The sequence below is a fragment of the Halichoerus grypus genome, chromosome 13 (genome assembly GCF_964656455.1).
Source record: "Halichoerus grypus chromosome 13, mHalGry1.hap1.1, whole genome shotgun sequence".
Classification (NCBI taxonomy): domain Eukaryota; kingdom Metazoa; phylum Chordata; class Mammalia; order Carnivora; family Phocidae; genus Halichoerus; species Halichoerus grypus.
The window spans coordinates 84,676,239-84,961,969 of record NC_135724.1 but is presented as its reverse complement, the minus strand read 5'-3'; the positions used below and the strand labels follow the sequence as shown (position 1 = coordinate 84,961,969).

The 285,731-nt window shown below is 53.2% G+C and overlaps 1 protein-coding gene across 3 annotated transcripts; it reads right to left on the bottom strand.

The window, feature by feature from the left end:
- Positions 1-145,349: 145,349 nt before the first annotated feature.
- On the bottom strand, positions 145,350-280,441 carry RBM19 (RNA binding motif protein 19). 3 transcript variants are annotated; one of them, XM_036123735.2, is made up of 25 exons: positions 280,280-280,441; positions 276,628-276,810; positions 274,783-274,908; positions 274,590-274,628; positions 274,106-274,298; positions 272,676-272,944; positions 270,967-271,047; positions 265,767-265,845; positions 263,596-263,667; positions 262,697-262,900; positions 261,338-261,468; positions 260,430-260,551; positions 259,906-260,002; positions 258,236-258,346; positions 256,485-256,685; positions 255,047-255,176; positions 247,967-248,142; positions 245,647-245,707; positions 243,558-243,637; positions 240,956-241,011; positions 237,916-238,032; positions 195,488-195,593; positions 181,735-181,855; positions 163,033-163,145; positions 145,350-146,869 (listed from the first exon to the last, which is right to left on the bottom strand). In XM_036123735.2, the coding sequence occupies exons 1-25, from the start codon at positions 280,313-280,315 to the stop codon at positions 146,858-146,860; spliced, it is 2,916 nt and encodes a 971-aa protein (XP_035979628.2). In that variant the 5' UTR covers positions 280,316-280,441; the 3' UTR covers positions 145,350-146,857. The 3 variants fall into 3 exon arrangements, with proteins under 3 accessions (XP_035979628.2, XP_035979629.2, XP_035979632.2); XM_036123736.2 differs by lacking the exon at positions 145,350-146,869 and adding an exon at positions 160,050-162,411; XM_036123739.2 differs by lacking the exons at positions 145,350-146,869; positions 163,033-163,145; positions 181,735-181,855; positions 195,488-195,593 and adding an exon at positions 225,066-225,899.
- Positions 280,442-285,731: the final 5,290 nt, after the last annotated feature.

The window sequence follows — 285,731 nt, the reverse complement described above, 5'->3', positions numbered from 1 at the left end:
ACGACAATTTTTGTCTCCTCCTCCTACTTTCCCTGCCATCATGTGGCAGATTTCACAAAAGCTACGATCTTGCTTGTCTTGATCATTGCCAAGGACATACCTTGCCTGACACATATTATGTATGCAACAAAAATATCTATTGAATAAGTGACCAATTGAATTAATGAATGGATAAGTGCATGAGCTCTGGAGCCAGGTAGAATCTGGAGTCAAATCCCAGCTCTGCTACTTATTAGCTATGTGATCTTGGGCAGGTTACTCAGTTTCCCCATTTGTAAAATGGGGGTGACAGTAGTACCTTTTTCGTGAGGCTATGTGTGTTCCATGAGACAATGTAGGCAAGCCCCCCCATCCATTCCAGTTGTCATCCACTAACTATCTTACAAAGGAGGAAAGTGGGGCCCAGAAAAGGGTGGTGTTCCTGGGTCGCAAAGAGCCCCATTGGGATTGCAGCTCGCACATCCTGACTCCTGGCATTCCTTTCCTGAGAAGTTGGAACTCGATTCGGTAGGATCTGGCAGATGGAGGGATGTGTCCCTAGAGAAACTCACACCTGTGCTCCAGGAAACACGGACAGGGATGCTCAGAGCAATTCTGTAAGAAGAAAAACAGGAAACAATCTAAAGACTCTGCTGTTGCAAATCTGAATGAATTAGGGCTCCACACAGACCTGGAGGGTCTCACAAACCTGGCCTTGAATGAGAAGGGCAAGTTACAGAAGGAAATATACAGTGATCAGTGGTTCCCATGGGGGGAGCGATTCTGCCTCTCCTTAACCCCCAAGGCCATTGCACAATGTCTGGAGACATTCTTGGCTGTCACAACTTGGGGGGTGCTAATGGCATTTAGTGGGGGAGAGGCCAGAGATGCTACTCCACATCCTCCCCTGCACAGGACAGCCCTCACTCAAAGAGTTATCCAGCCCCAAATGTCAATAGTGCCCCAAAGCTGAGAAACCCTGCAGCAGTTAATGCCATTTCTACGAAGCTCAAGGATAGGTTAACTAAACTGTATGTTGTTTAGGGATATATACATTTTTAGCAAAAGTATAAGGAAATGCATTCCACTAGACTGTGTTTCCCATGAGGAAAAGATTTTTGGGGAAGGGGTTTCCACAGTGTCAGATGCTCCATAATTATGTGTCCCATGAATGAACAATGACCAATTAGCACTCATTTTAGGATAGGGATATTGCAGGGTGGGAGGGGGATTTTGTTTCCCCTAAGTCTTAAATATTTCATAATTAAAAAGTCCCCCAGGAGGGCACAAAGAAACAGTGCGTCCTGCCCGTTTTCAAGGACAAACCCACCCCAGATGTGGGTTCTCACACTACCGAGCTTTATGACGCGGGCACATGGCTTGTTTGGGGTCTAAGTTTCCTGATCTGTAAGCAGAGGTCCTACGTCTTGTATTTACCACGCAGGGATACAGCACAGCTCCGAGGAGATGCCAGCTGGGAAAACACTTGGAAAGATCTGGGAAAGAGGTCTCTCTTGCACACCCCCCCTCCCACCAGCTGTAAAGGTGCATGGGAATTTGTGTGTGGTCTATGAGCATGTATGTGTCTGCGCGAGCATCTGATGAAGGTGTGCGCTGTTGTGTGTGTGAATGTACATGCATGCATCTTTGTATAGGTGAAAGTGTACACTTACATTGTGTGTGGTTCTGGGCATGGAAATAAAAATGAGTGGATAAGATGGATGCACACACATTTATGTATAACTCCTCATTCAGATACATGTGTGTGTACGTGCATGTGTGCTAGTGTATACGTATTTGTGATTGTGTGCATATAAGTGTCTATATTCTTCTACAGATATGTCCCAGTCTTCTTCCCTCTCTCCCTTTCTTCCACCTCCCTCCAGCTCCCTCCCCCTTCCCCTCTTCTTCTTCTTCCTCTTTCTCCTTGTGCTCAGGTGTGTAGGCCTAAGAATGGGCCTCCGGCAGGGCCTCCCTGCTTCCCTGTCTTTGGGTACGCCCAGCAGGTGGGCAGCAGCTCTGGGCAGACTCTTAGCAGGTGAAATATCCAGCTCCAGCCCCTACTGAGCCCCAGTGAGAAAGGAATTCCCTGCAGGCTCTTCCCTAATCCTCCAACTGATCCCTCCCCCACTCACCTCTCCACATCTCCCAGAACAAAGGACCCTTTTAGCGTTCTGTACTCATGGGTGGTCACATTCCTCACAGCTTGACTCAGAATGGGGGGGGCAGCGAAGTTTGTGGGGAGAGCAGTTGGGCAACCTCTATTGGCCTCGGTTTCCTCCTCTGAGAAATGGGGGAAGACCTTGCAGAAAAGTCAGCAGGCAAAACTATATTGCCAATGTGGTTACGTGTTATCAACCTCCTCACGTGGCCATATCAGGATGTGCTTGCTGAGAACCTGCTGTGCGCCAGGCTCTCTACTAGGGAATGAAAACATAGAGATGAACAAAAGGCATTTCTCTCTTGGAGAACCCATGGTGGCAGTGGAAGTGGGAAGGAACCACGGAGAAACAGGTCACTAGAATCCTGGATGGAACGTGTTACCAGGAGGCAGGTGGAGGATTAAAAACCTTTCCACAGCTCCATCTTACTGCCTAATTAAAGTTGACGTTCCTTAGCATGTCATTCAAGGCCCCTTATGATGGGGGAGGCACAATGGAGGAGGCTTCCTGCAGGCGCAGGTGTGTGAGAGAGAATCGGACATTGAAGAACAGGTGAAGTTTTGGTAAGTGGAGATGTCAGGGAGGGGCTTTTTGGAAGAGAGATCATGGCTTAAGAAAGAGTGTGGCTGCTGGACCTTGTAGTCTGGCTGGTCCGCGAATGATGGGGTTGGTGTGGTGATAGATTCCATGTATTGATATCAGGGCACTGTGGGGGAGGGTCCCCATTGACAAAGTCCCTCCACTCCTGTTACTTCACCTTTTCTTTAACCCACGGAGGCTAATGTTATTATGCCCATCTGGCATAAGAAGAGATAGAAGAAACAGGAAAAGGTGGTGACTCCTCCCAGGTACACAGAGGGCGCAGTCCCTGCTCCCCTATAAGGGGAAACACTTGGTAATACCTTGAGACCCCACTGCTGGAAGGTATCTCTGGGGATGGCGGATTCCTGCTTTGTTTATAAGTGCTTATGTTTTGACTTTATCATCAAATAAATGTTACCACTAGGAACATACTTATGTTCCTGGGCACCCCATTTATCTGGTTACCCATCCATCCACCCCTCTATCCATCTACCTATCCACCATTACTATACATCCACTCATCTATCCATTCATCCTTTCACCCACCTACCCACCCATCCATCTACCCACCCAACCACCCACCCACACATACCATCACCCATTCATCTACTTACCTACCATCCACCCATTCGTTTACTCATCAATCCACCCACCCATACATCTGCCTATCCATCTTCCATCTACCCATCCATCCATCCACTTATCTGTCAATGCCTTCCTATCCATTCACCTGCTCGCCCATTTACCAACCATCCACTTGTCTACCACATGCTCATCAATGCATACTCCCATCCATCCAAATGCCCACTCACCCTCCTATCTACCCAGTTACCCACTTACCCATTATCTATCCTCACTTACTCACTCACCCATGTATATATCTATTTATCCATCAATACACAGATCTACCCACATAACCCTCATCTTTCCATCCATCTGCCTGCAAATTTGGCCACCTCAACACTCACCTACTCATGCCTTTATCCATCCATTCACCTGTATTAACCACTCCTTTATTCACCCATTACCATCCATCTACCTATCCATTCACCTACCCATTTATCCATTCATCTACACATCCGTCCAATTACCAATCAACCCTATACTATCCACCCATCTATGTGACCAACCAATCACACATCCATCCAAATACTCAACTGACGACCTTGGCACTAATCCACTCATCCACCCACCTATCCACCCACCCACCCATCATTCCTGGGTTCCACCTCTGATAATCCAAGTGGGTCTAATGAAGCCATTGCTGTGGGGCTTGCAGGGCTCATGCTGCGATATTCTAACAACCCAACCCACGGGCAGAGACCCCGCGGGGATGGGAGGGGGAGATGATGGGGAGGGCAGTGACTGAAAAGCAATCTTCTGCATGGGAGTATGCATGTAAAGATCACCCACTTCCTCTTTCTTCCAGGCCCAGCGGTAAGAATTTTGGGAACTGAAGGAAATGGGAGACAGAGAGACAGAAACCTGGGGGAGGGGTGGAGAAGAGAGAGACTTAGTGAGCAAACTAGAGAGGGGGAGAGAAAGAGAGAAATTTATAGAGAAACTGGACGTGGAACAGAGGTGACACGGAGAGACAGAAGGCAGGGGAGAGAAACGGAAGAGAGCCGCATGGAAGAGCACATTTTACTTTTGGGGGTGATAGGGCGGCAGAAGGCAGGGGAGAGCAGAGGCAGAGGGTCCCGGCTGTCAGCCCCCACCCCCCACCCCCGGCCCCTCGCTTGGCACCGGGCTCCCCGGAAGTCTTCGCGGCCCGGGAAGCCACCACCGCGGGGAGGGCGCAGCGCGCGGGGCGCACGGGGACCGCGGCAGCGTGGGCTCCGCCCGCCGCGCCATCAATTAGGCGGTCGCCGGGCCTGGCGAGCGGCGGCGTCTGTGGAAATTACCTTTTAATTTCTTAATTACATTGTCCTCACCTGCAGCTCAACACGCCTCCGAGAGGCGCGCGCAGAGCGGCTTCCCGGATCCGCTCTCCCGGTGCCATAAATTAGGACGGCGCCCGCCCGCCCGCGCGCGCTCTGGGGTCTCCGCGCCCCCGCGCCCCGCCCGCCGGCTGGTGTTACCTCCCTCAGCACCTTCGAGGAGCTTCTGCAGTGGCTTTCCCCCTGCCCTGCCTCATCAACCCCACCGTGAGACCCAAGACCGGTCCCAGGGCCCCGGGCGGGGTGGGGTGGGGGTGGGGGGGCTCCGACAGACACACCTGAATCCAGAACCAGGCCTTTGCAGGGGCGATGGCTGTGTGACCCTGGGCGAGTGCCTGCACCGCCCAGAACCTCAGTTTCCCCATCTGTCACATAGAAACGAAGCGAGCGCCCATTTGTCTGGATGGTGAGGTTTACTGAAGATGAGGCGTGAAGCGCTCAGTCCTGAAGTGTTCTCAGAATATTGGCTATTGCTCATTGGTTCCTTGAACCAGTGTTTTTTGAGTACCTACTCTGGGCGGCGCTCCCGAAGGCCCTGCGGATAGAGAGGTGAACAAAACTGGCTGCTTTTCCGGAGCGAGCCATAGTTGCGATTGACGATGGTGATGGTGGTGATTCTTCTACGTGCAAAGGGGTCCAGGATCTGTGAGACCCTTTGTGGGCGCTGCAGATGGGGGCATGGAGAGGAGGTGATGTTGGGGAGGCGGATGGGGGTTCAGGGTAGAGGAACTGTCAGATCAGAGGGCAGCTGATCCACAACACAGGTGCCATATGACATCGCAGGTCATATCCCCGGGGGTGTGACAGGTAGGAGCACCGACTGGCCTAAACCCACCCTGTCACTGGGGGAGCTTGGGTCCCCCCTTTCACACCTTCCTTTCCCACAGCTCAGTGGTTCTCAAAGTGTGGTGCTCCCTCGGACCAGGAGCATCAGAGAATCAGCATCATTCCCGAGCTTGTTAGAAATGCAAATTCTCGGGGCGCCTGGGTGGCTCAGTCGTTAAGGTTCTGCCTTCAGCTCAGGTCATGATCCCGGGGTCCTGGGATCCAGCCCCGCATCAGGCTCCCTGCTTGGCGGGAAGCCTGCTTCTCCCTCTCCCATTCCCCCTGCTTGTGTTCCCTCTCTCGCTGTGTCTCTCTCTGTCAAATAAATAAATAAAATCTTAAAAAAAAAAAAAAGAAATGCAAATTCTTGGGGCGCCTGGGTGGCTCAGTCGGTTAAGCGGCTGCCTTCAGCTCAGGTCATGATCCTGGGGTCCTGGGATCGAGCCCCACGTCGGGCTCCCTGCTCAGCCGAGAGCCTGCTTCTCCCTCTCCCTCTGCCTGCCACTCTGCCTACTTATGCTCTCTCTCTGTCAAATAAATAAATAAAATCTTAAAAAAAAAAAAAGAAATGCAAATTCTCCGGGCCTACCCTGAGACTTACTAAATCAGAATCTCTGGGGTCAGGGCCAGGGACTCTGTCTTCACAAGCTCCCCAAGAGATCTCATGCCCAGTGAAGTTTGAGAAGTATTGTCATAACCAAAACAAGGGTTCCTTTGTCACTGCCTATGAGGCCCCCTTTTATGAGAATTTGAATTGCACCCAGGCTGAGACCGCAGCATGTCATACATACTTGCAGGGTCTCAGGCCTGCCAATGCCTGGGTTCGAACCTGTGTCATAGACCGGGCTCACATTGGAATTGCCGGGGGGGAGCTTGAGAGAGTTCCAATGCCCGGGTCCCATGGAGGAGTGATTCAATCTAAGTTTCTTGGCAACCTTTTCAAAGCTGTTAGGTGATTCTGATGTTCAGGGAGGACCGATAGCATCGGCCAATATGGAAGAGGACCAGAATGGGAAGTCAGTGTTCTTGTTTCCAAGGGCAATCCTGCCGCTAACTCACCATTTGGGCCCAAATGTTTGATCTCCCTGATGGCCATATTCTTTCAGTTTATCCTCTGTCCGAAGCATTGGGGCAGGGGGGAGCATGTAGAAAATGTGGATTCTACATGGGGCCCTAGTCCTGGGTTGAGACGGGGCCTGAGAATATGCATTTTTTTAAAAAAGCCAGCACGTAAGCCTCACTACAAAGCCTCAAGCTTTGAGCAATCCTGATAAGACATATCAGATCAGGTAAGTTTACCTGCTCAAATCCTATATCCCAACCCTGCTTGTCTTCTTTCCATCACTTCTCCTCACCTAATTTAGAGCTATCCTCGTCTTTTGAGTGTGTTTATTTAAACTCCTTTAAATTCATGTTCCATGATAAATAATTTTTAAATAGTAGTTGAGGGAGATAAGTTTTGGAGGGGCAGATTGAGGGAGAAGGTCCTCCTTTCCCATCCACTATATATTTTTACTCCTACCAAAATTCTCAAAAATGTTCCTACTAACCTTCTGTTTCAAGAAAGGGAGACACATTCAAGACAAGAATTACTGTCCTGCCTTAAAAAACTGGAAAACCAGACAAAATATGGAGAAACAGCAGTTTCCGATGTTGGACAACAGGCAGCCCCGGTCTCTGCTCCCCAAGAGAAAAAAAGCAAATGAGATAAGCCCTATGACAGTTGTCAGGCCAAGGGGAGGGCAAATCCAAAGAATCTGGTGGTTTCTTCAGCTGAAGTCAAGGTAGGGAGTGGAGTTCGGGGAGTCCAAGATGGCTGGAATTTGTGGGACAGAGTACTTGAGGGGACAGATCTTCATGGGGAGAAAATTCCAGAAAGCTGCAGAGGCCTGCCCTCATGTCTTTAGGTTTGTGCATGTGAGAGAGGCCAAGGAGAAAACCCTCACAGGAGCAGGTAGAACAATTCCTGGGCCTCACTGAGGGCTGGGAATGGTTCTCTTACCGCTAGCCACAGTGGAAAGACCTCATAATAGACAGGGCATGAGGTAGGCTCCTTGGAAAGAGTACTGTCTTCAAAGTGCTGATAAATTATCTCTAGATTAAAGGCTGCTCTAGAATTGCCCTCAGGAAGCTCGAAAGTAAGATTTGAAAAGGCGCCTTTGACTCCCAGTGACTTAGCTGTATGCCAGAACAAAAGTCAGTGCTATTTATTTTATTTTTTTGCATTTTAAAAAAATTTAAATTCAATTAATTAACATATAGTGTATTATTAGTTTCAGAGGTAGAGGTCAGTGATTCATCAGTCTTATTAACACCCAGTGCTCATTATATCACGTGCCTTCCTTAATGTCCATCACCCACTTACCCCATCCCCCCAACTCCCTCCCCTCCAGCAACGTTCAGTTTGTTTCCTATGCTTAAGAGTCTCTTATGGTTTGTCTCCCTCTCTGATTTCGTCTTATTTTTTCCTCTCTTCCCCTATGATCCTTTGTTTTGTTTCTTAAATTCCTCATACAAGTGAGATCATGAATGGATCAAGAAGATGTACACAATGGAATACTACTCAGCTGTCAAAAAAAATGAAATCTTACCATTTGCAATGACGTGGATGGAACTAGAGGGTATTATGCTAAGCGAAATAAGTCAATCAGAAAAAGACAATTATCGTAAGTCAACACTTTTTAAAGGAACACAGTAAAGCTGAGCCACCAACAAGGAAAAGTCACGGCATGCAGCCTCCAATCAAGATGGTATCGAAAGGAAATATTCAGAACGTGGACAAGGATTTACGCACAAGGACGGACGTCAAAGAATTGTTTATTGTGGTGAAAAATTATATGCAAACAAAATGTCCAATTGCAGGATGAAGTAAATGTTGGTATATCCATAGGATGGATTGCTGTGTACATTATTAAAATAACTTAATGACATGGAAAAATACCCATGATAAAATGCTCACTGAAAGATGAAGGGTGGGATGTGGGTGATGCCTGGGTTGAATCCTGGCTTTGCCCACACACCAGCTATATGGTACCTGGGAAGTCTTAGCCTCTGTAAGCCTCGATTTTCTCATCTGTACAATGGAGAGACCAGTAACACTTACTGTATAGGATGTTGCCAGGATTAGATAAAATAACACAGGGAAAATTCTCAGCCTCTGGCATCTGACAAACACATGATAAATACTAGTTAAGATTATTTGCTGTTCCAAAAGTCTATACACAGTTGGACAGTTAGGTTTAAAATTCTATATAAAAGACAAGATAGATATACACAAACATATTTGTATTGGTCATCTCTGGGTTATGGGAATGCAGTTCATATTAATATTCTTCCTTATACTTTATTTTCCAGTGGTTCTTTTTTTTTTTTTTTTAAAGATTTTATTTATTTATTTGAGAGAGAGAGAATGAGAGACAGAGAGCATGAGAGGGAGGAGGGTCAGAGGGAGAAGCAGACTCCCTGCTGAGCAGGGAGCCCGATGCGGGACTCGATCCCGGGACTCCAGGATCATGACCTGAGCTGAAGGCAGTCGCTTAACCAACTGAGCCACCCAGGCGTCCCTATTTTCCAGTGGTTCTATAATAAGGATGCGTCGCTTGTAGAATCAGAAGTAAAACAATAGACATTGCAAAGATTTTCTTTTCCATTCCTGAAATTCAACAAATACATATAGAGGATCATTGTGGACACTGAGTGTTGTAGTAGGCAGCTGGGGTGGAGATGGGAGAAATACAAAGACGGGGCCAAAATATGATTCTCCTTTCAAAGCGTTTACGATTTCCTTGGGGAGATGCAACTGTAGAACACAGAAATAAAGAATTTTGACACTGGATGGAAAGGACAAGAGATTAGATTCGCAGAGACCTGGATGGTGGGGAGAAGGCCACAGGAGGACAGGTGAGGGTGGTCCTCGGGCGGTGGGGCAGGTGCCCAGAGACTGAGTCCTCAGGCATGGCTGGCAGTGAAAGGCACTCCTGGCCCAGGGTCTGGAAGGAGCAAAGAAGCCAAGAGAGGAGTGTGTGGACCGTCTTTAGAGATTCGTTGACTGTTGGGGATGTGCGCAATGGAGCATGGTGGGAAAGGAAGACTGGACAGGTAGAAGAAACACTGAGTCTCAGTTCGTGGTTTGGAGCAGTTACTACGTGCCGGGCTCTGTACTAAATGTTTTAACAAATGTGGAGTCATGAAATCCCGAGGTAGGCACTATTTTAAGCCCCATTTTATACGGAGGAAACCAAGGCACAGAAATGTTAAAAGGCTTGGGTAAAGTCCCCACGGCTGGTAGGTGGTGGGGCTAGGACTCGAACCCAGACCGTCTGGCTCCAGAGCCCACCATCCCTGCCACAACACGACACTGTGAATATCTGGCTGGAAAATTTGGATATTTTCTCTCTGCAATCGGAAGCCAGGGATGCTTTCATAAAAGAACTGGAGAGTGACCAGCCAAAACACAATCCTGTCTCCATGTGAGAGTAATTGCTTTTTCCTTCCTTCCTACCTCAAAAAATATTGAGGAGGAAACCAAAGGTGATCTAATGGCCAGGGGACAGGAGATTGGATTTAACCCATCAACTCTGACCCTCCGGGAGAAGCAAAACATTTCCATTTTGAGCTGTAGATTTCTTGTCTTAATAAAGATGGAGCTGGGGAGTGGGGAGTGGCGGGGAGAAGGGAGTGTTTCCAGTTGGGGACAAAAAAAACCCAAAACAAAAGCCTGAAATTTTATCTCAGTCTCAAGTGGAGATCAGCCATGCCAAAATATCTGTATTATTGATAACAATAACGATGGCGATTATTATACTTTATTTTTCAATCGTGGTAATTATTGTACATTAAATCATTAGCATTCATTATTCCTACAATGTGTAATTAGGACAATGGTGGATAGATTGCTCTTGACTGTAATGAAGTTTTTATAATTGTAATTTATTGGCATCAAATTACCTTTCTTAAAATGAATCTGAACATCACACTCTTAATTCTGGGGAGGGGGTGGCAATTATTTTTAATTAATGTTTCTTGTTTGTGCTACACAGGGGGAGCTGTCCGACCAATCCAATTCCCTGTGTCTGTGAGGAAGTTAACCAAGAATATCAAAGGCATTCTTGGATCAGTCATCTATCACGAAACACTCTCCTCCTCCCAGTCCCCCACTCCGCTCCATCATCTCCCTCCTCACAAACAGTGGCCACAGGGGAAAAAAACCCCAACCATTTACCAACATGATTAGCTGAGGAGACAAGGGACAATGACGTAGATTATTTAAGCCAATTTGTTGCTAAGTGTGAGAAGAATATTTTTTCTCCTTCAAAAATGGCTGTGTAGCCAGCCTCCGTTTTGGAGGACATGGAGGTTGGGGGCTTTTGGTTTTGTTGTTCTGCAAATTGTATCCTGAGGTTTAATGTAGGGCGGGGAGTCCTTCCCCTAAGTCCCCCTCATCCGATAATTGGCGAAGGTGGCCTTTGCAAAAAATATGAATCTATGTCTCGTTTCTAGAAAGGCGGAGTGAGAAGTCTCAGGGCATTTGCTGTTGTAATATAAAATCGCCTGTATTTGACTGGTTTTGACCTACAAAAATGGCGATTTAATGACTCAAATGAATCTATCCACTGCAATGGTAATCAATGAAATGACTCCTCCCCAAAGATGATGATTAGGAGGGAGAGAAAGACCATTAGTTTTTAGGCGATTGGATGAGCAAGATGGGTGTATGGAAGGGAGGGCGTGAGGGAAGGAGGGGGACTACACAGAGAGGAAGTGGTCTGGAGAAACGATGTGCCTTGGCTCACCATCCGTCAGTACCAAGCATGCACCAGGCCCTTTCTGTGCCGGGGTAAAGTCACCTGCCCAAGGTGGTGGGCGGTTCCACCCTGGTCTCTCCAACTACCAAACACCTGCACTTCCTTATCATTCACACCTTAGAGCTGCCACAAGACCAGCCTGATCTTTGGCCTCCTAAACTTGACCTTGGTTTCCTAGTAAAGGAGTGTTAGCTTGGTGAAGCTGGAAGGGAAGTATTTTGGGGTCCTGAAGTCCTAAATCCTACACCTCTAGAATCAGACATAGGAGGCAGACGTCTACTTCGTTTATACTCGGAGACTTCTTTGTGCTGGTCTGAATGGGGAGACTTTTGCCTTGTTTTAGGAGGGATCTGGTGCCACTTCTAAGCTGAGGCTCTGGAGAACACACAGAGCCTCTGATGCCCTCAGTTGCCTAGGGAACCCCATTAAGGGGGATGGAATTCAGAGCAGACACTTCCGTGGTTGGTGGAGGCTGGGACAGGGCCTGGTTCTAGGACCGGGACTTGAGGGATTGAGGAATCCCAGCAAGTTACTAAAACCAGTACTCTGATTCTGAATTACCTAGTTGGCAGAATTCATGGATGAAGTTGCTACTTTCTAAGGGATGCCGGGGGCCCTCTGGCCCCACCCAGGTCTGGTTTTGAGGATCTGGGAGGGACTTTTGATTCTCCAGTATCAGGGAGACCCCGACAGGCCAGGGCAAGGGGACCTTCTAAGGTGAGCTACACTCAATCCCAGGGTTTCTAGGGATCTCCTGGGGTCATCTTGTCCGTTCCCCTGCCTCCCCAGGTGGCAATTCCTCTTTCTCATCTCTTGGAACAAGAACCCTGATCCTTTTCCAGTGTCTGGGATTTATTCTAGCTCTGTCACTGACTGGCTGGGAACTTTTGTCAAAGGGATGAATAATAATCGGGTTCTGAAGATGAAAAAAATCTCACAGAACACGGCACAGGAAACACTCAATAAGAGACAATCACTGCTATTGTTCCGGAACAAGAATTAATAGTCCTTAGTAATAATAATGATAATAGCAACTGCCTTTTATTGAACACTTGCTATGTGCCCGGCTCTGCCTTGCATGCTATAAATGCATCGTCTCACTCCACACTCTCAACAGCCCAGTGACCGCAGCTGAGGCGGAGAAAGGTTCTAGAATTGGCTAAGGGCACATAGCCGGCAAGTGGCAGAGCCGGGGTTTGCACCCCCGTGGCCTGATAGCAGAGCCCACACTTAACCGTGAAGTCACGTGGCTTCTTACAGCTCAGCGAGGAGCTCTCAACACCTGGGGCTATTATTATTAATGCAGGCACCAGCATGGTTTCTCTCTACACTATCATTATTTTAAGATTTATTTCTTTGAGAGAGAGAGCATGCGCAGGTGGGGGGGGCAGAGGGAGAGGGACAAGGAGTGAGGAGCCATTGCCCAGGCTAGATTCCAGGACCCTGAGATCATGACCTGAGCTGAAATCAAGAGCCTGACGCTTAACTGACTGAAACACCCATACAGCGCCCTGATCCTATTATTAATTAGTTCTCTGCCTTCTCCAATCCCTTTCAAGAAAACAGTTTGATCAGAGGAGAGATGGCCTAAGGAGGACGGTGCCAGGAAGAAAGAAAAGGGCCCCTAGGGGATAGCACAAGGCACCAGTGCTGGGCACCCCGGGAACGTGTAAAGGTGGGTCCTGAGCTTTGGGGAGCTCCCAGGCTAGTGGTGGTGTGTGTGGGGGGGAGGGGGCTGGACAGGTGCACAAATCACCACAGCACCAGGTATAAAGCGCCAGATGTAAGATACCAAATGCCATGGGAAATCCGGGAAGAGAGCTGTTTTCAGTTAGGTAGTAACTTTCTGGAGGACTTCTTGGAGGAGGGAGGTTCTGAGCCAGGCAGGCAGAACATGCAGGACCGGGGGAGTGTGCCAAAGAAGAGAGGCTGGGAACCCAGCAGACTGGATGGGGCTGCCTTCCTTCCTCCTGTTCCAGATTCCTCCCTTCTTCTCTCTTTCTGTTTTCCCCCTCTCCCTCCCTTGCCCCTTCACTCTCCCCTCCCTCCCTCCCCCTTTCCCCTTCCCTTCTCTTCTCAATACTCTTCTTCTTCTTTCTCTTCCTTCTTCTCTGCTTCCTCCTCTCTTCTCCTCTCTGTTCTTATTCTTCTCTTCCTCCTCCTTCCTTCTCTTCTCCTTCTGCTTCTTTCTCCCTTCCTTCTCCCCTAGATTATCTCATAATTGACTGACTCACCATATCAGGGAATCAGCCAGAGACTCAGAGCATGAATCCGGAAGACTCCCTCTGGCTCTTTTGTGTCAGACTCCACACTTGGAGTTGAAATAGAAGCTGGCTAGAAAGGGGGGGGCGTATTCTGTTGTGGGGGAAGCAGTGCCTTTGTCAAGGAGGACAAGCACGTAATATCCACCCCCCAGGAAAGGGCAGTGTGAGCCATGAGTCTTGCCAAACAGATTTTGGAGCAGACCCAGCCCTGTCCTCTATGACCTGTGTGACCTTCCGCACGTAGCTAGCTGTGAGTCTGTTTCTGCAAATTTTCCTCTGTAAAAGGAGAGGAAACTGGGGTTCCCTTTCTCACAGGCTGCTGTGAGGGTTAAGTGAAATAATCTATGTAATGTATTTGGCATCACTCCTGGCACATAGTAGATGCTAAAGAAAGTTCACTTCCATCTCCTTTAATTAATGAGTCTCTATATTTAAAATGGGGTCTGTGGCTTCAGCGCGGGAGCAAGCCGTGATGGGGTGTGCGGGCAGAAGGGAAGGAAGGCGGGAGAGCCGACCTCATTCGTGAAGGGGTGAAGGTGGGCACTGTCAATCTAATTTTGCAGCAAAAGCTGCAATTTGCCAGCCCTTTTAATTATTATTTTTTATCATGGATACAAATTAAAAATAAACTGTGTGTCTCAATCACAGCGGGGATTAAAATTGTTCCCTAATTGTTATCTTTGAATCAATCTAGCTTCCATTAGCTCTGCTTCCTGAGGTATAATTGAGGTAGGTGTGTGTGTGTGTGTGCGTGCACGCGTGTGCATGTGTGTGCGTGTGTGTGTGTGTGTGTGTGTCTCCTTGGTTTGTGGGGAAGGCACCTACCTCCATTTCATGCGCCGAATTGTCTCTTCCAAATTCCTGTTTCGTTTTTCCCTCCTCTTTGCTAAAGATCTTGCAGGGCAGTAGAGTTGAGGGGTCCTGAACATCGATCCCTGTCCGCATCCAACTATTCCTAAAATAGGTATTTCAAAGCCCAACATGCTGTGTGTTGCACGGAGGTGTGTGTTTTGATTAGCCGGGGGGTGGGTGGGGTGGGAGTAGTGACCTGAAGTCCGTATGTTGGGAATGGCTAAACTCAAGTTGTTCCTGAATATGGGGATTACTAGTTGTGAACTCACAAGGGCGGCAGGGGGCGGGGGGAGCCTTGTCTGGCTTGCTCACTGCTTTAGCCTCAGAACCCAGACCGGTGCCTGGCACCTGGTCAGTTCTCATTAAATATTAATTGATTTAACTCAAGCCCATCCCTGGGAGAATATACGCAGAGCACACAGTACATAGACACACAGTGCGTCGACAGCGTATGCAGATGCTGGTAATGCTCAATAAAACACAGCTCCTGATATTTTCATCACAGATATCTAAGCTCAGATGGGCCATCCTGAGACTATTTTTCCTCCTTGAATTATATTTTAACATTCACAGTTACTGATTTGTCACGTCTTCGCTATATGTACTTGGCATTTTACGTATATTATTACTAATAGTCAGGCACTCTCAATCTGCCCATTTTACAGATAAGTACCCAGAGGCTCAGGGAGGTGAGATCACTTGCCCCAGATCACACAGCTGCTAAGTGACGGGGCTGGGATTTGAACTCAGGTCTGCCTGACTCCTAATGCTCATGGTCTGTCTTGTCACTCTTCTTCCTTGCCTTGGGATCCACCTTATTTATTTATTTTTCCCAAGTAAGTGAAGTGAGGGTTTTGGCCCCATTTTTCAGGTGAAGACAATGAGACCCAGAGAGAAGTCTTATGACTTGCCTGGAGGTGACAGGATGTCCCATGTCACATGCATGGGGACCTCACGCTAATTTGAAAATGAATGAGGACTTTGAATCTAATAAATCAAGGGCAGGCAGAGACCAGAGTGGTGGCATGGTGCTATTAGTGAGATGCTTTGCCAAGACTATGCAACTAGAAAGGGGTTAAGCACCAAGTTTGGGGACAATGGAGCATTTGTTCATTCATGCTTTGTACAAATATTTTGTGAGCACCTACGGTTCATCAAGCCTGCAGGAAGTTCCGGGATGTGGCTGGGAACAAAAAAGCCAGACTCTGCCTTTGGAAGTGTATGATCTAGCGGGGGAGATGTTAATAAGATATTCACACAGGTATAGAACTATTGACTGTGATAAACATAGGAGGGAAACCTACAGAGGTTGGAAACGAGGGGTGGGGTGTGTGTGTGCATGTATGTGCATGTTCCGGAAGGCTTCACCAGGTGATGTTTCAGCTGTCATTAGTAGGAGGAGTCACCTGGGTGACTAGCCTTGTAGGCAGAGGGCACAGAAAAGCTGGTGTGATGGGGATGAGAGAGCAAGGGACAGGTGTGTGGCTGAGTCTGGAAAGGTCAGCAGGGGCCAGATCCACAGGACCTTGGGTCCAGGATGTGGTGGCAGCAGGGAGCCAATGAAAACCTGCAGGTCAGGGGATGACTTGATTGGTTTTATGTGTAAAAGGTTGACCTGACTGCTTCTCGGAAAAGAGAATGGTGGTGGGTGGGCAGAGGGGAAGTGGGGAGAGCAGAGAGGAAGCTACTGCAACAGTCCAGGTGATTAGTGACATGGCTTGGTCTGGGGGTGCAGTGGGGGTGCAGTGGAGGCGGGGAGAAGGCGTCAGAGGTAAACCCATTGGACGTGCGTTTGAGGGAAAGGATTAAGGTTTGAATATGATTTGAAGAGGATAACTGCACACACATGTGTACTCAGACTTTTAAAGAATCTTGCAGACACTATTTTGAGTGAAAAAAAGCCAGACTCAAATGAGTATGTACTCTGTGAGTTCACTTATGTGAAGAATAGACCAAACAACTAGACGGTAACACAGAAGTCAGAATAGTGGCCGTATCAACTGGGGTGCCCCTGGGCATGGGGCTATTGACAGAGAAGAAATGCGAGCAGGGGGGCACCTGGGTGGCTCAGTCAGTTAAGTGTCTGACTTCAGCTCAGGTCATGATCTCAGAGTTCTGGGATTGAGCCTTGCGTCGAGCCCCTTGATTCGAGCCCCTTGTCAGGCTCTGCACTCAGCGGGGAGTCTGCTCCCTCTCCCTCTGCCCCTCCCCCACTCTTGCGCACACACCCTCTCTCTTAAATAAATAAATAAAATCTTAAAAAAAAAAGAAGTGCAAGGAGTCTTGTGGGAACTGGAAGGTTTTACATCTTGATCAGGTGGTGGTTACGTGGGTGTGTATGTTGACTAGAATTCACTGCGCTAGACACTTAACGTGAGTGTGCTTAACTGAGTGTGAGTTCTATAATAAATATAAAATAGTGACAAATGAGTGAACGTGTAGAAAATAGAAATAAATGAGATTGACTATTTCTAATAGGGAAGCAGAAATAAAATGGTAAAAAAGTAAAAAAGAGCACTTAAAGAAAATGCAGAAATACAGAATCATTAGAAATACAGACAAATACAAGAAATAAAAGCTGTTTGAGGATTAAGAAACCTGATAAGAGAACACTCAGTCCAGTTCTTCTGGTGTTTTGACATCCAGAGACTCTGTTTTGAATTGACGATGAGGGACCCGTTCTCAGCAGGGGTGCTAAAACAGACCTATTGGCCATTGAGGGGAGGCTCATCTAGAACATTGTCTGGAGCACCGGTGAACTGGGGTCAGCTTTCAGGGACATCATTTCAATTCTGGAAGTTTCTGTCTATGCACCATCAGAAGTTTGGGAGTCTGTGGTGGTCATTAGGGCTGTTTCCAAACGTGCGGTTCTCTGATTTCTGGGTACATGGCAGGAATGTGCTCCTCCAGCCACTTGAAGGAGGGTGTGGCCACGTGACTTGTTTTGGCCAATGTCACACTCATCACCCTTCTCCTGATTTCTGGTTAAAAAAAAAAAAAAGATCACAGCATCACATGTAGGCTGAGTCTTTATGAACATTTGCCTTTGCAATCAGGGAATGTTGGGTCTGGAAGGTGACTCCATCAAGCTGGGATCTCAAGTTAATACAAGGGTCAAAGCCTCCTTGCTAACCCACTGTGAGACGTGAGCTGTTGGGATTGTTTGTTACTCTGGCCTAACCCAGCCCATGCTCACACATACAACAGCTCTCCCAGTACAATGCACTTGGCTGCCAAGTGGAGGTTTGGGATGTGGATTGCTTTGTTACCGTTTAGGAATCTACCCCAAGGAAAGAATCTGAAATGCAGACAATACCGTCTATAGAAAGATTTTCATTTTATTATTCATGGTTTTAAAACACCAGAAATGATCTAAATAATTTTCAGTGGAGGTCTGGTTAGCATGGAATGCCTTTTTTTTTTTTTTTTAAACTTCTATTTATTTAAGTAATCTCTACACCCAACATGGGGCTTGAACTCACCACCCGGAGATCAAGAGTCATGTGCTCTTCTGACAGAGCCAGCCAGGCACCCCTGGTTAGGATGGATGCTTTACAGCCACTGAATGTGAAAGAGTAAAAGATACAGAACTTTACATATGAATAAGGACTTGTAAAAATGTATATACACACACGGGCAAAATACAGGCTTGCAACGCAATAAATAGTGACTAATGATTCACTCTAGAGAATGGGATTGGAAATATTTTTTTGTGCTTTTCTGTACTTAGAATCAATAAAATATATCACTACAAATTCAAAAATATTGTTTAAGAAGAGTTATGAAATAAGACAAAGTAAGTTTTACATAAAGACTTTTTTTTTATGCGAAGTGAAGAAAGCAGGGTCCAAGATTGTATAAGAATAAGGTAAAATTTGGATATGTCTGCAGGGGAAAAAAAAGACTGGAAGGAAATATACTAAAAGGTTAATACCTGGCTTCTCTGGGTAGTGTGATTTAGAAAGCTTTCTAGGATTTTTCCCCTCCCCCACTCCCCGGATTTTCCCATTTTCTATAATGACCATGAATTGGTTTTGTAATAAGAAACGTATTACTTTAAGAACCAGTGCCAATTCTGATATCTTGATACATCGTGAAATGCCTCTTATACTCCCTCCCTATCTCCCTCCTTCCCTCCCCCCTGTCTCTCCCTCCCTCCCTCCCTCCTGTCTGTCTGTCTCTCCCCCTTTCTCTCCCTCTCTCCCTTCCTCCCTCCCTCCCTCTCTCTCTTCTCTCCCCTCATCTATTTTATTACCATATAAACTTGCCTTTGTCATAATTGAGCGGGTCTAAAATGGAATCCTGATTTTTAGTGGCTCTGTCTTGACTCGTTCTGAAAAAAAAATGGTGCCATGCTCCCTGAAATAAATCGTTAATGCGAACCACATTGTTTTCACTCAAAAAGACAGAATTCATAACAACACAGACACACAAACCGGTTTAACACTGAGCACGGTCACCGACGCAGCAGTAATAACGCATATGCACATTGTAGGCATTGGCCAGAGCCAAGCGCTCTTTCTTTGGAACATTTCTTTCAAAGATGCCAATTTTTCTCAAAGACGCGACCATATGGGTGGCCTTCCTAGGCCAGGAGAGTTAGTGGAAGACAGTGGGCATCTCCTTGGGTGCCTTTGCTGGCCCAGCGAGGGAGGGTCCTTCAGGCACTGGGAAGGTGACCAGCTTTCTCTCTCCCCTCACTTGGCAAATCCCTGGGCTTCCTTGGGTCACAGAACCTTCCACACACTTACTCCAGCTTGTGGCCGCGTCTTTCTCGTGTGCTCATTTGTCCAATACCTGCCCCTCTCACCAGACGGTGAGCTCCAGCAGGATGTGGATTTTTGTCTGGTGTGCTCGCTGCTGTGTCCCCAGAGCCTAGGACAGTGCCTGGCACACGGTGGATACCTACTGTTTGTTGAATGAGTAAACAAATGCATGAAAGATACTCCTGTGATCTGGACTAGTCCGCCCCCTCCCCCATGGTGGAAAGAGGACCCCAGAGTTCCAGGGCCTCTTCCTTTGCTTAATTGGTCTCTGTGACCCAGAGCTGCATTATGACTTTCATCCATTAAAAAAAAAAATTACATTTTCTGATTGTGTTGGTATAAAGACAAATATAATCCGGGCTGGATTTTTAACTCCACACACATTATTATTACATTCATTTTTCCTTTTGATCTTAAGAGAAATTAACATGAAAAATTTTTGTGGCCCCCAAGAACTGTTTATGCTGTGCCTAGTGGAGAATTCAGCCCTGTGCTGACCTTGTCCCTGGTCATTCATTCATTCTCCCATGTATCCATTTATTCCTTCATTCAGCAAGAACCCCCAGAGCAGCTTCTCACGCCAAGACCTGAACCAGGCCCTGGGGTCCCATGGTGGGCAGAAGCAGCCACTGTCCCTACCTTCACATGGCTGATACTCTAGTGGGGGAGACAGATGTTGATCAAATGCACCAAGAAATAAATGTGTATTTACCCAGTTACAAGGTCTTGTGAGAGCCCAAAACAAGGAAATGTGAGGTGTTCTGGAAAGAAGGTGGCTCAGTTAGGGATAGCTCCCCCCAGTCTGAGCTGCAAGTTAGCTCTGCCAAGAGGGTAGGAAGCATTCCAGGCAGAGGTTTCCGTAAGAGCAAAGGTCCTGGGGCAGGATCTCTGAGCAACTATTGCGAGACCAGGGGTTCTGGGGAGAAGGAGGGCTGAGGGCAGGAACCTCAACTTGGAAGCCTCAATTGTCCCTCAGGACTCTTGCCTCCTCACCCCTGGTTCTCGTTTTCCCACCCACCCCGTCCCAGTCCCACGAGGGTTGCAGCCTAGGCCTCTGGCTCTGGGCACAGAGCAGGAATCAGGGAGGGCTGGTTTGATTAGATCACTGTCAGCCAGGGACAGGAGGTTAATTGCTACTCTTTTAGTGAGTCTGGCTTGGCCCAGTGGCTTTGCTCATGTCTGTGTGCGCCTGCGTGCGTGTGTGCATGCATGTATGTGTGTGTGTGTGTGTGTGTGCATACGTGTGTAGGGGAGTCTGGCCTCAGGCTGGGGGGGAGGCTGCAGGGGCAGGGGTGGGTTGCCCAAGATTTCTCTGCAAGTTCTGAGCCTTGTCTTGTCTGGTGTGCAGCAAAGAGGAGTACTTAACAAGCATTAAGGGACACAAATAATTCCCCTTTTCTCCTCTCCGCCTATTCTTCCCTCTCTCTCTTCTTGTAAATCCCGCTCCTTGCATGTGAATAGCCGAATGGCTTCATCTGGGACCTTTAATCAGATCCCTGGTAGGCACTAGGAGGGCAAAGTGCCGGAGGGATTACCTTTTATTTTAGGGTTTTTCTCCCCTGGTTTTGCCATCCCCCCTTCCCCTCCCCCCGGCCGTGTTTTCCTCCTTGGCATTTGTTCTCGGCAGAAGTAAGTAAGGAAGGCTTAAGGGGCGGGGGAGGGGGGCTTACAAACTTAAGGGGATCGGGCCCTATTCAGCGGGGCTTGTCCACAGTCTTTCTGCTTTTGTTCCGGGGCCATTCTTCAGCTGATTTCTTCACTCCAGTAAAAGCACTTTAATTCCCTTTTAGATACGGAGAATCCGTCCTCTTCCCCTCGCTAACCCCCCCCACCCCACACACCCCATTTCACTTTCTCAGACCTTTCATGTTGCGTCCTCGGCCGCCCCAACAAAGACCTAACATCCTCGCCAACTATTTCTTTCACCATCAAGTGAGGCTGCAGAGACCCTGGGGGAGGGGGAGGGGGTGGGGAGAGGCGGGGGAAGGAGGAGGGGGAGACTGGGCTCCTCCGGGACTAGACACCACCACACACACCCCCCTACCCCGCCGCCCCGACCCCCAAGCCGGGCCTGGGGGGGGAGCCCTGGCTTCCGATGGCACCCTGGGCCCCCCCTGCGGCGGCGTCTCGGATGGCAAGGACAGGCGTGGGTGCCCGCACGTGTGTTGGGGCACGAGAATGTGTGTGAGCGCGTGTCTGTGTGAGCGTGACAGGGTCAATGGAGACATCTGAGGCCTGGCATGGGCTTGGTCAGCGTTTCTAAAGCAGCCCGAGGCTTCCCGGAGAGACTCCACTCAGGGGGAGGACACCAAGCGTCCCGCCTCCCTTGGAAACCCCGAAAATCCCTGAGACCTCTCTGGGTCTCATCCGTCCTATCTCATCCCAGCCCATCCCAGCAGAGCAGCCCAGCAGAGGCAGAGCCTGGGCCCTTGCTGGAGCTTTTCAGCTTCCCCGAAAATGTGGGGAGACCTGGAAGAAAATGGGCGGCTGCAAGATAAAGAAAGGAAACTCCCAATTCAAAATGAACGGAAGCAGAATTTTAAGTGTGCTCAGTGTATTTAGGTCACCTGTGCTAATTGCTCAATTGGACATTCATAAGAAATTTCATTGCATATGAAAAAGGTTCGTGGGGGCAGGCTTTCTTTTTCTTTCCGTGCATGACCTGTCCCCCCCCAACCGTGCTTCCCTCCTCCCCCATAATATAGTGAACACCTGAGGACCACCCCAAGTCTGGAACATTGCTGGTAACTCTCACGAACTGACGCTCCCTTCCTGATTCCGATCCCCTCCCTCCCAAAAGACTAGCCATCTGCTTAAATTCTGTCTTTCTCTTTCAAGAATAGTGGTGATCACATAGTTATATTTTTCAACAACATCCCCTTTAATTTTCGTTCAGATTTTTTCTCATTGTGCAAGGCATTTCCAAGCTTGCCTGATGATGGCCAGGCAATCCTAGCCAGCTATCAATTCGGTGAGTTCCTTATAACCAAATTGTAAAAGGAAAATGTGAAAAGTCCTTTCAAAAATTGTCACAGCAAAACCAGTTCTATGTTGTGCTTTCAGTTTTTTTTTTTTTTTTAATAACGTGGGAAGGACTTCAAGGTAAGCATGTCGAGGTGCCCGCTATTATCTAAAAACGGCTCTGCCTCGCCTCCCACTGTCATCATGGCATTGAGTTGTGCCGTCAGTAACCAGCCTTGCTTTCCCCATCTATGAAATGGGAACAACAGGGAGCTTGGCTTTTTACTGAGGAATAAAAAACCGGGGACCTGAATGAGAAGCAATCTCACCGTCTCCCCCCTAGAAAGAGAAAGTGAGCTTTCCTATCTTCTTTCTGAGAGGTGAGAAAGATGAGTCCCTCTTCAAAATGTCGAACATAGTGACACACAGGGCCATTTAAGAGAAAGTGGGCCGGGCGTAATAGCCCAATTGGGAGTCTGAGTGGTGGAAGGGCCGCCTCCCTCTCCATGCCAGAGGATGGGCAATTACCGCCAGGCATTTTTCGGGCAAAATAGGAGGCAGAGAAATAGCAAGTAGGAGCCCCAATTATGGGGAGTCATTCTCAGGACAGAAATACACCGCTTCATTCTCTTGTGGCTAAGTGCAGCCAGTGAGACACAGGGCAGTTAGATGCGGTTAGGAGAAGACATTCAGCAGGGGTAATGTCTGACCTTTCTTCGCCCAAAGGCTGGGCTGGGGGAGGAGGAGGATGGACGGATGGCTGGGGAGCCAGTATGGATCGCTTCTTCCTCCTGGTTGGTATGGGACCTGAGCAAGGCATGTCATACTCTGCCTGCACCCCGCCCCCCCAAGAAAGCAAGGAATATTTGCCCTTCCTGCTTTCAGACACACACACAGCAAAAACCATGTGTCTCTAGCCACCATGAGGGGTTTAGGCAACCCTGTGCTGGTAAATGCCTAAAGACCGGCTCTCAAGGGAGGAAGGAAGGGAGAAAAGAAAAGAAAAAGAAAGAAAAAAATTTCTCTCTGATTTCTAGACCTTGTCAATTTCCATGGTGTAAAGACTCCCACCTGACATGGGCCAGCACAGAAGTGGGAGGAGATACCCAGTAACACACCATTGCCCCTATTTCCACCACACAGATACAATCTATACAAATAACCTCAAGAGCATAGATGAAAGTAAAATGTAGCAAAGTAATCAGGAAGCTGTGAGTTTTGAGTCTGTGTTACCTTTGTTTTTAACGTGAGTTATGTAATCGTAAGTTAACTGAAGGGACTTTTTAACAGAGGCTGTGTTGAGCACCCGGCTTGCCAAATTCCCGTGAGTTTGGAGGAGCCAGCTGGAGCACCTTACTGCCCAGAGAACACGCTCCGTTTGCTCAGAGCCCTCCTCCCACTCATGGGTGGTTGTCTGTGCTACTCGATGTCAGTCAGCAAATCTTATCAGTTTGTGATAAAAGGAAATCAATGGATGGTTTCCCAGTCCTCTCCCTGAAAAAAAACCTCCCAGGCAACACTGGGGGACTATTTTCAGTTTAGGAAAGTGACATTGTCTTCATTCCCTTGTCTGGAGCTCTGTGTTTTTCTTAGACCACAAGACTGTGGTCACATCAAATGTCTATGGACTCATTCACCAGCAAACCCCAATGCCATTTTGTGCCAGCCCCTTGGGAGAGGGAGAAGTTACAGGCTCAATTGCAGGCATTCCTCCCTCCGGGGGCAAAGCAGAGGACCCCCCCCCCCCGCCCCAGTTCAGGCGCAGATGTGGTGATTCACACTCACTGGGTCCCTGCATTTTTCTACTGATGGGGTCGCTCTGGAAAACTTTATTTTGGGGGGCACTGGGTTTCTCTCTTGAACCTCCTCTCTTCTAACAAGATTTCTGCCCTGTAATCCCTGGGTTGTTGCTAAATTAGCTGATAAAGTTCACTATAAAAACTTGATTGTAGAGTTAGGGTTTGCTGCTGATCATACCCACACACATTAGAAAGCCGAGTCATACGGAGTGTTGGTGAGGGTGTGGGGGACCCAAGTGCATATGGCATCTGGCATGACTCAGTCAAATTCAATATGCAAATGCTCCATGACCCAGGAATTCCATTCCTGGGCGTAGAGGCCAGGTAAACCCCACAAACTGTCCATAATGGGACACTCATGAGGATGGTCATCACAGATTGTTTATGATGGGGGGAGTTGAAGCACCCAGGTCTGTGTGGGAAACACTGAATGCACCCAAGCCACATCCCCTCTGCCCCTCTCCAATTGTCTGCCCCCCACGGCTTGTCAGATTTAGTTACGATTCTCTCTTGGCGGGTGTGCTTACTGGCTGGCCTGTAAGTCCTTGAGGGCAGGGCTGGCCACGGTCACTGCCTAGCACAGGCCTGGTACACCGTAGGTGCTCCATAAATGTTCGTTGAGTCAGTGAAGGGTTGAAGGAGAAAGTTTTCCTTCTCCTGTTGTTAAGGGGATTAAACGAGAGAATGCAAGCAAAATGCTTCACACAGGTGCTCAACGAATGTGATTTTTTTTTTTTTTTATTAGTATGTATGATGGCCTTGTTCCTCCTGCAGGCTCACAAATAACCAGGCTTTCTGGAAAAGTCTCAATCGTGCAAACAGGAAATGGGAGGGGATACGGTGGGAAGAAATCTTCAGCCAGAGCCCAATTGTTGAGCCCAGGAGCATACACAAGAAGGTCAGTTAGGCCTGGGATGATCCAAGTGGTGCCTCACACTGACAGATGGGGAAACTGAGGCTCAGAGAGCCGGTCTGGTACCTGGATGTCCTTGGGTCACTCCCTGTCATCGCCTGGATGTCCCATGACCTCCTTTTTCTCCAGGATCAGAGACTGATTGAGAAGTCTGCCCTGTGAGATTTTCCCCTAACTTCCTTTTTCCTTTTCCAGAGCTGGGGAGAGCCTGGCGAAGCCCCCAGATAGACTTGAGCATCTGTTGGTGGGGCTGTCTCCCCAGGAAGAACTGGGTCTAGAGTCCTCTGGAAACTTGCTGTCTCTGTGTGAGGGTGGGGCTGGGGACAGACCCACTGAGGGGACCGGCTGTCTCCTGCAGATGGCCCTGGTTTCTCTGAGGTCACCTCTGGGGTGGAGAATTAAGCTCTGGGCAGGGCCCTGGAGCATATCAGTGATGAAGGATGCAAAGCCAGCCACAGTTTGTCACTCACACCCAGGTCCGGCGCAGCTGCTCGGGGCTGGTCCCTGGGGAGGGAGGCTGGGCATGAAGCCGGTCCCCTAAGCTGGGGCCAGGAGGGGACGGGAGGGTAGGAGGGGGATTCGAGAAGTTGGTTCTCCTTCCTATCTGTGCCTTCCTTCTGTTCCTTGAATACCCCAACCTTGCTCTCCCTTGCTGGGGTTCCCAGTGCCTGGAATGCTGTTCTCACATCACGCATGTCTCTGCTCAAATGTCACCTCCTCAGCCTCCTCAGAGGGGCTTTTTCTCATCAATCTGAGGGAGACCCCAACCCCAGCCACTCCCTAGCACATTGCCCTTTAAATTTCTGTCGTAGCTCTCAGGACTGTCTGCGAAGCGCCCACTTATTTGCTGTGTGACCTTGAGCAAGTTCCTTAACCTCTCTGTGCCCAGTGTTTCTCATTTGTAAAATGGCGCTCATAGTACCCACCTTAAAAAGTTGTAGTGGTGATTAAATGGGATATTATTTTTAAAGTGCTTGGAACACGTCCCAGCACAGAGTAAGCGCTATGGAAGTATTAGCGGTGATTGTGATCATTATGATTGTGATAATTACTATCGTCATGTGTGATCACTGATCACACCCCCTCTCACCCCCCTCCCAACTAGAATGTCACCTTCATCAGGGTAGGTGCCTTGTCTGTCTTGCATTCTAATGCCTGACACAGCGCCTGGCACATAGTAGGTGCTCAAGTAATGTTTTGTTGAAGGAATGTATGAATGAAAGGAAATGGGTCAGAGGCTTAATGAAAGCAGGCAACGGGAATGAAAAATGGTGGAGCCGGGCACATGCCTAGGGGTCGGCATGGTGAAGGCATACAGTGGGAACAATTCTAGGCACCTGCGACCCTGGGCTGGGCCCTTCTTTCAGGTGAGGGGGCTGGAGGAGGAGGAACCCCAGGAACGTGGGTGGTTCTGATGTAGACTTAGTAGGAGTTCCCGTGGGACTGTGGTATTCTCTTCTGTTCAAGGGGTGTTCCATGTCTTGGGCACAGAGAGCCCCACGGTCCCTGAAAAGCCAAATCGTGGGCTCCTGAAAGCCCCCTCTCCTGGTTGGGACTCCATTTGTAGCCCCCTGGCACCTTGACTGTAGCCAACACCCCAGGGCACAGCAAAAACATGGGGCCTGAGGAGGAGAGGTCTCTGGGCAGCCCTGTGTCACTGGGGGTGATGGTAATGACCCTTCTGCTCAGACTGACAGCAGCCACAATTACACTCAGCAAGACATCACCAATTTAAAGATCGATACTATTTACTGAGCACTTACTCTGTGCCTGGCCCTGTTCTCAGTGCTTAAGAATATGAGCTCAGTTACTTCTCACAAAAACGTGCAAGGTGTGCTCGAGAACAGAAATGTGGCAATGTCAAAGTTCTTGAATTTGATCGTTATGCGGTGGTGAGGCTGTGGTCCTCGTTCTTGGAAACTCCACGCTGACGTACTAAGGGGTGAAATGGCAGGTGGTTCAACAAAGAAAAGAAAGGTAGATGATGGATGGATGGATAGATGGATGGATGGATGGGTGGGTGGATGGTTGGATGGGTGGATGGAAGGATGCAGAGAAAGCAAATATGTTAAAATACTAACATTTGGGGAATATAAAGAATATATAAGTGTCCATGGATTTATTATCCTTGCAGTTTTTCAATAGGTTTGAAACTTTTTAAGAAATAACCCCCCCAAATTAGGGTGGCATCTTATTGTCCCCATTTTACAGATGGGGAAACTGAGGCACAGAGAAACTAGAACTCGTAGTACACACTCTAGAAATACTAGCTGTTTGATGATTTATATGATGATGTGGAGGCTCAGAGACATCATGAAACCTGTTCATCGTCACCCAGCATGAAAATAAAGTTTAGCTTTGAAGGACCCCGTCTCACCCTCTGATGCTATGTGGACCTTGGGCTAGTTTGGATGGGGCAGGGGTGAAGGGTGGACTCTCCCTGGCAGGTCCTCGAGTTAAGCACTGGTGTCCTCCTAGCTCCAGGGTGAGCCTTTGTGGAGACCCCTTTACTCCCTCCTTCCCTGCCCCTGCAGGAGCCTCCCTGGAGCCCCCTTTAGTCCCTCCTCCCCCCATTCTCTTTACACCAGCATCCCGGTCCCAGGGGCCTGGCAGGCTGGAGATATTTGCCAGCAAATACAAGATGTGTGTTAAACACTCTGCTGGCGGCTTCTCCCCACCCGGCAATGTTTACTCAGCAAACACCACTAATTCCCCCATTTCTCTGCCTGGGCTGGGGCCCCCAGAGTAAAGTTTGTTCTTCACCAGCCCCACTGACAGTTCTGCATCCTTCCCCATGGAGGCCCTTCTCCCAGCACCGAATAAGTCCCAGAAGATCTGCGGGGAGATCTCTAGTTTGCCGGGTTGTGTGTTTCTGGCAATGTCTCCGACCAGAAGCTCACCGGCTCCGGGACCCGGGGTGTGGGGGAGGGGCGTCTGATGAGCTCTCCTCTCTTAGGGTCTCTGTTCCACCCATCCTCCAAGATCCAGGAAGGCGGCTTTTTCCAGCTGTCCATTCATTCATTCATTCATTCAGGTATTGTTTGAGTGCCCACCGTGTGCCAGGCAGGGCTGGGTGCTGGGGACACAGCCATGCCTACAACTAACCTGACCAGCAGAGATTCTTGCCCCCTTGGAGCTGATCTAATAAAGCGGTTAGCAAATAAATCAACAAAAAGAAAATAAAGCAGGGTTTTATAGGGGGTGCTACTAGCAAGGGTTGTCGCCAACGTCGCCCTTGAAGAGAGGCTGTCTGAGCTCAGGCTTGAAGGAGGTGGAGGGACACAAGTCAATACGGCTGGTTTTTCCCCCTGCCGCAGGCTCAGTATGGCTCAGCATGGCACGGACACAGATCTGGTCTTTATTTAAAATGTTACTGTGTTCCGCCATAGATTTTTTAAAAATGGAAATAAGAGTCCTATAACCTGAAACTCACCATTTTAACCATTCTAAAATGTACAATTCAGTGGGTTTGGGGTCACTCAAAGTGTTGTGCAACCATCACCACTAATTCCAGAACATTTTCATCGCCCCCAAAAGAAACCCCATACCCACCAAGCCGCCATTCCCATCCCCCCTTCCCTCCCCCAGCAGCTACGAATTTGCTTTCTGTCTCTGTGGACTTGCCTGTTCTAGATGCACACAAATTCAACGTGTGGTCCTTCTGGGTCTGGCTCCTTTCACTCAGCAAAATGTTTTCTAGGTTCATCCACGCGGTGGCACGGGTCAGCGCTGCGTTCCTTCTTACGGCTGAGTCGCCGTCCATGGTATGGATACGCCACATTCTGTTTACCCACCATCCGTGGACGGACATGTGGATCATCATGGATTTTTGTATTAATTTTGATTTCTTCAAAATTTTATTTATCTTGGGCCCTGAGGTTTTTGGCAGCTGCCCCCTAAATTTGCACCTGAAGCACCCACCTTCTCTCAGATCTAGTGGAGGAGGGTTTCAGAGAGAAGGAAGAGGGTGTGAGGGCCCTGAGCTGGGAATGAGCTGAAAGTAGGACATTGGTGGGAAGGGGGCTCCGAAGACCCTGAGGAAGGAATATGCTGGGCGTGTTTGGGGGGCTGTAGGGGGCTCAGATTACCTGGAGGGCAGGGAGCTGGCAGGGGTGGAGGGATGGTGGGGGGTGGGAGGCGGCTGCGTCCCATAGGACCCTGTGGGCCAGGGAGAGGAGTGTGGGTTTTGTTCTGAGCTTCATGGAAGCCATTGGTTGGTTTTGAGTTAGCAAATTTATACAATCTGGTTTCAGTTTTAAAAGCTGCTGGGTGTTGGGGTTGGAAGCAAAGCAGGAAGCAGGGTGTCCTCGGAGAGGGCTCTCTCTGGTGTCCAGGGGAGACACAGGGAGGCGTGAACCACAGTGGTGGCAGCAACGGACACAGAGAGAATTGTCATCGGATGTTCTCCTAATGTATAGAGAGATGACCCATTCACGTATTCATTTGGCAAAGAATTATTGAGCGCCGACAGGCAGTGCTAGATGCCGGGACTAGAGTGGGCGACAAAGCCAGACAAGGTCCCAGCCTTCACGGAGCTCAGAGACCTGAAACAAGAAATTACAGACGTGATCAGGTGTGGAGGAAAAGACGTGGGCCTTAGGACAGCTGCTGACCTGTGGCTCTTTCCAGAACTGGAATCTGGCCCTCAGAGGAAGACCTGCTACCTAAGTGGAAGATGTGCCAAAAATGATCCTGCTCTCCGAGGATGCCCTCAATAGAGAAGTCGTCCCCACCGCCCTGCAAGGTGGCAGGGCCCTTGGAGCAGTGTGTGGCCTTCCAGGTGACTGCTTTGAAGGGAAACACCCCCTTTGTGGGGGTTGAGTTCTCGGTTGTGTTAAAAAAGAACCAGGACTCCAAGTTGGTGGCCTTTAGAGGGAATCGTGAGGCCTGCAGGGAAGGTCCATTAGCTCTCACCATCCTCCTTTCCCCGGCTCCCAGGCGGTGGCCGTCTCCCCCGTGACTGATGATGAGTCATGGCAGGGGGCTGATTTGGAAGAAACGAGGCCAGAAGACCCCTCAGCTCTCACACTGGAGACACCCCATTAATCTTTAACAAACATGAAGTTCCATGAGGCTGGGCCTTCAACTAATGAGGCCTGGTTTCCCAGGACTCCCCCGGGGGGAAAGAGGAATTAACCACCAGAGGTCCCGTGAGCAGGGGGTTGATTCTCTGAAGGAAGGAGGGGGCGCTGGTTCCCAGCCTCACCGTCCAGGGGGGGCCCCTTGAGTGTTCCCCATCACACTCAGGCCATAAATACCATTATTCCCTTAATATGTCTCTTTAGACACAGTCACTTTTAAAAACAGAGGTGTAATTGACATACGATCAATTGCATATATTTAAAATGTACAGCAGAGTAACTTTTGACACATCACACAGCTGTAACATCATCGTCACAATCAAGATAACAAACATACCCATCACCTGCCCAGTTTCCCTCCTTGTAGTTCTCCCCCCTTTTCTCTCTCCACCCTCCCAGCCCCGGGCAGGCACCCACAGATCTGCTTGCGCTCGCTACAGATGAGTTCACACTTTCTCAAGTTTAATATGAATGAATGGAATCATCCGGTCGCTACTCTGTTTTGGTCTGCCTTTTTGCACTTGGCATAATGCTTGGGAGGTTCATCAATGTGGTTGTATCAATAGTTCGTTCCTCTTTATTTTTTTAAAGATTTACTTATTTATTTTTAGAGAGAGAGAGAGAGCACCTGCAGGCAGGGGGACGGACAGAGGGAGAGGGAGAGAGAGAATCCTCGAGCGGATTCCCCACTGAGCGTGGAGCCCAATGCGGGGCTGGATCCCACAACCCTGAGATCGTGACCTGAGCCAAAATCAAGAGCCGGGCGCCTAACCGACTGAGCCATCCAGGCACTCCTGTTCCTCTTTATTGAGGAATACTATTCCATTGTATGGATAGATCATAGTTTGTTTATTAATTCCTCTGTTGATGGACATTTGTAAATCCATTCTCTCTCTTTTTTTTTAGAACATAAACTTATAATTTTAGAAGAGTTTTGGATTTACAGGAAAAGGGCAAAGACAGTACAGAGGGTTCCCGAAGACTCCTCGCTGTTTCTCCTTGTATTTACATCATACATTAGTGTGGTACACTCGTCACAATTAATGAACCAATATCAATCCATTATTATTAAATTAAGTCCATCCTCTATTTAGATTTCCTTAGATCACTACACGGATCACTCTTGCCTCCTCCTCATGCTTATCTGAAACCTCCCACTCCCACAGTAAGAAGAGTGGCTCCTACCATCTGCCGTCCATTTGCTTCATTGTTCAGCTCCAGTCGACATGGGAAGTGGTTTCAGAATTGCTAGCCCATAGCCCCGTGGGAACGACTTTATCAGCTAGACCCCGTGTCTATGTGCAGTTCTTGCTGCCGTCAACCTTACCGACTCCATTCGTTTCCAAAGTTACTGAGGTCAGCCCTCCTCCCACCCCCAAACTCCCACGGCGAGGTTGTTCCATACATTTATAATACAGTTCGACTATTTCGTCCTATTCTGCATCCATCTTGGGGTCCCCAGCCTCCTAAATGAGTTTTTTATACACTGTTTACATTAAGGTTCATTCTGTGTGTTGTAAAGTTCTCAAGGTTTTGACGAATGCACAATGTCATGTATCCACCATTACAGCATCATGTACAATAGTTTCATTGCCCTAAAAAATTTCCTGTGCTACACATCCTGTCCCAGCCCTGAGCCCCTGGCAACCACTGATCTGCTGTTTTGCCTTTTCCAGAGTGTCATATAAGTGGAATCCTAGAACCTATAGCCTTCTCAGTCGGGCTTCTCTCTCACTAAGCAATATGCATTTAAGGTTCCTTCGTGTCTTTTGGTGGATCGACAGATCACTTCTTTTTCCCGCTGGGTACTGTTCCACTGTATAAACATGCTGCTGTTTATCTAGTCCCCTATTGAAGGACATCTTGGTGGCTTCCAAGTTTCAGCAATGAGGAAGAAAGCTGCTATAAACATTCATGTGCAAGTGTCGTGTAGGCATAACACTATGTTCAGCTACACCGACCGTCCAATTTTGCATCCCGACCAGCGACGGATGACAATTTCTGTCTGCTGCTCTGTCTCCTCTCTGGCAATTGGCATCATCAGTGTTTTGGATTTTAGCCATTCTAATAGGTGTGTCGTAGTATCTTGTTTGAATCTGCATTTCCCCGATGACACACGATGTGGAGCATCTTTTCATGTGCTTATTTGCCATCTGTGTATCTGCTTTCGTGAGTGTCTGTTAAGGTCTTTGGCCCATTTTTTTTTTTTTCTTTTTTTAAATTCGGTTGCCTGTTTTCTTATTGTTGAGTCTTGAATTCTTTGTAAAAGACAACAGTCCTTTATCGGATGTGTCTTTTGCAAATATTTTCTCCCAGTCTGTGGTTGGTCTTCCCATTCTCTTGATACACAGTATTTCCTCCCACACCCCCTTTTAATGATTCCACTTTAAAAAAAAAACCCATTTCATTTGCTTACATCTATTGAACACCCAATCTGTGCCAGGCCCCATTGTCATGATGCAGTGGGGTTACTGGAGAAGTGACTAATGCCTCTGGTAGGAGGTAACCTAGGATGAGCATTACCATCCTAGGTGACTCTAATTAATCTTAGGGCTCTAAAACCTGTCATTCTAAGATTTAAAAATTCAATAATTCTCAAATGTTATATATTTCATTCTAAGAGTCCATTTAATATTCTAAAATTCTGTGCTTCCCTGATCTTACACAATTCTAAAACTTCCGGGACATAAGGCACCATAAAGCTAGTATTTTTAAAGTTAATTAGCTTGATGTTCTAGAAGTTTGTAGTTCTAAGATTTTATTCATTAAATTTTCTGGAATTTTATGATCCTAAGATTTTTATAAATTGAGGGCCATAAGATCTTATAGGGCTCAATTTTTGGAGATTTCTCTAATTCCAAAATTCTAGGGTTCTAACCTCCTATAAAGCTGGAAATTTAGATTCTCTTGTTCTAATATTATAGAATTCTATAATGCTAAGGTGCTATTGTTGATTCTCCTAAAATTCTAAAATAATATGGTTCTAAGTTTCTCTTGAGTAAATATGCTAAGATTCTCTCACTGTGAGATTCTAAGACTTGAGCTCAGGCCTCTTGCAGAATCTGCAGCTGGAAAGACGTCCCTGAAGACAAATAGCCACCTTCCCAGCACTTTGGCTCCCAGTACAACCAGTTCCATCCCAGAGCCTCCTGGGGCGGACCAGTTCCACACTGCATTCAGGCCAGCGCTCTGGCATCTCACCCTGAAATAGAACTTGAAGGTCACCAGCTCTAGATGGCCAGCTTCTCTACCATCCTCGTGCCAGGACATCAGAGGCTCCTCCTTTACACCGAGGCCTGGCACTCCTGGACCCATGAACCCCCATGGGCATGGAGGCAATGACTAATTAAACGAAGCGGCCAACATCTGGTAGATGACGGGTCCTTGAGAGACTAGGACACGGGACCCATGAACTGCGCTGAAGGTTGCTGAGCTGGCAGACTCTTGCACCTGGTGTGGTTGGAGAGCTGGTTCTTCACTGCCTTTTCTACCTTTCCTATTTTGAAATTTTGCCTGGAGCCAGTCCTTGTTAAAGGCCAATTTTCTTCCCCATCTACTTACAATTTATGGTCCTTCCAGATTGCTATCTTTGCCAGGTAATAGAGAGGAGAGAACAAAAACGGTTGATCATCTTGGAGCAAGGAGAGAAGGCAAAGCTAACCCCCAACCAATCCTTCCAGGTTCTTCTCGCATCCCTGACAGTTCTGGGGGAGCCGTATTAGGCAGAGGTTTTTCAGTTGTAATACAGCCTGTCAATTAGGATTGCGTTTGGCTGAATGTAACAGAAGTGCGAGTACCATGGCTTAAGCAAGCAAGGGGTTTATTTTTCACAGGTGACAAGAAATCCAGTGAAAAGTACTGCATCTGCAATCCAGACAGGAAAAAGGTAAGAGGGAAAAGAGCCTTCTCCCTTGATGTCTCTCAAGGACCGTCACTCATCTCGTTGCCTAAAAGTGGGTCACTGGGCCACTTAAAGCTGCAAAAACTCTAGACAAGTATTTCAGTTAGCTACATGGCTGCCTCAAAAAAAAAAAAAAGTCAGGATTCTGTTGATAAGGAAGACAGAAAAAGTGGATACCCATAGGGGACCAGCAGCATCTGCCATGCCAATAGAAACTTAGGTAACTAAGAAATAAATAAAGAAATAAAAATAAATCCAGGTATAGCTGGATCAAGGGGCTCAAAGAAGGTTGTCAGATATCGTGGTTATTCTGTGTGGGTCCACTGCTGGTGGGAAAATGGCTTCCTGCAACTGAGAACTGTCATTTTTATCAAGTTAGTAATCCCAGGAAAGGTGAACACGTCTTTCCTGATAATTCTAACAGCGATAGGATCATGTATCTATCTCTGGCTACTCCAATATGGCTGAGGACAGGGCTTCTGGTGGAAAATATACTCTCATTACCAGGCTGGGGCAATACCCCTCCCCTGGAGCTGCAGGGTGGGGTCAGCCCCAGTGAAACCATGTGAACGGAGACTGTAGAGGGGGTGGCAGGCACAAGTGGAGAGGGATGTTGGGCAGCTAAAGCCGCCTACTTACACTCTAGGATGGGCATGTGCTTTCTCCGTTACTTCCATCCAGCGTCAACAGAGGATCAGCCAAGTTATTGAATCCTGAGTCACAAGTCACAGATTGGGGTTTTATTCATTCATCAGATATTTTTTTACTATTCCTGTGTGACTTAAATCACATTGGGGGCGCCTGGGTGGCTCAGTCAGTTGAGACTCTGACTCTTGATTTCTGCTCAGGTCGTGATCTCAGGGTCGAGCGAGCCCCGCATGGGGCTCTGCACTGGGTGTGGAGCCTGCTTAAGATTTTCTCTCTTCTTCTGACTCTCCTCCACAACAACCCCCCCCCCCCCCCGCCATTTGCTCGAGCATGTACACACTCTCTCTCTTTTTCAAAAAAAAAAAAAAAGAAAGAAAAGCTAATCGCATTGCTTTTTTAAAGGTCTCAGTCTCCCTTCTGGGAAAGGGACAGACTTCAAGAAAATCCCATAATCTTTAAGAGTGTGGACTCTGAGGTCAGACATCCCAGGCTCTGCCACTTACCAGCTCTGTGATCTTGGGCAAGTCACTTCCCATTTAGAACCTTAGTTTCTCGAGTCTCCATAATACCCCGTGTTCATCGAGCAAATGTGAAGAGGGGATGAATGAGATCACGCATGTAAAGTGTGTAGCTGGGTGCCCGGCCCATAGTCAGCCTTTGACACTTGGTGGCCCATAGTCAGCCTTTGACACATGGTGGCAGGCCTCATCATCCTCCTTATTAATATTATGACCTGCTTTGGGACCCTGCCCCAGGAAGAGTCCCATAGAGCCACCAAGCGTCATAATGATTAAAAACCCCCGATGCCAAAACTCAATTTCCCCTGCGTACCCCTTGTCCTGCCCCCAATAACCAACTGCCTTCCCAGCTTCTGCCTTGGGCTAAGAGAAGGGTCCCTCCCTACTAGGAGCTTGGGGGGACAGCACACTGACCCCTTCTTTAAATTCATCTCACTCAGTGTTGCGGGGCCATCCCTGTTGGAAAAAAAATGACTCACAAAAGATCCCTCAACAGCAATTATCTAAATGGGAGGCTGGGAGGGGGAGAACCATTTAGAATCCACTTCATTGCGGGATTAGCTAATTAATTAACGGTTTCACTGACAGCTCGTCGGAGATGTGTGTGTTAAACAGGAACGCGGTGGGGCGTGATTTATAGACTCTGACACCCCCATCCCCGGCCTCTCCAGCCAAGTTCCCTCCCTCCCTGCCACCCCACGGCCCCCACCCTCCTGCTTGCCCCCAGAGCAGGGCAACCTGGGGGGACCCTCTCTGGAGCTCCCTCTGGAGTTTGGGGTTGGGCTGCTGGCCGAGAGGTGCCACGGAGAGATGACAGAAGGGCGGCCAGGGAGGGGGTGGGCTGGGGCGACAGGGAGACAATGAAGAGATAACAAGGCAGCTGAGGCTTCAGGGGTGGTTGCATCTGCCCCTTGCCCCCAGCCCAGAGCCACTCCATCTGTGCCCGTCCCGGCACGCGGGGCCCTGTAGGCACCTGCTGGGTAAGGCTGCTCCCAGCCTCCCGACAGTCCAGAGCTTCTCCGAGCCCACCCACCCTATGCGTGGGAAAGAGGGAGCCCAGAGACTTGGCTTTGACTCTCTCTGGTGGGGGGGGTTTTCAGAGGACTTAAGGTAGGTGAGGGACGAGGGGCAGTGTGCAAAAGAAGGGGAGGAATGGAGAAGAAGCTGGAAGAGGAGATGGTGTACAACACCTGCAGGGACATCCTGGACCAGTTTCCCCACACACCCCCCCCCAGGCCACCTGCATCGGACTCACATGCGGTGCCACGTTAAAGCGCAAAGGCTTGACCCCCACAGAGCTGGTACCAACCCAACATCAAACCTGGATGTGGGGTCCGAATGTATGCACTTTTAACTCCCTAATTCTGAATACCACAGAATCTCGAGCCTGACTTATAAATCTACTAAAGGAGAACCACAAATTTAGTCCTCACTGTGGGCATGGGCAAAGCCAATGGTCGGATCCCAGCTTTGGATTCTTTTTGCTACCGTGGAGGTTCTAAAGCAGGCGGAGGAGAATGTGGGGGCCCCCTGAGGTGGCAAGGCAAATGTTCTGCACGTAGACAGATGGACATTTTTCTGGAGAGAGGGTCTGGGGAGTGTCCATAGAATCTTAAAGTGGTTCGTGACCCCCAGAAGAGGTTAAGCATTTGCAAATTAGTTTCTCTGAGCTTCTATTTCCTTCTCCATGATTCTGGAAGAATCATCTCAGTCCTTCACACCATGGGCAAACGTGAGCAAAACACCAGCAGAGGGAAAAACGCTCTCCAGTGCAAGGCATGAGACCCCCCCAAAGGGCTCCTTCCATCTGTCCTCCACCTCTCCGTGTCACCAGCACCTCCACACTCAATCAGGGACCCCGCTTCTCAGTCTAGAGGCTCGTTCTGGAGGAGGAGGAGGAGGAGGGAAGCCTAGGCTGGATCATGTCACCCAGGGAGGATCTTTCTCCAAGGGGATGGAATGCATCATGGGGGCCTGGATGGAAATCACCCTGCCAGGGACCTGGAGCATGGAAAAAGAGGAAAGGGGCCCATGGCCTGTCGGGGCCCCAGGATAGAAGCTTCTGGAAGAGGCGGCAGGGAATTCATGATACACTGTGTGGTAGGGACCATTGTCCCCATTTCATAGATGAGCAAACAGGCATTAGGACAATGCTAGTGAATAACGAAGCTCAGTAAATGTTTTCTATATGTTTATAAATATGCATCTGTATCGGATCTCTGTACTGGGTGTGTAAAATACCGTAAAATACATATCACGGAATTAGCATCGCTGCCGGGCACATAGTGAGGCCCCGGGAAACGTCAGTAGCATCGGTCCTGGCTATGCACACGGAGAGCAGAGCCACTAAGGGCCGGACACACGTCACCTCGGGTAGTCCTCACAGGGCCTCTGTAAGAAGCGAGGGACGTAGTATGATGCTCCCCACTGCACGGGAGACGAAGTGGAGGCACAGAGAGGGTGGGTGACTCCCCCAGGTTGGCACAGCTCGTTCTGGCGCAGCTGGACTTTTCTCCCTGGCGGGTCAGAGCCCGGCTCCCCCAGGGACCGGAGACCACCAGCCGGCTGCGGAGCCCCCGCCCCCGCCCCCACCGCGGGCTCGGGGCCTGCCCTCCCGCCTCGCGGGCGCCCCCTTCAGGACTCCCGGAGCGGGTCAGGTGGCGAGAGCCGGGAGGCGGGCTGGGACAGGGACTGGGGCGCGCGCCGGGGGACACCGCACGTCCGGGCCGGGGGCGCGCCGTGACCTCCCAGCCCCGCGCCCCCCCCTCCCGGCAGCTCTGAGTTCAAGGATGCGGAGAGGGCGACAGGGGGTTAAACCGGAGCGGCCCGCATCTGGGGCGCGGGGACCAGATTTCCCGTTCACACAGCGCACAATGGCCGCGCTCAAAGGCGCGCCGCGGGCATTGTTCGGCCCGGCGCCCGCGCGTCCCACCTCCGCGCGCGAATTAACCCCGTCACCCCGCCATTGTCGCCGCGCACTTCGGGGCGGCCACAAAGGCGCCAGAAAACCCTGCCGTGTTGTGGGGGGGCGACGGGGACGGGGGGAAGGGGGAGGGGGCGCAGGCAGGATGGGGGCTGGATGTGGGGGGGCGCAGGCAGGATGGGGGCTGGATGTGGGGGGGCAGGCAGGATGGGGGCCTGGATGTTGGGGGGCCCAGGCAGGATGGGAGCCTGGATATGGGGAGGCCCAGGCAGGATGGGGGCCTGGATGCAGGGGCGCAGGCAGGATGGGGGCCTGGATGTTGGGGGGGCCAGGCAGGATGGGGGGTTCGGAGCAGTGAGAGGGGCCCAGGCAGGAAGGAAGGGGAGTGGGAAGGAAGGAAGGGGGCAGAGGCTTACGTGGGTGCTTGGAGCGGGGGAGCCAGCTGGCTGAGTGGGGATGAGTTCCTGGTTTCCTACCCCCCCCCCCCTTGGGTCTCTGATGAGCCTTCTTTCTGTTCTGTCTCCCTCTCTGAGTCTGTGACTCAGCCTCTTTTGAGCTCTGTCTCTCTTTCTCTTTGCTTGTCTCTATGTCTCCCTCTTTCTATGTCTGTCTCTGTGTCTCTTTTTCTCCTTGCTTCTCTGCTACCCTCTTTCTCTCTGCCTTTCTGATTATTTGACTCTGTCTCTCTCTCTATCTCTGTGTCTATCTCTCTATTTCTTACTGCCTCTATCTCTCTGCCTCTCTGATTATCTGTCTCTGTCTCTCTCTGTCTCTTTGTCAGCTTATCTCCCTGTTTCTTTCTCTCTGTTTCTCATACTCTGTCTTCCTCTTTCTCTCTTTGCCTCTTTAATTCTGTCCGTGTATGTGTGTGTGGCTGTCTGTCCGGCTCTCTCCAGGACAAAGAACAATATCCTTAGTGGGGACTCACAGCCCCTGCACTGGGACTGCCCCACCTCCTCCCACAAACTGTTCTGCTGACACTTTGAGAAAGAAAACCATGGGTGGGGGATTTGTGGAGCCCACTGTACAGATGGGGAAACTGAGGTTCACAGGGGCGGTACAGTGATTAGAGGCCCCGCCCTGCCCTATTCCTGGAGTCAATATTCATAAAAAGAACTCAGCTGTCTAAGTGTGACCTCTAGCATCCTGGGGGGCATTCTTGGCCCCGGCTAGGCCAGTGCCCAGGGTCTCCGCGGCAGGCAGGGCCCCCAGCAAGCCCGGCCTCTAGTCTTGGGGCCAGCTCTGCAGGGACCCCAGCTCCCCGTCACCTGCCCAGCTGTTGATGCCTCCCTGACTGGCCCTGCCCTTCTGCTGCGATGGGCCCCCCTCCCCCGCCTCCTACTGCACTAGAGGGGGGCAGGGGCAGGGGCCGGGGGGGGGGTGCACTGGCCAGGAGAGAGCTGCCCAGCTTCTTCCCCCTGGAGAGAGGCGGCCCCCAGCCAGGCCTGCTGCAGGTTAGATAAGGAGGCAAAGCCACACAGCTAAGCTCATCCTCTTTTTTGTAATCTCCTCCTCTACCACTGCCCCTCCCCAGCACCGACTCCCCCACTTTTTTTTATATCATCTTTATGGCTTTGGAATTATCTGGGCTGACACTGCATTCATTTAGCCAAGGGCAGGTGGGGTCGCAGGAGACAACTTACTCCTATGTGTATATATTCTCTGCGACCCCCCACCCCCACTCCCTGGGGGGGGCTCGGGAAGAGGGAATAAGGAAGCTGGATAGGGGAGGAGATGGGGACGCAAGTGACAACCAGTCCAGGGCAGACAAGAGGGCCAGAAACTCCGTAGTGGCAGAGGCCAGTTCTCCGGCAGCTGTGACTGATCGGCTCCCCTTCTCCCTGCCCTTGGTTCAGGAGAATCATCTAAGGTCTACGGAGGCATTGAATGGCGAAAGAATTGAGTTGTGTCTCTAAATACGCCTTTCTTCTCTTCTTTCCTCAAAATAGACCTTGAATTTCAGAACGTGTGTTTAATCGCCACCTCGTTTGAGTCCTGGCTTCTGCAGGCTGTGTGACACCAGGTAAGTGGTTTCGCCTCCCTGAGCCTCAGTTTCCCCAGCTGTCAAATGGGACAACAATAAAGCCCACTTCCTTCCGTATTATGAGGATTAAATAAAAAATTAATGGAAGTGCTTGGCACGTTGCTGAGGATGTAGTAGGAGTGGAATCATTGCTGTCCTTAAAAAATAAGAGTTCTTGCTTGTATTATTTGCCGCGTGCTTACGGTGTGCGGGTGGGCCCCAGAGATGGCTCACACAGCCTCTGCCCCCAAAGGTGCTCACTGACATGAAACAGTGGCCCTCATCAGCAACCGCGGGTTAGGTTTTTAAAATAGTGTTTTATTTCTAGAGGGGGATAGAGATGAGCTCACAGGGCTTAAAAGTGATACGGAACTTATGAAGCAGATAAATTAGGGGTGATTCTTCTCATCACAAAAGGATACACTAGAAGCATTCTTTAAGTGGGGAGTCCTCGAATACTGAAAGCTGAAGCCTCGGCTGGAGCTCTCTGCCCACAACCTCTCTTTATGGTTGTGCCATGAAAGGAGTTCTGAGCCAGGAGTTCTGGGTTTGCACCTCCCCGGTGACTGGCTGGGCGGCCTGGGGCAGGTGGCTTCCCCCCTCTGAGGCTAGTGCCCGTAGGACTGGACTGGGTCACATCCTGCAGTGCCCCACATCCACCCGAGGCCAGGACTCCTGCATGGTTGCCCCAGGTCCTTATCTTGGCCTTCGAGGTTCTGTATGACCTGGCCCAGCTCATCTCATCTCCTCCCACTCCCTGTCTTGTTTACTCAGCTCCATCCACTCCAGTTCGCTTCTACCTCAGGGCCTTTGCACTTGTTGGTCTTGATTGGACCACGTGATCCCAGGCCACCGTGGATCTTTCTTGTCCCCATCTCATGACCACCGATCTACTAGACCTTGAATACTCACTGTACCCTCTTTGTCTTATCTTTATTATCTTACATCTGCTTCACACTATCCGATATGAATTCATATCTCTGCTTGTTTAGTGTGTCCCTCCTACCACATTGTCAGCCAAGAACAGGACTGGGTCTATCTTGTTCAGCTGGCGTCTCAGCACCTCATACCAGGACTGGTGCATGGTAGGGGCTCAGTAAGTATTTGTCAGATTAATCATCGTGACACACTCATTCTGCACGCCTTTGAGGTTATTCACAGGTGACTGGGAGTTTCCTGACTTTTGAAAAATAAAATGTGAATCCAGACATGTAGGACAATCTCACTGAGCACCTCCTTGCAGGCTGCGTGCCATTCCCAAGCAGCCCTGAGGTGACAGGCGACCCTCAGCCCAGCCCACTCTGCCACAGCTCCAGGAAACATTCACGGGGGTCCTGTTGCTAGAGATCTTGGTGACAAGTTTTCGTTTGCCTTCGCAGAATCTGAGCCTACCCACCACGAGTACCACGCTGGAAAATGAACTCCAGCAACTGGCCTGAACCATTCCCACCAAGTTCTATGAATGAAGGTGCAGAATGAAAACAGGCTCTCAGAGGGGCTCCTGGGCAGTGCTGCAGGGCCAGGGAGGAGGCGGGGGAGATTCTGATGGGAAAATCTGGAAGGAGGAGGCTCTGATGAGATGGGGAATCGGTAGGCAGAGATCGGGTGCATCAGTGCCCTGTCTGGGGAGGTTAGACTGGGTCTTTGCTTTCTGGATTCCTCTTGTTTTGAATTGATTCTGAGACTCTTAGATGTTCCTGATCACCTTGAAATGATTATATTGAAGTAGGTGCCAGACGGATCAATATTTATTGGGGACCTACTATGCCCTGGACCCACATAAAATATCATACCTAAGAACTAGTCTTCACAACAGTCAATGCCAGCCAAGTCATGGTATCTTCACCTCAGGGACTAGGACACAAAGGCTCAGAGAGGTTAAGTGACTTTTCTAAGGACACACAGCTAGTAGGTGAAGCTGGGAGTCGAACCCATCCGTCTGATTTCAGAGCCAGTGCTTGTGTTTGTCTTTACATCAGGTGTGTCTTAAGCTCAGGGTTGGAGATGATGGAGATGTTGGGAGGGGAGGAGGAACGGAGGAAGAGTGACCCTGGGCGGTGCGCTAGCTGATGAGATTTAGGAGCAGAAGGTACACTGGAGGAGGGCAGGATGGAGGAGGGGCTGGGCCCCGAGAAGACGTCCTGCATCCGCGTTCTGTGCCCCGCGCCATCAGTCCTCTCTGCCCCAGCCCGGAGCCTCCGGTGGGGGAGGTGGGGAGGGGAGCTAAGCATCATGTAATTGCCCTGGCTCTTCTGTGAAATTTGTTTCGGGACACATTAGTTCCAGTGAATTTAGCTGAACAGCGGGGAGCCCTGAGAAATGATTTGCAATTAGCCGCAGCCCCATGGCCCCCCATTGGGATGCCAGGCTTGGGCACCGAGTGGGGAATGGCCAGGGGGTGGGGCCGCCGCCCAGTGCCCGTGGAAACGCTCGCAGGGGTGGCTGAACTTGAGCATCTGGGGCCCGGCTCGTCTCGGAGCCTGGCGGGGCACGACTGGGGCTGAGGCAGGGGCCAGAGGGGCATCAGGGATGGTCCGATCCCACCTTCTCCTTGGCAGAGGGGGTGCTGCACAGGCCCCCCCCGCCCGGCTCTCCAGCCATCGCACACCCTCTCTCTGGGAGGACAGCGACTAGAGCACCTCTTTGCCATTGCCGTGCCCCTCGGTGTCCTTGGCACTGTGCTGGCAGCTTCCCCTCTGATCGTAAATCCTCCCTAATGGAGGCAGGTAAGGAAATGGGCACACGGAGAGGTTAAGGGATTCTTGCAAGGTCCCCAGGATGTGGGAGTCGGAGGAGTCAAACCCTGGCCCGTTGGACCCTCGTCACTGCCTCCTGTGGTGGCCTCAGGAGGGGGCCAGAGCGTGTGGGGACCAGGACTCTGGAGTCAGGTGCATCATCTGGTGCGGGCCCCCGCTCTGCCACTCTCCGGCTGTGTCGCCCCTGCTGGGTCACTTCTGCTCTCTGAGACTCAGTTTCCTCATCTAAAAAAATGAGACTACCACTGTCCATGTCGTGGTGGCGTTTCGAGGATTCAATCAGAATATTAAGGATTAGGTCAGCAGAAAGGACTCCAATGATAGATATTATTATTATTGTTTTTGATGTTGTTGTTATTGTTGTATTCCCATCAAGCTTAACTGGAGAGGAGAGAAGAAAGTGGGGAGGGGTCCTGTGGGTCCCTGGGTAGGGTGGGGGGCTGCTTGTCTGCAAACATGTACCCCCCCAGCACACTCAGCCCGTCGCCTCTGCCTTCTGCCCCTGACCTCCCCCTCGAGTGGGTGTGGACGTAACCAAGACAGTCCTGGCCCCACAGGAAGGCTCCCTAATGCTTCTGGAATGAGCCAGGCAGGAGGAGCTGTGAACCTTCATGGCACACAGAGGTCTTTGTGAGCCGGGGTGGTCAGGGAGGGCTTCTGGGAGGAGGTAATGTTGATCCAGAATCGCCTCTGTTATGGTTGGGGGATCCACACTGCACAACCCCGCGGGGCGCCCTTTGCATTGTGTTCCGTGTCAGACAACAGGGCGGCTCTAATCTGATAAAACTGGCAAATGGTCACCCTGTGCCAGGTGTCGTTCTAAGTGCCTTACAAATATCAGCGAATTCGGCTCCTCGCAGTCCTCGAATGAGATAGGCCCTATGATAACCTCACTTCTCAATGAAGAGGAAAATTAAGTACTTTCTCAGTACTTAAGAATTTCCTTAGGAAATGCTAGTGTCCTCCCTTCACCTTAAGGAAAGCTTACGTACTTTCTTTTTCCCTGGCCACACAGCCGCAGGTGCTGCTCGGGTTCAGCCCTGGGTGGCTGGTTCTTGAGCCCCTGCTGACTTCCCCAGTGCCTTTCTCGCTCCTTCTAAAGCAGTCAGAACAAGCATGTCATTCCGGCCGCCCACATGCCCCGAGGACCCTGGGTAGTGACTCAGGAGTGGCGGTGACCCCATCCTGGAGTCTGACCTCAAAGCCAGCCTGCTTCCTGTTTGGGGTGGGGGTGTGTGACCAGGCATTTGGCCAAGGGGGCCTAGGACCCTGAGGCTGCGTCGGGATTCTCAGGGGCAGAGGAGGCTTCTGGCTGTCAGCTGTCCTCCTCCCGGGCCTCCTGGCACAGTGCCTGGCGCACAGTAGGCCTTCAGTGACGTGAACTTGGCAATGGGAGGAAAAACATTTCCCACTTACGCGGGCATCTCAGCGGCTTGGCCAGCCCTGGCTGGTAGCAGGGAGAGGAAGCTCATGATTTCAAAGCAGAGGTGATGGGAGGACACGAGCATTTCTTAAACCGCCTCTTCTGAGTCACTCGGTTCTAGAAGAAACAGGCAGTTTCTTCTAGGAGCTGAGGGCCTTCGCGGCACACGGAGGTCTCTGTGAGCTGGGGTGGTCAGGGAGGGCTTCTGGGAGGTGGTGGCCTTGATCTGGAATTGTCCTTCTTGTGATGGGGGTGGGGGGGCTCTGCACTGCATGACTCCAAGGGGCTTTCCCCTCCTTCCCCACCATGCCAGCGAGGTAGGTCAGTTCTTCAGATGAGGAAACTGAGCACCAGCTGGGGTCCAAAGTCATGCGGCTCCCACGTAAGATGGCCAACCTTCCTGACTTGCCTGAGACCGCCCGGTTTTAGCACTGAAATTCCCGCATCGCAGGCAACCAACCCCTCAGTCCTGGCAAACCGGGTGGGTGGGTCACCCTCACTCCTAGCGACGGGGCTGGGATTTGAACCCAAGACCGGCTGCCCCCATGTCTCCCCTAGCAACATCCCGCGTTTTCCATCTGTTCCTCCTGAATTCATCAGCTCGGCGGTCCCCATGGTCCCCAGAGTCCTGCCCTGTCCCACGCCTTCTGCGGATTTCCCCAATGCCCGGGGCTGTGCTTTCTCTCCCTCTGGCTTCTTATCTTGCCTTGTCTTCTTGTGGAAGAAGAGATAAAAGTAATTCTTATATGGCCGCTTCTCCAGCGGCGGCGGCCGGCCTGTCCCCCTCCTGCCGTATTTCCCTGGCCCGGCCAGATAAAGGGTTAGGCCTAAGCACATGTCATTTTCTTTGTGTGAAATCAATATTCAGCAAAGTTTATCTGCCCGACATAGCAGGAAGTGCTAATTTCATCTGCGTCAATTATTTTGATGAATGTTCATAATGCCCAGGGTGTGAGAAGAAGATAAAAGAATTACTGGAATAACGCACACGTACTCCACACACACACACACACACACACACACACACATACACACGCACGCTCACCCAGGAGTTCACACTGGGGCACACGCAGACCCGGCGAGGGGAAGGTGTTAACTCACAGCCGCCCCATCTGCCCTGGCCGCTGACAAGGCAAAGCATCTTGGGAAGAGGGAACAGGAGGGGGGGGCAGGGGGGGCTGTACCAGGAGTTATGGGTTCCTGATTTTTAGGCTAGAACAGTGTTTCTCAACTGGGCGTGATTTTGACCCTTAGAGAATATTTGGCAAGGTCTGGAGACATTTTTGGTGGTGGAGGGGAGATGCTCCTAGTCTCTAGGGGGTAGAGACCAGGGACGCTGCTCAGCACCCTGCCATGCACAGGACAGCCCCTGCCGCAAAGAATTCTCCAGCCCATGTGCCCATGGTGCTGAGGCTGAGAAATCCTGGAATCGAGTTCTTTTTAATTTTATTTTTAAAAGCGTTTCTCTGTAAATATATGTCTCTAATTTCTAGCAGTAATGGCAAGGAAATATGTGTGGGCTTGTACATAAATTTTTTAAAGACAGGATTAAGAAACAAAAAGATCAGATGCTCAAGACTAAAAATACATACATACTTCAGTAATTCCACTTCTTGGTGAGTCCCTATGAAATTTTAAAGAATACAGTAAATAAAGACAAGTCTGTTTTTAAAATACTGGCCTGATAGAAATTCTCATGAGGGAGGTGGGCTGTAAGCCCCCAGCCAAGCAATTGTCAACAGAGCGGAAATGCCTGGTACTCGCCAGGGTCCAACTCTGGAGGTTCTGAGAATCTTCCCAAAGTGCGTGTGAGGACGGTGGCCCGCACCTGGGTGCCCCTGTCACTCGAGTGGGTCATGTGTGACTCCTGCACGCCCGCCATTGTGAGCCGGCCCTGCATAAAGACCCAGGGACGCTCTGCCTTCCACTTAGAAGCAGCTAAACCCCACCACCTCCTCAGCTGCAGCCTGGCTCAGCGGGTCTGGGGCGAGGCCTGAGCCTGTGCATTTCTGTCCGGCTCCCGGGCGAGCCAGGCGTCTGGAGGACGGCGCCTTTCACGGTGAGGGCAGAGGACGCACCACTTTGTCAATGTGGATTAGCTTCTCCAGTCACCTTCGGTCTATCTCGGGGCGTAGTAAAAGTACACGGGGGTAAATATTTCTCAATCGTGCATGTCCGGGAGGTCTCGATTCCTAGCCGGCAGTGGGCCAGACACTTATGTCCTGAGTCAGGCTGCGTGGGCTCCAGGGACCGCATTCTTGTCTTGGGCATTGCTAATGTTTTCTGTTTGTTTTTTGTTGTTTGCTTCTCCCTGTAAGAATAGAATTCCCACACCAATAGGGATTTTTGTCCACTTTGTTCAGTTGCCATATCCCCAGCCCCCAAGATCATGTCTGCTGTGTGTAGGTCCCTAGTACCTGTTTATTGACTGAATCCATGTGCCTCAGTTTTCTTACCTGTAAAATGGGAAGGATAACAATCCCATTCATATCATAGGGTAGTTTAAGCAGTCCCTAAATGTGGATGGTGATTATTATTATCGTTGTCACTATTACTGTCCTCCTCTACCTGTCTACTCGGCCCAGTTACCTTTGCTGCCCCAGGGTAATGACCTAACACAACCCCAGAATCTGTGGGCTGGCAATTCCAATAGGGCCCAGTGAGGATGGCTTGTGTCTGCTCCATGCTGTCTGGGACCTTGGCTGGGGTCACTGGAAGGCCGGTGATAACACAGCAGCCGGGGGCTGGAATCATCTGGAAGCATCTTCACTTGCACGTTTGGAACCCGGGCTGGAGTGCCTCGAGGGAGAGGCTTGTCAAATGGAGTGCCTACACGTGGGTGGCCTCCCCGTGTGGCTCAGGCTCCTTCACAGCATGGTGGCTTCAGACTTCTCGTGGCGGCCCAGCGTCACCTCCTCGCGACTCGATGGGTCTTCACAGTCACAGGCCCACATAGAAGAGAAAGGACACAGACGCCTCTGCTCAGTGGAGAGACGTCCAAGAATTTTGGGACCACGTGTTCAAACATGCACACGCAGTAACTGATAGGTACCCACTGCTTCACCAGCTTTCTTTTCGCGGGGTTTGAGCACACGCAGGTATTTGCCATCTGTCCAGCCTAAACTCCGTGTCGTGGATGAGGAACTACAGGCAATGTTGTGTTAGGATCCTTCTAACTCCCTTCGAGCCAGCCTCCAGGACTGGTGGCAAACTCCCCACGGTCTAAGAAAAATCAGCAGTACCTATTTTTTTTTTTTTAAGCAAATATATCTGAGGACGCTCCTTCTAAGAGGAAATGCTGAGTGTCGATCACATAATATATGATGTTGTGAGCAGATGTCATGATATTATATGATAAAATATTATGAGCAGATGATATGCTATTTATTATGAGCAGGTGATATATGATGCCATATTACGATTATGGATGATGATGTATTGTGTATCCTGGCACACGCGGGAGATTATGTATTCACACACTCTGGCATGAAGAGTCTGATTTAAGAACTCCTTTCGACTCACCCACCTCTGGCTCTGCCAATCAAAGCCTCTTGCTGAGCGGGACGAAGGATCAAAACTCTTTAATCCTTGGGACTAAGCCATGTGTGGATTTGGGATTTCTGGAGACTTTCGGCCCATGGACCGTGAATTCTGAACATCTTACAATGTGCCCAGGGCTTTGGGTCTGGAAAAGTGGGTTCTTGGTTCTGTTTGTAGTAAGAGTACCATTGAGAATGAAATTGCCGTGGGCCGGTGGCCTGGTCCAAGGTGTGTAAAGACAAAGCTGGCTATACTCATGATGTTGAAACTAAATTATAAGGAACAGAAATGGAATCAGGAGGGAATATGCCTGAGTGAGAACAGGAACCCTTCAGAGTGCATTTCATCAAAGCGACCATCACGTGAATACCAATGCAAATACTCTGCAGGTAAACAATCACTCCTGGCCAATTTGGAGCCAGGGAAGGAGCAAAGAGGAGATTGCATGAGTAGCAGGCCTGAAAACCAAACATCCCCCAATCAATACAAATCCATTTCCTTATATAAAATTCTAAATTAAGGTCTCGCATTTCTAAATGCAGAGATAAAAGTCACTGGTAAGTAACAATTGTGGAGGTCATAGGGCGCAGATGCCTTGGGGTGTGGGCCCTGGAGGCAGTTGGCCTAAGTTCAAATCCAGATTCTAACACTTCTGGGCTGGGGGACCTCAAGCAAGTTCCAGAAACCCTCTGGGCCTCAATTTGCATATCTGTCAAATGGGCACAATGGCAGTTCCCATCCCACATTGTGGTTATGAGGATTTAAGAGATGTAGAGGGCTTAGGGCAGGATCTGGTGTGTAGGAAGCACTCAACAAATGTCTAGTTTCTATATTATCACCAACGAACCTGGTCACTCAGCAATTAAAATGCTACATTCTTAAAAGAATTCCTCCTTTGAAATAGCTGAAACATGCTGCCAGAAATCTTGCCTCAACACCAGAACTGTGCCCAGTGCGCTGCTCTCATTTCTAGAGCGGAGGTAGCATTATCACAAATGGTAGAGTGAGTGGGGTCCTGGGTAACTCCGGTGTAAATGAAGCACTTAAAACCTGTGGACATTAATCACGCTCCCCATTAATGAAACCTTCTTCTTTTTTTTTTTTTCTCAATAACCTAAGAGCTAGCCTTTGAAACTCAGAAGAGAAACACTATAAGACAGTCTTATTATAGTGATTCTCACTAAAGTGGATATGACTGTCTTTGGTGAGACAGAGTAAGGACCTAAAAGACTGATCCCTTTTCATTCCCAAACACCCCCCCCCCCCCACACACACACACCTCCAAGGGGCTTGTCTTTCATCTAAAACAGGATTGCTCAACTTTGGATCACATCATTCTTTGTTGTGAGGCGAACTTGTGCATTACAGGATGCTTCGCGGCATCCCTGGCCTCTACCCACTAGATGCCAGTTGCACCATCTCCTTAAGCTGTGACAACCAAAAATATCCTAGACATTGTCAAATGCCCCCTGGGGAGGCAAAATCATCCCCAGTTGAGGACCACTGATCTAAAGACTCCCAAGGTCCTCAGGGTCTCCAGCTGTCGTATTTGTGGGAACCAATATACTCTGAGACAGGCCTCCTGAGTGTTAGTCAAAGGAGGGGCAGATCCATAGTCCACGTTATCACCGAACCCATTGGAGTGGGAGGCTCCTAACACAGTGCTCCCAGTCTTTGATGGGTCAATTAGGTAGCAAAGAAAGCAGAGGGTCTGAATGAGGCAATTAATACAGGTAAATGAAGGGAGGCAGAAAGTATGGTGAAGAGCGGGGAGATTCCGGAGGCAGACAGACTGGAGTTGAACCCTGGCTCTGTGAACCTCCCAGGTCTGAGTTTCCCTACGATCAAGCGTGCCTCTGGCAATGAACTGTGATGCCGCAGACAAGCCTTTACTGCAGCGCCTGGCCCTCCGTAAGCGCTCCGCACTAAGCAGTGATTGTTACAGTGTTGTCTCTGTATCCCGCAGACGTTTGTAACTGTAGTGTCATCTACATCATGTGTATTTCAGACGTTTGTAACTGTAGTGTCATCTACATCATGTGTATTTCAGACGTTTGTAACTGTAGTGTCATCTACATCATGTGTATTTCATGTCTGTCTCCCCACTGGACCCCGGTTGGACTTCCTGCAGTATCTTCACTCTTAGCACCAGCCTGGCCCATCACTGCGGTTCTGTGTTTGCTGAATGATTGCTCAACACCGGGTAAACATTCCGATGCGTCCTATGCCCCCAGGGAGCTCAGCTCCTGCAGGCAGGTGGATTTCCATTCCGGTGGAGGGCAATGTGGAGGTGTCTGCGGTGGTGATAAGCTCAGCCACCTTTCATGAGCATTCGCTATGCACCAGGCTTAGAACTTGTGTCAGTTACCTGTGGCCACAAAACTAATTAACTTAGGGCCTTCGGTTCACACATGTGTATTCTGTCATGGTTCTGGGGGCCAGGGGTCCGTCTGAGCATGGCTTAGCTGGGCAGAGTCTCCTACGAGGCTGTGATCAAGGTGCCAGTTGGTGCTGAGGTCTCATCCGGAGACTTTACTGGGGAAGGATCCACTTCCTAGCTCATGGACTTGGCTGTTGGCAGGATCCCTTTCCTTGTGGGCTGTTGGGCTGTGGGCCTCAGTGGTGCGGCTCACAGTTCCTTGTCACATTGGACCTCTCCATAGGGCAGTTCACAACACGGCAGCGGGCTTCACCAAAACCAGCAAGGGAGAGTCTGCGGGCAAGATGAGTTACAATCTTACGACATCTACCACCTTTGCCATATTTTATTGGTTAGAAGCGAGACACAGGTCCTGCCCACACTCAAGGAGAGGAGATTATACAGGGTGAATCCCAGAAGGCTATGATTATTGCGGGGCATCTTATAATTTGTCCGCCACAGCACCTTAGAAGCATTAGCTTGTGAAACCCTATGGGACAGGTCCTATTAATGTCCCCATTTTACAGATAAGGAAAGGAGGGAAGTTGCAGGTGTCAAAATGACCCTCTGGCTCAGTCAACAATGACCCAAGGGCACAGTGTTCCAACTGTGGTTTCCGTGCTTAGTTAACATCCTTAAATGAATGTTTTACTATTCATTCTCAATGTTAAACAGATCTTTACCAAACTGTTAACAATGACAAGCACTAGGTAGAGGGACTGCAAATGATTTTTTTATTAACCTTGTTATATATTTGTTTTTAAAGTCATGCACACAAAAACATTATTTATAAAACAACAGAGATCAGTAAAGTAGAGGTCAAGCTGGGCTGACCAGTGAAGTCAAGCCCGCAGCAATGGTGCCAAGGGCAGGGGTCAAGGCTTACCTTTCTGGAATCTTCCCAGTACACGGTCAGTCTCACCCAATGGCCAGATTCCCACCCCAAATGTCAAATCTCTATTTGGGGGAGCCAGGAGCCATCACCCAATTTCCCCGTAGACCCAAGAGAATCCTGAGAAATCCAAAGACCAGAGCATTTTCTTGTTAGTTTTGTTATTGTTGCTCAGTTTTTTCAAATAAGGGAATGACAAATATCATGCAAATTACACAATTAGTACAGAATGTAGTTTTAGCCCCCAAACACTTGAAGCCAACCAAAAAAAAAAAAAAAAAAAAAGAAGAGGAAGAAGAGAAGAAAGTCAACAGTCTACTGAAAAACAATTTCATTTAGCAGATAATTTAGAATTTCATAATTATTTTCTTAGTCTTCTCAAAACCAAAAAATGCTAACAGTGTTTCAAAGATCTTACTGCTGTTACTAACTAGGAAGAGTGTTTGCATTAATTAGCAATGTGGCTCTTAGCAAGAGCAGTATGTCCCTCTTATTTAGAAAGAGGGGAATGAATTCTCTGTGGTGTCTTGTTTGTTGATGTGGGTTTTTTAAGGCGTCACCACTAATATGTTGCTGGACTTGAGCCAGATCACGTAATATTTGGCAGGCATTTGGCACAGGCAGGGAGGAGGATGTGTGGTAAAAGGCTGGATGGAATTCTCTTTAACTCTTGGCATTGGCTGATGAGGTCTTAGTTTCCCAAGTAGGTCTGGGTAATGCACTGGATCACGGACCGGGTTCGGGTTGAAATTCTGGGGGCACAGGAGGATTGATGGCTTTGGTGGATCTGGAGCTGGTCATTCTTTCATCACTGGTGTGAGGGGGCAGGGTCAATGCAGCAGAGAGCCTGAATGCTGCTTCTGATGTACAGCCTTTGGGAAAAGGCGAGCCGGGGTGTATTAGTCAGCAGGGGCTAGGTCATGGTGTCATAACAAACAGCCCAGTGATCTCACAGTTTAAAATAATGGCAGTTCATTTCTCGCTCATCCCATTTGTCCAGTGCAGGTCATCTGGTGCACCCCTCTGCTCACCGAAGTCATTCAGGGACCCAACTGGAGGACCAGGCACCCTGATCTAAAACTGTCACATCAACTTACAATTCCATGATCCATGCAGCAGAGGAAGAACAGTAGAGGGCAAGCACGGGGAATTAAATGCTTTGGCCAGGAAGCAATGCAGTTACTTTTGCTTACATTTAATTGGCCCAAACCAGTCATGTGACCACACCTGATTTCAAGGGACAGAGAACTTGTAACCCCCTGAACATCTGGAAGTAGAGACCTAGATATTGATGAATATTAATGATGTCTACCACATGGGGCTTGGAGTGTTGGCGGTGGGGGATCAGAGGTTTTGGGCGTCTGGGAAATCGGGTGCCCAAGAATGGTTTCTCCCAGGAACATTAAATGTATCAGCCCTTACTGGTCGCAACATTCCCACCACCATCCTTGTTGTGCTACCTCTTTATATTCTGTAGAGGGTAACCACAAATACCTTGCTTAATCTTTTCGATAATAAGAAGAACCGATGTGTATATTTTACCATTAACCATGTACCAGGTACTTTACATAAATTGCCTCACCTGATCCTCTGAGCACTGTAGTATATGAATCCCCGTTTTACCGGCAGAACAATGGAAGCTCAGAGAGGTCAAGCGACTTGTCCCAAGTTGCACAGCCCCCAAGTGGCTGAGTTAGGATTTGAACTGAGATATTAAGCAGCCACGCTTCCAACTCTGGCCGTGCCTTTCTCTTAAGGAGGGAAAAAAAAGAAGGTTGGACAGAAGAGACTGGTTGATTATGGGAAAGTGGACACCGAAGTCAGCTGGAAAACCTCTGATTTGATGATCAAGCAGACTCAGTGACCACTTTGGGAAAAATCTTAATTTCTGAACAATTTACCTTTTTCCTTTTCCCACAGATATATCTTGATTTGTCTCTAAGACAGGCATTAAGAGACAGAGCAGGGTTCGGGTGGGTGTTCTGGGTGCCGGGGGGTGAGGAGGGGGAAGGGGCCTTGAGGGGTGTGGCACAGCCCCAACCTCAGGGAGTCAGCAGCGAGAGGGCCTTCCCTCCAAGGATCCTGAGGAGGGAGGGGCTCCTTGGCGAGTGCAAGGCCAGAGGTGATGACCCATCTGCCTCATTGCGGCCTCAGCCCCATCTGTTTCTCTGTGGTCTCTGGAGGCTGCTGACCTGACCCCTTTCACCAGCACTTAGAGAAAGGAGTTTTGAAACATGCTTGTGTCACTGAGCCCCCCAAACCCCCTGAATCAGAGGGAAATGCTTCCGAGCAGCGTTGTTCTGTGGAACTTTCCGCAACAATGGAAATGCCCTGCACTGTCCGATACGGTAGCCACTAGCCACGTGTGGCTAAGGAGCCCTCGGAACATGGCTAGTGAGACTCAAGAACCGAATTTTTCAAGTTATTAAATTTAAATTAATTGAAAGGTAAATAGCCACATGTTCCGATGGCTAGCCTATTGGATAATACAGGGCCCCCTAAAGAACAGGACATGGCTATAAGTAGTTCACAGACACAGTTTTAAATAACCTTGAATCCCATGGTGAGAAATTATCCCTTTTCTCTTGTCTTTCTCTCTTCCTTTAATTGTGGGATTCCAGCAAGGAGAAAGTCTCCGTTGGTGCCGATAGATCTTTAACACCTTTTTAATGACTGCACACCTCCCCTTTTAACAAAGAGCTTAGAAATGGGTCTGGAACCTTCAGCAGGTAAAAGCATTTGGCTTAAATTAATAGTCTCAGTTGTTGTTATTTGTATTTATTTGTATGGTGGCCATCAGTTTGTGGCAAGGGAAACTGGCTTTTCATTTATGATCATGATGTACGGTTTCATTTTATTTTATTTTATTTTATTTTTTTTAAAAGATTTTATTTATTTATTTATTTGAGAGAGAGAGAGAGAGAAACAGCATGAGAGGGGAGAGGGTCAGAGGGAGAAGCAGGCTCCCCGCCGAGCCGGGAGCCCGATGTGGGACTCGATCCCAGGACTCCGGGACCATGACCTGAGCCGAAGGCAGTCGCTTAACCAACTGAGCCACCCAGGCGCCCTGTACGGTTTCATTTTAAAAGAAAAATTTAAAAGTAAAAAGAAAATGAGTTTAAGAGCATGGCGACTAGAGTTAATAATATTGTAATGCATGCTTGAAAATTGCTATGAGAGTAGATCTTAAACGTTCTCACCATAACAGCAACCACAAAATGGTAATTAGCTGGGGTGAAGGATGTGTTAACTGACCTTATTGTGATGAACATTTCACAATATAGACATGTATCAAATCATCACATTGTATACCTTACACTTGCAGCATGTTACCTGTCAATTGTATCTCAATAAATCTGGGAGGAGAAAAGAAACATACTGTAAAGTGGGAAAGCAAATTATGTTTGTACATTTAAATTCTATACGGTATGGACAATTAAAGCACCCACCTGAAGGAATCTCAACAATTGAATTCTAAACTAAAGAAATGACAAGGTTCATAAAATGCAATCAGAATGATTTCCTTCATGTAAGGGTCGAAAATAAGCAAAATCGCATGTTTTACATGCATTGCGGGTTACGTGCATTGTGATAATATACAGAGAAGGAAGGGATATTTTTAAAAATGTGATATTTCTATGGGAAAAGAAGCAGGGGTTATGTATGGATAGAAGAAAGATAAAGAAGTTCTTCAGAATTGTTAATGCTCAATATGAAGTTATTGATGGGAGTTGGCTGGGAGGTACATTATACATAGACTTTAGAAAACTGTGCATATAGTCAATATATTCTCATTTGTTGCATTTGCATTGGTTATATGTAAACGAAGATTTCAAATAAAATAAAAAATGACTACACTTCAATAAAAATAGTCCATGGAGAAGCAAACACATTGTGGATAGATATAAAAGGATTATGATGGACTGCTTTAATGGGCAAATTCCTTCCAAAGCCAGTTTTTTTTTTGCTTTTTTAAAATAACTGTTTAGTTTTGTAATAACCTCAGATTTACAGAAAAATTGTGAAGGTAGTAGAGAGAGTTCCCAGACACCCTTCACCCAGCTCCCCCTAATGTTACTACGTTGCTCATCAGGGCAGATTTGTTGCAACTAAGAAATTAACATTGGTAAAATACTGTTAATTAAGCTCCAGACTTTTTTTTTCCAGATTTCCAGCTTTTCTACTAATGTCCCTTTTCTGTTCCAGGGTCCAATCCAGGGCACAGCATTGCCTTTAGCTAAGCCAGTCTCTTGGATTCTGGGCCTGTCTGGGGAGGAGATGCAGGACCCAGTCCAGATCCAGTTACTTCCCTGTACATTCCTACAGCCCTGCTCGGAATGTTGTCGTCATTGAGGATCTCATGGTACAGGGCAGGTTCACCGCCCTTTCAAGCCTGAAAGTGGGAATCTTTTGTCTGTTTATTCCCTGCGGGCGGCAATCTGGCCCCTTACCTGTCCCATTCCGACCAGGGGCCATTGGTTTGGTTTGGTTTTCTTTCTATTTTGGGAGCCATGTATTTTGTGGACTGTAAGCACAAGACTTGGCATTTATCCGTCCTATCTTTCACTTTGGTAGATTCAGCATAAACACTCTAAAGAGAACCCCAGGAGTTTTTTGATTTCAGTGTGGGACAGCTCGGCGTGGGAAAGACTAGTCAGGAAGCCTCTTGGGGAGAGTGAGCTGTGCCTTGAAAGTTGGTAGTTTCTGGGCTAGAAGAGAAAAGCTGACAGGGTTTTCCCTGGGGGTGAGGGAGGGTCCTGTGATGGAAATCTCCATTTTATGTAGTATTTCATCGCCACTGGAAGTTCATCCTCAATTTTTGCTTGCATGCCATCAGTAACAAGGAGATCACTCCCTTTCAAGACAACTCATCTCGTCTTTGGACAGCTCTGAATTGGATTCACAAGGTTCTCCGTGTCTCTCTGTGTCATTTGCTCATGCGCTTTCTTCCAAGGAACAGCCTTTTATTCTTTCAAGGCCATAGTACGTTCTCCAAAAGCCTTTCATTTCTCAGTAAGGTACACTTTCAGGATCTTGTCTCATGGCTGCTCTTTGCAGAACGAATTCTTTCCATTGTCTACTCCTCCTGAAGTTTGCCGTCCAGAAGGAAACAGAATATTCTGGATGTGGGGCCAAGGATGACGCCAAAGAGCCCACAATAACCAGGACAGGCCCCTACCACAAAGGATCATCCGGCCCCAAATGCCAACAGTGCCGTGGTTGGGAGATTCTGGAGTAGAGGGTCCCAGTCCCCGCTTGTATGCTACCGTCAGTTGCCATCAGGCACATAGCTCCATGATTTGGGGTAAGTATGCCATCAACTGAAAATCTTTTATTTTTTTCCTCACACAGATCAGGTCTGTGAAACAGCTGGTCTACCCCAAAGCTGAGTAAACCCAGGGCAAAGAGAGGCCAAGGGCCAACAGACTCTCCAAGAGTGCCTGTGCCCTCTGCTCCCCCTGCATTGTCACCCTAGTGCAAGCACCTAATGGGCTCTGGCCTGAATCACTAGCAACATGCTAATAGGGAATGAGCAGGCACTTAAAACTCATACGGGGTTATTGACCTAGTTGTTTACATATGCAGATTATTTTAAGCCTCAAAACAAACTCTACCAGGTGAGTATAATTGTCATCACGTCCATTTTATAGATGAGGACACTGAGGCCCCAAGTTGTCAGGTGACTTGCCTAGGGTCACATGACTGGGAAGTAGCGAAGTCTTTAAACCCAGGTCCTCTGGCTCTGGAATCTGAGCTTTTGACACCACGTCAACCACTCAGGTTCTTCCAGCTTCCAGTGTGACCCAGTCTCCACTCAGCACCAGTGATCTGGTAAAAATGCAAATGCATCCTGTTTCTGTCACTTCCCTGCAAAAACCCTCCCATGGTGACTTCTGCATTCGGGATTTCATAAAGCTCTTACTATAGTCTACACCCTGCAGACCAGCCTGACCTCCAGAGCTTGCCCTTTGCACCTCTGCCCCTTCCCATCCAGTTCCTCTCTGCTCTTCAAACACACCAGCTCCTTTCCTCCCTGGGGGTCTCTGCATTGCTGGGCCCTCTGTCTGGAGACCCTTCCCCATGCCCTGCTCTTCCCGAGCTTGGCTCCTTCTCAGCCTTTGGGTTATACTTTGGGGACACTTCCTCAGGGATGTCTGCCCTGATTGCTCCATCATTGCAAGCCCTCCCTCCCTAGTCTCTACCACTTGTTAACCTCTGTCACTTTGCCCTCTTGATGTCTCTTATCTCAATCCCACCATCTGCCACCATTTTGTTTACTGGTTGACGTCCCTGGTCCCCACTAGCTTGAGAGTCCTGAGAGGGGGAGAGGGTCCATCCCTAGTGTCCAGCACAGAGCTTGGCCCATAGCAGGTAATTAAAAAACAACAACAAAAAAAGAATGAAGTACCTATTGCTATTTCTGATTCCTTCCCATTTTACAGATTAGAAAGTTGAGGTTCAGCCAGGTTTAAGGATCCCCCTAAATATACATATGTAGTGTGTGTGCGTTGCAGGTGGTGGGGTGTGGACCCTGGAGGGGTCCGAAGTGAGGGTCCAAACTGCAGCTCTAATTCAGGACCACCTAATCTAGAACATTCCACCTTTACCTTATTCCCTAACACATCAGAAAAGCTGTGGCTAGGAAGAGATTGGGGCCAAGCAGAAAGATAGAAAGGCGCAAGAGAGAATTAGCAAAGACATAGAAAGAGAGGCCTGATTTGGAGCGTGGAGAGTGGATCGTGGGAGGGGATATGGCGGGGGGAGAGATTTTTCCCATCAATTAACACAGGCTTCATAGAAACGGAAAGTATTCCTGGCAGTCTTGCCCTCTTAATACATCATATCTCTAATCCGCATAGCCCTCTGACCTTACCCATAATCCCTCCTCTTTTGTACTGCTGCCTAAAACCTTCCTACCCCGGCCCAAGTGTTCCATCCCTGGTGGGGTCTGAGCAGAAGAAAGCCGGTAGCAGGGAGCGGGTGGGGGCGGGGGAGTGGAAGAATACATTCTCCCGAGTGTTTGACCAACAAAATCTAGCTAAATTCCCCAGCCCGCGCAGTAAACTGTTCTTCTGAAAGGCCCAGGAGCCTCACCCCGTCTCTTTGGAGCCTCCCCAGCCCCCTCCCCTTTCCTCCCTGCTCCCCTGCCGTCGCTGAGACACAAAGCTGGGCCCTGGATTATCTTAATTTCCATATGGAGAGCTGTGTAAGCCAGTTCAATGCATGGCCAGTCATTTTGTTCACAACTTTGCAGCAAGCAGGAGCAAAAGCCGCTGGGAAATTAGCCATTCATCCTATCTCACCTTGTGTGTGCATGCATAGATCAGTAAATACAGAGGCACGGGGAAATCGAGGCTCCTTTGTTAATTACCGCATCGGGCCCTGGCTCGCAGGGGCCGCTTCCCCTGACGTGCACCGTGACTCTTGATTTTAAAGGAAAAAAAAAAAAACATTATACACACACACACATACACACAGAGGCACACACATAGAGCATCTGCTTTTAAGCAGCATTGGGCAATAAGGCTTATGTATTTGTGTTTTCTGGAACTGAGCAACCAGGAGGAGTCCCGGTCTTCTCTTATCTGCCTCCCTTACACCGGGCGCAGACCAGCACCCCCTGCCCCTGCGCCCCACCCCCTACATACACACACACACACACACACACTCATGGTCTACTCTTCCCCTCAAGCCCTCCCCAGTTGATGAAAACTCTGATTTAGGTAAAGCCATTTGGCTGAGAGATCTCTCATCTTCCCTGTGGCCCCTGGCTTCTCCCCACCCTGGAATCCTCCCAGGTCGCTGGTCCCCAAGGGCGTGGGCCTTCAGCCAGCCCCCACTGCCTCGGGGCCCGGGTTCGCAGCCCCCCCTGCTGTCCCCAAGGCTCCCTGCACCTGCCCGCCCCTCCCGCTTCCTCAGAGCTGGAGGCCTCCCCAGGCACCTCCTTGACCTCGGGGAGGCTCCCCCCGCCCCTCCGCCCCCAACGCAGTGAGCCCAGGACCAGAGAGGTGGCGCTTCCCACCCCGCTCTGCACCTTCCCCAGGTTGCTGCACGGGGTCACCTCACCCTGGCCCCACCGCCAAACGCAGAACCAGGAAGATTCAAGTGCCCAGGAAGGGGAGAGAAGAGAGAGTAGCTGGGGGTCTCTGGGGAGAGCGGGAGAGAAAAGGGAAGAGGGCTAAAGAAATAAATCGCCCAAGGACCCCAGGAAAAAACCTCCAGGAGGTACAGAGAGGCCCAGATGTAGAGGGAAATGGAGACAAAGAGAGGAGGGGGGAGGGCTCAGGCTTGGGTATTTGCGGTTGGCCCCTTACAGGGGATGAAACTCCAGGTCATCCCGTGTGGCGTCCTGGGGGGCGGGGGGGGGGGGGTGCTCAGGCTCCATCCAGAGGCTGGAATGCAGCTGACAGCTGGTTCCACAGGCCTCCTGCGTCCATCTGAGCTCCACTTACCTCATCTGAGCAATGGGCCAAGGCCAGGAACTACCTTGGGGGTTGCTGTGAGGCTTGAGAGAACAATTAGCCAGGGTAAGTGGCTGGTATAGTCGGCACCCTCCATGAACTGGGGAAGTAGAGGTGGCAGAATCTGGAATAGAGTAGGTGCTCAATAAACCGTGGCAATTGACATCATTGTTACTACAACGCCGGCATCCAGCAGGTGCTTAAAAACTGAGCATGGTTACTCTTGTGGCTGTTAGTGTTGTAACACTCTAGTACTCCTCCTCCTACTGTTACTACTTCTGCTATATTACAATGCCTGGAATATACTAGGAATATACTAGGTGCTTAATAAATGGTAGCTAATATCAGACAATTGATTCAGAAACCTAGGGAAATGGCCCCAGCACAGGGTGCCCCGCCCAGGGAGAAATGACTCAGAGAGGGGCAGTTTTGACCACAAAAGCTTCCCCGGAGTGGGCACGTCCCGGTTGGGGGCTGCAGGAGGAATAGGAGCTGGCTGGCAAAGGGAGGCAGGGAGCCTCACTGATGTGTGGGACTAGGATGGGACAGGGTGAGGCCACTGGGAAGGTGGGAGGAGCTTCCAACTGAGCTGGGAAGGAAGCCCCCGCCCAGCTCCCTAAAGGAAGCCCCCTAGACAAGAAGGGGCTTTGCAGCTGCTGAGAGTTTGGGCTCTAAAGTCAGACAGCTGGCAAGAGATTTTACCTCTCTGAGCCTCGTTTCCTCATCTGTAAAATGGGGATGATAATGCGGTCTGTCTTAGGAGGTCAGTGGGAAGAGATTGGCGGGAATGGGAATGGTGCTCGTAAAGCATGAAGCACAGTGTCTGAAACCAGGAAGCGGGCAAAGAATGGTGGGCATCATAACTTTGAAACTGACCAACTACCCCCCGAGATGATCTCATTTGAGATGGCTGTGTTGGCTTCATCATGAAGAGCTGGACCCTCCCTCTTCTGGTCATAGGTTTGTTGTCAGGCTGGTTTGTAAACCCCTGACCTCTGCAGAGACGCTGTCTCCTTCCACCCTGCCTAGCACCCTCAGCTCCATCCTCTTCCCGCTTGCAGGCTTTGTTTGCACGTGTTGGTGCCTCTGCCCGGAACACCATGTCTCCTCTTCTCTCTCTGGTTTGTTCCGTCCCATCTCGTGGGGCCCCTCAGAAGCGAAGAGGGTCTGAGCCCCTCCCGGGAGCCCCTGCAGTTCCCTCTGCTTTCCGCCAAGCACTTGTACTCTGTGTCATCACTCTCCCCTGCTTGCCTGTGAGCAATATATGACCAGGGAGCACATGGCAGGGGTCTGGCACACAGTAGGTGCTCAATAAGAAAAACTCTAGCTGCACAACTGATCCCTGGGGAACATTTCTGGGCCTCCTCCAGCAGAGCCCTCATGGTGAGTTCAGATTAATGGCCAAAAGGTCTTGGTCTGAGTCCTGTCCAGCTAAATAACGTGCTCCAGAGTGCCCATACCTGACTTAGGCATCATCTCCGTGGGTCCCCATTCAGCGCCCACCCCACCTCCAGGAAGCCTTCCCTGATACTCTCAGTGGTGTGTGCTTGAGCTCTCCTCTGATCTGCCAGAGCCTGTTGGGGTGGCTATTTCCATTTGGGGGTGGTACTAATTCTTCACACCCTAATTAGGGGCTTCCACAGCTGACACTCCACTCCCCCCCCGCCCCCCCCCCCCCCCCGGTGTGACTTCAGCACTGGCAAGAGTGCTCTCAAGCAAGGTGACTTTGTGCTCCTCCATTTCTGGAAGCACACTGCCAGGGCATAGTCCTGGACACACTCTTTATGGACTCTGGGATGGGACATTCTACTAGTTACTTAACGTCTCAGAGCCTCAGTGTTCTCATCTGTAAAATGGGGATGATGGCACCCCCCTCTGAGGGTTGCCAGAGGATTGACTGGATTCCTGCATTTAACTGTTTAGCAGAGAGAAGCCTCCTCGCAAAGCCAGTTGCTGCATAAAGCCATGCTCTTGTAGCTCTTAGAGCACCTACAACAAAGCCTAGCATACAGTAGGTGCTCAGTTAATGCCCAAAGGATGCATTATTTTGTTATTTTTTTTAAAGATTTTTTTTTTTAATTTATTTATTTGACAGAGAGATAGCACAAGTAGGCAGAGCGGCAGGCAGAGGAAAAGGGAGAAGCAGGCTCTCTGCGGAGCAGGGAGCCCGATGCGGGGCTCGATCCCAGGACCCTGGGATCATGACCTGAGCCGAAGGCAGCCGCTTAACCGACTGAGCCACCCAGGCGCCCCAGGATGCATTATTTTGATAGCTGGATGATCTTGGGCAAGGTTCTGAGCCTCAGTGTCTGCATCGGTAAAATGGGAATAAAACTGTACTTACCTCTGTTGGGTTTGGTGTTGGGGTATATGGTATAATGTAAAAAAACATGAGGCCCCAAGCAGGACCAGAATGGATAGAAATATGTAATACTTATACGATCCGTCCTAAGTGCCAGGCCCTTCGATGAGGCACTGAATCCTCCCAGCAATCCCAGGAGGGAGGAGCTGCCATTACTCCAGATTAGGGAACTCCAGCACAGAGGGGTGAAGCTACCTGACCCAAGTCACACAGCTTCAGTGGAAGAGCTGGGGGCTCAACTCTACTCTCTTGCCTACCGTGATAAGTATTCCTTTCTACTGCCCCGCATTTTCCCATTAGCCCATCAACTCCAGGGTGGAGTAGGGGGGATGGCTGGTAATGTCTCTTAGTGTGTGCTCAGTGTCTAGAACATGGTCCTGGAGCCCGGACCACCATTCTGTGGCCCAAACATGCACCTCACTTCACTGTCCTGCAAAAGCAGGTTCTGGGAAATAGCATCACCTGGTATTTAAGACCACAGGCTTCGGAGCAGACGGACCCGGGTTCGTGGCCCAGCTCAGCCCCTACTGTGCTGTGTGACCAGGGGCAAATGACTTCCCCTCTCTGAGCCCACTTCACACCTGCAAAATGGGGGGTTTGAAGCCGCCCTCCTGGCGAGAGCTGGAGTGTAGATGACACGAGCCAGAGCCACGACCGGCTGACGCCCCGCAGCCCGTGCCCTTCCGGCGGCAGCCAGAGGCCGGTCACCTCCTCCCGGGGCCTGGTCCTGCGCGGAGGGCCAGGGCGGAGATTCCGAGAGTGGCCCAGCGGGCTTTCCGGCTGCCGCCCGCGCGGTGTCAGGCGGCGGGTGATGGATCGGCTCGGACACACACCACAATAGCCCGCAGACACTCTATTACCCGGTGATTGTCTGCCCGGCGGCCCCGCTCGGGCCGCGCGGCCACACATAATGGCCCAGAACAAAGATGGCAGCTGCTTTGTAGGGGAACAGATTTGTGGCAAGTTGAGATAAAATAAAGAGGAAGGAGAAAGGGGAGAGGAGCTGGCGGCGGTGGGGGCAGAAACATAAAAGGGAGACGGAGGGAGCGAGGGGGAGAGAAGGGAGGGACAGAAGCCAAGATGTCTCCGGGAGAGAAGGGTGGTGGGGCTCAGGCTGCTGAAAGCAACCCGGAGGGCCGCCTTTGTCCAACAATAATGACGATAATGATGGCGTAATAGTAATGAGGATAACGCGCCGCGAGTTCTTGGTGCTGTCCGTGGAAAGCGCCCTGACAGCCTGGCCGAGATCATTCTCATCCCGGTCCTGACTCGCGAGGAGCCGGGGGGGGGGGGGGGGGGGGGGGCGCCGCCGCTCTCCTGGGGCCTCTGGAGGTGGGTGGGGGGCGGAGGAGGCGGGTTTCCAGCCTGCCAGCCCGAGTCTAGGCTCCGAGAAGGTGGAAGGATGGAGAAGGTAAAGGCAGGCGCCTGCATTCAGCCAGGACATCTCCTTTGGAGGAGCTTCCTGAGACCCCCCCATTCAGTGACTTGGGGTGACATCTCCTTGGCCAGCCTGGCTGCAAACAAAGCCGCCAAATGCATTCCTTCAGCGGGGCCAACGCTACCCCGAATAAACCCCAGGTTCTTTAGCAAGGAGGGTGCTGTCCCACAGTGCTGGGTAGGCCATTAGCTCTCCAGCACGCGTGCGCCCTAGTGAGCACCTATTGTATACCTAGCCCCGCAGCCTCTGCAACGTGACCGCTAGAAAAGAGGCGGCGGGATCATCCATTTTGCAGAGGGGACAGCCGAGGCTCAGAGAGTGGGAGTGACTGCTCGAGGCCACACATTTGAGGCAGTCCTCAACCCCACGGCCACGCCACATGCAAGTCCATTCCCATGAACACAGCACGGTCCAGATTTCTGCCGGATTTCTCTTCCCTCACCCCAAGAGGTGCCAAACGAGGCCACGGTGTTAACCTTCAGGGTTGGGGGTTAGGGCGGGGGCAAGAAAATGGATGTTATGACCTAAGGAGGGAGAAGGGGAAGGGCAGGGACTGAGGGCAGAGGGGCGGCAACCATGCTTGTGAGGATGAGCTGCAACCCAGAGCTGGTACCTAGTAAGTGCTCAGTAAATGCAACCTCAGCGGCAACATGGGGACCAAATCGCCCACCCCTCGGGCCTCTGTGCGGCTCAACCAACGGGGCCACCTGAATACAGTGCTCAGAGCACAGCCTGGAAACGGAAAGTATTCCTGGCAGTCTTGCCCTCTTAATACAGCCTATCTCTAATCCGCAGAGCCCTCTGACCTTACCCATAATCCCCCCTCTTTTGTACTGCTGCCTAAAACCTTCGGACCCCGACCCAAGTGTTCCATCCCGGGGGAGGGCTGAGCAGAAGCGAGAGCCCGTGGCAGGGAGCGCGTGGGGGCCCGGCAGGTGGAAGAATACATTCTCCCGAGGGTTTGACCAGCGAAATCGAGCTCAATCCGCAGCCAGAGCAGTAAACCATCCTTCTGAGAGGTGCAGGAGCCTCACCCCCATCTCCCCGGAGCTCTGAAGCCTGTTCCGGATTGGGGGACTGCATAGAGGAGCCACCGTCCGCCCGCGGAATGTCCCCTCCGGACCGGGCTTCAGCGCGCTGGCCTTCGGCTAACCTTTGCGCCAGGCCGCCACTCAAAGGCTGGAACAAATTCCCCTAATTTGCTGCACTTTTAACCAAACAAGTGCGTGCAGCGGCTCTCCCAGCGCCTACTGCGCCCGGGACGCGGGGTCTTCAGCAGGACCACCAGGGGCAGAAATAGAAACGGGCTCACGCGTATCCTTGCAAACGTCCCAGCACCCACGTTTTACAAAGTAAAAGGGAACGGGTGACATTCATTTAATAATATGCTTCGCTTAGCCCAAGATACCCCAAAATACTGTGATTCCAACCTGCGATCGACATAGAAATATTTTGAATGTAAGATGTTACATTCCGTTTTTCTCCCCTCCCCCGACGAAGTCTAAAAAATCCGGAGTGTATTTTGCATTTACCACGCATCTCAATTCAGGGGCGCCCCGTGGCGAGGGTTGGGTGGCCACGTCTGGCTCGGGGACCACCAGGGCAGGTAGTTCAGCTCTGGGACAGAAATGCTCTTCCCACCAGACCGTCAGCCACATCATCTTTGTTTTTTGTTTTTTTGTTTTTTAATTTAAATTTAATTTTAATTTTTTTTAAAGAAAGCAAGGGCTGTACTTCATTCTTTAGCAATCTCTTTCTCTTGCTCTCTCTGTATATACACATATATATTGCTTTCTTAAAAAATCCATATATGATCTCTCTCGCATACATATATAGAGATTTTTTATAGATGTGCATGTGTATATACATATATATATTATGGAGCTGTTAAACCAGAACATTCTTCGAACTGACCCTGAATTAGCTGGGTGATTTCCTTGTCCGGAGGGTCAGACCACGGGGCCACACTCAAGAGAAATTGGGGTTTCCTTGTCACCCCAGAGCCAGAGCGCGGTGCCTGCCTCCTCTCCGGAGAAAAAGATATATAACGCCAAACGCTGTGAAATTTGCCGCTGTGAGAACAGCTAATTTTTCACACCCAGACGAACTGGCTGGGTTTGTTAAAGCCCAAGATAATCAAATAATCATTATAACTCATCTTCGCCCCTCCTGTCTTTCGCTCTTTGTACCATTAATGTCCCAGTGGGGAGCGGCTCTGGTGAGTTCAGACCTAGCCTATTTAGATAACCTTCCGGTGGGTCTTCTGAGAGCAAAATATCCCTCCTGGAGTATCTTACAACAAATGAACCAATCCTCCCTAATCTTCTTATCGTTGCAGCCCCTGCTCCAGGCTTGGTTATCTTGTGGGCTTGCAAAAGAGAGAAAGAGAGAGATTTATACATATATATTTATGTTTCATAGAAATTTATATAAATATATGTATATGCATGAAATAATAAAAGGGAGACGCCAGGCAAGAAGCAGAGCTCTTTCTCCCTCTCCCCTGCGAGGCAGCCCTGCCACATCTGGCCAGGAAGCCCGGAGAAGAGAAGGTTCTAGTGGCTGCAGCTGGGGGGCCGGCAGGGCTGGGGCAGGGAGTGGGGGTGGGAGGGGGCAGCACCCGCGCGGGGCGGTATCTCCCTGGGGACCCGGCTCCATGGGCACTGAGGGTCCTTCCCACATTGATGGAGCTCCCCTCCACTTTCCCTTATTCCCTGCTGGCTGGCTGCTCCCCTCCTTCTTTATTCCCTCTGACTTCTCTCATTCTCTCCCTCTCCGTATCTCTGTGTCTCTCCTCTCTGTCTCTACCTCTGTCTCCATCCTAGCCTCCCTCTCTCCCATTTCCCCTTTGCCTCCCCGGCACCCTGGCCCCCTCCCCTCCCACTCCCCTCCCTCCACACCCCTCGCCACCCCCCATCCGTCCCACCTCCAGCCCTCCCTCTGCCTTAATTTCTGATTAATATGTTCTTAGCCAAGGAAAGCAGAGAGAGAGAAAGAGGGAGAGAGAGAGAGAGAGAGGCATCTTCTAAATAAATCATTTCGTCATGTGAAGAGCTAATCTGCAAATGACGGTCGCTATTTATCGAGTTTTTAGCGGTGCATGTTAAATAGTGATATGGAGGCCACATTTACAAAACCCCATTGGGGCGCTGGGAAAGGATTTTTAACTTCATTGCCCAGAAAGAAAAATGGTGAAGACAAAGATAAGACCCGCTGTGAAGCTTTGGCCCTGAACCGTTCTCGGGAGCAATTAAGCGGGCAGGGGCAAGAGGGCGAGGGGCAGCCACTGCTCCCTGCCCGCCCCCCCCCCCAGCCAGATGCAATCCCCACCACCACCCCTACCCGACTCGCTCCCTTGCCACCAGCCACTTCCGTTGCCGAGCCTGGAGTCGGACTGGTGGGGTTTGAACACAGCTGCTACCACTAAATTTGTCTCCTGGTGCCTCAGTTTCCCCACCCAATTCCTCAAACAGGAATCCTTGACACCTGATGGGAAACCAAATGATTAGCTCTGCTATAGGAAGAGGAATTTGCAGATTCAAAATTGGTAGTAATATCCGAAGCAAAATTGCAAATTGCCTTCCAAATTATTTTTCATGGAAAATTGTTTTCGTGTGGGATGTGGGTCCCTCTTAATGTGTTGGATATGCCGTGGGGTGGGCTTCCAATTGTGAGCCTGCTGAGGGCCCCTGGAGTTCTCAAAAAGCTCCTGCTGATAATAATAATACCAGTAATAATATAATAATACCGGCTTCCCTTTTTTGGAGTGTGGGCCACGCGCTGGTGACTCCGTTCTGTACTTTCCATGTGCTCTTTTATGTGATTTCAGCTTATTTCCTTCCTTGTCTCTCCACCTACCCCCACCGCCCCCGCCCCAAGAGATTAGGTTGGGTTTTTTTGTGCCTCACAGGACAGAGGAGGACTAAGGTGTGGGATTTTCAAAGATAGACACTGTGGCTCAAAAGGATCCCGTCTGTGAAGGCTGGCCGGGTGTTGGGCTGTGAGAATTCTGGGTGGGACCCAGGCTCGAGGCTTGGGTCCCTCCTCCTGGGGCAGGGAGAACACACCGAGGGCTGCCCTGCAGCGGACCAGCATGCTTTGCAAGGTGAGGAGACCCCCCCCACTGACTGGAGGCAATCAAGCTCAGCTGTCCTAAAAGGGATTCCTACCTGGTGCATGAAGGTGGGTTTGATTCTGGGTTTGAATCCTGGCTTTGCCATTTGCTTGGGGAAGAAACTTAAGCCTGCTTACGTTAGTCTCCCTGTTTGTGAGACGGGTGTATGAACACCTCATAAGGCAGGTGGATGTGAGAGTTATAGACGGTTTATGCAAAAAGTGCTGGCAAACAGTAGGTGCTCAATCAATGGCAGTGATCATCATTTCCCTATCTTTCTTCTGCTTGCTGGGCTCCAAAGGGCTAAAGGAGGGGGTAGTAACTGAGGCTGACTCACAGGAAGGCAGCTGACTTGCATCTCTAACCCCAGCCCTGGCTCCCACTTGCCCTGTGATCACGTATCCACTGGGCCTCAATTTCCTCACCTGTAAAATGGGATGATTGGGGTAGACGTAGACTGTACTCACGTGACGGGAGGGTCATTGGCAGGTGTAATTTAACAGCTACCACTAATGGTGTACAGATCAGGGATTGGTAGATGAGAGTTAAGGGTGTGGCCCTGGGTTCAAGAGCCAGCACCGCTGCTTATTAGCTGTGTGACCTTGGGTACCTCACTCCACCTCTCTGTGCCTCTGCACCTCATCTGTGAGATATACCTGCCTCCCTGGGCTGTTCTAGGTGTTTGTGTCTGGGTTCCTTAGCTAGAGTTTCTGTTCCAGGAGAGCAGGGCCGAGGTCTTGGGCTTCTCTGCATCCCTGAGGGCTCAGGGCTGACCTCACGATCAGGATTAGTAAGTAGAGTGTTTGTTGACTGACTTATAAATATGTGCATGGTAATAATAGTAACAGTAATAGCAATAAGCCCGTCGCAGAAACTGTCACTTGCATGCATGTCACTTGGCCTACCGTGGGCAGTTCAGAAGACAGTTCTCAAACATGATGTTGGGATCCTCCCTCCGACACCGGCTCTTCTCTGCCTGAGGGCTTCCAGTGGCCACCGGTGTGGACTTGGTTCCCACACAGGGTAGGTCAGAAGCGCCAGGAAGTTGGTGACCCCAGGAGCAACCCTCCATCAGTGAGCGATGGGAGTGAGTGGCCCAATGTCCCTGCTTCCTTGCAGCTCGGGGGTGAGTTCTGCCCAGTCTCCCAGACGTCCCCAGCAGGACTGAGCCCCCGTGGCCCACGGCGGTCCCCTGCTCATTAACGCACCCTGCATTGTTTCCTTCTTCCCTGCCTTGCTGTCTCCCTCCCTCCCATATGCTTCTTGGGATCACCTCCCATAGAAACTACTGGCTCCCAGTCCTTGTCTCAGGATCTGCTTTGCAGGGACCCCAGCCTAGGCCAGCAGCTTACGTTTATATTCTGCTGATGCTCCTCAGTTCACCCGTTAACAAAAAATATCTTCTCACATTTTTACATTCATAGCTCCTATCAGCACTGTGAAGAAATACAAGGGGTGCTGAGGGCTTCTAAAAAGTAGATCTGCCTAGTCTTGGGGTGACATTATGGAGACATTGAATAGAAATCTGGAGGAAGGGGAGGGGTTTCCAGGGAGTGGGGTAAAGGGCATCCAGGCAGGAGGAACAGACCATGCTAAGGCCCGGAGGGAGGAGCATGGTACATTTTTATCGGAGAGGGAAGGAGACATGCCCCTCAACTTACTGTGTGACCTCCAGAAAGTCCCATCACATCCCTGTGTCTCAATTTCCCCACCTGTCAAATGGTCCAAAGCCACCTGCTCCCTCCCATTACTTCTGCAGAACGGGGTATGGGAACTTAAAGATTCAAAGTGGTAAAGGTGACCTAGAAATGTCACCCAGTATCCCAGTGTGTATGTGCTTTCAATGGCCACTGGGTCGTGTTCCTACCGTTGAGGCACCATGAAGGCCCTGCTTTGCTCCCTGCTTTTTCGCCAAAGCCTTTGCCCTCATGGAGTGACATTCTAGTGGAAGAGAGTGTAAAAGAGACAAATATACAAATAACTGCAATATAATACAAATGCAGTGATGAATTTTTATGAAGGAAAATAGAATGTGCAGACAGTGTGGGAGAGGAGATGCGTTTTAGTTAAGGCCTACATGTAGGAGCAGAGACTTGAAGCAGGTGGAAGAGCTCACTATGGAAGTATTGAGGAAGGGCCAGCTGGGCGGAGCAAACAGCAGGTACAAAGGTCCTGAGGCACAGTGACTTGTTGAAGGTATAGCGAGGAGGCCAGATAGCTAGGACAAGTAAGCAAGGAGGGGTGGGAGGTGAGAGGAGTGGAGATCAGAGAAGTCCCGGGGGTTTAGATCCCACAGAGCACTGAAGGCCTATATGAGGAGTTTGGCTTTTAACCTGAGTGAACCAGGATCCAGGAGTCAAAACAGGGGTGGACGACATCATCAGATTTATATTGAAGGATCACTCTGGCTGCTATACGGAGAATGGTCCATCAGGGGCAAGGATGGGGCAGAGAGGCAATCGATGAGCCCCCTTCTTAGCCCACTCCTCGCCCCATCCCATCGGATCTTGTTTCTCACACATGCGTCCCTCCAGTGCCCAAACCCCAGGCCGCGCGCTGGCCAGGGGGTGATGGGCTGCAAATGAGTGGGCAGGCAAGCGCCTCTAATTTCCACAAGTGCCGTGGGTAAAGGCTGTGGCGGTGTGCAATTAAGCTCTGAGCTTTAAAAACACGGTAATAAGGGGATACGGGCCGAGGAGGCAGTCTGGTAATTTAAATGATATCCAGCTCGAATATGGAGTGTCTAAATGTTCTCTTCCAGAGATTTATGTCAGCATAGACCTGCCTCATTCATTTATTTAGTTAACTAGCTACTTATTGGCATGTCCTCCCAGCCGCTCTGGGATGGAAGAGACAGAGGCCTGGGTGGCCGCTCCGGGCGTCTCCGTGCAGGGCTGGCCAGCCGGGAGCGCGATAATGACTGCAGAGACCATTTTCCTGTGCTGAAGGCCTACTATGTGCCTGGCATTTGGAGGATCTATCCTGAGAATTAAGAGTGAGTCCATATGAGGAACCTCCTGGTGCCCACGAGGAAACTGAGGCACAGAGAGGAGAAGCGACTCATTCAAGGTGACGCAGCTAGTGAATGGGACAGATCCCAGGCTTTGCCCATGACCTGATGTTGATGATTGCTTCTGGGCTTTTGGTCCTGGTTGTTTGCCATGGAATGGTTGCACAGCCATCGCAAGTCACCTGAGGGTCTTGTGCCCAGATTCATCACCTCATGCAGACTCTTCAACCCGGGTGGGACTCTATAAATCATGTAAGTCAGGGGTCTCCCACTGAGATGTCTTGAGGGGGTCAGCTGATGAGAGAGGTCTAAGAGGGCCCCGTGCAAGGAAAATTGGCTGGTGTCTTGGCCTTGCTTTCTTTTGTCTTTCACTCTTGTTAGAGACCTGGGTATGAGAAAGAGGTAACTTTCATTTCTACGGAGGAAAAGCAGGAGTGGAAATGCAGTGGTGGGTGTCACTAACACGCTCCTTTAGCAATCGGAGAGGCAGTAGGGAGCGGTGGGGACTGGGGCGTCCTGCAGGGCCTATGGGAGCAGCTGCATTAAAAAAAAAAAATTCCTCTTCTTATTTGTGAGGTCAACATGTTAGAAGGCACTACAAAGGAAAATGCATCTGCAGTCTGGCTTCTGGTCAGGGAACCGTGTTGGCAGCATCTCGTCCAGCCCAGTGGCTGCATTTTATAGGCAGGATGGCTAAGGGCTGGAGAGCGGGTGTGCTGTCCCCAAGGCCACACAGCATTTGAGAGGTGGAGCCTGAATGTAGACCCCAGTGACCCTTGGCCTGCATGAAGACTGCCCATTGGCCTGGTACCACTCCCACCAAGGAGCCTCTCCCTCATCATCCTCTCGTACCCCTTGCCGTCCTTCCAGGTCCTTGTCCCGTCCCTCGCCCGCCGGGAGGTCTGCCTGACCACTCCCGCGGTGGCTCCTCCAAGCTCCTGAACCTCATTCATTTGGTACCTCCTTCATGACTTTTGCTCTGTCCGAACACAACCTGTACTGTTATTACTGAAAACTTGCTTTGAACTAATAAACAAACAAACAAACCCAAAACACATTATTTTAAAAGGAAACTGAGGGACCGTTCTGTACATGGACTATCAATTGGCCATAAAGAAAAGGTAACAAATGAAAATACAGTGAAAACAAATCAATGCTATTACATTCCAGTAAGATACAGTTTGGCATCCAACCATGAGTCCCGTTCTCTCTCTTTACTGGAAAAGATGCGAAGCAAACCGACCTGGTGACCAGCAATTGCACACTTGCCTAGAACCAACTGAAATAAGGTCACTACAAGGCGTGTACAAGAATATTCATGGGAGCTTCAATCCTAACAGTGCCGAAGTGGAAACTCTCCAAATGTCCAGCAACAGGACGCTGGGTAATAAATAGTGTTGTGTTCCCTCTCTCGCTGTCTCTCTCTGTGAAATAAATAAAATAAAATCTTGAAAAAAAAATAAATAAATACTGTTGTGTTCATGGGATGGAATATGACACAGCAGTGAGAAGGGTGGGTTGTGAACACACTACAGTGTGGACCACAGCGTGGTCAAACACACTACGGACGTAATATTGAGTGAAAGAAGCCGACCCAAGAGGGTACATACTTGTTCACCCACTGATGAATGGGTAAATCCACACACACAACGGAATACGATTCAACCATAAAAACACACGAAGTACTGACGCCTGCCACAACATGGGTAAACTTTGGAAACACGATGCTAAGTGGAAGAAGCCAGACGCAGAAGGTCACCTGTCACATGATTCCATTTATACAACATTTTCAGAATAGGCAGATCCATAGAGACAGAAAGCAGATTCGGGGTTGCCAGGGGCTGGAGGGAATGGGGGGTGTGGGGGGTGATGGCTGAAGGATATGAGGTTTCTTTCTGAGGTGACAAAATATTCTAAAATCGATTGCGGCGATGGCTTTACAAGACTGTCAATATAATAAAAACCATCGAGTTGTATACTTTAAATGGGTGAATTGTATGGTATGTGAATTGTATCTCAAAAAAGGCTTTTTTTTTTAAAGGCATATACTCTATGATTCCACTTGGCTGAAGTTTGAGAAGAGGCAAAACCGATCTTTACCTGTTCAGACGAGCCCTTTTGGTGGTAGACATCACTTCCCCCTTCTGAGCCCTAATTTCCTTATCTGGAAAACGAGGACTTAAGGGGGCGGCTTTCTCAACCAATTGTGAGGGTCAGATGAGTTCTGCGTGAGGCCAGGCACATTACCTGGGAGGTCCTGGCCAGGTCTGAGTTCTGACGGTGACCCTGGTGTACCAGCAGAAAGCTGGCGGGATGCTAGGCCCCCGAGAATGGAAGAAAGACAGCCCCGGCGCTGGACCCAGAACCGGAGCTGGTGTGTTGTTGGTGCTCCGAGAGAATTTGCCAGAGAGAGGCATGAGTCAAGGCTCTGTCCTGTGCTAGCTGTGTGACCTTGGGCCAGTCACTCGCCTCACGGAGCCTTAGTCCTTCTTCTGGCAGGTGGAGATCATCACAGTACCTCCCCCACGGCCTCGCGCGAGGCTTCAGAGGGATCTTGCCTTCAAGCCACACTTCTCAAGCTTCAGCATCTGCATGAATCACCTGGAGATCTTTTCTTTTCTTCCTTCCTTCTTTTCTTTCTTTCTTTCTTTCTTTCTTTCTTTCTTTCTTTCTTTCTTCTTTCTTTTTCTTTCTTTCTTTCTTTCTTTCTTTCTTTCTTTCTTTCTTTCTTTCTTTTTCTTTTTCTTTCTTTCTTTCTTTCTTTCTTTTTCTTTCTTTCTTTCTTTCTTTCTTTCTTTCTTTCTTTCTTTCTTTCTTCTTTCTTTCTTTCTTTCTTCTTCCTTTTTTTTTTTAAAACGCAGCTTCTGATTCAGTAGATCGCGCATTTCTAAGCAGCTCTCACCGGGGATGATGCTGAGGCTGCAGGTCTGTGGACCACACTGAGGAGCAAGCATGGAAGCGCTTAGCACACCTGAAGTGCTTCATAAATACAAATGGCTTTCAGCAAAGATTGGGCACCCCTGCAGCCTGAAGTTTTTGTCTTTCCAGTCTGCTCCACTCACCCTCCCCTCCCCTCCACTGCTCCCTAATTCTCTGCCTCCCGGAAGGCAGCAGACCCCCTTCGCCCCCCGAGTCCCTTGCCCTCATCCCGCCCCCACGTGCTCGCAGGGCCGGCTCACCCCTCCGGCCACGGGGGCAGGTTCCTTCTGCCCGGAGATGCCTTGGGTAGGTTTTTAGGCAGCTGAGATATAATGACTGCCTGGGGAGTCGTTAGGAGATAATTAATATTTGCAGCACCGAGCTGTGACCGCCGAGCTGCTCCCGCCCACAGAGCGGGGGCCTCTAGCCCTTCTCCGGCCAAGGACCCCACACCTCAGGGCAGCCGCATCCTTGGGGCAGGAGAAGGACCCTGGATGTGGGAGCTGGCGCGGGACCAGTGGGGCATTTGCGGGGGCTCTCTCTCCACCCAGCTGTCGGGGTTGCTGACTTCCAGAGGCTGCCAAGATGGACACATCATCAAGCGGTCAAAGGGCACCAGGGCCAGGGTTCAAGGTGGCCATGGCGCCTCCTGGCACCTGAGGCCGGCTGGCCTTTGGCGGTTGCCATGGCGATGGCCGTCCCCAGCAGCTGGGCAAGGCAGCTGTGTGTGAGTGTACCGGCTCCCTCCGGCTTTCCATCTGTGAGGGGCAGACAGCTCAGCCACCCAAAGCCACCCTCCTTGACGCTCAGAGGCGGCCCAGCTGGAGGCCCAGGCTCCGGTCTGCCACAGGGCATTGGGTTGGCGCTGTGCGTCCACCGGAGCCTGACTGCTCTCCCAGCTCAAATGCTTAGCAGCTTTGAGCCCCACAGCAGACGATCGAACTTTCCTGAGCCTCAGTTTTCAGGTCTATAAAATGGGGTTAATCATGCATGGTTGTGGCTAGGATTAAGTGAGATAATATAAACAAGACACTTAGCTCCGCCTGGGAACAGGACCTCGTTGCTCCCGGGAGGTGAGTCCCAGAGGTTTAAAGAGGAAGGGGCTTCACCTTCCGGGGTGTGGATGCCTATCATTTATTAGGGGCCTGTTGTATTCTAGCGCTGGGCTCTATTTGGAGACACATACTCCTTCACTGGTCCCTTTCTGACACCAGGTGGCTCATCTCATTTAATTCCCACACTGTTCATGCAAAGCTGGCTTTCTATCCCCACTGCACCTATGAGGAAATGGAGGCTCAGAAGGTCAAGCCGCTTGCATCCCCAGGGTCACACAATGAGGACATGGCAGAACTGAGCCTAAACTTCCAAACCCACACTTGCCCCACAGTATCACAGATGTCCAGGCAGACCTGCATTCACGTCCCGACTCTGTCATGTCCTTGCCGTGTGACCCTGGCCAAAGTGCCTTGCTGAGACTTGGTCGTCTCTCCGTAGAATGGGGATAACAGCAGAACGTGCTTCATTGGGCTACTGTATGGATTAAAGTAGATGCGTGTTAAGTGTGCGGTATGTAGTTGTCCCCTAATGGCACCTATTATTTTCATTGTCGCGATCCTCATTATCTCATCTGTGGGGACTGGACCCCATCATCTCTCAGTTCCTGGCTCGGGCCAGCATCACTCCGTGGGGACAGCATGCCTCCGCCCTTTAGCATTTTGGATCTCTGGCTGGCTCACACTGCCTGGAGATGAGCCGCTTGGGGGAAGGCGAGGGCAGGAGAGGCTGCTTTTACACCTCAGTCTGCTTTCTAATCATCTGGCTCGGCCCGCCACGCAGCATCAGGCGGGGTGTGTGAGCATGCAGGGGGAGCAAGGGGGGCGCCTTTCCCCGGGAGGCGGCCTTCTGTCGCTAGGCAAACAAACACACAGCACCCACATTTGCTTGGAAATGGAGCGAGGCTTTAAATACAAGCACACAGCAGAGACCGAGGCAGAAGGCTGGCTTCCTTGGGCTTGCTTGGACCTCGCTGGCCGCAGCCGCCGGCAACAGCTACTCAAGACGCCGCTCACGTTCCCCGGTGCCTGCCGCCTGCAGCCTGGGCTGACCTAGCTCCGCTCCAGACAGCCAGTGGAGGGTTGTGCAGGCGGCAGTGTGTGCCTGGCATCTGCCACAGCCCCACTGGAGGGCAGCGAGGGGTCTCCGGAGGCCACTGCGGCGGCCCCCCACTTCCGAGCAGCATCTCTAGGCTGAAGGGTATCCACTGTGTACCTCAGGCTGCCTAGCCCTTGAACGTGGGTCTGGCCTCACCGCTCCCCAAGGTAAACGTGGGGTACAGCCTTGGGAGAAACCTGGGGAGCCAGACAGACCTGGGGCACACCCAACTCTGCCACTCAGACGTTGTGTGACCCTGGACAAGTCACCTCACCTCTCTGAGCCCCCCAAACCTCCCTGTTTGTAAAATAGCAAGTGTAACATTGTATCTACACATTGGGTAGTTATGATAGCAAACAACCAAGTATACAGAGTTCCTGACACACAGATGGGCTTGCCCAGTGATGTATGTTCGCATGATCATTATGTTTTTAATGGTTTTTAAAATATTCTATTTATTTATTTGAGAGAGAGAGAGAATGAGTGGGGGGGGGCAGAGGGACAAGCAGACTCCCCCCTGAGCAGGGAGCCCGATGAGGGGCTCCATCCCAGGACCCTGAGACCATGACGGGAGCCGAAGGCAGACGCTTAACCGACTGAGCCACCCAGGCGCCCCAGCATGATCATTATTATTTACTATGTGATTCTGAACAAGTCCCCGACCTCACTTTCCAAATCTGTCCAATGAAGATCATTACACACCTACTCCAGAGGAAATGATGAGTCTGTGTTGCCGAATACATTTTCATTTTACTCACCTCCCTTCCTTGCACAAGTAACAGGGTAATATTAATTACGGTAGCAAAGCTTTCGGAGCATTTCTATTGATTTAAGTCTGTGCCATCCAAGAGGTAGCCATTGGCTTATTAAATTAAAGTGAAACAAAACGAAAAATTCAGTTGCCTGTGGCACAGTCACATTTTAAGCGTCTGGCTACCATGTTGGACAGAGCTGATACGGAACATTTCCATCCCCAAAGAAAGTTCTTTCGGACACTGTGGGTTTCCACCAGCGTGTCTCAAATCCGACATGCACAGGAATCACCTGGCATACATAGGGTTAAATGCAGACTCCGGCTCAGGAGGTGTGTACTGGAGCCCAAGACTCTGCATTTTTATATCCCACTGTCGGTGGACCACACTTTGAGTAGTGAGGGTCTAGAGCTGGCCTGCCCAGGACAGTGGCCACTAACCACGTGTGACCCTGGAGCGCTTGACACGCGCTGTATCCAAATGGAGTCGTGTGGTAAGAGCAAAACCGTGCACTGGGTTTCAAAGGCTTCGTGCCAAAAAAAATCTCCGTTAATACTTTTTAAAATTGATTATATGTTGAAATAATATCCTAGATATATTGGGCTGAATAAAGCATATTTAAAAAATTAATTTCACCTGTTTCTTTTTACTTTTTCTCTTGAAGAAGGCCAGTAGAAAATTTAGAGTCATATCTGTGGCTCCCATCTTTCTGTTGGACAGCATCGATCTCGGCCTGTCTGAGCGCTATTTATGAACTATCTCATTTCAGATGTAGAGTTTTAACCAATACATCTTCACCTTTTCCTATCCTGTTTGGTTTTTTTCTCCTGCCCCTGAGTTGTTTCCTGGGCATTTCTCACTCTATGCAAAGGGTAAAATCCTTGATAGGAGGGGCTGTGTCCATCTGCCCCTTCCTACCCATCCCAGCCTAGAACGTCACCCCCACTGGTTTGAACCAGTCCAGCAACACTGGCTCTTCCTAAAGAAACAGCAGATTGACCTTCTTTTCTGAAGCTCTCTCTTCCCGGTGCTCAGGCCACACGATTTCAGCACGGCTCACCCTTCTTCCTGCTATGATTGGTCAAGTGGCCCAGGTTTTGACCAATCAGAGCACTCCATCTCCCGAGCATTGATTGGTTTGCGGCCAAGCACGTGACCTGAGCGGGCCAATGAGATGCAGCCCCTGAACTCGGTTGAAATTGCCAGGAGATTTTGACCGGACTTGAAAGATGCTAGGGGATATAAACCCGCAAGACCTGGGCCACCCAGCTGAGTGAGCCTGTCTGAGAATGAAGTCTGTTGACACAGGAAGAGATGAATTCTTGGCAATATCTGAGCCCTGGATGCAGCCCTCTGGGTCACCTGGCTTCATCTGTCTTCTTTCACTACATGCTCCCCCTGTTCTATTATTTATGCATTTTGAGCTGTGTTTTTGCCATTTTTAACCAAAAGAGTCTTAGAACTAGATACCTCATGTATGTCCAAGAGGAACTTAGGTATTTACGTCTTGGCAAGAAGGGCACGGAAGACGGATCAAGTCTGAAACCTCAGTTGGAACTACTAAGAGGATGACCTCCTGACAATCTTTTATTTCAGTGTGGAAACATCTGGCGATGGCTGGGATGTATCTCAGCTCATGGGGAACACCTGGGAAGGGGTGGAGTCTTTAGACAACCAGCATCTTTCCCCCCACCCTGCAAAGAGAAAACGTCCACTATTCTTTCTCCCTGAGAACAGAAACAGGAGAACTGAGTTGAATTGAACTCTGACTGTCATTTTGAGTCAGAGAATTCTGCCCTCTTCCTGTGATGGGCAGGGAGGGTCTGAGGCTCCTGTCCGAGGAGTGTCCAAGGAAGAAATGGAAGAGGGGACTTTTGGGGGGAGGGAATTCAAGAGGGGGAATTGGTGAAAAGGGCCCCCCACTACCAACCAGTCCTGTCCCCTAAACTGCAAAACACTCTGCCTTCACCTCCTGCTAGAACCTTCTCTGATGGGTACTGTGGTACACTGTAGTTTCCAAAAATGGCCATGGCCATATTTCAGATCCTACATGTTCTTCCAGAGTCTATTTTCCTTCCCTTAAGGACGTTGTTGTATGACTTTGTGATAGCCTCAACAAATAGGATGAAGCAGAAATGACACTGCATGACGTCCAAGACTAGGTCCACTTGACTCTCATTTTGTCTCGGACATTCACCCTGGGAACGCAGCACCCTTCAGATGATTCCAGCCCCAGCCGCTGGGCTTTCTATCTGATGCCGAGTGCAACAGAGATGAGCAGTCCTCATCAAACCCTGCTCAAATTGCATGTTCATGAACAAACTAAATGTTGTCATTGTTTCAAGCCCCTGCATTGCACCAGTAGATGTTTGGTGTGTGACAACGGGTGACCAAAACAGGCACTCTCCATGCTGATTGCAGTGAGGTATTTGCTATTTCACCACTGATCTGCTCTCTGTCTCCCTAGATTTCCCTATTCTGGACATTTCATATACATGGACTCATACAACACGTGTGACATTTTGCGTCTGGCTCCTTTCACGTGTTTTTGAGGTTCACCCATGTCATGGCATGCATTGGTACTTTATTCCCTTTTAAGGCTGAAAAATAGTCCGTTGTATGGGTATGCCACATTTTGTTTATCCTTTTATCCATTGACGGGCACCTGGGTTGTTTCTGTCTTTTGCGCTGCTGTGAACATGGGTGTGTACATGGACGTGAGTACCTGTTTCAATTCCTTTGGGTCTACATGGGAGTGGAATCGCTATGTCATATGTTATTTCTTCCCCGCCAGCTCCGTGACCACAGCCGGGCCCCCCACTGAACTAGCCCATCTGGGCAGTGGATATATTTGGTCAAAGGGGGAAGAGGATCAAATGTCAAGTCCATGTTTCTGGATCTCCTTCGTTCATCTGACAAATATTTATCGAGCTCTAGTCCACAGTAGTTGCCTGGGAAGGAGTAAGACAGAAGTTTGCTGCCTCATGGAGATGATATTCCAATTGCAGGGAGAGATGGACGGTTTCAGAGTCGCGGGTACCACGAGGACGACCAAGCAGAATTCCATGACAGCTGCTGTTTTCGGGGTTGTCAGGAAGGACACTTGGAGGACATGATATTAAAACCAACACCTGAAGGCTGCGATGGAACAAGCCATTAAGACCTGAGGAAGGACCCTTTTCGACAGAGAGAATGAACAAGAGCAAAGGCCATGGTGCCGAGTCCTTAACTTTCCTTGGGAGGTTCAAATTCTAGCTCCATTACTAACTGCCTCCGGGAGAACCTCAGTTTCTTCATCTGGAAAATGGGCATGGTATCCACAATCTATCTTGTCTCCCTGAGCCATTGGAAGGATGGCAAGAACCCATGGGCGGGGTGGGAGCATGCTGTGGGTAAGCCAGGGGCCCCAGGCCTTGGGGGGCGGGTCGGCTGGGAGACTGGGGAGGGGGGTGGGCCTTCGGAGTTGCTATGGAAACGGCCTCTGGGATGCCAGGCGGAGCTAAGGCAGCCAAGGACAGGAGGAGGAGACATTGTAGCAGAAATGGAGGTTGGGAACCAGGGTGGAGCTGCCTTCCCTTGATTTTAAATAAGAATGCAAGTTTAGAGTGACTGGTTCTTATGAGGTACTTGGTGCTGTTCTGAGCACTTTCCGCATATGATACCAGGTTAATTTTAACCGTATGAAAGAGGATCCACTATTCTCCCCACTTTCCAGAGGAGATGACTGAAGTTCATGCCCTCCCAGCCCCGGCCTCCCTGACACGTTGAACTTGCCCCTTTAGTTGCCAGGTGAGGGTGGGGACCCTCCCTGTTCTCTGTCCTGCTGGGTGCCTGCCCCGCCCGCATGCTTCCTGGCCCCGGCTGAGCCTTCGTCCATGTCCGCAGCTATTATTAAGAACATGCACTCACCCGTGTACCTGTGTGGCATTTGTCCATCACCCCCACAAGAGCTCCATGTCCGTAGGGATCTTTGCTCCGTTCATCCCTGTATGCCCGGTGCCTAGCACGCACATCCATGTGCTTCATTGGTCGCTACTGAATGAGAGATTCTACCTCCATGGTGGAATCCTGACTGATCACTGGGTGGGATCCTTTGGCCTGTCCCTTTAAGCACCAAGTCTTTCTTTCGCTGCTCTTGTCCGCAAAGTTAATGAAGCGCCCGGCCTCTGCAGGGTTCCTCCTGTTACTGGCTGCCGGACACACATGGGCTGTGTATTTACCTGTTTATGTCTTCTTCCACCTCCGGTCAAACTCGGGGACCTGTCTGCCTTATGCACTGCTAGAGCCGACGGAGCCTGGCACATAGTAGGTGTTCAGTTCATTTATGCATGAATGCATGAGTTGACATCTCCCTTATTACAAACCCATGCAAGGGAGGAGGAGAAGAACCCATTTAGCTGACGTCTCCGGACTGGGAAACGATGTGGTAAAGGAAGATGATCTCCTGGTCCACAGAGCCAGCTGGAGTTGGCTCCTTCGTCTCGAGGTGGGGATGGGCAAATGTGAGCCCCACCTGTTCCCTAATGCAGGTTTGGGGCCCCAGACCTTTTGAGAGGCATGCAGAAACAGAATGGCCTTTGGCATTTTTTCTTCAATCCAGGACATCTATATTTGGGAGATGAGGCCACGCAGAAGAGCCTCTCTATCTGGAGATGACCTTTAAAGCCAGCAGCCCCCGATGGCGTCCGGGTGTTCTTTGGTGTTTGCAGGCATCCTGCAGCTGCCCCAAGCCGGGAGTAGGACAAGTCTCAGTGTCCTCTGTCATTGCCAGAACACTGAGCGCCCCTGACGTGGAGGATCGAGCCGCTGGCCCTGTCTGGCTCGGGGCCGGGTGACTCGGTCCCCTCAGCCCCTGCCTGGCCCCTCAGCAGCGTGGCTGGTGCTACCAGCCAGACAAAGGAGCCTTCTCCAGTTCACTCCTCTCCTTGCCGCCCCCACCAGCCATCTCTGGTCTCCTTGGCCCCCCCTCCCCACTTGCCTCTTCCCAGAGGACAGGTCATATGTCCTTGTGGAGGGCTTTTCGACCCGGGCTTCATGCAGCTCCAACCTCCCACGGGTCTGCCCCCCCCTCCCCGGGCAGGGATTCAGCTGCAGTGGGTTTCTGCCCACACAGGCCGAGCCACTGTGTGTTCCTGAAACAGAGCTGCTTGGCCACCTGCGTCGAGCCTAGCCTCTGGGCCACTGACCTCACCCCTGGTGTTCCAGGGGGACTGGGAAGGGAGACACAGGGAAGGACAGAGGCGGGGGCTGAGGCAGTGTTCTGATCCCACAGGGCTCTGGGGCATAAATTGCACCCTAACGTTGTCTGTCCTTGAGGAAGGTGGCTGGGCTTCCATACGCCTGTGTCAGATGGCCATCGGCTGCCTCCAGGTAGGGTGGGCGCATGACCACCCAGGAGTGAGCTCCTGTCAGTGGAGGGCAGTCCCCTGAGCCAGGGGCGGTGCTGGTTGGTGGCGGCTGGGGACCGAGAGCGCCAACGGCATGCCCACCACCGAGCTGGAATGAGGCGGCCCTCCCACCCAGGGGCACCGTGGTGGGGCCATCGCTCCCAGTAAGAGTGTGTTCTCATGAAGAGGATTTTGCCTTCTGCCCAGAAAGACACCAGAGTCCCCAGACGATGCGGGCCTTCCATCTCCCGCCACATCCCTCAGCCTTCTCCCCCATCCTGCCGGGCCCCAAGATGACCCTGGGATCTGCGGAGTTGAGGCCCTGTCTCCTCAGAAGCACACACTGGGACGGTCGGGCCTTCTAGCCAATAGGATGGGGTAGGGACGCCCCCGTGTCCCTGCACTCCGTGGGCCTCTCTGTAATTGCCCCTTTGTCTTGTCCCACGGCCCTTGTCCTCACAGCCATGTTGAAGGAGCCTCACCTCCCACCGTCACCCTGGATCCTGCAGTTTCCTGCTGACACCAGTTTCTGAGGTAGGGCTACCTTCATCTGGTAATGAATCGAGTGGCAAATCTGTGGGAAGTTTCCAGTGATCAAGAGGTAGGGACTTGGCTGTGAGTTAAGGGATTAAGGTAAATGTGATTGTGTGGGGAAATACAATTCTTGGATTCCCTCCTCTCTTTTCCTGGTCTTCCTCAGCCCTTCGGGTGGGACTGCAGGTGTGTGGGCCCAGGGGGTCCTTTTCTCCCGAAGGCAAGTCCTCGCGGACCTCGGTTTCCTCATCCAGAAAATGGATGCATTGGCTCCCTACCCCCCACACTCTGCAGTTGGCTGCAGCTCGGGGCGGGCGAGTTACTGTGTGTTGGGTTTTTGGAGCACCCAGTGCGCCTGGAGACAAGACATGTTCAAAATCAAAGAGGACGTGGGGAGTATCTGGCCTGCCCCTTTGATTTCTAGACGGGGGAGTGGAGGCCAGAAGAGACCATGCTTGCTCAGGGTCACGGGGCGGGGGTGGGGGGGTGGGGGGTGGAGGGAGCGCACCTGCTCTGAGGAAGAACCTGGAGCCTGGAGGAAGGAAAGCTGAGTTTCCATCTTAGCTCTGACGCAGGCTGTGGGACAGCAGGGAAGTTGTTTGACTGCTCTGGGCTTTAGCTTACTCATCTGCAAAATGGCTCCAAATAGCAGAGGTAGAATGACGGCTCATTGCCGCCTCTTTCAGCTTTGGAAAACTGATTATTTTGTAAACTGACATTTACACCTTCCCAAAGTCCTAGAGAAACGGGCAGGAGAGCTCTCAGCTCATTTTGTGGGATGAGAAAATGGAGATTCAGCGATGTCGTGAGGGTTTCCCCCAGAGTTTTCTGGTTATTACTAAGCACTGGGCTAGGATCCAAGGAATCGTGGGTTCAAATCCACACTCTGCCCTTGGCAAATCATTATTGAGTGTTCAAGAGGAATCAGGCACTGGCCAGACAGTGAATCCCCACACCACCTCTCTGAGATGGATATTACCTCCATTTCTTGTAAAGGGATTGGAGCTCAGAGAGGCAGAGTGACTTTCCCAACGTCACACAGCTAGTGAGCAGAGGAGACGGCATTAGAAACTGGGTTGATCTGATGCCAAGCCTGTGCTTTCAGCCACCTCCCTACCGCTCAGGGACAGCCATCAACGATAATGCTTGCGTCAAGAAGAGATGCTGGGAGCAGAGAGGGTGCCTGCCCATTTCCACGGGGATTCTTTTGTGGCTCAGCATGCACCCCCCCCGCCCCCCCCGGCCCGCTGTGGCAGGTGCTGCTGCTAATCATTCACTCCCGCAACTTTCCCTGTCGGGCTGCCCTTGCGTGACTGGAGCTGCCTTCCCGGGGTAGCCTAGGAGTTACATTGCCTCCCCAGGCACCCCGCGGTGGCCTGTAGCCAACAACTGACTCGAGTCTGGGTACTAAAGCCCCGTTCCCTTGCCTCGAGGTGGGACAGACCCACTCTGCCGTGCTGTTTATGTTCCAGAGCTCAGGGCTGGGCCGAGACTTCACCTGCAGCCACATCTTTGCTTGCCCCCCCCACCCCCCGCCCCATCCTTCCTCCCTCAGTACCTTCCAGGTTTGACCCGAGAGCCTTCTCTATCAGTCGCTTGCTTAAGAAGGTTGCCTAAGCTTCCCTGGGATAGGGGTGGGAGACAGACTCCTGGGAACTAGCTGATGGTTTAACCATAAACTGGGTCTAACCACCCCAGTTTTTGGCTGAACATTTGAACTTTCTTCTCAAGAAGCCCTGACAAGGTTTTCAGAAGCAGAGGTCACACGTCACTGACAATCGTATTAGGTCTGGGGCAGGGCCTGGCATAGAGAGGGGTGTTCGAGAAATGCTTGTTGAGTGGAAGACCTGAATGATTAGGCATTTCTAGTGCTGGCAGACGTGGGGGTTTCAGGAAGGACGGAGAGCGTGCAACAGCCTTCCTGGGGCAGATCTCCAGGAAGCAGGCGAGTGAGCCCAGGGACAGGCTGGGGACATTGAAATGCAGGGTCAGGTGCTCAGATATTCATAGCTCCGGCAGAGGCTTAGTCTAAGAGGCTGCAGGGCCCCAGAGGAGAGCCCATCCTGGAAAGGGAGTCGTGATCACAGCAAAGATTACAAGAGCTTGTTAAACAGCAATCCCTCCTGGCAGACGGTCAGCTGGCTCCCAGGGCCCAGCCGTGGGGAGGAAAGCCCTTTCCCACGGGGAATCCAAGAAGCCTTGAAACGAGTGGATCAATCCATGCCTTCCTGAGTTCATAAGAAATAATGATAATGACAAGGCATTTCTTTAGCAGCTACCATATCTGGGGACGCTGTGTAAACTTCATAATACCCCCTGCAAGGGACACACTATTATTCCCATTTCACGGATGAGGAGAGTGAGGCTCGGTGAGTGGAAATGATGTGCCCAAGGTCACGTTGCCAGCAGGTGATAGAGCAGGAATTAGGACTGAAGGGGCAGGACATCACAGCCTCTACACGATTGAGAGGTGCTGAATTTATAAGGATCGTAAGGAATGGGTTGGGGGCCACTGAGGCATAAAAATTATTAAAATGTTGTAAAATCATAGAATATGTCTGGCCAGGTGTAGAAGAGTGGTTGCCATGAGATGGAAGTAGACGGAGGTTTTTAGCATATACCTTTTGTACTTGTTGAATGTTGAACTCTGTAGATCACAGAATTCGTCTGTTTCCCCATTCACACCTTCTGCCATGTGAGTCTGTGGTCCTCAGCCCCTCTGATTCTGGGTTCATTTGTCCAGCTGGCATTGGCTAATGGGGTGATAGAAAATATGACACAAGCATAGGCCTGAAAATCACTTGTGCAATTGGGCTCGCCCTGCTGGTGCCCTTTTGCATCCCTATGCGGACGTGCCTAAGCTTGCCTGCAGGAGGATGAGAGCCACGTGGAGCGGGGCTGAGCCACGCTAGTCATCCAAATTGAGGTATGACAGCCAGCCACACCTGAATGAGCCCAGTCAATGTCAGCAGAGCTGCCTGGCCACTGACCACCACTATTAAGGTTTTATGATTGTTTGTTATGCAGCATGATGTGGCCATTGATAGCCGATACACATGCGGGACACATTGCCTCTTTCAAGATTAAAAAAAAAAACAACCCACGACGTAAAGTGTAAATGTATAAGACAGTTTCTGCTCTACAGGAGACCCTGAAATAAGCATTCTCCTGCTCCCCTTAAATGTCTTTTTCCATTCTGACTTCAATGCTTTTATTTAAACCTTTCCCTCAAAATCAAATGTACTCACTTGTTCCTCCAAGCCCCACCTTCTCCAGGAACCCCTCCTTACCTTCACAGTCCCTGACAAGACTGTCAGGCTGACTTTTCTAAAATGTAAGAGTATTGCAGAGAGCGGCTACTGTAGAGTTAGGGCTGACCATGGCCAGGGACTGCACTCGGCACGCTACAAGTTCCATCTCATTTAATCATCACTAGACACTGTAAAGGAGGGGCTCATACCATTATCCCCAAATTATAGACTGGAGACTGAGACCCAGAGAGCAAGCAAATTCCTGAACTAAGATTCTTAACACCCTCCCTATCGGCTTTCTCATCTCCAAGCTGGAGGAAACTGTCCTTTTGTTCTATCTGCTTTGACAGAGGGACCTGATGCTCTCATTGGATCAGCCTGGGTGTGAACAGCACCTGTTCCCATCTGATCCTCAGAACAGCCCCCAGGGGCAGGGAAATGGGGAAACTGAGGACCACCTTTAATAAATAAACTGATGTGTCTAAGGTCTCATGGCTAGTGAGGCACAGAGTGAGGGCTAGAGCGGGAGTCCCTGCTCTCTGGGCCCAGGACTCAGCAATCACAACCCTCTAGCGTGCACCCACATTTCAAGCCTCTGGGCCATTGTTCAACATCTCCCCTCCTTCTAGTTTATTCTTTCCTCCAGAGGGGACAAGCGGAAACTTGAGCACACGCAATCCGGGGAACCCTGGGCTATGTGCTCTTCTTCCCTCCCTCCTCCCTCCCTCTCTCCCCCATTTCCTTCCTTCCAGAATTGATTCAGCAAACACGCATTGTGCACTCACTCTGCCAGGCACTCTTCTCGACTCTGGAGACATAATGGGAGTAAAACAGATGAACAGACGTGGACGGTGGCCTTGATCTCGTGAAGCAGCAGGGAATACAGGGACTTAACTAATTGTACAAATACTTAACTCATTACATTTGGGGGACAGGCAGGTGAAAAGCAAGAGGTATCAGTCAGACCTGACTCGGAATCTGAGCTCAGCCCATTTCATTAGCTGGGCTGCCCTGGGTTGGTTAGCTGATGTCTCTGTTTCCTTGTTCGGGGACAGTGAGAGTTAAAACGAGATGTTGACTGAAAGCATTTAGCACAGAACCTGGCACCTGGTAGGTGTTCTGGACAGCAGGTGTCTTCCCCATTGTTACTATGGCCCCTGCTGTTGTCACTGGACCCCGACTGCCCCTTGACCGGCGAGTTCCCACCTGCGTGGCCATCTTATCTGGGAAGAGGGCTGGCTTCATTCACCCTTCTCTAACCCCCTGAATTATAATCCATCTTTAATGTGGCTGGAGGAAGGAGCTTTGAACAGGAACCAGCTCCGGCCGCTCCCGCTGTCCAACGGCCAATCCTTGCCTTTCAAAGGCGTGACGAGGCTGCCAAATCCGCCCCAGGGACCTAATGCGATTGTCTCGCTTCTGCAACTCTGCTGGGAAGCCTGAGCTTAGGGCTTCCGGCTGGGGCTTCCTGAGGCCCCCAGAGCAGGGGGAGGCCCAAGGGGGGGGCGATCGGGGGTAGACCAGCAGGCCAAGGATCTGAGCTTGGAAGGAGCAGAGCCTGGCTGGGGGAGGCCATGAACTGAGCAACTACTATATGCTGGCAAGACTCCATCCACGGAGAGACCCTTTCTCCGTGTCAATGGGTCACATGGACATAGCCACCTGTGATGACAAGAATACAGAGCAGGGGGTCCTGATACCTGAGTTCAATCCTGCACTGGGTTAGTGCCCTTAGGACTGGCACACGCTAGGTCTCTGTTTTTCCCGTCTCCAAACTGTGCGTCTCTTGTATAAGGCAGTGGGGCTGGTGTTGAAGAGCTGAAGCTCTGGATCCAGACTGCCTGGATTCCAAGTCATTTAATGTCCGCATGACCTTGGGCTCGTCGCCTAGCCTCTCTCTGCTTCAGGCTCTGAGACTATATAACACTATTATAGTAATGCCTTGCTCTGTTGCCTACCACCTGGATGCCCTGAGGCAGGTTGACTCAGTTCTCTGAGCCTCAGTGTCCTCATTGTGAATGAGGACCGGTGAGAATGCCTACTTCATAGGGTTGTTGCAAGCCTTAAATGAGATGATCCACGCAGACTGCTTCAAACCATACCTGGCACGGAGTAATCATGTCAGCGTTGGTGAACCCCTGCTCTTGTCCTTTCCTTCTCTCCTTCCTGGTTTCTCCCTCGCCTGCCTGCTCTTACCTGATTTCCATAATCCTCTATTGGACACCTGCCGTGAACCAGGCACTTTTCTAGGCACTGGCCACCTCCAGAACTATTTTAGGAATCGCATGTCCCAAATGGGAAAGCACTTTGGCTTTATCGGGGCTGATCTGTCATGGAGGAGGAGAGGTGATAAATTCACACTGTGGCTTGTGGTGACTCCTCTTTCAGCTTCCTCTCATCTAGGGTCATTAATTTAGAGTCTTGACTGGGATTTCTATCATCTGTGGCTGTAGTGACATTAATTTGATATTCACTAACCTCAGTTACTTGCATATGATCATCATAATGACTATTATTGGCCATAGTCACATACCACATACAACTATGCTTTATTTGATATTGTGTTCTGAATCACTCATTTCTTTAAATGTAGATTTAACCTTAACCTAAGCAATACTGTCATGAAACCAAAAGTTAGATGCGCACACAGTAAACACTTAGCTAGTAAGTGGAATAAAAAAATGTCCCCCCCTCCCTCGCCCCAAATCCCCCTCTTTGGTGCCATATCCCGACAATGGGCTGCTCTGCCAGGCATCGTCCTCTCGCCATCCAGCTAAATAGAAACCTTTGATTCATTGGTTCATATTTATCAACTCCTATCTTCCTTTCCCGAGCTGAGGGCTCTCTGTGACATGTGGTTGTAATAGCATTAATTTGGTAGTGCTAACTACAGTTACTTGTGTATCACATCATCATCATCATCATTCCTTCTTTCCATAGCCACATGCCAAATACAAGTATTACTCAACATTTTGTTTGGGGTTCCTCTTTATTTATTTATTTTTTAACTTAAATTTAGCTTCAACATAAGCAACGATGTCTTTGCAATCATGAGTTCAGTGGGCTGGTTACATATTTCTTTCTAGCATACATCGAAGTGAACACTTAGCTATTAAGTAAAATAAAATATTTGGTCATCGGCCACCCAAGAGCATCTTCACATGTGTCATATTCTGATAGGGGACTGCTGTCCCAAGCGTCACCCTATAACCATTCAGCTGGTTAGGGAAGTCTTCCGATTTAGGGCTCCATATTTACTGAGCATTAGCCCATTTTTTCTGAGTCTTGAGGTCCATAAAGGCAAAGGGAGGTCAAAGCTCTTGTCTGGAGTGACACAGTAAACCCAGAAGCCAGAAGTCCTGGTCCTTGGAGTCCTCCCTGAGGCCGTGGGATGCCTAGCCTTACTCTGACCTGTCTTTTGGCCCATTAAAAACACTTATTCAGTTCCTTTGCTTTTCCATCCTTATCTGTCTCCTCCCTGGCACTCAAAGACACAAAAAGGGTTAACATCCATCTCCCACTCTTCTTGACACATCCCACCCTGGGTTCCCGTGGATAATCACCAGCTTCCCTTGAGCAATGACCTTGCCCCCCACCATGGGGGCTATCAAGAGACAGATATAAACACCTCAAAGTTCCCAGCGAGTCCCCTTAATTGGCACCTTTCTGTTCTGCTTTAAATTAATCAAAGCCAGTCCGATATTAATACTGTAGGGGGAATTAAAATCATGCAACGCATTAAAGATGTAATTTAAAATTAATAACTCATAATTATTTATCATGGCGTATCAGTGGAGCTATGAATTTTCCCTTCTAACCCAGCGCACATTCTCTTGCCTTTGCTTTTAATAGCATCTGGACCATTACCGCACCCAACCTCAGTTCCTGCAGATACCCAACCTAAGAGACGTAATTCATTTAATTTAATTTTGGGGGGCTTAATTGTGGTAAATCACTACTTAAGAAAAGACATCTATTTGAAAGGACAAATTGGGATAATTTAATAAAAGCTGGAGTGAAGAAGCCCAAGGACTTAATGATGCGCTGTAGGTTTTGATCAGAAAAGCCCCCTATTCTTTGACTCGTTTATTGAGAGGTGCGAGGTTCAGTTTCAAAGACTTTAAAACAATGGCACCATCTAAAAGGTTTAGTGAACAATGGAAACAGCCCACAAGTCCATCAATATGGGACTGAGCAAATAAACGCTGGTCTATCCATCCAATGGAATATTATGCAGTCGTAGAAAAGAATAAGGATGGATTTTTATGTATTGGTGTGGAAGATCACCAAGATAGTTTTAAAAAATGTGGGAACGTGCTCTCATGACAAAAAGAAAAATATATACATAATTGTGTAGATAGTGTAGAATATCCCTGAAAGGGAATATAAGAAACTGGTACCGCGGGTTGCCTCCAGGGACAAGATTGGGTAGCTGGGGGATGGAAGAAAGAAGGAGAGTTTTCATTTTTTATACACCATTGTAGCTTTTGAATTTTGCACCATATGCAAGTATTACCGATTCAAACAGATCCAAAATTAAAATAGTAAGAGTGGGAAAGATTTGCCAACTTGGGTCTTGAATACCTCGCACACTCTCACGGTCCTTTCCAAATGCTGCCCTGTGCTCTGTGCACCATCTTTGCTTATTGTGGTGATTGTTCCTATGTGTGGTGTGTCCTCTCTGGACTGGTCACCACGCAGACTGCATCCCACTTGGTCCTCACATCAACCTTGTGAGGCAGGTCTTGTTAAGCCCTGTACCTCCAATTTTTTATCACAGCAAGTTTCAAACATAAAGGTGAAAGAATTTTTCAGTGAACTCTCTATATATTTGCCACCTAAATTCTAACTTAAAAAAAAAAAGTTGTATTTATTTTTTTGAGAGAGAGAACACGAGAAGGAGGGGCAGAGAGAGAGGGAGAGAGAATCTCCAGCAGACTCCCCTCTGAGCGCGGAGCCCTACGCAGGGCTCCACTTGGGGTTCGATCTCACGACCCTGAGATCATAACCTGAGTCAAAACCAAGAGTCCGACGCTTAACCAATCGCACCATCCAGGTGTCCCTAAATTCTACCTTTAACATTTTTCTATATTTGCTTTATCACAGACTGCTTCATTTATCTGTCTTTCCATCAACCAGTGCATCTCATTTTTTAAGTGCAATTCGAATAAAACTGCAGACATCTATATAGCCCCCCCATGTCTATAATTAAATGGAATGTAATATTTGGTTAGGTACCTTTTTAAAAAAATAAAAGTGACAAACAGTGAAGAACACTAATCTGAAATATACTATTTTCTGAGTTTTGACGAATAGCTACATTTGGGTATCACAAGCCCTGTAACTTTAGAGAACATTTTCATCTACCCAGAAAATGCCCTAATTCCCCTTCCCAATTAATTCAAAGCTTCGAGAAGCAATAATCATTCCAGGTTTTTTTTCCTACCACGGATTCGTTTGTTTACAACAGAACTTCATATAAACGCAGTCCCACAGCGTGTACTCTGGCTGGTATACAGCTTCTTTCATTCAGCATAAATTTTGGAGATCTATCCATGTCGTTATGTCTATCGGTAGTTTGTCCCTTTTTATTGCTGTGCGGTATTCCATTGCTTGGACACACCACAAGGTATTTATCTGTTCACCTGTCGGCGGGCATTTGAGCTGTTTCTGGTTGGGGGCTATTATGAAAAAAGCTGCCATGAATGTTTTGTACAAATACTTTTGTGGACATGTGTTTTTATTTATCTTGGATAAATACCTAAGAGTGGGATTGTTGGATCATGTAATAATTATAGGTTTAGTTTTTTTGTTCTTTTTTTTTTTTTTAAAGATTTATTCACCCACTTTAGAGAGAGAGAGAGAGAGAGCACGCACGAGCTGGGGGAGGGGCAGAAAGAGATAGGGAGAGAAGCTGACTCCCCGATGAGTGCAGAGCCCCCATGCGGGTCTCAATATCACACACGACCCTGAGATCATGACCTGAGCGGAAATCAAGAGTCAGACGTCCAAATGACTGAGCCACCCAGGCGCCCCTGTGGGTTTAGTTTTATGAGAAACTGCCACACATACTTCCAAATACCACTCTACATTCCCACCAGCCTTGAGGGGTGACTAAAGAAGAATTACACATTGCTGTGTGGTCCATTCACTGAACGGCGGATCGTTTGGTTGCTCCATTTTCTTGCCAACATTTGATAATGTCAGTCTCTATTTTAGTCAGTCGAGCGCACATGAATTTTAGTCAGTCTCGTGCTATTTTAACTTGCATTTTCCCTCATGCCTAGTGGCATTTTCTAAATCCATTGTAAAGATAAAAAAAAAATATGGAGGCTCAGAGAGGTTAAGTAATCTGCTCAAGCCTGCACAGTTTGAGGAGTGAGGGTTCAAACCCACTTCTCTTGACTTTAAAACACCAGCTTCCAACTACAAAACTGTGCTGGATCGGCCTCCCAGTGGATTCCCCACGGAATCTCTAACCACAGGGCACCTTCCCGGTGCTCTTCTATCTTCCTTATGCTGATACACATTCCCAACTCGTTCCAAAAAGAGTTTAAGGGCATTTGCAACATGATAGTTAGAATTAAGAAAAAAAAAAAGTTAAACGGAATCAGAACCAAGGCAAAAAAAAAAAACAAACAAAACCACAAAAAACACCAAAAAGCAGAACAAAAGCCACACAGGCATCCAGACCCACAGAGTAGCTTAACTAAGTGTAAATTTTAGGTTCTGAGCTCCCTGGCAGCCAGGATATCAACCACTGACAGACATTGGGAAAAAAAAAAAAAAAGAAGAAAGAAAAAAAGAAAGAATTCTGCAAGCGGCAGAAGGCTTGCACTGGATGGAGCCGCTTATTCTCCATGGCATTTTTATAGCAAATATAGAAGTGGATTTTGTTATCAAAAACCCGGTTCCACGAGGACAATTGCACCTGATGTTTCTGAGCCACATCTGTCCATGATTGATGCATGTGATTTAGGGATTGTCTTCAGCCCCACTTGGAGGCAGGAGGATGGGTCCAAGGACCTCTTGAGCCCCTCTTGGCAGGGACGGGGTGGTATTTTGCCAGACACTGCTGGCTTTGCAGGATTCAGATCATCCTTCCCTGCTAAGCATCGCCTTGCTATTGTTTTTGGGTCATTTTCATGAGTTCAGACTTGGCAGGGGTCCAGGTGGCCTTGGGGCTGATGGCTGAGACAAACATTGGAAAGCTTTATGTTTATGGTCCAGACTTTGTTTGCAAACAACTATAACTGTGCTCCCAAGTGTTTTTGCCCTTGACCGTGTTTTGTGAGCTCTCAGGTTCTGACTTGGGAAAAGGAGTGATTGCAGAAGCTAAGTGGAGTAGTTTGGGCTGTCCCTGTAGACTCTCCATTGGGCAGAGGTGGTCTGAAGCCCACCACTCCCGCTCCTCTCATAGCTCCCCCCGCCCATCTTCCTTTGAGGGAACTCGTGTCTCCGGCAGAGATGGCCCTCTACCCTCGGCTCCAGGGGTAAGCCTGGGAACAGTCCCAGCCAATCAGAGCACATCACACCTCTGCCCGGAATGCCCGGCTAACGGATGCGCACCTAACCCAAGTGGGCCAATGAGATTCCATTCTGGTAGTTTTGTGGGCAAAGAGGTGGTCTCTTTCTCTTGGGTCGCTAAGCTGGAAGGCTGTCAGCCTGACGTGTTTGGTGGCTGTTCTCACCTGGTGGCAGGTGAGCCTGGCCAGGAGTAAGGCCACAACTGAGCAAAGCACAGCCCAAAGGTAGAGAGAAACAGATTTCAAATGAGAGCAATCGGGCTCCTGGATCTAGTTGTGCCTGAAGCAGGAATTTTTCACTTTTGTCATCCAATCAGTTCCCTTAGGTACTTATACCCATCTGATGTGGGTTCCTGTCACTTGCAACTAAAAAGGGTTCTGGCTTATCAGCCTAGGTGGTGGCGGGACGGGGTGGGGGGCGGTGGAAGGGAGGAAAGATAAGAAAGCCAGAAAACCTCAACTCTATCTTTAAAATCTCAGGGCAGGGAGGGAGCTTAGAGGTTACTGTGGGGTCATCCGGTTGGAGGACTTGCACCTTCCTGGAATATTGTCTGCTTCATCCCTCAGGGCATCAGGCTCTGTGTGGGTCCTTCCAGTGCTGGGAACTCCATCTCTCGGCAGGCAGCCTATTTCATGGTGGGACAGTTCTGATGGCTAGGAAGTAAGGCAGAATATCAAGGAATAAGGGAGTGGAACGAACCACATGTAGTCTTGCTTCCTTCTGCTCTTTTTTCAATCTGTTCTCCATACAGCAGCCACAATGCACCTGCTACAGGTCAGGTCAGATCCTGTGGCTTCCTGCTCAGAATCCTCCAGTGCCTTCCACCTCATTGTGGAGGAAAAGCCAACTTTCTCACCAAGACATGGAAGGCCCTATAGGATTTTTCTCCTGGAGCTCAGAGTCTTTGCACCTGCCATTTCCTGGCAGGGACTGTCTTCTCTCCGATTGCCAGTGACTGCCTCCCTCACCTCCTCCAGGCAGCCCCCCAGTCCCTCACCCCCTCCAACACTGTGCTCAATGCTTATCTGTGCTTCAAATGTGACCCTGATGCCCCACTTGAAATTGTAGCCCTTCCCACCTCAACATTCACTACCCGCCTCAGCCTACATTATGTTTTCCCTTAGCGTTTGTCACCATCTGACATAGAGAGTTTTTTTTTCTGTTTCTTCCCCCCTTGTCTCTCGCTCTACAAGGAGAGGGAATTTTCATCCCTGTTGCTCAAAGCTGTATCCCAGCACCTAGAATAGTGCCCGGCACATAGTAGGTGCTCACCAAATATTAGTTGAATGACTCACGCAGTGATTCCGCCTTAGGAATGGGGCCCGGGGCACACTAGGCTCCCAGACACTGCTTAGGGCATAAATGACCAACCCCGGGTGGGTGCCGGTTTGTTCCTCTCCGGAACCCCAGCGGTGCCCGCGGGTCCCTGCAGCCCGATGTGGCAGCCAGAGGCTGTGCGGGCCCCTCGGGGCTGAGGATCTGAAGCAAAACCAACGTGCTCAGCCTCTCCCAACGCCCAGTGCCTGCACCTGCAGGTGGAGGTGGAGAAATCAATATATAGATTGGCTTTGGAGGACAGGAAAAGAAGAAAGGGCCTTCTCTACTTCATTGAAGAGGCAGCCACCGAGAAGACAGGTGGCGGGGCTGACTGCGCGCAATGCACACAGACCTCTGCCTCCACGCTCCCTGAGCCTTCGGCGTAGATCCGCCTTCCGGGGCCTCGTTCACAGAGATGCTCGGCTCTGGACGCCCTGAAAGTGCCTCCCAGGCCACATGTTCTCTGCTCAGAGTTTGGGTATTTATCGTAGGCAAGAAGGTGCCGTGTCATCCCATAGGATGTCAGCTAGTGGCTGACATCAGGATGTGGGTGCTGGGGACACAGTGATGAACAAGACAAACAAAAATCCCCGCCTTCGTGGAACCGACACTCTAGGGAGGGAGATGGATAATGAACGAGACAAATAAGTAGAATGTGTAGGGGGTTTGGTGGTTGCCAAGTGCCAAGGAGGAAAACGCATCAGGAACAGGGTAAGAGAGGTTGGGTGTGAGATTGCAATGTTATACTTTGACACTTGGCAAAGGAGGAAGCCATGTGGTTGCCTGGAGAAGGAGGGTGGCCGGGAAGCTGGAACAGCCAGTGCAAAGGCCCTGAGGTAGAAACATGCTCGGAGAGCTGGAGCATGGCAAAGGGGCTGGCCTTGTTGGAGTGAGTGAGCCAGGGGAAATTAGCAGGAGATGGGGTCAGAGAGGTCATCTGGGGTGCGTGCGTGTGTGTGTGTGTGTGTGTGTAGGAACCATTATGACTGGTGACATTTTCTGATTGAGATGGGAATCACATGGTGCCTTCCATGCTGGTGGGTGAAGAGCATGGCAAGGGCAGAAGCAGGGAGGCCGGTTAGGAGGTGGCTTGGACCAGGGTCACAGCGGTGCATGGTATTGACACTCATTCATTAATTCATTCCAAACTCTCAGAAATCGTTCAGTTTGCTGCAAACATCTTTTTTTTTTTTTTTTAAAGATTTTATTTATTTGAGAGAGAGAGAGCACACGATCAGAGGGGCAGGAGAGGGAGAAGCAGACTCTCCACCGAGCAGGGAGCCTGACATGGGGCTCGATCCCAGGACCCTGGGATCATGACCTGAACTGAAGGCAGGCGCTTAACCGACTGAGCCCCCCCCAGGTACCCCTGCTGCAAACATCTTCTAAAAAGAAACATAATAAGCTTGTGGCTGGAAAACTCCAAGGGGGACCTCCTATCCCACTTTCTTTGGCAACCTTAACTTCATCTTCTTTGGAACTTGTGACTGTTTGCACGGCTCCCCGTCCAGGCCACCCACATCTCTCCAGCCAAGCAACCATTTCTCATGCTTGGTCCTTGATTCTCAGACTTGCATCCCACCCTGTTAATGTCCAGTGATTCCACTGAGGGCCTAGAGGCCCCAGCCTGGCCCCTGGGGAGCAGGAGATTTAGAGGCTAGATGGGTTGGGAGCTTTTCTTTTCCACAGGAAGGCTGCATGATGTGGTGGCCAAGCACTCTGGGTTTGGATCCCCACCCTGCCTCTTCCAAGCTGTGTGCCCTCAGGCACCTGAAGGACCTTCTCTGGGCCCCAAAGCCCTCTTCTGTAGAAAGGGCAAAATAAGACTCATTCCTTCTTAGGTGGATCCAGGTTTGGAGGGCCTGGAACTTATATAATTTTGGAGGATGTCATTAAGAAAAAAATATGTCTAATTATGAAAAAACATTAGATACAGAAGTGAATATTTATTTAAAAGGGGCCCATGCAAACGAGAAGCCCTGAAGCCTATGCTTCCAGAAGCCTACTGGTGAACCCCCCGCCCATCTCTGCCCCCTAACCATGTGTCCTGAGGCTCAAACGAGGTGACACTCATAAATTCTTCAGCGCAGCGCTGGGTACACAGTTCTCCACAAGCAGTGGGACATGCCGAGGAGGGGAAAATCCTAGCACTGACAGCCATAATGACCATGAGCATGGGCTTTGGGTTATTGTCTGAGACGTGGACCTCTGGCTGTGGACTCCAGGTTCTCTCGCTCTCTCTGGTCTCTTCTCTGGTCCTGTCTGTAGGGGGACAGAGCCAGGACAGGAAAGACTCCCAGTCCCTCCCCTCCAGCCTTCCCAGCCCCATTCCAGTACCGGGGAGGAGGAGGGGAGAGGCAGGAGGGGAGGGGAGCAGAGCCTGGGGTTCTGGGTTACTGGAAGGAAGTGGATTAAGGGCTTTGCTGGGAAACATTTTGCCAGGGTAATAATGAGTGCAGCTCAGAGATGCCAAGGTCTTCGGGCACATACTGCAGTGGGGGGCACCAGGCAGAGATGGAGTCAGGGCAGGGGGAGGAGACGGGGAGGAGGGAGAGGGGAAGGGGGGAGATCAGGTGGAAAGGAGAGCATTTCCCTCGGTGGAGGAAGCCTGTCAGCAGCAAATGTTGGGTTTCCAAAGTGGACCTGCATCCAGGAAGGATGGACGATGTACAATGCGCACATGCAGACACGATCATATTAATGTCAAGCAACAAACTTCCCGCACCATCCATGGCCCAGCAACACCGAGCTAGAAACCACAGATGTAACCCCCAGCTTCATTTTACAGATGTACAGACTGAGGACAAAGACTGGGGAAGCATTAAGTCCATATTCTTAGGATAGAATTCTGGTTATGGTCACTGAGCCCTTACGACACGCCAGGCCTTGAGCTTGATGCTTTATTTTCAGAAATAGCACCTCTTGGTGGACAGTCTTCTATCTATTTAGGTCTGGTCCTATTCACCTACATTGATTTATTTCTAGGCTCTTGTGTTTCTCGCAGGTCCAGGGCACATGGATGTGCCCCTTTATCTGCTGGGGAAGCTCATGCCGGCATGCGTGTCCGCCAAAGTAGCCCTGCAGGCTCCTACCCGTGTTATCTCAGGAAATCCAACAGATAACCTGTAATAGTAACAATGTCCGGCCCATATTTCACTCCTGCTGCCCACCTGGCATTGGGCGAGGTGCGTTCACGTGATGGACTTTGTTTAATCCTTACAGTAAGTCCCCGAGGTAGCAGGGAGTTTTGCCCTTCCTCATTTTGCAGAGGAGAACGTTGAGGCTGGGGCATGAACTAACTTGCCCAAGGCCACCCACCCAGCAAGTGGCAGAGTCAGGACTGGAACCCAGGTGTGTCTGGCTCCCGTGCTCGAGGTGAGGTCTTGAATGTCAAGTGTCCTGTCCAGATTTGGTGGTGGTAGGGGGACTGTATAGGTTCCCACCAAGAACAAGGGGCAACAACTGCAGCATGTGGGATTTAGGTCAGCTCTAGGGAGGACTTCCCAACAATCTCATGGGCCCTGAGAAGAGTTTCAGTGGTGTCCCTGAAAGAATCAGGCTGTCCTCTCTGCTCCTGCTTGGAGGTGGGGGAATGGCTCCCATGGCCTCTTGAGGTCAATTCCAGCTGGACTGAACTCTCCAGGCTCGTGTTTCTGCCTTTGCCTCTCAGAGCTTGTATGAGTTTGCAGGGCTGCTGTAACCAAGCATCACAAACAGAGGTTGTGGGGGTGGGGGTGTGCTTAAAACAACAAAAATGTACTGTCTCACAGTCTGCAGGCTGCACGTCCGAAGTCAAGGTGTCGGCAGGGCTGGTCCCTTCTTCTGTGTCATCCTCTCCAAATGGAAAGTTTGTTCCTTGTTTCTCCCCTAGCCTCTGGGGGTTTGCTGGCGATCTCTGGCATTCCCGGCTCCCAGGCACATCACCTGGATCTCTGTGTTCACGTGGTGCCCCCCCTTGTGTGCACAGCTATGTCCCGATTTCCCCTTTTTGTAAGGATACCAGCCATATTGGACTAGGGCCCACCCTGGTGACATCATCTTGACTAGTTAACATCTACAACAACCCTATTTCCAAAGAAGATTACACTCTGAGGTTCTGGGTGTCAGGAGTCCAACAAATGAATTTTGTGGGGGACACAATTCAGCCCTAAATAGACCTCGGTTAGGGTCCTACTTCCCTCCCAGCCCCAAGTTCCAGGCTGGCTTCTCCCCTCCCTGCTGCCCTTCCCCGAGACCACTACTCTTCTTTCTGTGCCCATCCAAGCCAGCACAGGTCACTCCCTTCCGTGCCCCTCTCCCACCCCCCTCTCCCAGGACCCTGCCCACCCCACCCTTCAGAACATTTCCTGATGCCCAAGCCAAGGCCTGGCTCAGAGAAGGTGCTCAAGAAAAAAATTTTTAAAGAAATGAATGAAATCAGCTTTAGATGGTCCCTTAGATATCCATTTATTTGACCAACCAATATTTACTGAGCACCTACTGTGTACCAGACTGTCCTGGGTGCTGGGATACGGCAGTGAACACACCAGACAAAAATCTCCACCCTCATGGAGCTCACATGCTCATGGGGGGAATGTAGAGAGCAAACAGTGAGTAAATTCTGTAGTATGTTAGGAAATAAGAGTTTTGTGGGGGGATGGAGCAGGATAAGGGGCCAGGGAGTGCCACGAGAAGGTTGGGATGCACTTTTGTGTAAGGTGGTCAGGGTGGCCTCAGAGAGAGAATGGGATTTCAGCCAAGACCTGAAAAAGGTGAGAGAGGGTTTGCTGTGAGGATGTCCAGGGAAAGAGTATTCTGGGGAGAGGGAAACTGTCAGTGCAAAGGCCCTGAGGCAGGATCTAGGAGCAGAAGCAGCTGGGGGCTAGAGTGGAGTGAGGGAGGGAAGTTAGTGGTGGGTAGTAGGGGAGGCCAGAGTTGCCAAAGGCAGGTCACACATCCCCTTGTGGGCCATGGGGAGGACTCTGGATGCTTCTCTGAGTGAGATGAGAGCTGTGGGAGAGTTTTGAGCAGAGGAGGGACATGGTCTGACTTACTAAGTTTAAGAGGATACCTCTGGTGGCAGCAGGGAGAATGGACTGTAGGGAAGCAGGGTGGAAACTGGGAGACCAGAGAAGAGGCTACTGCACCAGTCCAAGCATGAGATGACAGTGGCTTGGACCAAGGGGGTCACCGTGGAGGGCAGTGGGCGGGACTGGACCTGTTCTGGATGTTTCCCTCCCACACTCATTCATTCCATTATCCATCCTATCAGTATTGAGAACCTCCTCTGTGCCAGACACTGGGGGTACTAAACACCAAGCAAAACAGACTCCACACCTGCCCAGACGGGAGTGGAAGTTCAGTGGAGAGACAGATTATTAATCCAATAAGCACAAAATAAACATATCGTTACACACTGCAATAAGTCACAGGAAGGAGCCGAGCAGGACCCTAGGAGGGAGACTGTCACGGCTGCATGCCCCAGCCTGGGGCCCTGCTCCTTCCAGCTCCTCATCATGCGCCGGGAGAAACTGAGGCACGCAGACAGGCCGGGACTGGTTCAAGGTCACCCAGCAAGTCCCCCCCCCGCAGTAGAGCTGGAAAGAGCCCAGCGCCCACGCCTCCCCCTGCCTGGGGGCTCCCAGAAGGTGGCCGTGGGCACCCCACCCCTGCTCCCCGAGCCCGGGCCGCCCCGGGCTGCAGCCACCCGTGGTTTACGACCCCCGAAGCCCCTCGTTGGTGGCTGGTGAGTGCGGCCCTGGGGCGGCGGGAGGCGGGCTCGTCCCTGCTCGGCCGGCAGCCGGGGATCGATTGTGCGTGGGCCGCCCTGATACTTCATCTCATTAGGGCTTCTTTCCATCTCCTGGCTTCCTGGCAGCCTTCAAATTATCCCATAAAATTTATTTACTATTTCATGAATACATAAGCAGCAGGCAGGCACAAGCTTTTTATATATTTACACTGTATATATTTCACGGGAGACTTATAGCTGTCTCTAAGGCAGAGAGGGGGAGAGGGAGAGCGAGCGAGCAGACGGAGCCGGCAGCTGGTGGCAGAGGGAGGGAGGCAGGGGGAGGCGCGCCGAGGCCGGGCGCAGACGAGGCTCCCACGGAGCCCACGGCCACGCTGGGCGGAGGGAGCCAGGGCGCCTCCACTTTAGGACGTCGTCCTGGGGAAGTGGAGGCAGGCAGGGGTCTGAGGGGTGGGGCTGAGATCGAGGCTCAGATCAGCGGTTCGGGGTGTGGGGCTCCAGGCTTGGAACAGTCTAGCAAGTGGCTACTGAGGGGTCACAGGGGGGTTCTGACCCTGGTCAAGGGCTGGACCTTCATCCTCGCCCCAGACTCAGCCCTGCCTCTTGCTCTAGACTGCTGCCTGACTCTGGTTGTAACCTGAGCCCGGATCCCAGTTTCAGACTGAGTCCTGATCCTAGCTGGGACCTTGATCCCAGACTCACACTGAGCCCTGACTCAGTCACAACCTGAATCCTGACCCCAGTCACAGATTGAGCCCCGACCTTAATCCCAGGCTAACCCCCAACTCTGGTCATGGATGGAGCCCTAACACTAGTTTCAGTCTGAACCCTGATCCCAACCATGAGCCAAGCCCCAGCCCCTGCCTTGTATGGCTCCTCCCCCCGGCCTCACGAAGTTTCTGTCGGGTACACTGGCAGCAAGTGGACAGCTCACGGCCCCAGCCACAGGCCCCTACTCCCTGCAGGTCTGTGCAGTGACCGTTTGTGGGGGTCGCTGAGATTCTGATGCACTTCCTCTGGCCACATGGCAGGACTGCCTTCCCTACCCCCTTCACGTTAGGCGTGGGCAGGTGCCTTGCTCTGGCCAGTGAAATGTGAGCAGGTCCAAGGGGGTCACTGCCACGTGGGATCTCCGAAAACAGGACTGTGTGGTTCTGCACCTTCCTGTCCCCCCGCCAGAGCAACTGACGATATTCCATTTGGGGCAGCCTCCACAGCAGCCTGGGACCCGAGGGAGGGCGGCGCGGGGTCTAGCCCTCAGCAGCGCGCATGGGACATGCAGCATGGGTGAAAGACGAGCCTCTGACCTGTTGTTCTGAGGCACTGAGATTTGAGAGCTGCTTGTTACTGTAGCATGGACCTGAACGATACAGCCAGACGCCGCTTGTCCTCTGCAGGTCTTCCCTCTGGGTTCCGTCCCGTCCTTATCACCACCAGTTTGCCCTACAAGAAGGTCTCAGGGTCCGGAAATCAGATGGAAGGTGAACAGAACATTGATCAGCAGGTCAGAACTACTCCTGCCCCCCAAAATAGGACTGGACACATAGAGGCACTCAATAATCACTTGTGGTTTTTTTGGGGGGGGGTTGAGAGAGAGAGAGCACGAGCATGGGGAGGGGCAGAGGGAGAGAGAGAATCTCAAGCAGCATCCACACTCAGTGCAGAGCCTGACGCGGGGCTTGATCTCAGACCCTGAGATCATGACCTGAGCTGAAATCAAGAGTTGGATGCTTAACTGACTGAGTCACCAGGTATCCCAATAATTGCTGAAAAATAGGAATTTTTCCCAGTACTTCTGCCTCAGTCCTCGAGAACAGTCTCGTCATGCTGATATAATCAGATGCCAGGTCAGGGCCCCAGAGGACAGAGCTGTGCCCAGGGGCTTGTCCTGGCATTGAATCCTGTCTCCGGTATCAGCAGTTTGACCCTGGAGGGTCTCTCCATTCTTGGGGCCTCACATTACCCCATCTGTGGAATGGGCAGAGGGAGAAATCTGAGTCCCTGTACACAGGTCTCACTTCCTGGCTTCTCAAGGGATCTGGCTGGTCGGGTCCTCCAAACGTGAACCCCCTGGTCCCATCCACGGGCATTGGTGTATGGACACGCTTAGCCACTCTGCCCACTCTCATCACCGCCACGTCGTGGTCATCACTGCTAATGTTTATTGAGAACGTACTGTGTGCCCAGCCTGCTGCCTGTACCCATTTTAGTCTTCATAGTCTGAGGCCAGTTCTCACTGTGTCGTCTATCAGTGAGCTTACTGACTCTCCATCTAATGACCCCCTTCCCTCTTCCCTCCCCCGACCTCTTCCCCCTCCGTCCCTCCTCCCTCCCCAGCTTCCCTCCTCCCCTCTCCTTTCCTTCCTCCCTCATTCATTCAAGAGACAGTCCAGTACAGTGGTTCAGAGCAAGGGCTCTAGACCCAGACTAGGTCTAAATTCTCGCCAGATCCCTTACCCAACTAAATGACCCCGGGCAAGTTACATAATCTCTCTGGCCTGGCTTCCGCATCCATTAAATGGAACAATAGCAGTCCTTCTCCCCAAGAATTGGTGCAAAGATGAACTAGTTCGTAGACGCATGTAGATGCTTGGGCCAGCCCTTGGCAAGAGTGAGTGGTTGGTAAATGCCGGCTGTGATGATTCATAGAGCCACTGATTTAACCCACACGTACCAAGCGCCTTCTTGGTGCCGGACTCCAGGCTTTCAGGGATGAGCAAGACACAGGAAAGTAAATCACAACAAAGAACATCGGGATGGCCACTGTGTGCAAGGCACTTTACACTTGTAATCTCAGAAGGCCCATGAGAGGAGCACTACTGTTATCACCATGTCACAAATGAGTGAACAGAGAGGTTAAGTGACTTGTCTGAGGACACACAGCTCATCAGTGGTGGAAGCTTAGATCAGAACCCAGACCGTCAGGCAGTTGAGCCCGGGCGCCTGGCCATCGGGCAACACCACCCCTTTGCCATCACGGTCATTCGAGGTGAGCGGCGCTCTCTGAGAGGACGTGCGGGGAGGACTATAGATGGGGGAATGAGCAATGAGCTCTGCCCGGGGCCAGGTGGGTGTGAAATCCACAGAGCTGGACCATCCGACAGAATCTTCTAGAGTCACCTCATAAACAGCCTTCAGGGATCTCTTCGGGCCTCCATCCCAACCCAGAAATACCTGTGTTCCTTATGGACCCCCAGCTCTCTCTCACCCACCCGGGGAGGCCTTGAACAGGCAGGCAGGGGCAGAGCCATCAGAACAGCCCCCGCCCGGCCTCCTCGGTGCAGAGAGGTGCTCTGTAATGGCGCAGGACTAAGACCGAGGCACACTGGGCCAGCTCGCCAACACACCCAGGCCTGGGCTCCGAGGCAGGTGCCTACTCCATCATGGCTTTCTTGTCCAAATCGTGTAGCATTTATTATTAATGGTAATCATAATTATAGTTGCTTATTGATCTCCCCGATGCACCCGGCACTCTACCCAGCACCGAATTCGGGTCACTGCCCAGCAGACTCACAAATCTATACCCTGTGCAATGCATCGCACGGCACTCCTGCTCAATACATAGCTAATAATGTGGCCAAGTCCACGTGAATGGCCCCTGCCTGCTTCGGCCAGGAGCTTCCACATCAGCTACACGGAATCAGCCTTTGACCACTAGGCACTTGTTCCTTGCTTTATGCTCTTAGCATTTGCAACAGAGTAAGAAAATGCTCTCCTGGAACATAAGAAAAACAAAAGGAAGGCAACCTCCTGGTCCTCCATTATTTAGGACCTTGCTTGCAACCTTTAGCAGGCACATGGATGCCCTGGGGAGCTCCTTAAAATGCAGGTTCTGATTCTGTAGGTCTGGGGCCCCAAGACTCTGCATTTCTAACAAGCTCTAGATTCGATGCTGCTGGGCTGCACGCCATGCCCTGAGTATCGAGGATCTAGTTGAGGACTGACGATACTCACCTGCGGAGTAAGCGAAGGTCAAGACAGGCCAGTGGGATAGGCAGGGAAGAACACGGGTTTTGGAGCCCAGTGGTCAGTCACTTATTAGCCGTGTGACAGTGGGTAAGTAACTGCACCTTTCTGAGCCTTGGTTTCTTTGGCTTTACAAAATCATGGATGATGTTACCTACTGCGTGCATTCCTTGTGATGGTTTTAATGAGATAATGGATATGAAAGCATCATGTGCACGGGAGGTACTTAATAATATCTATCCCTCCCTCCCCTCCTTCCTCTGCCCCTCTCTCCCTCTGGCTTTGTTCAGCACATGTAATCTAAAACCATCAGAAGAATTCAAATCATTGCCTCTCTTTAAAGGGAAGATGGGGAAGGCCAGGGTGGATGGAGAAGAGGCCTGTGGGCGGGGCTGGTTTTGAAGGACAGCTGGGCTCAGCTCACCTGCAGTGGTGGCCGTGGACATTCCGTGAGCTGTCAGCTACCAGGAACCCGCCCAGCACCCACGATTCCCTGCTCTGCTGCCTGTGGGCTCTCTCCTAGGCACCCAGGGCAGCTGGGACGTGCTGGGGTCTAATAGCTCCAGGGCCAACCGTCCACCGATGAAGGACGGCAGCTGGTGGAGAAAGACCCCAGCTTCTGTGTCCCTCGGTGGCTCAGTACAGAGGCGGGTGCTACCTGGCTCCCGAGGTCGTCCGTGGGACCCTCAGTTGTTCACAGCAGGACCCTGCTCTTGAGCCCAGACGTCTCTGTTTTTCTCACTTCTCTGTCCCATTCCCCCGTTTCCTCCTACTTCCAAATAAACCACCTGCACCCAAGTCTTGGTCTGCAGGCTGCTTTGGGGGGACTCCAAATTGAGGCAGGTGGCACTCTTCCTGAGGGCGGATCGTCACCCTTTCAGAGCTCAGGGAGCAGAGCATCCCTGGGCTTCTCTGGGCTTCGGCTTGGTTTCCTTGGTGCTTATTAATATGGAGGTTCTCTCTCTCTCTCTCTCTCTCTCTCTCTCACACACACACACACACACACACACACACACATTGCTCTGTACCTTCCATCCTTCCATTTCTGATGTCATTTTGTGTTTAGACCTCTTATGCCTTGTCCTCAGAGGGACGGCTGTTTGCTGAATTGCCTCAAAGGATAGCGGGTAAGGCAGGGATGATCATCCTTCCCATTTCACAGAGGAGAACACTGAGGATATAAAGGTTTCACTACATCCAACAAGCATATACTGGGTGCCTGTTCTGCTCCAGGCATTGGGTTAGGATTGCCATGGACAGAGGCCCCGGGGCTAAGTGTTCCTTAGCCATCTCGGAGCATCAAGATCCTTCAGAGAGCTTGTTAAAAGGCAGATTCTTGGGCCCCCGCTCCCAGAGATGGTGATTCAGTGGGTGTGGTTTGGGAGAGGGCCGGGCATCTGCATATCGAAAAAACCTGTAGGTGATTCTGGGACAAAGGGTCCTCCCTGCAAAGATTTTGAGAAACACCAATTCAGAGGAGGAGGCAGACTCGGGCCAGGACAGAGGATGCACCGGACCCAGGGATGAGGCTGAGCTGCACCCCAGTGTGAGGGCTGGAGCTTAGCAGCCCTTGGCTCCTAGGCCCTGGAGCCTTTCCCAGCCCTTCTGGGCACCTGGTCTTCCCTTGTCATTGGCCTCTGTACTCCAGCCTCTGAGTTATCCACACCACCCCAAAGGGAGGCTTTTTAGGTGACTTGGGCCAGGCAGGGACTGGAGCTAGTAGATTTAAATATGATCATGTACCTTCCAATTTGTAAAGCCCTCTACAGTTTATAAAGTACTTGCCCACGTTCTGAAGCACTTCCCAGTTTGTAGAGGACTTTCCAGAACGTTCATCACCTTTCATCCCCACAGCTGCTCTCCAAGGGAACTTCTCATCTGCATTCGGCAGTCAAGACAGAGTTTAAAGTACCCAGCCCCAGGGCCCCAGTGAGTTTGCTGAGACCAGAGCACACGTGCTCTTCATCTGAATTCCGGATTCCCAGTTCCGTCCCGTCAGGGGACAGTGGAGGATGCCACATTGCCCAAAGGCGCTTCCAGCCTCAGATGACCAACCCCGCTGCCCATGGATGGGAAAATGCCCCAGCCCCAAGGGCCCATCTGCTCATCTCATTGTGCCTCCCTCTCTCCTGGAATTCTCTGGGTCCCAGTACCTGTGGCCACACGTGTCCTGGTTACTGGATGAGGCCAGCTGCCTGCCCTCACCCCCAAGTAACCTCTCCCTCCACTTTTCAAAACCCTCTGGTCAGGATATCAGCCCCGGGCTTTTCCATCTCATCCTCACAGCCCTGCAACATGGCATCCTTATACCTGTTTCACAGAAGAAGAAACAGAGGTTCCAGGAGGTCATGTCGCTTGCCTGAACTCACACCTACTAAACAGATGTGGCAGATATGAATCCAGTTCTTTCTAGCAGCTATGTGTGTGCTCCTCACTGCTGGCTCGCAGGTTCTGCCCTGTCCCTGAAGGCCTGGATCCTGGTCACAGTCCTTAGAATGACCCTCAGGTGAGCAGGGATGCCCACCAGTCCTTCCACCCGCACCTGTCTCCAGTGCAGAGGGAAGGGGGCTGCATCTTATCATTCAGACTGCCACCTGGTGGAGCCCACATCACGGGGACTTTGGGGTGTTGTTATAGCAATTCATCGTGGAGGAAGACAGACTGGAGGGAGCAGCGGGGAGAGGGGAGGAGGGGGGAGAGAAGCTTCTGGGCCAAGAGAGAGCCCTTTGCAAGCTTCCTCTGTTGGCAGCATGGGAGACTAAGAACAGACTCCCGCCAGCCTGCTGGGCTTATGTTCTGGAAACAGCCAAAGCATTTAAGGAGATCAGGGATTTGTGACCCATGACAAGGCCACAGGCCACAGAGCCTCTGAGACTGAAACAGACAAGTCCTGGGGGGTCAGACACGCAGAGTTGGGCAGATTGGTCCCCATGCAAAGGGCCCAGTCGAGGAGATGCCCGGGGGTCTCGTGGCCCAAGGCCATGCCCACCTGGAAGAAGGTCTGCCTTTTCCTCATTCTCACAAAGGTGCCATATGGGCCAGCGAGTTCAGAGGCAGAGAACCTAATGATGGTCAGCCAGGGAGCTGCCCCCAAGCCATCAAGAATCTAGAAGGAGAAGGCTCCATTTCAGCCCCACTGAATTACAGGGGAGAGAAACAAAGAACAAGGAAAGGGGAGGGGGTTGATGACCATTTTGTTTTGGCTTTCTAAATATCCTCATCTGCCTAAAGATGAGACCTATTGTTGCCAGGTAAATGCTCTCTCTCTCTTCTTTAATTTTCTTCTTTCATAAGGAACCATAACTTCCTTCAGTTCTGATGGGCATGATGTTTTAAAGTGGAGACTTTCCTTTGACGCCTCATGCTGTAGAACAGGAAAGCAAGCCCTTCTCAAACCCTCCGGCTGTCTACAATCCACCGGGGCTATCCATCCATCTATCCATCCATCCTTCCACCACTCGCCCACCCGTCCACCTAAGCAATGCACACACTCATTCATTCACTGACTTAACAAATGGCTAGTAGGCACCTGCCATGTCCCAGGCCCTCTGCAGACAATGGGGATCCAGGGGTGAACTATGCAGACAGGATCCCTTATGGGGCTGATATGCTGGCGGGGAGAAAGGTCATAAACAAGTCGACAGATAAGCGAGATCATCTTAACCAATAGAATGAGGGCCTGTCAATGTGCTGGCAAGGGTCCAGGAAGGCCCGGGGGGTGACACGGATAGGAGGCCCAGATGGGAAGCAGAAAGCTCTTCCGTGCAGTCACCCAGTATTTGATCGTTACCGTACGGTGCATCAACAACCTCAACAGGAAACCCTCCAGAACTTTTTTTGAACCCCAATATATTCGCAGCCAGGCCTATAAGAGTCCACAAGGTCAGTCTCTCAAAGTGACAGGGAAAACACACCAGGTCTTTGGTAACCATCTTGAGCTGACATCAAAACCCAAGTATTGATTATCCCTGGTGACAATGACATCTGTCATCGGAGGGGTGGAGTACATACAGTGCAGTGCGGTGGGAGGGTGACGGGGCTGAGTCCCCATCTCTTCTTCTGTTGCGGCCGCTTCTAATCTCCTCGTTTCAAGCTGCTGACAGCAGGGCCCTCAGAGATCTGAGCTGTCATTCTGGCTCGGTCAGCGACAAGCTGTGTGACCTTGGACAAGTAACTTTGCCTCTCTGAGCCTCCATTTCCTCAGCTGAAATGGAAACCTCCCTGTGTCCTTGATTCTAAACATGTGTTTCCACCCATATTCGAATGATCCGAAATCAAGATAGGTTTTGCAATGTGCACACATCGCCTGGGGATCTTTTTAAACCGCAGATCCTGATTCAGTAGGTCTGGGTGGGACTGGCATTTCTACCAAGTTCTCCTGTGGCAGTGGGTGCTGCTCACCCTCCGACCACCTTCTGAGTAGCCAGGAAGCAGTTGACTGATACATTTCATGTGGTTGTGATTACATCGAGAGGACAAAGCTACAGTTGATGGCATTTTCGATTTCAGAAAATGCATTAACCCCATGTTTCATTTTATCCGCCCCTCCCCTTGGGTCACCCCATAAAAATGTTTGTAAAGCACGCAGCCACACAGCCTGGCATGTTGAAAACATGAATAGATGTTAGTTCACTCCCTTGCACACCTCCAGTGCTGGTGTGGGATGTGAAGGTGGGCGCTGGACTTGGAGGTCCATCTATAATTGGATGTGATCCCCAGGAGGCCCAAATGCAGAAGGGGGTGGGATGCTGGCAGGCTCTGTAGAGAAACACGTGAATTCCTCTCGCCATCCCCCATCCCCCATCCTCCATCCCCCAGCCCATCCTCCTATACCCCAGCCCATTCCCCATCCCCCAGCCCATCCCCCCAGCCCACAGCTCATCCCCCATCCCCCATCCCCCAGCCCATCCCCGAATCTTCCAGCCCATCCCCCTATCCCCCAGCCCATCCCACACCCCCAGCCCATCCCCCATCCCCCATCCCCCAGCCCATCCTCCTATACCCCAGCCCATCCCCCATCCCCCAGCCCCCAGCCCATCCCCCCAGCCCACAGCTCATCCCCCATCCCCCAGCCCACCCCCAATCTTCCAGCCCATCCCCCTATCCCCCAGCCCATCCCACACCCCCCAGCCCATCCCCCATCCCCCCATCCCCCAGCCCATCCCACATCCCCCAGGCCATCCCCCTGCATCCCCCGGCTCCTGGACATGTGTTTGATCAGGCCCACATCAAACACCGCATTTACAACAAGACAAAACCCAGCGCAGGGGACTGGAGCCTGTTTGAATCTCACTCAACACCCCCAGCAGCCCCGCATCCTGACCTCCTTCAAACACACAGGTGCAAATGCTTGTCTCAAGCCATTGTCAAGCACCTGGCCAGTTCTGTCTGCTATTAGAAACTCAGAGAGGAGGCGCGGGGTGGAGCCAGAAGGGGGAAGCTGGGTTTTATTCAGGGACTGGGAACTTGGGAGCAGAGAAACGGAGAGGAAGAGGGTGAGCTGGGGAGTGGGGAAACAGGATGCTCTTTTATAATGCCCCCACCACTCATTTAAGAATGATGCCATCTTGCAAACAGCATATTCAAGTTTGCACCTTCCAGTCCATCTCCACCCGATATGGGCAACAGCGCTAGAAAGAGGCAGTAAAGGGCTTTATTACCTTTTATTTTTCAGCTGAGGAAATTGCACCTTAGAGGTTTGGATATAATTACCCACCAGGAAGTGGTGGACTGGATTCAGTGGATGCAGGAGGGCCAAGGCGGGGCCTGAGACTCTGCATTTTGAAGAGGCTCCCAGGGGACGTCAATGGGACCGGTCCATAGACCACACCTGGAGTAGCAAAGATATGTTGACTTATACATTGAAGAGACACAAACCAAGAGATTAATCGGCTGCCGCCCCAAAACTGTGTCATTTATTCTGTGCATATGTATTGGGTATTTCTCATCTCCCAGGCATTGCATTGAGATAGAAGATTGGCCTGCTCCCTGGCCTGGTAGAATTTAGACCCAAAGCAAATAAATTAAGCATCTACAAATTGTAAAAAGTGTGGTTATGCTTATAGCACCCAGAAGAACATTCTATTTAGCGGAAGTAAGTATTGTGCAGAGCGGCACCTGCAGAGCCCCCAGTCAGTGTGTCAGAGCCAGGACGCTTGCCAGAACCTCACTCCTCCTGGGTGTCTCTGAGTGCCTCGTGCCTTGACGTACCCATAAAAGTGGTGAGAAAATCAACCCAAACCACAGTGTGGCTGTTGAAACCCCTGCCCTTGGTTTACTGTGCATAAGAGTTAGTCTTCAGATTTTTCTGGTTGGAAAGGACATCATCCACCCCAGAGCTTCCCTATCTCACTAGGTAGCAGAATCCTCTGGGTATATAGTTAGGAGATTTAGCAAATAAAAATGCAAGATAATCAATTAAATTAGAATTTCAGATAGACAACAACAACAACATTTTTTTTTTTTTTTTGGTATAAGTATGCTGAATTTACATTTACATGTCCTTAATGACAGATAATTTAATGTGCGGTAAGAGCATGCAATGCACAGGGTCTGGAAGGTGTCTTGATTTCCAATTCCCGCCATCTGGGCCCTTAGCTTTGTCCTCTGAGTCATCCTTCCTATTTTTTTTTTTTTAAATGAAAGGTGGCACATATTTTCAACTGAGTAATTTTATCAGCCTATTTCCTCCTGTAGAATTTTGAGAGTCTGACAGCTTCCTTTCATTTTGTCCTCTCTATCCTGTTCGGTCCAAGCTGGTAGGGTTTCTATTGATATAACATCTCAAAAACCTTGTGGGTTTCCCATGTATGTCACAGGGATTCACTCCATTTGACAAGAGGCTTCTCTGCAGGTCCTTCCCACGCAATCTTATCTCTCTCACTGGCTTCTGCCCAAATGACCAAAGGGATCAACAAGTCACATGTCTAATCCCTTGAAAGAGCTCTCTGTGTGACTGCTTTCTGTGACCCTTTGTTCCTTCTAAAGCACTAGCAAAACACTGATCAGCTACATGTTTGGTTTTCTCTCTGAAGTATGCTTTCCCCACAGTGCATCTCCTGATGTTTGCATTGTTTGCAATCTGGATAGGCTGAGAATTTCCCAAATCATTACATCCTGGTTCTTTTTGCATAACAGTGCTGCCTGAATGTATCTCTTTCCTCTCAGACTTTACTATGACAGCAACAAGAAACTGTGTTGCATTTTCAACACCCTGACTAGGCAGCTTCATATCCAAGTTTGTCACCGACAAGCTTTATTTTCACATGACCATAGGACACAATTCAGCTAAACTTTCTGCCACTGTATAACAAGGATCGCCTCTCCTCCACTTTCTAAAAATGTTCCTGATTTCCTTCTGAGCCCCCAGAAGCACATTTCATTTATTTCTACTGATAGTCTGTTTAAGGCCATCTAGGCTTTTTCTATCATGCACCTCGAAATTCTCCCAGCCTCTATGCACCCCCCATTTTAAAGTTACTTCCACATTATTTAGGTATCTTTTTCACAGCAGTATCCCACTTCTGGTACCAAAATCTATATGAGTTCCCTATTATTGCTACAAAAAAGTACCACAAATGATGTGACTGAAAACAACAGAATCAAGGCCCTTAACTTCAGCACACCTGCAAGTTCCTTTTGCCATATAAGGGAATATGGGTTTCACGAGGATGTCTTTTGGGGACCAGTATGCAGCTTCCCATAGAAGGATACACAGCAGATTATGAACTGGGAATGGGAGGCAGGCAAAAGGCAGAAAGGAAGGGAGGAGAGAGGGAGAAAGGGAGGAAGGAAGGAAAACACCCTTCATTATAAGAAAAAATTGCCCATGTTAAAACCTGCATGCATGATATGAGCCTATATGTTTAAAATCAGATATATGTGTGTGAGTTTACACACAAAGTGATGCATAAAGGGATGGTCACCAAACTGATCGGCTAACACTCAGGATGATGGGATTCCAGATCATTTTTATTGCCTTCTTTCTATTTTTAATGTAGTACTTAACTTTTTTTTCAATCAGCATGTATTATTCACATAATTTGAAAATGATAATGCTATTTTATGCAACAGATTACGTTTAAAAAATTAAAAATGAAAAAAATTAGATACTGTATTCCAAACTCACGTGACAGTATCTGATTGGTGCACTTTGGGTCAGGTGGTCACCTTTGGTCCAATCAGCAAGGAAGGCAGAGTCATGTGACACAAACATGGCTGCTAAGGGCTTTCCTCTTACAGGATAAGGGAATGAATGAGTGGTTCTCAGAAAAGAAGGGTGTTTACTGGGCAGACATCTCAAAAATACAGACTACTCCAGGTTAGGTATTTTATTACAGAAGAAATTATGTGTGGGTGATGATCAAAGTATTATAATCTTGCATTTGCTATTTTTATTTCGGACTGACTCTGAGTTAAGAGCCACCATCTTGATGGAAAGCTCGGCTGTAATTCTTGGCCCTTTGCTGAGCACTGATGTGATCTCAGGCCCTCTCGACTGGTGGAAGACCATGGCTAAGATGACTGGTGGTTTCTGGCATGTTTCTCCTTCGGTATTATCTTGCCCGGATGCCCTTCTGGTAGGTCAGAGGGAAAATGGGAATGGCGCACTTCTCCATGTGCATCTACACTCTCTCATTGAAACATTTCATGAGTCCTGGTTTCATAGGGTTACCCATTTCAGAAATGAACTTTTAATTTCTGAACATTCTGGAATGCCTACAGGCCATTTTGGTTTCCAAGAATGAGACTTTTCTGTTTTTTTTATGAATGTTGGTTTAGGGTGGAAGTTTCTTTGCTGATAGACATGATTGCCCATAATGGGGGTAGGGGGCGTCGCCTTTCCATCTGCGGGGGGAGAGGTCCCTGAAAAGACCAGGGAGGGTTGCAGACAGGCCACAGATGGAGGAGGGGCAGAAGACTGGTGATGAAGAGGAAAACAGAGAGAAGGAAGATGAGAGGGATTGGGAGGTAAGAGAGAAAACACGCAGAGAGATTTTCAGAACCAGGGAGAGAAAAGGGGAGAGATATAGAGAAATCACACAGGGACTGACATGGCCAGGGAGGATTCTGAGGCCAGGACCCCAGGGAGAGGTGTTTCATGGACCAGAGTCAGCTCGGAGTCTCCAGGCTCCCTCCAGTAGAAACTCAAGACAGGCAACGTTCAGAAAGACCTTGTTTCCAGCCCTGTTCCCTGTCTTACCACCTGGGTGACCTTGGCCAAGTCATGTAAGCTCCCTGAGCCTCAGTTTCCTTGTCTGCAAAGAGGGGCTAATAATATCAACTTCCCAGGGGTGCTCTGAGGACTTCTGGAGGTGATATACATAAAGCATCTAGTACAGTGGAAATGCTCAATACATTATTTTTATCACTGCCATGGTCATTACTATTAGCAGGCACGGACACGCTTGAATTCCAGGAAACCCCCACACGGGCATCCTGGATCTAGACGGAAGCAGGCCCCGTCGGGACCCACAGGCAGTATCTGCTGTGGGAGACAGAGCTATGTAATGTATGCAAATACAGCTGAAGAGCGTAGGGCAGTGTCTTGAACACCACCCATGACTGGTAAACGCCACCATAGTGCAAACCTGTATAGGAGGAGAGGCAGGCTGGGGGGAGGGGAGAAGAGGAAGAGGAAGAGAGGAAAAGGAAGGGAAGAGAGAGACAGACCAAGCTGAAGCAGAGACTAGAGAAGGAGGGGAAAGAGAAAGAGGCAGAGATAAGGAGGCAGAAAGAGGCAAGCAGAGACAGAGAGTAAGAGAGAAACTGTGTCCAGGGGATCTCTGGTCCTCTGCTTCCATCACTGCCCAAGCTGTTCCCGCTGCTGTCTTCTTACTCACCTCCCCCCACCCATCTCTAGAAAGCCTCACCTTCCACCCATGGAGACCAGGCTGGCGGTCCCCTACCCACAGGCCCTCCATGATGAGGGCTGGCGGTCTCGGGAGGCATCTGTCTTCCACCCACCTAGATCCTATCGGCCGTAAGTACCATCAACTGCATGGACCTGTCTCCTGCCCCCGCCTCCCTCTGTCCGGCTCCCTATCTGCCCAGCAGAACTATAAATGTCCTGTTGTCACCTGTCTGCCCACCGCCCCTCCAGCTTGGGTCCGGGACAGCTGGGGCCCACGAGGAAGCTTGCACAATCAGGTCCCATCCCTAAGCAGCAGTCACCCCCCCCACCCTGCACCCACCTGTCAAGGGGGTAACCAGGGACAGGGGGCCCCACCATAGCCCTCACCCTGGGGCAGCCGGCGGAGGGGGGGCCAGCAACGCTGATGGACGAGCAGGCACCTGCCCTCCCCCCTGGTTGGGTTGTTTCTGCCCCTTGACTAGCATCCTCGAGCGCCTGTGGGCAGGCACAGGGTCCCACTCCCTGCTGGAGCTCCTCCAGCGGTCCCCATGAGCAGGCCCAGGGGCGGGAAGATGGATGGAGGCCCGCATCCCGTATGTCTGAGTATTTTAAAGTTATAAGTGGAACTCACCAACTCTTAAATAAAATACGTTCTATCCTCCTGCCTGGACAAATATGCCATCATAACAGACCGGACACGTGTCCCCCCATTCTGGGCCTTCCTGTGTGCTGTTACCTCCGCCCGGGACGCTGTCCTCCTGCCTCCTCCAGGGGCCCATGTCTTCTCATCCTGAGGGGTCCGTCTCACTGTCGCTGCCCCCCATCACCCTGTTATTCCCACCTGTGCTCACCCCTGCCCCGCATTACCTCATAGCCCTGTTGGTTAACCTCAAGCACTCACCCTGCTGGAAACCATGTTTTCACTGTCCGTTGTCCACTGCCCATCCCCCCTTTCTAGAACGTACACTCTGTGCCACGTGTCTTGTCTTCCTTGTCTCCTTCGCATTTCTATCCCCGTCCTGAGACCCGTGGCGGACACGGTAAAGCACTCAGTGAGTCTGCTGGTGGCTGACAGCCTCATGCTGCAGATAGGGAAACGGGCTCAGTGAGGCCAAGCGATTTGCTCAAAGTCCAGCAGATCGGGTCTGCCGACACCAAAATTCTTATCTTTTCCTGTAGGCTCCCTTTCACCCTTATCTGGAAAATGGGGACAAGGATGGCTCCTGGCTATTCCGAACGAGAAAGTCACAGAACCTGGAGATGCATTGACCATATGGGAGCTCGAATCAGAATGATGGGAGCTGGGTTTTTTTTCCATTTTTAAGCAGAGCCTTTGTTATTATTATTTTTTAAGATTTATTTATTTATTTGAGAGAGAGAGAGAGTGAGAGAGAAAGCGAGCGGGTTGGGGGGAGGGGAGAAGCAGAGGGAGAGGGAGAATCTCAAGCAGACTCCATGCCCAGTACAGAGCCTGGGGCAGGGCTCGATCCCAGGTCCCTGAGACCATGACCTGAGCCGAAATCAAGAGTTGATGCTTAACCGACTGAGCCACCCAGGCATCCCTTCAAGCGATGCCTTTACAACCCGCTGCCAACAGTGCCCAGGGGAGGCGGTGAGCCCTGCGGCCACATGGTTTAGGGCACCCATTCAAATTCGCCCCAAGTCAAATTGGGTTTGTCCCAAATCATAAACCCTGGACTGTCAGAGCTGCCAGGGGCCTGGGGGCTCGTTTAGCCTGGAGGCTCCCAGAGCTGCCTGAGCAAATGGGCTGACCTGGGGAATAAGGTAGAAACTCGGATTTCTGGGCCCCACCCTGACCTCCATGCCCCTTGGCCCTTTGGGGAAGCAGAGGCTGAGAGGCAGGAGGGCAGAGGTATCCCGGGGAGAAGAGGGAGCAAGCAGGACTGGGCAGCAGGTGGAGACAGACCACCGAGTCCTGAGGTGGGTGGAAATGACCTCGCCCTCGTGCCACCACCGAGCTCCCTGCCCCGGGGCTGCCCTAAGCAGAGCGTGCCCCCCACTCCCGCTGCCTGGCCCAGCCACTGGCCGGGGGACTAGTCTGGGAAAGCCTGACCTTCCGGGAAACAAGCAGCCAGAGGCCCCCACTGGCCACGGCCCTGGCAGCCTGCCAAGGAAGCTCTTCTCGAAGGGAGGCAGCGCACCACCCAATTCTGTGCCCCCTGGAGGATCTGAGACCCTGTGCGTTAGGAAGTTCTCTGAGTGGGTCAGCCTGGCAGCCGCGACTCTGCTGCCTCTCTTTCCAGGACTCTTGTCCCCCAGACCAGCTCGCCTGAGGGGAGCATCCGTCCCATATGGAGAGGCCATATTTCAGGAGGGCTGGGAAGACACCAGTGGCCCAGGCTGCCCTGTCATACGGCGGCTGAAAGAGATGGTTTAGGCCACTGGTTCTCAGCTCAATGCAGTCATGCCCCCCCCCCCCCCCAGGACATTGGCCATGCCTGGAGATAGTTTGGTTGTCCCAAGTGGGGCAGGAGGTGCTCCTGGCATCTAGCGGGTAGAGGCCGGGGCTGCTGCTCAACGCCGTCCAATGTACAGGACAGCACCCCCAGCAAAGAATTATCTGGCCCCAGATGTCAATAGTTGACAATAATCATGGTTGAAAAACCTTGGTCCGTGACCCTCCTGAAATTGGATTGAAATTAGTGAAATTGTTCATTTTTCTGATCTTGGGTCAGTCAGTCCAACTTTGGCTGTGACCCAGACAAGGCTCAGACCCGCTATCCTCTGAGCTTTCCTGCCCAAACATGCCACTCGGGTACCAGTCCCCCCAGCCCCCGCCCGGCCTCTGCCCCTGCTGTTCCCCTGCCCAGAATGCTCTTCCCTACCCACTCCCTTCCGCATCACCGACGCCCTGAGCCGTCGTTTGCTCTGTGTCAAGCACTGCGTGCAGTCCTTTCCCAATTTTCTCATCTCATCCCCTGAAGGAGGTGAAGTTTTCATCCCTGATTTAGAGATGAGGGTACGAAGCACAAAAGGGCTGAGTACGTTGCCCAGAGTCACACGGTTAGGGAGCGATAGGGCCAGGATCCCCACTCAGGCAGGCTCAGGAGCCCGGGGTGCCGGCCTCGGCCCTGTCCTGCCTCTTCACCAGCCGTGCATCCTTGTCAGGTTGGGAGTGCAGGGGCTCTGTGGCCGGCGTGGCCCCTGGTGCAAGGGTGGCGCTCTGGGTAATATTTGGTGAGGGAACGAAACCCTGGCACTATGGCCCCAGTTCCCAATTCCACGTTAGAAGGTTCCTGATGCCCCCATTGAGTCACGATGGAGCATTCGGGCTCCTGCTTCTCACCGGAGGGTGATGGGAGATGTGCCCATCGGAAGGCGGCTCCTGTAGGTTTGGCAGGAGCCACGGACACGTGTGCCTAGTATGCGATTCGGGGTCCTTCCGCAAAGGGTCTCAGGACAGGGCCCTGCTCCCAGAATAGAGCTGGCTTTTGAGATATCACCTCTGTAAGGCTTTTCTCTTGCAAGCCCGGTGGAAAAGCGGTGTAGCCGTGGGCCGACGCTGCAGACCTGGTCCCCCGTGGAACCAGGTAAGATCACCCTGGGCCACGAGGCCCCTCGGTCCTCAGCCACCAGAGAGAGGGAGGGTCCAGGGGCCATGGCCGTTCCTGAGCTCCTTCTCTCACTCACTTAGTCTCTCATCTACACAAAGCGTATTTACTAAGCAGCTACTATGAGCCAATGCCAGGCATGTCCCAGGCGCCTCAGCACAGCCGTGAGCGAGACGGAAAAGGCACGTCTGCCCTGCGGGAGGACATTCTATTGGAGGCGGCAGATGGCAAATAGAGAAATAGATTGGCACACAGCAGAAGGTCGGCGGGGGGTGGCGGGCACGAGGCGATATCTAACGGAGGAAGGGACGAGACACGATCAAGAAGGTCGCTCTTTTCGACCTAGTGGACCAAGAAAGGTGCCCCCGCAGAGGGACATCTGAGAAACAAGCAGAATGGACGAAGGGGCATCTGGAGGTGGGGTGTCCCAGGCCGGGGACCGGTGGCGTTGGCGGGGAGGGCCGCGCAAGGGCGGGAAGTCAGAGGGGTCACAGGGCAGGGTCTGCTAGGGACTTGGACCTGAATGTGCTGATCTCAGAGGGGCATTAAGAGGGTGACAAGAGGTGGTGTCATGGGAACGCCTAGCACAGTGCCTGCCCTCAGCAGGTTTCAGTAAATGCTCGCTAACCCACCGCCCCGCGGTGGATTGCAGAAATGGCCACAACATTGAGCGGTTTTGCCCACCCGAGGGTGCAGTCTGTTCCCCGCCCCCAACACACCTGAATCTGGCCCGGCCTTGTGGCCTGTTTGTGTCCCAGGGGGTGGCGGCGGTCACGTCGTGCCTGCTCTGAGCCTCAGCCCTAAGCAGCCGTGCAGCTTTGGCACGCTGATGCCCACACCTGAAGAAGCCTACGCCAGCCCGGGGCGTGACGAGAGCCACAGGCTGTCACCCCCACATCACCCAACCGCCCCCCAGTTGGCAGGCCCAGCCAAGGTCAGTGGAGCCCCCCAAACTACAAGACTTACACGGCCAGCTCAGAGTCATGAACAAAACCAATGGCTGTGGTTGGGAGCCATCAAATTTGGGGTGGTGTGTTCTGCAGGAAAAGCTAACTGACCCCCAAGCCCCCTCGTTATGCATCTTCCCTGTTATCTGGGCTCGGTATATGGGGCAAGCAGACTAATGGCTCCCCCAAAATGTCCACCTCCTCCTAATCCCGGGAACCTGTGAATTGATCACCTGACATGGCCAAAGGGGCTTCGCAGATGGGATTCAATTACAGATCTTGAGACGAGGGGACTGTCCTGGGTTATTCAGTCGTTGGGTCCAACATCATAACCTCAAGGGTCCCTGAGGAGGGAGGCAGGAGCCTCGGTTACAGAGAAGGAGGTGTGGTGGCAGAAGCAGAGAAACTGAAGATGTTATGATGTTGGTCTTGAGGCTGGAGGAAGGGCCACGCGCCAAGGACCATGTGGGGCTTCTAGAATTTAGAAGACACAAGGAAATGCACTCTCCTCTAGAGCCCCGGGAAGGAACGCAGACCTGCCACCACCTTGCTCTTAGGAATCCTGACCTCCAGCGCTGTAAGAGAACAAATGCATGTTGTTTCAAGCCCCCGGTTTGTGGTCATTTGTTACAGCAGCAAGAAGAGACTAACACAGCATCGGAGGCCTCTACCTGCTGCCTTTCCCACCCTCTGGTTCCAGAGCAAGCCAGGAACTCATTTTCCTTGTGACAGGTGACTGTGACAGTTGACAAGTAATAATGACACTCCTAAGAATAACAGCTAATATTTCCTGAGCCCCGATCGGGTGTCAAGCACATCAGGCTAATGGCTTTGTATGTACCGTTTCATGTAATCTTCACGAAAGCCACGGGAGGAGTGACTGGTATTATCATCCCCATCTCACAGATGGGAACACTGAGCTCGGAGAGGATATAAAACATGCCCAGGGAAGTGGCAAGACTGGGATTCACATCTGGATCCATGCGGTCCACAACCACCAGTTGAACTTGCATGGCCTCCACTCACCCCTGCAGGAAAGGCCCCCCCTCCACCTCCCTCCCTGCCCTGCTGGCCTCTTCCTCGGGGATGGGCGGTGGAGGGCTTCCCGTGCACTTCCCTTGGCCCCCCCCCGTCTCTGGTCTCCCCAAGCCTCCACAGAAGGCGCGTGTTCTTTTCCACGCCGTTTCATACCCACAGACAGGCTGGCAGTTCTGAGAGGGACCTTTATTCCCTGGCTTTCCCTCAGCTCTGAAAGGAAGAAAATAGAAATTGCAAAAATATAGACACATTCTCAGACTGCAGATCTCTGATCCTGAGAATCCCCTCCAGCCAGGATGGCTTGGTACTGCTGACTGGCACCATGCCTGGCTTCACCCTTCCTCCCAGCTCCAGACCCCCACCTGCTGGGCAGCATCTTGTCTCCCATCCTCGGGAGAGGTTTACCTAAAATTAACACTACATGATGATCTTACTTGTAGAGGACATCTGTGCTCTTTTCTTTGTTCCTCATGATGTCAAAGGCACCCCAGTTTTCTTAGGGGAACCACAGCTTACAACCTCTCAGACCAGGTGGCCTTGATGGGGCTGGCCCTACCCCCCAGGTTCAGGGATAGGCAAGTGATCCCAGGCAGGCCAAGGAGAGTACCACATCCCCTCTCCGCATAGGGATTGGTTCAGGCACAGGCATATGACCCAAGATGAACCAATCAGAGCAAAGGAACAAAGATACCTGCCATTCACTGGCCATGTCAGGTACAAGTCACTCTCATTTGTGCTGGGGTTGATGCCCAGAGCAGCTAGGGACCATCTTTGTCGGTGTTTGAGGAAAAGCTGCCTGAGGATGAAGCCAACTCAGAGGAAAGCACAACTTTCACATTGAACAAGAGAGACAAATTCTTTATGACATTGTTTGAGGACCTGGATCCAGCTGTGCCTGAAGTCCAAGACGTAACTATGAACATTTCAGACAATGAGAAAATAAATCAGTTTTGCTTAAGCTGCTTTGAGCTGAGTGTGTATCACCCCCCAGCGCAACCAATGCAATAGCTAACATTCATTGAGCAGTGTCTCAGTTTGGGTTCCCCTGAGAGCAGAGCTTGAGAGGTAGACTAGGGTGCAGGCTATTTGGCAGGTGATCTCTGGAAGCAGGAATGAAGGGAAAGGGAGAGTGATTCAGGGAAGCCGGAGAGTCAATAGAAAGTCATTGCTGAGGTTGCTCCTGTGGATAGCAGGGACTCGGTTTCTCCAGGCCTCCTGAGGAGTGTAGAGAAAGCCTTCCAGAATTATCTATGCATTACCAGGAGGCTGGCAGATTATCCATTGGCTGCTGTCCTCTAATGTGAGAAGGACTGTCCCTGAGGTGAAGTGGAAGCCAGAATAGCCCCCTAAAGCTGTCCATGTCCTAATCCCCAGAACTTGTGAATAGGTTAGGTTAACTGGCAAAGAGGAATGAAGGTTGCAGATGGAATTAAGGTTGCTAATCAGATGACCGTAAAGTAGGGAGATTGTCCTGGCTTATCTGGGTGGACCTACTATAATCAAAGAATCCTTCGAAGTGGAAGAGGAGGCAAAAGAGGGACAACCAGGGAGCTGGCAGCGGGAGAAAGACTCAGCCCAAAGTTGCTGACTTTGTAGATGGAGGAAGGGGTCATGAGCCAAGGAATATGAGTGGCTTCTGGAAGCTGGAGAAGGCAAGGAGGTGATTCTCCTCTAGCACCTCGAAAAGGAACACAGCCCTTGATGTCAGGTAAGACCCATGTTGGACTCCTGACCTCTGGAAAAGTGAGATAATAAATCCATGTGGTTTCAAGCCACTAACTTGGTAGAAATTGGATATAATAGCTGTGGGAAAGTAATGCAAGCCAGAATCCCAGGCTGTGCTGTGTACAGTTGAGTGGGTTCCCATGGCACCAGACAGGGCTTGGGCCAGAAGAAGGAATGACACACAGCTCGTGCTTGAGGTAGGATGCTGTCACCACGACGTGCATCTCAGCTTGCTTGCACAGAACATGCATGGGGGTCCAGGTGGGCTGAAGAACCAGAGGCAGCTCCCACAAGCAGTCCCCACGTGCCAGGCACTGTGCTAAGTGTGCTACGTGCAATATCTTGTCTCTACCTCCACACAAATCATAAGAGCTTCTCTCCTTTCCTTATACAAGCCCTCTCGGGCTCCCCCGCAAGGACCCCTCACCTCATGGGGGGTCCAGTCTGAGGGACTCTGCTGGTGTGCAGCTCACTGGCATCACCAATGTTGAATATCCCACCAACTCTCACCAATGATCAAGTGACCCCCTTCTACCTCCCGCTCCCAGGCTGTCAGCTCTGCCTGCCTCTTTGGCTTTTCCAGAAGTCACCGTTCAGGTGTGGCACAGGTAGTCACAGTCCAACCTTCCACCAGGAAGGAAATGGAAGAGGATCATTCCTTCCTCTGCACCTGGAAACATCCCAACCAGGACAGCTGCCCTGCCCCTGGCAGACATTACTAATCGATCACAACATTCTTGCTCACTAAGTCCGGACATGCTCCATTGGGAACATGTCTTTCTCAACACAGTGCTCTAGACGGCACTACCAAATAATTGTAGTTGGAAGGGTCAAGAGCTTCTGTGGTTCCTGTTGGTTACCTCTCTTATATGAGTCCGCCATCTCCTTCAATAATGAAACTTCAAACTCCTCCTAATATCGAGAGGGGAAAATGCTCTTGGGCAAACAGCTTTGTCCAAGGGAAGTGTTGCCAAAGGGGTTCTAAATTCTTCCCTATGTTCCCATCACTCCTAAGTTTTTCTTCTTTCCTTCATTCTTCTTAGCAGTAGTATCTGCAACAATAAGAATTGCTTCCATTTATTGAGCACCTACTATGTGTCAGATGCTTCTGTAGATCATTTCTGAGCATTCCCATGATGAAGGTATTAGCTCTACTTTGTAGGTGAGGAAATTGAAGCTGAGAGATGTTCAGTGCCTCTTACTTGCCCAGGGTCACACATCACCATCCAGTTCTTATAAGGGGAGTGCCCCCCTCCATGTGCAAAATAAGATCAAATTGCTTGGATTTCATAATACAAATACGGTATGAGGACAGGGCTCATACAGCCTCACATACCCAGCGGAAAAATAGGAGCAGTAAGGAGCATGTGAGAAAGGGGGTCTCATTCCTTCATTTACTCATCAAGAACTGTCTGAGCACCTGCCATGTACAGCTGAACTGCTTGCAGAAGCTGTAGTCTCCATCCTTGTGGAATTCACAGTCTTCTGGGGGAGGGCAGACCAAGCACGCATACACATAAACGGACAACAAACATACAGCATGATGAGCATGCTGACGGGCGTGAGGAAGGGGTCGAGACGAGGAGTTGCAATTTTGCCTTTTCACAAGCCCATTTCCCTCCCATCCACCTCCTGGGCTGTGCCTGAGGAGATCATTTTATCCTTCATGCCCACTTGCGCCAGGTCCATTTTCTCAGATACTGCCCGTGTCTACCATGCCATCTGCGTCCCCGATGCAGTCTCCCTAGTCATTAGCTGAATTTCAGCTCTTCCTTCCTGCCTTCACGAAACAGTAATTGAGCACCTACCATGTTATGTGGATGGCTGTGTAGGGTGCTCTCATCCTGCGGGTGCCCCTGAGCTCTCTTGTCCTGGGTGCGAAAGCTGTAGATGCCTAGAGCCATTAGGATCCTGGAGGTTATTTGCAGCCCACAGTAGCTAGGCAGGAACCATGAACAAGTGAAATGTGGCTGGGTACAAGACAAAAGGGGGCGGGGAGGACTGTGGCAAACTAGAAACTCCAGGTCGGCCTAAAAGGGGTGACTGCCATTCCTCTCCAGCAGGTGGCCGCCATGCAGAAGCGCAGGCCCAGCATGGAGAGATTTTCCGATTTTTTTTTTTTTAAGGACCCAGAAATCCAAATATTCATATGACGTCTTGCAATTTTTAAATGTTGGCAACCAGTGCAACTCCAAAGAAGTGAATGGGGCAGACGGAACTCATTGTCCTCGGCTGATCTGACGTAGACTTCTCATGTTACAGTTGGGGAAGCTGAGGCTCAGGATGGTTTGCCCAAAATGTCACAGGGAGGGCCATTTTCCTTAGAACCAGAAGCCCGTGCTGCCTCGTGTCCGGCCCCAGGGAATCCACATGTGGGGGAAACCAGAGTGGGAGGTGGAGGCTGAGTGTTTCCTAAGTGCAGGGCTCATCTGGGGCCTCCCTCCAGATGCATTTTTCAGAGGCTGGATGGTGACTGCAAGTGTGGGGATCCAGGATGCTCTGTTCCACTGTGGTCTCTGTCTCTGCCTCTCTGTGCATCTGCCTGTCTCTCTTTTAGCAACAGATGCTCTGGCTTTGGCCGCCCTGTCTCCCTGTGTGTCTCTTATTCTTCACTTCTTGGTCTGCTTCTCTTCCTTTCCTTTCTGGCAGCCTCTCTTCCTCTCCCTCTGTACCTCCTTTCCGTGCCTCTCAGACTATTTCTTGGTTTGTATGCTTTCTCTCTCCCTCTCTCTCTCTCTCTCTCTCTCGCAATCTCCGCCCCTCTGTGTGTGTCTCTCTGTCCCTCTCTGCCTGTCTCTCTCCCCATCTCTCTCTCTGCTGTCTCCATCTCTCCCTGGCTCGGCTACTCTTCCGCACTCCCCTCCACGCCCCCCGACCCCCCAGGCCTCTCCGCTCCTGCCCTCCCGGTCCCTCTGGCCACCTCCGAAAGGTTACTGTAAACGGGAATGAAGCTGAGGGCAAAAGTAATCAACCCCCTGGCTGACCTCCGATCCCGCTGGTGGAGATGGAGCCCGAGCCCAGGTCCCTGGCGGCGCCCCCTCCCCCGCCCGGCCCCGGCCCCCTCCCTCCCCACCCCCAGGTCCCCTTGCTGACAAAAGGCCTATCTTCTCTCTGCCTAAATGATTTAAATTCTAATCAAACATCATTTATAGTACATCTCAGAGCCGTCTCCTGGGAGCTGCTCCCACATGAGACGTTGCCATGGCAACCGGGGGGTCTTGTTTCAGAAATGTCAGATTGTATTATTGTCTTCACACTTCTCTGATAACCTAGTGTCTCTCTCTCTCTCTCCCTCACTCACACCACCATCCTCGGGATTTTCTTCCTCCTCTCTCTCCCTCTCTCACCGCCTCCATTCAACCCCCCAGGCTCTTCCCAGGACCCCCAGCCTTCCGCTGACCCGGGAGAAAATGGCCTGATCGATCTCATCCCCTCACCAGCCGACGCCCCCTCCCGTCTTCCTGGCCCTGGGGCCTCCCCTCTTTGGGAAAGGTGTCTCCCCACCTCACCCTTCATCTTCCGCAGACACGCTCCCCCCTCTAGGGGTTTGCTGGAGTGTTCTGGTGTCATTTTATTTTGCTAGATATGAAAATGAGACATAGATTTTTCCTGGCGATGCGTGTGTGAAGTTCTAATCTGGTTTTTCAGAAATTTTTTTTCTTTTGGGGGGAGGGGGTTAGTGGTGGAAGCAACCCAGCTCCTAGTAGGGTCCAGACGGATGGGTAGAGCACAGGGCAAAAGGTGCGCCGTGGCGTGTGCATGCAAGCATGCGTGTGCCTGCCTGTGTGTGCAAAGCACATGTTGTGTGTGCATGTGTGTGTTTGTGATGTAGAAGGTGCCTTCCCCAGCCCGGCCGAGGCAGCTGACAGACATCTCCAAGGGCCTGGGCACCTTCCTCTGTTTTCACCCAGTCCTTCCAGAACATAAGTGGGCACGTTTTGCCAAGACTTTCACATCCAGGTCAAATTCTTCACCCCCGTCTGCTGCCGAGAGAGAGAGGCATACGCCCTGCAAATGGCCCAGAGGGATGTTCTAAACCCAACGATCTCCCCATTCCACCTATGGGTAAACTGAGGCCCCAGGAAGAACAAAGGCCTGCTCAAGGGTTGAGGTCACAGTAGGGCCAGAGGTGGCGCTTGGGGCTCAATTCTCCCCCTGCCAGGCCACTGGGAAGCTGGCAAAGCGTAAGTGGGAACCGGGACTCCAGCACCCTTCGGAGAGATGGCGCTCTGCCGGGGATAAGGCTGGCAACATCTGGGGCGGCCCCACTGGTCCCGCAGCGATGGCACGATGATCACTGTGTCGGGCACTGCTGAGCCCTTTGCAAGAATTATGTCATTTAATCCTTGTCACAACAAGAAGGAGGTTCTGTCCTTATCCCCATTTTGCAGATGGGCAAACTGAGGCTCAGGGAGGGTCAGCAACTTGCAGGAGGTCACACAGCTTGTAAAGGGCAGAGGTGGCCCTCCGCCCAATCTCGGTGACTCTGGCCATTTCTACTATGGGGTTAGGAGCCAGAGGACTAGGGTCAAATCCCAGCTCTGGCCCCTCACTGGCCATGTGACCCTGGGCTTGTTACCTGACCTCCCGGGCCCTCCGTTTCCCCATTGTAAAATGGAGGTCCGATGATATCCACCTGATGCGATGGAGGTGGGGATCCCTTGAGCTAACGCTGGGCAGTGCTTCGTGTGATGCCGGGCACACGGTCCACGGTGTGGTTGGGGCCCTGCAGACAGGTACACCCCTGCTCGGACTCACACACCTTTACCCGATGCTTCCTTTCTTTGTAACGAGGACCAGCACCCCCCGGGGAGTTCCAGAAACCGGGAGCCCCTGCCCCTGAGCTTTTGGGGGCAGTCTTCCCAGTGAAGTGGGGGCCGGGAACAGCACTGAGTGGGGGCGGCACGGGCTTTCCCCACACCCCCACACCTGGCCCCTCTGCCCCCTGGGCCCAGTCACACTGAGAGCTGTTGACAGAAACCAGGGCGTGCCCCTGTGCCATCACACAGGGTGTCTCGAAATTCTTGGTGAACAAGGGGCCCACATTTTCATTTCTATGTCTCTCTGGGTCTCTGCGTCTCTGGGTCTCTATCTCTCTGGGTCTCTGTCTCTCTGGGTCTCTGTCTCTCTGGGTCTCTGGCTCTCTGTCTGTCTGGGTCTCTGGGTCTCTGGGTCTCTGTCTCTCTGTCTCTCTGGCTCTCTGTCTCTCTGGGTCTCTGGGTCTCTGGCTCTCTGGGTCTCAGTCTCTGGCTCTCTGTTTCTCTGGGTCTCTGGGTCTTTGGCTCTCTGTCTCTCTCTAGGTCTCTGGGTCTCTGGCTCCCTGCAGCCTCTCCATCTCTGATCTCTGTCCGGGGCGGAGAGAGCCTGCGCAGGTGGCAGAGAGGACACGGGGAACGGGTGGCAGGAGGAGGGTGCGAGCGTGTTTGTCCAAGGCGAGGTGCATTGATCCTCCGCCCGCGCCGCCATCGGGTAAATCCCGGCCGCGGTAATGAACCTCCCCACACAGCGCTCTCAAAGCACACACCAGCCCTGGCCCCAGCGGTTAATATTTAACTGAATAAGGGCCATAAATATGGAAAATGGGACTTTTAATTAAATAAGCAGCTTTTAAAAGGGCCCTTGGGCGGGAGAGGCTTTTGTTTAAATATGATTGATTTGACATGTCCTTTCGCTCCCACACTCTCCCGGCTCTCCTCCGACGGTAACTCTTGGCCCCAGCCCCGGAAGCAAGGAGGCCGTGGCCAGACCCTGTCCTGCTGGAAGGGGGGGAGCTCCCAGCTGGAGGAAGAGGTGGGAGGGAGGTGCCCACGGGGGCTGGGATTTGCAATCTGGGGGCCGTGGCCGCCCACATTTGGGTTAAACCACATCGGAGGCTGCCTGCATTGGGGGGAATGTGCGTTTCATCTTCCCGAAGGAGTGGGCTAGTGGGGTGAGGTGCCTCCAGATCCTGGGCTGTAGGTCCCCATCACCTGCATTTTAGCCACCACCCAGCTGCGTGCCCTTAGGTGGTCCAGCTTGGGGGCCTTCCCTCTGCATCTCAGTATCCCCATCTGTAATATGGGGATACGAATATTACCCACTTCACAGGGCTGTGTTCAGATTACATTCATTCCAGTCCGTGACAGGGCCCACAAGGTGTCCGTTTTCTTTCCTGGTGTTCACCAGGATCATGGCTGGAGGCTGTGTGACCACTCAGAGGGCACGTTCCTTCCCCCAGGGCCGGCCTTGTGGCTGTGAGCCCTGTCCTGTGACAGTCTCTGGTGCTTGATTCCATGCTCTGCTGTTGCCATCTTGACATTCTTAATACTTTGGATCAAGGGACCCCCCCCCCATTTTCATTTTGCACTGGGCCCTGCAAAGAACATAGCCTGTTCTGCCTCCACCCATTAATAGGCCCCCAGTCTTGGTGGCTTGGGAGGTAGTAACTCATTTGGGGAGCTTGGAATTCTCCAATTCCATGACTGGAAGGAGAATCCAAGTCAGGGAGCTCTGTCTCCTGCCTCCAAGCCGGTGGCCTTTGACTTTCAAAACTTCTCCAGAAAAAGAAATCATGTCCTATTTATTACAAATTTAAGATTTATGAAGCATGTCTGACCTGCCGGATTCTGTGCATGCCTGGCCTCAGAGACCCTGTTGCTCTCCCAATTCCTGGGTCCGGGATCTGAGGCCCAGAGAGGCTAAGCAAGCAGGTGGGGCTACCTAGCTAAGGAGCGAGCAGCGCCAGAATCTGAGCCCGGGGCTCTCTGCATATGCCAATTCGGCCATCGGCCTCTCCCTCCTCGGCATTGGCATGTGCCTCCTGCGTGGGCTCTCTGGCCGGAAATCTGCCTGCACTCATCTACGTGCTAACCAGAAGCCAGAGGCCTAAGGCTTCCACCTGCTCTGCCTCGACCTCTCCCTTCTCCAAGCAGCAAATGCTGGCCCAGGAAGGCTTCCCACCCCTTGGTCCAGGCCGCATCCGTGCTGTGGGCGGCGTGATGCCAGCCCCCGGGAATGCTGGGAATCAGGGAGACGGGGACCAAAGGTAAGCGCGAGGCCATGTCCTTTTGGCGTCAAAGAAGATTAGGAGTCCAGCTCTCAGAGCTGAGGACTGGGGCTGAAATCAGCCTGTGATCCCAAATGAGGTGAGTTCAGAGGTCACCAGCTGGTTCCTTTGTGTGCCAATATTAACAGGAGAGTCACCTAATTGGGGTGGGTCAGCCAGTGGACAGAGCCAGGACGCACAGCAGGGGAGGGAAAGGGACCCATGGCCCCCCAGGCACTGTGTTGGGTGCTTGATACGAGGTGGCTCATTCATTATATTCATATTCTTACTAATATTACAAATACAGAAGGAGCAGAAGAAGGGCAGTGGCCCCATTGATTGAGAGCTTGTTAAATTCAGGCTTGGTTCCTGATAATTATTAAACTGTCTCAGCCTTCCAACCTCCCCTTGAATTAGGTTCCATTCTACCTCATTCTACAACCAAGAAGACCGAGGCATGAAATGGGTGAGGCAGGGGCCCAGGGTCATAGAGCTTGAATGAAGGACAGGGACTTGGATGCTTCTGGTAGGCAGAGATGACCATCTCTATTTTCCCGAGGAAGAAAGTGAGGCTCAGAGAGGGATCACGCATGTCCAAAACCACACAGCTAGGTGGTGGAGAGCTGAGTTATAACCCTCCAGAGGTACATCCGCTCCAGAGCCCACAATAGCACAGCATCTCCCTATTTTTTAAAAAAAAATATTTTATTTATTTATTTGAGAGAGAGAGAACGAGCAGGGAGAGGGACAGGGGAAGAGGGAGAAGCAGGCTCTCTGCTGAGCAGGGAGCCCGACGTGGGGCTCGATCCCAGGACCCTGAGATCCTGACCTGAGCCAAAGGCAGGTGCTTAACTGACTGAGCCAGCCAGGCACCCTTCATCTCCCTATTTTTTAAACTCAAAACTTCCACGATTCTTTGAAGTCCCTTTCTTCTGTTGGCCACTGTTCCTGCCTTCCTGGTCCTAAGGGGACTGTGAACTTCAACTGGTTAATGGGTGCAGATCTGCTATCTACATGGCTCACACTGACCCTAGAGAAACCAACACACCTCTCCCTTGGTTTCAGGTCAAACGAATGCATATGGACACTTGCTGGAATCATGGTAGCCTGACACCTGTCAGACACTCAATTTACGTAGGCTGAGGGCACAGAAGCACCACTTGCCTCGAATGTGCTGATTGGAAACTGGATTGGACAGCAGTTGATACAACAGACATTTCTGGAGGGTCCGCTAATGCCGGGCGCTGGGCACACAGTGGTCAATGGCACCTGACACTTCCCTGCTCACCTGCAACTTACATGCTGGCGGAGGAGGGGGACATTAATCAGATGGTCGTGCTGCGATGACACATCGAATCTGTGCCAAGTGATGCTGAGCTGAGGACAATTTCACTGGAGCAGCCAGACGTGGCCGGCAGGGTTAGGAGAGGTAACCCTGGCAAAAAGACCTTCGCACTGAGAATCTGAAAGACGAGCAGATGCCAAGTCAGCAAAGAGGGAAAGGAAGGGCATCCTGGCTGGAACGGCACAGGCAAAGATTTAACATCCATTTTCCCATTCAATCTGCACTGGGAGGGGAGTATTAATATCCCCATTTTATAGATAAAGTAATAGGGATGGGAGCCCTGTCTTTGTGCGGGACCTTGATCTTGATCCAAGTGTGTCTGATGCCAAATTTGATGCTCTCCCTGCACTTCCACACTGTTGCTTAGAAGTGACATCATGTGGGGATACAAGGAAATCTTCCCCTGGGAAAAAAATAATGCAAATGGGCCTGATATTTGTGTCAGACAGAGCTTTTTAGACTGCAATGGTAGAAAGCTAAACCCACTGACTTAAGCAAAAGAGGAAATTTCTTGTCTCATGGAACAAAAATCCAGGACTAGATATATGGCTTCAGGCTCAGCTAGATCCAGGGGCTCAAACAATGTCATCAGAGCCTGGTGTGTGTCTCTGTCCCTGATCCTGCTTCCTGGGTGTTGGCATCATTCATGATAGTCCCTGGAAGTCCCTTACTCACCTCCTGCTCACTGTTAGCAGTCAAGGAATAATGAGAGACTCTAGAAAAATACCCCTGGATTAGCTCCAACTGGACCAACTTGGTCATGTGCCCATCCCTGAACCAAACAGTATGGCTAGGGGGCTGAAATGTCCTGATTGGCCAAATCTAGGCCACAGGCTCATCCTGGACCAATCAGTGGGGCCAGGGGGATGGACTACTTTGGCACTGAGTTAGGTGATCACTTCTGGACCTGAAGGTGAATCAGCCTTACCCAAGCTCTGTGGACCTGGAGGGGTGGGATATGATGCATTTACCAGAGAAGAAGGAATGTGGGAAAGGTATAAATCAGAGCTGGATCCCCAAAAAGAAAGTAGAAAATAGGAAAAAAAAAATAGAAAAGATCTTCATCTCCTTGGATTTTCCTTCACACAGGGCACACTCATTTTGCAGATACATAAACTGAGGCTGAGAAAGGCCACACAACGGGCTTCAGGCCACAGAGTGGGTAGTGGAACCACACATGCCCAGATGGGGTCCCCAAAGCCCGTGCTTTGTCATCACACCTCTGGCGGGGGTGCTGATTCTCTGGCATTTGTTGTGGTCGTCCTTTTAGCTGCTTGGGCCAGTTCATGGAAGGGGGTGTGCTTATGCACACCTCATTTCATCATGATTTTGATCCAAAGATCCCTGAGACATTGATTCGGCTGCCCATTGGTAAGCAGAGGGAAAGTACACATCATTAAAAACTGATCATTGGGCGCCTGGGTGGCTCAGTCGTTAAGCGTCTGCCTTCAGCTCAGGTCATGATCCCGGGGTCCTGGGATCGAGTCCCACATCGGGCTCCCTGCTCGGTGGGAAGCCTGCTTCTCCCTCTCCCACTCCCCCTGCTTGTGTTCCTGCTCTAGCTATCTCTCTCTCTGTCAAATAAATAAATAAAATCTTTAAAAAAAAAAAACTGATCATTGATTCTACTATGCAGTACGTGGCAAGCAGAATCAACAGGTGCAGCAGAGATCTGGGAACGAGAACATTCCACCTCTGGCATCTCCCAAAACTGCTCTAAGTACTTCCAAAGGTTATCGCAATGGCTACTCTTTTCTGAGCATGTACTCTGTGCGAAGTACATGAACACAATCTCATCAGATCCTCCCACAGTGCTCTGAGGGAGGTATTATCATGCACATGTTAGAGCAGAGGGAACCCAGGTTCAGAGAGGTGTGGTGACTTACCCAAAGTCACAGTCAATGATGCAACAGAGTCAGGATTTGAACTCCGTCCGGGTCCAGAATCCATTTCACAACCATGACCTTCCACCCCGTTTTGGGATGTCCCGTGACCTAAATAGCTCGTTCTTGATTTGATCACTGTAATTGGTTTCCAGTTTTTTAGCGGCACTGGGCATCTGCACGACTCTAAGTGTGAGCACCTACAGTTTACGTCTTAGGCTCCTCACTTGCCCTGCCCTAGTCCTGGTCCTGTTTTTTTTATTTTTATTTTTTTTAAATAACAGACAATATATTTATTGATTCAACAAGTCTGATTGAACACCTATGATCTCAAGAGACGACACCCTTTCTAGGGGATTCACAGGGAGTGTTTTCTTGCAGGAGGATAGGCAGGAGACACCATCGAGAGGGGAGGGAAGCCGGGGGGACAGCAGAGGAAGAAGCTGGACAAAGGTGTGGTTTTCACTAGAGTCTGGCTGCAGCCCGATCCCCCAGGAAGCTCTGCAGCATGAAAGGTGCCACAGCGTTGCCCCCTGCTCTCGAAGCAAAGGGCTGACTTTCTTACCCTTGTATCAACCAGTAATTGGCTGTGGGCTGCCCTGGAAAAACCCCCACTCAGGGGCCAGCTCCCATTGGCAGAGGTCATGCCTCTGGAGTTGGAAGGAGCCGAGAGCCTCGAGCAGCCAGCCCAACGGTGGGGGTCGGGTGGTGGGGTTGCACACTGGTCAAAGGTGATTTGGGTAGGGTGCCGGTCGCATCTGCTGCACCTGCTGCTTTTGGGGCACTATTTGCCCTCGTGGCACCTACTTCACAGAGAGTGGCTACCCTGTGCCTGACATTCTAGACCCATGATCAAATCTAACTCCCCCTGGAGCAGATACAACCCATTTCACAGATGTCAAAGATGAGGCTCGGTCGGTACTGGAGCTGAGCAGAACGTGAAGCCCCCCCGCCCCCGGCGTCGCCCAGGCCAGTCCTCGGTCTGTGGTCTTCGAGAAGGTCAGCAGTGAGGTGCAGGCCCAGCCAGTGGTGGGCGGGAGCCGGAGCAGAGGACGCCTTAATGGCCCTGGCGTTGTCTGACCTTTGGGTTTTACTTTCTGTGGGAAGTGCGCTAATTACTCCTGCTCACTCAGAAGTCCGCCGTAACTGCCACTTGGATTTTATGGAGTTCTTTGGGGTTGTCATTTCTGCGCGACTTCTGGAGACCACGGGGGCAAAGCAGACTTGCCTCTCACCACGTGCCCGGCCGGCGCCTCCCGTGGACGCGGGCCTGGTGGCTGGCCACAGGCTGGCACGCACACACACGCACACAGCTCTGCCGTGGCCCCAGGCAGCCCAGGCGGTCGGCGCAACGCGTCACCCCCGTTTGGCAGATGAGCCAACAGAAGTTGCCAGAGGGTGACCGGCTGTCCCCCTGCCCCAGCTGGGAAGCCTGACATCACAGCATGGGCCCTCCCACTTTGCTCACGGCCCCGGCACCCCCCTCAACAGCTCTCAGCATCCAGAGGAGCCCCACACTTCTCTCAACCCCCTGGTTGGGTCTGTAGGGAGGGTCGTGAAAGCCCCACTTGACAAGTGGAGAAACTGAGGCAAGAGGTCATTCAGCAAACAGGTTGAAAAGCACGGGCCGTTTTGTAGTTGGGCTCTCTGGGCTGGTGGCCCGGCTCCCCACGAACCCTCTGGGGGCACCTCTCTGGGCCTCGGTTTCCTCCTCTGTAAGCCGGGGGTAATCATAGGACCCGCCTCTTAGGCTGGCCAGGAGGATGAATCTGTAAGCATTCGGGACAGCGTATGGCGCACACACTGGTGATTACTCCAAAGGTGACTCCAGGGTCAGTTTGGGGCCCAGTTGTACATCCCTCTGCCCCAGGCTCTGCCTCTCTGTCCCCCGCTGCATCCCGGGGGCTCGCTCCTCTCCCCCGCGGCTACTGCTCTTAAACAATGCCCCCACCCTGGCAAGTGTCCCGGTCCTCGTGACTGGGGACTGCCAGGGCTTCTGCCTTCAGGAGGAACGTCAGGCATCAGATAAGAACGTCACTTTCAGAGAAAAGGGGAGGGGGCTTTTCTCAGTCTCCCCCAAACCATTGCATGTAGAGCAAGAAGGAGCCATCTTGTCGTCCCCCTCCAATGTCTGCCTTATAGGCGGGGAAAGGGATATGGCATCAACAAATATTTGTGCAGGAATGAATGAGGGAATGCATGCATGAATGAGTCACGGGTGATGCGGAGGGAAACACCGGCTAGGCCCCAGGCGAGGGGCGGGGATTCAGCAGTGAGCAGAGCTGCCTGCACTCTGCACACCTCCAGGGGGCACTAATCATGAGCCCTGAGGTGGGAGGTGCCCCTGGACTGGGCGGGGGGCGGTGGCCTTATGTCTAAGACACAGTCTTTACTCCCAAGGGGCCCATGGCTGGGCAGGGGAGGCAGAAGATAATCACTCCTTGTGGTAAGTGTGATCATAGTCATATGAGGAAGGCTCCGTAGCAGCATTTTCCGAGAGCCCGCGACTCTAGGTGGTCCGCTGCATCTTCTCACCAGTCCCGGAGGATGGACACCGCCACCTCCATTGTGCAGAGGAAGAAGTGAAGCTCAGGGAGATGAAAGAAGCTGCCCCCAGCCACGCAGGAAAGGGTTGGTAAAGGATCCCAACCCATGCTGGTCTGGTCCAGAACCGTGTGTCCAGGATGAAGGGGTGCCCACCTCTTCAGAAGAGGCGGGAATGTGGGGCTGGAGGGCTCCCCTCTGGAATGCAGCACCCGGAATGGGTGGTGGCCCAAGCAAAGGCCATCCGAGCCAGAAGCTTCTTAGCCAATTCCCTCCTCCTCCTCGTCTCTTCCTGGGATGGGATTGAAACTGAGTTTAGCTCCTTTGTGTCCCATCTGGAAAGCGGAGGTCCTGCCCCCTTGGGGGCTCTGCTTCTGCTCCACCCCCTGCCTGTCCCCACATTCCAGTGGCTTTCAGCGCCCCACCAGGCCCTCCAGACAGCGGACATTTTACATTGCCCCTGTGGTCAGCTTTGGGCAGTGATAACAGGATTAGCCCCGTGGAGGCCGATCACTTAATTAAACTTTGGGAGGAAGAACACCGTCTTCTCTCCTCATTGCGGCTCTGGGAAGGGGGAGTGGGGGCTCCTAATCGGTCAGCCTCAGGGATTTCACCGCCCATCCCTCTGCCTGTTGTTAATTCTGGCTCAGACAAAGGCGGAGAACATCCATCCATCATCCCTCCACCTATACGTCCGTCCCACAAGTATGGGCTGAGGTCCTCCCCTGTGCCCGGCAGGGAGGGATAATGGTGGATGGAACCTGCTTCCAGACTTGGTTTGGCCAATAGAAGGTTGCAGAAGTCATGCTGTGCCAAGCTCTGAGCCTAGACCTCAAGACACTTTGCAGCTTCTGCTCTCCCTTGGAGCTCTGCCTCCACCTTGAACACGAGCCTGGGCGAGCCTGCTGGGGGATGAGTGACCGTGTGGAGGAGAGCCGGCTCCTCCCCATGGAGGCCATTCTGGACCATCCATCAGCTGGCTGACCCGCCAACACGTGAGAGAGGCCCACTTCGATTGCAGCCGCTAGCTGATCCACAGCTGACCACTGATGCATGAGAGACCTCGGACGGAGCCCAAGCTGTGACCCACAGTTGCCCGGAACAAAACTTCATCTCTGAGTGTTGGGGCGGTTTGTCTCGAAGCATTATTGTAGGCATAGCTGACTGATACAGATTTCCCTTGCCTCTGTATTAAATCCAACCCCCTCCCCCGCCCCACGCCTCCCCTAGTCCCATGCGTCCCCTCCCTCGCTCCTCCCTTCACTTCCTTTACCCCAGCCAGGTTTGCCTCCTGGCACGTATGTCCTTGTAAGAGTCTTGCTTTTTTCCTGCTCCTAACCATTCAGGCTGCACCTGGTAGGTCCTCGGTCAACGTCTGTAGGATGAATGAATGAAGCAATGAACAGACACAGCCCCTCCTTGCACCTGTGGGACTTACCGTCGAGTGGAGGAGGTGATGCTACCAAATCCCAAACTCTGCAGGCTCCGAGGGAGATCGGGGTGGGAGAAGCAGGCTGTCAAGAAAGCCTTCCCTGAGGAAGGCATGTCTGAGCTGGGATCTGAAGGATGAGTAGGTTCTTTTTAGGTGAAGAGGGCAAGGAAGGGCATTTCAGGTGGAAGGAACACCAGACCAAGACCCTGAGACAGGAGGGAGCCTGAGATACTCCAAGAAACGAAGTGGACCCTTCATCTCACTTTCATCTCAGACCTCAGGACCTCCCTGGCTCATAAGAGAAACTAGTGCTAGACCCGGACAAGGGACCAAACCACTGTATAGACCAACGGTGGTCCATGAGTCAAAGCTGGCCTGCAGCTGGGCTTTGTCCATCGTGTTCCTGGGGTCCAGTTACACCATTTGTGTCCACTCATCTCTGCAAGAGTGGCAGAGGCGAGGGGCTGCAGCAGAGATCATCTGGCCTCCAGAGAGGACAAGATGCACCATCGAGCCCTTTCCAGGGAGAGTTGGCCGGCCTGTGCACTGGACAAGGCGAGCGCGTCGATGCCCTTCTACAGAGAAACAGTGCTCCACATCGGCAAGCCCAGAGACTCACTCTCAGCCGTCCAGAGGCCGCTGGCCCTTCCCACAGGCCTCCTCTCTCTGCTGGGACTCCGGGGACAGGGAAAGCGAGACCCTGCCTTCTGGGGAGTGGCTGTGTCCAAGCAGGGGAGAGGAGTGGGGATTTGAGGGAGAACTGGTGCTTCTGGAGAACCCGTGATCATCCTGAGACCAGGCACGTCCCACTCGGTGTTTCTGAGCCTCCTGGCAACCCCGTGAGGGATCACAACCCGCTTTGGCAGATGGGGAAACTGAGGCCCGTGGAAGTAAAGTGACTTGCCCAGGGCCAAGCAGGGCGTGGTAGAACTACGGCTCAAACCAGTCTGTCTGACCGGATTCTGTGTTTTTCTACAACCCGCCCCCTTGAAAGCGTATAAGATTTCTTCTCCACATGAGAAACGGAGACTCTGAGGTGTCACTCATTGTTGATACGGGGGACTGTTGGGTCATTTCCGTGTACTTTTCTGTTTCTATTATTATTACAATTGAGTGATTGCAATACGCCAGACACATCATATATAATTCTCGCTTTGTCCGCACAATGATGAGATAGGTCATGTTATCATCCCCAGTTTACAGGTGGGGAAACTGAGCTCCAGACAGGGCTGCCATGTGCCCAAGCTGTGGTCAGGACAGAGCTGGGACTTGAACCCATCCCCCACCCCCACCCCCACCGCCTGCAGGCTTCCTCTGCCTTTGGCCGACCTCAGTGTTGTCACCTCTCACGCCTCGGGCTTTCATGGTCCAGAGTCTCCAGAATGTTCCCATCTGTTATCTGCTGTATGGGGGAGGGGTGCAGGTGGTGAGCGAGGAGGGAGTGATTATCCCTGTTTGCTCAATGGGGAAACTGAGGCCTAAGGGGGGGAGTGGGCCTGTCCAGCTGGGACAGCGGCTCTGCAGCCTTCCCCCTCTGCCCGGCCCCTTGATCAGAGCCCAAAGCCCCCGTCCCTCCCTCCTGCCCTCCCCAGGTCGGCCCCCCCCAGGGAGAGCCGAGGAGGACAGTGATGGATCTGGGCCAGCCTTCATTTTCATTCCCTCTCTACTTTAGCTGCTGCAGAGCGATGACAAGTGAGAACGTCTCTGACCCGGAGAAATTATCTTCCCTTCTCTTTCACGGCATAATTTTCTGCCCTCTCGTCTGGACAAGCCTGGGTGATTTTTAGCTACAAAAAAAAAACGGGAAATTATCATTCAGGAAAAAAAAATAGAAGGAGGCCTCTCGCTCTCCGACAGAGAGGCTGTCTCCCGGGTGAAAATGAGAATGTCCCCTCCTGTGAGCCCCAGGGACTTCGAGGGGTCGGTTCACCCTCGCAGGATGACGGTGGGCATCCCGGAAGGCAGGGCCTGTGGCCACAGAGGTGTCCAGTGGCCTGGGGCACCTGCGGTTTTCCGGGGCGCACCCCAAAGCCCACCCCCATGGGGGTGCACACCTTGAGGACTTCAGGGGGAAATAGTTTGGGTGTGGGTCACCTGCGAGTGCCCCCACGTCATCTGACCATCCATCCTCACGGTGCCCAGGACCCGGGCAACTGTCTGCCCAGCATGTGGATTTCTGGAAGTTTCTCTCCCCCACCCACCCCCCACACATGCGCACACACGGCCACATACTTGGGGCCTGCTCCACATGTCAGCAAGGAAAGTACTCTTTATTGCCTTTTCAAAAAAAATCTCTATTTTATTTTTTCTGATTTAAAATTTCAAACAAGTAAAGGTTTAGCAAGTACAGGTCTATCTGTTTTCTCAACCTTGAAGGTAGAAACTGCTAACGCTTTGGTGTCTGTTTTTCCAGACTTCTCCTTTCAAACCCCATGATTATAAACACGCAGACACACGCACACACACACTCACACGCACACTCACACACCCCCAGTTGTGAAGCCACTGGCAGTGGGATCTAAGAGTGCAGTTGTCAGAGTGAGCTGGTCTAATTTTGGCTCTGCTGTGTGACCCTGGGGGAGTGACTTTGCCTCTCTGAGTCCCAGTTTCATCATCTATAAAATGGGGACAGTAACAGCGTCGAAGGCTCTTTCGAGGAGAAAGCGGGGTAATGTATGTAAAGCAGATACAGAGTCTGGCCTGGCATAAAAACTCCCCAAGATAATAGCCACCACTGTCATTATTAGCCCTGGATGTGACTTTGCACTGACTGGATGGGAGGGGGCTGCGTTCTTGTTCCGGGCCTGGAAGCAATCATGGGGCTTTTCAGCAAAGCAACTGTTCTGGTACCTTCTCTTCAACCTATGGCTGTGACTCTGAGGTCAGAGATGAGCCTTGTGGGTTTGGTGCGGACCCTGAAATGATGCACATGTGTGCTCCGCAGTCACTAAAATCAGTGTTCCTTTCTGGCAAAGAACTTTCCCTTTTATCAGATACTCAAAGTGGTCACTAACCCATAGGAGTTAAGGCTTAACACAAACTCTCTGCTTCCTGTGAAGACAGGCTTTTCTACTATGGGGATGCCGGGATTTGAACCCCTCTCTCAGGCAGGCAGTGTTCTGAGGACACTCGGAGTCCCAGAGACCATTTCAGGGGGTCTGCAGGGCCTTCCTTTCCCACCTTGTACTTTGTGGGACTGTGATTTTCTTCCTGCCCCTCAACCAAAACAACAGATTGCATCAGATTGAGTGAGAAGCAGGTTGGAGGATGTAAAACCAGGAATTACAGATTTGCAAAAAGGTCAAACGAGGCCACCCCTCTCACTACATTTATTACAGTTTTTGGAAAATATTATGAGCTTTCCGTGACATATGTTAATATGTGATTGAGTTTATTAGTATTGTTAAGTGAATTAAGTATTTTTAAATGTCTCACTTTTAATTTCTAAACAGTAAGTGTCAGTGGTTAGCACCCACATAAATGACATCTCTTTGAGGTCCTATTTTAAGAATGGAAAGGGGTTGTGAGACTCAAAAGTTTGAGAACTGCTGCACTACAAACTTCTCTGGTTGAGAGAGAAGGGGTCGAGAGGTATCGAACTCTAACCCTGGGGATGGTGGGGGCTTTGGCTAAGGAGCATCCTAGGAGGTGTGGTAGGCAAAGCAGGATGGGGCAGGAAAAAGAGGTATAAGGATCAGGCCAGCTGGACACTAGCCAGGAACAGCCATCCTTAAGGGTCATAAAATCGGCAATAGACATGTAATAATATGGAGACAGTGGTGTTTTCTGGAACTCTTGTTGGGGGAGACTTATATAGGTCTGGACACTGATAAGGCTCTTGGAATAGGGAGTCAGACCCCCCAAGGAGATTTTTTTCATGTAACAAAGATGTTTGCTAAACTGCCTCCCTAGGACTAGGAACTGCTTTGCTAAAGAAGATATGCAAGTTTAGGGCCGGAGCAGAATTGCTGTGGTTCATGCAGGAGAGGCTGAGCTCTTCCACCAGGGGGCGCTCATTCTTGCCATCTTGTCAGGAAGCTCTCTGCTGCTCCTTCAAACAATGCTGAGCAAGACCTTTAGTGGCTTTCAGTGTGAAGGGGCACCAAATTATTAGTGATGCTGGGCAGAAAACTTGGGCTGACTGAGAGAAGAAAGGGAGAAGCAGGTGGAGTCAAGAAAGAGGCAGTTAAGGACTCTGGGGCAGAAAACAGCTCCCATGCCTGTCAGAGTGAGCCTGTGATACTGCAAGACTCAGGGCCCAAAGTGCAGACACGGGCTCACCCATTAGGAAAAGACGCTTACCGAGAAGTGTCCCCAGGAGCCACAGGTTAGGAGAGAACCCCAAGCAGGCCCTTGAAGGAAGCTGGTGATAGGAAAGTCCCTTGGCCAATGAGCATGGATCGTGTAATATATGAAATCTGTGTCTTAAGGGAACATATTCAGAGAGCTGTGTTGATGAGACACCACTGTTTTTGCAGGTCGGAGGCTGACAATCGGGGCATCCACCAGCCTCGTAAAGAGGCTAAGTGGCTCTGTCCCCAGTCTTCTGAGAAAGGGGAGCACTTTCTGTGCACCTGAGGAAATGCTGAATGCTCTTGGGAAGCAAGACCTGCAAGTCCTGGGGTTCTAGGGAAGTGAGCCGTGAGAGGGACAAGCCATGTCACCTCCAAGAGGGAGGGGTGGAGGTCTGGGGTGAGCAGGATCTGGGGGGTGACTCTACTCTCATACCTTGCTTCCAGAACGTTCCAGAACATTCCTGGGGTGTGCTGTGGGCTCAGACACTGAATCTCCATCAGTCAGGGTGGTGGTAGGCTGGAGGGTTTAATAGAGGTGTGGGCAAGGTTAAGAGGCATCACAAAGGTGGGGTGGGGGTGAAGTGCCTTGGGACTGGCAACAGTGGGGAATCACCGCAAGTCTGCCTGGAGGAGGCAGGGTGCCCCGAGAGCTCATGCCTTCCCAGTGGGGTCCATATCACCCCCAAAGGGGCAAAAATGGGTGCTTCGGGCATGAAACAAGCTTACCTTTTTATGTAGGAAGCATACAGCATCAATATGCATGCCTAAACAGATACCCAGCATGTCGGTGGTATTGCAATTTAAGTAGGGGGGAGAGTGATTAGGGAAAGAATGTCTAACAACTCTCTGTGGGGGGATGGTGACAAAATAAAGAACAAAGAATCTGTAGCTGATGGAGAGAGCTGCTGGTCAGACACTGGGGCTGTTGGTGGTGGCTGGGTGGCGGGGACCAGTCAGTCCAGGGGGGCCCACCAGCAGGGGGTCTAACAAATGAATAGCCCAACCCCTCCCCGCTCCTGCCTCTCATCTTCTACCAGGGCCCTTCCCCCGGCCTAACACAACTTGACCCTGAAAGGGAGTCCACTGATGCCGTCCATCTGGGCACAGAGCAGGGCAGAGAACGGTGGAAACTAGATTCGGAGGGCGGGGTGCAAATGGATGATATCCAGCGAATTAATTTCTACCCCTTACAAGCTGAGTGACTTCAGGTAAGATCTGTTTGACACCATTTTCAGCCTGACTTCCCAGCTCTCTGTTAGAAACTATATTCCTCTCTCCCTCTCTGTGCAAGAAATAAGGTCAGAAGTTGGGTGGTTCACAAGTGAGTATGTCAATCATGGTATTTGGGGAGCTTGTGGTTTAATAGGGAGTTAGACTTGCAGATGGGGCAGTTACTCTGCAGGGATGTACAGAGGTTATGTGAGGTGAGGAGGAGGCGGTGAAGCATCCAGGAGAGGACCCTGAAGAGATGGGTAGTGCGCTTCATGCTCCTGAGGCTCGTCTGTCTCTGTGCCCCCGTTCGTGCCCTTCCACCCTGGAATGCTTATCCATGCCCTCTTCATCTGCTCAAGGTTGACCTGTCCAACTTGAGGTCTGTCTTATGCAAAAGCCTTTTCTTCTCTTGACACAAGGTCTATGCCAACTTCTTTCTTGAGATTTCTCGGAGCAGAGGCAATCCCAGCTTTTAATTATTTCTGGTATCTTGTCTCCTCTAATAGATCGTGAACACCTAGAGGGAGGAAGGCTAGGGCCACCCTTGAGACAGAAGTCCCAGGGCCCAGGGTTGTTGTTACCCATCCAAATTACCTGGTGACAGCTGCAGTGTCTTTACTTAAAAAACAAAAAACAAAAAACTAGCTGGAGCTTTGAAACCCCCACCAATGTCCCAGACGAGTCATTACAGAATCTCTGGGGGTGGGGTCAAGGCCTATGTTTTTCAAAAACTCCCCCGCTGACCCTCATGTACAGCAGGATCAATCACAGAACAGGCTTTACAACTGGATTAATATGCACGTGGATATCTATAGTCTTATTTATTTTTTTGAGGTCGAGCTTAGATGAAAGGCACATTTCCCCGAATTTCTACCTCTGTGAACACTTGCGTAACCTCCCCCCCACCCCCCGCCCATCAAGACATGGGACATCAGCAGCCCGGCAGCAGGCTCCCCCCAAGGTCGACCACTGCTCTGACCTTTAGCACCATCCAACCGCTTTGCCTCTTCTTGACCTTCAGCCCGGTGGAGTCCCGCAGTGATTCTGTGTCTGGCTTCTTTCACTCGATGAACACTCTCTGTGAGATTCGTCCATGCTCTTGTGTATACCAGTCGTTCCTTTTTCTCTGCGGAGTGGTAGTCCCTCGTGTGGTCACGCCACGGTTTATTTACCCGTTCTACTGCTGAGAAGACATTTGGGGTGCTCCCAGGACCTAGCTCTTGCGAACAAAGCTGCCGCGAACATTCTCATACAGATCTTTTGGTGTCTGGGTCTTATTTGAATTACATTTTCTGTCTTTCTCCTTTTCCCTTATACCCCACAGCCAATTTTTTTTTAATAGTAAACATGTCAACAGCAAGGCTTGCCTTGAGCCGGGAAAGAGAAGTCCGACCACGGGGCCGCATCCCTGCGACTGGGGTCCAGCGCGCTGCAGACCAGCACAGAACACAGAGCCAAGTGCAAGCTGGGGGGGTTTCTGCAACGTCTCTTAGCTTCTTCCTGCAAGTCCTTGTATTTTCAATAACACCAAGGCCTTGGGAGGCTTCCTCTGGGATGCCGTACCCTTGAAGGGTTCCAGATGATGCTTACCACTGAAAGCAGTGTGGTCTTTAGCATTTATGCCACACGTGGTGTTTTCCAGGCCTAGAACGGCCACGTCCTGGTGGAGAGGCAGCGAAAGCACATTCCCTAGCACAGAACGTGGCAGTTGGATGTCCTTGATTCTTAGTTCTGGGGCAGCTCCCCTAACATCCATTTTTATATTTCAGCATCCACCTTTGGTCTTGGATGATTCCTGCACTCGGGACGGTATGCACACAGTAGGTCTTCAACAAATGTTTGCTGATGGGATGTCAACACGCCACAAGCTTAGGCAGAGGGCTGTGGATTCAGGATCTACAGCATTGGCACCTTCCCCTTGGGCATGATGGTTTCGCTTGGCCCAACTGGCCCTTGACCGCAGGTCAAGGGATTCAATTAAGGGGGCAGGACTGGGACTGGCCTGCTGCCAGATGCTCGGAACCAGGGCTCACATGTTCATCCCCTCCAGTAGAACATCACTGATGTTCTCGATGCTAGGCGATCTGGAGTTAGTGGCTGCTGTATGATTTCTATTTCCATGCATACTTCTGCTTAAGAATTTACGTGGACCTCTTGAGAGAACAAAAAACATTGAACACATTTCTTTTTTTTTCCTTCTTCTAATATGTAAAGAATTTGCACGTTCTCATAATTTCTCTCTCCTATTGCACAGAACATTTATTGTCATAATGTGCCTCAAACTCTGGAGACCTGGCGGGGAGCACAAGGGCCTTGTCAGGGGTTCTGTAGCAGCATTTTCTCCCTTCTCTCCCTCTTGTTTTCCATCACCTCTGGCTCCTTCCCCACCTACGTTCGAAGAACCCATGAACGAAACCCCAGAAAGCAGTCTTTTGTACATGGGGAGGCCTGCCCCTCCCCCCAGCTTGCTTTTGGGTGAAATAAGGGTCATCTGTAAAATGAGGACCTGTGTCTATCTCGATTCACTTCCTTTTAGCCCTTCCCAGTAAAGAGGGGACTTGAAGTAGGTCAGCATTTCATACAAATCACAAACATTCCATATTCAAGTAAACGGTAGGTTCATTTTACCGTCAAGGACGGTTCTTCCACATCTGGTGCTCCGTTTCAGAATCTCAAGGCTGTTGCTTTTGAACTCAGGCACACCCACTCACTTCTCTCCAGCCCCAATTCCTTACCCTATGTACCAGCCCAGGCATGCCTTTGAAAACAAAAAACAGAAAAACCAACTAACTATGTCTTAAACGAATGGGGGCCATTCCTCCCATGTACTGAAAAATCTGGAGGGAGGTACCTGGTGTGGAATTTAAATGGCTTGCCTGTCTTTGTGAGTCTCTTGGCCTTTCCCTCAAGGTTGCAAAATGGCTGCTGCAGCTCCGGGCATCACATCTGAGTTAAAAGCAATAAGAAGTGGGGAAGAGTGAGGGCCTGCAATTTCACTACCCTTTTATCAGGAAAACAAAAACTTGGGCTGGAAAGCTTCTAGCAGATTTCTGCTTGGGTCTGATTGGCTAGAACGGTGTCTCAGACACTTCCAGCTGCCATGGCGGGGGGTAAGCAGGTGGAAGGCAACGCAGGCAGAGGGAGTGGGAACCAGGTGTTATCCACAGTGTCCGCCACATCCCATTTTCACCCCATCTCCTGTGCTTCACTGTTGCATCCGTGATGTCTTTCCTGTCTGAATGAATGGTGAGCCTCTGTGTAGCTGCGAATCTGTCAACTTCATCCTTCCATCATCCGCCGCGCTGCAGGAACCGGGCCAGCTTTCAGTCCTCCACCACACGGTCTGCCTGCCTCTGGACCTTGGGACTTGCTTGTCTCTGCCCGAGATGCTGCAGCCCACCTCCAGTGTCCGCGAGCATGGGGTGGCTCCCTTTCTGGCTTCGATTCTTGGCTGGAAAGTTGCTTTCTAGGGCGGGCGTCCCAGATCACCCCTCGGCTGAGCCTGCCCTTTCCCTAGCCGTCACCCCTACTTGCAATTGTACATTTCTTCATTCCTGGTTTATCGTCTGTTTTCCCACAAGACTTCAGCAGGTACGTTCCCGTGCAAGGCAAGAGTACCAGGCTCTCAATGAGTATTTGTTGAATGAATAAGGGAAAGGATAAAAACATCGATAGTCTCAGAACTGTTGGCGGGTTGGCAAGTGGGGGCTACGGCTCAAATTAGCCCAGGACTTGAACTGCTCCTAACAGCACTGTGGTTAGGAATAAAACGTGTGTGTGCACATGCGTGCTCACACACACACACACTCCAAAGTGAAACTGAATGAGGAGAAGAGAGCAGGGGAATCTGGAGGCATAATAAAGACGCTTTCATGTGTCCCACCGGCCTTTTTGCTTCATTCCTGGACCACGAGGCTGAGGACGGCAGCATCAGTAGACAGATGACAGAATTAATCATTTGCAGTGGCTGGCTTATTTTTAGGCCCAAATGCATTTCTTTTCACGCGGGCCCCGTGTCACAAGCTCATGTTCATCGGGCCACGGCATGGAGGGACCGGGCTGTGTTTCACAAGCAATGCACGTACGCACCTTTGTGTGGAGCCCACCCAGCCTTGGGTTGAGGGGTCTCAGTGCACGTGTGGATACTCGCGCCCCTTCTTCACCCCGGCGACCTCCCAACTCGAAGCTGCCTTCTAAGAGTCATCTCTGTGCAAAGGCCATTTCTGCCAAACGTTAACCTTCCCAGGCCAGGACCCTGTCTCTCATCTTTACCACCCCAGTGCCCAGCACCCAGTGGGTGCTTACTAAACCCTTGTTGCTTTCTCTAAGTATTTTATTTATTTGACAGAGAGAGAGACAGAAGGAGAGAGAGAGAGAGAGCAAGCACAAGCAGGGGGAGGGGTAGAGAGAGAGGAAGCAGACTCCCCGCTGAGCAGGGAGCCCCACGCAGGACTCGATCTGAGGATCCCCGGGATCATGACCTGAGCCGAAGGCAGACGCTTAACCGCCTGAGCCACCCAGGCACCCCTAAATGCTTGTTGCTTTCATGCCAAACCTCACTTTCTTCCCATCTTCCAGAAGACTCCATGCCTCGCACGTGAAGTTTATTGAATTCAATCTGGTCTTATTAATCCCACACCAGACTGGAAGCTCTCTTCAGCAGAGGGGCATGGCCTGGCCCCTCGTACCCCACCCATCGCGGAGCTCTGTGCAAGTCCATCCGCTCCCCTGAGTTGAGGCCCTCTGGAAGAGGGGGGCCCCCGCAGACGGGGCCTTCCCGAGGCTGGTGCACTGACCCGGCTGCCGTGAACTCAGAGCAATGTGAGCTGCCGCATTTTGTAAAAGGAGGCTGGAAAGAAGCTTGAGGACACCTTCCTCCTCCCCTACCTTGGGCCTCTGGCATATTCTGGATCTGAGAACATCAGTGACTCCTGGAGGGAGGCATCGAACAACCGAGTGGCTGGAGAGAGAAAACAGGCACGGATGGCGTCAGGCGGCCAGGCCATCCCCTCCCCCTGCACAGTGCCCAGTCCCCCACTGCTGGGGTCTCTCCATCTAGCCAAGGTGGCTTCCCTGAGACCTCTTCCCACCCCAGTGCAGCGCTGGCCCCAGCTTTCGGAGGCGCCCAGGGCGAGTGAGCTCCCGCGCTGAGCATCTGCAGCTGGGCCGTCTGGGTGGAGGATGCAGGATGGGGGCCGCCTGGGCAGCCCCCACTGGGGACCTGGGTAGCATCTCCTCTGTCCAGGACAGGAGGGCAGTGGCCTGGGCCTCAGCCAGAGCCCACGGCGGACGCCCAGGCCTCTTCTCTCCAGCAATGCCATTCTCAGAACCAGGAGAGGGAATCTGAATAAAGACGAGCCGGAGAAAGCCTCCCGGCCCCCACTGCCGTTTCCAGGCGACACACGGGGGCTGTCGCGGTCGCTGTCATACAAACCCTTTTCCCGTAAGACGGCAGGTCCCACGGGGAGAAGGGGTGAAGTGGAATATTTTATCAGCCATGTACATATGTAACCAGAAATGGGGCTGAAAAGCAAAACCTCGTTTGCCTGAATAGGGGGAAGGCAGGAGGGCTGGAGAGGGCGGGCGGAGGTGGCGGGAAGGGGCTTATCTCTGCGAGGTCAACAGCCGGAACACGGCTGCGGCCACGGGTCTCGCCCTCCGAGTTGTCAACGAGGAAAATGCCCACACAGGGGGCTGTTCTGGGGGCGCAGTTCAAACGGCATCTTGTTTGTGCGTTTAGAAATAAGAACCCAATATACATATAAAAGGTGAAGGAAGAAAAGGAATAACAAGTATTTGAAAGACGTGCAGCCACACGAGCCAGATTTCTCGCCCATGGGCCACGTGTCACTCGTGGTTGGAAGGTAGTTTTGTTCCCGTGGCGGGTCAGGTCCTAAGCGCTGGCTGCCTGGGGCTGACGTTCCAGATTCATTCCGCGGCATGGGCAGGTCGCTGTGGTGCTCCGACAGAGAGAGGCCGGCTTCCTCCTGGGGTCCGAGGAGGCTGGAGGTTGTCCAGGGACGCAGAGTGGAAGGTGCAGTCTCTCCTCTGCTCCGAAAAAGGCAGCCGTCTCTCCCCGGCCCTGGTGAGCGCCATCAGCCAAGGATCTAAAGAATGAGATTAAAATAATAATAATAGTAATAATAATGTGAAACACTTGCTTTGCCCAAGACTGAGCCTGAAAGTAACGCACCTTGCAAACGGCCACCAGCCCTCCTGCCCAGGGAAAGCCACCCCCTTGCCTTGCAAGGTGCGTCGTGAAGGAGGCTGTGGTGCAGCCTGGGCTGTCGTGCTGGGCGGGGAAGTCTGGGGGGGGAGGGGGGGGAAGAAGGCAGACCCACTTGCCGCCTGGAGCCTGGCCTGGGTGCACATTTCCAAAGAACAGACCGTGCAACCGGTCAGAGGGACACCCTCCAGCGGCTCCGCCCAGACGCGCGGGGTGGGACTCCTGCCGCAGCTCATCCAAAAGTTTGTGAGGTTATTATTAAAGTTAAAGCGAAGAGGGATGGAGACGGAGAGAGAGGGAGAGGAGAGGAAAGAGAGGGAGAGCGAGGGAAATGCAAGAACCCATCTGGGCAATGCATCACATTGAAATTGCCCCGCATTAAAAATTCACCAGCCAGTGAATTTTCAAGGGATTTGTAGTAATTAGATGACAAAATGCTGGCAAATCTCAGGCTTGCCAAAGATGTTACTCAGGGGTCAAAGACTCGACACTTTCGGCTGGGTAATTTGTAAGTGTCAATCACTTGCAGCCATCAGAGAGCAGCCAGGATCTAACGGCTGCATTCTAACTAAGGCGAGACGAGCCCTCAGCCGGCCGGCTGCCAGCAAAGCCCCAGACTCCCAGACCCCCGGCCCGCCGCCCCCGGGCACACACAGTGGCTGCCGCCCCGCCTGGGGCTCGAAGCCGCGCCGGCCGCCCCAAGCGTCCAGGGTCCTGTTTGATTTTACTCCCCTTTTCCCTTCTCCAAAGCAGCGGGCTTGCCAGGAGTTAGCTGGATGTCCCTCCTTCAAGGAGGAGAAAGTGTCCTGCGGCCGGAGCCACGAGGGCGCAATGGGGGCTCTCTGCGCTGGGGCAGGGGCGCCCTCAGTGTTCTCCTTTGTGAAGGGGGGATAGGAAGGCTCGCCTCGAAGGGTCATTCTGACCGAAGGAGGGTGCTCTCTACTGAGCCGACATTGTCACTGGCTCGGGGTCGACCTGCCCCTTGCCCCCAGAGCTGTGCCGGGCTCTGAGGACTCAGCAGTGACCAATAACACGTCTGCCCTCGTGGAACTTTCTAGCTGGGGGAGGCAGGAGGAACAGGCGATAAACACACTGATAGCAAGTATGTCAGAGTGTGGTAGATGCTCGGAAGAAAGTGAAACAAGAGTCAGGGGGATGAAGTGTGTCGGGGACACTACTGTGTACGCAGTGGGAGGGTCCTGCCGGGTGAGGTCACGTCTGAGGAGAAAACAAGGGGCAGAGGATGTGCAACAGAGGATGATTCTGTTACGGGAATCATCACGAGGCTGGAGACGGAGGGACAAAAGTGGACAGGGGTACGGGGCGGGGGGCTTAGCTCCTGCAGCCTTGGACGCTTTGAGGCCCCGTGAGGCAGGACTCGGTGCAGCCCAGCCTGGCAGGCCTCTGGTCAGATCTGCCCCGGAGTCGTCGCGGGAGAGGAAGCCCACGGAAGTGCTGTGTGCGGCCCCTGGACCTGCCTGTGGGGCCGGGCCTACACTTGCCCGACGGTCTCATTCCCCCTGCCCCGGGCTGAGTGTAAGTGAGCGGCCCGGCGGCCTAGTGACTGCCCGGAGCCCAGACTGGACACATTCCCAAGAGGATGGACACGGAGGGAACCGCTCTCTGTCTCTCTCTCTCCTTCTCTCTCTGTCGATGCCCCCATCCTTCAGGGTATTTTCTGTGGAGCACTGTCTTTGCAGTCAGACAGACTCTGGGCCCTGAAGCCTCACTCCGCTGTTTCCAGACTGTCACGGCGGGCAAGCCACCACACCTCTCTGAGCCTCAGCTTCTGCATCTGGAAAACGGGCACGTGAACCCCACTCTCACGGTTATGGACGGGCTTTAGTCTCGAGAATCTGGCCCCAGGGAGGTCCTCCACGGAAGCCTTTCTAACTCACACAGCCCCTATAAATGAAAGATGATCATGCTCCGACGGGCCATGCAAGAGTATCCCAAAGAGCAAAAGCCTTCGGAGGTGAGCCCTCCCTTTAGGGGGATGAACTGAAGGCACATCTCTGCGTTCAAAGGTAAGGAGCTGCTGGAACGAGGTGTCTTCGGACAGTTTGCTGCCCAGTGTGCAAATGTCCAAAGCGAATCTAAATGCTGGGCATCGTTATGTATTTGGTGAAGACACACACTGGGCCTGCGGAGGGGCCGGCGCTAGTATTTATAAATCACTCTCTCCCTCGAGCTTTCTGGTTATTTGTTGGTGGTGGGGGAAGGGCACGGTGTTGGGTGTACTCAGCCCCCTCACCCGCCTCCCTCCCCGGGCCTGGGTCTCCAGCCAGCGAGCCTTCGCTGCAGGTGAAACCGCTCAAGGGGAAAATGAGAAACTCGCCGTGTTTCACGGGTGGCGGTGGGCTGTGCTGGCCGATGCTCACCGCGCCCCGGGCGCACAGGGAGGCCGATGCCCTGGGACTGGGGGGCCAGCACCCGCGGCCCCCACTGCACCCACGCAGGGCCCCCCTACATCTCGGAGGCACGGCGGCCCATCTATTCCCCACGGCCCCTCGAGAACGTCGCCCGGCTCTGCAGTTCAGACGGGGGCGTGTGGCGCCGACCCCGCATCTGCTGGAGAATGGATGAGACCACGACTAGCTCTGCAAGTAACAGTGCCCACCACCACCGTGGCTGTTATTTGCTGAGCACTTACTACGCGCTAGGCGCCTCACGGAGGCCCCTGGCGAGCGCCGTCTCAGAACCCAGTGACCAGACCTGGTCAGTGGCGTCCCCGAGCCCGCGGGAAGGCGCTCCCGTCCACGTCCAGGGCCCCTCACCTGGCTCCGAGTTCCAGCCCCTCTCTCTGCCTGACAGGATGTTACATATACGGTGTGGACGGAGGCAGGCTTGTTTGCGATGGAGGCAGGTGACCTCCTCACCTCCCTGGGTCACAGAGGCCGTGGCTTTTAAACTACCCGTTTGTCATCAGAAAAAGAGCCGGTGTGGTGGGGACGGTGCCTGGAGGACACTGGGGATGGGTCCTGGCCACTGAGGGTGAGCAGAGGCAGCAGCTTGTGCCGGGCACACGGCCTTCTGAAGGCTACGCCAAGCTCCCAGCGACCAGCAGCCGCGTGTGCCCGCGGCCTCCGCATCCTTCCACGCGCACGACCATGCAGACACGTCCCCGCGTCCCCTCAGAGCCAGGAGCCTCCTCTGCTCCCAAGACATACACCATGTCCGTCTTCTCTCTGCTCCCCGTCTGGCCCGTGGGCTCTGCAGGGCAGGGGCTGGGTCTGCGCTCCTCCCCAGGGACCCCAGGGCCCCGGGAAGGTGCTAGTCACTGTTCCTCGGAAGGAACAAAAGCATGGGGCTCTCGCACGGGCCTCGGGGATCAGAGTCAGGGAGTCCGGGCAGAACACCATGACGGCCTCTTTCTTCTGAGCTGGGCGAGTCTGGGGGGGGATCCCCAGCACAGCCCTGAGCCTCTGTTTCCTGAACTGCCAAAGCAGGGAGGGAAATAGTGCGCACCAGCCCCTGGCCTGAAGTGAGGATTCAGTAATTGATCCTTCGACTTCATCGTATCATGGAATCCCCAGGGCCTAGAACTGAACTCTCAAAGAAAGATGGCCAAGCCATTAGGACTCCGAGCCCAGCCCTGAGAACCTGGCCAAGAGGTGTCTGCAAGCCCGCCAGGGCTTCTAAAGGGGGGGCCCACTCCAGGTCGACCATGGTCCCCGAGGGAACTGCCTTTGCCTCTGGAGACAGAACGGCCGCCCCTGCTGGGAGTCGGGGGTCTGGTGTTGCTCCCGCACCCACTGTGCGGATGGGCTGGGAAGGCGGACGCCGCTCGTCTTGGCCACGAGGGGCCGTGGCACGACGGTGGCGCCCCGGGAAAGGCAAGGATGCGGGGGGCAGACCCCCACCAGCTCCCCCTGGTGCGTGAGGGAAAGGGACGGGCTCTGGCGGCGAGGCGGGCCGAGTGGTACAGCCCGGAGTGCAGACCACACACCAGCCCCGACTCCACCCCAGAGCTGTGTGGTCTTGGGCAAGGCACCTAACCTCTCGGAGTTGCTGCTTCCTCACTGCAGGTCGGGATGGGGGAAACGGCTCCCATCTCATGGGGTGGTGGGTTAATTGAGTCATCGGTGGTTAGGGCAGTGATGACGATGGTCACGTATCAGGACGGTGGATAAAAGCAGGATGGGGGGGGCCGAGGGAGGAAGGTGACCCTCACTCCATGCCCTCGGTGCGCCAGGGGCTTCATGTGTCCCTTTCAGCCCACGGATGCCCCCTGCAGGGGGGGCCACAGCCCAGTGAATCCTCCAAGGTGGGTGTTCTCGTCCCACCTCGAGGAGACTGAAGCACAGACAGTCCAGGGGACTCGGTCCCGAGGCCGCAGGGCTTGTAAGAGCAGAGCTGGATCTCCGCCGGAGTCTGGCCTGTTCCCAGGGGGCTGTCCTTAATCCTGATCGCCTGACCTCAGGCTGTGGGGTGGACGGAGGAGCTCAGCACCCACAGCACCCACGGCGAGTGCTCAGAACGGGCCTGGGCTCCACCCTGGCCCCCCCGGGCGCGGCTCTCCGTGGATGTGGTCAGGAGTGCCGGGAGAGGGATGCCGCCCGGCCCCCAGAGGGAAGGACAGGCACCTGCCGGGGACCCCCCTGCACCCTCGATGCCGGCCAGATGCGGGTGCGCACCAGCATCCCCGAAAGGCGGCCTTGCCTCTCCCCACCTCTCCCCCTCCTTCCACTGCAGCCTTCCCCGGAGCCTGCTCCCCACTTCCCCGGGGGGTGCCGGCTTCCGTCCATGAGCCCTGCTCCCCACGCTGTCTGTGTCGGGCTTTGCAATTCCAGTCACATCGTGCCCGCACCTGCCTGCCGCCGCACGCCACCGCCACTCTCCTTTCCTGGACCCAGTTTGGGGTGAAAGCCTTCCTTATTAGTCAATCTGGATCCCACTTACTGTGAATTACCAGGCCTGATTGATATTCATGAGTGGATCCATCTGAAACCTCAGACAACTGTCACATGACTCTCTGCCTTGGGGGACGTGGGGACCGAAGCATCCCTGACACGCCGCGGTGGCCCCCAGCTGGGGACAGCGGGGGGGGGGGGCCTGGGAGCCGCCCCTGGCTGACACTGGTCCACCCCCAGCGGTGGCCGGGACCGGAAGGTGCCAGTGGGGCCTTCCAGTCTGGATGGGCGATGACAGACGCAGGTGCCAGGGGCTCGGATGGAAAGGGACCGGCAACCAGACTTGGCTCCCAGGCCCTGGCGCTGCAGCTTTGCACGGGCCTGTACCCCCTCTCCGCTTCCCCTCCGCTTGGCCCCCTCCCTCTCCCCCTGCAGCTGGGACGTCACTTCTCAGAGCCGCCTTCCCAGTGCCCCCATCTGCACAAGACTCCCGACACTGTTCTCACGGCCATCACACTGTCCCCGCACACACGCCGCAGAGGACCACAGTCCACGATCTCGTTTCTGGCGCTGGGAGCCCGGTGCAGGGCAGCATTCTGTAAGACTCAGTGGGATGAGCAGAAGTGCTCCCCACGGACCAGGCCCTGGGCTGTGGCTCAGCACCCACCTCCTGGGGGCCTCGGAAAGCCCCCAGGAGGGATGGTCTTTTCTCCTATTTTCAGAGGAAGCAGATGCAGAGATTCAAGACCCAGGAAGCAGAATCCAGGCTGGGTGATTCTCAAGCCTGCGCTTCTGGGCCCTTGACCTCTCACCCCCAAGGGCTTGGGTTTCTGGGAAGTACTCTCATCTGGAGGGTCTGGCGGCTTTCGTTCCCGAAGCCAAGGCTCCCAGGCAAGACACGGTAAAAGTAAATACTTGACGGGCAACTTGGAGAAAGTAAAAATGCTGACAGCACTCCTCCTCCGTCATTCTGCAAACCGCTTTGCAGAGTGGCGGCTGCCTGGATGGACGCGGCCAGTGCTCCACGGACATCACCACCTGGCTGAGCAGAGGAGAGAGCCCGGAGCTGGGACGGCTTTTTGCACACGAGAAAGTCCAAGCCTGGGCTCCTCCGAGCAAGACCAAGGGGGACCTGCTTTTCAGCAGCCCCCAGAACCGCGGCCACAGCAGCTGGGTGGAGAGGCGGGGCGGTGCTGTCATCCTGATTTGGGGCTACAGAGTCAGGGTGGGAGGCCCGGGGAGGACAGAGGAGCCAGCACAATGCAGAGAAATGAGGCTAACTCCCAAACAGTTCCCAGAGAAAATGGGGTTTGGACAGACAGAGTCTTGAGGGCCAGAATAGACCAGATCAGGCTCCCAAGGACCCCGGGGCATCTTTTGAAGGAAGGCTGAGAGCTGTTTCCAGGCCAAGCTGAGCAGGCCGAGCCAGGGGACACAGGACCGCCGAGGGCAGGGAGGGCATCTGTGGGTGGCCCCCAGGCAGTTCCAGGGCCCACCTAGCTGTGATGATCCAGCAGGACAGACCAGACAGTGCAGGGAAGACAAAGTGCACAGAAACTCCCCATAGGAGGGAATTAACTCAATGGTCCGCTCACACCCCGGGGCTTGGCGAGTGCCCTCTAGGTCCCTTGACAGCGTGAATGCTCTTGAAGCGAGAAGGCAATTGGGGAAGTCTCTCTTGCCTGGCTAGGATTTCCCTGGTTTTGGCAATGAAGACTCTCTGTCCTGTTTCTCAAGAGGCCAGACCAGGGACGACCTGGATTCCTACGAATACTTAGTGGCTGCCTCCCCTGGTGGGTAGGGCACAAGACCCGGGCCCTGCCCTCAAAGGGCTTGCAGTCATGGGCAGTGCCGGAGCAGTGACAAGCGGGGGAGGACCCAAGGAAGAGCACCCGAGTCTGAGGTGGCTGGCGGGGACAGGTGAGCAGGAGGTGGCCGGGGGGATGGGCTGGGGTGGGGGGACAAGGGAGAGGGAGGCCATCCCCCTAATCTAGACAGCAGGTGGTGCCCAAGGAGGGGGTGGCTGCAAGGCACGTTTAAGAGGTGTGTGGGGGAGGGACTGCATCCAAGCCCTGATCCCCGCCCCCCCACTGCACCTCTGCCTCTTGGCAGTTCCCTCCCTCCACGACCGCAGGCTGCCACGTGGCTTACTGTGGCCATTGGGGCAGCACTGAACATGTCTTCACGTGGAAGCCAGACCCACGTGTCTCTGGGGTTTTTCACCGGGTCTAAGATAGTAGGCTTTAAACTTTTCTTGGGTTAAGAATCCAGGGAGGCACATTTTGGACCTTTGAAGGGTGCCCCTGCGGGGTCAAGAACTCAAGTCAGCTCAGAGGGTGGAAATCAGGTGGAAATGCCCCAGGAAGAGCCCAGACATCGGTGCCCGAGGCTGCTGGCCGTCCCCACCCTCCCTCTCTTGCCTCCCGAAACTGGAGAGGGTTGAGGGCTCTGGACCCAAGCCGCAGCCCCAGGTCCTGTGCGAACCACGAACGGAAGCAGGGCTGTCTGTCGGCACTCAGCAGCTTCCGTCCTTCTCCCATGCGGCCCAGGGGAAGGAGAGGATGGCCCAGTCCACCCTGCAGTGGCACGGCACACCTGCCTTCGTCTGGCACCTTCCGGACTACGCACCGCTTCACTTCCCCAAGCCTCGGTTTCCCACTTGTGCAACGAGAGTGACAGTCTCTGCCTTGGGGCTCAGCCGACATGCCACTGAGCTTGCGACTTCAAGTGCTTTGTTAACTGCAGGGTGACACGTGGATCTATGAGGCGGCAGCGGTATGATTGCCTGGAATCTTTTTGGGGACTAGGAGAGGGGAGGGCTCCTGACAGTTCCCAAGGATGGGGCGCTGAGGCCCCAGTGGATCATTTTCATGAAAGCTGCAATTAAGGGGAAGTGGGGTTTATTAAGGAAGCTGGAGGGGACTCAGCCCTGGCTTCTGGCGATGCTCTAATTAGATTGCAGGGCCCCTTTTATTGGGCCGCTCAGCCAGAAGGCCCTGGGCTCGGGTCTTGTGCTGGAGCACTGGGTCTCCTGGGTGGCGGGTGATGGCGCAGACCTGGGGGACACATCTTTATGTTGCTCTACCAGCAGCGATGGCTTGTATGGTGTTCACCAAGTGGCGGGCACCGGTCTCGCCCTCATTTAATCCTTAGAACTCTGGTGAGTTGGGACTGCTGATGCTCTCAGTTCATAGATGAGGCCACTGAGGCACAGAGAGGTCAAGGAGCTGGCTCAAGGTCATGCTGCGGGTAAGGGGCAGAGTCGGGATTTGAGCCCAGAGAGCCTGGCTCGGGCTATGCTCCGAATGGGGAGCTCTGTATGGTGTGACCTTGTAGAAACCACTGGCCCTGTCTGGGGCGAGCTTTCTGAGCTGTAAAATCACAGAGGCTTGCTTTAGATCGGGACTCAGCAAACTTGATGTGAAGGGTCAGATGGGAAGTATTACAGGCTTGGCAGGCGGTACGGTCTCTCTTGCAATTATTCAAGTCTGCTGCCGCAGCAGGAAACCAGCACGCACCGTATGTAAGCCAGTGGGCGTGGCCGTGTGCCAATAAAACTTTACACAGACAGGCAGTGGCTGGATCTGGCCCCCGGGCCGCAGTTTGCCAACCCCTGGTTTAGAACATTCATGGCTCTTCTTCACCCCTTCCATTTTACTCTATTCACGGTCTAATAATTTCCTTTATACTCATACACTGTTTTTTTTTTTTTTTTTTACCTCCTCCGTAGGAGTTTGGTGACATCGTAGGTTTGATGAGCTAGCTGTGCATTTGTATTTGCAACATGCATGTGAAAATAAACTCATACATTACAGGTTTGCCCCTGGGCTGTCTAAAATCTTCTCGTGACCCCTGAAGCCTGCACACCATGCTTTGTGAGTCACGTTTACACGTTACCTTGGGTCTTCAAACCCTGGGGTGTTGAGGCGGAGGATGAATATGTGGGGGGGTCAGGCCTCACACCCTGATTTTGAACAGAGCAGTTCTGTTGTTTTCTATGTTGGGGTTCTGCATAAAGCTTTTGTTTGGAAAAGGGGGTCCTGTGGCCAAGAGAGTTTGGAACTGTCTAGGGGTGGCTTAAAAATGAACTTGAAAGTTCTGAGCTTTGAGCTACAATTTACTGGCTCTGCCTACGTGGCGCTCTGAGTCCCCCACATTGCTTCTTAGATTTCTTTCTTTTTTTTTTTTTTTGAAGATTCTATTTATTTATTTGACAGAGACAGAGAGGGAGCTCAAGCACAAGCAGGGGGAATGGGCAGAGGGAGAGGGAGAAGCAGACTCCCCGCTGAGCAGGGAGCCCAATGCGGGGCTCGATCCCAGGACCCCAGGATCATGACCTGAGCCGAAGTCAGATGCTTCATCGACTGAGCCACCCAGGCGCCCTGCTTCTTAGATTTCTTACAGAAAAGCAGATGATTTCCCATTATGCCTTTGGCCCAGCCCTCTCTGGTGAACTGGAAGCTCTTCATCTCCACCTGACGGCTTATGGTCATCTCCAACACAATGCACATTTACACCCCAACTCCTGGCGTCCCCCAGGCCAGCTCCAGCACAGGCTCACTTCTTTCTTCCCATCGCACAAGCCCCAAACCATGGGGTCAACCCTGGCTTTGCAAACCTCAGAGCCGGAACTCCGTCCGTCCCATGGGCTCCACCTTCCACACGTCTAGGACCTGGCTGCCTGTCACCTCCTCCGAGGGGCTGAGTCACCCCCGGCCCCCAGATTACTGCAGTGGCCTCTGCACTCACGTCGCTGCTCTCCCCGGGCTCTGCTCACATGCCACCCCTCAGGGGGCCCTCCCTCGGCCCCTCTGGACACCCCGTATGCTCGACAGCCTCAGTGGTCCTATAGCAGGAGCTACCCGCGGGCTGGCTGTCTCCCCACCTTCTGCCATCAGCTGGTCGGGACCAGGAGTGTCGTCTGCTGAGGTCACTCCTGCTCCCCGGTTCCCACGGCCCAGCCTCGTGCACAGCAGCCTCCACGAACACGTTGGCCGCACACACCAAGGTGTTTTAGGTTCAAACCGCGTCAGCACTGCGGCTCTATGAGGTCCCGGGGATGAAGCCAAGAGCTCAGCCCTCGGGAGCCGATGGTCCTCGAGGGAGTGTTGGGGCCCCCCATCACCCCCACCCTCTGCTCTGGAGCCCTAGGTGGGCAGGTCAACGCCTGGCGTGAGCCACAGCATGTGCCCGGGGTTGATGCCATTTGATGATATCAAACACCCCCCCGCCCCCGGCAAAGCCCATCAGCGGTTCATGGCAAGTAGGTGCCGAACAGGAAAAGTCTAATCAGGGGAAAAAAAAGACAGGGTGCCTTGCGTTCAAGCTGCCCCGAGTTAGGGATCCAGACCCAGCACATGCGAAGCCTTCCCTCCCGAGCCCCAAACTCGCCTGTGACCCGGGGTCAGTGGCACAGCCCCCTGCACAGGGGTGAGGAGAGGACAGTGTGGCCAAGCACCCTGCTCAGGGCCAGGCTCTCGCTCACCCTGGAGAAGCAGGGGACCGCCAGGTTGGGAGCTCGGGCTTCCGGCGACGTGAAGCTGGGCACGAGTCCCCGTGCCAGCCCCCTGCGTGGTGTCATCTGGGGGGGATGCTGCCTGCCTCCGTTTCCACACACCCCATAAACCCACCTCCCACAGCTGCTGGGAGGTCAAAGTGGGGCGCGTTCCGTCCATCAAATATTGCCAGGCAGGGGATGGCTCCTGCCCTCCCAGGATTACGCTCCGGTGGGGTGGGGGGTGGGAGGCACAGATCGGAAACCGCAACACAGATGACCATTTACACCTGGGACAGGTGCCGAGCAGGAGTTTGGGTGTGGCCAGAGCTTCCGGGGGGAGAGGGGGTCTGGTCATTGCTGGGAAGGTGCCCAATTCGACGGCTGGGGTAAATATGGGAGTGTCTTATGAAGCAAGTATTCCGTTAATCTTTTATTAACAATATTTCCGGAAAAAAAAAAAAGCGCTACATAGTCTTAGGGAAGCTCTGCAAAAGAGAAGCGGGGAGGGAGGACCTTCCGCAGGAGGGGAGAATGTGCTCTATTTCTGCAAGGTGCATGCACCAAAGGGTTAAAGTCATTTTCATTAAAATTTAAATTTCAGCAGGCGTTCACTCTCCCTTCCCCATCCTTTGAACGTTTGACTGGCAACCATTTCATATTTCAATCTTGGCAGAACAAATTGAATTAGATGTTGAAACCAAACTCGGCTCTGTTCACCAAAGCCTGCATGCTCGGCTTGCACTAATCCTTTCCTAGATGCTGCAGAGCACAGACAGGGGCTGCGAGCCGGCCCGGCCACAAAAGACGAAAAAAGCAAGCCGAGGAGGCAGCAAAAGAGAAGGAGGGAAAACAGGCGGGCGAGGGCCACTGGACATTGTCTTGGCCGGCCATGTGGGTCTTCAAGCCCAGGACATGGACCCACATGTGGATCTAGTTTCTGGCCTCGAATCTCCCGGCGCCCTGCTGGTGTTTGATGAATGAATACACGGGCTGAGGATGAGGGGCTGGCCTTGCGGACGCCCCTTCCTGCTCCATGTGCTGATGGTGGCTGCTGCCTGTGGCCAGGGCCCCCGGCCGCCTGGGCCCCGGCAAGAGCCCTTCCTCACACAACGAAGTCTGGGGCCTGGTCTAGAAGCGCTGACCCAGGGGCTGGAGCTCGGCTCTCAGAACGGACGATTCTCCCGTGACAGTGGCACTCCTGCCTGTGGGTGACCCCCCCGGACTGCAGTGTTGGGAAGAGACCCAGCCATACCAGGGCCTGGGGAAGGTCTCACTTGTTTCCCAAACGCTCCCTGGCAACCGTCGGCTCATCTTCGGTCTGGCTTTGTGCACGGAATGACCAGGTGAACGATGTCCCTGCTCAGCCTGCTTTGGGGCTTGTGGGCAGAGGGCACCCTCTCCAGGCCACCTTCCTGGAGGCGGGGACGCCCCCATCCTGCCCCATTTCTCTGAGGTGGGCCCAGCAGGCCTGCTGTGCGCACGCCGGGCTCTGACTTCCTGGGGCATCCGCGGGTGTAATGCCCCACGCTTTCCTCTTCATTAAATGATAGCAACGATCATGATAGCCACGATTTAGTATCCCCTAGGCTTGCCGTAGTCTGCTAAATGCTTCCCACCCATGATCTTTCATTTAATTTTCAAAAAAATCCTACCAGGCCAAAATTCTTCTCGTACCCATTTTAAAAATATGGAAATTGAGGCAGGAGACGCTGAGACCCTGAGTGCAGGGTGCACAAGCAGTGGGTGGTGCGGCCGAGATTCCCACCCCCCAAGCCTTCCTGGAACCAGGGCCCGTGGGTTCTGCCCACCCCTCCGGCTGCAGTACACCCCACTCTCACTGAGCTCTGTGAGACCCCCCGACTAATCCCCCGTCCCCCACCTGCAGGCAGGAGCCAGGACCCTCCTCACCCTGGGCTGTCTGTACGGGACCTTCCCCCAGCCAGGCCCAGGGGCCCCAGTGGCCTCTCCTCCTTCCCTGAGGCCGGCCCCACATCCTTCCTACCCTTCAGGGTTCCTCGGGACTCACGCCCATGGCTGCCCCCGTAGACCGCCAAGCTTCTGCAGTTCCCCGGGGTCTCCGTCTGCTCAGCCTTCTAGAGCCCCGTGCGCACAGACCAACCAAGCTCCTGGCCTCCCACCCTGCTTCCGTCCAGGCCTCCTCCCTGCCTCCCTGCAGCCAGGCCCCCGCAGCTCCCCCTCTCCTCACTGTGCCTGTCGGGCAGCTCCAGAGAGGGGATTTCAGGCAGAGCCGGAGGCCAGGGGGTGACGACACCCCCCAACTGGAGGCTCTCAGGGAGGCAGCGGTGTTTCCAGAGTCCAGGGCTGGACCCTTGGTGGGGACCCGGCACGGGACCCAGGGAGGGGGAGGAATGCCCTGGCTTCTCTCCTCCACCAGCCCCCAGATGCCCGATAGCGCCCACCTCTGGCCAAACCCAACTGGCAGCCTGTTGCCAGGGGAACCTGGCGGGGGGGCAGGGTTCCAGCTCCGGCCTCTGCAAACGGCCAGCCCCACAGCCTTGTCCGCTCAGGTGCCCCCTCTGGCCCTGCCGTCCCCCCCGGCCCTGTCCAGCCGCCAGCACCTCTTCCGAGCTCCCCCTGACCATCCGGGGCCCACAGACCCCTGTGAGAAATGGCTGAGTCTACACGTGCATGAGGATGCTCACCTAACCCCAGGGTTTATTCCTCACAGTTCTTTCCTAGATCGACTTAAGTTCTAGTGTCACTTCTTTTTTTAAAGACTTTATTTTTGCTAGAGAGAGAGAGAGAGCATGTGCGCACAAGTGAGCACAGTGGCGGGGGGAGGGTCAGAGGGAGAGGCAGATTCCCCGCTGAGCAGGGAGCCCGATGCAGGGGCTCGATTCCAGGACTCTGAGATCATGACCTGAGCCGAACGAAGGCAGACGCTTAAGGCCTGAGCCCCCCAGGTGCCCCCTATTGTCACTTCTAACTCCTCCCCGCAAGCTCCCCTCTGCAGCTTCCAAGCGGCTCCCCTTCCTCCCGGGAGGAGAGGCGGAAGCCCTCCTCTGCGCCGGTGTACTTTACCTAGCTTCACCTGACCATTACCTAGCCGTGCTTTACCTCCTTCCAGAATCATCACAACAGTGGCGGTTCCTATATAGAATTACGATTGTGTGAGTACCTCCTGGCCATTCAAGGTGGCAGTCATTTTCAAAGGGGAAGGGACAGGGCTTGGGCCGCTCCCTGCACTAAGTGCTGTGACTGAAGGAAACAGGGGTAGGGACGTCTGAGACGGGTGTGGGCGCAGGTCTGGGCACGGGAGAGGAGCAGAATGTAGCTACTTCTGATAAAGTGGTAAGGGACTGTCTCTGAGTGAGGAACAAGAATTTAAACTAAGATCTCAAAGGGGAGATTAAAAAAAAAAAGGAGTCAGGAAAGATGTGGGGGAAGGGGGTCCCAGGCAGAGGGAAGAGCAAGTGCAAAGGCCCTGGGGTGGGAGTGCACTGGAAAGGCCAGCACAAAGTCAGGGAGGGACGAGTGGCAGGGCCTTCTTACTGGGTGAGGAGCGTGACTTAATTCCAAGTGTGTGGGGGACCCTGAAGGGTTTTAAGCTATGACTTCCATAATCTGGTGCACGGATCCAGCTGGATCCCTCAGGCTGCTTGTGGAGAATGCAGTGCTCCTTGGTTAGGGGAAGGGAGATGAGGGTGGCGTACCCCATGGGCATCCTTGGTGGAATGAAGGGGGGGTGATGGGGCACCCTAAGATCTCCAGACAGTGAGCCCCCAGGGTGGGGGGCAGAGAGGCCAGGTGGGGCAGGAAGGAGGGAAGGGGACCCGGTCTCCTAGGCTGGAGAGCCTGCGCTTGGCACCCAATACCAGGCTGCAGGAGTTGGCGGATCCTGCCCTGGGAACGTTCTAGTACTGTCGTACGAGTCAGTTAAGTGGGTGCCAATGAGGCCCCCTTGTGTGCCAGGCTCACGAGTCTGATGACCTCCAGTGGGGTGACTACACCCCCACCATCGGCCTGGCTCTGGCGGGTGTGGCAATGTGGATACGGACTGCGTGTTCAACCAGAAAGACCCACGGGCCCCTGAACAGGACGAGCGGTGGGGAAGGACGGGGTGGGGGGCCCCAGTCACCCCCAAGACCCACGGCAACTGGAGGACCTGGTCACCTGAGGGGCTGGCCGGGGTGAGGTCTGACCCTGACCCCGCCGTATAGCACTCCCCTACACACGGTGCTCACACCTGATGTCTGTGGGCCCAGCCTGTAGAAGCCGGGGAGCGAGCCACTCTGGGTTTGCCTTCTGCCTCTGTTCCTTCCCAGGGAGGAGGCAGGACTGACTAGGAAGCACCTGCCCCGTGGGAAGTGGGGAGTGTGCTGAGCCTCACATAGCTACCAGCGCCGTGGAACTTTGCTTGGGTTCCAGGCCACTCTGCAAACTGGATGAAGACTGGAACCTCCTTCCTCCAAAACGCACAGACCAAGTTCTATGCAAAGTCAGAAGGTTCCCGGACTCTCACCTGGAGCCCCAGCCGGAGGTGCCAAATTAAGAAGTAAACAGAAGTGCTGATGGGCATTTCCCCTGGGCTGTACTTGGATTGACTGAGGTAGACACACATCAGGAAGGCACAATACCACCCCCACTGGACAGGAAGAGGAGTTGAGGGTCAGAGCGGACCTCACTGGCCTGAGGCTGCACAGCTGGGAACGGTGAGGCTGGGATTCAGACCCAGGTCAGAGGATCGAGCGGCTCCTTCCTCCCCACCAGCCTGCTTCCTGGCCCTCCCCCTGGGGGAGGCTGTATTTGCAGGCTGGAGTAGGTGTGTGCACTCGGGCGCCCCAAGCGTGGGATAAGGCTTTCGACGGGGCTGGGATGCATTTCACAGAGTCCTCCACCCGTGAGTAGGGGGTACCCGCCATCAGAGACGCGTCTTAGGCTCAACTGGCTGGCATCTGGGCTTCGTGAGCAGCTCGGCGGCTTCCCCAGCCCTGGGGTCAGCCCCTGGTGGTCAAACCAGGGCTCAAAGCCCCCTGGGGCAGGACCGAGGCCAGGTCCCCAGCTGTGAGCACTCCCGCAGATGGCCGTACGTGGGAACTCCAGCTAGCAGCCCTGTAGGGGAGGGCAAGAACAGAAGCTTCTGAGCTGGTCTTCCACCGCAGCTGGGGTATTTCATGGATTAACGCCGTGTGTTTTTCTCACTAAAACCGTACGCGGTGGGAACAGTTTGCGAGGCAGACACTGGGCCCAGGGAGATTAGGTAACTGGGCCGGGGCCCTCAGCCTGTGTGGGGCGGAGAGGGGGCTTCCTGCCCCAACAGCCCAGCTGTGCAGGAGTGAGCCCCCGAATCCCTCTGTGCCCTGACCGCCCAACCAGCAAGGTGGGGCCCTGTCTCCCGTCTGGGAGCAGCGGACGGCCAGGCTGGGGGGGACGCGGTTTGTTCTTGCGGCTTCCAGGTCCTGGTGCGGCCACGAGAGACTTCCTAACGTGGCTGAGTCTTGCCCGCCCCCTGGCCCTTGGGTGCCGGGCACAGAGCGGACGCGTGGGGACTGCTGGAACATGTCACCCGGGACACTGTCCCCTCTGAACTTGGGCTGAGGCAGGGTGGGGGCGCCTGCACTCCCACCTGCCCCCCAAAAACGGTGCTCCCCGCCCCCCCTTCCCAGCCCACATGGCGGGAGCGCAGAAGCCGGAGCGGCTGTCCCCAGTCCCCAGGGCCCTGGAGCCACGTACCCTCTCGGTGCCAGCTCGCAGCTGAAGGGTTTGCTCCTCACTGTCGTTTTCACTGTCTTCCAGATGCTCCAGGATCTCGTCCAACACCACAGACCGCTTTTTCTTCGGGGGCTCTGTGGGAGCCCAGATGGCAAGAGAGGAGGAAAGAACAGCCGAGAGGGGTGGGAGGCGGGAAGAGAGAAATGGCAGGAAGGGAGAGGGACCGGGATGAGCAAAATGGAGGGCGGGGAGGCGAGAGAGGAAACAAGGCACCGGGAGGGAGGAGAGCGAGCCAGAGGAGGGGGCACGAGGGACCAGAAGCCAACGCCGAAGAGAAAACATGAGAGAGGAGAGAGAAACACGGACAGTCAGTCTCCGGCTTCACCAGGGGCTGCCTCTCTGGCTCGGCCTGCCACCCCCTCCCCGGCTTCCACCCGCAGAGGAAACGGCTCCATTTAGGAAGGGAGTAAGGAAGGCCTCTCCCGGCAGCTCAGAGGTTGATGATCTCTGCCTGCCTTGCAGGGAGCGTAACACCTTCAGAGAGGATGGGTCAAGGGAGGGCAATCGCTGGGGAAACAAGTAGAAGCTTCTGCGGCTTTCCTCGAGGTTGCAGACTCTTAATGGTATAGTAGGCAGCCAATACAGCAGGTGCTCAATAAATGTTGGGTGAAATCATGCTCCGAGATTCCGTGCACGCAGCGACTGCCACCCAGGGTCCTTTGCTGGTTGCTGGCCCCCACCTCTCCCACCTCCGGGCCTCGCACCTGCTGTTCCCTCTGCCTGGAGGGGAGGCACGGAGGGAAGAACAATACGAGGTGGCTCTGGAGAGGAGGGGCTATTTGACTTGGACTTTGAAGGATGCAGAGGAGTTCTCTGTGAGGAGAGGGGAAGGGGGTGCAGACACACAGCATGACCAGAACGCACATTGGGCTCAGCACACATAGTCCCTCTGGGCCCTAAACACTACTGAGGACCTACTATGTGCTACAGCCCTACTCCTCTCACCAATCCTGCAGGTATGTATGATGATTGCCTCTTACAGGGGAGGGAGCTGAGCCGCAAACAGCGTTAAGTCTAAGGTTACTTAGCTAGAAGTGCTGGAGGCAGGATTTAAACCCAAGCAACGCCAAAGCCACAGTCTCCCGTCTCATGGGAGTCTCCGGTGCTGGCTAGGGAGTGCCAGGGAGACAGAGGGGGGCAGGAGAAGGTGAGCTGGTCCCCTTGGCCTTCCCGGGAGGGATGTGGCAGGGGGAGGCTGGGCTCAGGCCTGGCCGTCCCAATCCTGTCCTCAAACAACACCTCCTCCGTGAAGTCTTCCAGGGGGACAAACAGCCCTGTGATCCTTTGTCTCGACTCCCCACTAGGCTGGGGGCTCCCGAGGGCATGTGTCTCACGTGGGTCTCTCCAGAGCCCAGCCCGGCCCCTGGCCCAGACATGCAGAATCCTGGGCCTCTTGGAGAAGGTCCTGGGCTAGTGACTTGGCCTCTCTGAACCTGTTTCTTCACCATGTTCCTCCCAAGGCGACTGGGGCACTGACTCTGTCTCATCTTCTGCATGGCTACCTGCCTGATCCAAGCACTTTCACCCGAATCCCTGTTCCTGCCACCCCCACACGGCTGGGTCCAGTCTCCACACAGCAGCCCGAGCAAACCTTCTAGAACAGGTGCTATCGCTTGGGGTCTCAAGCTCCTATGGCTTTGCAAGGCAGGGCGAGGGAATCCTGAGTCCTCTAGTGGCATGACTTGAGCTGGCCCCTCCAACCGTGAGACCTCTGCACCTACAGGGCCGATCCCCTGTGTTTGAGCCCCAGCTCCCGCGCCCCCTCCTCAGACGTCCCCCCCACCTGCTATCGTGGCACTTCTTCATTTGGGAACGGAGCTGTCCCGTTCACTGCCATATCCCCTGCCTCCGCACACGGCCTGGCACCTAGTGGGTGCTCACTAATGTGTGCCCGATGAGGGGAGAAGTGAATGGAGCGGGAAGGCGGGGACGCAGAGGCTGGGGAAGCTGTAGGAGGCTGCCCACCCCCCCCCCCCCCAGGAGCCTGCAGGCCTGTATCCATCATTGTTAGTCATGGAAAGGAAGAGGGGGCAGGACGGGCTGGGGGGTAGGGGCGGCAGCCCCTGGCTCAGACACAAGCCTCCTCTCCTCGCTGCCTCCTCAACGCTCTTGGTTTCCTTATAATTGCCAGGCTTTGGAGGTGCACAATGGCCTCTGGAAATTGAATTTGTGGGCAGGTAATGGGAGCCGGGAAATAGAAGAGCAGCAAAATAGGGCCTGTGAGCCCGTCACGGACGCCCCCTCCTAGTTACTAACAACGGGGGTGCGAGCTCCTGGGCCGGGCGGTGGAGCCGTGGCCTTGACCTTCAGAGCGTCTCTCGTCTTCCCCGCAGCCTGACAGGGGGGCCGGTTTCTGCCTACGCCTCCTGGGGCTCAAGCTCTCAGCCAGTTCTGCCCCCCCACCTCCGCCTCGGCCCTCCACCCCAAGTCCGGCGTATCTCTGGCCTGCAGGACGGCGGAAGCCTACTCCGCCCTCCGTCCCAGAGTCCACTCTCGAGGGGCACCCGGGGGATCAGCACCTGTGGCTCCTTTGTCTCAGCCTCCGTGGTGCTGTCTCACCTGGGGAGAAGCTGAAGCCGTCAGGACGGCCGCCAGGCCACGCAGGGGGGCCCGTCACCTCTGAGCTTCCGGTTACACTCACCCCTGCACGCATGCACGCGCACGGACATGCATGCACACGGACATGCACGCACACAGACACGCGTGCACGCAGCGACTGCCACCCAGGGTCCTTTGCTGGTTGCTGGCCCCCACCTCTCCCACCTCCGGGCCTCGCACCTGCTGTTCCCTCTGCCTGGAGTGCTCCTTCCCCGGGAGCCACGCGGGGGCCTCACCTTTTCAGGGAGGTCTCCCTGATCTCCTTGTTTAAAACCACAAGGCCCCCCAGCGCCCCTGCCCTCCTTCCCTGTCCGTGCTCCTCCGCAGCGCAGCACCCACCCCTGTTTTACTGCGCGGCTTACTGTCTGCCTCCCCCACTGGGATGCCAGCTCCAGGAGGAAGGGGCGTCTGTCTGCAGGGTCAAGGCCCGCACCCCCGAGGCCTAGAACAGCGCGCGGCACAGAGCAGATGCTCAGAGAGTACTTGTTGGCCGAACGGACGGACGGCAGGGACAGACGAGACTGAAGAGCTCAGGTTGCTGAAGGACACACAGAAGCAGGCGCCGGACCAAAAGCAGACTTTAACCACCTCCGTTCACGTTTTCGTCCGCTCACAGCAGAGACTGGGTGGTGCCTGCTCTGGGCCGGGCCTGGCAGTGAGCGGGACAGGCCAGTGAGGGGAGATGGAGGAGGAGCCAGAACCACAACCCAGGGCAGCATTAGCTCCATGTGGGCTGTCAGGGCGGCTTCCTGGGAGGAGGTGACAATGTAAACGTGGCCACGACCCAGCTGACGCCCAGCTCCGGCCCTCTCACGCCGCTGTGCTCGTCTCACTACCGGCAGGCGGCTGCGCTCATGGCTTCACGGCATCTCCCACCCTCTGAACCAGCGGGCACCTCTCCACTCGGCCCCGCGGCCCCGCAGCCGCCAGCCATGCTCAGTCTGCCTGGGAGCAGGCCTCGCTGTCCTAAAGACTTGTGAACCAGTTCGTCCATGCCTGTGCCTGGGATGCCGGCCCTGTCCTCGGCCGCCCGCCCGCCTTCCTCTGAGTCACTGGGTACCAGGCACTCCTCCTCTGCGGCCACTTGACAATCACTTAAGAGCCAAACATCCGGCGACACAGCCGTGGCAGAACGAGAGAACCCGTGCCACCCAGAGCTGGGCTCCAATCCTATGCTTCCCCTCCCCGGTGGCGGGACCTTCGCCCCTCCGAGCCTCAGCTCCCCCTCCCGGGACAGGCAGCGGGGCCAATCCTACAGGAGGCCCTGGGGCAACGGACAGGTGGTGGGCTATTGCAATACAACAAACAGGGGCAGGGTTGGGAGGCACCCGAGGGGTCATCTGGCTGGGGAAACTGAGGCCCAGAGGGAGGGGGATGCAGCCGGCAGAGGGACACACAGGCAGCGCCTCGGCTGAGTCTCAGGAACCCCCTGCAGGAAGGGGTGTCATCACCCCCACTTCACAGCTGGGGAGATGGAGGTGCAGGGTGAAGCGCAGCCCCCCAAGGCCCCCAGCTACCACAAGGCCGCCCCGGGGTTCGGCCTCAGTTGTCCTGTTTGCAGGCCGCACATGCTGTCTGGGTTGTGCCATGCGCCGTCTCTCAGGGGCCCCGACTCGGGGCGGAGGGCACGGCCAAGGCTGCACGGGAGCCTGACACTGAGACAGGTGCGCGGTCACCACGTCTGGCCTTAGGATCACACACACTTGGCTTTGGCACTTCCCCAGCTGCGCGCCCTCGGGCGGGGGGGTGGGGAGGCAGTGGGTGCCAACAGGGCAGGGACTGTCATAGGACGGCCAGTACATAGTAGGTGGTCAACGAATAGCTATTGGGTAAATGAATGAAAACGTTTGGTTTGTAAAGGCTGAAGAAGGTACGGTACCCATTCCCCACCCCAGGTTGGAAAACAGGGGGACCCACTGACCCCTGCAGGGCGAGCGGCGTAGGAAGCAAGCAGGTCAGCGACTGGCTAACTCCATGGTCTTGCAGGTCAGACAATCTGAGGTCCCAGCTCTGCCGCCTAATGGCTCAGTGACCTTGGACAAGTCACTTCAGCTCCCTGGGTGTCGGTTTCCTCGTCTGTACCTGGGAGATGAGAACAGGACCCGTCCCCCGGAGCAGCCGTGAGCATCAGCGAGTCTGTGCACGGAACCCTGCAAGCTAAGGGCTCGGCACTCGGGAGCCGTGACTGCTCTCGTGGGCCTGGGGCATCTGGCTCGGGTCCGGCCCCCAACCCCCGCCCCCAGGGGACGCGTCGGGCCCGAGTGCCCACCACACGACACCCAGCACCGCCCGCCGGCCCTGCCTGTGCGCAGAACACCCTGCTTGCGGGAAGCAGCTGCTGAAATCCCACTTCTCCGACATCAAAAGCCTCAGTGGGTTTTCACCAAACAAACATAATGCAGAACCGGAGAAAGGTGTAAAATAAATAAACGAAACAAGCTGTGCATTTTCTTTCAGCATTACAGCTGCACCCGAAGATAAACAACAAGTGAATGTCACCAAACATCAATACCCGAGAAATTAACTTGACAAAAAACCCAGCCGTCCCCCAACAACCCCCCAGTCCTGCCCCCCTCCCCGCCCCCCCTCCTCCAACCACCATTTTGCATTTCTGGAGTTCCCATCTAATGATTTTATTTTTCAATTAATTCCTTGACAGAATGCCAGCCCGCGTCTCTCTCCCGGCCCCGCCTGGCGCTGTCGCCCCGTGTGGAAGGCACAGGCAGGCGGACAGAAAGGCGCGAGCGGTGGGTGGGGGGCCGCCAGGAGGGTGAGCAGAGCGGGGGACGAGGGAATCCTGAAAGGGCCCCGAGAGGAGCAGAGTGGGCAGCCAGGGGACGCTGGCACCAGGCTGCCAGGATCGGGGCCCGCCGCTCGGGGCTGGGCCGCCTGGGGCAAGGAGCCTCGCGTCTCTGTGCTGCGCCCCTGCACTTACTGAACGGTAGCCCGCTCAGATGGCACCTGGGGCTCCGGGACGGTAAACGTACTCCAGTCTTTCTAGCAGCGCCAGGTGCGCAGTGAGCACTCAGTGAAGGCTGGCCCATCTTAGGCTCAGTGACGGACGCTGCTGCTGGATTCTGACCTGCGGGCAGGTCACCCCCCTTCTTCACACTGGGGGCAGAAATAGTAGCCCTGGGCCGGTGCCGGAGCCACTGTGGGTGCCCCATCCTGGTGGCCACCTGCATCACTAGCGCGTGGCTCTGGACACGTCATTGGCTGTCTCTGGCCACAGGGGTATGCGTGGCCCTGGCCCGGGGCTGGCTGGAAGTGTTGGGGACGTGAGCCCCCATGAAACCCTCCCCCCAGGGAGGTGTGTTAATGGGGAGTTGGTGGACACACGTCCCAGCCCCCTCGACTCCCAGGGGACAGCTCTGAGGTGTGTGCCACACAGAGCTTGGAGGGCCCCGGTGGGCTGAGCACCAGCTGCCTACGGTGGGGCCTGCTCCCTGCGACCCCCGGCGGACTGGTCCCCTCGTTTCCTCCCCACTTCTCATGCGCTTCCTGGGCTCACCTCCTAGGTGATCTGCTTGGTAGCCAACTCCACGTCTTAGGATGTGCCCCTGGGGAGCCCACACCAGGACACCATGGCTACAGGTGACCGAAGGGAAGGAAGCCTCGCACGTGACAGGCCCAAGATAGGGCGTTTGAATTTGCCGACATGATTTAAGATTTAAAAAGCTAGTTACTAATATGCAAACAAAGGGGAGATGCTGCACAAGAGTCTCTATTTCTAGTTTCTCCGGAAACTGGCTGACCGGCCACCATGGGCCCATGAACGCACCTGAACGTGAGCACCTGCTACCTGCCAGGCCTGGGGTTGGGGCCACAGCCGTGGAAAAAACTCCGAAGGATATTCTGAACGGCCAGCCATGGTGGCCGTGTCGGGGCCCCAGGGTGGGCAGGGCCCAGGCAGCTGAGGGTGAGCTGAGAAGCAGAGGGGGACCGCTGTATTCCTTGGGCCTCCGTGTCCCAGGCACCTGCTGGCTCTGAGCGGCAGGCTGGGTGTGCACTGGGAGAAACCCCACAGGCTGCGGGTGAGCAGTGGCTCTAAGGAAGTCACCTGACCACACTTCCCCAGTCACACCAGTGATGCCTAGGGTCCCGTGGCTCAGTGGCCCGCCCTGCAGTGGAGGTACTAGCATGGCCTCCCCACAGGAAAGAGCTCTCAGCAGAAAAGGCATGAACAGAGCCCCCACCCACCTACAGCGGCGGTCTTCATCCCCAACTGCCCGACAGAATAATCTAGAAACTACTGAGGCCGGGACTGCCCCCCAGAGGTTCTGATGTGAATGGCCTGGGGGTGGGCGCTGGCTCCCAAGACTGAGGATCACTGCCCTTAGGAGTCACCACAGTGCTAAGGGCTCCGGCTCGCTGGGAAGCAGGAGATGGCGTGCGGCCTTGTAGGTGGCCCTCGCTCTGTGTGTTCCACGCAGCTGGCCCAGAAGCTCCCCATCCACAGGGCCTGGATTATCGTGGATTTAGCCCGTCGCAGGGCTGTGGGGCCGGACTAAGCCCCGGGGCTTTCAGGCTCCGTCCTGCATGTGTTTGCATTAGTTACAGATGCTGGAGAGGCCGGGACAGGCTGGGGAGGACGAGCAGTGGCCAGGTGAAGGTGACTCACTGCAGTGGAACAAAGAAAGGAAAAGGAGGCAGAACAGTTGGAAGGCATCTCCCACTCCCCTGCCTCGGGCCTGGAGGGATCTTTCCGTTTCTAGTAGTGGCTTGATGGGCACGAGCCTCCTGTCCCCCTCCTCTTGGTACAGCCCTGGGCTGGGAGTAGAGACTGGAAGGGAGGATGTGTCCTCGGGGGCCAAGCTGGAAGGAAGTCTGCACTGGATATGGACGTGCGTGGGCCTCAAGCGGCCAGGCAGGCACGGGAGGGGAGACGATAGGGTGGGCCGTGGACTGTGGCAACTCGGCCCAGGTGCCCTATGGGCCCGTAGCACCAGGGTGGTCAGAACCGATTTCTCCAGAAGCCAGAATCTCGATTTTTCAGGTCAAATCTTCTGATAGCAAAATAGTGGCCATTCATTTAAAAAAAAAAATTTATAGGCAAAATAAAGATCTGTGGCTGAGCTCAGTTGATAGCTTACCTGCGCAGCCTCTGATTTATGGACTCTCTCTTCTCTGTCTACAGAACCCCACTAGTTTCACTCGTGGCCACGAAGCAGGAACAAAAACCTCCCCGTCTGTCTTGCTTTTCGTGGGTTTCTCTGGCCTGGGCCAACCGACAACTCAGAAGCAAAATCGGCCGCCCCCTGCCACCAGCCACAACCCTGGAGGGAAGCCCACCCTCCTCCCGCCCCTCTTTCCAGCACTCTGGTCCCCAGGTCCCCGAAACCCCGTCCAATCCGGGCCCAGCCCCTTCCCCTCCCAAGTCGCTCTGAAATTCTCCTTCTGTCAGTTTAATTCTGTGATCGATGAGGAAGAGCAGGAGAAATGGCCCGGCACAGCTGGTTTCCCCGTTAGCCCTAGCAGGGATTCCTGGCCTCGCTGGTGACGGCTGAGTGAAATGTTTGCGGAACGCAGAGAACACAAGTCAATAACAATTTAGCTGGATTGGGAGCAAGTACCTTCCCCGCACGGACAGCCGCTCCCGGGGGAAAGGGAAGAGAGTGCAGGATATTGCTGAAGCGCCTGGAAATATTTCCAAAACACCACTCCGAGAGGCTCGGGGCGTGGGGCAGGAAGGAGGGAAGAGGAGGAGGAGAGGAGGTGGCCTGGAGACACCTGCTCCCGCCGGCTCCGGGCCCCTCCAGCCTCCCCGGCACCTCAGCAGGGGGAAGCATTCGGCTGTCTGAACGTGGATCCCTCCCCACTGCCAGCCATTTGCACCCTTGCCAGCAGCTGCCGCCCAGGAGCTGCCTGACCAAGACCATTCCTGTTTCTCCACGCGTCTTCGCTAGACTCTGCCTCCTCCAGCTGGGATGGCTGGGGGCGCTCGAGGAAAGAGTTGGTCTCCCGGCCAATTTCAACCTCTCTCCTGGTGCCCCCCAGAAAGGACGAAACCCAGCACTCTGGCCAGGGAAGGCAGTGCCCTTCCGAGAGGGCAGGGGTAAGACGCCCCTCAGGCCCTGCGGTACCCGTCCCCGCGGTGGCAGGTGGGACAGTCCCCCTCAGCTGCTTCCTGCTGGGGCGCTCGATGCCTCTGGAGCAAGGGCTGCCTGCCTCCGTGAAGCCTTGAGGAGGGAACGAGAGGCACCCAAATGGAGGAATAAAAATGCGGCAAGGGGAGCTTCCAGGAAACTTCTGTCTCCAGGGAGCTGGAAAGATCCACGGCATAGGGATATTTTGAATAATAAATTCTGTGACTTCACATACTTGCTTGAACTTTCCCGACTGTGATTTTTAAAGCCCAATGATTATGTTTTCATGGCCAAGATCAAGAAGGCATATTTGCAAGGGCTGGCGTGGGGATAACGGGCTCTCCTGGTCCCCGATCTTTTGAAAATGTGCCGTCCTAGGAATGATTAAGTTATGGAAGGGGGGGGGGTTGGTGAACTGTTGCAGGCTTTAAATATCATCTGTATGCTGATGACTTCCAAATTTATATCTCAGCCCAGACTTCGCCCCTGAGCTCCGAACTCATAGATCTATCTGCTTGACATCTCACGGGGAGTCCTAATAAGGTGTCTCAAACCCCACGTGCCCCCCCAACCCCCACCTGCTTTTCCCAGCTTCCTGGGCTTCATCACCACGAGGCACCACCATCCTTTGAGTGGCTCTGAACAGAAATCTCCACACTGGCCTTAATTTCCCTCATGCCTCCCAGGAGCAAATTAGGCTGGCTCTACCTTCACCACATAGACCCCATCCACCACCTGCTTCTCTCCATCCCCCAGTCTTTGTCCCCAACCAGGCCACTGCCCCTGCTCGCTGGGAGGACCACGATGGGACTCCTACCTCCATTCTTGCCCCTCTACGATGCATGCACCATAGAACAGGAAGAGGTCTGACAGTGTAAATCCTCCCTTCTTAAATCTTTGAGGGACTTCCTGCTTTATGTTGAATAAAAGCCAGGCTCCCTGCCAGGCCCCACAAGGAGCCCTACTGGCCTCTCTCCAGCTTTGTTTCCTAGCATTCTCCACCCTGGAACTGTTCTCTAGCCATGGTGGCCTGTTATGACTATGCTCCTGCCCCAGGGCCTTTGCACCTGTGGGTCCCTGTGCCTGGAATGTTGTCTCACCCGCCCCCCCCCCCCCCCGCCCCGATCTTGGGCTGGCTGGCTTTTTTCCTCCCATCAAAAAAAACACTGACTCCTTGGAAAGACTTTTTCCAGGCCAGGGCTGTGCCAAGAGGAGGGGGAAATCTCTCCACTCCTCCCCACCCCTGAGGAGCATCTTGCTATCCTTTCTAATTTCCTCCATAGGGCTTGCTATCATCCTAACTTTGTTATTTACTTTTTCTTTTTGGCCATCTGTCTCTCCCCCTGAAATATCAGCTCCACGAGGGCAGGGGCCTTCTCTTTGGTTCACTGCTTGGTCCTCAGGGCTGAGTAAGGCTTGATCATGAGGTGGTCAATGCAAAGTTGAGCACATGAATCAATGCATGAATGAACGGAGTAAACGAGGGGCGGAACAATGGGGTCTCCTTCCCAGGGAAAGCTGGAGTTCTTAAGCAGAGACTTCAGTTGGGGGGGGGGGCGGTGAGGGTGTGGCCGTGATGCTTCTAGAACTGTATACTCTCTGAGAAAGGAGAGGTCATGGTAGGGGGAATTAGCCATCCCCATGGCTTTTAGATAAAATAAGGGCAGCCATTTCTTGAGCCCCAGGGGCTGCATACTTTTTCTGTAAGTGGGAGGCAGTAAATAGTTTCGGCTTTGCAGCCCACAGGATCTCTGTGGCAGCCCCTCTGCTCTTCCCTCGCAGTAAGAGCACGCGGCCCGACCGACCACGGGAACAAACGGGCATGGCCATATGCCAAAAAAAACTTTTATTTACGAAAACAGGCTGCAGGCTGGATCTGGCTGTGGGCTCTGGTTTGCAAGAGCTGCTCTACCTGGATTGGGAGGCCAGGTCCAATAAAGGGGGGGCGATTTGGGGGCTTCTGTGGAATAGGGCGCGGTGAGATAGGGTTAGCTGTTCTGCAGTGTGCAAAGCTGTGTGCCCTCTGGCAATTCACTAGACCTCTCTGGGTCTCAGTGTGCAGCCCAGAAAGATGGGAACAGCACTTCTTTCCAGTGAGCTGGGAGGCTAAAATGGGATGGCATCCCCAAACCCTTCGGCCGTGCACCCCGCGCAGAGTGGGTCCTCCACTCAGCCCTCTCCCCTCCTCTTCTCCTGCACCTGACTTGGTCTTTAATAAGAAGTCACGTGGCTGCCTCTTTCAGACTAGTGGTGTGTCCAGGCTCAAGGTGGGGGAACAGCTGGCTTCAGGCCGAGCAGGGCTCCAGGGCTGGCTGCACAGCTGACGGTCCAGCGTCCCTGCACCCCGGCTTCCCTCCAGTGAGCTGACAGTGAGGAGGGACTGAGCTGACTCCCGCACCGTGGCTGCTAGAGATGAGATGCTCGGTCAGAATGGGCCCTTCCGATGATCGTGTGTCCGGCCCACAGACAGTTAAGGAGTGCCCACTCTGTCCTAGATGTGGGGCCAGGCAGGGGATGCGGAGATGGGCCCTATGCCCTGGAGGGCAGAGCCTCGTGGGGAGAAGAGACATCAGACAATCGCACATGGGAACACAAAGTGGCAGGAGGACGGGGCGAGGGGCATGATGGGGGAACCGAGCATTCAAGGAGTACCAGGGAGAGGGCCAATCTCTGACGCTCTGGCTGAGAGCTGCGGGCGAGGGGGGCCGGGGTCGGGCTGCCAGGACGAGGGCACCGGCAAGTCAGGCCCCTTCGCCAGCTGGTCCCCGACTGGGGGGTGGGCAGTGTGTGCTGGAGGCTGGTGACCCACCGGGACGGGCACCCGTCCACACCCGGAGAGCGCAGATCTCCCGCCCCGGCCCGGGCCGGCTCGGGCGGGTGGGGGAGGCGCCACTGCCATCCGCTTGCCATGCCGGTCATGTCTGCGTTCCCGGCTCCGGGGGTGAAAGGTGCAACCGCTAACCACAGCCCATCAGTCCTCCCAGCTGGAATAAGACAACGGCGGGAAGCAGAGCCGCGCTCCCGGCCCAATAAAAGCCTGTTTGCCCGGGCCTCCCTGGCTGTGCGGGCTCTGAAACAGAGGGTTCTGCGGGTGGATTGCTTCTCTACCATTATATTCTCTCGGTGCCACTCGCGGGTACCGCGGCCTGCCGAGGCCCTGAAAGCTTCTCGATGCCTCGACCCTGCTGGTTTGTAACACGCTCGGGAAGAAAAGGACACAGCCAGTGGCCGACTTTCCTCTTTCTTCCCTCCTTGCTCTCTCTTTTCACCCTCCCACATGCGAAGCGCTGAAGAATAGCACTTCACCTAGCGGGGGCCACGAGGTGCAGAAGGGAAAGCCGGTTCTGGGCCGGGAGGGGAGGCGGGGGCGGGACAGGGGAGAGGGGAGGACGGCTCTGTGCAGGATGGCCGTCTTGCTATTCCCTCTCAAAGCGCCTCTGTCTGGTGTCAAGACCCAGGGCAACTTTGCCAATGACATTCAGAGACCTGCTCTTTGCTGTTCAATGTGATGGGCGTATCGTAGGAAAACGTAATACCCTGCCATCTTATGGGGACAAGGGATAGGATGAAGACTTCCAGAGGGTGGGGATGCCAGGGGGGTTTCAAACAAGCTTCTCTGGCTGCCAATACAGGAGCCTTGGTGAGCGGCGAGCACCAGGCTGGGCACGGAGCACATCTAGATCCCACACCTGCGTCGGAAGGCAGGGCATTACGAATGCCGTCTCCCCAGCGAGGAATCCTCCTCCCCCTCCTCCTCCTCGCTGCTGTGTACTAAGCGTCTACCGTGTGCCAGGCACGGGGCTACAGGCTCAAGACACGGGAGACGAGCTGGCATCCAGAGTCAGATGCAAATGCACCGTCCTGGGTGCTGCACACGTGCTGGGCACCTCCATTCTCTCACACACGCGGACATACACACATGCACTCGGTTATCGCCCAGCCTTATAAAAACCAGGGCTCCTCTTTTGTCTCTCCTCCTTGTCCTGAGCACATCCTCCCTCAGCCTGGCTTGACCGGGCGGCCCCCAGAAGGAAGAACTGGGGCAGTGACATGTGCCACTCACTCGTGCCAGGAGCATTAGAAGCATCATCTCCTTGAGCCCCATGGTTCCCCAGAGGAGGTGGGCGCCCTCGTCCCGCCGTATGGATGACAGAGCTGAGGCCGAGTGCCGTGCCCGAGGACAAAGAGCAGGTATGGGGACACACCCCCGGGGGTAAGCGGAAGGGGCACCGGTGCGCACCCTCTGATACAAAGACTCAGTCCAGCAGGACGGCCAAAAGCCCAGGTCTGACTCCTGACTCGGCCGCTAGTAACCGGGTGCTCCCTTGGGCAGGGTATCTGTCCTCTCTGTGCCTCAGTTTACTCAACTGTGAAGCAGAAGCTCATGACGGTATTTACGTCCTAGGACTCTGCAGGATTGATACCTGCCACCTCATTGATAACATCTGGCACGGAGTAAGGCTTAACAGATGAGAGTTGTTAACAGCAGTACTAATGATAATTAGCCTTATCTAGCCTGACGTACACGGAGCCGTCCACCTTCACCTAGGCTCATCAGGGACCCATGGCTGGAGAGAGGTGCTGGTTGCAGGGGTGCGGAGCTCTGGGTTCGCCAGCTAGCTTCATGCCTGGGTCTGCTGATTGGTTGAGACGCCTGCCTGTCATTCCCCGGCCCACATTCCACGGGGAGCCCTTTGTCGTGGCCTCGGGGCTTGGGCTGGTCAAACAGGGCTGGGGCCTCCACCTGAGATCTGAGTGCCTTCCTGGCAGGGCCTGGCGTGGAGGGAGGAAACTGGGCATGGGTCCCACCTGCCCTCGGAGTCTGCCAGGGCCCTGGAAACGCTGAACAATGTGGATTTCGACACAAATGAGCTGGGTATTTTTCGCCACGGGGAAGGGGCAGAGCGGGGAAAAGGGTCCAGCCAGGAGAGCAGGAGGCCAGCAGTCCTATTCTGAACATTCAGGGCTGCGGAGGCGCCGCCCATTCCCCCCGAAGAGCTCAGACAATGGGGTGGGTGGGTAGGAGGGACTGAGGGCTCCAGAGCACCTGTTCTGGGCCGACTTGTCTACCCGCCCCCCACCCCCCAGGGTCCAGCTAACGTGGGAAGGACGGATGGAGCCGTTGCCCTGAGTACAGGGTGCTTAAGTCGGACTGTACGAGCTCAAACCTGGCTTCCACCATTCACGGCCTGCGTGACCCCAGGCAAGCGACTTCATCGCCTCCTTCCTTCATCTGTAAAATGGGAAGACACACACCTCTACCTCGGGAGTGCCCTGCGGTGGGTGGGGGGGCAGCGGGGAGTGCCCTGTGGGCGAAAAAAACCAACAAGGCAGCTCCTGATGCTTTTGTTACTCACAGATCATCTTCAGGACAATTCTATAAGGCGGTGAGTGCCTTGGTTAGCCTCCCTGGTTGGTGAAAGGGGAAACGGAAGCCCAGAGGGTGCACTGACGTCTCCCTGGACACTCAGCCAGGGAGCAACAGAAACCGGGTGTCCTTGATTACAAGGTCAACGCTCTTTCTCCTACAGACAACCTCTTGGGGACCAGGAGCTTATGGGAAATCTGATGACAACAGATTCTCTTGCCAGAGACATACACACGCACGTGCATGTGCGTGTACGCACGCACACCTCCCCCCCATGACATTTCTGGGTGTTCACAGCTCCTCTGAGGCCAGCCCTAGACTAGGATCCACGAAGACAAAGTTTCACGGATTCTAGGGTACAAATCCCTGTGTCTTATCTTGCTGTGTTCTGGAGAGAGCTTTCTTTTGTTTTCCGAGGATTATCACGTGTTTCTTTGAGAAGGAGTGCTGGGAAACACGACCGGGAATGACTTTACTTTCAGGCTGTCGCCTCTTCTCGACCCAGACAGGTGAGGCCAGTGTGGAGGTTCGACACGCGGGTGGGCGCGCGTCTGAGAGACCCCTCCAGATGGGAGGCCTCCCCTCAGCAAAGCCGGCCGGCCCCCACCCCAGCCACAGCCCTGCTGTTCGTGGGCACCACATGGGCTGGATATTCTCCGGTGCCCCCCGATCCATCCTCTGCCCTGCTGTCCCCTGGCAGGTGTCCCTAGGGGACCTGGCCCTCCGGCTTACAGATGCAATGGGCCAAGGGGAGACCCAGAGGGGAGCAGAGGTGGGAGGGGAGGGAGCTGCAGGCATTTTCCCCCAGCTCCCCCCCTGCTTTGGGGAGTTCTCCGGCACTGGCTGTGGCCCTCTATAGGGGACTGAGTAGGTGTCTGCAGGCCCTGCTCTCGATGGACCCCAGGGGCATCATTTCCTCCCCGCCTGTCCCTATAGGCCCTGGGGATGGAAGGACTGCTACTCGCTACTGCTCACCTCTGGCCCCTGCCCTCACCTCGGCATTACAGGCTCTTCCTGCCAAGCCCTGGGGTAAATTCTGTTCCCTGGTGGGACCCTGCCCATCTTCCCTTGATGTGGGGAGGGTCTGTCTGGTAGCACTTACTTCTGCACACTCGGTTAGCTCAGAGCTCATGACCCCTTCCAGAACCTGAGAGGGCAATGTTCCTCCAGGGGGGACTCAAAGCGGGTCCAAACACAGAGCTGGGATGACCCTCAAAACTGACCTCGGGGCTCTCCTCTCACCTTGCACTTGAGCTTTCCCGCCTATAAGCGGGGACACGGTAACGCGCACCCCACAGGGCCTTCTATGAGGACACGCTGCGTCAATTCCAGAGGGCCGCCTGACATTTTCCATCATGATCTGTTATTCATCCCCTCCATTTCTGGAAGGGACCCAGGAGAGTCTACAATTCAGGGTCTGGATGAGTCAGGATGAGGGAAGCCACGCAGGAAATACTCATACACCCCAGATCAAATAAAGGCCCCAAACTTCCGGAAAATGGCATTTGCTAGTACCATGCAGAACAGGGCGGCGGGGTGGGGTGGGAGGCTCTGGAACTGGCCTGGAGTTCACATCTGCCCCTTCCCAGCTGCGTGACCGCGGGCGTGCCTCAGTTTCTTTGTCTGTAAAACGGAGACAGCAGCGCCTACAGCTGCTCCTGACGTCGCGAGGCTAAGTGAGACGGGGCAGGTCATGTACTGGGGACGGGCCCTGGCGCAGAGTGAGTCCTTAATAAACAGTAGCTGTCACGTGTCACTCCAATGCTTGCTTGGCCTCAGTTTTCCCATCCATAAAATGGGGCCGCTCAAGGGCGCCTGGGTGGCTCAGGTCATGATCCCAGGGTCCTGATCCCTGATGCTCCCTGCTCAGCGAGGAGTCTGCTTCTCCCTCTGCCCCTTCCCCTGCTCCTGCTCTCTTTCAAATACATCAGTAAAATCTTAAAATTAAAAAAACCAAACGAAACACCGGGGCTCATCATGCCCATCTCGCAGGGCTGCTGGGGAATGCAGGGGCAGACGTGTGGAAGGAAGCTCCTGCCTCTATTCCTGCCGTGGCTGTACCTGGCCTGTCTGGGCCGCGGCCTTCAGCGGATACTCGGAGACAGCCGATCCCGCGGAAATGCCCCCAACCGAGTCTTTCCGCTGGGGTAAGGCAATAATGCTGTCTTTGGAACTCAATTTATTGAAGGGGGCTTCTCTCCGACGCAGGGCAGAACTGCTGAGCCTGCAGGCCGCCGGCCCCGGGGGTGGGCGGTGCAGAGGAGCGGGCGAGTCCCTTACACAAACATTTGCCGACGGGTGCATTTGGGCCTGTCAATGGCTGTCGATACGGATAGGTTCGTTCCCTTTCGGCACGTCAGGATTTGGGGACTTACTGAGTTGTAAGCTTGGGACTGTGTACTCAGTCCTGATTTCTCTGGTTGTTCGTGCGCCTTTGCTGGGATCTTCCCCAGCCTCAGATGGAGGGCAGGGCCCAGCCTATGCCGGACGCTGTGCCAGGCACGGGGGCCCAGAGAGGAACCCGAGGACACAGTCTCCATGCGGGGAAAGGCATTAGTCCAGTGAGGATAAACCATAACGAAATAAATTATGACACGGCACGGAAGTATAGGAATGGAGCTGGGAGAGCAGAGGATGGAGCTGTTACTGATACGTAAGGAGGCGGGCAGAGAAAGGGAGGGCTTCCTGGGGGAGGTGTCATTTGAGCTGGGCCTTAATGGCTGCACAGGCACTGCCTGCTGAATAAAAACTCGAGGGCCGAGCATTCTGAGCAGAGGGAAGAACACATGGGAAGACACAGAGCACCGCATGGCGTTCGGGGAGGGTTGGTGGGACTGGGCTGGAAGAGGCCCCTGGAGTGGGTAGGGCAAGGGCGTATTCTGAAGGGTCTGGCAGGCTGAGCTACAGCCAGAGGCTTCTGTCCCTGTCTCTGTGGCGTTCGTAGCACCCTAAGGGGGGTGCAGTCTTACATCCCTGAGACACTTCTGGGAAGCCCTGCTTGCTAGCCCGGAGCAAGACCGGCGAGGCCCAACTGGAGAACTGCCACCCCATACGGGCCGCCTCCTCTGCGGGTTCCCCTGAGCCGCTGCCCGACTGGGGAAACAGAGTGTCGCTGAGTGGGACAGTAAATGATCACGTCCTGGCTCCAGGCTCCATCCCCACACGGGCTTTGTAGCCAACACCCCCAGGCTGCCCCAGGTGACACTGTTGGCTCCCCGCTGCCCAGTGGGGATGGGTGAGGGGAGCAATGGCAGGAGCCTGGGGTAACTGGCCCACCCAGGAAAGCCCCCGAGAGCCGTGAACCCTCCAGTTGTCCCTGGGACTCCTGGGTGGAGGAAGGCAGCCTGCCACCTGAGACCTCAGAGCAGCCGTGGCCGATGCCGTGGCTGAAACTACAGAGCCCCGTCACCAAGCCCGGCTTTCCCAGGCAGGTGGGAGGGAGAGACGCATTTCCAGCCGGGTGAGGCCACTTCCTGGGCTGCCGTCACTAAAGCCAATTGGATCCTAAGTGGCAGGATTGTTGCCACTTGTCCTGGGGGCATGGCAGGTGCCCCCAACTGGCCCTCCCAGTGTGCACCCCCGCACTCGGGATATCAAGGGACCGCTGAACTTGAATCCCATCCCCACACCTCTCCCACGCATCTCAGAAGTGCGTTCATAGCCAGGCAGTAAAGGGCAGCTGCTAGCCTCCCACATGCCCACTGTGGCCTGGTGTTCTCAGGACTTTCCCTCATTCCCTCCTGCTGATTCCCCAGCAGCTTGCTGGATAGGATGAGGCCCCTTGTGAGCCAGCCCCCACTCTCTCCACTTTCTCTGTTTCAGCCACGCCAGCCTCCCTGCTTCTCCAGGTGCCAAGCTCAAGGTCCCCCCTGCTCAGACAGCCCTTTCGTGGGCACAAATGTCACCTCTGCAGGGAGGCCTTTCTAGACCACCCACTCAAGTAATGTATCCGGCCTCTTCCATTCGAACCTGCCGCCCAGCTAGGTCACAGCCTCACCGCTGTGCCAGAAGAGAGCAGGTGCTCACTGAGTATTTTCTGGGGATGGATGGAATAATCACCGAGGCCACGTGATGCCACCAAAGTGTGTAAGAGGTGGAGTCAGGTCCTGGGACCATCAGGCCCCCAGCAGCGAGTGGACGGTCCTCAAACGGAGTAACCGAGGAGGATCCACCAAAGAGGCGGCAGAGGGCAGGGGTTTCAGTGTGAGTGACCCCCTAGGCTGGCCACGGGGCCCTAGAGAGAAAGTGCCGGGTAGAGGGGGCAACCAGATGTGAGCTGTGGCCTTGGGTGTCAGCCAGCCAGCTGGCAGGATGGAAGGTGGGGGCCGGGAGGGTGCGATGGGGAAGGGATAAATCTCCTGACCCCAGTCTCCGCCTCTCCCCAATTTCCTGCCAGGCCTCCCAATGACCCGACCCAGCCGGAAGCTAAAGGGCATGGACGCTACGGGGGCCGTCCACACAGATCAGCCTCTTGGTGTGAAGCAGGGAAAGAGGGGTGGAGAGCAGATCTGGGGGGCACAGGGAGGACACCCAGCACGCGCAGGGAAGGAGACAGGGCATCTCGCCCGACGCAGCCCAAGGGCAGTCCTCTCGGGAGCCCCGCGCACTCACCGTGGAAGTGCTCGGCCGTCTTCCGCCGCAGGGCCTGCAAGCTCACCTCCGAGTCAGCCCACTCCAGGACCAGTCTCCGGCCGTATAGGTGGGTGCTGTGACACAGCGCGTGGAAGGCTTTCTGGGGAGCAAGGACAGGAAATGGAACTGCCAGTTAGCGGAGACCGACTGCAGACGCTGCATCCTGTCCCCCTCCCGCCTGCTGGCACCTCCAGCTCAAAGGCCAGGTTCTAGCCCTTGTGACACCTGCTCTCTGGTGAGGGTGTGGGAGCTGTTGGGCACTTTATTCAATTAGTGGGTTACATTCCCAGGGAGACAGCTGCAAGTGACCCTGCCGTCAATATAACCGCCTATAACTGGTGCCCGGGCCCGCGGCCGGCTCCCTTCCCATGCTGTGTCCTGTCTGGGGAGGGCCACCCCATGAGCTGGTTTGCCTCCCACTGGGCCACCAGGGGCCACAGGCCCCTTGCTTTTGCCTGGTGGCTCTGTCCTTAGCTAGCCTCGAGGAGTCTGTCCCCCATCTCTCTCCACTGCCAGAGGCCAGGCTGCCTTCAGCCTCTGGAAGGCCCTCACCCTCCCAGGCGCTGGCTCCTTTCCCCTGGCTCAGCAGCTCCGTCCTCCTGCTCTTCGCTGCTCCTGGCGTCCGAGTTCTGCCTACTCCCCTCTCTGGTGTTTGGGGCTGCTTTACTGAGGTGTAACCCACACACCGTGCAAGTCACCCATCTGAAGTACGCGGTTCACTGGTTTTCAGGATATTCAGAGTTGTGCGGCCATCACCATGTGAAGTTCAGAACACTTCATCATCATCCTCCCGGAAGAAACCCCACACTCAGGAGCGGACACTCCACACCCTCCCCCTGGCCCCCGGCCAACACTAGACTGCTTTCTGTCTCTTTGGATTTGCCTGTTCTGGACAATTCCAATGAATGGAACCACGCAGTCCTGGAGAGCTCCCTTGTAAACGTTGCTAGAGCCCAAGCTAAGTGGCACCGCCCAGGGGCTCGTCTTGCTGGTCTCCCGTGGTTCAGAGAGGCCACGCACCTAGACTCCGGAGCCACCGCATCTGGGCAGGGCAGGTCCTGTACCTCCTTGCTTCGAGACCTTGGGCAAGTTAATGAATCTCTCTGGCCTCAGTTTCCTGGTCTATGGAATGGTAATGTTAATGGCACTCCAGTCTAAGGGTTCCGTGGGAGATGAGAAAGAGTTAACATGGAAGGCGCCTACAACAGCGTGGGGGCACACAGTAAGCGCTCAATAGATGCTAGCTCTCGTCCTGGTTGTGCTGTTACTACCAACTTATCACATCTGCAATTTCCTTCTCTTAGCAGAGAGGCCTCGGGTCAGTGGTGGGTGTGGACAAGGCCAGCCCCGGGTGCCCGTCAGCACGGGAAGCAACAGTGGCTAAGGGTGGCATCTTCGTCTGTGCTTCTGGGCTGCAGTCAGCACCCCGCGGTATGAGAAGAGGGGCCGTGGGGCTCGTCCCTCTTGCTTCCTCCACGCTGCGAGGAGGCAGTGCGTGCCCAGGAGAGCTCCACACCGGAACCAATCCACCTCTGGCCCTCACCTTCAGCATGACTGTTACGGGCTGGACCGTGTTCCCCCCAAGAATGGATGCTGGAATCCAAGCCCCTGGTACCTCGGGTTGTGACCCGATTTGGAAATAGGTCCTTGCAGATGTAGTCCAGCGAAGGTGAGGGCATCCTGGAGAAGGCGGGCCCCCTAATCCACTACGACTGTGGCCACGTGAAGACAGATGCAGGGTGGGTGCCCCGTGGAGACGGGCCGAGGAATGCCGCTGTCACCAGAAGCTGGGGAAGAGGCGGGGAAAAGACTTCCCTTGGAAAGGAACCCAACAACTCCCGCCCCTTTGATCTTGGACTCCTAGCCTTGAGAACTGTGACATAGTCAATTTCTGTTGGTTTCAGCCACCCAGCCTGTGGTGCTTTGTTACGGCGGTCGAGGTGACCCTCGGTAAGGCCAGTACCCCACTGGGAGCCTCGGTCTCCTCATCTGTAAAATGGGCTAATTATGGGATGAACACGCAACAAGCCCAGGGGCTTGCCCACAGCGGATATTCCACCAACAACCGAACCTGAAAAGCACTGGTGGGGGGGCGCCTGGGTGGCTCAGTTGGTTAAGCGACTGCCTTCGGCTCAGGTCACGATCCTGGAGTCCCAGGATCGAGTCCCGTGTCGGGCTCCCTGCTCGGTCATGATCCTGGAGTCCCGGGATCGGGTCCCGCATCGGGCTCCCTGCTCAGCAGGGAGTCTGCTTCTCCCTCTGACCCTCCCCCCTCTCATGCTCTCTCTATCTCATTCTCTCTCTCAAATAAATAAATAAAATCTTAAAAAAAAAAAAAAAAAAAGCACTGGTGGGAGGCTGGGTGGGACACGCATCTTTTTAAAATGAGACATGTGAGGGGCGCCTGGGTGGCTCAGTCGTTAAGCGTCTGCCTTCGGCTCAGGTCATGATCCCAGGGTCCTGGGATCGAGCCCCGCATTGGGCTCCCTGCTTGGCAGGAAGCCTGCTTCTCCCTCTCCCATTCCCCCTGCTTGTGTTCTCTCTCACGGTCTCTCTCTGTCAAAATTAAATCTTAAAAAAAAAAAAAAAATTTAAAATGAGACATGTGGGGCGCCTGGGTGGCTCAGTTGGTTAAGCGACTGCCTTCGGCTCAGGTCACGATCCTGGAGTCCCAGGATCGAGTCCCGTGTCGGGCTCCCTGCTCGGCAGGGAGTCTGCTTCTCCCTCTGACTCTCCTCCCTCTCATTCTCTCTGTCTCTCATTCTCTCTCTCGCAAATAAATAAAATCTTAAAAAAAAAATAAAAATAAAAAAATAAAATAAAATGAGACATGTGGTCAAAACACAGAAACGCTTTGTTCTCAGCTGCGCTTTTCTGAGAAGGGCCAGGTGCAAGAAACTTTTTTTTTTTTTCCCTTTTTTTCTTTTTGACTTTAATTTAAAAAACTCTTTCTGACTGCCAGCGGAGCCTCTGCATTTTTTCCATGCGGGTATAAAAATGCATCTGGACTCCGAGCCGAAATGGCCCATTCAGAGCTTTAAAACACACGCGTTCTCAGCTGGCATGGCAGAGAAACAGCCTGACTGCGGGAGCTGGGGTTTTAAGATGGGGAGAGAAGTCAGTCGGGAGTCTGGCGTGGTGGGTATTCGTCCTGGCGCCCGGGTCCCCGAGGAGCTGTGGTCCCGGGGACGCAGGCGGGCGGGCGCGGCCACCAGGCTGCATCTGGTGGGAGCTCAGCGGCAGAGAGAAGCGAGGGGGGGGGGCCTGGGAGGTGGGCTCGGGCGAGGCGCCCCCACCCCGGCCTCCCTCTGCGTGCAGCCTTCAGACTGGCGTCTCCTTTCCACCCCTGGAGACCCGTTCTCCATTGCTGTGCCCCACCAAGGCTGCAGAGGGCTCGGCTCACTGTAGCAGTTGCTAGACACTCCCTTCTCCTCTCTTGCCTCTGATGGCAAGCCTTCCAAATTCTCATCCCCTCTTTGGAAGGGCTTTGCAAACTCCAGAGGTGAGGCGGCACAGCCACTAAGACTGGGGACTCTGGGCCTGGGCTACTTTGGTTCAAATCCGCACTGCACCACTTATGAGCTGTGTGAGCTTGGGCAGGCTGCTTAACCTCTCTGGGACCCGTTTCTTTGAGTGGCGGCAGCAGCAAATGGATAGGAGGAGCCCGTGAACTGTGAAGTCTAACACTTAGAGCACCGTTATTGTTATTATTATTATGGATGCCCTCTAACCCCCTTACACCACCAAAGAGCAGGAACAATGTTCGGTGGGACACAAAAGCTCTCGTGCATTTGGCGTTGGAGCACAGCACGTGGTTCTCCAAAAACAGCAGGACTAAGCTTCCCTCGTCCCAGTCCCCTCCGGTTCACAGGAGACCAGGCCGCTTTCCTGAGTGCCCGCTGCCTGGCTAGTTGCAACACAGTGGCCTCAGACTGTTGCACGCCGCAGGGACAGCGACTCGAGGCTAAAAGTGGCCTTGGACGATCCAGAGTAGTCGTATTTCATTAAAAGAGCCTAAGGAGAGCTTGTTATATTTCGGGGATCCTAGAAGGCAGGGGGTGGGTGAGGAGGAGGACACAGCCCAGGCCTCAAGGGGCTTTCAGGCTAATGCAGAAGACACGGAAGGTTCCAGGCACAGCAGAGGGGAATGTGCAGCCCTGGCCTCTCCGGCCTGGGGCCCACCCGCAGCTTCCTCCCCGGCCTCTGTGCCTACTGAGACCCACGCCACCTTCCTCCCGGGAGTTCTGAACCTCAGCTGCAGGCAGAGCACACCTCTGCCAAATCAGCTCTCAGGGCCTCGTTCATCTGGGGGTGCCCAGGAGTCGGTGCAATGAGGGTGTCTCAGAAAAGGCGGGGAGTTAGACATTCCTGGCCTGGTGCTTCTCTCCAAATCCTGCTTCTGCTGCCTGTTTTCTTCCCTTGGAATGAAAGGGCCTTCTTCTTCCCCTGGCTTATGGATCTCCTGGGTTGGAACTCTAAGCTTATGATCCCAACCTACTCATGAGAACAGACATTATTCTCCCATTTCAATGAAAGGAAAACAGGCACCGGCCAAGGTCCCTACGCACATCAACTTCCTTCTCGCTTCTTTCAGACCCTGTACCTTCCATCCCTGGGCCTCTGTAACCCGCTCTGGCCGCGGAAGGGCTCCCTCATCACAGCCAAACTGCTGGTGGCCCAGGGCACACCCTGTTCTCCTCACACAGATGAAAGCTGGCTGCCCTGCCTGTGCCCTGCCCGCGTGGCCTCCAGCCCAGCACCGGCCCCACGAACACCTGCCTGTGGGCCGGCCTCCTCGGCTCAGCCTTGAACCTTGGAGGGAAGGCCTCTCTCCTTGCTGCCCCTAGCAGTGCTCAGGACAGAGTGCCCAGGGAACATGGTCGCTCCCCTTATCTGTGGGGGATACGTTCAAGGACCCCAGTGGATGCCCAAACCCACAGGCGGTATGGAACCCACGCATACTATATTTTCCCTATACGGACGTACCTATAGTAAAGTTTCGTTTATAAATTAACCACAGTAAGAGATTCAACAAAAATAACCACTAATAAACTAGAACAATTATAACAATAAACTGTGATAAAAGTTACGTGAATGTGGTCTCTCTCAAAATATGCTACTGTACTGAACTCCCCCTTCTTCGTGTGACAGTGTGAGAGGGTAACGTGCCTGGGTGATGAGATGGAGTGAGCGAGGTGCATGACGTGGGCGTCTGACGTCGTGTGAGGCTACACTGACCTTCTCCGGAGGAGGGCCACCTGCTTCTGGACCATGGCTGACTGTGGGTAACAAACTGTGGATAGGGGGGTGGGAGGCTACCGTATTCACGGAGCCAACCGTGGAGCTCTTTCACCGAGGGTCTGCAGCCTGGAAGGGACGCTCAAGTTGGTCCTGGCCAGAGACGGAGGGCTGGCTTAAACATCCTGCTGTGGTCCCTCCACACCCCTACGATACAGACCAAGAAAGACAGAGGAGCAAGAAGCTCGTGTCTTCAGCTGCCCATATGCATGGGATGCTCTGCCTTCCGATTAGGACATGACCTGGTGCATACACAGTCTTGCGTCTGGCAATGGAGAGGGGAAGATCTGCTCCCAACGGGTATGACTTTGGGACCTCAGGGGACAGGAACAGCCCATGCCACCAGGACTCGGGTACACACCACCTGCTTGGGTCACTGCAGAAGCCCGAAGATCCAGAGTGGAACTCTAAGGGTGCATTATTTTGCCCGGGAGGAGACTGCCACGGAAAGGGGGAGCCCCTGCTCTCTGCAGCCACTTCCTCTCATCATCCGATGGCCAGTGTGGGCTATTCCTGCTCCCTTCTGGAACATTCTCCTGGCTTTTGCAGCTGACTCCCATGGGCCGTATAACTGGGCTCTCACACTCTGGTTTCTGTTTCGGGTGAGCAATCGGGAGGTGCCAGTAGTCCTGGAGGGAGGGAGGAAAGGGGGTGGGGGCATTTCTTTCCCTGCTTCCTCCCTCCAGGACCGGAGCACCTACCGGGCCCCTCTCAGACAGCTCCCACTGTCACTGGCCCCTGGGGGCGTCAGCATCCCTGGCAAGTCCCCGAGCCCTACTTACTCCTCCATAAATCCCTCTCGGATCATCAGGGAGGAGGCTGTTTGCTGACCCAGATGGCTGCCCCAAGTCCCTCTGCCTTGACCCGGGGCAGATGGACTTCTCCCTTCGGACAGCAGGTCTCGGGGCCTGGCCCCGCTCAGAGAATTGAGGCGTCCTGAGGCCAGCGTGGGCAGGTCTGGCTGGAGTGCAGGCTAGCTACCGCTGTCGTCTGCTTCCCTGGCTTGGCTGTCCCAGAATCACACCCCTTGGATCCCCTCTGACCTGAGCCACCAACTATGGGCTCCGAGAGCCCTAGCCCCCAGCTGCCTCTTCCGCAACACCCCCCTCCCCCACCCCGCAAGGAAATCTACCAGGGCTAGACGGTGACCGGGGCTGGCAGCCATCTTTCCGGAACAGGGAAGGCGCTGGAAGGCTGCCAGCGCAGCACTGGCCTGACCTTTCTGCAGCGCTCCCTGGAGACAGACCTCCTCCTCCCGGCAACAAAAGTCCACTCGGTGCCCTTGGCCGGACTCCCGGCCCATGCGCCCGTGGCTCCTGGCCCGGGCCCGAGGACAGGACTCCTGTCTTTACAAGTCCAGGCCCTTCTCGGCCCCTTCTGCTCTGTGTCTTGCAGAGTGGGAGGGCTGCCTCTCTCCGCAGACGTCAAATCCACCTGAGCATGGACAACGGCAACCTGAGCCCAGCCATCTGCCATCTGCGCCCCTGATGCTTGGAGCAAGTGTGACCTAAGACGGCCAAGAGCGACCCCCTGTGCCCAGGAGCTCGGGACTGAGTGACGGGAGCGGGAGCTCCAGGCCCTGGCAGGGACCACTGGGGGCTTGGCTCCTCTCTGCGGAGGTGGCTGAAGAACGTGGAGCCTGTGTTGCTGGGAGGAGGGTCTGCCAGGCCGGCATGCTCGGTGTCTCTCTGGGCAATATCCCGAGCTCTGAGGGGCAGAACCTTCTCGTCCCTGCTTCTTGGTGCCCATAATCCCCAAAGCAAGCTCTCGGCACGTCCTGCCAGCAGGCGGGAGCTGGTCCCCGGGATGAGTGGAGCTCCTGGCATGGGACTGGGGGACCGGGGGACCCCACTCGGCACCTTGATCCACTGCAAGTGAGGATACCGGGGAGCTGAGGACGAGTTTCTCAGAGAGACAGCCGGGGGGCCTTGGTTCCAGACTTCGGCGACTCCGTCTCTCAAACAAATAGATGTGTCTCTTCCCCTTCCTGCGTTCATCTGCGCAGCTCTGTCCAATTCCACTCGACATCCCTGGAGCACCCACTGTGAGCCAACACTATGGTGGGGGACACAAAGGTGAGCACCACCTCTGACCTCTGGAGAGATAAAGGAGCCCCCGGGAGAAGAGAACCAATGTCAGGTCACCAACGGTCAGAAGCGACCAGGCAGAGGCAGAATGGCCTTGGGCTCCAAGTGGGGCCCACAGCGTGGCCCAGCTGCCTTCCGGCTTTGTGACCTGAGGTGGCACCACTTTCTCCGCTGCAAAGTGGGGGCACTCTGACCTCCTGCAGCTGCAGGAAGAATAAATAAGGTGGCAACGATTCATTTACCCCAGTGCCTGGCACACGGTAAGGGCCTGAGTCCTGGTCCCCGCTGTTGCCCTTGGTAGTAGAGCTTTTCCAGTTATGAGTAGTGCTCCTGGAGGGGAGAAAGTCATCCAACTCCGCTGGGCTGGTCAGCTCTCCTGGGTAACGTAGACTGACTGCTTGATAAATCTGAATGAAAACTCTGGAAGCTGACCTTCCCCTGGGGGCAGAAGCCTGGAGGGAGGGACGGGGTGAGCAGAGGGGTACCTCACGGCACTGCTTATCCCCTGGAAATGAAGGATGCACCCCTGCTAGGCTGAGGAGAGGGGCTTGTCCTGACCCTGGCTTCTCAGCCTGTAAATGTGTTGGCTGAGCCTGAATCCCTGCCTTGAAATGCAAGGCTCAGGATTCCAACATGCTTTTACCCCTGGGCTCTAACGATGGGAATGAGGTAAAAACCCTGCGAATGAGCCACGGGCATGAGGGTCCGCACCTCACACACCTGCCTGAACAGGAAAGTGGGGACCAAACCCCCATCCCCGAGTGGGCTTGCAGTTAACGTGTCTGGAGACAAAGAATATCTGAGAGCCAGGCAGCAGCCCCGACCCCGGGGGCCTGGCCCACTCCGCTGCTGCCCTTTCTGTGGTGCCCTGTCCCATGGCCTGGGCCTGGCCCTTCATCTTCACAGTTGCCTCGGGGGGCGGTATTATTCCCGACGTGCGGATGGATGAGTAACCTGGGGTGCGGGGATATGACGCCCCTTGTCTGCATCCATGGCCTCCTCATTTCCATGGGGTGATGGCCCCTTTGGACCCCGCCGCGCTCCCACAGGCCCCACGGAGACTGCGCTCTACTCCCTCCTTACACTCAATTAAGCAAACATGTGTTGAGCACACATCACTGATAACCTGACGGCGACCATCGTTTATAGGGCAGGCAAGACGGCGCAGGCCTGCGCGGGCCACACCGGGCACCCGGTGCCGAGGCGGCCGTCCTGGCCTCGAGAGGCCCCGTCTGGCTCCCTCACGGTTGGCCCTGTGCTCCTCTGCCAGCCGATGAATGGGCTGGTTGATGCTGGGGAAGGAGCACTGTGCTAGGAGCCGACATACCTGGGTTCGGGCCCCAGCCCCACCCAGAAACTCCCTCCTCATCGGCAGAGTCTGCAAGGTGACAGCATGGGTGCGGCCGGGCCCGATGGGGGCCCCCTACAAAACACTCAGCAGCACCCCAGCCCTGGGGCACGGGGCGGGGGCATGTGTCCACTCCCCATCCTCCGCCCCCTCCCCCGGCAGGGTGCCGAAGCAAGAAACGGGTAGGGACACATTAACCGGTGCGACCCCACAATTAAAGCCACCGTTGTTGACCACGGTGAGAGCAGCTCTGCCTGCCAACACCAGCCGCCATCACGTCTCCCCGCTGCCGGCTCCCCCCAAGTGTTTATTTAAGCCAACACATTGCTCTGCTAATTGGATAACATTCCATGTGAAAATAGACCTTTTAAAACAACAGCAGCGGCGGCAAATAAAACCAGCTGCAACTGCAAAAGTACAAAGGCACGGCGGGCTCGGGAAGGGAAAAATTAAAGGCGCATGCATGGGAAAAAAATTAATATTCTGGTTTCCGGGCCGCCAAGTCTGTTCCTCGCATCCTTTCCCTTCCGGGCCGCCCTTCCCTTCCTCCTCCGGGACCAGCCTGCTCTGGGCAAAGAGAGGAGGTGGCAGCTGAGGAAAGAACCCCAGTAGCTCCTGGGGGCTCCTCTGAGGCCAGGCTGCTGTTGGGCCCGGGGGGCTGAAAGCTGACACGTGTGCTGGTGGGGCTGATCCTGGGGTGCTCACTCCTTCTCTGGGTGCGGGGGGGGGCTCATTTCAGCCTGGGCGGGCTCCCAAGAGATGCTCTGCCCCCCCACCCCCACCGAAACGTCTCTAATTGGCAAGCCCCTCTCTCTGCTGGGTGCTGGAGAGAGGAGGGGCTGACGCTCGGTGTAAGTGAGCAAGTGACCATGAGGGAGGGCCCTGGACGCATGGCTTCAGCATCTGGTCGGCACGCGGGCCGGCTCTGCCCAGTCCTGGCTGCATGACCCCAGGGCCAGTGACTTCACCTCCTTGGAGCCTCAGTGTCCTCAGGTGTCAAATGTCACCCACCACTTACCACCTGGAGTCCTGGGAGGAAGAATAGTGACGAATGCAAATGCTTAGCACCCTCCCTGCCAAAGACAGGCTTTGAGAAGTTGACAGTTTTGATCAATGCCAAGACGCTGCCCTTCTAGAAACATCAGGGTCCAGAGAGCTATGTGGCGCCTGAGACAGGGAGAGAGCCGTGCACGTGAGCGCAGACCCAGGCCACCCAGGGAAGACCACTGCATCTGGGATGGTTCGAGTCCTTGACTTCCAGGCTTCCCTTGTCAGCCTCTGTCCCGCCCCCTCCACCTCGAGGCGGGAGGTTCTTCGAGAAACATCAGCTCATCACCCCTGGAGTTTTAGGGAACTCTGGCACTTTCAGAGGGACTGACACTTCCTGGCCTGGACATCAAGGGCCAACAAGCATCCTAGGATGGGGGAATGTGCCGGCTCACTGAGCCCGTGAGCCTGTGATGAGGGGAGACGGGTCTCCTCCAGCGTAGCGCCTCGGCCCCGGAGCCAGGGCTGGGCTTCCTGTTGGTGCATGGGGATCGGTCCACAGGGATCGGTCCACGGGGCTCCGCAGTGGCTGCACAGACGGATGGAGCTTGGCGGTCGTGGGGAGCCACGGGGAGGGAGTGATGCAAATCTCCTGCCCAATTCCCAGGGCTGCTGCAGGTTGGGGTGAGACAATGCGCACGCGGTGTACATGTCACATACAGAGCCGGTGCGATCGGTCGCGGGAGCCTCTGGCTATTGTCATCAGTTGCCTGGTTACTCCGAGCTCTGCCACGACAGCCTCTGCGGAGCCTCGTGCCGGGAACCTCTTTCCAGTTTGGGGGTGTGTGCTTGACCCAAAGGAGCCTGACAGTTAACAAAGCCCCTGATCACGTGCGGGGTGGGACACGGTGTTGCGGAGAAAGGTCGGAGGACTAGTGCATGGCGCAGGGGCAGTGCAGATGGGCATGTGTCGGGGCCCCAGCAGACGGCAGTGCCGAGGGGCTGCCTCTAGGGACCGACCGGGGCCTAATTCTCTCCTCTGCCAGCCGATGAATGGGCTGGTTGATGCTGGGGAAGGAGCACTGTGCTGGGAGCCAACATACCCGGGTTCAGGCCCCGGCCCCACCCAGAAACCGTTAGTTCCTCCATTGCTTTCCAGACTCATCGCTGTGTAGTGCGCTGTTCGTGACCCCCTCCCGCCTCTCCCCTCTCTCCTCTCCCTCACATCTGAGCACTGCCCAGGTCCCCGGGAATGGGGGGGGAGGCTCCAACACCAGGTTCAAGGGTTGCCGATGCCGAGAGTGACGACCTCCATCTCCGTGAGGGCGTCCTGCCAGGCAACAGGAGTGAAGCCCCCGGTGAGGGATTCGCGTGGGTCAGGGAATCAGTCAAGCCCTGAAAAGGCTTCTAAAGGAGGTCTCCGTCCTCGAGGGCTTCTGAAGGAGGAGAGCCATGCAGGGGAAGCCCGCCGTGGGAATGGGGATCAGGCACATTCCTCTAGCATTCCCACAAATTCCTCCTGCGGAAGTAAGCCGCGATCTTGGGGTGTTCTACTCGTGTCTCCCCACGGCCTCGCACTCCCTCCTCAGACTCCCAGCCACCCTCGTGCTGGTTTGGCACGTACAGTAGTCAGAGTTCTATTCACCAGCATGCAGCGCGCACGGCTCTGGGTCAGCGGCGGGCGCTACACGTGCCGCTCGGAAGACAATAAAGTTCTTCAGACAGACACCGAGAAGGACAGGGAGAAGCAGCTTCCCCAGGAGGCGAAAAGAGCGAAGGGATATGTGCAGGGAAGATGCGCTCCCGGTGGGTTCACACTTTGGCGAGGGCCAGCTCGTAGGGTGGCGGCCACAGGGGAGAGCTGCTGCAGGGGTGCGGGGATGCCAGGGCCAGAAGTGGCCCCAGAGCCGGGCCGGCCGCCTGTCAGAGCTGAGGGGCAGGAGGGGCCAATCCCGGAGGGGCTGTGAGTTGAGTCCTCCCTGTCCTCGGCTGCCCTTTCTCCTCCCGGAGCCCAGAATGGAAGGTGGGGAAGGGGTGAAGCGAGAGGAGTGACCTGCATTAATCACCAGAGGGCTGTGCTGGCCGGCCTTCGGAAACATCCTCTGCAGCCTGGCTCTGGTGCCATGAGCCGCCCACCCGGGCGCTTGCTCTGCCCTGCCTACCCGAGGGGCCCCTTCTGTCCCGGGGATCCTGGAGAATACAACCGCCCCGACCGCGTCCCCGCGATGTGGCACCTGGAACTGGAGGCTGGGAGCCCATGGCCTGGTCTGACCCTCCGGCACCAAGAGCCACGTCCGTTCTGACAGCACCCTCCGCCCCAGAGAGAGGCCGCCGTGTGGAAGACGGATGCCTTCCAGCTGCGGGGCTCGGACGCCTCTTCGCTCTGCTCTGTCCCATCCTCCTCCTTTTTAGATCAGCGCCCTTGGCACCAGCGTCACCACCTTCCTCCTCATCACAGCGAACACACGGAGCCCCCAGGGCCAGCGCCATCCCAAGACCACCACCCCATCCCAACCCCACGACCACCCGATGAGGAAAACCCTATCACCGTCTCATGAAGGGGGAAACCGAGGCACACAGAAAGTAAGGCGCTTGCCCACGGTCACCCAGCAGGTAGCGGCAGGGCCAGGAGTCCGACTCAGGCGGTCTAAGGAGCCCCTTCGGAAGAGGCAGCTCTCGGGGGCGGGGAGGGGCTCCCCGCTCCTGTTCTCCCCTGCTCACAGTCTGACGCAGGACCCCGATATCCAACAACGGCTCTGTACCCCTCACTGTCCTACAGCTGAAGAACCTGAGGTGCAGGGCAGGGCTCGGGAGGCCACGCGGCCGGTGGGAGGGCGGCTTCCCTCCGAGCCAACGCGGGTCCCCCAAAGGTGCCTGCTCCGCTGACGGGAACCGGGGCCAGGCAGGGCCTGCTGCGCGCAGGGGGTGCCGTCCCCTGCTGCCACGCACAGGAGGCAAAGGGAAAGACTGCCAGCCGAGAAGAAAGGGGAGCAGATGTCCGGACAAACGCGGCCACGTGTCAACAAAACAGGCACTTGAGTTCAAGACGCCGAGACAAAGGTGGCTGGCAAGGCTCCCCGAGGTCCCAGGAGTGCCCTGTGTGCCTGCGCGTGTTCCCAGGGCCCACAAAGGCTGCAGCTGTGTCCCTGAGATGTCACCTTCGGCTCCACCCACGGGGCCTCTGGCAACGGCAGCTCGCTAAAGGCCAACGGGTGTGATTCTAACAAACACCCCCTGCTCTGCCGAAGGCCGCCTCGTGCGACGTGGAGGGGATCCCGCCCGTCGCTTCACCGTACCCTTGAGGAAAGATGAGGCCAGCAGAGGGGAAACGCACAGGCTCATGATGGAGCCCCCAGACACAGCCGAACCCCCGACCACACCGCCTCTGCTCCCACATCTGCTGCCGGGCTGGGCCCCGCACCCACTGGACTGCCCCCCCTCCCCCTGTGCTGCACCGAGCCCAAATCCTGAGAGGCTTCCTTGCTTCCAAAATGAAAGGTGCCCTGTCTCCAAGGATCCTGGAAAATTCTGTAGCTGTGCTTATACACCTCCCTGGGCTGACCTCACCTATAACCAGCACAACTGAGAGGCCCCGGCCACGAGTGGGAAGATGAGGGGAAAGACGTGTGTGTCCCGGTGGCCGTGTCTCCTTCCCGAAGTGCTGGCCCCCAGCCCCTGCCATGCTGCACAGCGTCTCCCACGCCGCCCGCCTCAGGGTGCTCACGACCGGGGAGCCTGGGAAACCCACTGGCCTCCCTACCTTGTAACCCAGGTTCCTGCAGATGTCACGTGGGGGGGTGGGGAGGGCAGGGGACATGGAACTTCCCCTCCTCTAAACACAAAACCCAGGGCCTTTTCTTCCGAGGGAGTTGCACAAATTAGCAGGGTCAGGGAAAAAGCAGGAGAACCCCACAGGGCGGCGACACGCCCTCATCCATTAAGAGGTTTAGCTGCTTCTCCTACTAAGGGCCCAGAGGACAGATAGGGTAGGCGGCGGAGAGCTCGGTCTTACCTTTGCGTCCTGCTTCGTGAGGAAGTCCACGAAGCCGAACCCTCTGTGTGTGCCCGTCCCGGTCATCTTCTTAGGCAAGCGGACGGTCTTCAGCTCCCCGAAGGTGCTAGAAACAAAAGGCAAAACACGGCAGTTTAAGAAGAGAGGCCTGCAAAGGGGCTGGGGTACGTGTGTGGGAGGGCAGGACCAACTCTCACACATGAATCCTTTCTGGTTAGAAAAGAGAAGTACTCGCGGGGCACGTGTGCGTGTACACACACACACACACGCACGCACACACCATACAATAGTGTCGCCTCCCCACCGGCTATCACATGCTCCGGGGCATGACTGGCCTTCTCTCCTTTCAGGATCCCGGCCATCACGGTGGGCGGGGAGGGATGACCGGAGTTGGAGATGCTGATGGAGAATTTTTGGTTCCTCTCTGACAGGCTGGCACACTCAGCCTCCCCTTGCCTGTGGGCTATCTGGCAGGGGGCACGCAGCCCCGCACACGAGTGGCCAGGGCACAGGGCTGCACATGTGCACAGGCCAGGGATCCGGACTCGGAGTCAGCAGGGTCTCCTGACCTGAATCCGCCTGCACGGCTGAGCTGAGCACACAGCAAGTCTGCGTGGAGCGAGCAGGATGAGCCTCTGCCCCCGGCCCCGGGCCCCGGGATGTTTCTTCAGCGCTCAGTGCCGGAATGACACACAACTACTCCCTCTAAACCCCACATCCCCTACCTCCGGGCTTTAGTTTTGATATCTGCTAAGCCAAAGTCAGGCAAAGCTCTGGAGAAGAAAATGGCTTGGCTCCCCGTGACAGGGATCAAACAGGTAAACACAGCTTGGACCATCCCCTGCCCTCCCCCAACCTTCTCCTCCCAGATAAACGTTCGAGAAATTCCCGGACAAAAGGATCAGGCCTCTCTGGCTCTCCTGTCTCATTCCCCCACCCCAACCCTATCCCGATGGCCATTTATCAAATATATATGCACAAATTGCCGCCGATAAATATTTAATGTGTACGGCATCTGAAGAGGTGTTATTTTATTTGAAAATCTACACACACTTGTGGTTGGCTGGGCACACGGCACATACACTCAACGGCCTAGGATGCTTCAGGGCCAAAGACCGATTGGGTAAAAACACAGTAAAGGCCATAAGCTCTCGTGAAATGATATAAGCTAAATCCGAGGCGTTAACCCGCAGCCCTGCCAGCATGACCAGGCATCTGCCAGCCCAATTTCTGAAGGCAGGATGGTGTGTAAATGCGGCATTATGAATCCTCAAAATGAATCTGCACGTCTCCTCTGAGCTCCCCTAGCAGCTCCCCCCAAGGCTGGCGACAAGGCCGGCCTCCCGGGGAGGGGAGGGGCTGGAGGGGGTAGGCCTCGGAGCTCTGTCAGTCTTCCAGGCCTGGCTGAAGCTCTGGCTCATCCGGAGGGGGCTCGAGGGGGTGTGGTTGGGGCCCAGAGGCTGGGCAGGTGGGGACAAGCAGGAAGGTGAGGTGGGAGGGCCTGAGGAGTGGGGCCTGCAAACCCTGCTTTATTCTGCCACCTAAAGGCCGAAGCATCCCATGACAGGCATTGCCTCTCTTCCTGCGCGGGAGTCCCAGAGCCTCGGCCAGGGAGAGCAGTGGCCAGATGAGTTTTCTCGTAGGCTCATTCAGATAAACGGTCCTTTGGCTCCAAGTTCTTCAGAGAAATGTGGGGACCGCAGGGATGGTGCATCTGATGGCCATGAGGACCCGAGAGCGACAGAGGTCAGACTCAGACTGGTAAAAGCAGGCCTTAGCCAGCGCCTCCCACGTGCCCAGGCCATGCTGGGTGCTGTACGGACAAGGGTGCGGACGACCCTGCCCCAGGCTCCAGGCTCTCGCAGGCCCTGGCTTCACCACTGCTTCAACTCCAAGCAGCCTTTGCTCATCCCCCCCGGGCTGGGCTGAACGGCCCCCCGGCAGTCAGGGCTCCTCAACCAGGGCACTGTGATGTGGACACCTGGGCGCTCTCTGCCTTCCCCTGAGGCTGGAGCTCAGCTCTGCAACAGCAGAAACGACGTCTATCTTGCTCGTCAGGGGATCTGCAGCAAGGAGCCCAGTGCCTGGCCCAGAGGGGACGTCTGGTGGCATTTTTGGAACAAGCACACGGTAGCCCCGGGCTGTAGACGCGACCACTGGCACCTTGCCACTAACACCCAGAGGGCTGTGTGAGGAGGACGCAACACAGGCCGTGGGGTACGTACCAACAGCACAAATGTTCGTTATAGCCTTGCCACCCCCATTTCATGGATGGGGAGACTCAGCTCAGGGAGGCAGCGGTTCCGGATGTGAGTCTGGGCGGGTCTGATGCTAAGCGGGAGCTCTCTTTCCACGGCAATGTTTCATTGGTCCTTCAATTACCAGCATGGGGACTGGCCACTTTTGGGACTGGGGGTCTCTTTCGGAGGCGGGGCCCCATCGGGCGTGAAGCCAGAGCAGGGCGGCTGGGAATGGCCTGCTCGGACTCCGAGGGATCCAGTGACTTACCCAAGACCCCAGGGCAAGAGAGGGCGACTGAGTCCCAGTTCCCTGCGCTCCCGCCATGTATAAACTGCCCCCCTCTGCTGGCACGGATTCCAGTCCTGTCCCTTGATGGTCCCACTGGCCTCTGCCCAGATTTCTTCGTAACCTTGTCTAATTTCTGGTGAGTTAGCCTATGTGAGTGTGTGCATGACAGAGAGAGGGGGAGAGAAATGGCTGAGGTTAATTCTCTCTGCAGCGCGCTGCAAGCTGCAGATGCCCTATGCATGGCAAGCAGCTAAGGGTCCAGAGAAAGGCAAGGAAAATAATTAAAAGGTGGAGAAAAAAGCTGATGAGGAGAGGCTGAAGGCGGTGTGCTGATGTGGCCCGGAGAAGTGGCATCTCTGAGCTCGGCAGGGGGGCCACGGCAGAGGGGTGTCCTGGACCCACGAGGGAATGCGTGCATGGATCAGGGGCTCCTGTCCCAGGCAGCTGGGGGCCCTTAGGGAGGTCACAGCCCCCGTCTATAAGGCACAGAACACTGGGTCCGAAGACTCTAGTGGCTTCAGAAATCCTGTTATTCTTCAAGGGGACCAGGGAAACGGTCCTGATGAGCATGTTTCCCCCTTTCTTCTGAGAATAGCACGAGAGAGAGCTGGGACTTAAGGAGCAGCTGCAAGATTAGGGTTAGATCTTAGAAGGAACTTCCCGATGTCTGGGAAGCCCTGAAATGAACGGTGAGGCTTCAGACACCGTGATTGTTGCCGTGACCCCAGCCACCAAAGACCGGTTGCCTGTGAGGTGCTAGGCCTTTTTTAAATACACCGTTTCCGGGTATAACAACTGTGGGGACAGTAATGTGACTGCCTCTATTCTCCCAGGTGAGAAAACCGGAGGCCAAAGTGGCCAGGGGACCCGGCCATGTCCCCCGGCCACCACTTCTCCGGCCCAAGAACAATGCTGGGAAGGCGGCCGGCCCCGGCTGCTTGTGTGACTGTGCGGGATAATATAAGGCTGGTACTAATGATCTCAGAGCGATATCGAAAGAGAATTAAAAAGCAAAAAAAAAAAAAAAAAGGTTGGGGGGGAATCGATGAAGTACCTTTAGCTCCTTAGAGATAAGCGATATATAAATACCAGCCATTATTAAGGTTCTTATCGGACAGGAAGGTCCATGGAGCCATTTTTAAGAGTGGCTTTTGAAGGAAGTTCTGCATGTACCCTTGTCTCTGGGGGAGGCCCGGCAGGGCCGCCAGGGACCAGAGAGGGAAGGAAATCGCGGGGCGCCCAGGCGCTCCCCCCCACCCCCTCCCAGCCCAGACCCTGCTGCTCGGGGAAGGAGCCGCGTGTGCTCCCCACTGTGTAGATAATAGAAACCACAAAATAGCAATTACTGTATCAGAAGCTGTGAATAAAGAGGACATACCGGGCTTTTAAACATGGCCCTCCTTCCCTCCCCCACCACGCTCACACTTCATAACAAACTCACACCTCACTTTTCCAATTACTTCATTCACCTTGGGTTCAGCAATTACTGCCCCACGCCGCAGCCCCACCCCCTCGGCCGCACCCAGAGCACGTGACTGCCGGCAGACCGGTGGCTTTTCCACGCCTGGAGTTTGTTGTCACGTTTCTAATTCCTTCTGAGGTGTGTAGGGGTGGGAGGGAGAGAGGGGAGGGAGAGCTGGGGGAGTGTGAGGTGTTGAGCGAGGCGAGCCAATTATGCCCAGCCCTCATAAACAGGTCTGGGCATGCAAATCATGTCTGCACACAGGCCTGAACGCAGACACAATGTGTGTGTGTGTGGTGTGCGCGCGCACACGCCGGGTGTACATGTGGGGATCTCCTCCCTCTGCACACGCTGCGTGCCCCCCAACCGGACTCCAGCCCTGGCTGGCGGCTGCTGGGGTTTGGGCTCTGCTCCTGAAAAGGGATGAATCCTCCTCTCTCTCCCCTCCTTGTTTGAAGCGATGGGATCAGGAGAAAGGAGTGAGAGGAGAGGTGAGGGCGAGGCACAGAGAACCCTCCAGAGATGCAGAACTTGACAGTTGTGCATCTCCTCTGATGCCTGGCTTCTGGGGCTTAATGAGCTGACTGGGAGGCTGGCCTGCCCCTCGGACCTGTACGCTGACACCAAGTGGGGGTCAGGCACACCTTGAAGAGCCTCAGCCCCTCTGCTCCCAGGACGTAAGTCCTTATCACTCTCCTATTTGGGTCTGCTGGAGAAGCCAGCGGCCCAGCAGAGGTGCCGAGTCACGTGGGGAAGTTTGTTGGCACGCCTCCTCTTCCACCTGCGCTCAATGCACTGCTGAGGGGGGAGAAAAATCTCAGCTGTCACCCAAGGGACCCAGAGTCAGCCAACAGTGTGGTCTCAACAAGATGAAGGGGTGGTCTGTGATAAGAATAAACCCCAGGCTTCTTTCTCTTCCTTCTGGAGGTAAGAAGAAAGGGCTAAATCTCCTGCCAAAGAGAAGCCTTTCAAATACACCCCCACCACCAGCACCAGTTTTCCGACACAGCGTCCCCCTCCGTCCCCCCGGGGCTTCCAGGCTACGGCCCAGCCTGTGGAGCCTCTGCTGTACGTGGTCTCACACAGTCTCAGGGGCCACGCATTGCCATTCCCCTTTTGTCAGTGCGGAGAATGAGTCTCAGGGAAGTCATGTGAGTTCTCCAAGGTTACTCAGCAAGTCCTTACTACCAGGGGGTGCGGTGTCCCGTCCGAGGTCCCACAGGTGGCAATGAGCTGAGCGGGGCTCCAAGTGGGCAGCTTGTCCCCTTGTGCCTCTGATCACTCAGCATTTACAAGCCCTGTTTGCGCAGCAACAACCAACCCAAGGTTCCCTGTGTACTAGGTGCTGGAGGGAGGCAACGGTGGGTCAGATGGGGACACTCGCCTGGCGGGCAGGCATGGGGGCCCCCTCTGCCCTGCAGACACAAGAGGGCTCTGCAATCAAACCTCTTAACTCAGCCGATTAGGGGCCACAGCTCAGGGCTCCTGATCTCTCCCCTCTGTGCCCACCGTCCTAAAGAAGGGTCTACCCGTGAACTCACGGACCCACCAGTCATTCCCACTGGGGAATGAACGTGGCAGGTGGGCAGCTGCTTTGCCTGGTGTCCCGTCTTGAGGCCTCCCTAACAGTCCCCATGTGGAGAAGGGCCCCAACTGAGGCAAGGAGAGACAGACGGGTCGACGAGACAAACCCATCCCACCGTCTATGATAGGTGATTTCTGCAGTACAGAGAGGCCTGGGCGCAGGCCCCAACACCCCACTTCTGCAATGCGACCAAACCAAAGCCTTCGATCAAGGCAGCCTTGTCCAAGCCTTCAACCTCACACAGGGAGAAGGAGGCTAATCCAACAACACTGGCTTTCCTCCTGCTCCCGAAACCGCCAAACTTATGCCTGCCTCAGGGCCTTTGACCCTACTCTTCTCATGACCTGGACCTCTCCTCCTTACCTAGATGTGCCCACAATCAACTCCTTCCTGTCATTTGATCTCGGCTCAGACGCCACCTTTCCGAAGAGGCCACTGTATTTAATGTGGTTCCCTACCCCACCGGCCACTCTGTCACATCTGAGCACTGTCGGAAATGGCTTGTTTACTTGTCTCTCCCCTCCCTATTCTAGAAACAGAAAGAACACTCCACGACGGCCGGGTCCTTAGCCCCTGTTGCATCCGCAGAGTGCAGGCCTATACCTAGCATGTACTCTCAATTCAGTCACGCGTTCGGCCTTCAGAGTCCTGCCCGAGTGCCAGGTCCCTATCCTGACCACCCATATGCTACTGGGGCCGCACGGTCACGTTTGGGGGGCAGAACACCGGGTTCTTCTGTCCTGAGGATGCGTCTTCATGTAACCGCAGGTGATTACAGGAGTGTGTGGCCCCCGGGGAAGCTGCTCCCTCCAAGGCACCCACATCCATCCCTTTGACTGCAGTGCATACGTTGCAGCAAACAAACATGGGGCCCAGGATTTACCAGGGGTCTAGGACCCAGACAATGAAGTTCAGAATTGAGCCCCGCTGGGTAAGAGAAGACGCGGTTCCCTCCAGACAGCCTCGGCCGAGGTGCGGACGCGGGCGGGGAGCCTGGCTGTCGTTGGCCTGCCGCAGCCAGTGTGTGCTCCCCCAGAGGGAGTGCGTGTAGACCGCGGACTGGAGCCTATTCGGGCACTGGCTCTCGGAGACGTTTAACCGAGACCAATTTGGGCATGCGATTTCTTCCTCTTTTGTTCTCTCTCGCTCTCTTTTTAAAGGGTGACTCTTAGACTGAACTTTTCCAATTACTCACCACTCATCACGGTGAGAGCCGGATGTAGAAAGGTTACCTTGTCTCCATCAGAGCAATCCTCCCTTTCACTTTGGCCTCTTGGAGGCTGAAAAATCGCCTGGTTTCCAAGAAAGTGAGAAAGGAAGCACAGAGGACAGCATTTAGCTTTTCTCAATAGCCTTTCATGGGGTCCTTTCCAGGCAAGCGTGACCCTCTCGTTTTCTAGATGAGGACTCCTGGGGACGAGCAGTTAAATGCTATCCCTGAATCAGAGTTGGGGCCTGCGTTCCAGGCGGGGCCCACACTCTCTCTCCAGAGGCTTCCGCAAGGAGGGCACATGGCCCCAAGGGATGGGACCTTCTGGCCTGACTCTGCCCTCACCAGCTGGGTGACCCTGGCAGTCGTTTCCAGGCTGGACTGATGGGGGAGAGCAAGTGAGTGAGTGAGCACATGTGGGAACACGTGAGAGGACCGTGGGAACCTGCTCTAGGTTCAGGACCCCGGCTCCACCAAAAGGGGGCATGGACGACTCAGCCCCATTCTGGATGGCCAGTGGGACGCCCAGGCCCAGGACTGGCAGATCTTCTCTTTCTTCTAAACCGTCCCGCACTCCAGATGCTTTTGAGAAATGCGATTTCCAAATATTGGTAACACAGTCAAAGCATTCTGGACCCTGTGTCGCCAAATACAACAGACACAGCCTGTGGGCCGCCTGTCCATCACCTCCACATCCGAGTTCCCGTTCTGGTTTGGTTCCAAGAAATCAGAAGGGCTGCCGTACTTCCAAAGTGATGAAATTTCCTCACCCCCTTGTTAGCCAGGACTGGGTCTCTCCTGGCCGCCTGCAGCCCAGCGGCCCCAGCTGGCTTGGCTTCACACAATGTGGTCTCTGTGGAACTCTAAGCTCCATGAGACGCAGAGGGTCTTGCCAGTGCATTTTGCTCTATGGCATCTACTCCAGGGGTGGACCGCTTACGGCTACACATCCACCGAAGGAATCACTGCTCATCATCCTCCAGGACCCGGACCTGGATTTGAGGCAAGAAAGGAATCCAAACGTGCCTCGTCCTTCAGATACTACAAGTCCTTCACTCACTGGGCAACTATTTCCTGAATGTGCCCTGAGTGTAGACATTGAGCTCTGTGCTGGGAAAGAACAGCGGGCCAGGCATGCTCTGCCCTCCACAGGGCACAGCCTTTTTCTCAATGACTGATAAGCCTGTGGTTTTCAATTTTTTTAATCCTGGGCTTGATGCACATTCTCAATAAAATAGTTATGAGCATTCATCCTGAATATACGTACACTTTTAATTTGTAAATGTACTTACGTACTGCTGCTTCACTCTATACGTACACCATAAAATATTTAAAAATTAGGCCATCTGAAAGGATAAGATAAAACATACATAGAAACAGAAATTCTAAGGTTTTTCTCCTGCTCCTCCAACTGACTGTCACAGGTCTGTTTTGGAGTCACATCCTTTGAAGGCACACAATGGGCCGGGCATTGTATATAAGTATATCCCACGTATAACTTCATGCCATCCTCAGCAATCCTGTGAGGCAGGGGTTATGGGCCTATTTTAAGGCTCAGGCTGCTTAAGGGACTTAACAGAAAACTCACAAGGCTATATTAAATGGTAGAGCCAGGACCCAACCCTAGGCCGAAGGAAATTGTAAAGCCTGTGCTCTTAACTAGAGGGGGTCCATCTGTGCGTGGCTGAAGGATTCAAGAAGCGACTGAAGGTTGAATACTGTCTGCTGAACCTGAATATAGTCCTTAGGCAGAAGATGTCATAAAAGTAGTTTTAAGGTCAAAGGTAACCCTTTAAAAACAGTAGTTTTCAAGTTTGTCCTGAAAGATGTTAATAGGTATTTTTGTATAAAAAGGCTTCTGGAATTAAATAAATTTGAGAGCTAGCTGGTTAAACAGAGTTCAGCAAGCTTCTCTGCTGCAGACCTTGTCAGTGCTTTTAAGGTCTTAGGTGCATGGAAGGTGGATCTGGAAGAGTGACAGAGAAGACATGGTATTTCTCAAACTCATCTGGCCACCGAACCCCTCCTACCCCCAAACAAGAAAACCTATTAGCATCTCTCAGGACACAGTTGCGGAATACAATTTGGGAGATGGAAAGGCAGGTGGTCATCATGGAAGTCCGAAGCGCACACAGTGAGGTGAAGCCTCTAACTCGCAAGGGGCTCTGAAAGTGGGGAGCTGCTGCAGGGGTCTAGTTTTGAATGTGAGGGGCCAAGTCCCAGCATCACTGAAAGAACGGAAGTGTGGAGTCAGACGTGGGTTCAGATCCCAGCTCTACACATGACGTCACCTTTCTGAGGCTCAGCTCTGTCACCTGAAAAATGATCACCCCACCCTACAAGGCTGCTGGATCCAGGGTTCCTGGCATATGACGGGAATGAAGAAATGGAAGCTCTAGACAAGGATGCTCTCAACCATTAAAAGGATCTGCGCTGGTGCCAAGGAAGGGACAGCTTCCAAGCCCTTATGGGGTTTCAGGTCGAAGCGGAGAAGGAGAAGGCTGGGCCAGGCAGGCCCCTCCTGGTGGACCCCAGGGGCTTTCAGCCACGAGCTGAGAGAGCCAGATGTGATCTTGTGACTCTTGGTGCCCTGAAAAAAAGCAGCAGTTCTCCATCTTACCCACATGACCTACCAGTTTTATAAGATAATTGGAAGAAACTGTCCCCGGGGAGGCATCCTTCAGCCAGACCCAGGCACCCCTGTTTTCCCTTGGGCCTAGCTAGCCCATTCGAACAGCTTGTGTTCCTTCCTCCTTGCGGAAGGAGAGGATCAAGACACCACCCCCGACCTGGGGCGCACATTCTGGTCAGTTCCACGCCTCTGCCGGGGTGAGTTAATGAAATCCACAGCAGACGCTCTCCCCCACTTTCTCCCCCTCCGGTCTTCAGCTGCCTCAAGTACAGCTAATCCCATTACAAGAAAATAAAGTGGATAATTCAGGCTAATGAAATCGTTACAAGAATGTGGCCAGCCAGAGGTGGACATTCAGAACCAATTTAACACCCTTTGGTGTCATTATCCTCAGAACAGGCAATGTTGGTTGAGGAGGAAGAAAAAAAATTAAAAAGGAAAAAAAGAAAACCCAGCCTCTTTCTTGTTGGCTTAAATCTGGTTAAAAAATGGATCTGCCTCGTCTCTCGCTCACTGTTATCACCTCTGCCAAGTCTGCTATCTCCACGGTAACCCCAGGAAATATCAAAGTGGGTGGAGAAACTCGGGAAGTCACCTGCCGGGTTGAAACCCGTGGACCCCTCCACACCTTTCGTTCTGCCCAAATCTGCTGCTGCCCCGGCGAGGACCACTGAGGGATGAACCCCTGGGCCCCAAGCCATCACCAAACTCAGAAGCCTCTGACACTGGATTAAACTGTCTGTCCCTGGGGTCTGAGTGAGGCAAGGAGAAGCTGGGGTGACCTCCCGTGCAAAACAGGGCGGGCAGCAGGACTCCCTGGGTCAGGGTGGGCCTGGGGGGTGCTGAGCAGGGGGCTCCCCTTACCACTGGCCCACACCCCCTCATGCCACCTGCTGCCAGGTCATGGCCAGGCCTCCCGAGAAGGCTGAATTAAGGGTGGCCACTCAACTTCTGAACACCTGCTGCCCGCACTCGGTGCCCACCCCCGCCCCTGCCACGTCTCCACCACACTCAGAAAGGGCCCTGGCAATTGTATCTCTTTGGGATCTACCGCAATGCTCAGAACCTTAAGGAGGACGGCCTCATATCCCGAATTCCCATTATGTCTGGTTGGTTCCCATCAGCCTGGAGGCGGCTTACCCCCACACTGTTCTAGCCCCTCCAGCTAAGAGCAGGCTCTAGGTGCTCCTAACTGGGCAATGTGCATGGCAGGTGCACGAGGAGAAGAACACGAAGGGAAGAGAAGAGAGGACCCCACAAATGCGCGGAGAACTTCGGCCGAGCTTGGCGGGTTGGACACATAGTCACTGGGGGGTTAGAAAACTGCCAGGGACGGTCCCCCCGTCAAGAGTGCCCAACAGCAGCCCTCAGGCACCGACCCCCCCCCCCACTTACTCATCAAGAGTAAGGCATCTGGGGAGACTGAAGCCTGACAACCTAGCAGCTGCAGCTGTTGGGGTACACCAACCCATACGCCCCGTTCATGGCCCCCGGGCATCTCTTCTGACCCCACTGGGGGAGCAGCATCCACACACGCCTACGTGATGTCCCGACAGCATCTCCAGAACGGGGTGGGACGGTGGCAGGAGCCCCTACAGGGGTTCAGTGAACCCATTCAGTTCCGTCTTGGGAGCACACACGGGATGGGAGCCGAAGCCACTACTTAGGGGCCCAGGACAGAGACTCGGGGAGCCAGGGGCTCAGAGCGAAGCGGGCTGTGTGCTGTCGAGGCCACGAAGCTCCTGCCGCCTGCACAGATGCTCTCGCTCATCTAGAACCCAGAGAACCCGGAAGGAAGGTAAGAGCCCGCCATCTGATGACGACGCCACAACACCCACACCTTACGCTTCCGCCTGTCACCTATGGGAAAGCCCTTGACCCTGGCCCCTGCCCACCGAAATCTATCTACTTTTACTTTACAAACTTGTTTATCTAATTTCGCATCCCGGAGCAGCTGGGGAGGGCAAAGGGGTTAATAGTGGCAGGTGCCCCACAGGCCTCAACAAGTGATAACTGACAGCCATGGGTCAGGCCAGGGGCGGGCACACTTCCTCTGCACAGGGTCACACAGCAAATATTTTTGGCTTTGCAATGACTCAACTCTAGCGTGAGAGCAGCCACAGGCAATATGTAAATGAACGGATGCGGCTGTGTGCCAATAAAACTTTATTTACAAAAAAAAGGGGGGGAGGCTGGCACCACTTGAACCTTATTTTGCCAACCCCCGAATTAGGCCCCCTAAACCAAAATATGATATTTAAACGAAGTGGCACAACACAGCAGCCTGGGAATGTTAGCTGCAGGAGCAAACAGCGGGCACGCCAGGACGGCTCTGATCGCACCCACGTGGCAGCTGGGCGCAGCGTCCCGCGTCCAGGTAGGGAAAGGCACTGTGTATTTTAGAAAGACGTCCACTGAGTGATCGACATTTTCAGAGAGGACTGATGGTCAAAGGCATTTACTGGGGAGCCCTCATTGCTGGCGGTGAGTGTCCGGCCCCCCTGCCTAGAGACCTGCTCAGCAGAGAAGCAAGTAGACAGACGTGTAAAGGTCTTCTATTCCTCACTTTTCTGTCTCTGGTCACCCAGATCTTCGACGCCAGGCCCAACGGCCAGAGAGTGGGGAGCGGACCAGCGCTGGCTGATGCATATCATGTTCTGACACCACGCCGGATGCTCTACGTTCAGGGGCCAGAGCTCCCAGGGTGCATGTGACACAGTGAGGGGACAGCTGTCTGAGAGCCGGTGCCCTCGTCTGTGGAGCTCCCTGACTTCCAGCTTTGCCACACTTTGCCCCTCTGGGCAGAGTAGCCCACTTCTGCCCTGGAGCTAAGTCCTCCGGGTCTAGCTGAAGCCCGCCAGCCACTGGGAAGCCGTGTCAGGCAAATGATGGAGGAAGCACAAAAGAGGCCGAAAAGATGATGACAGATACAGAGGGCAGCTTCTAAAGAGCTCGGCATTCTAGAGGCTTCTGACACCTGCCATTAGGAGGAACACTCCAGACACCCAGCACATTAGAAAACCCGCTATGGACGCCCTCTACCACCTCCCTGAGAGTTCCAAGCATCCACCTGAGCTGGGAAGAGGCACAGAGTGTGGTCACCGTGTCCCCCAGGAGGCCCCAGATGGACAAGTCCACGCTGGGAGGTGACCACTTCTCTGGTCCACTGCGGTTCGGACTGGGGTGTGCCTCCGATAACTGAGTCACCTTAGCACCTGATCTTCCGAGAAAGCCAGGCCGACAGCCGCAGGGGATTACGGCAAGGCAGCTGTGCAAGAAGGCGCGAGAGGCAAATCCACAGCGCCGGCCAATCGATGGAAGGTGCTGGAGGCCATCCCGGGGGCATGGCAGGAGACAGGGAGTGAGGACAGTGATTCATGCCCCTGAGCCTGCCAGTGCGGAGGGGGAGGAGAGGCACTCACCCTGGCTGGGACAAATATTATTTTTAAAAGTCTGGGAAAGAAAACAACAATAAAACACCCCAGGCTCAGGGTGGCTGGCGAGTTTTGAAATGCAGGGAGAGGAAGAAACGGATTTGTGAGCGGGCCCATTTGTTCGGGCCAAGCAAACCAATGCAGAAGTCCATTCAATCACAGAAGGGGAAGGGGAGGCTGGGAGTCGGGTGGTCACCAGAAGCTGAGAGTCACAGGGGTCTAACCGGGGCCATGCCCAGCCTGGAGTCAGGGACAGAGCCATGGGCTCTGGAGGGCAGGTTCACGTGTGTGAACGCGGGTCATGCCGCCAAGCATCCGAGTGTGTGGGGTGGGGAGGCTCTCCCCTGACACAGTACCCTTTTAGGGCCAGACAAGAGTTGGGGTGTGGGACGACCAAAGAGCCGTAGGCACGTGTGCAGGGAGAGGAGAACCAGCAGCCAGAGGGAAGGAGGCCCCCCTCTGCAGCAACCACTGATCGTCTCGGGACCCAGTTAAGGAGCATCATTTGCGAAGTTCACGAGGAGGGAGAGGTAAGTTAACGTGTCTCTGGCGACATACAAAGCCCCCCACGTGCTTTATCCCTGCTCCCTCGCAGCACTCAGGGGAGGGGCTGTCTGTGCGGATCTGGGCTGTGCCTCCCCGTCCTTGCCTCCCCTCCTCAGTCCATTGGATGATGAGGAAGTGTGGCTACGGCTTTTTCTGAGGCAGCAGGTAGGCAGTGACCTGGGTCTTGGGGTGGGCATGGGCTGGGCTGGGGAAGCGTAAGCACAGAAAAACAATCAAAGGTTTTCGGCTCTTGTGGGGCAGAGTGGGAGGTAATTTAAACCAGACTCGGTTTCTCTGGTTGCACTCAGGCCCCCAGTAAAACAGAAATTCTGTCTGCATCAGATGTGATGTTTCCTACCCCCTGGCAGGGAGCTGTGCTCCCAACAGCGAGGATGAGTTTGTGCCCCCTGTTTGAGTGGCCCCCCTTCAAGCTGGGAGCTGTCAGGAATCCAGAAGCATAGACGGGGTGTAGGGCTGAATTGCACAGGCTGGGGGTCAAGCTGGCTCCTCTACTCTCTGCCTCTGCTTGCTCGTCTGTAAAATGGGGATAATTGCTCTGTTGAGTGGTGGTAAGGATTAAATGAGATAGTATGTCTGAGCCATTTCACATGGAGCTGGGCCTCTAGTGAGCACTCACTAAGAAGCAAAACGAACCAATGAAGGAGTGAATGACAGAATGAATGGGGGAAATCATGTGAGGTAGGTAAAGCTAACTGTGTTTTCTCCTGCCCTCCCAGCCAGTGGCGGGGGGGCTTCTGGGCCAAGACCAGAAACCCATCTTACAGATGAGGAAAGGGGAAGGCGCCCGCCCCGCCTACCTTCAAAAAGCCAAGCTGCAGAGGTGGGACCGGAAGCCCACAGACCAATGCCCCTCTCCCCCAGTGGGCTGTCCTTGTGGCCGCAGGGATGCTCTGTCTGTCTCACCCTCCCCAGCTGGAAAGAGGGAAGTGTGGTTTGCAAGCTGGGATTCTGGGGGACGATTTCACTTGAAACAAGGTTCCCCTTGTGGGGAGAAACCCCACAAGGCATCACCCCGACTCCCCTGTGAGCAGAGAGGGGTTGGGGTACTTCTTCCCAGTGTCCTTCTCCTTTGGGGCCCCCTCTCCGACAGCAGCTCTGCACGCCACGACACCAGTTCCCCTAGGCAGCCCCTCCTCCATTCTCGACTGCTCTCTGGCTCCCCGCCTTGTCACTCTGGCCCCCAGTGCTGGGGGCTGCCAGATGAAACACAGGACACTCAGTTAAAATAAGATTTTCAGACCCAGAACAAGTAACTGTTTCGGATAACTATGTCCCAAATATTGCACGTGACATACTTACACTACAAAATAACAAAACCCAAACCAAATCTCCTCACCCCACTGTAGTTAAAGCATTTTTAAAATCTGAAATTCATATTAAACTGGCGTTTCGTATTTTTATTTGCTACATCTGACCCCCTGGTGGTGACAGATTTCTGCCGTTGGTCTCTGGGCGTCCTGGGTGCCGCCTCTCCCATCCTCCACTGGTCCCCTGTGGGCTCCACAACCCTGCCCGCAGCTATCAGGCACCCATTCACCCAAGTATTTAAAGCAGGGGCATGAATTCTGCTTCCATTTGGCACCATGGCAGATACGAAGGCTCTTATTCTGTGAGCCTCGTCCTGACGAGGGTCCTCTTTCGAGGGGCTTCAAATTCTTTGAGTGAGCAGGACACACTCGGGGTGAGAGCCACAGGGCCTCAGGGCCTGGGCGGCTGGGGCGCCTGGATCTCCGCCTGCCTCAGTCCCTGCACATCTGCTCAACAGCTCGGTCTCAGATCAGAGTCGTCCCTTTTAGGAAGCCTTCCCTGACCATCTGCACCAAACGGCCAGGTACCGCAGAGCCCATCGCGCCATGACAAGTCGGCACCACGAGCATCACTCTCTGACGTCACCTGTTCACGGGCCACCTCCCCGCGTGCACATCGGCTCTGCCAGGGCCGAGGGTAAAAATCAGGGCCACAGAAAGAGAGGGGCCTTCTCTGCCTGTCAACAAAAGCTCCTACGTCACATACTAAGCGCCCCCATGTCCCTAATCAGCTTCATTACGCGTGCAAAGCTTGCCCCAACGGGGGGGGGGGGCGCTGCCCTGTGGGTCCGCAGAGACAGGCGGGTTCCGGGACATTTAGTGTCTTGGATTCTCTGCCCGGGCCTGATAATGACTTTTCTCGACCAAGTTTCTCGGCGGCTGCAGATGCAGAAGAAAGTGCTAGAACGGGAGACAGGTTCAGTTGCCATGATACGGCCGTTGCAGTAATTTAGCCTCAGAGCTCCGGCTCCCCTGGAATAATTTAATGATCTGTCATGGGAAGGGAAGGAGGACAGTGGCGTGTGGCTTGATGTCCCCACCTCCAAAAAATAATCTAAGTTCCCATAGCCAGAGAAGGCCCCCAGTTGGAGAGATGGAAGAGGGAGAACATTTTCTACCAGGACCCAGGTGGGAATGCCTTACCTATCTGCCTTCGTCGGAGGGGAAACCGACAAGCGCATTAGAAAAACCGTAGGGACATCTATTCTAGACTGTGTCTTCCTCTGGCCGCCGCTTATGTTCCTTTTAGATCCAGAGCCCGGAGTGTTTCCTTAAAGCAGCCGCTCATCAAAGCCTCTGACGGGCTTCCTCCCTCCTGCAGGGGCTCCCAGCATGGAGGAAGAGGGGGAGCTGGGAACAGGACAGGGTGTGGAGGAGAAATGGAGCCACTGCCCTGGCCCTGTGACCCCCTGTCTCCCTGACCCGGAGAGGAGGTGGCTCCCACAGACTGGAGGGAACCCTTCGTCCTACAAGCCACTGGTTACTGCCTGGCGCCACCAACTCTTGACATACCCAGGGGCAGGGAGCAGCTCCTTAGGAAGCCAGCCCCCCCTGTTGGTGTGCACACACCCTCTGGCCCCAGGGGGCGAGCCCACCTGCACGTCGCTGACTGTGCACCTGACCAGCACCCCGGACTGCTGAAGCCCAGCCCTCTCGGACTGGAACTTTCACCCGAGTCCCCACCCCAGCCCAGGGCCCTGCTGGTGGGGCAGAGTCCTGGGGGCTTCTGTTCTCCGGGCAGCAGGGCACGGACCTGTGTGCGGAAGCTGCATGGACGAGACAGTGAATGGCAGTGGTATAGGAGGTGGCTGGGTACTGGGGTCTCCCGCTCGAGGTGAAAAGACGGAAAACTGCGTTCCTTCTGGAGCGGACAGATTCACAGCTGCCTCTAGCAGGGCACGGTTCTCTCTGTTTTAACCAGTCCTTTAGGGACAGCGGAGACCTGGCTCTTGGGGCTCTGCCACATTAAGCGAGTCACTGACCCGCGTGTGAACCAGCCTGAGCGGCCTGGGCACGGCCACGGGGGCTCTGGGAAGGGGTCCACGATCAGCAAAGCCTCATCCCGATTCGCCCCAATTCCGCGTCCTGGCAACACTCTCCCTCAGATATAAGGAACGGGCACGTTTTATTTTAAAGGAGCTCTAAGGTCATGCTAAAGAGCGTCGCCAGACAAAACCTGCTTGGCACCAGAAGGAAGAGAGGAGGCACTGGAGCCTGGTGAGTTTCAAATGACAGCTCGGGGCAGCGGAGACGTGGGTGCTGGGATGGCTGTAACGCCGGGGGGACTGCAGCAAGACCAGGGCTGGCTCCTGGGGGTGGGGGGGACGGGGGCTTGGGGACAATTTACTCCTAGGACTTCCGTCGGTCCCCACGCCACCCACAGCCTAAGCAAAGGCACCTGCTTCGCTACTGTGCACGTGTGGCTGGGCCAGTCCCTGCAGAAAGCCCCAGCTCCCCCACTGGGGAGATTCTGGAGCCGCCACAAAGACTCCGGAGACATGGGTTCACGACTCAGCTCTGAGCCTGGGCCTATGCTCCCTGGGTGCATGTGCGGCGATACCAAACCGCCCTCTTCCTCCCGGGACAGGGAGTCAGGTGTAATGTGGGGTCCTTGCGATGCCCTGAAAGAAACAGAGAGCCTAAACATCTTTTTGAAAAAGGTAAAAGGAGAGACAGAGACATATGCTTTTGCGGAACAGGAAAGGCAAAAGGTAGGCCATCTTCCCTAAGAACATTCTTCCCCAGAGTTTTCAAGAAGGGGCCTGTGGCTGCCAAAGTGACCCATGCCAGTGGCAAGGTGGTGACAGACTGCAGGTCTGGACAGTCTGGGCCTAAGCTGCGGGAGGCTGGTCCCGGCAGGACAGCAGGCCAGGGGTTACTGTCCAGTGCAGACGGAGCCCCCTTTGATGGTGAGCCAGACGCGGGTCAAGGTCTCTGCTGAGATTAACCAGCTCAGCCGTCAGAAGTGACAGAAAAGAAGAAAGGAGCTTATCCCACACTGGGAAAGAAACGGTCCCTCCCACGCAGTCCGTCTGCTCTGCCGCAGGAAGGTCCGATGGCACATTGCAAGCTAACAGGCTAGAGTGACTGACCAGCCCACACAGCCAGCCCAAGACAGAGAGGGACAAGGCCTGGGGCCCAAAGAAGGAAAACCAAGCTACCAAGCTTCCTGCTTGGTTTTGCCCAAGGAAACTCTAGGATGAAAGGGCCAACGTTTCTAAGGGTTTGTGTGACCATCTGGGAGCTGCCTGACCTTGGGCAAGTGATGTGTCGATGCTGAGTCCATGTCCCTATCTGTAAAATGGGGATGAAGACCGGACTTTCTTGGGGGTCCCGTGGAAACAGCTCGGTCTGACGACAGGTCAGCAGAATTTTACCATTCAACTTTTGCAGCATACGTAGGGTGGTCATCTTGGGGGAGGTGACATCTGGGTGGATCGTGACCACTGTGAAGGGGCAGGGCGTGTGCTTATCTGGAACAGAGGGTTCCAAGCACAGGGAAGAGCAAAGTCAAAGGTGCTGAGCAGGCTGGGAGGCCATTGTGGCTGGAGATGACACTAATAATATGGGCAGGGAGGCCCACCATCATGCCCAAGGACAGAGGTGTCTGGCCGGGTGAATCGGTATGATTTGGAGAGGAAAGCCTGTTTCCTTAGAGACTTCTAGAAAATCTGCATTGGAAGAGAGTTCAGTGTTCCTCTAGACCCGTCACCAGTTTTTGGACAGCCTACGCACTCAGAATGTTTTGTGGTTTTTTTTTCCATTTTTTAAATGGTTGGCGAGAAAAAAATCAAAAGGATAATATTTCATGGCATAAGAAATTGATGTGACATTCCAACTTCAGTGTCCACAATAAAGATTTATTGGACCAGCCCTGCCCCCTTGTTTACTTATTGTCTCTAGCTGCTTTCCAACGCCAAGGGCAGGGTGGATGGAATCACAGAGACAGAGACCCTCTGACCACAAAGCTGAAAATGTTTCCTATTCTGGCCCTTTACGGAAAAAGGTTGCCAACCTCTAATCTAGGCAAGCCATTCTCGCCCCTGGCTGCAGATCTGGACCAGTGTGGGGTGGGAGGGGGTTTAAACAAATGCACCCAGAGGTTCTGATTTAATTGGCTGGGGTTTGGTCCAGTCTTTCTGACTTTCTGAAAGCCCCCCAAGGTGAACTGGATATGACCTGGGGGTTGGTTCCCTTGACTTGCTGCCCAACCCCCCGTCATCCGCCACCAAGCTGGGGTTGCTTTAGTGAGATTCTGAGTCAGGGGCCTTTGCCACGACGCCCGGGATGCTTTTTGTAAGACCCAATGCTTTCAAGACATTCCCTTTGGAGTGCTGTTACATAACCCATCTGTTTAATGACATAACGCCTAACAAGAAGCCAACTAGTCACATCACTCAAAGGGTATTTGACACTGCTTTGCGACTACTATGTACATTTCGGCCCAAACCTAGTCTGGCTTTAAACCTGATCTTCTAAGTGCGGAATCCAGCAGCCACTGACTCAGCGGATGGTGCTGGTTCATGAGGAACGCTGTTCACCGTTCACGTGGTTTTAGACTCCTGGCAGCTACAATAATTACTGCAATTTCCTCACAGTTGTGCTCTGTATTTTTTCAAAGCCACTTTACGTGCCTTCTCTCTGAAGAGTCTCAAGAAAAACATGAGGTGAGGTGCAAGGATGGGTATTGTTTTCCCCCCATTTAGCAGATGAGCGAAGTGAGGCTCTGAGAGGCTCAGGGATGAACAGAGGGCTTAAGACTTTGGCCTCTGACAGGTCTGGGCTTCCATCCCGCCTCCCCCTGCTTCTTGGCTGCCGGCAAGGGACGGCACCTCTCTCAGCGTCATCTCCCTTCCCTACGTCCGACCTGGCGGTACACACGCATCTCCTGGGATGAGGAACAGAAGGGATGCTTGAGACCTTAGCTTGGCACTGAGCACACGGTCATTACTAAAGGCAAACATTAAAGGCAGTGGTTTTTCAGGGGCACGGGCACCCAGAGGGCCTGTGGGCATGTGGAGGAGCTGTTTCTGGTTGTCACAATGATGGGGAGCATGACTAGCATTTCCTGGGTGGTGGCCACACATGTGAAATACCCCACAGGCACGGGACAGTGCCCCCCCATGCCAGAGCACCCCATTTAGAAACACTGGGGCCCTCTCAGCTCCTCTGCTGTTTCCTCTGCAAACAGGTCCCTCTCCCCACAGTCCAGGGTTCTCCAGCCTCAGCACTGCTGACACCTGAGGGGTGCAGGGGGGTGTGATTCCCCATGGTGGGGGCTGTTCTGTGCCGTCTAGGATGCCGACCAGCAGCCCTGCCCCTACCCACCAGACGCCAGCAGCACCCTCCACGTTGTGACAACCAAAAACTAACTCCAGACATTGCCATATGTCCCCCGACAGGCAGAAGTGCCCCGGATTGAACACCAATGCTGTAGGTAAAGAGATATAGCCCAAGAATGTGGCTCTTTTTGGCTCCCTGGCACCAAAGGGCAAGGAAAACCAGTAGGAACGCGGTGGGTACGCATCTGGAACACTGAAGTCATTTTAGCCCCACGTCTGATTGCAGGGTTCGGCAACCCCGACGTGAGAGACCCCATCGTGAAGTCTGTGTTGACTTGGGAATTCTTTGCGTAGGAAGTAAGAATGACACACAGTCTCACTTGCCTGGTACACAAAGATTACATTCTCTTGCAGTCGCTATGCATTTGAGACGACCCCCACGGGTCCTCAATTTAAGGCAGAAGTGTGCTTGCTTCCTGATCACAAAACATCTGCTTTCTGGTGTTGCTGACATTTTTTTTTTTTATATATACTTAAAAAAAAGAGAGACAGAGAGAAGAAAAGAAAAGAATGAATTTTAAACTGCTTAGGTAAAACGCAGTGAATACAAAGCATATTTATTCCCCTGCCTGGATGCACAGCGCTTGCAAAGACACACACGTGGAGCAATTTATATTATGGAGAGAGAAGGCTCTTCAAGGAAGGAGGGAAATCACAGGCATCCCTCTGCACTTCAGTCAAGCAGGGCGGGGGGGGGGGGGGAAGACCCGTAATTGATCAGAGCGCCCCGTTCTCCGATGGGCACCGCCCTCCCCAGCTCCCGCTCCCAGGCTGCATCCACCCTGGCTCTGCCGCCTGGCAGCTGGGAGCCCGGGAGTGCTAACCTCACTAACTGAATAAATGAACTCTGACAAGCCTAAATGGTTGTTTGGATGGATCCTCTCTCATCCCCCCGCCCCCCTTCGCTGCCCAAAATAAAATAAATTAAATAAAGCACGAGACACAATCTGAGTCTTTTACGGTGGCGTTCTCCAGGAGGAGTCAGAACGATGCTAATGATCCCGGGGCCCGCCGGGGGCTGAGCCGGGCTGAGCCGGGGGCCTGGAGTGGCCGGGGTGTTCTCCCCGTCCTCAGCTCCTGCGTTTGCTTTGCCTCCCGTGGCTCCCACTCTGGCAGGGGCGGGAGGGCCTGAAGAGGATTCAGGCGCTGCCATAGGTGTCTTCAGCCAATGGGAGGTGATGGCAGCCGCTTGCACCTGGCCGACAGTTGCTGTCCTAACAGCCTCACAACCGGCAGCTCGATAATAACTTGAAAATGAGATACAAATGAGTGGCTCTTCGTGAGTGGGGATGCGCCGCACGCCACTCTCTCCCCCACCCCGGCGTGGCAGGCAGCGCTCGGGGATGCTGCAGCTAAGCTCCGGCCGCGGTGCGGGGACGGGTTAAAACAATCCACCAAACCTGCTGGACGTGGACGACTGCTCCCGTTCCGTTCCCCATACGGGGGGTCCCGCAGGACTACTGAAATCCACCCCCCTCCCCCGCTCCCTCCCACCACGAAGGGATGCTGCACAGTGCGAAATACAGCCGGACATGCTGATGGGAGTCACGGAGCAGAAACACCTAGGGGGGTGAGTCTGTCCACCACTCCGGGGAGGCTGCCCCGCGAGCCCCAGCCAGAGAGAGAGAACCATGGACTCCTGCCCAGGATACATGGCACCCATCCCTGGCCCGGCCCCTGGGCTGTTTTTCTGTTTTTATTCATCAAGCCAACACTTTCCCTAAAACTTGGGCTGTTTCTCCCATGGGGAAGTCAACATTAGCACAACTTGTTTAGAAAAGCACAAATAAACCCCAGGGAGTATGGAGTGTGTGGTCAGCACTTCTCTGTGTTTCCCAGGATTGGAGGGGCTCAGAGGGGCTCAGAGGCAGGCAGATCTGAAACTTCCTTCCCCGTCGCCAGGGTCTCGGCCCTTGCCTGGGCTCTCTTCCGGCCTGTCAAGGCATGGTCTGAGAACACCAAGCAGGGCTGGGGCTGTCCAGGCGGGAGGGGGGAGAGGGGTTGTGACATCCATTTACTTGAGGATGCGGTATGCTTCTGAAAATTCCAGGGCACACACTGTACTCCAGGAGGTTTAGAGGCCCTTAAAAACCCACCGATTTTTCTTTTCTAAACTGGTCTGGGTTGAGCTTGGCTACATTAAGAGAAGCTGAGGTGATGGCTCAGGCAGGGGTGGAAAAAAAGCTCTTTTGCGAACAAGCCGTTAAAGGGACTTTATTTAAATTCAAGGTAGGCAGAGTATAATTGTCCCAGGGAAGTGCAATCATGCTGCCGGGATTAAAACCTCTTCCACATGCCTCTCTCTTTCTTCGCACTCATTTCCCTGCAGAAAGCCTTTATTCGTCCGTCCATGTGTCGGGTAAACACTTAGCTTATTCCGTTTGTGTGTGACAATGCACATCCTGAATAACCCCGTCTGTGGCGCCCGTGCCTACTTTAAATTGTAAACTCCCATAAAGAAAGGATCAGCCCGGTGTAACTTACTCTGTGAGCTGAGCCATTATAGAAGGCTTTTAAGTGCTACACTCGGAAGGACAAGAGGCTCTCAGCATCCCATGAATAGGTGAGAAGCCTATCTGGGGGTTACGTCCAACCTCACCTACGGAGCCAGGGAGAGAACACAGACTGGAACTCAGGCTCGGGTCTCGGTTCTGCCACTTAACCAGCTACGAGACCTCAGGCGAGGCACTTAACCTCTCTGACCCGCTGTCTCCTCATCTGTGAAATGGTGATATTCATACCGGCCTGCCTGCATAGGCAGCTGAGAAGAGGATGTGGGGAGGTGCCCATCACGGGCACGGTGGCGCGTCGTGGGGACATGGGGCACCGTGCACCTGCCTCTGCTCCATTTCCCAGAGTCTCTGCACAACAAGGTTCTTCTTTTGAATAGGAAGAATTTTAGAAGAATAAAACTTCGACTCGCTAAGAGCAGAAAGATTCAAAGGACTTCTGTCTACGAAAGAGTTTCGAGGTCCCAGCAAGTGCTGGGCGAAACCAGCACGGGAGCCATACCGTCCTGGCTTTGTTTAGTGCAATCAGATTTTCAGAGGGGCTGGCTTCGGGGTCCATCCTGAACAGAGATGAGGGAAGAGAATGCTGAGCCGCTCGGGAGGTGAGCTGGGCCTTGAGTCAGATCCCGAATATTTCATGAAGCCCCCTCCACGCCCTCCTTCCCTGGCACCTCTGGTAGAGCAATGGGCAGCTGTCTTACTTTGGAGAAATACTTTTCCTTCTGAATCCACAGCAATCTCCATTCTCAGTGTAGACAATAGGCCACATGCACAGTAATGCAAAGGAGGAAATAATAAGTACCAGTGAGCTCACCAACAATGGACTGTTACTCTGGTGCATTTCCTTCTTGTCTTTTGTTTTTCTATGTGTGTTTACTCTGAAGTCATATGCTAGACTATTTCGACTCTTGCTTCCTTCCCTGAATTGCTGGATCACAAGCAACTCCGCCCTCAGTGACGTTCTTTCTAAGCACTGTTGGTGTCTTTCTGGTAGTCCACCCATAATTTACTGAACCCATCCTCTCTGTTGGTTTTTAACAGTGTTTCCAATTTTTTGCTGTCAAAAGCGACCCTTCGTGGACAATCCCCTACATGTGGAAAGTTTGTTGAAATTTCCAATTATTTCTTGAGGATGAAAATCTAGAAACGGAGTGACTGGATGGAAGGATAGGACCATTTTCCTATTGTGCTGCCCAACATGGCGGCCGCTGCCACGTGCGACTATTTAAAATGAAAAGGAAAGATGCTTATTTTGCTATTTAAGGTTAAATTACATAAAACCGAAATTTGGTCCCTCTGTCGGGCAAACTGCGTTTCAAGAGCTCAGTGGCTACCACCCTGGGCATAGTTCCGTTGTTGCAGAAAGTTCTCGAGGAACACGCTACACCCTTGTAGCCTGGGCTCGTGCAGGAGCGGGGCGTGGCACTGCTGGCTGGCACCTTCCCCTTCGTCCAAGCCGGCGTCATCTTCCCCCCCCGCCCAACCCCACTGCCGCATCCTTCTCTCCACTTTGTACTCAAGTCAAAATTTCTCGAAACTTCCCAGCAGCGCACCTTACCCCATACGGCAGATGAGAATAAACACCTGCTTCTAAAGACTCAGTGAGTGTACCTCGTGGTCGTCTGTGCTTATTCTAACATTTCACGTAAACTTTGCATTCTAATGCACAACATGGCCATATCTGTGCAAAACTTAAAAAGATATGTTTTTTTTTTCTGTATTACTGAGTACAACATGCTGCAGGAGGATGCTCCCTGTTAATCTTGTGGTTTTAGGCTGTAGAATGCAGCCAGAGTATGCTCTCTGTAGCTTGAGAACCAGAGGCTTAAATTCAGCCTGCCAGACTGTGGGAACCCTCCAGGGGAGCCCTATCTCTTTAGGGGGCTGGGTGGTAGACTCAGAATCAGCAGGCACTCCTGCTTTTTCCCCTTCCTGCTCTGGTTGCTAGGGAGCTCCGACTTAAGTTTAGTGCCCCTTTACTGAAGTACTCCTCAGTCTGGGAGTCATAATATAATTTTCTTCCAACTGACATCTTTCTGAAATTTCTGCACTGATTGAACTGAGGTCTCGATCCTTCTGGAAGTAGATGAGGAATCTACTTGCAAATCGAGAAAAACAAATACAAGGCAACTTTACAGATTCCTAGATAAGGTGCTGAGACCCGGAAGTCCCTGTGGCAATCAGGGCATCCTCTTCCTGAGAAGGGAAGATACTGTGCACCTGCTCCCTCTGACGAAGGAAGATCCGGGCTGGCACTCAAAGCTGGCGCTGTCTGACCACGGAGCCCAGGCTCTGGCTGAAAGTGCGTCACAGAGGCTCACGAGGGACAGCCACCCACCCACAGATGGTCCCAGGCTTTCTGTTCCTGGGCGAGAGCTGTTCCCTTCCCCAAGCCTGCTCTTCTGGCCAGAGGACAAGGCCCGTCACAGGGGACGCCGTGCACAATGAGAGCCACTTAGGCCCACAGCCAGGAAGCCCCATTAACTGAGGCTCCTGCCCAGCGCACACAGTGATGACTGATATTCGTAATGATGACCCGAGGCCCTGCAGGCCCTGAATCGCCTTCTGGATCGTCAAAGATTCAATTACACTCCACCGAGTTCCAATGTTAAGTATATTTTATTCTATTCTAATTCCTTGGAAATTGGCCATCCATGGTATCAATGGTAACTCTCCATTAACCCGGATGGTGGGTCTGCCAGAAAGCCCCATCCCTCAGCTCTGGTTGGGTTAGAAGGAGCTACACATGAGTTTGAAAAGAAGGACACGGCAGGCTGCTGGGGCTTCGGGAATGGGGGAAGGCCGGCTGGTGGGAGAAAATCCAGCCTGGGCTGCGGGTCAGAAGCAGCCTTGCCATTTGCCCGCTGTGTGACTTTTTCCCTGCTCTGCACTCCATTTTCCTCATCTGTAAAATGGGCTGCAACATTCCCTCAGAGGGAAGAGATAATGTGGGGCATTAAGAAGGGCCCAGTAGAGCTATATGTACTAAACCAGAAAGATCACCAAGATACCTTTCAGACAAGGGGAAAAAAAGCCTAGTGATACGTAAAACATGGCACCATTTTTGTCTAAATGCACACGACTCAATTGCCTATGCTGACCACAGGTTCACTGATGTGTGAAATGCGGAGGAAGGCTCTGGAAGGAGAGTTCTCAAATGGGGAACAGGAATGTCTTTGGGGAGGAGGGTGGCCCTGACCAGGGGTGGCCATCGATGAAAGGGTCTCTCAACAAGGACAACAGGAATGTGTCAACTGTGTAAGTAAACTTTAATAACTTTTTAATAGAGAAAAACCATATGTATGTTTAAACCATACATAAATGAAATAAGCCACACGTGTATATACATACATATACATATACATAGAGAGAGAGAGCACGAGGGAGCATGCGCGTGTTGTGTGGTAGGGTCCAATAATGGATGAATAATTACTATGAGGCTGAACGAAGTAAAAGCGTTCTTTCTGCCAGTCAAAGATAGCTCCATGTTGGCATTCTTACAAAGTCTAACTTAATACCTGCAGGCTAAAGAGCACCCTAACTCACCTGCTGGCCAGAGGGGGCTGGAAGGAGGAGGGAAATTAAAACGAACCCAACCTACCGCCACAGAAAACCCCTGGGCCCTGGGTGGGCATACGTGCTCTGTGGTTCGCCCTGGTGCAAAGGTTTGCGGGGCGAGCCCGCTTCTCCAGATGCGGCAGCCCCAGCACACAGGATGCTGCTGAGAGCTCAGGGGGATTTCTCAGCTGGAGGCCGTGTATACTTCAAAGACTTAGGGCAGTCAAGGCCAGGGGCATCCTCTGCAGAAATCAGGCTGCGCAGCCAGGGTCTGCCCCCTGCCTGGGAGGAGCCACTTCCCCCCTCTCCTTCCTCCTCCCCCCGCCCCCCACTCCCGACTCCTGGGTCTAGACCGCGGCCACTGGGCCTTGCCAGGAACACTGCGAGGCATGGACATGCAAGTGAATTAATTTTCTTCTAAGACTTTTATGTTTTGGATGCTTCGTGACACCCCTTTGAGATGACTGCGGGCAGCCTGGGGTTTTTCCAAAATCGGAGCTGGGAAATCAATGTTCTGAATTGCATTTTACGAGCAAGCAGAGGTGAAGAAGCGGGGGGAGGCAAGAGGAACAGCCTACTAACCCTGGATACCAATCCCGGGCCCCACAGTGAAATGCAGGAAGAGCCGAAACAAAATGGAATCTTGAGGCCCTGAGGCCCACACAGCCGTTCTGGTTATAACAAAATAACCTCCGCTGCGTACGCAGTGCTGGTTTGCACCGAATGCTAGGCCACAGGTCCCCAAACTCTCTTGGTTCATGCATAGTGCTCTTGGCCTCTCAGTTCTTTTAGCACGGCATTTCTAGGTCAAAAGGCATACATAGCAGTCTGGTGGTGACAACTCCACGGTGTAACCTTACAGCGACAGCAGTATTAGCTGGTACCATCTCTGATAGCTGTCCCTATATTCTTCTCAAAAATCTGAAATAGCCCACAGTGCACCTGTGAGTTCATGGGGGGGGGGGCACCCTCAAGGTGCCTCGGTGCACAGTTTGGGAACCAGGTACCGGGCTAACTGCATTATTTTCATTATCTCAATCTTTCCAATGACCCTGACACGTATATACTATGGTCCCCATCTTACAGATGCAGATACTGAGATTCAGGGTACTTAAGTGACTTATCCAAGTCTGATAGCCAGTAATGGAGGAGCCAACATTTGAACACTGATCTGGATCTGATAGACAACCAGGGCTGCCCTGTTCAGTGGCACAGGTTGAATACTACACAATTCTAGAGAGAGTCACTCCCACAGACTACAATGCTGATGCTCTAAATCATTAAGCTAACAGCTGGTGTTAGATTTAGCACAAACAAAGCCTCCAGCTGTAACAGCCCCTTCACTGAGCAGCCTCTTCTTGACTTGACTTCTATGATCACTTCAAGGGCCTCCGCCCGCATTGTTTCCCCAGCAAATTCAGACTGGCAGGACATGCTAAAGAACTCCAAAAGCTTCATTTAACCTTGGTAACCAAGCAGCAAAATGATCAACTCCAACAGTGTAAACTGCATGAAAACTGATGGTAGGTGTTTCAACCACAAGCAGGCTTGGCAGAGAAAAAGATCTAGAGGTCTAAGTGGACCCAACAAGGATTGTGGACCGAAAATTTGTGCTCTTGTCAGAGTTGCTCAAAATAAGGTCTGCTGCCTCTCTGATAGATTTGGGCATATGTGCGTGTATACGTATGTGACAGTACAGGCAGGGCTGTGGGGAGGCTTAGCGACTTTGCAGGCTAATTTAAAAATGTTTGGTTTCTATTTAGACAATCTGTTAATATACATATATGCATGTGTATTAGAACGGTGCTTAAAGAGACTTGGCACCCGGCGGTGTGGGCACAGTGATTTCCAAAGACCTGGGATGGAGGAGCCAGGACCTGTCTCAGGATGATGGTGGACTCTGTATCGTGTGGAACCTGTCTGCCCGTGTTCCAATTTGCAACAAGAGATTGATTAGCCAGAGCGATCAATGAAACGCTCTCCTGTTCTCAATTTTGAAAGTAATTGGTTATCCACTCATTGATAATTTCAATAACACTACGACGCTAACTTTTATTTTTAAGTGATCAGGACGGCTTTGCAGAACCACTAAGCAACACTGCGCTAAGAGGGGTGTTCGATGACTGGCTGAGTTTACATACGCCAGGGGTCTGATTCTGCTGAACTGGCAGGTAGAACCTTCGAGTCAGTACTCCTGTTCTGCATGCACTTACTTATGTACACAGGCGTTCTTTGCATTAGTATTTGCTGATGTCAAGGCACCAAAGCAGATTATAGATCTGGACCCCGGGCTACATCTTTCTAATATCAAAACCCCCATTCTGACTTTAGCTCCCGCAAAACAACATCATCCATCACACTAAAATAATGGTTAATTTGAATTTTATTGATTTTAAATTTTGTTTGTATTTAATTTGAAAACATGCTTTGGTTTTATAGTCCTAAGAGAACCATAAGCGTAAGTTGTCAGTTTATTCTCCGTGGTACGTTTGTACGTGGCTAAGTAACATAATGATAAAAACATTCCCATCACCCCTGTGGGGGAAGGGCCCCAGGAATTTTATTTTTCTTCAAAAGGGCTCTTTGTACATTGCTCAAGAAATGAGACACTGTTAAGAAAATACTGCCGCGGCCTGTGATTTTACGGACTGTTCCTTTAGGTAGAAAACCCTTTCAGAGACCACCCCCCTCACTTCAGAGTGGCCTTGGGGAGGACCAGGAAGGCAAGAGCTCCACACTAGGTGGCAAGGCCATGGCTCTCAGCCGGCGGACTCGGGTGCTCCGGGAGCCCTCGGCACCACACAGAACCACTGTGTCTGGGCCAGAGAAAGGCCAGGTACCTTCCCAAGACCCTTGATCTTGTCCTCACAGCAAACCACACACCGCTGTTAACCTCACCCTTCTCTAGAGATAGACCCGGAGTCCTAGGACACCACCATACCAGTGGCGTGGAAGACCTCGTTTTTAGTGGTGCATCAAGCATCGACCTCCCCCTAAATGAAGACAGTCCCTTTCCCTCCTGGAGTTCACGTTTGTTTCTGTAACCCAGCACCCGGCACAGTCCCTGGCTCATTAGAGATGCTCAGTAAATATTTGCTAAACCGGTGAGTTATTTCTTAACTAAAAAGCAGTGTGTCGAGACCTCCCTTTTCCATGGAAGGCTCCGAGTCACGTGAGCAGGCAGAAGCTGCTCCTGCTCAGAAGCCTCCCAAGATATCCTGGGGCTCCCACTGCCTTTCAGCACCCAGGATGCTGGAGACACAGAGCACAATTATCAGCTGCAACAAAGAGCCCACTGACTGCCGCTCTCCCGGCAAGCCCAGACAAAGCACGGAGACCTTGTAACTGAAAAGGCTCTGAATGGAACGGGGAGAGAGGAGGTGTGAAAGCAAGGCTGGAGCAGGCTGCAGGGAAGGAATCAGGGCGCACAATGCCCCCCTCTCCCTCACCCCCGGGACCTGCGCGCTCTCCCCAGGGCGCCTCGTCCCACCGTCTGGGCCTTTGTCACCTCCTCTGGAATCAGGCGAGGTGCGGAGGGAAAGAAAATGTCAGCTGCGACTCAGGACCATATCTATGGAATTGCAAAGGAAGAAAACAAGAAGAAGAGAAAAAAACCCTTCTTGACTCTCAGAATTTATTACTCTTTTTTGAAAGAGGAAAACGAAGCGGGCTTCCACATGGGCCCCGGTCTGGGCCCGCCTCTAGCAGCCAGTGTGGCAGACGGAAACATAAAAGCTCCAGCGATATGCGATTAATGCCACATTCTTAGGTGAATCCCTGTAGCTGCTTACCTATCAAAGAGGCTGCTCCCGCGTCCGCGGCAGACATCACTAATCAATTGCAATGCCGTTTCCTGCAGAGACAGCTTCGCCATCCTCCAACACAGGACTCTAGGCAGCCATGACCAACCGGTTCGTGTCGGCTTGCAAGGAGGAAGCTGTCGGCCTGGGCTGGCCTCGCCCGACTCCTTCACTGATTCATTCAACAAACGGAGACTCTGAGAAGTCACGCCACTGCCCAAGGTGACCTCAAGGGCTCAAGGCAGAGCTGGGCCAGAATTCAGGTCTCCTGACTCCCTGGCCAGTGTTCTGATCACTTGGAAAATCACACTGGCTCCTTTCCAAGCGGACAGCTGACTTCTGATGGCCATGGCACAAGGACAACACGAGAAAGGAGAAGTCGGGTAACCAGAGTATCTCATCCGAGCAAGCGCTGCTTTGTCCTGGTTTGAGCAGCAGTAACTTTGACAGCCTCTGACCATCCCCTGGTGGACATACTGGTGGGCAGAGAGCAGGATAATTAAAAAAGGGGAAGCAAAGGGTCTGCAACAGATTTTCTGCAAAGCGGGCCTCTCAAATGTAGAGAGTCTCACCCAGCGCACATCCCCATCAAACGCCTCGGGGCTGTGCTCCTGGGGATCTTAAATGGCGAAGGGCATGCTCCGAGAAACGTGGCTTTGTGCCCAGCCCGCCAGGCCCAGCGTCTGGAGGGACAGAGATCGACAGGAGCCTGAGGAAGTTATGAGCTGGCTTCTGAGCTCTCTGAGAAGGGGGTAGTGACACAGGACTGCCGCTTTCTCACTGCAAACAACTGACGCTTAATATTTATCTATGTTCCCTACAGCACCAGGTTCACGCACGAACCTACTAAATAGAAGTAGATTCCAGGAGATCAAATACACGTATGAGCCAGTCTCTTCATTTCCCTGGGTTCCGTTAGCCTAGATTTAAGTGATAAAGTATATATACTGTTTATATAGTATATACAAGTTGGGATAATTTCTCTTCCTCATTCCCACCCCCGCCTCACCTATTAACTGTGTGTCTGCTGAATGCTGATATCCTTCTGACCAAAGGCTCAGACCACCTGCAGCTGACCCAAAGGCCAGAGGATTCTCCATTCTCTGACCCCCCAGGGACGCTAAAGCTGACAATATTTCGGGTGCAAATGTCTTGAAGGGAGTGAGCCTGGCCTCTTACTCCAACAGAAATCCCTTTTATAGCACCCTTAACAGATAGTTGCCTTAGTCTTCACTTGCTTGCCCCTGATGACGGGCAACTCACTACTGTAGGGTGTGGCCTTTCGTAATCCTTTATGGATTTGGATATTTGTTTTTTTAAAAAACTTTTTATTCTAAGATAATTATAGACTCACAGACAGTTGTAAGGAATAATCAGGGAGATCCTCTATAGCCTTCACCCAGTCTCCCCCAGTGGTAACATCTCGTAATAGTATGATATCACAACCAGAAAATTGACATTAATGCAATCACTGACCTTACTCAGATCTCACCAGTTTTATATGCACGCATTTGAGTATATGTATTTAGTTCTATGCAATTTTACCACTTGTAGATTCGTGACCAGTCAAGATACAGAACGTTCACTGCAGGGATCCCCTGTGCTTTCTTTTCACACACACCACCACCCTCTTTCTCTCTGCCTACCTGACCCCCAATTAATGCTCCCCATCTCTCTAATCTTATCATTTTAAGAATGTTATAGGAATGGAATCATGCAGTGTCTACCTTTTGGAGATTTGCTTTTCCCACTCGGCATAATGCTCCAGAGATTTCACAAATGGGTTGTTAGGTGTACCAACAGTTTGTCCCTTTTTATTGCTTCGTAGTATTCCGTGGCACGGAGGAACCATGGCTCATTTAACCACTCGCCCGTTGAAGGACATTTGGGTGGTTTCTGCGTTTCGGCTAAAATGAATAAAGCTGCTATGTGCATCTGTATCCAGGTTCCTTCCTCCGTCCCTCTTTTCCTTCCTTCTTTGTAGCTTTAGTGAGATACAATTCACACACCGTGCAATCCAACTGTTTAGAGTGTATGATTCAACAGTTTCTAGTATATTCACAGAGTTGTGAATCATCACCATGGCTGTAGAAAGTTTTCATCAGCTTAGAAAGAAACCCCAAGTCCTTTAGTGCTCGCCTCCCCAACCCTGTTCCCGATCCGCAAGTAACCATTAATCCACTTTCTTTCTCTATTTGTCCATTCTGGACATTTTATGTAAATGGAATCATGTAATACGTGCTCTTTGGGGACTGGCTTCTTTTCTCTAGCATAATGTTTTCAAGGTCCATCCGTGGTATGGGATGCGTCAGCATTCATTCCTACCGATGGCAGGATACCATTCCACAGACCTCATCTGGTTTAGCCACTCATCGGCTGATGGGCACGTGTACAGATTTTTACACGAACTTCACTTTCCATTTCTCTGGCATCAATGCACAAAAGTCGAACTGCTGGGTCGCACAGTAAGTGCGTTGTTTAGTTTGGAAGAAAGTGCCTATTCTCTCTTCCTGAGTCGCTGTGCGATATCACATTCCCACCGGCAACATGTGAATGGGACCAGTTTCTCTGCATCCTCGTCAGCATTCTGTGTTCCTCCTGTTTTTTTTTTTTATTCTAGCCATTCCAAAGGGTGCGTATTTTCACTTGTTTTCGCTCTGAGCAGAGGTCCGACTCTCAGTAACATCTGCTGCGAGGATCGGCAGTCTCCTCTTGGGATCGCCTGTGAAGGCTAGCCAGCTTTGGGTTCTCTAACCTGATAGAGCCTAGTCCATGCCCCACTCCCCCAAACCAAGCAGGCCCATATTAAGAGCCGGAGTCAAGATGTGGCCATGCCATGGGGGGGGGGGGGGGAGGGAAATACCTGGGATTTGGACCAGGTGATTGTGTTGCGCTACATCCCACAGCTGGCTAATGTGAACCCTGGGGTTCATTCGTAATGCCAGATCTTTTTTCCAAATAAAAAGATGCTCGGCAAGGACAGCTCCCTTCTGTCTTTGGGACATTCCCTTTGAGGAAGAACTGATTCCTTGGCAAATTTTAGTTACGGCCTTGTAACTGTCATCATCTTTCTGGAGGTAGCGATCCTAAGGGCAGGGCCGGCTCTTTGAAGTTGGCACGGTGCTCAGCTCATGGGAAGCACGTGTCAAATTTGCAGACTGGCCTTCATAAGCATCACGGACATAGAAAATCGCAGAGTGATGACTGCCGAGGACAGGCATATGGAAAGAACTTAATACATGTGCCGGATGGGTCCAGGAAAGGGTTAAAAAGGCACATCTCTATCCCTGGAATGTGCAGTGGGAGAGGCTGCACAGAAAGGGAGTGATGGGGAGTGTGAATCGACTTTGCAACTTGCTTGGGGTTTTATGGCCGGGCGGCCATCTGCCTTGTGTGCTCAGCTTCGGCTCCCGAGGCTGGTCGCGGGAGGAACGAGTGAAATCACGAGCAGCAGAGCACTTCAGGCCCTGGCAGGGCCCTCCGGCAAGGAGCTGTGCAAATGTCTGGGGGTATCGTCAACAGTGCCTCCCTCGTGCAGCAGAGAACGTGCCGAGAAGGAATGTGGGTACGGCAATGCTGATGCTGCGGCCGACATCTGCGGATGAGCCGGAGCTGTTCCCAGAAGGAAGGCTCACCTGTACCCCCGAACACGCGTGTGTGCATGCGCACATCGGCTGAGAAGCTCAACCGTGGCACCACCATGGTGGCTGGCGGTTATGTGTGACGCGTCCCGGGCGAGGAAACGGGGGGCACGTGGAGCGGGGCCAACACCTCCCTTGCTGCCCCACCCCCGAACGTGGCACATCATCCAGCTAGTCGCCGAGGACCCTAAACATGGGAGCTATCCTCCATTGCTGTCTCCACAGCAGGAGACTCAGTAAAGCCATCAATCAGCGGGAGTCTGCAACTGCACGCCCAGACCGACCCAGCACCCACCTCCACCGCCCACACCCGGTCCAAACCACAGTCGCCTTGGGCCCAGGGGGCTGCAAAAATCTCCTTGCGGGTCTCCTCACACCCGCTCTGACCCTCTTCTCTCAAGATCTTTTACAAATGTTAAGTCACCCACCACTCCCTCCGCTCAGCACCTCTCGTGGCTGTGTAATAAAACACAAAGGCCTGAAGAGCAAAGGGCCGGGACCGGTCAAGGCGGTCTTGGGGAAGAACAAAGACACCAGATATCAAGCTCTTACAAAGCCACAGCAATTAAGATGGTGTGTATTGGCACAGGGATAGACAAATAGACCCAAGGAACAGATTAGAGAGTCCAGAAGCAGACCCTCACATACACAGTCACCTGATTTATGACAAAATCAATACCGTGGAGTAGAGGGGAAAGAATGGCCTTCGCAATAAATGATGTCGGGCTAACTGACTATCCGTGGGGGGTGGGGTGGGGAAGTATCTCGATCTCTACCTCACGCCATATACAAAAATCGATTCCAGAGGGACTGCCCACCTAAATGTGAAAGGTCAAAGCTTTTACAGGAAAATAGACTATCTTCATGAGCTTGGAGGAGGCAGGGATTGCTTAAATAGGACACAAAACACATGAAGGGAACTATGAAGGGAAATATGAAGGGAAAAAAGTGACAAACATTAAGATTAAGAGCCCTCTGTTCATCAAAGGATACCATTGGGAGGACGCCATTAAGATACTCACAGGAGGGGAGAGGGAGGGGCTGCAACCATATATCCACCACAGGACTTGAATCCAGAACATGTAAACTTATATAGAAAGTAATTGGAAAAATAATAAAGAAAAAATCAGACAACCCAATTTTTAAAAGAATGGGCAGAAGACTTGAACAGGCATTCCACAAGAATCTAAACACATGCTCATAAGCATATGAAAAAACATCTGATTTCCTTAAGCTACCAGGGAAGCACAAAAATTAAAACCACAATATGATGATGCTGTTATATACATACCAGAATGGCTAAAAAAGACAGATCTTACCAAGTGTTGACGAGGACCAGGGGCAACCAGAATGCTCAGGCCCAGAGGGAGGTACACATTGACACAGTTTCTTTGGAAACCTGATAGAGATATTTACTAAAGTTGAAATATGTACATCCCATGACCTAGCAATCCCAGTCCTACAGGGACACCTACAGAGACACATGCACGTGGTCCCCAAAAGACACATGCAAGAATATTCACAGGAGCATTATATATTCAAAAGAGCCAAAACCCTGAAAAGTACCCAAGTGCTCATCGGTAAAATGGATAAATGTATTTCAACATACTCACACGATGGAATACTACACAGCACCGAGGATGAACAAATCACAATGACAACACAACAACCCAGAAGAATCTCACAACAAAAAATGTTGAGCAGAGAGACCAGAAGCCAAAAAGTATATATAGTATGATGTCATTGACATAAAGAACATAAAGAACTTGGCCATGCAAATACACGTGTTTAGAAGTCAGGGAAGTGGTGGGCAGGGAGCAGCTGGGGGGCAGTGATGGGAACGGGGCACCGGGCAGAGGGCAGGCTGGGAATATTCTGTTTCTTGAGCTGAGTGCTAGTCACACCTGAATAACAAGTTTGAAAACCATCCCAAGCCCTCCTCGTGGCCCACAAGACTGTGCCCCTGTCCACTCGTCTCATCTCAGTGCTGTCCTTCAGCTCCTGCTCCCCCCACCCATTGCCCTGAGGGGCCAAGGTCATTCCCACCTCAGGGCGTGGCACCTGCTGCAGGACCCCCCCTTATCTGTAGGCAGCTCACTCCTTCATACTCTCAGGTCCCCACTATAATCCCTCCCTCAGAGAAGCCTCCCCTGACCGCTCCCTCTAAGACACCCAGTCCTGGGTGAGACGTGTCCCCCAGATTCATGTCCGCCAAAGCTTATGCATGGGATCTTGCTGGAAATCAGGTCTTTGCAGATGTGATCGAGGTAAGGTGAGCTCATACTGCGTTTGGGTGGGCCCTAAATTCACTGACTGCTGCCCCCAGCTCAGCTGAGAATGAATGAATGCATTCATACCATCCTTTAAAACCTCAGCAAAGGGGAAGGGAGGGATGCATGGGCAGAGCTCAGAGGACTTTTAGGGCAGCAAAAACACTTTACAGGATACTATGACAATGGGTACATGTCATTACCCTTTTGTCCAAACGCGCTGAATAGACACCAGCAAGAATGCACCCTCACGCACACTACAGACTCTGGGTGACAGCGACCAATCAGTGTGGGTGCACTGAATGTAACCAACGTCCCACTCTGGTGGGGATGTGGATAATGGGGAGGCTGTGTATGGGGAGGCAGGGGGTGTACGGACACTACGTACCTTCCTCCCAATTGTGCCATCACCCTAAAACTGCTCTAAAAAAGGCTCTTAAACAACAAAGACCTTAGCAAAGCAGGAGGAGCAGGGACGTCCCCGATGAGAAAACAGGTCGGAGTGGGGGAAGGGGCCTGCCAAGGTGAACACAGCAACTCTGAGTGGGGCCTCACATCTCACAGCTCAAGGGGGGTCAAGGGGGCGACAGCTTTGCCTGTAAGGTCTGTATGTTTTATAAAAAGGGAAAGAAAGCATTACCATATCTGGGTAATGCATCTAGAAGACGATGCCAAAAACCCCTAAGACGTGCCCTGGCTCCATTCGAGCCCGACGTTTAACTCAGTCCAGGGATCAGCAAATGTACCCCATAAAGGGCCAGACCGTCCATATTTTATGGGCTTACAGGTCAGCTGGTCTCAGACGCAGCTACTCGACTCTGCTGTGGTGGGAGAGCAGCTGGCCGGCACGGCACCGAATGAGTGTGGCCCCGTGTGGCTGCGGGGTGTGGTGGCCTCCATCTAGGGCTCCCTGTAGGGGCGCATGTAGGGGGATGACCTATGCGGGGAGGGACAGCCTCCTTACCCCATCCCTTGTAGAACGTGGCTGAGGGGTTTCTCTCCCCCACTCCCACACCCCTTCTCGAATGGTCCTTCGGGGCTGCCCAAGGCTGCTTTTTGCAGAGCTTCTCCCCTGTGGAGCCTGGCAAGCAGGAAGTGGCCCCATGAGCCCCGGGCCTCCGCAGAGAGCAGATAGACCAGGGCTCCTAGCTTTTGGAAAAGTACTGCTGACAGCCAGGAGTCAACCAGGCAGTGACCCCACACCTGGGCGAGGCGAACAAGGCGGGGGGCGTGTGAGGGGAACTTGGCGGGCAGGCTATCCTCGGCCCTCCCTCCACGGTCATAGTCACCGTGAGAGGAAATGAGGAGGAGAGAGGCCAGGGACAACGGACGTTGTCCACAAAGCAGGCACAACAGGGGCACTGGGGACAGGAGACGCAAGCCGTGTAATTAAGGCCTCTAGACACCTGTCGGGAGCTCACCCATTCACACCCCTGGCAGGTGGTTCACACCTCTGAGGAATAGAATAACCAAAAAAAAAAAAGAGAGAGAGGATGGGAGGAGGACCAGATGAAAAAGCTGAAAAGCTCTCCCCATCTGCAGCCCGCAGCCGCTGCCCTAGCCCACCTGAAGCACCTTCCACCTAACGCCCCGGACCCTTGCGGACAGTCCCACGGAGGTGGGGGGTCTCCAGAGTGAGAGAGAACGGGTGGTGCCCCTGCAGAGCTGTGTGGCCCCAGGCAAACTCCCTAGCCTCTCTGTGCCTCACACCTCCTGTTTTTATTAGGATTCCATAAGCAAGGGTGCACAGTGTATCTATGTGCTTAGCAACCATTTATCGAGCACCCTCTGCATACCAGGGGCCCGTGGATGGAGCAGGGACCTAAGTGTCCGAGATTATAGTCTGGGGGTGGGGGGGGAAGGGACACTAAACCAGCACAGGGACAGCTCTCCAAGGGTGGCTGTGAGGTGGGCTGGGAGTTTTGAGAGACTAGGACAGGCCAAGCCACGTTGCCTGGGGGTGAGCTGAAGGTCTATTTTAAAATCGCTAATTCCACGGGCACGAAGCGTCTTCCTGTGTGCCAGGCACCATTCCAGGGGCTTGCAGGCAGGACTGGCTACGTCATTTGCAGGGTCCAGTGTGAAACGAAAACTTAGGGCCTCTCGTCCAAACAGTAAGAATTTCAGGACGGTGACAACAGAGCACTGAAGCAAGCATGGGGCCTCAGGGGGCCACACGGTCACACGCTCACAAAGCCAGCCCTGCTGGCAGAACCTCCTTCCCGGAGGATCACTGCCTTTCAGGAACTGAGCAGCCCAAACCAAGGCGCCCATGGGGTACAAGAGAAACAGGTAAAGCCGAGGGTCCTTCTAGGAACGGCCCCTGTACCTCTCGGGGCCCCAGGTTCCTCCTCTAGGAGGTGGGCAAGCAGCTCTCGCACGTGGGATGTGGTGAGCCTGCTGCCCGACACTGCCTGAGTGCCGACAGCATTAGCCATCCCGTTCCCAAGGCGTCTGTGCCATCTCGGGCCCAGCCCCTGAAACTTGGGTGGGAACAAGACCTGTCCATCAAATGCCTTGGCTCTGCACTAGCGCTTGTACGTAAGGATGCGGGGGGGGGGGCAGGGGGGGCGGGGGTCTGAATGCACAAGCTTCAGGTGGGGTACAGATTTAGGCCCCATCTGTGGGGCTTTTCTCTACACCACCCTCTGTCCCAGGGACCTTCAAATCCAGGCTTTCCAATGGAGGTGGGCAAAGCATCCCCCAGACGCAGAGGTCCACACACACGCCTACTTTCCCCAGAGCAAACCCAGATAGGAGGGGAAGCTGGTCCCCCCTTCTTCTGGAACGGATGCTGGCTTAAGACTGTGCACACAGCAGGGTGAGCCGGGGGGCCATTTCCAGCCCTGCTCTGGTTGTGGGGTGGGGAGTCTGCTCCCTGCATGCATGCACACACTTGCACACTCCAGAGAATCCCCGTTTGTCTTCCGTGTTTCCTTTTTGGGGTGGAGAAGCCTGTGTCCCCCAATACTGACTCTCTCCAGCCTGGAACTAGCTGGAGGGGGAGACGATCACAGGGCAGGAGGGACATAGAAAAGGAGGAGAAACACTGAGAAAATGCCCCAGAGGACTGTCGAGGCTCTGCAATGCTGTCAGATAGGCTCTGTCGAGTCAGCCCCGCCCTGGTTCCAAGCCTGGTGCCACCTGTTTTGTGCCGTTCGATAATCATAGCTAGTGTTTATCAACTACCTACCCCACACCAGGCCCTGTATTAAATGCTCCGCATGCAAAATCCCCAGGGGCAGTCACATGGCATGGGAGCTGGACTCCGGGCGAGCCGGCAGCTGGCCCAGGGGTGGGAATCTGGGCTGGGGAGCGGTTCTTCTCCCCGGGAAAGGGAGGCAACCCTCCGCCGCAGGGCTGTTGTGGGAAACAGACCTGTACTAATGCAAAGCAGTGCCTGGCACAGGATGGGCTGGAAAACTTTACTTGATGATGACAAACGCTAACGTTTTCACTGCATCCTCGTCGTACGTTGCAGGATACACCAGCAGTAGCGTTCCTACTATTATTTTGTGCCAGGGGAAACTGAGGCCCAGAAGGGAGGTGGCAGAGAAGTGCCGCCTCCCAATCCACTGCCGTGTCTACTCTGACTTTTCTAAAGGGCGGGCCTCGAACTGTCCCCGACGACGACGACCCTGCAGGGACGTGAATCCGCAGCGCCCCTTGGGCCCCGTCGCGGCTGGGTTCAAGGGGCTGCGGTGTGGTGCGGGCGGGCCCGAGCGCAAGGCTGCTGGCCTCCAGGGAAGGCGCAGGCAAACGCCGCCTTGGCTGGGAAGCTGCTGCCCCAGTCCACGGGCAGGGCCCCTGGAGGCTAGGGAGGGCGGGTGAGCTGCCACCTCCCGGCGGGTGCTCTTGAGGACCTGACCATGCTTTCCCACGGCCCTACACTCACTCCTGCACACCACGAGAGTGTCACTGTCCGACTGTCATTGTCGCTTTGCTCCCTGGTCCCCCACAGACACTGAAGCCCTCGAGGGAGGAGCCCATCTCTCCTGAAATGGCTGCATGCCCGACACCTAGCACAATGGCCGGTACGAATCATACGTTCATGGGATAGTGTTTCCGTTGACATGATCTCGGGGGCAGTGTCCTTCCAGACCTGGGAGAAGGAGAGCAGGCTGCAGAGAGGAGTGGTTCCGAGCCACGGCTCTGGGGCAGACCACTGAATTCCCAGCCCTGGCTCAGCTGTGGGTCCCGGGCAGGATGCTTCATGTGCCCGGGTCTCCAGCATCCTTCTGGGTGCAAAACGGGGAACGGCATCCCTCCACCGCAGCACGGCTGCGCAGCTTAAAGGAGAAGACATGGCACTGGCAGACCCACAGCTAGGGCCCAACACACAGCGAGCGCTCCATCGGGGGGAGCTGGGATTCTGATTACACCTGGAAGGACAAACCCGCAAAACCTGCCTGCGAGAAAAGGACCAGACTGGTTCCCCTCAATCCTGAAATCCTCCCCTGGCTCTGACCTTTGCCGGCCACTGGCTTTGTCTGGAAATCGGGTCTGTGGTTTCGCCGACCAGCTTAGCCCCGAGAAGGCTCACAGCGACCCCTGCTGCCCGCCGCTCGGAACTGCCTCCACCCCCAGCCCGAGTGCACAACAAAGCAAGGTGAGCCCTCCAAGACTGGCTTTCCGATCATTTCCAAGGGCTGGCGGAAACCACCATCACAACAATGGCAGGGAGAAGAGACGCCGCGCATAATTACGTTCGGTGGACACTAATTCCCTGTCTTCTCAAAATAAATATAAAACAAGAGATCAAACAAAGCGTTTTCCCTTTCTGTCTGGGTCTTTTGTTTCCCTGGATAAATGTCATCCTAAATACACTGTGGAAACAAGCGGAACTGTCATTTCGGCGGGATACTATTTCCTGATCAACACGTGCTGTTTGCAGCAATCCCGTTTTGATCTGGCAGTTCTTAAATTGGACTCTCTTTAAAAAGCAGAAGCATGTGAAAACAAGCAGGCGTGTGGGGCTGAGGATAGGGACTCTCTTGCAACGGCCTCACTCACGTACTCCTCTCGTCTCCCTGGGTGTGGGGAAATGGAAAACGTCCCCCCCAGGTTGTGACCCCAGCTCACCAGGCTGCTGCTGCTACGCGGGGGACCCGGGATCACAGCTAAGGCTCAGCTACTAGAAGCCGGCAGGGTAGGCGTCTGCAACAGCTCCCGCTAACCATGCCTGTTAATGAACTGCACACTAGTGGACGATGGGGCACAGACACGAGAGGGATGGCGACTTTTGAAGCAAATCCCATAAATGGCTCCCTATCCTTTAAACCAAATGAGTGCAGAGAGGCAGACTGCATACAAAGATACTTCTTTCTGGTCCCCAAAATACAGGATTTGCATTTTGCATCCACAGTTGACATCGGTAAGTTGACCTAATGAGTAAGATGCTAAGTGATAATTCTAACGGGGACCTAGCTCTCTTGATCCCGCAGGCCAGGGTGCTGTACGTTTTGGGGGCCCCCCCCAAATTATCTGTTCGGTTGGGGCTAATTCCATCTGCCGTTACATTCTGAGGGCTAGATGGTCTCTCTCTGCACCACCCAGCATTTGCCTGGGGAGGGCCTGGGCTTCAAACATCTTCCTGTGATGTCCTCCATAGAGACGTTTGATCCAGGGCTTGGTTCTGGGCAGGACCTCATTCACCTCAAAAGCTCAACAGTGTAATGTATCAGCACAGGGGTTGCAAAGTGGTGGCTCTTGGGCTATATCTGGCCACAGGCAGAGACTCTGTCCTGTACCATGTTTATTTTCAGAAAAGTAAATTAGTTGCCAACTTATTCCCCCCCAAAAATCCGATTGCTGGTTTCTCTTTCGAAATGTGGGAAAACTGGTCTGATTACACCTGCCTTTCTGCACGGGCTCACCTGGCCTTCCAGCTGCGCCCCCCGCCCCCCCAGCCTGCTCTTCCAGGTCCCAGAACCCGGAATTTTTGACCCCGTGCTAGCATCTGCTGCTGGACGGCATGATCTATGCAGGTGATTCATCCTTATTTCGAAATGGCTTCTCCGTAAGTAGCAATGTAGACGGCGGTGCCCAACTGCAGCTGGTCAGTAGAGCCCGAACCCCCCTGAGGAGCTCTGATCAAAATATCAAGGTCTGGGCCCCGCCCCTGACCAACAAAATCCAGCTCCCTGGGGGTGAGGCCTGAGCAAAGGTATGTTTATAAAAGTCACCAAGTGACTGGAAAATACCAAGAAGGAGAACCATTGGCTTAGACCAGAAGACCGCCTTGGGTGGAAGAATTTCAGGCAGATGGTGGGTAGAGCTGAGCTTCAGCCACGTGGGCTCCCGCCCCATCCTGCTGTGGGTGGGGATGGAGATCAGCTTCCCTTTTTGTCTCACCTCTGGAGGAGGAGGAGGCCTGGCTGCTTCGAGATTTTTCTGCATACTGCTCTGGAAAGCAGTGCGTGAGTTCAAGGGAGATAAAACAAAGGCAGCCGAAAGATGACCTCTGAAAGACCACTGGGCCTCCGGCGGAGCCATCAAAGGACCCCAAGGCTACCTTCTCCAAGGCTCCGGCAGGCTCCCCACCCACACACTGCCCCTTGGACCGAACCAGCGCCTCTCACCTGAAGAGCTCACGGATCTCCCGGCTGTCAGCCTGGAACGGGATGTTGCGCACCAGAATCTTTGACGTTGTCTGCTTTCTGGGAACTTGTTTCTTCCGAGCGGATGTCAGAGCTGGCCTGGACGGTCGGGGGAAAGGGTTCAGGTTATTCAGGGTGTAGGCAGCTGCTGCCCTCCACGGACTCCCCTGCCCTCCCTCCAAGAGCCGACACTCTGGTCTTCTGTGCAGGTGAGGGATTCAAGGAGTTGCTGTGGATGAGGCAGAGATGAAATGGGAGGGAGGTAGTCTCCCGTGGGTGACACGGAGCCTAACCGTCTTCTCAAAACAGCTATGGACACCCAGTCAGCCCACCTGCCCACCTTTGGGTCCCTGCTGCCCGTCATCTGAGAGACCCAGGGGCCAGTGGGACTGGAGAGAGGAACCCTAACGAGGGCGAGGCCAGTTCCTCCCCATATCCAGTCTCCACGGTCCCTTTCTGGATGCAGCAAGACCCCAGGTGGTCCAAAGGGCTTATTTGAGACTTTCCACCGTTCACCCGAGGACCAACGTCCCGAGGCCCTGGAGCAGCTTCTAGCCGTGGAAACGGGCTGGGGTTAGGAAACTGATCCGGGGCTCAGGGCCCTCTCCAACGTGGCCCCACCTCACCCGCGCACCTGAATCAAAGCAGGGCAGGACTGCGAGCAGGGAGCTGATGATCGGGGTGCGGAAGCCAAGTCGGCCACACAGGATCTGAGTGATCTTGGGCAAGTAACTTGGCCTCTCTGGGCCTCCGTTTCCTCAACTGCAGAATGGCCTTAATAATAGTGCCGGCCTGGTCATACGGTTTGAGGACCTGTCGAACACTCTGTATGGTGCCCGCCGTGAGCTAAACGTTCCATAAATCGTGGCAGTTGTCGTGAAGACGACTGTTACGACTCGCTTCCTTCAGGCCTGCTCCACATCACCTCCTCAAAGGCCCTCCCTAAGCATCGCCCCTAAAACAGCAACTCACCCCCACCCCCGGCTTTGTTCTCCTTCCTGGCACTCGCCACCACCTAACCGCACAGTACATATTTGCTCGTGTTTCCCTTTACGGTCTGTCCTCTAGGGCTGTGCTGTCCAATATAGTGGCCAAAAGCCACACATGGCCAGTTAAATTTAAATGAAAACAAAATTCAAAATTTGACTCCTCAGTTGCCGGGAGAGCCAGCCTCCAAGATGGTCCCCCATGATCCCTGCCTCATGGTATTCAGGCCCTCATGGAGTCCCCTCCCGTGCTCTCTGACCAATGGAAGACAGACACAACAGTGACTCCTGAGACTAGGTCGTAAAAGAAACTGTCGCTTCCTTCCTGCTGCCCCTTGGATCACTGGCTCTGTGGGAAATGGGCTGTAAAGACCCTCATGCAATCCAGGGAGAGGCCAATGTGGTGAGGAACTGAGGCCTTCTGCCAACAGCCCTGTGAGGGCGCCATCTTGGAAGTGGATCCTTTAGTCCCTGGGGAGCCTTCAGATGAGACTGCAACCCTAGCCAGCATCATCATGGTAACCTCAAGAGACCCGGAGACAGACGTACCCTGCTAAGCTGCTCCCAAGTTCCGGACCCACAGAGACCATGGGATGATAAACGTTTGCTGTGTTAAGCTGGGTTTGGGATACTCTGTTACGCAGCCAATAGATAATAAGCTGCACTCCCCCCATTTCAAGTGTTCAAATGCCACATGCAGCAAGTGGCTGCCATATTGGACAGCACAGATGTAGAACATCAGAGAAGAATCCCACCACCGTAGAAGGTTCTACCAAATACGCTGCCCCAGAATGTGAGCACCACAAGGAAACTCCACTGCTGGCAACTGGGCAGAGGATCTGGAACACAGTGGGCTCTGATTTTTTGTTGAATAAAAGAACGACTCAATCAACACTGGCCGGGCACTGAAAGCTCGCAAGGTGACTTTAGCTTGACTCCCTGTAGATAGGGTATGGAAGAGGAAGATCGCCGGCTGAGTGCTCATGGGCACAGCATGTGCCAGGCGCTTCACGCACAACCTCCGGTGGGCACGTTTTACTTCTCAGGCCAAGTCAGCCACCCAAGGTCACACAGCTCTGGGACTAGAACCCAAAGCTGTGGGGCCCAATGCCTGGAAACCCACTGTTCCATCACAGTCAGGAACCCGTCCCGTACCAGGCCGCCTTCACCCCAGTGATGCTCACACGGCCCAGACCGGGATGGGCGAACAATACCAGAGGTAGCCTGGGGCTGGATCCACGAGTAGTTTGAAAAGAGAGAGAGAAGGAAGGAAAAGCAGCGGCCACAGGCAGATCATCTGCTCAACGACCACAACAAATGACCAACCTGCTGACAACTACCAAACAAATATCTTAAACCAGCCCTAGGACTGTTAGAGGCAGTCCCTTCATCACCTGAGGCAGGTGGATGATCACGACGATGACAATAACGCCTTACGCTGGGCACGTTCTGTGCCGGGCACTGTTAGAAGCACCACAGCGGTATCAGCTCACTTAGACGTACGAGCGGGTAGAAGGACAGGAACAAAACTAAACTCTTAGAGAAAACCCCACCACTTCAGGAAACTGGTCACTGGGCAGACTGGTCTGTCTCCATCTTGAACACCTACTGAATCTCTTTCGAATTAACTGGAGGCCGTCTCTGGGCTCTGTCGTCCAGCTCTGAGAAAGAAAGCCCTATAAAGGCGGATGTCTAAGTTTTTATTGCTTCTCTCATTCGTCCAAAGCCCCAGCAACTTGCAACTCTTTGTTGGGTTATTTATACCACCAAGATGAGCAGGACGTGCTTGTTTTTCCCATTCTTGCTCCTTTGATGATAATAAATGTGCGTTAAGCATTTACTCAAAGGACTGGAGCGGTCCCAGTTCCTCACAGAAACGGGCCTCAGAGTTGGCAAATGGGACACCAGCTTCATTAGGAAGAGTCCCAGATGGTGAGGGGTTTGGGCGGGGGGTCATGTCAAGGGGCTGGGGAACCAGCACCAGAGCAGAAGGGACTGCCCCAGGTCAAAGCAAAGACAGGGCACCAAAGACTCACTTGGTGGCTCGTTCGGAGATCCTCACTTCCAGCTTGTGGCTGTCCACGACGTGACCCTAAGAGAGAAGACAACACAGCTTGTCACTCTGTCCTCCCAGAAATACTCACCCGCACCCCTGCCCTTCAGCAGAGAGGGCTTCCGCAGAGGGGAAAGGAAATTTCAGAGGGAGGACGTTTCCAGGCAGAGGGGCCAGCTGGAATCAAGGACAGAGAACAGCTTTTCCTGGAAATGGCTCATGCTGAGCCCAGGCAGCAGCTGGTGGTCACAGAGACCCAGCCTTCCAATGTCCTCTCGAGCCATGCGTGGGCCTTGACCTTTATGCCACTGGAGGGACACAGAATTTTCCATCGTTTATAAGCATCTGCAGGCAAAGGAAGCACCTTCGGTCTGGCTTGCAGAGCGGGAGTTCAGGTTAGATTGTATGCTTAAAAAAATAATTTCTAAACCACAAGAGGAGTTGCAAGGAAAGCTAGGTTCTCACGTGGGTCCCTTAAGGCAAAACTGGCGTATTAACAAAATTACCCTCAAAAATCCCTTAAATCTCCCATAAAATACACAACGCGTAGTTTCGTGTAAACAATTCTTTGTGGCAATGTGCACATATGTGTGCACACGGGGAGGTAACACTGGACCCGTGCGGGGTGTTTTATAGAATCTTGCATTATGTGGCAGAGACTGGAGCACTGAATGTGCAGAGCTCAAGCCCAGTGACGGGCCCACACGGCATCTGGTAACAAAGCTGGACTTCCGGTGTCTCTTTAAAAAAACAACAAACAAATCAAAGCCCAGAGGTCTGGTATGGTTGCAACCCGCCCCCCACGAGACAGTAACTGGCTGAAGCCAAGAAGCAGCTGCCCCTTTGGACGCCCCCCGCCCCGCCAAGTCCCCGGCCCCTGTGGGCATCTGAGTCTGTGAGCCCTGGTGGAGAGCAAGAGAGCCTTTCAAAGAGAGCAGAGGCCCCTGAGGGCTCACCTCGCCATCATCCTACCCAAAACCAACTCAGCCCTTCGTGAAGTGGCCTCGAGCCAAGGTCATCAAAATTCTACAAAAAAATCATATCGGCTACGTGCCCTGCTGCATTTCCGATAGCCCTGGGGCCTTTCCCCTGCACGGGAAGCTCTGCTGGGACTGGGAGGGGGCCCTGTATGCGTGTCCTTTCCACACTGAGAACCGCCCAGCTGGGCCCGGCCCAGGTGCACCTCTCAGAGGAAGAACAAGAGCCGGGGAATGGTGTGCCGCCGGCCACGCCCTGGCTTGTAAACTGGGCCGGATTCAACTCTATTTTACCTTCCCACTGCCTAGCCTCATGCCAGGCAGGCCACGTCCTCCTTTGTACAGTGCACACGGGCACGTGACATTCTGAAAATGGCTTAAAAGGGTCCCTGGACCCCTTGAAGCCCTTCTACGGACTTGGGTCTAGAAGCCTGATCTAGAGGCATGATCATGAGCGCTCTGGCTGCAGAACGAGGGAAAGGCAAGAGACAGTGGGAGCAAGGAGGTCTGCAGAAAGAAAGAGGTGCGTGGGGGGGAGGAGGGCACTGCTCCTTGTCCCCTGCCACCAAAGGCCTTGGGGATGGGGGCATCAGGGAAGAGTGTTGAGGACACTGTTCCGAGCAGAGGTCTCATTTTGGGGAGGCACAAATCCCAGACTGTCCTGCTCCCTGGGGCCCCAGTTCAGCTCCCCTCCTGCTCCCGAGGGCCCTGGGCTGACTCTGCACGTCAGACCCAGCAGGAAGGCACTGTTCTTTTCTCTGAAAAGGATGCGAAGTCTCTGCCAAACACCTTGGAGTTCAGCTCCCTTGTCCCCACTGCCTCCACCCCCGCCCAGGCCAACACCTTTTCCTGCCTGGATGACTCAATGCCACCTGCTCCCCTATGATCCACTCTCTGCACAGCAGCTGGAGAGGCTGTCTGGAAGCATAAGAGTCCCTTCGCTGGTGTGCTCAAAGCCCTCTGATCGAATCTCACTGCCTTACAACTGGACTCCAAGGTCGTTAAAAGGCCTGCAAGATCCAGGTCCAGGCACCACCCACCCCACACCTCCTCTGCCACACTGGCCTCTTTGTATCTCTCTAACAGACTAAGCTCACTCCTACATTAGAGTCCCTGCCTCAGGCCCTTTGCACATGCTGTTCCCCCCTCCTAGACTGCTTTCCCCCCAGATCTTTATGTAGTTGACTCCTTCTTATCATTAGGTATTAGCTCAACTGTCACCTCAAGAGAGGCCTCCCCTGACCACACATCGTAAAGTAGCCCTCCCTGCCCATCAAAGTGCCTGCTTCATTTCCATCCAAGTGCTCATGACCTGGTTCTGTGTATTTATTCAGAGGTCCGCTCTGCCATCTTCCTCAGACCTGGCACAGAGCTGTGGATTAATGAACATACTACAGTGACGACAGAGTGCTGAGGAGGGGTCTTCATTTTTCTTGGGCCACAGTTCTCTCCTCCCTAGAGAACTGGAGGAACTGAGGGGCCCAGAAAAATGTGGGCTTATCTGCATTCCCGCTCAATTTCAGGAGCGCTGACAGGTGGGAGCCCCCCTCCCCACCCCCGCTACCTAGCAAGTGCCTCCGAGGACCTCGGCTGAAATCCCCACCTTACCTGGAGCTGCTTGAGAGCCTTCTTGGCTTGCTCTGGCTTCCTGTATTCCACAAATCCAAATCCCATGGAGAGCATCGCCCCTGAAGGAGAGAGGCAGAAATCACAGGGGTGACACGGGCGGGCAAGAAAGCGAAGAAAGCACGAGCCCAACTGCAAGGGCTCCAGAGGGCCCCTGGATGTCCACTCTTTTCTCTCTTCCTCATACCCCTCCTTCGTTCCCAAAAAGGTTTCCGCTCCTGGCTTGCCATGTATTACCAGTCATCTTGAAGAACCAGCCAACAAAGTTATATAGCCATCACCTGAGGCCCAGTTGACTATTAATTAACAGATGATTGACATGATAATTAACTTCGTAATAGAATTCCGCCTTTGGGAGGGAGAAGGAACGAACAGGGATGACCATCACTATGACAAGCGGCTCAACATCTACCTAGGCCGTCCCCCTGCTTCCACACACAACGCAGAAGATGAATATGTGCATGAAAAGCAAAAGGCACCAAAGACTTCCCCTTTACAGATATTTCTTTTTTTTATTTTATCTTATTATGTTATGTTAGTCACCATGTATCATTAGCTTTTGATGTAGTGATCCATGATTCATTGTTTTCGTATAACACCCAGTGCTCCATGCAGTACGTGCCCTCCTTAATATCCATCACCTGGCTTACCCATCCCCCCACCCCCTCCCCTTTACAGGTATTTCTGACCATCCGATTACAGCTGCGCCTGGGTTTCAGATACCAAGTTCAGACGGGGAGGGCGGCTGCATTATGCAAACCTCTCTGGTCCCCTACTTCTAAGGCAGTGAGTAGCAAGGGTTCAGAGAACAAGGGAGATCGCAAAAGTTTATCGGAAACACTTGCTTCCCAACTTGAGATCTATGTGCTTTACATACATATATATAATTGGGGGGGGCAGCGGTATTTTACGGGGCATTTGTCTAATTACACCTTGCCCTATGGCACAGAATGTGACGCGTGCCTCCTTCCCCCCATCCCCTGCATGTTATACAGACGTATTAATTTTATTCTTTCGTTTTTTTCACAGTTGAACTCAGAGGGCTTGCTCAAGTCTGATGGGTCCAAATGAGGATCGAGATTCACCACCTTCAACTTGCTCACTGGTCCCATCTTTGCCTCTACTGTATTGTTCGTAAGACCCGAGCCCCTACTGCGTGGACCGCTTGCTTGCGTTTCCATTCACAACTCCGTGCTATCAAATGAGGCACCGATGCCGTAAGAAAGTCCACGAAATTGTCCACACGTGGCTCTGCGGGCCACAGAAGGGAGCCTCAGACAGATCTGTTGGCTGCCAGGCGGCACCACCCTGTGACAACCGTGAACACTGGTTTCTTCGGCGGATACTGGAAAGCACTGAAAGATCAGGTAACTCTTTCTAAAGTACGCTGAGGGGTGCTCCTGAGGGCCGAAAGGTAGGCTCCACAGCATCTGATGGCGGAGAGGGACGCAGTGACCCTACAACCCACAGGGGCAGCCCCAGGCAGAGCTGGCGGCCCCTCTACCAGCCCAACTCGCCGCCTGGACGTCAGGGGTCACCTCCTTTCCTGAAGCCCCTGCAACAGAGCCTTCACATTGCTCGCTTGGTACTTAGCTGCCTTTCTTATGTCCCAAACCAGCTCTGTAGCTCCCGGAGAATGGCTCAGTGGAATGTTCCAGAGGTTCTACGTCTGGGTTGTTTCTCTTGGAAGGGAAATGGGAAAGCCCAAGATCAGTCTCTCCCTGCTCTTCTTTAGGACATTTCCAGAGCCCAGAGGTGCTGGGAGGAGGGAGAGGCTTCTGCTACGGTACAGTGTTAACACCGGTGGGCCATCAAATGCTCTGAGACCAGGGGACAGTCCAAGGCCCAAGGCGGAGTCTAAATTCAGAAGACCCTGATGTGCACGGCTGCATCCATGGAACACTGGGAGTCTCCGGGGACAGACAAAGAGGGACTGTTTTAGGTGGGCCACATGAGAATGTGAGGACCTTCCAAATGAGCAAGCGAGAGTTACCCTCACTGCCCCCCCCCCACCCAAAGCCACAAGTTCTTCTGGAATCATCCTTTCTGACTGTGCTTTTGTAGGGAATACCTGCTTTGTTCTTCTTCTTGGAAATAGAGCAGCTCTTCACCGTCCCCACTTTGGAAAACACCTGGAAAGGAATGTCAACGTGTATCAGCACTATTTTCAGGCTAATCCTGCAACTAGTGCAGGCACATCTCAAAATACAGAGGCTCCGTACGGGGCCATGGGCCCCAAGAGGGCGGGACTAACAGCAGAGCTAATACCCAGATCATGCATAAGGTGCGGACACTTATGGACTCTCTTAATTCAAGTCTCATTCGTCCTAATCAGATCTTTAAAACCACTCCACCAGGGGCGCCTGGGTGGCTCAGTCAGTTAAGCATCTGCCTTTGGCTAAGGTCATGATCCCGGAGTCCCTGGATTGAGCCCCATGTCGGGCTCCCTGCTTAGGGGGGAGTCTGCTTCCTCCTCTCCCTCTGCTTCTCTCTCTCTCACTCACTCTCTCAAATAAATAAATAAATAAAATCTTAGGGCCCCTGGGTGGCTCAGTTGGGTAAGCGACTGCCTTCGGCTCAGGTCATGATCCTGGAGTCCTGGGATCGAGTCCCGCATCAGGCTCTTGCTCACCGGGGAGTCTGCTTCTCCCTCTGACCCTCCCCCCTCTCATGTGCTCTCTCTCTCTCTCTCAAATGAATAAATAAAATCTTTAAAAAAAAAAAAAAAAATCTTAAAATAAACAAACAAACAAACCACTCCACGGGAAGATTCTCCTAACATCCCCACTGTACAGACGGGGAGACTGAGGCACAGACAGGATAAGGGACTCACCCAGGCTTGCACTGTTAGCCGAGAGTGAGGCCGGGATCCACGTCCAGGCAGTCTGACCCCTAACTTGGGGCAACACGAGGGTTGGACGCCGTTCCCTGCAGAGCCCCTGATGGGCTTGTGGCCCTGGGACAGTGACCTGACCCCCTGAAGCTCAGGCCTCACAGCTATGTGTGTGGAACCTGGATATCACCCTAGTGGCGACTCCCAGCTCCCGAGTCTGAAGCTTGGGTGCATCTTCCAGGAAGCAACGATTCCTGATGACGTTCCCTTACCAGACCCGGAAGAGCCGGCACAGCGGGAACGAACACAAACTACACGCTGCCTTCAGCTCTTCGAAGCAATCTGGCACTACTGGGGGCCTGCCTCTTTACAAATGCAAACCCAAACCGAACCAAAATGGATTCAGGAAGCAGCCAACGAGAAGTCCCAGGGTGGGTTTCCAGTTGCTCCATACAGTAAATCTCTGCCCTGAAGATGCTGCTGCTTTGGCCGACGTGCCCCTCTGCCGTGGCCACTCCCAACCGGCAAGAGGACAGTCACATCACAGACTTAGCCAGATGGCCTCACGGTGCACGCTCTGACCTCTTGCCTCCCCAAAGAGGAGACACCTCAATCTCTCCCTCCGGATGCAGGCTGGCCTCCCTTCCACCCACCCACCACCATCCTGCCTCTGGGACTCAGTGGACCCCATCCCCCCTCTTGAGTCCATTTGTGGGATTTTGGAACTCAAAAGAGTTTTTAGAAGTCAGTGAGTTCAATCCTTATGGCCATCTTGTTTTTTTTTCAGAACCAATCCATGGCTGTCAGCCTGCTAATAATCATTGATTTATGCATAAATAAAAATGTGTCAAACCCAGTTCATAGAAATGAGGAGTCTCCCCATAGCAGGTCTCAGCCCAGCGCGGGAGCTTGCAGACCCTAATAATCCTTTGGAACCGGAGGCTCCATTTCCCTATCTCTGGCCAATTCCTTCACAAGGCCCCCCAACCCCACTCAGTGTAGGACCCACTTGACATTTCCCAAACACCTACTTGGAGATGCCCATCTTTGTACCCTCCGCCCCACCCCCCAAGAATGCAAAACCCACATCCTGTCCAGGGATTTCAGGCAGGGCTGCCCCACACTCATTCCTGGGTCTTCTGCCTGCTCCCATCAGGCCAGGAGGTGGTGCTAACATTTGCTTTTGGGTAGTTAACACCACAGAAACAATTGGCGGGGCGCAGAGGTGGGGGGTGGCTTTGTTTTCTGAATGGGCAACACTAACACACACAGACGACAGCTTTCACACTGCACACGCCTCCCTAGCCGCCCTGACACGTCCCCTTCCATGTCTGTGGGTGCCCCTCCCAGCCCCCAGGCGGGTCTGCCTGTGACTCAAGTCCCTGGGGGAGATGCCTACGGGACAGCCCAGCAGGGACGTGGAGGGGCCGGTGGCTGGCTGTGAAGCCCCATATCAGCGCGAACCAGATTTACAGGCCGAATAAACCAGGCAGCGCATCAGCAGACGGGCTTCCCCGCCCCACGATCCCCTTCCCCGTTGTTCTCAACCATCACTCACTCCCTTCAGGGTCTCCTCCGTCGTGCTGAAGTTGAGGTTCTTAATAAACAGAGTACATCCGGGGAGGCTCTCCTCCTCCTCCTCCTCCTCCTCCTCCTCTTCTTCCACCTTCTCTGGACAGTCCGCAGCTCCTCCCTCTGCTGGCTTTTCACCTCCTGGGGTCTCGTTGTCTGGCACTGCGTCCCCCCCAAACACAAATCCATTAGATGGCAAATCCACGAAAGGTCTGAGCCCCAGGGCCTATAGCACAGAACCTGCTAGACCAGAGGGGTTCCGCCTCTCTGCGGGCAGCGTCGGGAAGGGGCATGGATTCCCAGCTGGCGTGGGGTTCTAGCCGCTCTTTGGGGGAACCTGGGGCGGGGGGAGACCGGGAAGGGGGGCGAGGCTGTCCTGCCTCCGGCCTCTCTTTTAAAGGAATATGAAACCCAGACCAGAAGTCTGAGCCTTGGACTAACCCACACCAACGTGAACCTTGATATAAATTACTGTGTGAACTGTTTTACTGAACCACAAACTTAAGTAACGGGTTACTTTTCCACAAAGCGATACAGAGCGAACTTTCAAATTAAAACGTGACTCAAAACTTTTGAAAAATTACAGAATGGCAGCAAAACTTAGAACCCTCTAAATACCTCATGAACCTCAGGGATGTTACGTTCGATTAGAATCCCCAGTGTACGTAACTTTGGAGAGCCCCACACGTCAGAGTGCCTGATCTGTGCTGACAACATAAACTCAGAGCTGCACATGACAAAAACTGAAAACAAACGAACCGCTAAATACTCATAAATGGGACACTAGGAATGTTACAGTGTCACCAGAGGTCGGGATGATAGGTGTTCATTAAAAATATTTCCAAAAGGATGTGTGAGGACAAAGAATTACGCTTATGATATAAAAATTACAAGAAAAATTAAGATCTGAACCGATAAACAGCATAAGGCCAATCTCATTCCATACACGCAGTTCCGGAGAGACACACGCAGGGAGTGAAGCTGGAAGGGGGCGCAGAACGTGCTCCTGGGTGCTTCTGGAGAACGGGGTTACAGAGGGCTGTTGTTTCTGTGACCCCAGCCCTCTTGTCCCACCTACTCGGAAGGAAGAGCATTTCAGGAAGGGGGAAGAGCAAATAGGAGGCCATGCATCCGCAGGGTGAGGGTCAGGGTCAGCCGTGGTGATGTGTGCGGACGTCACCTCGGGGTGACAGAAGGCTCAGAAGGAGGAGACCAGCACCGTGACCTCTTAGAAGTCCTGCTATGAGGAAATGTGCACAGTGCAACCTCCCTGATTTCCCCATGTCACATGGTCAGGGCCCGGGGTCACATCCCACCTCCGCACACAAGCTTCTGAGGTTCCTCCCACACCCTGTGCAAATCGAAGCCCATCTTGGAGGTTCTTCAAAGCGGTCACGAGACAACACCCTCACACCCGTGTGGTTCGGAGCAGGGGGCCCGTCCCTCCACACAGATCCAAACCTGGCCCACCCTGCCTGGCACAGGCCCCAGGCCCCAGGCCCCAGGCCCCAGCTCCTGGCTGACAGATACAGCCCTCTCCTCCCCCACACCTGCACTCAAACACTTCAAGCTTCTTGGGGTTCAAATCCGCACCCCCCACTCTCACGCCAAGTACCCACACCGCCTCATGTCTGCCTCCCCTGCCCATCGTGAGGCAAGCTGAATGCTTGCGAGGCCTAATTAAACTTCAACTGATTTGTCATAAAACAACCCTTTCAAGCCCCGATGGCCACGGGCAGCCGTGATAATGTTGTCTGCCTCACATCAGTTGAACAGACAGCCTTGGCCCCTCCTGCTCCCCCGGAGGTGAACCCAGAACCCAGACCCTCACTCCAGGACAAAAAAGAAGAAATCAACACAAAGGCTCCTCCCCCACCCAAGACACTAACACAATTTACCCAACCAGGGACTCCATGGTGTGGCTATTGTACTCAACGCTCAAAGCAAAGCAGGGTGGACAAAGTATTGCTAATGACGGGGAGGCAAAGCTATGCAAAGTAGCTAAGACTTCGGGGTCTGAATGAGAGCTTCAATCAAGCTGAAAACCACGACCTTCAGCTGGGAATGACACTTCCACCCCACTGGCTCTCCTTGTATTTGCCATCCCGGAGATGAAATTTGAGGGGGGGGGGGGGGGGGAGGAAGGACGGCTGATTAGACAGCCTCCCACCCCGGCCCCATGTGCCAGGCACTGGGCTCGATGCCCCAGGTGGACTGTCTCATTAATGACCACGGGAGCCACATCACAAAAAGTGGGCGGCCCGTGACCAATGCTGGAGGTTGCTGCCGCCTCTGAACCCTAAATCTGAGCGATCTTCAGGTCAGGAGAGAGGTTCACGGAAGACCAAAGAAATTCTCTTGAAAGAGAAGACAGAGGTGGGGATGATGGTGACCAAGAAGGCTCGTGGTTAGCTTAAGGGGGCAGCCCCTGCTTGATACCAGCCAACTGCTGCCATGGGAGGTCAACTCAGGGTGGTCCCACGTACAGGTCTTCCAAGAGAAGCTGAAAATCCATCTTTTTACAGAAAAACCCATGGTTTTTAAATCTCGGCAACTAACTCAACAGCCTGTGGCTTCTGTACTAGGCAGTGGTCAACCAATACACCAACCAGCTCATCGGCCTTTGTGTACTGCTGCCCACACCCAGCCTGGGCACAGGCCGCCAGCAAAGACCGCCAGCATTCAGGGCCCAGCATTCAGCCAGTTCCCGGTGTCCCAGGGGTTCCAAGCCTCCCAGGACAGCAGCTCAGGGGAGCCCAGCTCCATCCTGCTTCCTTGCCCGGCTTCAAAGAGCTGTGTGAAAGGTCGGAGGCACCTGCCCTGGAGATGGGATGTTTGGGTTTAGCAAGAGCTGAGCTGAGCTTACAGTTAGGGTTGGCCCCCCAGGAACAGAAGACTGATCCTTTCCATGGCGAATGAGGTGCCCTTGGCCCTGCCTGGGAAGAACAAGGGGACTGTGAGGGCGGCCAGGACCTACGTCCGCCCCAGGTGTGTGGCTGGCCTGGCTCACCGGCTCCAACTGCTAATCAGTCGGCCAACAGCCCTGACCCCCAACATCCGGAAGGGATATCCAGCTTGAAATAAAAGACATGATTAAATGTGGCCTGGTCATCCTCCAACAGCAGAGACGTCTGTGGTTTCTCTAAACCTCTGTGTCCCCAGCAACCACCTGCCTGTACCCGTAACTGCCCCTGGGATGCTGGGAGAACGAACAAGACAAGGGGGCTGGTCTTGAGATCTGCTGAAAATGGGGGGCCTGGAAAAATTGAGAAGGGGCCCACAGACCAGCCAGGAGCAGCAGAGAGCTGTGAAAAGCACACAGGCCTTAGGAAGGGGTGATCTGGGTCAGAGTCCCGGTGATGCCACTCACTAGCGGTGTGGCCCACACCTCCGAGTCTGGGGGACTGTGTCCCTACCAGCCACACCCCTGGGAAGGGCTTCTGCTCCCTGAGCGGCCGGGCCAGGCCCTGCTGCGGCCCACACACCCGCGTCCCTGTCCAGACAGGTGTGACGTGGAGGCCACGTGCCACGGCAGCGAAGCCAAAGGCCATTTTTAAACGCACTTCTTCTGCTCCTGGCCCGAGTGGGGAGACAAAGACGAGAAAGGAAAATGAGATACTGTGAAACTCAAACAGATGTTTGCCAACAAAACCACCAGGAACCAGAGAAAGAGGGAAGAAGTAAGGAAGGCAAGCGGGGCTGGGCCAGAGGGTGGGAGTGCGAGTGGGGGGAAGGATTTCAAAGTCAGGTGGGCTGGAGGGGGCTGGGGCAGGCAGGGGAGAATGTGCTTCCGTCTGTAGTCAGCACAATAAAACCCAGTCACGCATCGCCACATGGGGCTTTATTATAATCAGGCCGCAGAATTTACCGCGGCTTCTCCCCCCTTCCCAGCTCTGGGCGCTGAAGGCTGACAGCAGAGACTGTTATCAGTTGCAAGCAGCTTTTCAGGACCTCCCCCGACTCTGAGCCCTTTATCTGGAGGTGAGGGTCTTGGTTGTGGGGAGATAAAACACACTGTCCCCCTCCCTCGAGACTGGTACAGGGAACGGGAAGCTTTCCAGAAAAGAAGGAGGGGGGGCTGGAAAAATAAAAGCTCCGTCCACTCCCCTCCCCGCTCCCCTCTTTCGGGGCCTGAGAAAATCTAGGGCTTGGGGGCTGGCTGAGTGCGATGGGGATCGGGGAAGCTTCAGGAACGAGGTGGAGCCCCGGCGTGGGGGAGGAGCACGTGAAAAGGAATGGCACAGGAGGCTGGGGAGGGGGCTATGAATGCGATTCGTGTAAGAAAAGGTACAGAAAGGGCAAAAAGAGGCCCAGGAGGGGAGCTCTGTAGGAATGCACCTGGTGATGCGGACCTCAGCAGGGCTTGAAATCAGTCCAGACACGCACAGCGCCCCGTCTGAAATCAGGCCTGCAGCTGGGCCCCTCGGCCGGGCTCCGCAGCCTCCTTTGTATGAGTCTCGTCGGCCCCGAGAGGCAGGGCCTGTCAGGGGAAGTCTGTCTGGGAGGCTCTCAACAGGGCAGTCCAGGCCCCGGGAAGCAGGGCTCAGTGGGGCAGGGCAGACTCGGGTACATGGTCTCTGCCAAGCCTCTCCGGGAGCTCCAGAACGTTTCTGTCCACACGGCCTGCCCCTGCTCCTAGTGGGACTCTCAGCTGCCCTCCACCAGGCCTCTTCTGGGGAAGAGGGCCTGCGTGGCACCCACTGGGGTCACCCCAGCTCAGCAGAAGCTGGTGCTCATGGCTGAATGATGAGCCATCCGCTCCGGCTTGCACCAGAGGGGCAGAGTACTGATGCTTTCCCTGCAGTGTCTCACCATACTCTCACCTACGCCCTGAGAGTTCAGCATGGTCATCATGCCCATTTTACGGATGCCGAAACCGAGCCTCAGAGAAGGATGGTGGCTCGCCCGGCCGCAGAGCTAGGAGAGGACAAGGAGGACAGTAATTTCCCCAGGAGCTCTGAGTTGCGCACCGAGGAACCGGAAGTGTTCGGTGCAGGGCCGGGCACGGCGTAAGCGCCCTGGGGTTCACTCAGCGCCCAGCACTGCCCTCCTTCCAGGTGCTGAGGTTCAGCAGGGAGCAAGCGGACAAGGTACCTGCCTCGTGGAATGGACTTTCTAACAGGGAAGTCAGACACCAAGGAAATGAGCCTGTCCACGATTCCAGGAAGTGGGAAAGGGTTAGAACAAAGCAAAGGGTAGCTCGTGGGGTGGGCATCAACCGGTACACCCGGCAGGAGCTGTGACTGTCCCTGGAATCGGTGCTGGCACCATCTCCACTCTGCTTCCACGCGGGACAACCGTTGGAGGACGAACCCTCCATCACCAATCCTACTGTGTGCCTGAGGCTTGCGGCACAAAGGCCAGGATGACCCAGCCTTCCAGGCGCAGAGAGAGGGGCAGAAACCCTTCTTCCTGCATCTGTTTACTCCGTCCACACATATTCATGGAGCTATGCCTGCCTGGGGCCTTGTCGGGGAAAGGGCACCCAGCAGTGAGCAAGGCGGCCGCTCCTTGCCCTCATGGTTCTCCCGTCGGCCAGAGACGGATATTGAGCAAGAAAAACAAACGAATACATAGAATACAAACTCTAGAACACTTGTTCTAGAAGGCCAGGGCAAGGGGCCACACCAGGACATGTGCAGAGTGTGGCCACATGGCACCAGGATTAGTGGTCCTAAGCAGGTAGGAAATGGGCCCTCGCTCCTGGCAAGTCTGTGTGCCTAAAAGGAGGACTTGCTTTGGTCAAAAAATATTATTCAGGTTCAGGATGAGCAAGTGAAGTGAACGCTAAGGTGGCTGATGATTTTGGGGTGATGGCTCGTTAAGAAAGTCACAGAACTGCGTCAAGAGAAGTCTTCTTATGGTGGCAAAAGCGGGTTTTGAAGGGAACCCTAATCCAATCTGTGGACAAAACTAACTCAACAACAGGGGCTAGTGAAGGTTCATACCAGTAATCAGTAAGTCTGAGGACAAGGGAGGCTCCTGGAGCCTCGAGATGCAGAGACCAAAGAACTGTCCTTCCTGATTGGAACAAAGATACCAGACCAGGGGCTCCCGAGTGCCTGGTGCCGACTGGGCTGGTCCTGAAGGTTTTAAGGACTCACGACAACGTGACAAATGCAGACAGCCCCGGGAGGTTTATGGACAGTGAGGTCTATTCAATTAAAGACCTGTTCTTTAATCTGAGAATTCCGCTCGCCCCGTTTTTGCTCTGAGTCACCCTTTCTGGGAATGACGGAGATGGTAGATGGGAGACTTATTTTCTCAATTCTTATTTTAATACACTGGGTAACCCTATGGGGGGAGGTGAGTAGGAAAGCGGGGGATACTGCTGATGAGCAAGGTCCTAACATCTGGATAACAGGACCGCCAGCCCTTTTCAAAACTTTTCTGAAAGTCTTCCATTCCAGGATGTGTCGTGGCCCCCACCCTGAGCGCTTCTCGCCCCCTAGGGGACATCTGGGGAACACCGAGGGAACACGGGCAGTGTTTCAGGTTGTCATGAGCACTGAGCACTCTGGACATTCAGTGGGCAGAGAGGCTGGGGGTGCAAAATGCCTTGCTATTTGCACGACCATCCTGGCAAGGGGGGGATGGTGCAATGGCGCCCCTTCCGCCCCCAAGTGTGAAGCATTAGCGGGGGTGGGCCACCCCCGACCTTGCCCAGCATTCCTACCCTGCCCTTGTGCTATGCCGCTCCAAGGACGGAGGTGAGACTTCTCACTGGAGGCCCTCACTGGCCAGCATGCTGGCAGGTGTATAAAACAAGAAGGTTCTCACCTGCTCGGTTCTAAGTCCCTAGTGGTAGATTCCAGGGGTCTTTTTCAACCTTTAACTGGCAAACTGAAAAGCTGGCTACTTTATGTGGCCCCTATAATTTCTGTGCTCTGATCTTAAGGACATCTTACATGCCTATGAAATCCGAGAACCTGAGATGCGCTGGTCTCCAGGACGAATAAAGAATTTGAAACCAAGTATCTTACAGGCTTCAGCGTTGCGCCCAGCCCTCCCACCCTCCCGCCTCCACTTGCCCCCTGCCCCGGGACACCCTGATCTCAGCTCTTACAGGTTTCTGGTTCCGCCCTGTCCTCTTCTGCAGGTCCTGCTGGGGGATCTTGGGGTTCCTTCGTCTGCGGGGCTGAGCTGGAGAAGATGCCCACTGGAGCCCACTCCAGGTACAGGGGGGCATGGTGAAACTGCAGAGACGGGGCAGGGTAGAGGCTCAGTTCCCTCTGCAGAGGAAGAGCCTGAGGCTCAGAGAGTATGGGCAACTCACCTGGGGGAACGGAGCCAAAAGGAGCAGCACAGCCTGGAACCTTCTGTGCTGCCTGATCCCTGAGAACATCCCAGCCCCCCACTTCCCCTTGCTGCAGCTTGGGGCTCAGGGAACAGGCCCGAGCATCTGTTGTCACTGGACACATTGGTGTCTCCTTGGGTTTTCTGTGATCAGGGAATGAAGGGGAGTAGGATGGGGAAGCAGGATCACTGATGAAATGCAGCTCTCTGGGAGGAAGTGTGGCAGGGCCGTCAGAAACACACATTCCCTCCCGCCCCCCACCCCAGTACCCCACAGGCAATAATGTGCACGCAGATTCTTTCTTTTTACAACAAGGATAAACCTGACACTGACAAATAGTCTGCGGAGGGCTAAAGTGCCTGATAAAGAGAAGCTACTCATTGTGGGGGAACAGTGCTCCCCCCCCATAAAGATATGTCCACATCCCAAAACCCCAGAAACCTGTGGATGGGACTTATTTGGAAAAAAGATCTTTGTGACTATCATTAAGTGAAGGATCCTGAGATGAGAGCATCTGGGTTATCTGGGTGGGCCCTAAATCCAATGACAAGCGTCTGCACACGAGGAAGGCAGAGTTAGATCTGGGGACGGAGGAAGAAGGCCACGTGAAGACAGAGGCAGAGACCGGACAGACGCGGCCACGAGTCAAGGGACACGTGGTGCCACCGGAAGCTGGCAGAGGCAGGAAGGGTCTCTGAGAGCCTTGAGAGCGGGCAGGGCCCGGTGACAGCTGGATTTCAGACTTCGGGACACTCCAGAGCTGTGAGACAATACAGCTCTGCTGTTTTGAGCCCCTGCTTTGTGGCCATCACAAGAAACTAACGTACTACTCTAGATGTGTATATACACGACTTCTTTCTCTCTTTACTGAGAAACAGGAGACCGCCCTCTTACAGAAGTGACTTTCAACTTACTGGAAACGTAAGATGCCACACGCGCCCAGAACGGCGGCTCTAATTCACACAGGAGTGGAGAGCCAAGGGAAGCCAGAGCGCGGCGCGGAGCCACGGCGTGCTCTCTGGGGGATCTCTAGAGCGACCCTCTGACACGCTCCCGTCCCGAGGAGGTGCTCTCAGGGGTTGGGTCGTAGATCACGTCGGAGAAGGCTGGTTTGCAGCCAGCGCCGCACCGGCCAGGTCTGCGCTAAGGCTGCCTGCCGGTCCGTCGGCCCCCTCGGCCCTCTCCCGAGCAGGCCCCGCAGCCCTACCTTGGAGTAGGCCAGATGTCTGAAGGCCTTCCGGGCCTCCAGGGCCTCCACGAACTCCACGATGGCGGTGACGCCGCCCTCGGGCAACAGCACGCGGCCCAGGCTGCCGAAGCGGCCGAAGGTCTCTTGCAGCTCGGCTGCCACGGTGCCCGCCGGGAGGTTCTTCACCAGGATCACGGTCTTGCTACGCCCGGCCGCCGCCTGCAGGGGGGGAATCAGCACACGTGGGGCAACGGGAGGGAGGATCCCCGGCCCGACCCCAGCTCCGATCCGTGGCTATCTCTGCACCAGGCAGCCCTTCGGGGCCTCAAGTACCAGGCGCTTGGGGAGCAGGCCCCCAAGACCCCACCCCTTGGGCGTGGTGCTCCAGGGAGAGAGGCAGCTCCTCCGAGTGGGCAGGGGTGAGGGCCCCAGCCCTAGAGCCCAGGTCACATGTCAGCCCCTGCACTTCTGAGCCATGGCAGATCCTGCCAGTGTCCGCCCACAGCCCTCGCTGGGCCTTCCGGAGTGTCCAACAAGACAGCAGATACATGGCCCTGAGAGACGCACTTAACTCGGCCTCAGCCCCTCACGTAACGCCAGGACACAGTGCCCATTTCACAGGAGCACCTCAGGGAAGGATTTAATTACGTGCGTTAACACGAGCCAAGCACACACAGTATGTGCACTCTGTAAGTGTCAGCGATTAGTTTATTGAAAAACCATGTAGCGGGGGCACCAAAGAGCCAAGATATAATGGCCAAGCTCCAGGCACATGCGGTATCTGAGCAGGAGTCTCAGCTTGGCTACGAATCTAACCTGAAACCTTGGGTCAGTTGCTTTCCCTCTGGCCTCAGTTTTCTCGCCAGCAAAACGGGCAGTAACACCCATCCTCTAGGCCTCACTGTTGCTGTGAGGACTGAGTGAGGTGGGTGAGGTGGAAGGCATGTGCAGGTGGGAAGGGCTGGCCCCCAGTGGGCTTCAGGTGCCACTGAGGCCGCACAGGACACCAGTTAGGGGCGTGGGCTCTGGGGCTGCATTCCGATCCACGACCAGCTGTGTGACCCGGAGCATGTGACTTAGGCTCTATGAATCACTATGCAAACACAGCAGGGCTGCTCTCCCGGGTTGTCACGTGAGAGAAATGAATAATAAAACACAGATTTAGGGGAACACTTTGGTGAGTCCCAGTAAGTGTTAGCTGTCAGCATGTGTACTTCACGCATCCACCAGCCCTTTCCATTCCACTCGCCCTGGAGGTTGGCCTGGACAGCCGGGAGGGCTATTTGGGAGTCAGAAGTCGAGATTTAGTCCAGGCTCTTGCCACAGGCTCAGTGTTTGACCTCTAAGTCACCACCCCAACCCCTCTCTGGGCCTCAGTTTCCTAGCCTGTGAAAGGGAGGGGAGGATGGGAGGTGGTCTTAACTCCTACCTGGTGGAGAATGAGCATGTAGGAGTCCTGACCTCTATCCTACCTGGTCCAAGGAAGGTCTATACTCCCAGTTAGACAACAGGTGCTCCTAGTAAGGTACTGGGTGGGGCCCCTCTCATCTGTGTGGGGAAGCCCCAGCACACAGCCCCCAAAAGACACCCTCCAAGTCAGATGGGCCCCTTGTCTGAGCCCAGGTGATATTTTCTTCTTTAGAGACAACTTAGAGATTAATAGGAATCATCCTTGAAAGGTTGGATCCTCAAACCCGCCAGCACGTCCCGGATCTGAAACCCCACCCTCGGCTCTCCAGCCATTGGTGGCTCGCTGAGCCGGTACCCACCTGGCTGAAGGAGTCCAGACTGACCCCGTTGTCGAGGAGGAAGCGCCGCACTTCCTGGACAAGCTGGGTCTCCCCCAGGGCCACGCGCACGGCCACGCTGCCCTTGGTCTCCTGTGGGAGGGGGGAAGGGAAAAGGCCCTGTCAGCTGGCAGGCTGGTGACAGGTCAGTCGTTCCATCTCCCAACAGCCTGAGGAGACAGCTAGACAGGGCCACCAGTGCCCCTCACGGACCCACAGTAATTTCATGACTTGGGCTTCCATGTCTCACACAGTAAATCCAGAACCCCATGCCTACCTCTCCAGCTTCACTCCCCACCCTCCATTCCAGCCAGGCAGGCCAACCTCATCCCCACCTCGGGCCTCTGCACTCGCTGACCTCCGCCTGCATGGTGCTTACCCCATGATGCCTCCTTCCATCCAATTTCTGCTTAGATGTCACTCTGCTGACTGGTGACCCTCACTCTCACACCCTCTCCCCTACTCAGCTTCACCTTCCTAGCTATTACGCGTATGCTGCACCTGTTTACGTATGTCTTCCTTCTCTGGAAGGTTCTAGAAGAGCAAGACTTTCTGTGTCGGGTGCCTGTGGGATCTGAACTGGCTGCATGCTTCCTAACCAGCTAAGGCCTGGAGCTGAGCTGCCCGACATGGTGGCCATGAGCCACATCTGGCCACTGAACACTTGAAATGTGGTGCATGCACATCAAAAAGTGCTAGGAGTATAGAACATGCACTGGATTTTGAATACTTAGTGAGAAAACAAAGGCAAAGTTATCTTGTCATCTTTCATATTGTGTATTACATTAAAATGATATCTTGGCCGAGCTTTGGCTATACTGAATTAAATAAAACAGATTTTGAAAACGAATCTTGCCTGTTTCTTTTTGCTTTTTAAGAAACGTGGCCACTATGAGGTCTGCCGCTACACACGGGGCACACATTCTAGTTCTAATGGGCAGTGCTGACTTTGAGTGTTGGGCAGGAGGAAATGACAATGGGTGTACGGTTTATGGGGCAAAACCATGGATATCCTTTCTGACTAGCTGGAAAACATATTCCAATGTTTTGCCGAAGATGGACTTAGCCACGGTGTAAGTAGAGACACGTGCATTTTAAGGAAGGTGTGTGATCTGAGAGGGCTGGAGAGATGGATGGGAAAAGTCAGCAGGAATCGGGTTTGACTTTGACAGGAAGAGGGGCAGAGGCCGATGACTCCCCTTTCCTCATCTCAAAGACTGGGGCCACCCCAGCTGAGGGAACGCATGCGACAGCCCTTGGAGAGGTGTGTGATGGGGTTCAGAGCACGGGCACCAGAGTCAGACAGACCTGTCATCCCATCTCTGCCTTTTCCAGGTGTCACCCTGGGAAGGTTACTTTGTGTCCCTAGGCCTCAGTTTCTTCATCTGGAAAGTGGGGCAGCAGGAGCACCTAGCTCCTCGGGCTGTGGTGAGGAGCACCGCATAGCTGAGTAGGGCTTGGCTCCACACAAGCCTGGGAGAAGCAGGCCTGGAGCATGGAGAGGATACTTCCAGAGAAGGCCCCAAGGATGCCCACAACTTCAGCCTGAGGCCAGGGCTTGTAGACGACCCCAGAACAATGGCTCCTCCCCTGCTCCTTCTCCCCTTGTGATCAGCCCAGAGCTGGGCATGTCAGACGGGACGCCCACTCACGTGGTCAAACACTTGACTCTTGGTGGCGCTGTACTTCTGTGCAATGGCGTCCGCCACGGCATTTGGGCCCATGAACAGCGTGTTCCAGTTGTGAGAGCTGAGAGGCAGAGGCAGAACAAAGAAGTCAGGCCGAGGCTGAACGAGCGGAATATTTTCTCAGATGCAAAACCTCTAAGTAGTAAGCTCATTGCCTGCCCTTCTAAGACCCCAAAGCCGCCTCCTCCTGCCAACTTACCGGGCGCGGGCCAAGCACCCAGGGCCCGGAGACGTGAGCAATGATGATACGATCCCCGACATTTGACATGCACTTACTTTGTGCCAGGGACTAAGCACTTTGCTTATATGAGTTCATTTAATTCTTACAACACTGAGAAAGTAAGGCACCACTGTGATCCCCCCCATTAAGCAGATGACAAAAGCGGGGCTCAGGAAGGTCATGGACGAGAGGCTGAACCCATCCCAAGGAGCCAGAGCATGTAGGCGGCTGGAGGAGCAGGGCCTAGAGGCTGGTAGCGGGTAAGGACCTGGAGCTGTTGGCTTTGTCTTTAGACTCTTTCTTCTTCTTATAAGACGATGATCCTGGGGTGTCCGCATCCTCGCTGGCTTCCTTCTTGATGGTGGATGGTAACACGTGGAGCATTCTGCCCTGGAGGGGGATGACGAAAAGAGGGTAGAGAGAGGAAGGGGACAGGTGGGTCCACATCCTGCCCCAGGACATTAGCCCCTCCACTGGCAGGCTGGACCCAGTGCTGATAACCCTAGTCAGGAGACAGGGCCACCCTCACACCAGAATGGGGACCTGGCCACATGAATCAGGGTCCCGACGCTGGTGGGGGACTTTTGACACAGCCTCACGACAGAAACTGAGCATTTTATAAAACCCCTGCAGCAGCCCCCACCCCCTCAAGCCTGGGCCCTGTTCTGTCCCCGTGCACTGAAGCGAGGGCTCCACGCGGGTGGGAGCCAGTCTGGCTGAGGGGTCCCAGGAGATCAACAAATCATGAATGAACAAATGAGTGGGGAGAAAAAGGACAAAGGGAGCTTGAGGTGGCCTGGGCTTGAGCAGGTGGGCAAAGCACACTGCTCGGTAACACTAGAAGAAAAGAAGAGTTTCTTACATCCTATGGGCCCATTTAACATGACCAGTCCAAACTCTCCTTCCTTATTTCTCTCCCAAACAGTATTTCTGGGGACACAAAGCGTATGTGCTCATTTGACAGATAGTTTTCGAGCCTCCACGGTGTGCCCGGTGCTGTCCTAGGTGCTGAAGGGCCCTGCCCCCAGGGAGCTCCCCTCTACAGGCTCCTGCGAGGCAGAGGCTTCGCACACCGCCTGCGTTTTCTTAGAAATGTGGGTGCTCGTGCGTGTGGGCCCACAGATCCTTTCCCCATCACCTGAGCCCAGCCGCCACCCGCCAGCCCGGAGCAGTCACCTGGAACACCTGCCCGTCCACTTCCGCGTAGGCCCTCACGGCGTGCTCAGGGAACATGAAGGTGACAAAGGCAAAGCCCTTGGGTTTCTTGGTCAGGCTGTCGATGGGGTAATGAAGCTCAGACAGAGGACCTGAGGACAGGACAGGTGTCAGCATCCTGGGGGCTGGGGCTGGGCCTGAGTGCTGGGCACCCAGCTCTTCTGGGTGGGTCACAGCCGCAGTTGCCATGAGACCACCTCAGAGGTCAAGAGTGGCCTTTCACAATCCTTTATGTGTCTACCCTAGAAGTGCAGGTGCCTGGCCTGGGTCCTGCCTCCAACACCTACCACATGTGGGGCCGGGGGCAAACCACTAGCCTCCACGTGTCTCAGTCTCTCATCTGTAAAGTGGCATCCTAAGAATGCCAAGCTCATAGGGCGGCTGTCAGCAGGCCCATAAATGCGTCAATACTCGTGTAGCGTACTGAACCGCGCCTGCTCCAAAGTTAGTGCCCCAGGGGGGTGTGCTGGGTCCAAGTACAGCCCTTCTGAAGCGGCTTCCGCTCTCAACACCGCCCACGCCCCCCTCGGTCTTTGTCTTCCCCCACGGAAACCTGGAGGCCACGGCTCATCCCCCAGCCTGGGCAGCCCGGCCCTGTTGTGCAACCCAGTGGCCGCGGGCTGGGAGGTCACATGAAGGTGCCTGCTGGCAGAGTCCTACCCAGGGCCTCCCTGCCCGCACGACCCGCAGCTGGACTCCAAACAGCAGTGAGGGATCCCAAAGCATCCAGACCTTGCCCTCCATCTCAAACCCTAACTTCCTTCCCTTCAACAACCACGCCCTTACAAACACACAGCCCTGCGGGCCAAGTTGAACCTCAGGCCTTCCTATTTTCGCCTGAGAAATAGCAGCAGAAGCAGTGACCATGACAAACGTGACCCTATCACATCCACTTGGGACGCTCGGTTTGGAGAGCAAGGCCTCAGACAGTGGAGCTCAGACTGAGAAGCCCTGTCGCGTTCCTGCCCCCAGTGACTGGACTTCACACTCTGAGCAGCAAGAGTTCGGACAGCAAGGGCTAGCTCAGCAGAATGTTTCCAAATCTTGACAGCTCTAAGTTTAGACAGTGAGAGCAAGGAGACAATGGGTTCAGACAGCACGTGACGCCTGTCACACGACCTTTTGCTGGGAGCCCTGCTAACCCCCTACGTCCATGACGTGTGAGCGCTCGCAGCAGCTCAGGGGTCATCAGCCCCATCTACGGATGACAGAACAGAGACAAGAGTGGGAAGCCATTTGCCCGTGGTCAGGAGCTGACAGGAGGCGGGCCGTCTGCTCGCGCACCACGTGCTACGGGGCAGTGGGAGGCGGCGCCCCTACCGAATTTGGAGAAGAGCTGTTCCAGGTCCTCCTCGGTGCTGGTGTAGGGCAGGTTTCGTATGAAGAGCCTCCCGGAGTCGGCCACATCCTCCTCCTCCTCGTTCTCCCCGAGGGTCCGGCCTTGCCAGGACTTGGCACTACTCCTCAGGGGCCCCTTGGCCGTAGGGACGTTTTTTTCCCTGAATACCTCAATGTAGCGCCCGCCTGCAGGAGGAGAGGAGTCAGGGCTCCGGGGCAGGCCCGGAACTAGCCGGCGACTCCTGCGTGGTGATCCGGACTCTCCCTTGCAGCCTCCCAGACACCACAGCCAAGGCGAGAGTGCTGGCACCGGCTCTGTTACCGGGGTGGCGGTCTGGGCCAGGGAAGGGCCCTCTCCCCGAATCTCACTCATCCTGCACATCCGGCTTCAACCCCGGCGGTGGTTTGGGGGGGGGGGGCGGCCTGCCTGGCCACCCCAGGCCACCATGCTGCATCCTCTACCAGGGCACACTCCCTGGCTCTGCCTGGGCCAAGGTGTCACAGGACAGAAAACCCTGGAGGACTGCCCCGTACTGTTGATGAACAGCCCCTGCCCCATCCCACAAAGCCAGAGTTTGCCCCCCACCCCAGGTTTTGCTCCAATGTCACCTTCTCAGCGAGGCCCAAGTGAATGCAATCCTGTTTAAAATGCACCTGCTCTAATCCCGGCCCATCTGATGACTGTCTCTCCCTGCTCTACGTCCGCTTACTCTCGCCCTCCTCCAGGACTCCAGGAGGGCAGAGGTTTTGGTGTATTCTGCTCACTGCTGTATCCAGTGACTAGACCAGTGTCGGGCACACAGCAGACCCTCCATCAAGGCGTATGGAGTAAATGAATGAGCGAACAAAGCCCTGCAACCAGGCAGAGGCTGGTTCCTTACCCATGTATTCCCTGTTGCATTTCAGAGCTTGCTTGACTTCCTCTTCGCTGCTGAAGTCCACAAAGATGTACCCTGAGAAGGGACAGTGACAAAGGGAGACTTTGCAGATGTGGGTGGGAATCACAGAGGAACACCCACACTGTGCTGGCTGTTTGGGGGAATCTGAGCAGAAAGTGGGGGAAAACCCCTATGTTTGTCAAGTCTCCAAAATATAGGCGGACTCTCACCGAACCCCTGGCCAAACCTCTCCTTGTGGGCAGTGCTGAGACCCCGTGGGCTGGTTTCCAGACGAAGGTGCCGGACCACAGGAGGCAGGAACACAGGAGGCCTTCAGCTCCCTTCTGGCCTCACCCCATCTGAACCAGGGCCCACTCTGTAGCCTCCTCTGGAGGAGACGTGCCGAGGCGGAAGTGTTGTGACCAGCTTAGCACCCGAGTGGCTACCTCCACAAGGACTCTGTCGCTTGCCCCGTGCACACAAACAAGCATGCGGGACTGTTTCCCGGAGCATGGGAGGCGTCACATCCTCCACCTCACAGGGCCTCAACCCCATGAACAGCAGAGCATCACGACTAAGAGGTAGCAGTGCTGTAACCTGGTCCGAAGCCCACAGGTCCGGGGCTCTATCACAAGGCTCTTTATTCCCTCCTAGGATTCCTCCTTCCTCTCTGTTCCCAAAGGCAGGCACCTCATCTATCCCCATGAACGTGCTCCATCCCCTTCCTTCCCCCTCTGCCACACCCCAGTCCAGCCCACTGCCGATCCTTCCTTGGATGACCGCAAACGCCCCACCCAGCCCACCTGTACCTCGTGGGCCCGGCCCCAGGACCCTTCTGTCACCAGCCAGGGACTGTTCTATATCCAATTGCGGCCTCCCCATGCTTTAGCCCCTGCTGCGCTCCTGCACCCAGGCTGGAGTCCATGGTCATTAGTGAGCTCCCCGGCCTACGGGCCGGGTCCTGCCTCCTCACCAGCTCTTCTGAGGGGACATTCTATCTCTCCTCAAAAGCGTTATGCTCATACGCCAGTTCCCTCCAGCTCCCGGGCCCCCAGTACACTTTTCTCTCAGCCCTGACAGCTCCGATATGCTCCTTCCTGCTCCCTCTGGCCAACCCCTGCTCACCCTGTGGTCTCCAAAGTGCCCTGAAAGCAGGGGTGCCCCCTCCACCACCACTATTAATAGCAGCTCTCAGGGAGTGTGCAGTTGACATTCAGCATAGTTTAAATGCCGTGTGTGTTAACTCACTGAATCCTCACAACATCACGAGCTAGGACCGCCCCACTGCACAGGTGAGGAGAGAGAGGCTAAGTCTCTCATCCAGGGTCACAGGGCCTGTAAGCGGCTGAGCTGGGATCTGAGCCCAGAAAGGCGCTCGTCACCCCCTCCTTTACTGCACTCGGTAAGTGTGCAAGGAGACAAAGCTGGCTGGCCGAACAGAGCTGCCTGGTAAGCAGGGCTTCATGCTCAGAGAGCTGGGGAGGAAATGCCGACAATCAAAGGCGACAAGACCACCCCTAAAGCAGTAGCCCTTTCTTCCCCAGATGCCAGCCCCCCACAGTTCCCAACCCCTCTGCCCATGAGGGAGTCTTCTTGCCAAGGACACCCTGCCTGCCCAGTGCTGCCTGGTCTGCCCCAGGCACCGATTCTGCTGCTCTGAGTCCTGCAGCCTCCGAGCCTGGCCAGCAAGTAGGCAGAGGCAGGCTTCCAGCTCTCCACGCTCAGACCCTTCCTACCAGCATGTTCCCCACCCCTCTGAAGCCTGGGGAGGGGGCTGGCCACCCAGAGCGGGGAAGGCGGGGGAGAGGGCAGCGCCGGGGCAACACCACACATCCTCGGCAACTCAGAGTGCTGCCCGTCAGCAGAGCTGCTTGTGGACTTGGCCGAGCAAAGCCCCGGGACCAGGGACATGTGTTTAAACGGAACAGGTGAGCCCGCAAGCACAAACGTAGGCTGAGGGTGGGGGGGGTGCGGGGGTGGCAGGGGCAGGCTACATACTAGGCCGCCACCCGACGCAGACCCTTGTCCCGAGCGCCTCAACCCTTCCACTGAACGGGGGACACTAAGAGCGAACACAACAGCTACCCTGAAAACATCCCCCCGAGGCAGCTGCCCCAACCTTCCATCTCTGCCCTCTGTCTCCCCAAACCCACCCCGCACAGCCCAGGCCTTACCTGTTTTGTTCCCGTGAGCATTTCTCACTATCCGAATGGCCACTGGTCTCAGGGGCGCCAGGAATTCCATAACGTTCTTCTGCAAGAAGAAAAGTTTTCCCTCCTTTATCAACCCGATAATAGAAGTGCAACCCAATAAAGAAACGTGGGCCAAATTTCTGAATTCAGAAAGGTCCCCACAGCGTTTCACCTGTCAGTTTCTCCCTCACCACTAAACACAGAGCTTCTCTCCATCATGAAATAAAACTACCTTAGATAAGCTTCGAACAAAAAATCGGAGGAGTGAAAAATATAGAGCTATGTATAAAATAGTAACGTCCCAAATGGCATTTTCCGGCATTGTTTCTGATCTCTTTTTCCTAAGGACCTTTTTATATATATTTGGGCTTAACTCTGGTTTTTGTCATTTCTCATGAATGCATGAATATTTGTCCATGTCACTTCACAAAGGTGAGACACAGCAATTTAAAGTGCTGTTGTAGATGGTCCCTGATTTTCTGAACTCCTTCTCTCTTTTGGACATAAGGGTGACTTAAGCACATTTTTTTTAAAAATGCACAAACATGCAGATATATATGTTAGGGAATGCTGAAAAGTACAAACAAGAAAACAAAAATGGCCCCTAATTCCAATGCCCAGCTCACTCTTGTTGGCTTTTTATTAAAAATGAAAGTAGGGGATGCCTTCTCATCTGCATCCCGGTGTGAGGCCTTTAGGGAAGCTTAGAATGTCCAGGCAACTGTAGAAATGAAAGCACTACACAATGAATGGAAGAAGTCCAATAAAGCTGTGGATTTTTCCTGTTCCTACCTCCACTAAAAAAAAAAAAAAAAGTCAAAAATATCAAATTCTCCCAAAATCACTTTTTCCTCATTTTTTTTTTTTTTTTAAAGATTTTATTTATTTATTTGAGACAGAGAGAGAGAGAGCACATGAGAGGGGTGAGGGTTATAGGGAGAAGCAGGCTCCCTGCCAAGCAGGGAGCCCGACGCGGGACTCGATCCAGGGATTCCAGGATTATGACCTGAGCCGAAGGCAGTCGCTTAACCAACTGAGCCACCCAGGCGCCCACTTTTTCCTCATTTTTACGTGCCTACTGAGAAGTGTACGACATAGAGTGTGTCTTCTTCTGGAAAAAAGAAATTCGCCTATCCACACTCTTCCCTACGTTGCATTTTTTACTTGATGGTACAGCCTGGGGATTCCGTATCAGGACGTTCTTTCTCATGGTGCCTTACCCTGTCCTGTTTCAATGCACTCTACTTGACTTAACCTGAGTTAACCTCGAGTTTTTCAGTCTAGGTACTACGGGAATTCTGGGCCTGATAACTCTGTTGTGAGCGGCTGTCCTGTGCATTGTAGTCCCTCTGCCCCCTGGACGCCAGGGCACCTCTCCCCAGCTGCAACCATCAAAAACATCTCCAGATATTACCAAGTGTCCCCTAGAGGGGGCAAACCATCCCCAGCTGAGACCCACCAACTTAACCACTTCTCTAACGGTAAGTTGTAAGGGTTGTTTAGTGCTTTTTGCCTTTATAAATGACACGACATAAATTGATACATTAAGTTATAAATAAAACAGTAATACAAGAGCAGTGAACATTCTTGCACTGAAATCTTGGTATATTTGGTTCACTCGCCTACAGAGCAAATTCCTAGCATTATAATTACTCGGTCAAATGTATGGATATTCTTAATTTTGACTGACACTTCCAAATTGTCCTCTAAAAGGCTTCCCTGCACACTTCTACCAACAGTGGCTGAAAGCATTATTGAACTTTAAAAATTTTTGCAAGGGGCGCCTGGGTGGCTCAGTTGGTTAAGCGACTGCCTTCGGCTCAGGTCATGATCTCAGGGTCCTGGGATCGAGCCCTACATCGGGCTCCCTGCTCCGCGGGAAGCCTGCTTCTCCCTCTCCCACTCCCCCTGTTTGTGTTCCCTCTCTCGCTGTCTCTCTCTCTGTCAAATAAATAAATAAAATCTTTAAAAAAAATAAAAAAAAAATAAAAATAAAAATTTTTGCAAAATGTAATCTTCCAGTTTTGAGCTGTATTTAACTATGAGTGAACTCAAGCATCCTTACTGGCCATATGCATTCTTTTCCTTGGAAGACCTCCTACCCTTTGTTGATTTTCCTATCAGGTCACAGGTCCCAATATCGATTGATCTTTGTAAATTAAAGAAACCAGATTTTGCCTGTTGTTTGCTTACAAACGTCTGTTGTCTTTTGACTTTATGACATTTGTTGCCTTATAGAAGTTTTAACTGTTGTGTCATCAATTAATCCATCTTTTTCCTTACAGCCACTGAGTTCTGCAAACAGCTCAGAGAGGACTGTTTCATTCTAATATTATAAGTAAATTCACCAATGCTTTCTCCTGTAATTTTTATAGTTTTGTTTTTTAAAGCTTTTGATACATCTGAAACTTACCTTGCTATAAGGAGTAAGGCAAGGATCCATCTTTTTTTCTCTCTTCAAAAAGGTTAACTGGTTGTCCCATTATTACTTAATGGAAAAATCTCTCTTCTCTTCATTAATGAGATACCCCCAAGACCCTCAGTTAAATATGATATAAACTGGAGTTATTTCTGGATTCTATTCTATTCCATCAACCTGTCCACAGCTTTGCCTGAACCAAACTGTTTTAGTTGCTGTTGCTTCAAACATGTTTCAGTATCTTGTAGGGAAAGGGTCTATTCTTGCAGGATATTCCCCAATGTTCTATGACACTGCCCCCATCCTGATGAGCTATAACTGAGCTTATTCATTTGTTCATGATTAAGGAAAAATTAGCATCTTTACATGCTAAAAATGTATGGCTTTCCATTTATGTAAGTATTCTTTTAAATCCCTCACTGGAGTTTAATGTTTTCTCTATAAAACTTTTATTAGAGTATCTATAAAGTCTCCACACACACACACACACACACACACACACAATATTCACCAGACTATCTAGAGGTAGGTTTTCTTTCTGTTTTATATACAAACCTTTTCTTCTATTACATTTTGTTTTTGTTCATGGAGAAGAAAAAAGTGACCATTTTTTATGAATTAATTTTGCAAAAAGCCATCTAGTGTTTCCTTATTTATTTATTTATTTTTTAATTAAAGCATGATTTTCCGCATGTTTGGTATTGAAACTAAAGTGTGGCACATTGAAACAGTAGAATATAATGCATCATGAAAAAGAATGTCCTGATATGGAAGATCCCCAGGATGTACCATCAAGTAAAAAATGCAACATATGGAAGAGTGTGGATAGATGAATTTTTTTTTCCCCAAGGACTCTACCAGCTAACTCAGATAATCTAGTGTGACCCACATGCGGATTGCACAGATGAACTTTGATAAGCTTAATTTTTAAAAATTAGTAAATATACAGACTATCAAAAAAGATGAACGCTTCAAGAGAAAAAAAAGGGCAAAGATGGGGCTGGGCACTTTGTAAAGGAGATGTACATTGATTTACAAACGTGAAAGAGTGATCGACCCCACCAATAATTTAAAATATAAATTAAAATGAGATGCCATTTTTGCCTGTCATCTTGATACATATGAACACCCAGCGTCCACAGAAGTGGGCACTCTCATACTCCGCTGAAGGGAGTATAAGTCAGCAATGCTTCCAGACGGCAGCTGACATTCCGTATCAAAGCCTTGAAAATGTCCATGCGTGTGCTTGCATAAAATATTTATCTGGAGTAAGGGTTGGCAAACCGTGACAGGTCATATTGCCCACAGCCTGCTTTTGTTTGATCTGCGAGCTAAGAATGGTTTCTACATTTTTAAAGGGTTATTTTAAAAAAGAGAAGAAATGTGTTCCAGACACCATATGGCCCCCAAAGCCTAAAATCTGTGCTATCTGACCTTTACAGAAAAAAAAAAATCTGCTTACCTCTGGTCTCAAGGAATGCTGACTGCATTATTATTAACAGCAAAAGATTGGATACAACCCCCAGGCTCCACCTTAGGGGACTGGGTGAGTGTACCACAATGTGTCCAGAGTAAGAAAAACATACAACGTGAACAATGATGTTGTAGCAGAAAATTCAATATTCAAAGATATTTTTAACATATTGTGGTAATGGAGAAAAAAAGTTTCAAAATAGTTCTTACTGTAGGAATGCTTTATAAAACTGGAGGGCAGAGGTCAATGTTTACATACATTGACCTGTATGTATAAAAGTATCTAAGAAGATATGCTCAGAATTCATTAGTGGTTGTCACTGAGTGGGATATAGGGTGTGTTTGTGTGTGTGTGTGTGTGTGTGTGTGTGTTTAAGGTTGCCCCACCCTGCCTGGGACAGTCAGTAATTACACCTGTAGGAAGGAGACCTATGTCCTGGCACCCTATCTGGTTAGCACTCTTCCCACTCTCAACTCAGCTGGAGGACATTTAATATGGTCATCTTAGTTACAGGTAACATCACTTCTCTTTACTTAACTACTTTAAAAAAATTTCCTATGCTGAACTTCTATTACCTTCACAAGGAAGTAAATTAAAAATTTCTCTGCTGTGTAAACCCAGAGTCAGCAAACTACAGTATGTGGGCCAAATGTGGCCCGTGGCCTGTTTTTGTCAATAAAGTTTTATTGGCACACAACCATGCCTGTCTGTGTACCTACTGTCTAGGGCTGCCACAGTGCTACAACCAGGGTTGAGTAGTCACAACAGAGTCCATATTGATCACAAAGCCCTACGTATTTACCAGCTCATCTTTTAAAAAAAATTTTGTTTTTGAGAGAGAAAGAGAAAGAGCACAGCGGGTAAGGGGCTGGGAAGGGCAGGGAAGGAGAGAGAGAATCTCAAGCGGATTCCATGCTGAGCATGGAGCCCAACACAGGGCTTGATCTCACGACTCAGATCACGACCAGAGCTGATACCAAGAGTTGGGACGCCTAACCAACTGAGCCACACAGGCACCCCTAAAAATTTTTAACAGAGAGTGTTTGCCACTCCTAATGTACAGGACCAGGGAGTGAAACCAGTCTTTCTTGGTCTCTGTAGAGCCATCTCTGTTTCCTGACCCTGACGTTGCCTGAGATCTTACTTTGCCTTTCTGATCCCAATTCTTTCCAGATCAAGTCCTCAACGATCCTAAAGTCCCCATGCAGCAGAGCCTCCCGGCATCCTCATCCCTGCCTCCTATTCTCCCGGGGTCTCTCTCCTTCCCCTTGTTGCATTGTTGGTCATACCTCCGTGACACTGAATGGGGCTCCCCGCAGCTTCACAGTGTAGGGGGTGGTGGGTTCCTTCTGGTTTGCCGGTTTGTCTGCCTGCATGATGGCGAAGAACAGAAATGGCCCCAGTGAGTTCCTTGGTACAGCTGCAGGAGGAGGCAGGGCCAGACATCTCAGTGAGGCACCTGCAGCCAGGGCAAGCCGGGGAATGCTGACCAGCATCATGCCTGCCATGGTGTGCAGTCTGGCTGGAGGCGGAGGTAAGGGTGTGCTAACAGGGGCTTCAGGCTACAAGGAGGGGCAGGGAGCACTGGATGCAGCCTTGAGATATCCTGACATTCGCTACCATGGATTTAGGGCTTAATTCTGGGCCAGACACTCGTCCAAAGCACTTTGTAAATGCTGCTATCCTACTGAATCTTCAAAACAACCTTAGAGGATTATGGGTTCAGGATCTTCTTTGTAATTCTGAATCTAAATAGCCCTGAAAAAAAAAAATCTAAATTTCCTAGAATTCCTTTGGCAACAGAAGTTGCTCTGACTTGAAGTCACAGGCCATCAAAATCTGCCCTGAGCTGACGTGAGGCAATATACCGTCTGCCTTTACCCCTTGTAGGCTGAGTGGTCATTCCTGGTTTCACTGCAGAAACAGACATGAACAGACATGTGCCTGATTATGGGGTGCTGCCCCAGACCCCCAGGGGGTGCCACAGCGCACGAGGCGTCGAGATATCTTCCTGAACTCGGAAACTGTGAGTGCCAGCGTATGCTTAGGCACAGGGGTTTCGGAAACCGGCCACAGAGGCCATTGCCATGCTGAGCGTCATCTTAGATGGGGAGCAGCACCTCACTCCAGGCCCCATGGCTACTCTGTGTCAGAGCTGGGATTTGAACCCAGAGCTCTCTGACCTCACCATACTCGACTACCTCTCTGGAATATACACTTTTAGGAGAAAAGGACAGGGTGTGGTCATGAGAAGGGGCCGTAAATCAAGGAGTGAGGAGGACGAGGAAAGAGAAAAGAGGGAGATGATGTTTGGAGCCTTGAAGAGGGCCGGGTGGGAAAGAGGGAGGTGAGGGAATAGGGACCCAAACACGACCTGCCCTGTCTCCGAGCAGAGGATGCCCGGGCGGGAGACAGTGTGCCTGTCCCCGAAGGTAGCACACACATCTATAATGGAGACTTCAGAGCCCAGCGGGTCTGGGTTGAGTCCTGACCCCAGCACTTCCCAGCCGTGACCTTGGGCAAGTCACTTTCCTTCACTGGGCCTCAGTTTCCTCCCCTGTAAAATGGGACAAGAATCCCTGCACACCCCCACTCCCTGGAAGGCTGTCCTAAGATTTAATGACAAATAACAAAGCAGACATTATACCCAGCACGAGTAAGCGCTCAGTTAATTCCATCTACTACCATCCATCGTGGCTCACACCTGCCTACCCTGCTACTAACACAAAGCAGCACACGCTCCTGCTCCTCGTGCAGCTCGGTCACCCCCCACGGCTCTGGAAGGCAGACTCAGAGGGGAGAAGTGCTTGCCCAAGGTCACACAGCATGCACATGGCAGGGCCGAGAGCTGAAGGCAGGTCGCTGGGCTGCAGAGCTCTGTCTTTCCCTTCTGACACACTCCCGCTAGCAAAGCGGCCGCAGGGACCGTGGGTGAGGATAAGGGCAGCTGCCCCCCCCCATGTCCCCCAAGCACCAGCGCGCACCCCCATGCACACACCTCAGCTTTGGCCGCCCCCGGTGTCTCGTTCCCGGACAGGGCGCCCTGCTCCGGGCCGGCCCCCGGTCTCCCTCTGTCCTGATGGGCGGGCGCGGGGCCGGGGGCCTCCTCCTCGGCCCCACTCCCGTCCCCACAGCTCACAGCTTCATCTTCACTCTCCTCCTCTTCCGAGGACAACGGCGACTCAGACTTCACCATCTTGGATTTCAGGTAATCCATGTCTGACAGCTCCCTCTGCACGGCAGCCCTGGGTTCGAGGCCCTCCTCCTCTGCAAAACGGGAGGCTAAGGGTCAGGGATGGTCGTGGGCAAAGCAGAGGCCTGGAATGGCAGAGGGCACAGCAGGGCAGAGCCACCGAGCAGCCCCGGTGGGTCGTCTGATCTGTAACGTTCAACGGGGTGTACCTGTTGGGAGCTGTGACATTTCACACGCCACAAGTCCAGAGAGCTGCGTGGCTCCCTGCGTGGCTCCCTGCACCGGCCTTGCCCTTGTCAATCTGCTCTTTCAACTGCGGCCTGTGTGATCATGTTGAGAGTACAGACAAGATTGTCCCTCCTTGCCTATGACCTTCCGGTGGTTTCCAGATGCTTGCAGGACACCCACGCTCCCGTCAGGCCGGCGTGAGCTGACTGGCTTCTCCCCCAGCTCTACCTCCTCCTCTGCCACCCCGAACCACGTAGGCCCCCTCAAACACCTATGCTTCCCTTTCCCCCGTGCCCCCGCCACGCCCTTCCCTCTGCCTGCGACGCCCCCTTCCTGTCCCTTCTCTGCTGTATGCCACCCACTCCCGAGGAGTCCTCCAGACCCCAGTTTTGCCCAGAAACTTTACCAGGCATAAAATTCACGTTCAGTCTATTCTCTCGCCTTTGAGCAAAATCGATGCCTGACCCACAACCAGCACAGTGACCTCTCTGGACTGCAAACACTCCCGTTCCCATCTGCCCCCACGCTATGCTGTGAGCCCCTTCTGAGGACAGAGGCCCCCTCCCTCCCCGCCTGCAGGCCTCTGCTCGAGGGCCCCCTCCTGGGAGGCCTTTCCCGGGAGCTCTCCTACTCCCCTTCCCTGCTTTCTCACTGTGGCGCTCCTCTTTAGATATCGTCCTTAACCGGGGACTTAATTTTGCATTGTTTCTTTCCCCCAACTAGAATGACAGCTCCACGCGAGCAGGATTCTTCTATCTTTTGCTGCTATATCCTCAATGCCCAAAGAAGTGCCTGGCATTCAGCAAGTGCTCAATAAACATTTGACTGGCTGTAACCAGGATGGGTCAGGGCAGATCTTGGGTGGAATAATCACCCCCAGAGAGGACAGTGTCTCTCACGTCGCCTCCCGTGCCTGGCACCGAGGGGCCCCAGGTGACGGCCGCCCAGGCCAGGACACACAAAGGGCTACGCACTCTGGCAGGGAGGGTGCACGTGGATGCCCTCACCTTCTGGGTCCTCGCCAGCACCCTCCTCGTCGCTCTCCTGCCCGGAGTCAGAGTCGAAGTTCAGGTAGTCACTGGCGGCCTTGCTCTTCCCTTTCGAGGGCTCGGTGTCCAGGGCGTCATTGGCCCATGTGGCTGTCTGCGTCCGCTTCTGGTGCACGGACAGGAACTCCTGGAACTCGGTGTCCTCCTTCAGCTGGTGGCCCCAGGGAGGCGGGGAGAGAAGGCTCAGCCAGGGCACACCATCCTGACAACCCCACCCCCCGTGAGAGTATCCCCGAGCTCATGTCTCCCGGTCTCTAGAGGACCCCTGGGATCAGCTGGTTGCACTCATCATCAGACAAGGAGACTAAGAAGCCACAGAGGCGCGGCGAGGGGGACCAGAGGCCCGGCTCTGCCTGCCGGCGCTGCAAGCCCTCAGAGCCCGCCACAGCCCTTCCAGCGCCGTCCTGGGTACCCGCCCTCTTGGCCCACAGGACACACTCACCTTCTCCAGTTCACTTGATACCTTTTTCGTCTTGTCATCCTGCGAACAGAAGGCACAGACGGTGAGAGGGGACAGACACGTTGCCTAGGGAGGGTCCGCCTTCTGGAACCATCTGCCCTGCCCGCCCCCCCCCGCCCCGGGGTGACCGCCTTGCTGACACATGGGATGCAGGTGGGAGTGACCTTCTACGCACTTTCTTGGGTTCTGTGGGGACGGAGTCTTTGTCTTTTGAAGGATTCTTAGCCTGGTTTATTTGCTGAGCGTGTCTGCTCCAGGCTCGGGGCTTTGTTGGGTCCCCAAACGACTTGCAGAACTCCACCTGCATGGGAGAGGGAGGGTGATGGGGGCACCTGCCGCCAGCCCAGCCCGGGGGCTACCCTCAGCACCTGGGAGCTGGGCTTTCTAAAAAGGCAGTTGCCACTTACGAGCTGAGCCAGTTAAAGCAAATTACAATTGACTCTTGAACAACACAGAGTTAGGGGCACTGACCCTCGTGTAATGAAAAGTCTGTGTGTAACTTTCCACTGCCCCCCAAACCTAACTATTAATAGCCTCCTGCTGACCAGAAGCCCTACCGAGCGCAGTTGATTAACACATATTTTGTACGTGATATGTATGATGCACTGTATTCTTACAATAAAATGAACTAGGGAAAAAGAACATATTAAGAAAATCATAAGAAACAATACATTTAGGATACTGTACTGTGTTCACGGAAAAAATCTGTGTATAGGCGGGCCCATGCAGTTCAAACTCCTACTGTCCAGGGGTCAGGCCTCTGCTTTCTCCTCCCTGAAGTCATTCCAGTTGTTACACTTAGCAACCAATTCCACCCACCAGGCAGTCTGAGTGCTCTGCGAGCAGGACGACCCTGAGCCTCCAAAACAGTGGGGTGGGGGGGGACCACCACCCTTCCCACTTCCCGGATTGGCAAAGTGAAGCCGCTTGTCCCAATCCAGGGAGAAGGTAACAGAGTGGGGACAGGAACTCGGGGGGTCTGGCTCTATAGCCCTAGTTCTTAGCCACCCAGCCCCCAGGCCGGCCGACATGGGGTCTGGCACGAGGCAAGATGAAGCTAACGGCTCCCGAAATCACTGTTACTATTGCGGAGCGAGCTCGCTGGCCCCAGAAGGGCTCCGGGGTGATGAGAGAGGTGGGTGGCCACTCGGAAGCCCAGATGTGCTCAGTGTCAGGCCTGAGCTGACACGTCTCCCACCAACACACTCCTGAGATGGGCTGCACTTCCTGCCACACTTGGGGGCGCCTGCGCCGTCTCTACCCCTGGGGGGAGGGGGGCTGTCCCCCTGCCACACCCCTTTCTACGGACTTTGAAAATAATTCTGCTGTTTCTGTAGCAATGATATGCGCTCAGTGTATAAAACTCAAATCAACAACTTACAAGGAAAGTGAAAAAAAAAATGTTTTTACCCCAATTCCTATCACCCAGAGAGAGAAACTAATGTTTTGGTAAAATAGCTCTATGTTTCACACACACAGAGACTAAGAAATATGGTTCTGTATGAATGGAGTCACGTGATAAATACTTGTCTAACATCTGGTTTTCTCTTCTCAACCAAGCGTTAAGGATGTTTGACTGAGTCATTAAATGTACATGAGTGACACAAACAGGACCTCGTCCTTCGGGAAGCTCTCCCGACACCTCCGGGGCCAGGACGTGGGCCTCCTCTGTTCTCCAGCGGTCCCTGGAGCTTCCCCATCACAGTCCTGACAACAGCGAGTGAAAGCAGCCTAGTCACCTGCCGGCCGCAGGAGGACGGGGCCAGGGGCACCACGTTTCTCTAAATCCCCAGCACGGCGTGGGTGCTCCCCTCGTGTCTGAACGAGTGCTTGTCCAAGTGCGTTGAGGGCCCAGTACTGACTTCACCTGTGAGCTTTCCGACGTGCGTGTCCTTGGGTCCCACCCCACCCCCACATGGAGTCAGAAACTGAACAAGCTCTCCAGGGGATTCGGATGCAGCCTGGCTCCGGACTGGATCAAGGTGTGTCTGCTTCCACAGGCGGGCAGAAACCGACTCACCGTGATCCGGGACGTGTCGATAAAACTCTTGTTGAAATGGTTCAGGGCCACTCGGGCCTCCTCCTCCGACTTGAAGCCGATGAAGCCAAACTTCCGGAACTTGCCATCCTTGGTGAACTTCAGGCTGCAGTCCGTCAGGGTGCCAAAGGAGGCAAAGAGCTGCCTGAAACGCTCCTCCTTCATCTACGACAGAAGGGGCGCAGTGAGGGAGGAGCAGGGGAGCCCGCAGAGCCAAGGGCACAGAAACGGGCTGGAAACCCCAGGCCCCGGGATTCCCCAAGCGCAAACTCAGACAAGGCTGGGGCAGAGTGTGCTCCGCAGTGGGACCTGGCCCCAGCTCCGGCTCAGACGCGGACTAGCTTGCTTCATGGACGGGGAAATCAAGACTCAGGATGGCTGCAATGAAATCGTCCTACTCTATGGGCTGTTCGAAGCATAAGGAGACCTACTACGTAAGGAGGCCAGCACCGTGGCTCCTCCACGGTGAATACCTGATAATGTCAGAATAAACACATGAACGAATGAACGTGGTAAGTTACACGCGTTTGCTCACTGTGGTAGAGAATACTGAAGTACCCCAAAAGACGACCACATTTGAATCCCTGGGACCTGGGAGCCTGTGATTGCACGTGGCCAAAGGCATTTCACAGATGTGATTACATTAAGGATCTTGAGGTGGGGAAGTTATCCTGGATCATCTGGGCAGATCCAATGTCCAGTCCCACTATATAAGCGAAACAGAAGGGTCAGGGCCGGAAAAAGACAATGTGATGGTGGAGACAGAAAAGAGACTGCAAGATGCCATGCTGCTGGCTCTGACCCTTCAGGACGTGGCCAAAAGCCAAGAAGCACAGGCAGCCTCGAGAAACTTACAAAAGGCAAGGAAACAGATTCTCTCCTAGAGTCTCCAAAAGGAAGGCAGCCCTGCCTACACCTTGATTTTAGGATTTCTGCCCTCCAAAACTGTAAGATCATAATGTGTATTGTTTAAGCCCCTAAGTTTGAGGTAATTTCTTACAGTGTGGAAACTGGCTCCTGGCATCCCCCCATCCTCATTCCAGCCAGACTACGTGCACACCTCAGTGAGTTTTCTAAGCTGTTACTGGGAGATGTGTGTGTGGGTAGTAGTCGGGACACCAAGAATGCCACAAATAGCCAAAACAAGGTCTGAAATTCAAGAAACTAGAGACCCTGGCAGCCCCATAGGAAGGAAAAACATGCCTTCTGCGGCAGGTTTTTAATAACTCTGATCATTAAAATCTCGTATCACCCTATGAGTTAGGAATTATTATCCACATTTTATGGAGAAGAAAATGAAGCTCATCCAGGATAAATGATCTACAGAATCAAGATCTGTAACTCAGCTCAGATACATAAAAGGCAGGGACTTCATCTTCCCCATTACATGGGAGCAACCACACTCAAGTCTGACCCCATCATTCCTCTGTTAAGAACCTCTTGGTGACTTTCTAATGCCAGATGCTCAAGAATAAGCAGCTAGGGTAAAATGCAAGATTCTCCATGATCTGGCTTGACCCCCCCCTTCAGCACCATCTCTTGTCAAAGTCCTTGCAGCCTTCCCTGCTTCTCACCTCTGAGGTTTTACTAGTTGTCTCCTTTGGGTGAAATCTTTCCAGCAGGCCCATGCTAACTCCTCCTCATTCTCAGTTCAATCAACTCCCCCAGGAAGCCTCTCCTGGACTCCTCAGGTGGGTCAGGTAACCGAGCCCTCTGTGCTCACACAGCACTGGGTCATGCTTCAATCCCTGCCCCTTACATCACAGTGATCTGGTGTCCAAGTCCTCTGCTAGACCGTAAATGCTGTAAAGGTGGGAGCTGAGTCTTATCCCCCACTGTCTACAAGGTCAGCAACATAATGAGTACTCACTACTAAATACATGTTGGAAAAGAGTTAAGAAAAGTGCATGCTAGCGTGCAAAGAGAGACAGTAGGCTGTAGGGGTCAGGAATGCAAATTCTAGAAGCAGACTGTTCAATTCAGTCCCTGCTCTATGAATTACCAGTTGTGCGTGACCTCAGGCAAGTCACTTCCCCCTTGCTGCAGTTCAGTTTCTTCACCTTTAAAATGGACACAATAACGGAACCTACCTTGTAGGGTTCTGCTGCAGATTAAATGAGTTACTTTACCAAAAGCAACGGGTACAGTGCGTGATACATAGTAAGCTCTCAAAATGTTAGCTGCTACTACTATTGTTTTTTCATCAATTCTTTCATTCACCAGACAAGACAAGCAATGGTAAGAGAGTCAGTCCAATGAGGAAAGAAGCCCAATGAGATGGAAGTGGGAGGGGAAGACAGGGTAGCCACGCTAAAATCCTCATCCATCAAAGTGAGGCATCAAAAGACACTGCCTAAAGCAGGTGGATGGATCAATATGTATTTTGAAAGTTTACTCTTTGGGGTAAATAATGGAAGAATTAAAAATAATAATATAACAGATAGGAAGGGAAGAACAGATGATCGGGGTTCCTCATCTTTCATGGGGGAGGGTCAGCACAGTCACTGGGGTGAATAGACCAAGAAATGGAGGAGAAAGCACACCATTTAGACATGGAGTAATACCTATGAGGAGTCCTAAAAACAAACCATTGAAGATGATTACTCCTGGAGAGAGACAGAGGGTAGGATGGAGCAAACGACTTTGCTTCTCATTTCATACACCACCGTACTGTTTGAATTCTTTTTTTTTTTTTGGTAGTGCTTGAATTCTTAAAATCCTGTCATAGCTCTCCCACAACCCACTGAAGGGAGAGAAAAGTTAAAAAACCACAATAAAGCAGAAAGAGCTTTGTGTTATCACTCCTTCTAAAGAGAGAAGCTCCTGAGGAGTTAAGAGTCAAGAGTACAGAGGATCTCTCATCCCATCCAAAGGGCACATTTTGTATTTTGGGAATGAGCTTACTGGCCACACCAATGGTGTGGGAGCTCTCCACCCAAACCAAAGCTCTAGTAAAACCGGTAAGGATGAACCACGCCGGCACACTGCCTCCAGTCATCTGACACCACACACATCCAGCTACTTCTTCACTCATTCATTCCACATGTTTTTACTGAATGCCTACCACGTGCCAGGTTCTGTGCTGGTCTCTTGGGAAACAGAGACAAGTATGACTGGGTCACCCTCCCCACTTATTGGATAAATGATTTAAAGCCCTTCACACGCACTCGGTTTTCTTAAATTATGGCCACGGGCCCTAAAGGCGGGAGTGGGGATCGAAACGCAGGTCCTCAACCTAATACTCCCCATTTGCCTCTCCAAAAGTCTCCCGAGCGGTAGAGGAATATAAGTGCAGGGTCTGATCCAGTGACGAGTCAACAACAACAACAAACGTGCTCGTATGAGAGGGGTTGTGGGAAAGAGCATTCAGCACACGTGGGGGTGTTGGAAGAGACTTGTCGGGATGAAGTCAGGTACCCTCGGGCCGGCTGTGAGCCCTTGATCGATCACTAGCTCCCTCTCCCAACTGTCAAATGGGGATCTGCCGAGGATCCTGACCCTTTAGGGTTTCGAATGCGCCCTGAGTCCTGCCCCAGGGCCAAAGCCCCTCAATTCTCTCCAGCCGTCTCCTTCCTAGCCCCCAGCTCCTGGCTGGTCCCAATTTCAGATTCCCAAGTCCAGGCCCTGCACTCACCCCATTCGGGAGGTTTTTCACGATCAGTCGCGACATGGCGCACAGTGCCCACAGTTTCAATTCCAGCGCGGGTGGACAACGTCTTTCACCAACTTTCACACTCCCGCTCTGGGGGCCGCCATCTTTGGCGAGCCGGAACAAGATCACGTGTTCCAGACGTCAGCCCGCCCTCTCCGGAAGCAGGCGTGGCCGAACCAAAGCGACCCAAGGAAATCACACCCCTCAAGGGGCGGGCCTGAGCGCTTGCCTTCTGCGCAAGCGCAGGCTGCTTGGCCCTGCCCGGAGAAACCAATGCAGCGGCGCAGCCGGCAGGGGGCGCTGGTTCCTAATGTTGGAGAGGGTTTGCATGTGCCGGGCGGGGTGTTTGAGTCCTGCAAACGCTTGGAAGCCGTTTTAGCCTCCTTCTCTACTTTATTTTATTATTGAGTTCTAAAACAGCCCTAAGAGGGGAGGAAGGATTAGGGATGCTTGCTTCCCTTTCAGAGATGGGGAGACGTCTCTGTTTTGCCCGCGAGTCGACTGGAACCAGAGCAAGGCAACTTGCTCAAAGGCACAGAATGGTTACCTATTAAGTAGTATTATGCAGTTTTAGGTTTCCTACAGCTGCTGTGACAAATTACCAGAAATTCAGTGACTTTAAACAACAGAAATGTATTCTTTCACAGTACTGGAGGCAAGAAGCCCCAAATCAATGTGTCATCAGGGTTGCACTCTCCTGGTAGTCTCTAGGGGAAGATCCTTCCTTGTCTCGTCCAGCTCCTGATGGCCCCAGGTTTCCCTTGACTTGTGAAGGCATCCCTCCAGTCTCTGCCTCCTGTTAATATGCCTTCTTCCCTATGTGTGAATCTAATCGACTTCCCTCTCCTTTCTCTTACTGGATTTAGAGTCCATCTCAAATCATCTCAAGATCCTTAACTTTCTATCTGCAAAAACCTTTCCAACTGAGGTCACATTCGTAGGTTCCAGTGGTTAGGGCATGGGGTATATCTCTTTGGGGGACACTATTCAACCCCCCCCCATGAGGATTTACTTGCTTTATAGTAGGTTACCTGGAAGATCGAATTTCACCCTCTCCACCTCTTGCAGAAAGTCCATTGGAGGAAAGCACACATACACATGTAAAAATGTACCCTCACACCTAGAGTAGATGATTTAAGGGGTCACCGTGTTTCGATGTCATTCGTTTATTCAACAGATATTTATTGATATTCATGAAAGTGCTGTTTAATTAAATGACAATTAGGGGGTTGTTTTCTGCACACAGAGACCCTGGTCAGGACGGGATGGAGCAGGCTTTATAAGGCAGCTCCGGGATATTAGCCTTTTATGAGGGGGCAAGTGCAGGTTGCCCGGCCGGTCCTGGTTTCATGTACTTTTATTTTATTATTTTCATGAACTGCCTTTATTAAAATGTGCAACTAAACGTAGCCTTCCCTAAAGAAATTCACAAATCAGAAGGTCTTTCAAAGGTATTAAAAGAAATGGAATGCTCTCTGCCAGTCTGCACGTCCCAGCGCTGGGCCAGGAAAATATGGTTGCCACATGTCAGGGACGGAGGGACCGCTCCTGGGCTATGTATCCCCATGCATTTAATAAACAGCCACGTTGTAACATTATTATTAGTCTTCCTGCTCCCCTGCCTGGGCAGTTTGTCTCCTGCCTCCTTTTCTCTCCCAGCAAATATAATCTGGGGGCACCTGGACACCACCAGACTGGCCTCTCTGATTACACCCAAGGATTAACAAACAATCAAGCAGGTCGGAGCCCGCTCCACCCAGGGCTGCCCTCGTGAGAGTACTGGGGACCGTGCGAAGTCGAGTGTAGATCCTGGGGGAGTTCCCTTTCCAGGAGGAAAAGGCACTCTGACCCACCATGATCAGACCAAGCTTTGAAAAACGCTTCTACACAGGAAAATAACGGATACCTAAAATGCCTTGGGGCATCATCCTTTCTACTTAAAATGTCTCAACCCCCATCCCATGAACCCTGAGAAGCCCACCTTCCTTCTCAAAATTTCTTTTGGTGAATAAATTAGATTTTTAAGCATAGATCAAACACATATCCAGCAACCACCCCTCCCGCCTCCCCATCCAATCTGTTCTCCATCCTACAGGAAACCACTGTTAGGGATTTCTCATCTCGCTCTCCAGGGATGGCCAAGCTTATGGTTGTTGCGCCAGGAAAGCAGCCACAGATAAGACATACATGAATGTGTGTGGCCGTGTTCCAATAAAACTTTATTGGCGGACACAGCAATTTGAATTTCATATCATGTTCATGAGTCCCAAAATGGTATTCATCTTTTCATATTTTTTTCAGCCATTTGAAAATGTGAAAACCATTCTTAGCTCTGAGGTCACACAGAAACGGGTGGCTGGCCAAATTTGGCCCCCCAAAAATATGAAAAACAAACAAACAAACCAAATTTGGCCCAGAACATACTTTGCTGACTTGCATGTGGAAGCGAGCATGCATAAAGAGCCTTTGCTTTTCTGCACCGTGCTTTTTGCCCCTTAGAATAGACCTGAGCGATTATTTCACATCTACAAATACTGACCTCCCAAATCCTTTTAATTTTCAAAATATCTTTTAAAAATATTTAATACACTCTTTATTTAAAATCATCTCAGGTTTATAGAAAAGTTGTGACATATTAGAGAGTCTCCGTATACCCCACGCCCAGTTTCCCCCGCGGTTAGCATGGCTGGGGTCCATTTGTCACAACCGAACCTATATTGATACATTGTTATTAACTAAAGTCCGTGCTGTCTTTGGATTTCCTCAGTTTTTCCCCTGATGTCCTTTTTCCGTTCTGATCATTCCTGTTTCCTCCAGTGGCAGCTTTTCCAGGGATCCTGACACCTTTTAATTTAATGCAGTCTAGCAAATACTTGAGTGACTCTTGTGCTCATCATTGGGGCTACAGCAGTTAATAATATTAACAGGCACTGTCCCCGTGCTCAGGGGGAAGCTGACATTGGACAACTAATTACAAGTGCAGTGAGCACTCTGAGAAGTGTGGTACAGTGCCCAGGGGATCTGATTGAGGCTGGGGAATCTAAGAAGAGCTCCTGGAGGTGACCCAAAGGGTGCGAGAGAGGGCGGGAGGGAGAGAGGACTTTCCTGCAGAGAGAACAGCCTGGAATAGCAAGTGCAAAGTCTGCAAGCAAGGAACAGCGTGGCGAAACCCCACGCCTCAGCCAGAGGGTGGCCCTGGGCTCCAATCCTGGCTGGCCACATACTGGTTAAGTGCTCCCCAGCAAACTGCTGATCCCTGAGCTTGTTTCCTTTCCTATAAAGTCGGGGAATGGTAGTACCCAGGGTGTGGTGAAAATATGGGATGTGTATATAAAGTGTATATAATGTGTATATTACGCAGCTCTCCGGAGCACCTGAATGTATCTTTCCACTATAATTTAAAATATGGTTTATTGAAATAAGAGCAATCAACACCCACGTAGCCTCAGCAGGCTCACTGGGTATTAACATTCACCTCATTTGACATTCACCTCTCTCTCTGTATTCTTGTTATTACAAAACCATTTGTAATCATCGTGGCTCTTCACCCTGAAACACTTCACGTACATTCGATACATAACCACAGTGCAATCATTAAATTCAGGATGTTTAATATTGATACAATACTTTTTTTTAAGATTTTATTTATTTATTTGACAGAGAGAGAGAGCACAAGCAGGAAGAGGGAGAGGGAGAAGCAGGCTCCCCGCTGAGCAAGGAGCCAGACAGGGGACTCCATCCCAGGACCCTGGGATCATGACCTGAGCTGAAATCAAGAGTCGGAGGCTCAACCACTGAGCACCCCCCCAGGCGCCCCAATATTAATACAATACTTTTTTATCTAATGATGCATATTCAAATTTCAACAAGTATCGCAATCACCATTGTTTTCCTGGTCCATAATTCAGCCCAAGATTATGTGTTGCAATCCCTTGTCTTGTCACTTCAGACTCTTAATCTGCAAGGTTTCATCAGCCTCTCTTCATCTTTTGTGCCCCTGATGGTTTTGAATGCTGCAGGCCAGTCACCTTACAGACTGTCCCTCAGGGTAGGTTAGACCGACATTTCCCCACAGCTGGATTCAGGCAGGTGATGGGAACACTTATCAGCAGGGGTAAGGCTGTCTGCCAGGTTTCTCCTCTGTAAAGGTTCTCCTTAAGTAGATTAAGAAATCATCCATGGGTTTTTAGAAAATTTGCCAGTATTTAGAAAGGCTTAGAGGCAGTCAATTTTAGTTTGTATAGCGGTACACAAGTCCCGGGCAACCGCCTTCCTAACCACTGACACTCAGGGAAACTGAGGCCCCCAAAAAAGGAAACACTTGCTCAAGATCACTTAGTAGAGACCAAGGCCAGGTTCGAGCTGGGCTCTCTTGCTTCTCCCTTACCTGTGGCCTTTCCTGGGTCAGGCAGTAGGAGCAGCGAGGAAGGTGCTGGAGACTATTACCCCGTGTGTTTCTGCCCAACACTTCCAGTTCACTGTCCATCACCCCAGGAACCCCCCCAGGAGAGTATCCCTCCTACTCCCAGGCGCCTGCAGAGGAACCCTGAGGGACACGTGTGGCCAGCGTAACTTGAGACAGGAGACCACACCTGCGTGGACATCAGGTAGCTCACCTGTGACAGGTGGCAACGGAGCCTTGCCCCTGCCCCCGCCTCTTGGCCCTGCTGGGGGTCCAGCATTGGAGATGTGGGGGCCCTTCCTGCTCTTGGCAGTGAACCATAAAGATTCACCTGGCAAGACAATGGAAATCACAAATCATTCATCAAACAGACTGTGGCTGGGGACAAACAAACGGAACCCATTCTAAGAAGACAAGCCCTTTGGGGTCTTATCCTGGGGTCTGGTGCCTCCAAATTCCAGTGCCCGTGTAACCTGGCCTGGGGGCCCGAGACAGGATGATGTGGGGGTAAGACCAGAATCCTTGTCCTTTCTTTTCTTATTTTTTAGCTGTGCTGAGGCCAGATGCCTCTGTCTCATATACAGAGGATCAAAAGGCTGGTGTGAACAGGGAGTTCGTTTCCTGACCGGCCTCAAGGCCCCACGAGGTCCAACCACTGACCACTGCTCCCACCCACTTGGCTGCAGCCACACTGGCCACTTTCTGCTTCTTAAATGTGCAGGCCTTGTTCTCACCTGTTGTGGGTTGAATCGTGTCTCTCCCAAAAGTATACACAAGTCCTTGGAACCTGTGAGTGTGATCTTATTTGGAAATTAAGTCCTTACAGATGTACTTAGGTCAAGGATCTGGAGATGAGGCCATCCTGGATTTAGGGTGGGCCCTAACCCTAGTGACTGGTGTCCTTACAAGAAGGCCACGTGAAGACAGACACACACAGGGAGAACTCTTTGATGTCGGGAGGCAGAGGTTGGGGTGGCGGGGGGTGGGGGGGAATGTGGCCACCAGCTGAGAATTACCAGCAACCACCAGAAG

Bases quoted from the DNA above. Each gene is read 5' to 3' on its own strand.
- RBM19 (XM_036123735.2), bottom strand. From the start codon at position 280,315: ATGTCGCGACTGATCGTGAAAAACCTCCCGAATGGG. The intron at 274,299-274,589 runs GTGAGTGTGTCC...TGGGGCCACCAG, and splicing joins TATCAAGTGAACTGGAGAAG to CTGAAGGAGGACACCGAGTT. The intron at 241,012-243,557 runs GTAAGGTGGGGA...CTTCTCTCTTAG, and splicing joins AGGCTCTCAAGCAGCTCCAG to GGTCACGTCGTGGACAGCCA.